Raw genomic sequence first — 288358 nt, 5'->3', positions numbered from 1 at the left:
AAGCCTACAGAACTCCAACTGGAGTGGACCAGAAAAAAAATTCTTCCAGACACATAATAGTCAAAACACCAAGTGTTCAAAACAAAGAAAGAATACTAAAAGCAATAAGGGAATACGGTAATGTAACATATAAAGGCAAACCAATTAGAATCACACCCAACTTCTCAACAGAGACTATGAAAGCTAAAAGATCCTGGACAGACATCATGCACACCCTAAGAGAACACACATGTCAGCTCAAGCTGATATACACAGCAAAACTCTCAATCACCATAGATGGAGAGACCAAGATATTTCAAGACAAAACTAAATTTACACAATATCTGACCACAAACCCAGCACTACAATGAAATATATAGGTGGAAAACCCAATACAAGGAGGGAAACTACATCCTAGTAAAAACAAGAAATTAAATAAGCAAGAAAACCAAAAGAAAAAAGACACACAGACACAATTCTAACTCTAAAAGCAAAAAAAAGGAGGAAACAGTAACCACTACTCCTTAATATCTGTTAACATAAATGGACTCAATTCCCCAATAAAAAGACATAGGCTATCAGACTGGATACATAAACAGAATCCAGTATTTTGCTGCATACAGGAAACTCATCTCAGAGACAAAGACAGACACTATCTCAGAGTAAAAGAATGGGGAAAAAAGAACCTTCCAAGCACACGGCCCCAAGAAACAAGCTGGAGTAGCCATTCTAATATCAAATAAAGTAGATTTTCAACCAAAAGCTATCAAAAAATTAAGAAAGGACACTTTTTACTCATTACAGAAAAAATTTATCAGGAGGAACACTCAATCCTTAACATATATGCTCCAAATACAAGAGCACCCATATGCATTAAAGAAACCCTACTAATGCTCATAAAATACATTGAACCACACACAATAATAGTGGGAGAACTCAACACCCCACTCTCAACAATGGACAGATCATGGAAGCAGAAACTGAACAAGGATGCAGTGGAACTAGCAAAGGTTATGAACCAATTGGAATTAATAGATATCTACAGAATATTTCATCCTAAAAAAAAATACAAATTCTTCTCAGCACCTCACGGCACCTTCTCCAAAACTGACCATATAATCGGTCACAAAACAAGCCTCAATAGATGCAAGAAGATTGAAACTTTCCCATGCATCACATGCATCCTTTCAAATCACCAAGGACTAAGGCTGGTCTTTAATAACAAGAAAAACAATGAAAAGCACATATACACATGGAAACTAAACAATGCTCTATTAAATGGCAGCATTGTCAAAGAAGAAACAAAGAAGGAAATTAAGAATTTTCTAAATTTAATGAAAATGAAAACACAATATACACAAACCTACAGGATACAATGAAAGCAGTACTAAGAGTAAAACTCATAGCTCTGAGTGCTTCCAAAAAGAAACTTGGGAGAGCATACAATAGCAACTTGACAGCACAGTTGAAAGCTATAGAACAAAAGAAAGTAACTACACCCAAAAGGAGTAGATGGCAAGAAATAAGCAAACTCAGAGCAAAAATTAACCAAATAGAAAAAAAAAAAGAACCATTCAAAGAATCAACAAAACCGAGAGTTGGTTCTTTGAGAAAATTAACAAGATTAACCCTTAGCCAGACTAATTAGACGGCAAAGAGAGAGTATCCAAATTAACAAAATCAGAAAGGAAAGTGGAGACATAACAACTGAAACAGGAAATTCAAGAAATCATCAGATCCTACTACAAAAGCATATACTCAACAAAGCTGGAAAATCTGGAGGAAATGGATGAATTCCTAGACAGATACTAAAGTTAAGCCAGGATCAGGTAAACCATATAAATAATCGAATAACACCTAAAGAAATAGAAGCAGACATCAAAAGCCTCCCAACCAAAAAAAGCCCAGGTCCAGATGGGTTCAGTGCAGAATTCTATTGGATATTTATTTGCGACCTAATACAAATACTCTCCAAACTATTCCACAAAATAGAATCAGATGGAACATTACCCAATTCATTTTTCGAGGCCACATTAACCCTCATTCCTAAACCAGTCAAAGGCCCTACAAGAAATGAGAACTTCAGACCAATCTCACTTATGAACATTGATGCAAAAATACTCAACAAAATCCTTGCAAAATGAATTCAAGAACACAGCAAAATGATCATTGACCATGATCAAGTAGGCTTCATCCCTGGCATGAAGGGATGGTTTATTATACAGAAATCTATCAACGAAATCCACAATATAAAAAAACTCAAAGAAAAAAAACCACATGGTCACCTCACTAGATGCTGAGAAAGTCTTTCACAAAATTCAACACCCTTTCATGTTAAAAGTCTTGGAAAGAACAGGAATCCAAGGCCCATACCTAAACATTGTAAGAGCAATATACAGCAAACCAATAGCCAACATCAAACTTAATGGTGGGAAACTTGAAGCAATCCCAATAAAATCAGGGAGTAGACAAGGCTGCTCTCCCCCTACCTATTCAACATAGTACTGGAAGTCCTGACCAGAGCAATTAAATAGCAAAAAGTGATAAAAGGGATACAAATTGAAAAAGAAGAAGTAAAAACATCACTGTTTGCAGATGACATGATAGTGTACTTAAGTGACCCCAAAAATTCCACCAAAGAACTCCAACAGCTTATAAACACGTCCAGCAAAGTGTCTAGATATAAAATTTACTCAAACAAATCAGTAGCGTTCTTCTACTCAAAGGACAAACATGTGGAGAAAAAAATTATGGAAAAGATACCCTTCACTATAGTCACAAACAATATGAAATACCTTGTTGTGACTCTAACTAAGCAAGTGAAGGACCTGTATGACAAAAATTCAAATCTCTAAAGAAGAAAATCGAGGAAGATCTCATAAAGTGGAAAGATCTCCCATGCTCATAGATTGGAAGGATCAACATTGTAAAAATGGCGATCTTACCAAAAGCAATCTACAGATTCAACGCAATCCCTTCAAAATACCAACACAATTCTTCATTGAGTTGGAAAGAGCAATGTGCAATTTCAACTGGAATAACAAAAGACCTAGAATAGCGAAATCCATCCTCAACAACAAGAAAATATCTGCGGCAATCACTATTCCTGACCTCAAGCTATATTACAAGGCAATTGTGCTAAAAAGTATATGGTACTGGTACAGAGATAGGCATGTGGAATAGAATAGAAGATCCAGAAATGAACCCTCACACATATGGTCATTTGATTTTTGACAAAGAAGCTATAAATATTCAATGGAAATGTACAGCCTTTGCAACAAATGGTGTTGGTCCAACTGGCACTCAGCATGCAGAAGAATGAAAATAGACCTTTTCTTATCTCCTTTTACAAGTCTCAAGTGAAAGTAGATCAAAGATATCCACATTAAACCAGGTACACTGAAACTATTAAATGAGAATATAGAGAAAACCGTAGAACTCATAGGCACAGGAGAAAATTTCCTGAACAGAACACCAATAGCTCATGCTCTAAGGTCAAATATTGACAAATGGGACTTAATGAGATTGCAAAGTTTCTGTAAGGCTAAGGACACTGTCAAGAAAACAAAAGGGCAGCCAACAGATTGGACAAAGATCTTTACCAACCCCACATCTGATAGAGGGCTAATATCCAAGGTATACAAATAACTCAGGAAGTTAGACACCAGAGAATCAAACAATCCTATTAAAAAATGGGGTACAGAGTTAAATAAAAAGTTCTCAATTGAGAAATATCGAATGGCAGAGAAGAATCTAAGGAAGTTCTAGACATCCTTAGTCATCAGGAAAATACAAATTTCTGGTTCCTCAGAAAATTGCACATAGTCCTACCTGTTGACCCAGTTATTCAACTTCTGGGCTTATACCCCAGAGATGCTCCAACATACGATAAGGACACATGTGCCACAATGTTTATAGCATCCCTATTTATAATATCCAGAACCTGGAAAGAACCCAGATCTCCTTCAGTAGATGAATGGATACAAAAATTGTGGTATATTTACACAATGGAGTACCACTCAGCTATCAGAAACAATGAATTTATGAAGTTCCTAAGAAAAAGGATGCATCTAGAGACTATCATCATGAGTGAGGTAACTCAATGACAAAAGAACAGACATAATATGCAGTCACTGATAATTGTATACTAACCCCAGAAAGCTCTGAACACTCCAGAAACAACTCACAGGCTATATGAAGCTCAAGAAAAACAAAGGCCAAAAAAAAAATGAAAGCTGCAGTCCTTCTTAGGAAAAACAAATAAATGTATAGCACCCTCTCAGAGTCTAGTACACCTGGACCTTAAATCATTAATAATGCAAGAGCTAAGATCATAGACTTGTGACAATTTTTGGTATTCACAGATCATTATGCTTAATCTATACTCAACAAGAAATCTGCTTCCATCTTACATTCTGTCCTACATGTACTTCATGCTTTTGGTAACAAGTGAGATTTCAGTGCATGCTATCAAACCTCTAAAAGAATTAAGTACTGACAAAAATATTCATATAATGTTATGTCAAAATGCCTTTAAAGATCTGTTTCTGTATCCCTCTTTTTTTAAAAAAATAAAGTGGTAAGAAAAAAAATCAAACACCTAAGGAGCTGAAAAAGTTTGCAACCTCATGGGAAGAACAACATTATCAACCAACCAAAGCCTCCAAAACTCCCATGGACTAAAACACCAGCATTTGTGCACACATTGAGAGACCTGTTGATCCAGTTTCATATGTAGCTGAAGATACCAGTGTCTGGCATCAATGTGAGAAGAGGCTTTTGCCCAGGGAGGGCACCTTTCCCAGTATAGGGGAATGCCTAGGCAATGAGGTTGACAGGGTGATTAGGAGGGAGTGCACCTTTGTGAAGGCAAATGGAGCTGGATGGGAGATGGGAGTAGACAGGGGGGGAGGGGTAACTTCTCAGATGTAAATAGAGTGTCTAATAAAAAAAAAGAAATTGGTACATTTCCGAAAGGGAGTACTACTCAACTACTAATAATGAGTTCATGAAACTTTTAGGCAAATGGGTAGATCTAGAAAGTATTATCCTGAGTGAGGTAACCCAATCACAAAAATATACCCATGGTATGAACTCACTGCTAAGTAGATATTACTTCAAAAGCTCAGATTACTCAAAATACAATTAACAGACCTCATGAGGCTCAAGAAGGATGACCTAAGTGTGGATGCTTCAGTCCTTCTTAGAAGGTGGAACAAAAATATTCTCAGGAGGCAAAGAGTGAAGCAGAAGCTGAAGGAAAGGTCATCCAGAGACTGCCCCACCTGGAGATCCAGCCCATGTCCAGCAACCAAACCCAAATAGTATTGCTGATGCCCAGAAGTGCATGCTCACAGGAACCTGATATAGCTGTCTCCTAAGAGGCTTTGCCAGAACATACCAAATACAGAGTTGGATAGAAACAGCCAACCATTGAACTGAGAACAGGGTCCTTAATGGAGGAGTTAGAGGAAGAATTGAAGGAGTTGAAGGGGTTTGCAACCCCATAAGAACAACAATACCAACCAACCAGAGCTCCCAGGAATTAAACCACTATCCAAAGAGTGCACATGAACAGACCCATGTTTCCAGCTGCATATGTAGCAGAGGATGGGTTTTATTCGGTATCAATGAGGGGAGAAGCCCTTGTGCCTGCCAAGGCTTGATGTTGCAGTGTAGGGGAATGTCAGGGTGGAAAAACAGGAGGAAGTGTGTGAGTGTGGGAACATCCTCGTAGAAGCAGGGAGAGGGGAGATTGGATAGGGTGGTTGTGATGGAGAAATCTGGAAATGGGATAACATTTGAAATGTAAAAAATTAAGATATCCAATTTAAAAAGGAAATGCTAGAACCACAACTTCACTCTGAAATAAAAAATAATGAGCAGGAAGTACATATTAGGAAGCATAAAATTCACTGCTAAGGATATCTATTCAAATTCAAAATGTTCTAACATGGTGAACATGGTCTGTAAACGGTTCATAGATTTACTGTGGATGAAAATAATAAGTACATTAATATGTTTGGAGATTTCCAATAATGGATTAAGGTAAAAAATAGATCTAAACATATATTGTCTATGAGAAACAATTTAAATATGAAGAAATAGATAAAATAAAGAGATACACAGAGATTGAGAGAGTGATCATTCAGTAGAAGACAGAAACTGCTGTCTATATTTCATGCAACCATGGCTTTAGATTAAGGGAAATCATCAAGGATAAATAAGGATATAGCATAATGACAAGTGATCAGTTCTCTGATCCTTTAGGGTTATTTTGTAAACACCTTCTGATAGAGTTCCAAAATACATGAAACACACATTGGCAAAATAACAATAAAAAATAAGCACATACAGATTCTACTAGGAGACATCAGCATGCTTTTTAAGATAGACAGAGCAAGCAGAAAATAAGGTCATACCTGAACTCGCTATACCACCAACCACGTCATCACAATTGATCCCTATATCTAAGAATAGCAGCATACATGAACATATTCATCATGAGCTCACATGGAGCACTGCATAAGAGAGAACACATTTATAATACATAACTACAAAATTCTAGTTGAAACTCAACCAATGTATTTGATCATATTCATCCGTCAGTACCTCTTTCCAATTCATCGTGGTGCCACTACCCACATCTCTCATGACATCATTGCTTCCTGTTTTGTTATTAATAACTGCTTGAGTTCAGTGAGTGCTTCATATGTGCATGGGTATAGGGACAGCTGCTGGCAGCTGGGCAACCTACCAGCAGCCACATTATCCAAAAGAGAGCAATTCTCTCTCCCTCAACAGCCATCAACTGTCAACCGTTCCACCAATAAGAGCAGGGCTTTGAGCACCCCTGTCCCATCCAGGACAGAAATTTTAGCTGTCTTGATGTTGCACAGGTAGGTACAACTGCTGAGAGTTGTTGTGCCCTTGTGCAGTAGCCATGTTATATCCAGAGGCCAGCTTTTCACAACTCTCCTTATTTCCCAGTTCTTACATTCTTTCCTCCCATTTTTCTAAGATACTCCTTGAGTCCTGAATCACGAAAGGTTTATATAGATGACTGACCCCCTGGGAGTTCATTCTCAGCTGTCTGTACATGGCACTGTATCCCTTGGAAGCTGCTGATTTAAAAAGAAGTATCTCTGACCAAATTTGAGAGCTATACAATTTGATGGGTATACAGGCCTAAGGGTTTAAAAAGCAGTTTGATTCCGTGAGCATTGAATAACAACCATAGTTTCTCAGAGCCTGTGATCTGCCTAATCAGGAGCTTCCAGCAAAGTCTCAGGTGCCAAGCAGAAAATTGATCCTATGGGCCTGGTCTCATATTCAGTCACAAAGCAGTCATTTATACCCCCATACCATCATTCCACTTTTGAATATAATTCAACCAGTTGTTTAATGAAGTCACAAAGGTCAAGAATAGAGAAAATAATATAAGAAAATAATTAAATTGAAGATTTAATATTTTTTCAATTTCAAAAGCAATTACAGCCAGCCATGATGCCCTTTAATTACAGCACTTGGGTAGCAGAGGCAAGTGGATTTCCATGAGTCAAAGGCTAACCAGAGGTACTTAGTAAGATCTCAAAATCGTGATCATAATTCTACAATAATCAGGACTGTGTGGTAATAGCATAAGAACAACTATATAGATATCTGATTAAGAAGTAGAAACTACTTTAAAACTCTCACATTTTGACCAGTTAATTTTCACTTGCGACTAGGAAAACAATCCAAGGAAGAAATTTCTTTCTGTCAACAAATGGCACTGAGACAACTGAATATCCACACGCAACAACTTGAGGTTAGATTCTTCATGCCATACGTTAAAAAGAATATAGCTTTGAGTGTGAGAGCTAAAACTATAGCACTTGTACAGGAAGTGTTAGAAGACCTTACAGACCTTCAGCTAGATACTTCATCTTTGTATCTGTCACTAAAATGCATAATATATTTTAAAATGACTGATTAGATTCCTTCCAAGTTATTTTCTGAGACTTAGGTGTTGGGACCATAGCTACATTGGTAAAGTGCTTACCCTGCAAGTGCAAGGAACTAGTGAAATTCTCAAAACCCATGCAAACACTGTCAGGTGTAGGCTATATAGTTGTCCCAGTGCTGGAGAGACAGAGGCATACAGGTGCCTATTCTAACCATACTTTATGGATTCCAGGCTAATGAGAAATGCTGCATAAAAAATAAGTTGGCAGCATCTTAAGAATAATATTCAAAATTGTCCTTTTGCCTCTACATGCATGCTTATTCTCTCACACACACATACATAAGCACACTTGTAATTTTAATTTTTTCAAAGCCTACTTTTAATGATGGTCCTTAAATGCTTTAACCTTTCTTATAGCCCACCACCCACCAGACATAGTGAAAAAGAGGCTATAGGGGAAGTGTGTCGCATCCAACTCGACCGGCAAGGAAGACAGGACACTCCGGATTCTTCTCAACAGCCTTTATTCAGGAACACCTTGATGCTGAGTACGGGAACGTGGAGCGCTGAGCACTCTATTTATCTCCCTCTAAGGGGGAAGGATGATTTGTCCCTCAGGGATTGGCAGAGCGGGGATCACCAAATTAGCATAGCGCCGCCTAATGCCAAGATCAGTATTGCACACGCGTAGTACATTTGTTTACCACAGTGCAAGCCGGATGTCAGTGCCATCTTAGCGGGCATGGTTGGGGGACCGCTCTCTACATCTCCCTCTTTTTTAATATTTTAAAATTAGCTGGTCTAGCTCTGGGAGCGGGGTGCAGCATATCATGGTTTCTGTCTTAGGTCATTTCACTAGTTCCTGGTCTTACCCATCATAGGGATACCCTATCGCCACCGGGTCCCGTGTCTTAGGTTGATCCAGGTCTGTGAAAAGTTGCCCATCTCTGAATACACATGACTCATGCCCCCTATGCATTCCCATGTTGATCTAGGGTGAACTCTCTATTCTTTTAGAGAGGTCAACCATACACTGGGGGAGTCACCATTCTCAAAAACGGCCATGGCTTGGTATACTACGACTTTGTGCCTTCGTTGCTCTTGTTTTAATTTGCAAAGAAACCAAAGACACTCTACACATCCCAGGAGGACAATCATCCCCAAACTGGCCATTCCCGCCCACTCCTTCAGATGATTCATGGTGGCAACAATCTAAGATTACAGTCTAGTAGCCAATCGCTAGAGCAATGGGGAGCCTACTTAGGCTGGTGGGGTACCGACTCCTCAAGCGTACTTTTAGCAGGCCATCATCCACTCACCCAAGAAGCATTGACTTGGTACCTGGTATTAGTAGAAGGGACATCAAACCAAGCCTCAGATTGATTATATAAGGATATGCACTTACTACTATCACTAATATTCCTTACCCTATATAAAAATATAAGCTCCCTGCCAAACTAAAACTTCTATTTTCATTAATGCTAACAAGCTCTCTATCTAAAAACAAGAAAGACAAATCTAAACGCTTATTGGTACTAAAGAAATGGGGATACAATTTGCATCATGACGTATCAGCATGGATCTCGGGAATACCAACAGAATTCCCCATCAGGGCTCCGCTTGAGTCTGCAGTTGGCTCACGCTGAGCATCATCAGCCATAGTAGTATCTTTGGGTGAACTAGAAGGCACCTTGTGAGTCAGGCGTTCTGGTACCCAAATCGAATCCTCTTTATCCTGTGGGAAAACACAAACAGCTCCCCTAGATCTCGAAATTACCGGATCTGGGCCGCACCATTTATTTGTTATGATATATTTCCATTTAACATTTAAAGCTGTCACAGGTGTTGTGGCTGTATGTCGGTCCACAACTCTGTGTCCATGGGTGTCCAAAATTAAAAAATTTAAGGTAAAGAGGGCTATAGAGAGTTTGCTCTTTCGGTGCACAACTGTATGCAATTCCCTCCTTTTGTTTTTGTAAAAGCTCTTTTAAAGTACAATGTGCTCATTCTACTATCCCCTGTCCCTGGGGATTGTACGGCAAACCAGTGGCATGGTGTACTTGCATAGTTTGACAAAAGGTCTGAAATGATTTCGCCGTATAGGCAGGACCATTATCAGTTTTAAGGTGCTCGGGTTTACCCCAAGCTGCCCAGGCTTCTAAGCAATGAGTTATGACATTACGAGACTTTTCTCCTGTAGATAAAGTGGCATGTATTATACCAGAACAGGTGTCAACTGAAACATGAACATATTTAAGATTACCAAACTGAGGTATATGTGTCACATCCATTTGCCAGAGTTTTAACGGGAGCAGTCCGCAGGGATTAATTCCCACATGGGGCGGGTGAAAAAACTGGACACAGGGCAGCGCAATACCACTTCTCAGGCTACTGCTCTAGGAATTTTAAATTTAAGCTGAAGAGTATGAGCAGGTACATGAAACTGCCAATGATACTTTGTAGCAGAATCAACTGGGGTAGTACAGAAAATAAATTCCTTGCGAGTGCTGGCATCCACTATAGCATTATTTGTTGCCATAGGGCCAGGTAACATGGCATGAGCACGAATATGTTGAATGTAAAATTTATTTTTTCTATTCCATATTAACCTTTGTAGCTCTGAAAAAATATTACTCACAGTGCTAGACATCTTAATAGGGCCAGTAATTTCAAGGGAGCACACTGCATTGACTACATAAGCTGAGTCAGAAATTAAATTGAAGGATTCCTGAAAAATTTTGAAGACTTCTAACACAATTTTACATTCAGTAATTTGGGGAGTGCCAGGCACATATTGTATTAAAACAGGTTTTTGAGAATCAATCATGTAAGCGCCCACACCAGTCTTGGATCCATCAGTGTAGATATCTAAAGCCTCAGGTAGAGGCTCCAAGGCAGTGACTTTTGGAAAAACAACTGGATGTTCAGTAATAAACTGTAACAAAGGATGTTTTGGATAATGATTATCAAAATCTCCACAAAAACTGCAACGCAAAATGGCCCAGTCATCCAACAAGGCACATAATGTTTCTGTTTGGACTGCTGATACAGTATTATGATTTTATTGGGCACACATCCAAAATGTAATGTAGAGGACTTAATTCCAGCCATAGCTAGTTAGGCAATGGCTGAAGGATAGTATTAAAGTGTTTTACCAGGTGAAATATGAGGATGGATCCAAAGCCACGGTCCCTCTTGCCACAGTACACCAGTAGGTTGAAGAAGGGTCTTTAAAATGCACAACAGGAGCTCTACATCCGGTCTATACAGCTTAAGCATAGCCTTTTGTAATGCTGTCTCTACCTTAGTAATGGATAGACGGGCTGCTGCGGTTAGCTCCTGGAGGGAGGTAAGATTTGAATCTCCCTTTAAGACATCATACAATGGTTGCAGTTCTATATTAGGGATATGTAAATAGGGGCGAAGCCAATTTATGTCTCCCAATAGTTTTTGAAAATCATTTAAAGTTTTTAAATGATCTTTGCATATCTCGAGCTTTTGGGGTGTTATTTTACATGGGGTAATTTTTGCTCCTAAGTACTCTCCCACTTCCCCCAATTGAACCTTTTCAGGTGCTATATATAAATGAAAGGTTTTAAGCATCCCAATCATTTTAAAATAAGCAGTGTGGAGTAAACCTTTATCTTTGGCTGAGAGTAAAACATCATCCATGTAATGGACAATCCTTACCTTTGGAAATTGATCATGAACAGGTTGCAAAGCTTTTCCTACATATAACTGACACATGGTAGGACTATTGGCCATACCTTGGGGCAAAACTACCCATTGATACCATTCATCAGGTTCTTCATTATTTATACAGGGCACAGTGAACACAAAGCGTTCACTATCTTGTGTGGCCAGGTGGATAGAGAAAAAAAATCCTTAATATCAATGATGATAAGGGGCCATCCAGCCGGGATAGCGGACAGTAGAGGCAATCCTCTCTGTATGGGACCCACAAGTTGCTTCTGAGTATTTATGGCTCTAAGATCATGCAGCAGATGCCATTTTCCTGATTTTTTCTTAATGACAAAGATAGGTGTATTCCAGGGTGATCTAGATGGTATAATATGTCCCAACTCTAATTGTTCTGAGATTAATTCTTTTGCTGCTAAGTTTTTCAGAGGACAGTGGCCATTGAGGAACCCACACAGGCTCCTCTGTTTTCCACGTGATGGGTATACCTTCCTCAACGGCCTCTAGGAAAAACCCAATCCTTTTTTATCTTATTTTTGTATAGGTGAGATCAGGTTTATCCTACCTTGTAAATTTTTTTCTAAACCTTTGCCAGGCACATATCCCATATTGGTCATCATATCTGTGGCTTGTGGAGAGTAATCATTTGTCAGTCTCATATGTAAATCAGCTAGAACATCCCTGCCCCATAACATTACTGGAATATTAATAACGTAGGGGGTTAATTTTCCAGTCCTCCCTTCTGTGTCTTTCCATATTAATTCTTTCGTACTTATTAGGGGGGTATTTTCATACCCTAGCACTCGCAGCACTTGAGAAGAAGGCTGTGTGGGCCATCTTGGAGGCCAATCATGAGTGGAAATGATACTACGATCTGCTCCTGTGTCTAGCAAGCCAAGGAATGACCGACCCTCTACAGTCAGCATCAGCATAGGACGATCATTTAGTTCCAACGATATAAAAGCAACCCGGGATCCTGTGGACCCCAGGCCTCTGCTTCCTCTAATCTTATCTGTTGCTGGGAAGTGCCTGTGTAAACTGTGTAAAAGCAGCAGTTGTGCAATCCTGTCACCTGGGGAGATAGCAGTGATCCCTGGAGGGGAAGAGGCTAAAATCTGAACTGTACCTTCATAGTCGGGGTGGATCAACCCGGGTGTTACATGTAAGCCTTTAAGGGCAGAGGAGGAGTGACCCAATAATAATCCTACAGTATCTTTTGGAAGAGGTCCTTTAAAGTCTGTTTCTATGGGCTGAACTCCCATTTGGGGGGTTAATATGAATCTGGTGGTAGAGTGAAGGTCCAATCCTGCGGAGCCCTTAGTGGCTCTCCTTGGCCCTTCAGATGACGGAGGGATAGCCAGGACCCCTGTGCATTCTGTCCTAGTCCACTGTCCTGTATAGGCCCATATATTTGGGGGCCCTGGGGTCGTGGGCCCAGCTGCCCATTTTTTGGCCGTGCACTGCTGTATCCAGCTGTTAGAAGTTTACTATCTAGGTCTTTTAATGACCTACATTCATTTGCCCAGTGGTTCCCCTTTTTACACCGGGGGCATAGTCCTGGCTGCTTAGGCCCATCCTGGCTTATATTCTTTTTGGGGCACTGTTTTTGATAGTGCCCTTGCACACATCTGAAGAGGGAGTTTTTCTCAGCTCTACCACAGCGGCAGCTAAGCCAACATTAGACGAAGGTCCTCCTATTTCTCTGCATACTTTCATCCATACCTCAAGGCCTTTATGTTTATAAGGAGTTATAGCCGCTCTGCGTTCCTTAGTACATTGCTCGTAGACCAGCTGTTTAATAAGAGGCATAGCTGTATCAGGGTCTCCAAAAATTTTTGTGGCGGCCTCTACCATGTGGGCCACAAAGTCTGAGAATGGTTCCGTGGGTCCTTGTAGAACCTTAGTAAGGTTCCCGGAGACTTCTCCCCTATAAGGCAATGCTGTCCATGCTTTGGTGGCTATATCATTTATTTGAGCATAAACCTGTTCTGGATAGGCAGTCTGATCAAGGGCGAACATCCCCTGTCCTAAAAACATGTCAGCATCCCAATGTCTCTGGGGGTCTACCCCGGAGGCTAAATTAATAGCCGCTTGAGTGTTAGCATACTCAAAGAGGTAAGACTTCCAATCTAAGTATTTTCCTGAAGTCAAACAAGCCCTTGCTAGGCCACCCCAGTCTGAAGGAGTGAGGCAATATCTGGCAATGGATTCTACCTGAGCCAGAACAAAAGCTGCATTAACCCCATAGGTTCTAACAGATTCTGCCAGTTGCTTTATGACCTTAAAATCAACTGGTTCATGATAACGTTGTCCATTGATGTCTAGAAAAACTGGGAAACTCAACCCCATCTCCTTCCAGATCTCTGGGCAGAAGGAAGCGCCCTTGGTAGGTTTAATTACATGTTGTGGATTAAATGGTGGCACTGTTGGTACAGTCGTCCTTTTATCTGGCTGTCTATGCTACCACGCTTCATTGGTACAAGGCCAATCTGAGTCGTATCTTTCTCACTCACATTGGGCTGCCTCCTCCTCAAGGTCAGCTTCATCCTCCCCACTAAGTTCAGAATCGCCAGACATCCCCAATGTCAAAGCTTTTAAATAAGGATATATCCTGCTGGTTTCTTGATCTTGACCCTTGTCTGTCTGTATTTCAGGGTTTTGTTCAGTTCCTTGGTCTGTAGCCCTTTTATATTTAGCCTCTTCTCTACTCTTTTTGTTACCCCTCTCCTTCTTCCCTCCTCTCGGAGTTCTTTCCTCCTCTGACATACTTTCTTGTTGCTCTACTTAGATTCTTTGCCCTGTTCTTACGGCTTCCTCACAGCACTTGTCCTCCAAACAAGCGTGGACCATCCTCCAAAGCGGCTTGGTTAATGGCTTGAGTTTCCCTTCCTGATATTCCCTATCTAGGTCCTTGCCTAGCTTCTCCCAGCAAATGCACTCGCACCCAGGGCAATGACAATTTAGCAAAAGGCAAATCCAAATAACAAGAACAAAAAGAAAGACAATTACCAATCCAACCCACAGTAAATCAAGTGGGCCAAACAGCATTACTAGAACTCCCGTCTTTAAACTTGGGGCCGAGGCTTTTCTAGTCTCTGCCTACCTCCAGAGAGCTTTATTGTCCCTTCCAAGGAACTTACCAACTTTGCCGTTCTGTAGCTGAAGAGTTCTGAATCCACGAGGGTTTCCTTGGGTCCCCGTACAGGCCACCAGTTGTTGCGGCAAGAAAGACACGACACTCCGGATTTTTCTCAACAGCCTTTATTCAGGAACACCTTGATGCTGAGGACGGGAACGCGGAGCGCTGAGCGCTCTATTTATCTTCCTCTAAGGGGGAAGGATGATTTGTCCCTCAGGGATTGGCAGAGCAGGGATCACCAAATTAGCATAGCACCGCCTAATGCCAAGAGCAGTATTGCACACGCTTAGTACATTTGTTTACCACAGTGCAAGCCGGATGTCGGTGCCATCTTAGCGGGCGCAGTTGGGGAACCGCTCCCTACAGAAGTGGACCTGTTTAGAAAGGTTCTTTGGAGCAACTCCCGAGTGTTGTCTAGAAATCAGCAGTTCAGTTCACAGGTTAGCAGAGGCAGTCTTATCCATTCACTAGCATTTCATGGGTACACCAGCAATCCAGTTTGGTAGAATCAGGACAGCAAACAGGAATCAGCATTGATGGCACTACCTAGCAGAGGCAGCCAGCAGCTCGAGTGAGCAGGAGGGGAGACAGCAGAAGTTCTGTGTCTCTCTCAGGAAAGCAAAGATCTATGAGGACTCAGAAGCATTAAACAGCTAGCTGTACTAGCAAGCCAACCTGCCTCCAGCACTCTGTGGAGTCCTATTTATACTCTCCAACCATCATGTGGCCTCTACATGCCTTGCCTCAGTATCTGTGAGTCTCAGCTGACATCACTGCCAATCAGCCTGAGTCCACAGAAGTGGCAAGAAACTGCAACACTCTACCAGAAGGTTTTTTTTTTTTTTTTTTTGGTGTGTTTCTGTCTATTAAGTCACAACAAATATAGCTCAACTATGAAATATAAGGTGGACCAATGCATTGTGTTGTTACCAAAGAATCCTTTATCACATGTCCTTTCACATGCTTGCTTTAGCAGAACATCCTCTCTCCTGTGTCTGCTTCAGCTAAACCTTCCTTTATGAGTCTGCCTTAACCTCTCACCTGTGTTTACTTCACATGTTTCTCCCAGAAAAACACCATCCAACCAACTTTCCAAATAACCCTTGTTTCCACTTCTCTCTCTCTCTCTCTCTCTCTCTCTCTCTCTCTCTCTCTCTCTCTCTCTCTCTCTCTCACACACACACACACACACACACACACACACATGCACACACAGTAAAACTGAGAACACAGACTAGGTATTATTTGTAAATGTGATAGAAATTTTGTATCCAAAATACAAGAAGGTCTTAAAACTCTGCAAAAGAAAAAGGAACCTGAGCAATGAGTTAAAATGATGAACTACTTCACTAAATAGAGCATGCAGATAACAAATGCCAATTTCCTTTGAGTCAGTGTACATCAAGAACATGACAATAATGAGAAAGCAGGATTCACTTCCTGAAGTAAGAGAGAGCAAACAGGAACTGAAGAGATAGCTCTGTGTTTAAGAGCACTGACTACTCTTCTAGGAGAACTGGGCATTTGATTGTAGATTGTCCTGAAGCTGTTAGTATTTTAATGTTAATTCCACTTCCCCAAGCAGGACTGCCTAGTCACATGACTCCAACTGAACCTTCCCATTTTAATTAGTAAAATAAAGGAAAGCAAGTGAGTGACTGGGTGGGATGAGGAAAGTAGAGAGGGCCGAGAGGTGGAAGGAGGTCAGAGGAGGTCAGATGACAGAGGGGGAAGATTGTGGTAACATGGAGCTTCCCAAGGACCAGCTAGACCCAGGTGGGATTTATTGGTGTTAAAAAACTATGAACATTAAGGATTTTACAGGTCTGATATCTCATATAGAAGGGCAGTTTGTATCTTCGTCTATTTGATGCAATCTTGTTGTGTAGAGGGTTTGTGGATTGAGAGTTGAATATATAAACCTGTATGAAAAGCTATCAGATTGTAGAGTTGTATTTTTGGAATTTGGGGTACAGAAACACCCTGGGACAGAGGCAGAGAACAGGAGGTAGTAAACCACTAAGGGAAGGGAGTTGCGTGGACAAGTTGGGCCGTGGTGGCAGCTCAGACCGGGCACCAGAGGTGCACACAACTCCGTATCAGGGTTGGGCCTGAGGAGTGAGACCTCAGGGCTGGTAAAGAGATAAACATTTATCATTTTTTAGTATTTACTGCAACATTTGATTTCAGTCCTGGGGGATTTAGTGCTCTCTTCTAGGCCCCATTGCATGGTACATGTGTGGTGCACAGAAATGCATGTAAGCAAAATATCCATACATAAAGCTTTTTTGTGGGTGGGGGGGGGCATTGCAACACAGGTAACTTCTCAAAGTCCTGTCAGAAGGAGAAACAACTTTACAATTGAGATTCATGATAAATCTCATATTCATGAAAGAAGGACTTTTCAAGAGTTAAGCTGTAATTGGTAACATAGGAGCTACTACAAGGGAGGCATTTACTATCTGTGGATCTTAATGACCTTTTCTTGTAAATTTTTTTGAGACAGGTTTCTCTGTGTAGATCAGGCTGGCCTTGAACTCACAGATATCTACCTGTTTCTGACTCCCAAGTGCTGGAATTAAGGGGCTAGAGCGATGGCTCAGAGTTTTAGAGCACTGTCTGCTCTTCCAGAGGTCATAAGTTCAATTACCAGTAACCACATGATGGCTCATAACCATATATAACAATATCTGGTGCCCTATTCTGACCTGTAGGCATACACCCAGTTAGAACACTGTATACATAATAAATAAATCTAAAAAGAGAGAGGGAGAAAAGAAAACCAAGTGCTGGAATTAAAGGCATGCACCACCACTGCCTGGCTGATTTTTAATATTTTAATTTTTGTTTTATGTATACAGGTGTTATACCTGCATGTATGTGTACCAGATGTGTGCATGGTACACATGGAAATAGAAAAGATTTTGGATCCCCTGGAATTGAAGTTACAGATAGTTTTGAGCCACTAAGTGCTCTCAAGAACGGAGCTTCTCTCAAGCCCCTAACCTGGTTTGGATAAAGTTATAAATGGATATTTGTCATGTCTTGTTTTTATAAGACTCTGAAATTAGTATTCCTTAATATTGTGGCCAATATGGTCCCTCATTGTGTACCAGGCAAATTCCTATCAACTCTCAGTGCTTACCATAATAGAAAAGCCCATGATGTCACAGAATTTTGTCTGGGACAGTTCCTTTTTTGAGCCAAAATAGAACCCAGAACTTCAACCCAATATACTCCAATTTTCACTCAGAGGAGTGTCAAGTGAGCATAGTCTAGCCTGGACACAGGTTCATCTTTCATTTTCTTGTTGCAAGGTGTCCTTGTTATGGTCTGATGTGGCCACGATTGAAGCAAATTTTCCCGAAGCAAACCCAAAATTGAAGTGGCCACAACCAATATAGTTATCTAAATTGCTGGAAGGGATTGCCCTCGGGTCATCTGTAGCTAGACCCAGATTTTCCCTAGGTGTCTGAACTGGATCATCGTTTTTTTTTTTTTTTTTTTTTTTTTTTTTTTTTTTTTTTTTTGGCAGTTGTGAGGTGCTTAAAGAAGTCAAAACTGTTAAGATGCCAGTTGAAACAATCACCTAAGACACAAGTGTTTGATTACTAATTTGTGCAGGCTCTGAGAAAATGTCTACACTGTAGATGTGCTTGCCACCATACTAATGGACATGTACTTCTAAAAGACTTGAAAACCCTGGACAAACAGTTTCAATTACAAGCTGGCCTCCATTTTGCCCTCAATCTGAGTTAGGCGCTCAATTCCACTCCCTTGAAGATGCCTGTAAGCCAGGGCATCAGAAAGAAAAAGTCAGATAGCTGGCTAATTGGATAGCCCACCTATCTATGGTGTCTGAGGGCTTTGGTCACTTAAAAGGAAAAGAAAATGGGTCTTGAGAGTGGCTTCACCAATCAGAGCACTTACTTCTATAGGTTGTGTGCAGCACCCATAGCAAATGGTTTTCAACCACCTGTAACTCCCATTCTAGGATGTCCAATGTCCTCTGGCCTTCACGAGATCCTGCACTTAGGTGGTACATACAGTCATGCAGGTACACATAAATAATAAATCAATCCTTTAAAGAGAGAAAAGAGAAAAAACACTAAGGGGTCCTGAAAACAAATACAAGCCTAAAAACAACATGCTTCTTCAATAAATTTTACCTAATAGTGCTTAACTTCTAGTCAAATACTCATGATAGTGGTTGGGTTCTTCATACTTCATAATAAACAAAAAAGAATATAAAATTTGGCATGGTGGAAAAAGTAGAAAGACATATGGAGATCAAATCCAGTTTGCTCGACTCCCAGTAAGACTCTAATATTGAGTTGAAACCAACTGCATACAGATGTGACAGTCAATGTCTGTAATTTCAAAACTTGGGTAGCCAAGACATGGAAACGACTTTAATGCCTGCCTGTGCTACATGATGAGTGTAAAGCCAGTCTTGAGCAATATAACCGCACACTGTAAAAAGGGGGGTGGAATCAAGAAATAAAGAATTGTTGAAACAGTTTAGACATTCAAAAATACAGAGAGTTAAGTGGATCATATCTTACTACAAATGTTCCTTCTCATTTTTAGGAATTTGTACTTGAACACAACAGAGTTGCATACCTACTAAATGGACTCAAAAAAGATATTAATAAAACTGTAGAAATATATAAGAAAATGTTGCTATTTTGTCCAAATACAAAGCACAGTTTGCTTAGTTGAGTTCATATTCAAATAACATGCAATTATAAATTATAATATATTTATTGCACTCAGTACATAAACTACTAGCAAAGAAAATCACAAAATATTAATCAACTAGGTGTACTATATGCAAGTCTTCTGTGTAATTGTAATGAATGAGACTGTGATTTTTTTTTTGTCTAGGATATTAAAGATTTCATAATGAAAGTTTTTGTGTACTTTCCAGTTTTCTTAAAATGAACAGAGGTACCTTAAATGTTTCATTTTCCATAAATGGAAGGAATAATTTACTTAAAACATGTGCCTGTAAAGTGATTATCAATAACATTTGGCCATAGAAAAGAGATTAAAATGTTGGCCTGCTATAAATTCAAACTTTTATCAAGATGGGAAAAAGAAAAACATTTAATTTGGAAATATACCGGGAATGAGACTAGACAAAATTCAAACAAAGATTTCTATGCTGTTTCTCCAAAAGAGTTTGATTTTGGAAGATATGATGAAACACCATGACCAAAGTTAACTTGGGCAGGAAAGGATTTATCCATCTTTCAGTTGTCCATCATTCATGGAAGCCAGGGAAGGGACTGAAGTAGAGACAAGAGAGGACTGCTCCTTGCTACCTTATTTCCCATTGCTTGCCCAACCTGCCTTGTATACAACAACTAAGTACCATCTGCCCAGCAGTGGACCACCCACAGTGGCCTGGGCCCTTATACATCAATCATCAATCAAGAAAATACTCCAAAATCTTGCCTAAAGGCCAGTCTTAAAGAGAGGCATTTTTTTCTGTTGATGTTCCTTCTTTCAGATGACCCTGGCTTGTGGCACGTTGTATTAAAAAACAAAAAACCAAAAACTAACCAAAAACTAACCAGCCAGCACAGACATTATGTGTAGGTTGTAAATAACTCTACAATTCAATTCAAGAAAGAAAAAAGAGAGAGCTGTATTTGAAAATAAAATAGCTTCAGAGCACTTGTAAGCACACACATACACACACACACCACATATCACACACACACACACTCACATATCACACACACACACACACACACTCACATACACACAGAGGGGGGGAGACGGAGACGGAGAGGGAGAGGGAGAGAGATAGATAGATAGATAGAGAGAGAGAGAGAGAGAGAGAGAGAGAGAGAGAGAGAGAGAGAGAGTTACCAGAAAAAGCATCGGAGTAAAACAGGACTCTCATTTCTTTACAGTAATCTCTCTAAATCTGTTTTTTGCTCTCCACAATTTCAGTTGCCTGTTGTCAACCATGGTCTAAACTTATTAAATAAAACATTCCAGAAATTAAGAATTCATGAATCAGAAATCACAAGCTGTTCTCCGTAGTAGATTAAATTCTTGTACCATCGCATATTGAGCCATCCGTTTGTCTGGTGATCCCAGCTATACACAGATTCACCCAGGAGTCAGTCAATATTTCGGCTTTCATATAAACTGCTGTAGTGCATGTGGGCAGATAACTTATTTTACTTAACAAGTGGTCCCAAGGCACAAGATTTGTAATTCTGAAAATTTGGATTTGGCAAATAAAATAAATTACACTGAGAAAAGACGATAGAAAGAAGATACTATATTTTACATAAACAATTTTTAAGTCAAAACTGTGGGAGTCAAACAGTGCTTTTTCTCTTTTAAAATTATCATATTCTATGTGCAAATACTCATTTATTAGCTTCTACTAGTTTGTAATCACTGTTAGTTTTGAGCATTGGTCAGCTGGTTGAAGAGTGGGGGAGAAAGACGCCCTGGAACAACGGCGGTTCCCACTGCTAAGGTGCCAGGTGATGCGGGGGGGGGGGGGACTGTTAGCGTGTGTCCCACAAGAGCATCAAAGTTCAAGATGGCTGCCCAGGAGTCGACTGCTTCTTATGAGACTGTTGAGGCGTTGGATGAGGTAAACTGCCCTACCCAAACTGAAGGGTTGACTAAGCCTCGAAATTTTAAATTAATATGTGAGGGATACTACTGGAGAATTTTAAGTAAAACAGTGTTTGTTGCAACGAAGAGACCCCTCCAGTTGTGAGGAAGTGAAAAGGTCATATTTGGGCCTAACTGTATCAACCTGGTAATCAGTCAGCGTAAAGATGTTACCATCTTAGCTCTAGACCTAAATACCAAAGAGATATAGTGTAATTTTGTGAATTCACCCTGATAGAACTTGTCACTAATTACTGAGCCTGGTTCTGTCTAATCTAGGTGTCATGGCAACCTTTTTGAAGGCAGAACACAATAGAGCTGTTGATAAGCATAGGGATGGGGTTCTCTGACTCATTTTAAATCAGAGACCTTTAACGGTGCCTTCATAATTCTAAGGGTAGGGGAAGTAGATGCCCTGGCGTGAATGGCATGTTACTCAAGCCCAGGGGCATTTGTAGAGGTCATCAGACTTGGCTTGCCGGACGAGTGTTTAACTTCTCTGATGTCTCTTTGTCGGTCCCTATGCCTATTGTATTCTGAAAAAGAAAATGGGAGTGAGCAGTCTGGGAAGCAAGGACAAGCCCAGTTTCCACCTTAGCTATTGGAGCCCCTCGGACCATGAGGACCGAGGGAACCAGCTGCTTTTGTAAGCTTGACCAAAGCCCTACGTGTGAAGAATAGTGGCTATTGGAGTGGTTTTCAACCTTCGAAATGCTGTGCCCTTTAATGCAGTTCCTCAGGTTGTGGTGACTCCCGACTATAACATTTCTACTTCTGTAAATAGCGTAAATATGTTTTTGTAAATATCAAATATGCAATTCCAGTGAATGGCTGGTTCGATCTGGAAGGAGTCACAACCCACAAATTGAAAACCTCTGGTCTATTGGCTAGGGTTGCCAGATTTGAAAAAGATTTCATTATTTCCAGTTAAATTTGAATGTCAACCTAAGCCGCAAATAATTTTGTAGTATTAATATGGCCTGTGTCAATGTGGTGATGCACATTTGTTGTTAATGTGATGTTCAAATGTAACCTGCTGTTGTGTTTGCCAGAACCTGTTCACCCAGAGACAGAGTGGAGGAAGGGCCTCTGAGGGAATTCCAGGAAACTCAGAGGACCAGTGGTCATTAAGGGAGAGTGAGGATGGTCGGAGCGGAGCTGGAGATACATGGTGCAAAGTCGCTGGGCATTGCTAGGGCGACTTCTCTGCACCTCTCCATCTCAGAGCCTGCTTAGGCCCAGGGTAGCCAAGCCCATCCAGGTGAGGACTGGCGGCTGAGAAGCTGCCCAGGCCGGGAGCCGCACCCTAGGACCGCCTTCCATCCCCCATAGGGGTGGAGCTTGGTGGAGGTGGAAACCGCCTGCAGCTTTATCTCTGTGGTTGAAAAGCCGCTAGAGAAAATGGAGCCGAGCAAGATGGCGCCTCTCAAGAACGCTCCGAGGGATGCCTTGGTAAGCGCAAGGGGAGCGGCGCCAGGCACACTCAGTGGCATCGGGACCTGTGGGACAGGCCAGACCGAGCGCCTGGCGGGGGAAGGGCAGAGGGGCTCACGCGCCATTTGCAGCCGGGCGACTTGTCTGGGAAAGGGCAATGGGGTTCCCCTGTCCCCGGGGTGCTGTCTGTGCTTCTGGGGAGAACCCCCAAAGAGCTGCTGCGGGGCTTTGTCTCGCTGGCTCGAGGCCGCCCCCACCCCCCAAGTCTGCAGCCTCCTCGCTTCAGGAGTCCTGACTGCGCCATGGGTTCTGATGCTAGCTTCCCTCACTGACAGATTCGAAAATGACAGCCAGCTGGACCCACCCCTACCTCTGCCGGGAAAGCCAGCAATGGCCATTCTTGTGCCTTTGCTCCCACCCTTGCTAAAAGTTTTTGGAAAGAGCATATGACTGGTTTTGTGTGATCACTGACAGACACGCACTGGGAGAGGCACAGGAGGAGCAGTTTGCTGCGTATAAAAATACGCCTTCGGTCCAGCCTTGGTTTCTTTCACTTAACACCGCACGTCTGGCTTTTTGTTTTTATTTGAATCCACAGGTGATGGCACAGATCCTGAAGGATATGGGAATCACAGAGTATGAGCCAAGGGTTATAAATCAAATGTTGGAATTTGCTTTCCGTAAGTTAAAAATAAGTAAATAAATAAATAAATAAATACACCCAAAACCTGATCTCGTGAATTAGAAAAGATTCTAATTCTGTGACACTTTAAAACAAAATCAGTTCTTACTAATCTAGAAATGAGTAAAGCACTGACCAGGAGCACAAGTTAAGGGACAGCATTATTTAGATATGGCTGTCCATTTTAACAAAGTATGCAAATAAGACAATTAGTTCTTAAAACCAAAATTTATAAACGTTCCAGAAACTAGTGAAACCTTTTAAAACAAGGAGCCATAAATAGTAGCCTTTAGGTTAGTCTTGGCGATGCACACTGTAATCCAGCCCTTAAGGGGAGGTAGGGGATCAGGAGTTCCACGTGTCTCTTGGCTGTATAGGGAGGCCCGTATGGGCTAGTTATGATCCTGCCTTGAAATGTCTTCATTCGTTTAAAAAATATTTTGCTCTTAAAGGATATGTGACTACAATTCTGGACGATGCAAAAATTTATTCAAGTCATGCTAAGAAACCTACTGTTGATGCAGATGACGTGAGACTGGCCATCCAGTGCCGGGCTGACCAGTCTTTTACCTCTCCTCCCCCGAGAGATGTGAGCAAACATTTATCTGCTGTTATTCTTACTTATACTTTAAAAATTATTTTTCTAATGAGAATTTTTCTCTTTTAGTTTTTACTAGATATTGCAAGGCAGAAAAATCAAACCCCTCTGCCACTGATTAAGCCATATGCAGGACCTAGACTGCCACCAGATAGATACTGCTTAACAGCTCCGAACTATAGGCTGAAGTCCTTAATTAAAAAGGTAAGATTTTCTGAACAGGTGTAGTAGCTCGTGCCTGCAATTCCAGCAGTAGGGATTCTGAGGCAGAAGGATTAGGAGTTCAAGGCTATCTTAGGCTACATGAACTGCTTATGTCAAAAGGAAGGGGCAGAGGAGTTTCAGTTAGTTTATGGGTTTTTTCCATTAGGTTATTTATACTCTTTACATCCAAGTCCCCCTCCTCCCAGCCGCCTCCCCCCAACACACACAGCTCCTACTTCCCTCATCCCTCCTCCCCTTCTCCTCAGAGAAAGGGGAGGAGCCCCTGGGTACCAACCCACCCTGGTACATCAAGTCACTGCAGGACTAGGCACATCCTCTCCCACTGAGGCCAGACAAGGCAGCCCAGTTAGGGGAACAGGATCCACGGGCAGGCAACAGATTCAGGGACAGCTCCTACTCCAGTTGTTGGGGAACTCCCATGAAGACCACACTGCACATCTGCTACACGTGCAGGGAGCCTAGGGACAGCCCAGGCTAGTACTTTGGTTGGTGGTTCAGTCTCTGGGAGCCTCCATGGGTCCAGGTTAGTTGCTCTGTCGGTCTTATGGCGTCCCTATTCCCTTTGGATCTTTCAAGCTTATGGGTTTTTTGTTTTGTTTTGTTTTGTTTGTTTTGTTTTGTTTTGTTTTTAAGAGTAGTTCCCTTTTTTTCCTTTTTTACTGGAATTTTTTGTGTTTACATTTCAGATGTCATCCCTTTCCCACAATTCCACCCCCCTCCCCGTCCCATTGCCTCCATGAAGGTGCTCCCTCTCCCAACCACTCTCTCCTACCTCAGCACCTTGGTATTCCCCTACACTGGGAAAAAAAATGAGCCTTCACTGGACCAAAGGCCTCTTCTCCCATTGATGTTATAAAATGCTGTCTTCTGGTGGCTCTTTTCTTGAGCCAACTGGAGAATGTACCAAGTACCTATGGAATCTAGTATTAAAGTAGCAACACCATGGAATATAAATGGATATTTGTTCCATTTAGTTTGTTTCTATGCACCATTTATAAAATCCTGTCACTTTCATCCTCCTCATTGTGGATGTTGTTTGTGATTCCTGCAAAATCCTTCAACCTCTACACCTTCAGAAAAGTGAACACAGAAGTGAGGCCACCTCCTGCAAGCCATGGCTTGTTCTGTGTGTGAGTCTGAGTCAGAGCTCTACTGTACAGTTTTCAGCATGTGGACACTCAGGCAGTCCTACCTTTATCTTGGGGAAAAAGTTGTATTTGAAATTGGTTCTTTACATGAGAAGAGATAGCTTGTTGTGGAAATCAACATGGATAAGCTTAGCATCTTGGTTGTTTACAGTCAGCATCATGTTTAGTCAAGATACAACTCAAGGAGAACATTTCTGTCTGGTACTGGCTCTTCTACTGGGCAGATGGTAGTTATTTTATGAGTAATTTCTAGGAACCCTTCCCTCCTAGGATCCATTCTACCTGCCTCAGTCGTGTGTGTGTGTGTGTGTGTGTGTGTGTGTGTGTGTGTGTGTGTCTGTGTGTCTTCATAGCACTTCATAGAAACTCTAAAAATGAATAAGATTTGAAGGGTTTAATGTATAATAAATGGGAAACTGTGGCATTTTTATATAAAAATTTGGAAAATAATAGCACTATATGGTTACTTTACATCACCACAAAGTCTTTAATAAGGAAAAAAAAAACTTTCTGTCTGAAACGTTAATTAAACCCTTAAAAGAAACCTTACTTTCAGTTATAGATATATAATGTATGTGAATATATGTGTTTCACATATATATGAATATAAAAGACATATATATACCTTTTTTTTTAAACTTTTTTTTTAAAAAGGACACATATACAGATTTTTAAAGGAATTTTGGCCTAACATTATATGAATATTTTTGTCAGTTCTTAATTCTTTTAGAGGTTTGATAGCATACATTGAAATCCCACTAGCTACCATAAGCATAAAGTACATGTAGGACAGAACGTAACATAGAAACAGATTTCTTGTTTAGTATAGATTAAGCATAATAATCTGTGAATACCAAACATTGCCACAAGGTTATATTCTTAACTCTTGGGTTATTAATTATTTAAGGTCCATGTGTACCACACTCTGAGAGGGTGCTATACACTTATTGTTTTTTCTAAGAAGGACTGAGGCTTTCACTTTTTGGCCTTTTTTTTTTGTTGTTGTTTTTGTTTTGTTGTTGTTCTTCTTTGAGCTTCATGTGGCCTGTGAGTTGTTTCTAGAGTATTCAGAGCTTTCTGGGGTTAGTATCCAATTATCAGTGACTGCATATTATGTCTGTTCTTTTGTGACTGGGTTACCTCACTCAGAATGATATTCTCTAGATGCACCAATTTTCTTAAGAATTTCGTTAAGTCGTTGTTTCTGATAGCTGAGTAGTACTCCATTGTGTAAATGTACCACAATTTTTGTATCCATTCATCTACTGAAGGACATCTGGGTTCTTTCCAGCTTCTGGCTTTTATAAATAGGGCTTCTATGAACACTGTGGTGTATGTGCCCTTATTGTATGTTGGAGCATCTCTGGGGTATATGCCCAGAAGTGGAATAACTGGATCTTCAGGTAGGACTATGTCCAATTTTCTGAGGAACCCCCAGACTGATTTCCAGAGTGGTTGTACCAGCTTACAACCCCACCAACAGTGGAGGAGTGTTCCTCTTTGTCCGAATCCTCGCCAGCATCAAGCTTATGTTTTTAAAGGATCAAAGTAATAGGTAAACTTATAGAAAGACAAATTCCTGTAGGTGGCACAGTAAAGGTTAAAATAATTCTTGAAATTTTTTCAGACAGAGCTAGAAGGAATTTTATTATTTCATCTAACTCAGTGGGAATTTTTCTTATCGTACAACTGAGCCTGAGTTCATGGAGTCAGGGACAAAACTAGGACTGATTTCCTGATTTGGTAGCTCACTTTCCACTTTGCCATAGATTTTTGTGTGTAACATCCAATAATGAAGTGAAGATATGCTATTAGTAACTAGATTTTTTTTCAGACATATGACCTAAGATTCTCTGATCACTGAATAGAAAGCTCACCATATTAAGCCAACCTTGTTTTCTGAATTCTGCTAAATCAGTTTTAATTTAAGCAGGGTTAAGACGCTGACTAGTTAAAATCCAGTATTATAATACAAGTGAGGGTTTGTAAGACTCTACCTTAAATATACAGAATTAATAGGGTTGTGTGTATGGATGGATGGATGGATAGATGCAAACTCCAAATAATTGGTTTTAAAACAAGAGTTCAGTCCTCAGTAGTGTGACAAAAAGAAAATACGATAAATATTTTACATTGTATCATCCACTAATAATCCATATCAACATTTAGAATTTCACTCTCCATCAAGTTTAGGCATCAAAACTAACTTGTTTTTAAATCCCCTAGGGACCTAACCAAGGAAGACTAGTTCCTCGATTAAGTGTCGGTGCAGTCAGTAGCAGACCTACTACTCCTACTGTAGGTAAGTGAAGGGGAAAATGGCCTCTCTAAACAGTAAAAACAACCGCTCGGCATTTGCTTTTGAACCATAACCTCAGTCAAAATGGGAGTCATAAACTCCAATATGTTAGCACTGATAATTTTACTCATCCTCTGGTAAAAAAATATGAACATGTGCTTTAATCAGATTCAGTGAAAAAGAAAAGCACAAAGACTGACTTATCCCAAATAACATTAGCCCAACCCTTTTTCATATAAACTGTGATTCCAGAAACCTTTTACTCTTAGCCAGTTTCACCTTCTTTTTTTCTTACAACTTTATTTTAAAAAGAGAGATACATGTACAGATTTTTAAAGCATTTTGGCATAACACTATATGAATATATTTTTGTCAGTACTTAATTCTTTTAGAGGTTTGATAGCATGCATTGAAATCCCACTAGTTACCATAAGCATAAAGTACATGTAGAACAGAATGTAACATGGAAACAATCAGAGTTTTCTTGGTGTGTATAGATTGGTCTCCAAACACACCCATGCCAGCTACCTACTTATATAAGAATTTAAGCAAATGTATCAGTAAAGTACCTACAGGTTCAAAGAAGCTTGAAATGTAGAAAAAAGTTCAACATTCCTAAAAATATTCTTTAATACTTACCTTTTAGGATGCTGGAGAAATGACTCAGTGGTTAAGAGCACAGACTGCTCCTCCAGAGGTTGAGTTCAAATCTCAGCAACCACATGGTGGCTCACAACCATCTGTAATGAGATCAGATGCCCTCTTCTGGTGTGTCTGAATTATATATAATAAATAAATAAATAAATAAATAAATAAATAAATAAATAAATAAATGTAATGAGATCAGATGCCCTCTTCTGGTGTGTCTGAATTAAAATAAATAAATAAATAAATAAATAAATAAATAAATAAATAAATAAATAAATCTTTAAAAAAAATACTTACCTTTTAAGTACAGTACAAGGACCAGCATGGGTAACATAGAGAGACCCCATCTCAAAAACTAATATCATACTAATTATCCTATATTGTTCAGTGAGAGCCCTTGAAGGTATGTCCTGAAATCAGTTTGATAACTCTCAAACTGTGGATATTTCTGACATGTGATGTTCCAAGCCTCTGATATTTCTATGTCCAAGTTTTAGAATCAAACACATCTGCAAAGAGCCTTCAGTCTTTTAGTGAATGGTAACTGTTATTTATAATGTTTTCAAAAAATTAAGGAGCTGGGCAGTGGTAGTACTTGGAAGGCAGAGGTAGACAGGATCTCTATGAGTTCAAGGCTGGCCTGGTCTACAGAGCGAGTTCCAGAACAGCCAAAGCTACATACAGAGAAACCCTATCTCAAACCCCTATCCCCCAAATGAAAAAAAAAAAAAAAAAGCTTTCTGATTTTTTTCATGTTTTTCAGGAAAAAAAAAATCCTCTTCTTTTTTACTTGTATTAATGACTCTTACTGTCTCTGAGTCTTATAGGTCTCATTATACTTCTAGTACAAGACTAATGTTTTTTAAACTGCATCTTACTCTGTAACCCAGGTTAGCCTTAACCTTGCTATCCTTCAGCCTTCTGAGGATTCAGATTACACTTGAAGAATTCCCAGATAGCATTTGACCTTTAAGGTGTGAACAATCTCCATAGTCTCAGGATATAAATTTACATGCCAGCATTGTTAAACTGTTATCAGGTGTGTAGCTCCAATGATCTACGTATGACCTCCTGTGAACAGAAACTGGCATATAAAATCTGTGTAACTTTTCAGTTATATACTAGTTACCTGTACATTCATATTAAATTTTTGCTTTTTTTGGACGTTATCTATGTTGCCCAAGCTTATCTTAAATCTTAAACTACGGTGTTCCCCTGTCTCTGCCTTTAGACTACTAGCTTACACTAGACAGGTGTGGACTATTGCACTTAAAAACAACAGAGCATAGTGATCAGTTACACGTAATATGCAGGGAAGCCAATTTCAGTACTAGGTGCTTTTGTACATTACTAGCCATCTGTTAAATATTTAGAGTTTAGCCGCCTAAAATATGTCTTAACCCAAACTTACTTTTTTGGCATTTTTATTGAATAGTTTATGTATTTACATTTCAAATGCTATCCCCTTTCTTGGTTCTCCCCTCTCACACCCTCCCCTTCTATGAGGAGGCTCCCCCTCCCACCCATCCACTCCCAACTTACCACCCTGGCATTCCCCTACACTGGGCAAATAAGCCTTCATAGGACCAAGAGCCTCTCCTCCTATTGATGCCAGATAAGTCCATCCTCTGCTACATATGTGGCTAGAGCCATGGGTTCCCCCACAGGGTACTTTTTGGTTGGTAGTTTAGTCTCTGGGAGCTCAAAAGGAGGGGAGTCTGGTTGGTTGATAATGTTGTTCTTCCTATGGGGTTGCAAACCCTCTCAGCTCCTTCAGTCCTTTCCCTAACTCCTCCATTAAGGTCCCCATGCTCAGTCCAATGGTTGGCTGTGAGCATCTGCTTCTGTATTGCTCAGATTCTGGTAGAGCCTCTCAGGAGACATCCATTTCAGGCTCCTGACAGCAGCACTTGGTATAGGCAATAGTGTTTGGGCTTGGTGTCTACATATGGGTTGGATCCCTGGGTAGAAAGCAGTCTTTGCGTGGCCTTTCCTCTGCTCCACTCTTTGGTCCTACATTTCCTTTTGACAAAGAATTCTGGATTACTATTTTTGACATAGGTGGTAGCCCCATCCCTCAACTGGGCCATGCCTATTTCCTGGATATGATCTCTACAAGTTCTATCTCCCCTGTGTTGGGTATTACAGCTAATGTCTTCCCTGTTGGGTCCTAGGAACCTCTTGGGTCCCTGGTATCTGGGACTTTCCAGTGGCTACCACCAGTCCCCGTCCCCCCCTCGCCCCCGCTACACACCTCTTTTCAAATTCCTGACCCTCTGTACTTCTCCCCACATCTCCTGTATCTGAACCAGCCCCCCTTTCCCCTCTCCTCCTCTTTCTGATCCCTCTCTCCCTCTACTTCCCAAGATTATTCTCTTCTCCCTACTGACTAATACTATAGCATCCACACTTTGGTGTGGCCTTCTTTCTTCTTGGGTTTCATACGTTCTGTGAGTTGTATTATGGTTATTCTGAGATTTTTTTTTTTTTTTTTTTTTTTTGGCTAATATCCACTTATCAGTGACTGCATATTATGTCTGTTCTTTTGTGACTGGGTTACTTCACTCAGGATGATATTCTCTAGATGCATCCATTTGCCTAGGAATTTCATAAGGTCATTGTTTCTGATAGCTGAGTAGTACTCCACTGTGTAAATGTACCACAATTTTTGTATCCATTCATCTACTGAAGGACATCTGGGTTCTTTCCAGCTTCTGGCTATTATAAATAGAGCTGCTGTGAACATATTTTTTATTTTTTAGTTACTATTTTTAAGCACAGGAAACATATTTACACTAAGGAAAAGTGAGGAATCAAACTCCCCAGAATGAAGAGTTATAGGGAAGGAACACTCATGGTATAAATCTTAAAATACTCTACCTTCATTTCTGATGATACTTTCTCATCTCCCATCAGCCCTCTGTACTTTGAAGGTGTATTTCTATAAGCTATGGAACATGAATGTGTTCTAAGTCATCTAACTAGTGTAATCTGTTCATTTCAACTTTAGCATCCCAACAAGCAGTATCTGTTCCAAATAAGGTGGCAACTCCAGTGTCAGTGACAAGCCAAAGATTTGCCGTGCAGATTCCATCTTCTCAGTCCACACCTGCCAAACCAGGTAACATGATACAGAAGAGGGAATGGGATTCATCAGTAGTTCTCAATTATACAACAGTTCATACCACTGTAGGAAGATTTTTGTTTTAGTGTCACAACAAGAAGGTGACAGGTAAAGCTGCAAACCAGGGTTCTTCAAGCAGGGTCTGAACTATTTCAGGAGAAGGATAACATATTGAGGTGCTCATCAAATTTTAAAATACTATAAACTAAAGAAATTGGGGTTCACAGATCTAAGATGTCTTCAGGGGAAAGCACTTTGAGTAAAAACCCAAAAAACTGATAGTTTAGTCAGGCATGTGTATGATCCCAATGTAAATGTGAATGTCATTGTCATAGATGGAAGCTGTGATTGGAATAATGTAAATGACACAGCAGTTTACTAATGTATATGTTTAGACTGCACATCTTTTAAAACATATCTCCAAAAAAAAGAGACAACTTACATAAAAGTTGGGGCAACAACATGGCTCTTGGGTAAGGGCACTTGCCACCAAGCTTTATGGGTTCAATCCCCAGGACCCACATGTTATAAAGAGAACTGACTCCTGAAAGTTATCCTCTGATCTCCACGTGTTCCATGGTACATACACACCTGTGCTGTGCATGTGTGCACACACAAGTCAGTAAATACAATTGTCTTGGAAAATACCCTATAATAAAAGCATATCTCCTGGCCTTGCACATGAATCCAGTGTGCTGAATGCTAATTAAAAATTCAGGAAATAGGGGGCTGAAGAGATGGCTCAGAGGTTAAGAGCACTGACTGGTCTTCCAGAGGTCCTGAGTTCAATTCCCAGCAACCACATGGTGGCTCACAACCATCTGTAATGGGATCTGATGCCCTCTTCTGGTGTGTCTGAAGACAGCTACAGTGTACTCACATACATAATATAAATAAGTCTCTAAAAAAATTCAGGAAATTAAAAATAAAACAACAATGGGGGTGGGACTGGGGGAAGGGGATAACATCCAAAATGTAAATACAGAGAATATCCAATAAAACTTTTGTTAATTTTGCAATAGGTTTAGGGGATTTTAATATTTATTTATATATCCAAACATCCTTATGCCTGGTAAATATCACTATTGGCAATTTTAAGATAAAAATATTTAAAAATTGAATTTCACTGTTAGTAATTACCTATGTCTCTTCTATGATGTAGTTATGTGCTAAGCTATTGGAACTTATCTAAAATTACATTCTGCTTTGTTGTCTACTTTTGGATCATGGGTAACTCATATCTGGGGGTGGGGTGTCTCTTCTGTTTACAGCTCCTGCAACGACTGCAGTCTCAAATGTTCTGATTAATCCTTCAATGATTGGGCCAAAAAATATTCTCATTGCCACCAATATGGTTTCCTCACAGAACACAGCCACCGACTCAAACCCACTAAAGAGGAAGCATGATGACGACGATGACAATGACACTATGTAAGGAATAAGATCTATTCTGCATACATTAACATTTTCCTGTGTTTGGGCCCATACAGTGGACTCAACAGCCTAGATCTTAAGTTTTAACTTAGAAATGTAGTAATATTTTTCACATTAGTTACATCCAGTAGGTTTTGTTACAATGAATACAAATGTTTTCTCAGTAGGCTTCAGGTATACCAGTACTTGCTTCTAGACAGCTTCATTAATTTTACTCTCACCATGACAGCTCTATTTTTAGAAAGTTTCCAGCTACGCGTCACTGACAACAGCATTTGGATTTCAGTTCCTGGTCTCATTTACATAAAACAGGACTTTCTTTTGATAGTGAACTATTCACATTGTCACTTTTTTGACCAAATCTCTCAATTTAGGAAACGTTTTTTGAAACAGTGGATTTAGAAGTGTGCTAAATTCATTCTGAATTAATTTGGGTTTGCTCCTTTCTAATTCTCTATCTAGATCTCATTTGTTTTCTGTTCCCACCTCTCATCGCCTTAAGTCACTTGCCCTTGCACTTAAATTTAATAGACTATGACTGGACTTTGTAATATGCCCTAGACACCTGGCATTCTGCAGTTCCCTTGAACCCAAGTGTCTGCATTTGCTCTTCTTCACTCCGTAACAGAGCATTCGGGTCTCAGCCCTTGCCTTCCACAACTGTGAAGCCCTTCTCATCGACAGGCAATGAGATTGCATGTTACATTCAGTTACATTCAAAGTTGCTAGCTTTCATGTTTATAATTTAAGATATAACTTAAAACCTGCCTTGGTAACTTACACTGGACCCAGACAAAATCACTGAAGCTTTGTTGTTTTTCTTACCACCTGTGCTTTGGCGCTTTCGTCACTACTGCTTGAACCAGTCTGTTGGTTTCATTCAGATCATCTTTCTAGCTTGCTGCTGAGGGTGTCACACATGAGATAGGATCAAGCCTGAAGGTAGATTCTAATGATTCTCTTTTCCTATCAGGCCAACAGGGTAGAGGTTACTGTCATCTGACTTCAATTAGGTATGCCCTACAGAATTTCCCAACCATGTTTCTATACACCTTCTACATTTTTTACATACTTACAAGTTTTTATGCATACCTAAAAAAACCTAAGTTTTTATTCACTGGAAGCAAGAGCAAAGCTCTTTTCAGAGTATAAAAAGAACCATTTTGGTTTGGTTTAAGTTGCACATAGCTGTCACTGGAAAAACTTTCTGAACCCTTCATGAATTTATAGCCATGGATCATCAAAATTTACTAAGTATCAGCATAGGATGGTGTTTGACACGGGAAATAGATAACAAGAAGAAATATTTCATGCTAGTTTGAATTATCTAGGAAGGTTAGGAAAAGCTTATCTGATCAATATCACGAGAGAAATGTGCAGTATATAACACAATGTCAGGACTTGAATGTTCTCAGGGAGGCAGGATATCAGAAAGCCTAGGTTCTCGTATTAGTTTCATTTACCAACAATGTGACCTTACTTTTACCTCTGAGCCTTGTTCTTGCTAGTAATAGGAAAATAACATCTACCCTGCCTACCTCACAGAGATGTGAGGGTTTAGCTGGTGTGTGAACGTTTAAGATTGTAAAAGCTATATAATTATTAATGTATTTGTTCCAATGTTACTAATAAAAACTTAACTTTAATCAGTGATCTTTCATTTTTTGACTGAAGAGATTGAAAGAAAGTAAGGCAATAATCCAGATCTCCTGATGTTGATAGCATGTTTTTGTGGGGAATTAGCATTTCAGTCATGGTAAAGAAAATGATGAAAATCAAAGAATATGGCTTTAAATCTTACAAACTTAAGATACTCTAGTTGGAATTTGTACATGAATAGAGCTTTGTACTGAACTAAAACTAGTCTTAGGAAGGTTGTTTCTGGGGAGAAAATCCAGGAGACGGCTAAAATGCTACCTTACTACTCACTAGATACCCTTTCTAATTACATAAAAACCTGGGCTATGAAAAAAGTAGGAGACAATGAGCACTGGGGGTGGGGGGACCTGGCTGGACCAAGATCATGAGTTTGGGACTAGGACAAACAGTAACATTCTACACTCTACAGACACAGGCATGCCCCCCACCCCCATAGCCCAAATCTGAATTCCTTGTGTATGACAATAAAGTGGATATATTCAAGTTAGTTTTACTTAATACATGCCTATAACATGTAACATTAGTAATCCTATATTAAATCTGGAAGCACATGCTTATCAGCCTGGGCTACACAGTAACTCCAGAAAGAGTAAACAAAAATAGAGGGGAAAGTGAAATCAAGGGTTCCCAAGGGAAAAAACCCTGCAACACCTCTCCAATGTAGGGCAACCAAGAACTGAAACAAGTATCCCAACAAATTTCTAAACTTTAAAAGAAACTATCTGATGTGTTCACATATACTGTAATGTTCATACTCTTAGTGAGTGTTGGAATGAATCAGTAACATAAAAATCTGGGGAAATTATTTTTGATTTTGGACAGGTCTCACTTGGTAGCCTTGGTTAGTATCAAACTCACTGTGTTAGGATCAAAGTGTACCATGCCCAAAAGTTATAAAGAAAATTAAAATGAGAAAAATATAGCAGATTATACACATAAATGATACTTTGTAGCCAAGGATGAACTTCTCCTGGTGACATAAGCAAACACTAGGCCCAAACTCTTTATAATGTAAACTTTTGATTGAATTAGAACTATGGCAAAATACTGAGAATGAAGTGTATGTGGAACAGAGGCTGCTGATCTGTCTTCAGGATGTGAAACTGACACATTTGAAAACCACTGTACTTAGAACCATGAAGTAGGAATCAAGAGAAAAACAATGGTTCCATGAATGGGAGAAATAGGCTGGCCCTTAATTTGGTTTTGCTTATTTATAGACCTTGGCTTTTTAAAATTATGATATGCAACTATAAAATTTATCATAAACCAGGAGCAGGCAATTATCTAATTCCTCCCACCACCACCACAGGCCCTAATCCTTTTATTCACAATGTAGGTGGTCTTCTGTTATCACCCTTAACAAAGTATGACAGGAAAAACTTGAATTTCAGTGGACATCTTTATTGTTTAATAGATCAACTTCTCCAAACTCTAGCTGGAATTTCTATTTCCATACTGAGTCATGAACGGTGACAAGGCTTACCAGAGGCTACACAGAGAGCTGAGCTTTTACAGCTCACTTCCTTTCACAGGCAGAATCTAAACAGATGCCCTCTACAATGCACAATGGTTTTTAGTCACTAAGGAATTAAATGGGATCTTGAAGAACGTGGACAAATCCCAATGCAAAGACGAGCTGAGATGCTGTGCTGTTGTTTAAGGGTTCCTGGTGCTGCGTCTTGCACTAACACCAAATGGAGATGCAGAGAACACTAGGTTGGCTTAGGGGCTGTGCACAGGAACCAAAGGCAGGAAAATACTAAACATTGCTGAGAGCATCCACTCCAGGAAGGACTTTACCTGTTTTTGAGAAAGCACATACAGACACAGTATTACTCTAAGACTAAATAAGCTACGCTATATCTGCTAGCTCTTTATTAGGTTATAGGGCAGAAGTTAAAACGCTTCTGCATTCTGGGTCCCAGGTCAACTAAAATGTGCTCCTACCTACCCGCCCCCCACCAAGTGGAGGCAGGACTTTTTTCGTGCTACCTTGTTAATGTGAGTGCTAATGAAAGCACTGCCCAAAGCCAACGTTTTCTACTCTGCCCTACTTCTCAGAATGCAGTCCTCACCCTGCCTTCTAATAAGCCAACAGAGAATAACCTCACCTTCCAGGAGCTCTAGACTGGCACCGCCCCCAGTGCTCACATGGCTGACTTTATCCTCTGTATTCCATTTGGCACAGCAAGTGGCAGTGTCTCCACCACCTGTTGAATGAAGAACAGAGGAGAAAATGTTTTGGCACCAAAACAAATAGTGTGGCTAATGAAACCCCTCCCATCAAGAGGATCCCCTATGGATGACACCTCTATGAACCATCAGAACCAAGAGATCCAGAAAATGCCTTCCCCTGAACATAACCCTGCCACATGTTAGTGTGAATTTAGTACAGGACCCCTTACCTATGATAGTGATGCAACCCCTAGAAGTGGCTTTCACCACCTCATCCATGAGTGACTTGGTTCCCCTGGCAAAGGCTTCCCATTCAAACACCCCAACAGGACCATTCCAAACAATCTGCTTAGCTCGAGCCACAGCCTCAGCATATTTCTTGCTGCTCTCAGTACCACAGTCCAAGCCCTGGAGGGTAGAATAAGAATAGGATAACTGTGAGGAAAACTAGGAACAACTATCACCTCTACCAAGACTATAGTGTAAGGTCGACAACCAAGAGTTTCTACTAGGGCCAGGCAGTAAATAGTGATGCACACCCTTAATCCCAGCATTTGGGAGGCAGGGACACATCTCTGAGTTCAAGGCCAGACTGGTCTATAGAGTGAGTTCCAAGACAGCCAAGGCTACAGAGAAACCCTGCCTTCAAAAACAAAGTTCCTACTAGAATAAAAATGTACCCTTTAGCCTATATGTATATGGTTTTTGACAAAAACATTCAACTACGTGGAAGATCAAGTAAGGGAAAAACTTTATGTTGCTTAATTCTTTTTTAATTATATGTAATAAGTACACTGTAGCTGTCTTCAGACACACCAGAAGAGGGCATCAGATCCCATTACAGATGGTTGTGAGCCACCATGTGGTTGCTGGGATTTGAGCTCAGGACCTCTGGAAGACCAGTCAGTGCTCTTAACCACTGAGCCATCTCTCCAGCCCCTAATAAAGACATTCTTAATGGCACTATGACAGCCAAGATCCATCAGTTCTCAACCCAGAGATTCTGCCTATCAAAGAATATGTGCTAATGTCTGAGGACATCTTTGACTGTCATAACTCATCGTGTGCACAAGTGACACTATAGCTGATGGTACTTTACATGTCACAATGTAACAGCAGCCTTGCCACAGCTAGAATTCCTTGAGATTGCAGTAGACTGAGAAACACTGAACCCAGATCAGTTGGGTTCACCTTCCATGTATCAGGATCTCCAGGAAGCCATGTCCAAACTGTGTTGGATTCCCATGCCTATCACCTTTGAGACAAGATCATACTATGTACCTTTGACTGGCCTGAAATTTGCTATAGACCTGCTGTCCCTTGCCAAGTACAAGAATGGTAAAGGCCACCATGCCGTCTGTATGATTTATTTTTATTTTCATGCATGTGTGTATATGGTGTCCCACAGGCCACCAAGGGCATTGGATCTCCTGGAACTGAAGTTATAAGTAGCTGTGAGTCACCCAATATGGGTACTAGGAACCTAACTCTCCCCCTAACCGCTAAGCCATCTCTCCAAACCCCAGACCTCAAATTTGCCTTTTAAAAACAATTTCCCAAAATGATGCTTGAGGACCACACTTGAGAAACAATGTAACAGAAAAATGTCTTAACAAGAAAAATGATAGAAAACTAGCTATGAACATGAGATGACTTTATACAGTTATCAAACTAAAGGTACAGTGGAATACCAGTAATTACTAAGTAGAGGCAGGATATTAAGTTCAAGGTCCACCTAGGCTATACAAAAGATGAAGACCCCCATGAAGATGAATAGAGAAGGTATCTGGTACCAAATACCATTATATATACCTCTCATATACATATTTTTTTCATACATCCCTTACAATTTAACTCACTTTCACTACCTTTCTTGTTTTGTTTTTGAAACAGGGTTCCTATCTTATTTCCCTTGCTGTCCTGTAGACCAGGCTTGCCTCAAACTCAGAAATCCTCCTGCCTCTGCCTCCTGAGTGCTGTGATTAAGGCAAGTACCATCACTGCCCAGCCACTTTGATTATCTGAGGTTTAATTTTTTTCTCTTATTATTGTTATTGTGGAAGAATGGACATCATGTAGAAGTCAGAACAGTTTTTGGACATGTTTTCTCCTGCCAGTGCAGGTCCCAGATACAGCTCATTTCTATCAGGTTGGTGTAGCAAGCACTTTTACCCACTGACCTATCTCACCAACCTGACTGTAATGTTTGCTAACAATGGCTTGTAGCTATTAGCACTGTAATCCAGAACAGTTCAAATCATGAATGTACATAGTACTAAACATTCATAAACATAGTGCTAAACATTCATTGACAAAGAATCAAGTGGGTTTGCCCTCTTATTGATGAAAACAGCAACAATCTGCTAGCACTTTTACCCCATGGATTTGCCCTTGGGTACCCAACTGCATCATTTGTAATGCTTTTTGACAGTTCCCATGGAGACAATTATGTCTGTTGGAGGGGAGAGCTCAGTGATAGCTCACTTAACTTCCATGACGCACACAGATGGATCTCCAACGCCACAAAAAAATCTGTCAGATGAATGAATGATACCAAAAATTTCTGATCCCTTACATAAGGGAACAACCAGCTGACTCACCATCCAGCCAGCAGGTATACCAGAGGCGACAGTTGCTTGGCCAGTCTTGGCATTCTCATCAAATTTGTCAGCAGTGACAAAGTCAACAGGCAAGGTAATCTTCACACCATTTTTCTCAGCTTTGGACATGAGATCTTTGACAATCTTGGCTCCTTCTTCATCATACAGAGATGTGCCAATCTACACAAGAGAGCCAAGGAGATGAAGATCAGCCCCTATACTAAGAACACAACGGACTCATAAAACAGACAGGAGCATAACACACTATAATGCTGTGATTCTTAACACAGCTTAATGCTGGAAACTTTTAGAATTTTATTTGCTACTTCATAACTAATTCTGCTATTGTCATGAATAATATTGTAATAAAATGTAAATGTGCAGATTCTCTAATATGTATGTAACCCCTGTGAAAGGGTCAGGTATTTTTTAACCTACTCAGGAAGTTGAGAACTGTGGCTAGAAATGCAGGGACAAAAGCAACTTCAAACAGAAGGAAAATGTTCTGAGGATTCACATTAAGTTTACATAAACTGCTCAGTAGTGAACCATTTCACAGTCACTTGCCATCGGCTCCCTACCTCCATGTTGTTGAGCACCTTAAGGAAGGTAAAAGCCATTCCACCACCAATGATCATCTCATTGACTTTGTCCAGCATATTATTGATCAGCTGGATCTTGTCTGCAACTTTAGCTCTAGAAAAGAAAGCAAGAGTCAGTGTAAGCTCAAGTGACAAGTGAAGTGCTAGCACTCAAAGTAGGGAAAGCAACAAAAGCGCTGCCTAAATTCACCATGTTTCTCCAACCCTCTGTGCTTTGACCCATAAGAAAAGCAAAATTTCCCTATCTAAATAACCATGCTTCCATTCAAAATTCACAAGGCCCAGATTGCCAGATTGGTCGCTGAGGGTATGAATGAGGACAGTCTCCATAGACTCCTATTTGCATGCTTGGTCCCCAGCTGAACTGTCTGAAAATGAAAATGAGGTGTGGCCTTGCTGGGAGGAATGTCCCTGGGAGTGGGCTTTAAATCCTACAGTAGGCCCAGTGTGTCTCTCTGCCTACTGCCTATAGAACAGGGCTCACACTAGCCTTAGCTTTAATTGTTCAGAATCTTCCAACATATCCCCTGTGGTTAAAGGAAGACTGCTGTATTTCAGGCTTATTCAGAATCTTTAATACCACCAGCAGGGGGCATTCACTCCCACATTCCAGACCTTCATTCAGAACCAAACTAGATAGCTCAAATGGTAATGAAGAAGTCAAAGACCAGAGTCTGGTGCTTTTAACTTTTTTAAAGGTTTAGTGTTCCCAGAATTTTCCAAGACACAAAACTATACCCATCTGGTTTTCTCCGAGGACCCTGAAACAGAGCTCATGAAGTCTACAGAGCAACTATGTTATGTGAAACTGACAATTCTAGAGTCAGTTTTCATCAGGAAATGCTGAATGTACTTTAGTCATGGAGGGTGAGGGAAACAGTCCATTGAAGGATCTAATGAGAAAGAGGCTTCTGCCTAGCAGCTATGCCAAGTGAAATGCAGCTTTCTCATCCAAGTAATCCAAGTTCCTCTACCAGATAATCAGTCTCAAATCCCTGACTTTACCTCTATAAACAGTCCCTTTATTCAATTGTCCTCAGTTACCCAATGTTATAGCTACTATCAGACTAACGCTATTTAATGTATGATCCAAAAGTGTTCTTCATACCCTCCCAAGATAGCCAGGAAGGGTCGCTCTGGGCTCTCCAAAGCCTTGGCAAAGTAGTTCAGCTCCTTCTTCATCAAAAATCCACCAGCCTTCTGTGGCAGATTCACACCCACCATGGAGCTAGGGATAAACAGAAGAAAAATGTATTCAAAATCTAGTCAAATTGTACCATTTCTCTACCTAGAAGCCAGCTTCTTACCACTAAAATGCTTTCATTACTAAGATACTAAGAGACTTTGGTTTCATCCCTAAATTGCAATAAAGCCACTCACATCTTAGGTAACATTTCTGACTAATAGTTTACTGTCAAGACTAAAAAAGCAATGAAACAAGGTGGAGTTTAAGATAACCAGGTGAAGGGTTGGAAAGATGGCTCAGCAGTTTTAGGACCTGGATTCAGAATCCAATCCCCAAAATGCAGCTCAAAAACCCCTGTAACAAATGCCCTCTTCTGGCCTCTGAGGGCACTGCATGTACATGGTGCAGAGAAACATGCAGGAAAAACACAATAGTAAGAAAATAATGTCCAGTTAAGTTTTCAATAGGCCAAAGGTCAAATCACAATATACAATTAACATACATGTTCCAAAGGTAAGAAAATTTTATACAAGGCATCAAAAATTAGAGAAACCTATTCCTGAAGCTATTCAAGAAAAGTTTTATTTATCACAAGTTGTCTGTATTTCCAATTTGAATCAGGATATTTAAAGAGCAAGTAGAAATAGAAGTTAAAAATACTCCTGGATTTTATTGTCAAGTTAAGACAACCTAGACGGAAGTTGGACCCTCCTGCTCAAATTAGCCTGTGGACATATTTGAGGCATTGTTCTGATTGCTAATTGATATAGGAGGGCCCAGATCACAATGAATGGTACCATCCCTAGGCTGGTGGTCTTGGACTATAATATAAGAAAACTGGCTGGCACTGGTGGCATGGTAGTCTGCTTTTAATCCCAGCATTGAAGAGGCAGAGGCATGTAGATCTGAGTTCAAGGCCTGCCTGGTCCACATGGTTTGAGTTCCAAGGTAAATAGGGCCCCAACAAACGGAAAAAATAGCTAACATAAGTCACTGAATGCGCCAGTAAGCAAAGCTTGAATCTGTTCTTGGCTTCTTTCAAAGATGGATTGTGATCTTTCTTCCCATAAACTACTTTTGATTGAGTGTCTAAATCACAATAAATACAACAGAAGATGGTACTCTCTAAAAATAGCCCAGAATTTGAATGGCTCAGGTGCCCAAGATCATTGTCTCTGCCTAGTAGTGACAAGGTTCTTTTCGGTACCTGTGGGCTCGGTGTGCAGTCCCAAAAGCATCATTGACATAGACATCTCCTAGTTTGGACAGTGAGGCTCGGAAAGCATCAATTTTAGCTGGTTCAGCCTTAATCTGCAGAGAAAAGTTTAAAAAGGAAAATCCTATATAGAAAATGTTGATGGCTCAAAAAACTCCAAAAGCATTTCAGGCCACCAATAATCCTCTTGAACATCTTTAAGACCCTAAATTAGTAGAAGTTTTACAGCTAGCAACAGGGTCAGTCCTTTGGTTGTTTCTTATCACCTGAAAACTATACATGTGTATACATATGCACACAAACTAAATACAAAATAAAAATTTTAAAACAATCATGTTTGAGGGAAAATAAGAAATTGAAAGCTTTTCATAGAAAAGGTGCCATAGAAACAAACAATCAGGACAATTCTCATTTTTGACCTGCCAATGGATACAAGGAAGACAATATTAATTCTAGAAATAACAATGTAGACACATTGAATAATATTCAATTGAGGATGGACAGATGGCCCACTGTGGTTAAGAGGACTTGCTGCTCCTCCAGAGCTCCACAATGGAGCTCACAACTGCCTGTTTCTCCAGTGTCGATGAATTAAACACCCTCTTGTGGCCCTCCTTATTGCCTGTAGACATATACTCATACATACCATAAGAAAAAGAAAACACATTTAAATTGAACTGTTCATGTTTGTGTCCAGTTTGAACCTTCAGGCATCCTAAGCCATTAGACTCTGAGAAACAAATGACTCAACTAAGTCAGACACTAGTATAATCAGGTCATTAATTCCTGAATAAAACATTCTATATCAGCTTTCCAGTTGCTCCTGCCATTTCTAAGCACTAGAGGTTGAGTCTTAAGTTTCAGTTTAAAAGGGCACCAAATTTTAGGTCAGCATTTAACTAGCAGTACTGTAGGAAGCAAGCCAAAGCAGGGTAGGGCCAAGCTCAGGGCCAGAAAGCTAAGAAAAGAAACTGCTTGAACGTAAGCACAAGACTCCTTGATAAATGTCAGAGGTCAAAGGGGATCTGATGCCTCTCACATCACTGAAGACCAAAAGAAGAGAAAAATACTAGGAAGTGCTATTAGCACCCCTTCTAACCAAAGGGGAAATCCAATATTGTGCTCAAAAGGGGGTCTTAACAGTTTTGGTAGTTGAATTCTGCTGTCGTCTAGTAGCCACTCTAGTGAATTATCTACAACAACCTTTCTAGAATAATGGCAGGAAGTCTACAACATGTACCACGTGGATCCTTGTAGGAAAAGCTCGTGGATCTAATGGACTTCATAAACTAAAGCCCAGCAGTGACTTTAGCAAAATGACTGCCTTTCTAAAACCGAAGCCTTTTTCTTTAGCAAATGAAGATGACACCTGTACATACTATGTTAAAGCGACTCAAATAAAAACATATTTCATTTAAAAATGCCTTTAGCAGGTGTAGCACATGCCTCTAATCCCAGCACTGGGAAGGCAGAAATAACCAGTTCAAGGTCATCCCAGGCTACACTGAATTCAACACATGACCTACATGAGACCTTACCTCAAATCACATCTACCCAACTCAAAAAAGAAATGCCTTAAAGTAATCTCACTATTACCAACCATTACATTCACTCAATACTCATATTATCCAATAGAGTTCATGGTTTTTTTGTAAATGCGAACAGAGAGCTTCTGCACTGCTGGTCACATTCCATTCCTCGAGCAGATTATACAGTCTGTATACTCTGTGGTAGTTCAGAACACATCATGCTGTGCCCAGGGCACTGTCCACTTGCACTGAGCCACATCCACGGCCCCCATCATGCCTACATGCATATTACACTTCAATTTAAAGTTTGGGAAAATAGTCCCCTCTATTCTTTCATCATGGCCCCATGCAACTGAGGACCCGATATCAAAATCACAGGTCCTACCTTGTTCCCAGAAGCATCTTTTCCCTTCCCTTCTTCCTCCACATGAAAGCGGAGGTTCTCCAGGAGGATGACAGTCCCAGCAGCTGGATTGGCACAGGCATTCTCTACTTCTGGGCCCACACAATCCTTCAAGAACAGAACATCCCTGGGGGAGAGGGGAGCAAGAGATGAAGAGACTAGAGTTGCCTGAAAACTGAGAACCAGTGGCAGCCTACTGACTACCTCACCTCCCAGCTCGCCAGCACCACAGCCCTATACTCACTTGCCCAGCAGAGATTTGAGTTCTGCAGCAACTGGCTCTAAGGAGTACTTGTCAGGCATGGGAACACCATCAGGCCTACCCAGGTGACTCATAAGGACAACCGACTTGGCTCCATTGTCTAAGCAGAATTTGATGCTTGGAACAGCAGCCTTGATCCTATAAGCAAGAAAAGACAGAAGACAGAACAATGTTATTCCAAGGAATTAGTGGGAACTATTTTAACTCTACTTCATAAAGTAAAGCCCACCTTCTCCCAAGTATCCTAAAGTCTGACAGTTGCAGAATTCCGGTGGGTTCAGGAAAAGGCAAAAGTGATACAACCTGCTGCTTACAATAGTCTCATTATGGCTCTGTTCCTCATGCAGAAAATAACTTAGCAAGGAAGCTGCTGTGTAGAGCAGCACCCGCCTGGATTAGCTGACTTAGGAGCTGGGGGTACATCTCAGTTGGCAAAACACTTCCCTGGCATGCACAAAGCCGGGACCATCGGCAGCACCACAAACTACACATGGTGATGCACATCTGTGATCCCACACTTGGGAGGCTGAGGAAAGAGGCTCAGAAGTTTAAGACCATCCTCAGTAAGTAATAGCAAACTTGAGACTACCCTGGGATAGATGAGGCCATGCCTGTAAACAAATAACCTCAGCTTTTAAAGTGGCCCCTCAGTTCTCTGAGGACAGCTGTTCACTGTTTCTATTCTGTGTAAGCAAGGTAATGCGTAACACCCGCTCCCTAATCCTACACTGAGTACTTGCTAGGTAGAGGGTACCTTTTTGCCATGAACCACTTGGTACAGACCCAAAGGAAATGAAATTAACATACAAAAAGATGTATGTACTCTAAAGTTTATTATAGCATTGTTCACAATGGCTAAAGTGAAAGATTCCACCTCATAACTCACCAGCAGATAAATGGAGAAAACAATGAACCATTCAGTCACAAAAATCGATACACACACAAATCTTTTTTAAAAATTAATTTAAAATGAAGAGCTAGGCTGTGCAGAATATGCCTTTAACCCAACACTTGGAAGGCCTAAGCAAAAGAACCAAGCTCAAGCCCAGCATAAACTGAAACAATGTCTCAGAATAATGTTTTTTTTTTAAGATTTCTTTAAATATGTGAGTACACAGTAACTGTCTTCAGACACACCAGAAGAGGGCATCAGATCCCATTACAGATGGTTGTGAGCCACCATGCGGTTGCTGGGAATTGAACTCAGGACCTCTGGAAGAACAGTTAGTGCTCTTAACCACTGAGCCATCTCTCCAGGCCCCAGAATAGTGTTTTGAAATAAAGTCCTTCTTCTATAATTTTCTCAAAAGCAATACTATTAAGAATTCTGTTTCTGCAGGGGCACTGGACAGTACAGTGATTAAAAAGGCAGCTATTCTGGAGGACCGGTGAGCAGCTCCAGCAGCAGTGTCAGCTGGCTGATAGCTGCAGTAACTTCACCTCCAGTGTATCCAATGCCCTCTTCTGGCCTCCCCAGGCAACCACTCCCCCCACATGCAAATAAATCTTTACAAAGAAATTCTGCTTAAGCTAGTATAAATTAGAAGCAAAAGCAAAGCCAACTCCACCTACAAAAGAAACAAAACAAAAAACAAAAAAAAAAACACCCTTATCTGGACTATTTAGAACAAACCCTGGTAAAACTACATGTAACCTTAACAATTACTAATATTAACAGATCTCTTACATAGCTTGTTTCGTAAGAAAAGACAATTAGCATTTAACTTCAATATTCTTTTTTAAAAAGTAGTAACTCCAAATCCCTTATTAAAAAAAAAAAAACAAGGACCCTCAGGATATTTTTGCTGGTGATAGACGTTTTTTTCTGGAAGGGGGGGAATCTGGAACTTTCTGTCTAGTTCTCTTTTATTTCTCAAAAATTTCATACAATGTACATTGATAGTTCCTCACTTGCTCTGGTGCACTGAGACATGTTTTGTATAGCCTAACATGGCCTGAAGCTGGCTTTGTAACAACTGGGGCTATTTTCAACTTAAACTCATGGTCCTCCTAAATCCAGACTCCTAGGCACTAGGATTAGAGGGATGCACCAGGTCAATCTAGGTTTGGGGGTTGTTTATGGCTTTCTTGAGACAGGGTCTCTCTGTGAACCTGGCTATCCTAGAACTCTCTGTGCTAGCCAGGTTGTCTTCAGTCTGCCTGTCTCCCATGTGCTGGGACTAAAGGCATACCTCTACATCACCACACCCTGCTTAATCATTTGTTATACTATGTTTGTCATAAATTTAGAATATTAATTTCCACACTGACAAGCAAGGTTAGTAAATCCAAACCATGGCGCCAATTGTTGCCCTCCCAGTGAGAAAAGGGAATGTGTGCTCCTTATTCAACTCACACCTAAGGCGGGTTTAACAGGAATCTTACCGTTGGTTATTTGTGATCTGGTTGTTCTTCATAGGAACATTGAAGTCCACCCTAGAAAAGAAAAAGACTTCAATTTCATAGCCATGATCAAGTTTTTGGTCTCTTAAGTATTTTATTGTAGTTCAAATACAAATGTCACCTTTAAAAAGACGTTAGAAGATTGAATTAAAAGATAAGAGGGTTGGCAAGATGGTTCAGAGTACAGGTACTTGTTGCCAAGCCTGACAACCTGAGTTTTATCTCCAAGACCCATGCGTGGAAGAAAGCAAGTTATCATCTGAACTCCACAAGTGCCTGAGCCTAATTCTCTGTTTAGCATGATGGTATCTGTAGCAGTCTGGATGGACAATAAGTAATGAACCTTGATTCCCATTAGTTTGATACTGCTTCTGGCTACTTGTGAAAACATCCCCCAAAGAAAAGAAATCGGGGGAAAAAGCACACCAAGAGCATGTCCTTCTTTCTGGCGAATGCCTGACATTAATAAGAAAAACCTGGGCTCCAGTACCCAGTTTACACAATGCCCTTCAATATAAGATAACAGTGACTTTCAAAACACTGAGAGAAAGAGATGCGCCTCAGCCCACTAACAGGCAAGTGGGAGGCAAATGATCAAAATCCAAGCTAATAATGCACTGGAGCTGTCCCTTTTGACTTAACATATGGCTGCTCTTTATGTGGTGGTGATGCTGATTGAACCTGGGGACATGGGCATGACACCCCATCCCTGTTTTACTATTAGGAACCAATTCTGAATACTTTCCTACAGTGGCTTAATGTCTCAGTTGTCTGCCATGCTTTTCAGACACAGTCTGCTGTGTAGCTTGCTTTCATTCATCTCCTGAATGAATACTGAGATCCACCCCAAGACCATATTTAATTAATCTTTCTCAAATATGTGAAGTGATTATAGTATCTGGCTGATACCTATAAATGTTAAAAGGCTTGAAAGTGGCATATAGTATCACACATGTGTTTATTATTATATGTCATTGATTCCCCAAACTATAACTGCTATTTGAAAGAACTGTAGTAAAAGGCATTACTTTTAGTAGCACTCACTAAGAAACTGCAACGAGGGGTCAAGACTGCTACTGTCCTTGATTGTGAAACTCCATCTTTCCCTCTGCCTTTCTCACTAGTCTGCAGCAGTGACCACACACAAATCCTGGCTTCCTCTCTACCCTGAACACTGAGGAGTTTGAGGGACATACTTCTGGATTCAGATTTAAGAAAGCCTTTGAAATTAAAAGGCAGTATGCTTCTGATTTCAGGCACTTAAGGTATCCTCTTTAAATATCCTGAGCAGGCCCTTGCCAGCCTTAAAGTGCAGACCAAAGCAGATCAAATATCCTACTACCATGAGTTCCCCTCTTGCAGCCTCCCAGAAAAGCTAATGGGGAAAAAAAAGGGTTAACTGCACAGGGTGAGTAGCGCCACTTCCTGCACCCAGAACCTTACAGAAAGGAATGCCTTTGGGCTAAAATATCCAACCATCTGTGGCTTCTGTCCAAGCTGTGATGGCATCAGCTAACCTACCGATTAGTTCTCACTGGCCTCTTGATTACCTTTGACCTTCACTCTCTCCTAGACTTACAACTCGGCCTTTAGCTTCTCTTCTGAAGACTCCAAAGCAGTTACAGCATTACCCGCACACATGTCACTTGTGTGTGTGTGTGTGTGTGTGTGTATACACATACATACATATATGCTGAGCATATATACATCTATATACATATACACTGCGAAAAACTCAGTTTCTGTACAGTCTTTGCAATCTTCCACAACTTTCTAATTACTAGAAAATAAAACTTTTTCAAAGTGAAGTGGTGGTGTGATTACAACATACATCACACACCTTTAATCCCAGCACTCAAGAGGCAAGAGTTTGAGGCCAGCCTGGTCTTCATACAGACTGAGTTCCAGGATAGCCAGGGCTAGAGTGAACCCCTGCCTCAAAAAAAAAAAAAAAAAAAAAAAAAAAAAAAAAAAACTTTACAAAAAACATTAAATTACAATATCAAGTCTTTGTTGAAATCTCAGGATTCCAGGCCCCGTTCTACTGGGAACCTCAAGGGAACCAGGCCTGCCATTGCCTCGTGGTCTGATTGCTAAATTCCGCTAGTGTGGTGTCTGCTCTCCATTTTCTTCTCTTCCCACCAGGGCTACTGCTGTGCAAGTCCGAAAGTCAAGAGAAAATCAGTGAGGCTGGGGGAGGAAAGCACAGAAAGAGAAGTACTTTACCGGCAAAGGATGACTAGGAACCTAAGGGTGAGAAGGGAAATGACATGACAAGAACCAGCAGGAAACTCCTGTGGCCTTGTAAAATCAACTAGGGTGAGGCAGAACCTGTTGGGGTTTCTGGCTTATTTTCACGTTTCCCTAAAAGGAACCCGGGTGTGACTCAGTGGCAGAGTGCTCAACCACAACATGGCTAGTGTTTGAGTCCCCAAAACAAAAACTAATAAAAGTTACCAACAAATCAACTTCCCTTGCCAATTCAAAGCAAGGGACTAGTCAGAAGACAGAAGACAATGTCTTTCCACAGGACAGAGAGGAGGCAGTAAAACAGCCACCCCTCAGGAGGCCCCATTTCTGAAGCACTGCCAGCAAGCACCTACCACAAAAGGCACTGAAACAAAAAGGTATTGAGTTTAGCCAGGCATGGCTGCCTAGACTCCTCTGAGAAACAAGCCTACAAGGCAACTCCCTATTCAGGATGCATTCATCTGGAAACAAAGCAACTTCACCACTTGTTGGCCTAAATACCAACAAGTACAATGTATCCATATTACAGAAGGACTGCAAACTCCACAGATAAATATCTATCTCAACCTGTCCCTGGGCCATCATGTTCAAGTAGCTAAAGAGACCCAAGTCCTTGTCCTGGCTCTGCTACCAACTTGCTAGAGTTCAATAACCTTCAACATGTCCTTTTCCATCAGCAAAACTAAGCTAGCCAACCATTTCAAGGCTCAAGGTTAACCTGTGTTAAATGAAACCTGATTTGGGGCAAGAGAAAAACCGTTTCCTCCTGTCTCACCTCCAACCTGAGTTAACTTCCCTGTGGAAGACAGCATAAAGCCCGGAACTAATTACAGACCAGGACAATGTCCCACTGTCTTTTAACAGCTACATGCATCTGGAAAGGTCAGCCTCAAGTCGGTAGTAATATTAATAGTTTAAACGTTTAAGCTAGTTACAAGCCAACATCTACCTGTCTTGGTTTTCACAGGATCAATCTTTTATCCTTAGAACAGAATGAAAAGCTAGCTAGAACTTTATCTACAATTAGGGTAGCTGAGATTTCTACTCCATCCTGATTTCAAAGGCCTATCCCATTTGGGGTAACATTAAGTGTTTTACATGAACATAATACACTGGGTTGGTTCTGGATATCAGCACAGTAAGAGAAGGGCACCTACCAAGTAACATAGGCTATGATAAAATATGTGGCTGTACAATTCTCTCACTCTGGTGCAGAGGCAGACCCTCTGATCCCTTACACGATGTTAGTACCTAAAGGATGCCCTCACTTGAACTGGCCCAAAATGTCAAAGAAACCAGGATGCCATCGTTCAAGGACTGCCAATCAATCAACCGCTTCCAAAAAAGGTCAAGCAAGCAGAATAGTCAGTCACTGCGACTATCTACTGCCCTTAAAAATTACCATCCTTGGATCCTACAGTTACATGAACAGTCAGGCCTTCAGTTGTGTATCTACTCATCATCCTTCACTCCTGGCAAAAAAAAATACACATTATGAAAGAGAAATGCAGGAGACGCATAGTAATTCTGTCAGGTAAGGCAGAAGCCAACTTAGTCAGTGGCCAGGGATCCACATGCGCCGAGAAAGCGGGTGTCATATACGTGGGAGCCTTCCACTTCTGACATCCTGCTTCTCCAGCCACCTCTAAGGGTGAGGTTACAGGCCTCCAACTCCCAGCGGCCACACCCTGCATGTGTCACAATCCTGATGCAAACCTCTAGGCCAGGAGTCCAACGGGCAAGGTAGGGCAGCAGAGGCCCTGTTACATAAGCTGTACGGAGCTTCATCCAGTGGGCCTCACCCTCCCACCCACAATTCTTTGGGGAGAGGGCTCTCCACTCCAGAGCATTTTGAGCAACATCTTTTGGGAAAGAAACCATTTGTACCAGGACCAATGAAACATGGGCGGTTTCAAATTCGTCACGGATGGTCCAAGGATCTTGGGGGAAGGGAAATTAGCTAAATGACCTTTCAAGGTCCCTCAACTGGGGCCTAGAGATTTGCAGGATAAGCATTAGGTCCAATCTCTCACTACAAGAGATGAAACAGCACTTCAGAGAAAGGAAAGAGATTGAGTCTTGGGAATCTGAGCCCTTTCTCTGTGAGATCTACTCCCTAAAGGGCACTATTTTGGTCGCTTTTGATGCTAGGAGAAAAGCAATTAGGAAGCATCAAACTCGGACACAGTCTCTGTCCCAATGGAGTGGGGTAAATAGCCCTGACCTCCAAACCCAGGACCCCCGACACCCAACTGAAAAGTAAGCGCAACTTAGGGTGAATGGAAAAGCGTGCTTGCCAAGGCCAGAGAGACTGTGGCCCTGAGGGCCTGAGGGCAGCAGTACAGTACCTCATCACGACCCGCTTCCCCTTCACGTCCAGCTTGTCCAAAGTCAGCTTGTTAGAGAGCGACATTTTGGCAACAGAGAGAAGTCTAGACGGCCGGAGCTGAGGAAGAGGAGAACCGTGCAGCAGCCCTGCGCTTTTGAAGCGTGCAGATTGCCGGGCCGCGGGAGGACCTAAGAGCGCCCCGCCCCTGAGCCCGCCCACGGACCTGCCCCTTCCCAGCCTCTGCTCCCAGAAAGCGAAGCAGCAAAGCTGCTATTGGCCGCTGCCCCAAAGGCCTGCCCGATTCCATTGCTCAGCGGTGCTGTCCATCTGCACGAAACTGGTGGGACGTGCGACTTCCATTTGTCACGTCCTGCACGACGCGAGCTGCAGGGGAAACTTCCTGACTAGGGGAGGAGAAGAAGGTGGCGCGAAGGGGCCCATAAAGAACGGAGCGGGTTGGCGCCTACGGCGGATGTGGAATGTGTGCGAGGCCAGAGGCCACTTGTGCAGCGCCAAATGCCCGCTCGGCTGCTTAAAGCGCATGCTCCAGACTGCCTGGGGAAAAGCGCCGCCCCCACCCGGTGGAATTCCCAGGCGTCTTTTCTAGACCTTTGCAAATGTCCCCTTTTGGAATCCCCTGCTTTCTCAGCTCCCAAATAGAAGTCTACATAAGGCCTTACTTAGTAATCGAAACCTCTCAGAAGTGAAAAAAAGGACCTCGTCCTCCTCCCCCTTTTACAATAAAAAGTACGATATAATTGCTGTGGTTACATAATGAATACATACAGCACGTGCCATGTTAACTAACAATTAAAATTCCTAAGTACGTTCTGCTGTTAAAGATGAAGTAACTGATAGACAATTACTATCAAGTATCCTATCAAGATTGTAGAACTTCTAAGTGACCATTTCGGTCCTGTGCCACTGGGATTTAGACTGCATTGGGAGTGTAGCTCAGCGGTAAAGTGAATGCCAGAGGCTGTGGATCTAAACTCCAGCAGCACTGGTTAAAAAAGAAAGAAAGAGAGAGAGAGAGAGAGAGAGAGAGAGAGAGAGGGAGGGAGGGAGGGAGGGAGGGAGGGAGGGAGAAAGAACCTTTAAATCTCTACTGACACTAATTTGGGCTAAGGACGCTGCTCAGTGCTAAAGTGTTTCCCGACAATCTGATAGGATAACTACCCAGGAGATTGAAGAAGGGCACATGAAAAATGTGCCCTTCTTCATTCTCCTGTTTTTTTTTTCTTTCCACCTCTCTCACTAGCTGACACCCGGGAGTGACTGGCCAAACCACCTCAGGAAATGACTATATTCTGTGAAGTAACTCAGAAAGACAATTCTATGTGTATTCTATCATAAGCATATGCATGGAGAGGGTAGAGACGGGTCCACCAAAGGGAAAATAATTTTAAGAGAACAGAGGAAGGAAAACCAAGCTGGGTAACAGGCATGGAAGAGACAAAGCACTGCAGCCTACTGAGGAATGCTGAGAGCCCCCATGGTTATCCAATACCAGCAGTGCTCTCTGAAATCAAATACAAGTGACTTTACACAGACTGAGAAGGTTGTTCTTACATATTTAGCTACACACACACACACACACACACACACACACACACACACACACACCATTAATTTGAGAAAGGAGCTGCACCTTTATCTGCTAACCAATTCACTGACCCTGCACTTTGTCTTTCTGTTTGATCAACAAGCTAACTGCTTCACTCTGAATCCTGGTGAAATTCTTTTCCATGGTGGATGGCAAGGTCTCTGGGCACATGAGTAGCCACCCTACCCCTCAGGCTCTGAAGAACATTTCATAGGTCACAGTGCCAGCAATACTGAACCAAATGCCCTGATGCCAGTGACAAATCTATACACTAAATACTTTTCAATTTTTAGTTTATCCTTTCGTGTGATTTTTTTGCCTGCATGTGTGTCTGTGTTTAAGATAAAAATTCGTTGTTGCCAATCCTTTCCATCTTTCCTTCCTTTCAACCTTACTGGAAAAAAAAAATCCTGGAAGGTATTTCTAAACAAGTCTCTGGACTTCTTATCATTTAGAAGCTCTTTCACTCTGGCTGAGTTATCATTGTAATGAGTCAAACTGTCCTCCGATAGGGTAGAACTATAGTATTGGCCATCGAAGAGGAAACCATGCACACATGGACTTAACGATTCTTCCCAGTTACTGAGCACTTACTGTTTGCCAGGCACTGTTGAAGGCTGAACAACCGTGACTCACTACTCTGCATAAGAGCTTTATGAAGTAGGTAATCTATCTTAAGCACAAGAACACTAAAGATTATGGGGATTGGGAGCTTTTGTCACTACTGGCTTCAAATAACAGAGAGAAACAGACAGCCAACAAAGAGAAGAAGCCTGTGGCAACAGAAAAAAAAAAAGAAAAATAAAGAAATCTACAATTATATACATGAGGCAGGGTAAATTTGGACCAGATCCCGTGGGTGTTATAACAATGTTACAGGCACAGTTTTTCTCCTAACAGAATTGGAAAACCCGTTTATTACAGTCAGTTACCTCACCAGTATAGTCCCCACCTTCCTTGCTTACAGAAATCCGATTTAATAGAGCATTGGGTTAGTGACTAGCGCTCAGCAAAGATAGGCTTATCTCCTAGCACCAAGGGATAAATCACTGTTGACCTAAGCTGACTCTGGTCATCCCATCCCCCACATGCTCCTTTGTCACACCTTGGTCTGGAAATGTGCAGTAACCCAACTGGGGTCAAAGAGATAAAAAGGGAAATCTGCTGTTCTGGGAACAATGGAGAGCAGTAAGAAAAGCAAGCTCTGCACATATATTGACTTCTTTCTAAGTAACAGAATGATGGGAGGTAACTATGGAGATCTCTCCCTCCCTCCTTTTCTCCCTCCTGTTCCCTCTCCTTCCTCCCTCTCCCTTCTTCCTTCTCCCCCTTTCTTCCTCTTCCTCTCCTCTCTGATCCTTCCTTCTAGGGACAGCAGCTGCCATGCCTTGGGATCACTCAAAGAGTTTCATGGGGTGGCCCAGATAGTGAGGAATTCAGAGTACCTTTCAACTGCCAGCATAGAACTGAGTCTTGCTGCCTGCAGCTTTGTAAAGGAGGCAGCCATTCCAGTGGACTCTCCTGTCCCCCAAGCCAAGACTTCAGATGTCTGCAGCCAAGAACTGTATATAATTAAAATCGAAGGAGGCGCTTCCAACTACAACCAGTTCAGATATTGTCAAATCCGCGATTCACAGAAACTCTGAAATAATATTTATTGCTTGGAAGTACTAAACTTTGAGGTAATTTATTATTCAGCAATATACAATTAGTACATAGTGTCAGCAATGATTTTGATCTGTAGGAACACTGAGAATGGTGACCTTAAACTACAGGATAAGTGAGTCCTTGATGACATCAGCGGTTTACTGACTTAACTAATCCCAGCACGTTCAAACTCATGACCCTCCTGTGTTAACCTCTTGAGTGCTGGCATTACAGTATACCACCACATCTGACTATACATCCTTTTTTTTTTTTTTTTTAGATAGTCCCATGTCTGCTAATATTGGAGTAGATAGTTGAGACTGGTTCTCTCTCACTGGAAGATAATAGAAAAAGCTGGACTCTTTGGAGGGACAGGTGCTAGAAGTTATGCCAAGGATTGAACCCGGTGCCTCAAACAGTCCACAAAATCATCCCAGTTTGTTTTTGGGACAGGATCTTATTAAAGCTGTTCAAGCTGGACTTCAACTCACTCTGTAGCCCAAACCAGACTTAAACTGGTGATTCCATCTGCTCCATGGTCCCAAGAACTGAGACTGCAGGCCTGTGCCTTTAAGTCCAGTTTAGCCCAAGTTTTTAAAATGTTGTTTATTGTGCCAGGCACACACCTTTATGCCCAGCACTCAGGAAGAAGAGGCAGGTGGATCTCTGTGAGTTTCCAGGCTAGCCTGATCTACAGAGTGAGTTACAGGACAGCTATGGTTGTTAGAAAAGAGAAACTCTGTGTCAAACAAACAAAAATATAGTTTTAAATGTTGAAAAAACTACCCAAGGCAGTAAGTAAGCCAAGATTTAAGAAGCAAAGTAAATCCAGGGATAATATGATAGTTCTGCAAAAATAAATACATAAATAAATAAATAAATAAATAAATAAATAAATAAATAACCTGCCACTGAGTCTAATACCCTGAGTTTGAACTGAATTTGAACACTGGGATCCACGAGGTAAGAAAAAAAGTGAGTACACCAAGTTGTTCTCTGACCTCAAATGCAGGCTGTGGGACACATGTATAGACAGACACACACAAAAAATAAGTAAGTTTTTTTTTAAGAGGTATGTCTGTAGTTTGGATTATTTGTCTACAAGGGCACATGACAATCCCAGGAGAGGCAACAGAGACTAAAGATGAATTTAAGCTTCAGCTAGATGTCTAAAACATCACAGTCCACCAAAGAGTTTCCGTGGCTTGAATAAGAATGGGCCCGACAGGCTCATATATTTGAATGCTTAGTCACCAGGAAGTGGAATTCTTTGAAAGGACCCGCCCCATTCCCCTCTCTCCCTCTTTCTATGTACCTCGGTGTGTGTGTGTGTGTGTGTGTGTGTGTGTGTGTGTGTGTGTGTGTGTGTGATGCATGCAAACACTAGTCAGAGGAAACCTTTAAGAGTCAGTTCTCTCCTTCCACCTTGTAGATCCCAAGCCCTTGAGAGACTTTTCCCTAACCTGATTTAGCAGGACTCCCTAAAACTTGTTTCTTCAGTGACAATGATGGAAAACTAAAGTTGAGGCAAGTCAAATAGTAAACTAGGAGAACCCTGACTGATCTTTTGGTCGAAAGAGCTAATTTGAAATTGTAATGACCTGACAACTTGATTGAAGGTTAAATTCTATTCCAAGATGATGCTCAAATGGGTCATGGAAAGGGGTCTCAGTTCCTTACCAGCATGGTCCTTGCCATAACACCTAGTGAGTATCCCCATGGCATAAGAGTTGAATACTTCTCAAATGACTGATCTGAGTGGTAGAAGATGAAAGAAATTACAGTAGCTTTTATCACTCATTCTCAAGTGCCTTACGTACCGTCTCAATCAGAACCTGTCGCTGGGAATGAACCACATCCGATCCCCACTGAGGCAGAGGATTACTGAGATTCATTTTTTTTCCTTGTTTTCACTTGGGGTTTCACCTCTTGAAGGTAAAAATTAGAGATCCTCGAACATATTGAAAATGACCAGACTCATTTCCTAGTCCCCTTTTTGCCAAGAGCTGGGTCTGATGAAATCCTGCAGAAGAAATCCTGCAGGCACACATTTCTTGGTCCATAAAGAGACAAAAGTATAAGGAATATCAAAGACACCAAAATTAAGTCTCTATAACCATTGCCTACAGTTTTCTACTAATGTCTCATCTATGCTGCTATTTCTTGGAATTAATTGTAAAATGTCTACTTGGTAACAATTCTGAAAGTTTTATAAGTTCAAACTCCTATTTTCTCTGTAGTAAATTACCTTTAATGGTTTTGAACATCTAGGTTTAATATTCAATGACTACTATTAGATTAACTGATACTTAGCATCTACCTTCAATTTGAATATTCAGTGAATGCTACATTAAAATAGTTATATTGTTATAATTATTAGGAAATTATTATAAAAAAAATATGACCTGGGGTGCAACTGGGAAAATCGGAAATATAGGAAACCCAACAGGAAAAAAAATCACCTGGTTTTTAACATTGCAAGGACAGGAAAAAGATGGGAAAACTACATATTTAAATACATAAAAGACATTTCAAAGGAGTATGGTAGATGTTTCCTATTACTATCCTACTTCAAACAAGCTGACCAGAAACGTTTAGATCCACATACACATGTTTATGAAACACCCTAAAAGTTTTGAATATTGATTAGATATTTGATGGTCTTCAAATATTTTATTAATATTTTGGGGGCTGGAGAGATTGCTCAGTGGTTAAGAGCACTGGCTGCTCTTCCATAGGTCCTGAGTTCAATTCCCAGCAACCTCATGGTGGCTCACAACCATCTGTAATGGGATCTGATGCCCTCTTCTGGTGTGTCTGAAGACAGCAACAGTATACTCACATAACATAAAATAAATAAAATATTTTTAAATGTTTTGGATATGATGACTACATAATTATGTAATGGTTTAATATAATTCTTTTAGAATTATATATAGTGTGTTTTGACCACTCCTCCCAAACCCATCCCCACTTCTACACAATTTTGATCTTTTTTTTGGAAGGGTCAGTATCTTAGACATACACTGAAATAATTTTTGTTTTCTTTTGCTTGTGGTATTAGGATCAAGGCCAGAGCCTTTAACATGTCACACAAGTGTTGTACCACTAACCTACCTGTAGCCAGCCTCCCTCCTGCCTCATCCTCCTTAACACTGCCAAATCCATTTCACTAATGTTTTGTTTGTTGTTGCTAATTATTTCTTTTTTGAGATATACTCTACAGCCTAAGCTGCCTTTAAACTCATAGCAATGATCTTTCTTCAGCCTTCTAAGCCCTGAGATTACAGGTTTGAGCAACCACACTTAGCTATTATTGATATTTTGGTTTTTGAGATATGTCCTCCTGGGTAGCCTAGAATGCACTATGTAGAGCAAGCTGGCTTCTAACTCAGAGATTCACCTCCCTCGGTCTCCTGAGTGCTAGATTTAAAGATGTTCACTGTGTGCTCACTGCACTCTTAATAGAAAATACATTATGTTTGTGGCAGTATGACTAGTGATATTAATTTTGATCATTTGGTTACGGCAGTCCCTGAGACTATCATAATTTTTTTAGACAAAGTCCTGCTATATAACTCTGACTGGTCTACTACTTGCTATGTAAGGCTGCATGCTGGCCTCAAACATGCATCAATCTTCCTCAGATTCCCAAGTTATAGGAATACAGGTATATTTACCTTATTCTTTTTGCCTTACTGTAATCAGTAATCTGCAGAAAGATACAGTGAGTTTGTATAAATGCGCTGTCCCCTTTTCATCTCATTGTTCTGATTGCTGTAGCTGTTACATGAATCCCCCTTTTCTCTTTTTCTGTGTGTGTGTGTGTGTGTCTTCGTGTGTGTATGTGTTTTTAAACTGTCCACCAACTAAAAAAAATTAAGTAGGGAGAAACAGGCTTTGCAAGCAAGTATTTCATGACTCAAAACATGTCTGCCAATTGGATGCAACCCATGAGCCATGAGGCTGTAAACGTTGCTCTTTGTTATCCATATTAAATACAGTGTCTCAAAATAATCTGTGGTACTGAACATCAAGAGAGTGCTTACCTTTCCAGAAGAGGAGTGGGTATTAACTGACTAGTCATTTATGGGCTTCCTGGGTGCCAGGAATTTTGTATTATTCTGGTAGTCTACTGTAAACAGCGGTCTGGTTTGTCTAGGACCAAGGACTCTCCTAGGATACAATATTTTCAGGGCTGAATGAAGTTAGAACAATCTCTTTTTTCAGTGTTATATGTGTACATGCACTGGATTTATTAGGTTATTTTTAATTTTTTATTGGATATTTTCTTTAGTTACATTTCATATGTTATCCCAGTTTCACCTCTAGAATCCCCCTATCCCATCCCACCTCCCCCTGCCTCTATGAGAGTGTTCCCCCACCCACCCACTCCATCCCACCTCCCCACCCTGGCATTAGAACAATCTTACCATAATCACAACAGTCACCCTGACAGTTACATGTTCATACAGTGAAATTTCACTGAACTGTATATGTGTTATTTATACATCAGTGTCCTGAACTGGGCAGAAGAGGTCTGGTGTGCCACTGAGAGTAGGGAAACTTTATGAGTAGGCTCCAGCGGGAGATTTGCAGGTCATTGGAGGTACGCCCTTCAAGAAGATATGGTTCTCTATCTCTTTGTATTTTTCTGTTTGTCTTCTGGCCACTAGCCCAGTGCAACAAAGCCAGTGAAGTACAAATGGAAAGCTCTGGAGCCCCCTTTTTCTTTATGAGTCTATTTATCTCAGGCATTTGTTGTAGTGATGGGAATATATAACATGCAATACTAATTCAGCTGTTAAAAGACCCCAGACACTTAGTGTTTGGTGTGCTCTGTATTATAGACTCATCTGATTTTTAGTCACAGAGCTAGGAAAATAATTGTCAAATGTTTTCATTTACTAAGTAAAATGTCGATGCTACATGATGCTCAGAATAATTTTTTTGTTTGTTTGTTTGTTGTTGTTATTTTGTTTTGGAGTTTTTTGGGAGTTTTTGAGGGGTTTTTTGTTTTGTTTGTTTTGTTTTGTTTTCTAAGACAGGGTTTCTCTCTGTAACAGTCCTAGCTATGTCCTGGAACTCTGTATTCCAAGCTGGCCTCAAAGTCACAGAGATATGCCTACCTCTGCCTCCCAAGGTTAAAGGCATGAATCGCTACCACCTGCCCAATTCTAATTGTCAAGAACACTACGTGCTGATACCTCATAGTTCATTCTTTTTCCAGAAACTGTTCTCTGTTGTGACAAGCAGTACTTTGCCAGTGGTGTACCCTAACTCCCAGGAGCATCTACCTAACTACAGTTGTTTACTGGAGTCACAAAGGCCTAGCCTGTGTGCTTCACTTACAGGCCATTTCTAAACTCCCATAGGTCAGAAATCAGGCCCTCCACCAGCCTGCCCTCAGGGACTCAGCGCACCAGAGGGTACACCATCACAATCCACCAACCCGTTAAAAGGCCCCTACCATCCCAGATCACTCTCTTGTTCTTTCTCTCTGTCTAAAAGTCTCTTTGTCTGCCTGCCTGCCTTTCAGGCCCTCATTCCGACTCTTCCTTTCACTTCCCCTCCCTCAATAAATCTCTCTCCTGGGATCTGTAGGGTGGTGTGATCTTGCAGCACATCTTGGCCCCAACCCATAAAGGTACTTTTGCCAATAAATTCTAACACCACTAGTGGTTCCGAATTGTCGGTAGGACTGGCTGACACCCTCCACCCCGCCGAACTGTAACTTTTCATCCCTGTACTTATTTCTTTATTCCTTTACAGATTTCATTACTAGAAGAATCTCGCAGCACAGTCCGGCAGAGCTCGCTAGAGTTGAAGCCCAGCAGATTGGGTTCCGGGGTGGCCTTCCGCAGTGGTGGCTCCACCCACTCCCCGGCGTTTCCCCGCCCCCTTCTTGATCCTCTTGGCTGGCCATAGAGGTCTGCGGGGTCCGCCTCCTGCCTCTGCTCCCAGAGGACATGCAGAGGAGAGAATGAGCCAGAGGGACACGCTGGTACATCTGTTTGCCGGGGGATGTGGTGGTACAGTGGGAGCTATTCTGACATGTCCACTGGAAGTTGTCAAAACACGCTGCAGTCATCTTCTGTGACACCATATATTTCTGAAGTTCAGCTGAACGCCATGGCTGGAGCCAGCGTCAACTGAGTAGTGTCCCCTGGACCTCTTTACTGTCTAAAGGTTATCCTGGAAAAAGAGGGCCCTCTCTCATTGTTTAGAGGATTAGGCATCATTTTGGTGGGAGTGGCTCCCTCCAGAGGAATATATTTTGCTGCTTATTCAAACTGCAAGGAAAAGTTGATGGTGTTTTTGATCCTGATTCTATCCAAGTACACATGATTTCAGCTGCAATGGCAGGTTTTACTGCAATCGCTGCAACAAAACCCATTTGGCTTATAAAGACCCGGTTACAGCTTGATGCAAGGAATTGTGGGGAAAAGTGAATGGGTGCTTTTGAATGTCTTCATAAAGTATATCAGACAGACGGACTGAGAGGATTTTTATAGGGGCATGTCTGCCTCATATGCCGGCATATCAGAGACAGTTATCCATTTTGTTATTTATGAAAGTATAAAGCAAAAGCTACTGGAATGTAAGACGGTTTCGGTGATGGAGACGGAAGAGCAGTCTAACAGAAGCACCGGGTTTTGTGCCAATGATGCCACCCCCAAGACCTGTGCCACAACCATAGCGTACCCACATGAAGTGAGGACAAGACTACGGGAAGAAGGGACAAAATACAGATCTTTTTTTTCAGACACTGTCTTTGATTGTTCAAGAAGAAGGCTATCGGTCTCTTTACCGTGGCCTAACAACTCATCTGGTGAGACAGATTCCAAACACAGCCATTATGATGGCCACCTACGAACTGGTGGTCTACCTACTCAGTGGATAGGGCTGCCATGCCGCAGAGCAGGAAGACCAAAAGATGACAGTGGGCCACGGAATCCTGAAGTCAGCATGGTGGACAGAAGACGGTAGTTGGGAAACATGTAACTACTATGGCTGACCGGAAGTTTGGTTTTAGGAAGTAAGGTACCACAGCACATTAATCTTTCAGTGACGAAACCCTGGGCCACCTCTTAGAGAATGCTTTGAAAAGCATTCCTTTCTCAAAATTGCTACTGTTTTCTCTACTGTTGTTCACCAGCTCCAGTTTTGTTTTACTGGTTTATGACATTCAGAATATAGTGTTAATTCCATGAACATTTCGGTCATTTAAACAAAATCATTCCTACGTATTTACTGTACTGTAATTTTCCAAAGATGAGAGTGATAATTACAGTTGACTAACTTGACTTCTCCTGCTGTACTGTAAAATAACAAGTAGGTCCTCAATACCCCAGTTCCCCAGAAGGGTCTGCCTGTTACAGTGTCTTGCGTTATTTGACACCAGTAATCACTGTATTTTGACAACCAGTGAAATAGTATCTAAGTACTTCACATTTTATTTTTTTAAAACAAGGCTGATTATTATTATTATTATTATTATTATTATTATTATTATTATTATTATTATTTTGTATACAGTGTTCTGCCTGAATATATGCCTCTACAGAAGAGGGTGCCAAGATCTCATTGCAGATGGTTGTGAGCCACCATGTGGTTGCTGGGATTTGAACTCAGGACCTCTGGAAGAGCAGTCAGTGGCCTTAACCACTGAGCCATCTCTACAGCCCCCACATTTTCAACATTAAAATGTTTTGTTCCAGCTAAAAAATACTCATCATAATGTGGACTTTAACACGTCAAATGCACGTAGTTAATGGTTTGGGACTATAAAATAAGCTAGCAGGCACTTGCTCAGTGATGTACAGAGCATTCTCATACCTTCTCCAGTTATGTAATGCAGGAATGGATGCATTTTTGATTCAGAATTTGATTATCACAGTCTCATACCTACATATTATTTACCTTAAAAGTAGAAAACTAGCGACTTAAATTTTTCTGCTTACTTTCACATTAGGAGTTTTATCAAAAAAGAAAAAAATACATTTAAAAAAGAATTTTATCATTTGAATTATTTCACATCTATATAGGTTCTTCTTGACTGGTAGAGGCAATGTTAATTTTCAGTGTTGCCCTTTGTAGGCTCCTTGAAGTGATACTAATACTTAGGACAATATAAATATTACAGAAAGACACCCTCAGCCATCAGATACAGAGAACCTCAGTTGGCAGAGAGCCTGTAGATGAGTGGGCAAATGTTCTTCTGCCCTAGTTCCCTAAATGCTCTCTCACAGAGCTGGGCCAGTTTTAGTTCGTTGTGTTAACAAGATATAGTTTTTAAATTTTGCTATTGAGTCAGCTACACCTTTGAATACTTTAATATAATATATACGGCCATCATAAAGGTGTTTGTTGCAATTCTATAGATTTTCCTATGGATGCTGCTGTACTGGCATATAAAACTTCAACAATTAAACTCCACTGTGGTACTCATCAACATACCTTATCTTCACATTTTGTGCAATGGCTTTCTCTTCAGAATTACTTTGTGAATGCACTTTGTGGCCTTTTGAGGGGGTAAAAATTAGGATAGAATTCTTGTTAATTTCTTTAACATTGTTACGTATTAGGCAGATGCAGCATTCATACTATTTTTCTGGATTTTAGGTTTGTTTTGGAGATCTTCCAGTATTTTACGAGTGCCGTGTAATGCCACAATATCATGGAGCAGCCGCACGTCATTGAGAGCTTTCTCTGCTGTCACCAGTGAAGTTTAATTCCCTCTTAAATTTCTCACCTTGACTTCCTTGTAATCAGTAACTGGATGTTTTTGAGGTACTCAATTGGAATTAAAAATATTCCAATCTATTTGGAGAACAAAGGCAAGTATAGATTGTTACCTTTGGAATTATTGCAGCTTTGGCATCTGTTACATGGAACATACTAAAAGGAAATTCCTACCTGGGGGTATAACTTAAATCTGTAGAGAAGGTCTCGGGGTGTAGTGTTTGTCTCTTCAAGTGCCATTGATACTGCCTAATACAGCGCCATTTGCTCTGTGGAGATCTATAACACTTAGTGATGTTGAATGTAGGACATGTTTTCCTGTGTTACACAGATGTCAGGTGATGAAGAGAGACATGAGAACCAGCAGCCCAGGAACAGCTTATGCCATCATTGTAGCCAACATGATAAGTGTCCTTCAGGCATGAACATGTAGTCTGTTTCTTGCAAGTAAAACTTACATAACCTCTAGTGAATTGTATTCAGCTTTTAAAGTTAGCATGTGATCTGCCGGAAAGGGGGCTTTAGAGTCTTAAGTGTTTACTTGTAGAGCAACTGCTGGCAAGGAGCAATGTAGTCTGTTCTTGTTTTTCCCCTTAGCATTGTCTACCATAGTTTACTTTATGACAACGATAATCAAAAAGAAAGAAAGAAAATCATATACATGTTCTATATAGTTTGTCTATGAAGTATTTCTTTGAAGATTTTAATTGTAATGTTTAAAAAATGTGTATACTCAGTATTGGATGTTTTAAAAACTTGTTTTCAATCATATAATCTTTTTTAAAATGTGTTAAAGAGCTAGGGCAGACCTTGCTGTATACTTTTGTTGCAGTCTTCTCAGGACTGGAGCAATAGCTAATAGAAGCAACCCTCACAGCGGCAACTGCTGTGACTCAAATGCTTGACACTTGGATAATCCAGTTGGTGAATGCCAAGCTTTAGTGGGTACCATACAATGCTTTACATTTCCAGATAACAATCTACCTCTGAACCTCTATCCTTGGGTTGGGTTGGTTTGTTTTTTTCTTCAAATTTTGTTTGTTTTATTTTTGTTGTCCAAGATGACCTTGTCTCCTGATTTTCCTGCCTTTGCCTCCTTAGTTCTGGCATTAGAAGCCTGTCCCTCCACGTTCATGAACTCTGTTCCAGTTCTCAATGTACAACTGTTTATAACAAACCTAACTCATTAAAGGGCTCAAGCTAGTTGTAATTCAGATACCATGACAGAATTGTTAGGTCACACAGCCTGGCCCTTGGATGTCTGCTTTCATTAGCCTTGTTAGGATGAGCACACATGGGGTGTTCAGAAGAATAAATGTTCATTTACTAAAGTCTAAACAATTTTGGCGTTTAAAAATCACCGTGGTGGGGCTGGAGAGATGACTCAGTGGTTAAGAGCTCTTCCAGAGAAACTGAGTTCAATTCCCAGCAACCACATGGTGACTCACAGCCATCTATAATGAGGTCTGGTGCCCTCATCTGGTGTGTCTGAAGATAGCTACAGTGTACTCATATAAATAAAAATTAATTTTAAAAAGTCAGCATGAAATAATTATTTCAGTTTGAAGAACTTAAGTGGTAGAAATCAGTCTTCCCCCTTTCTCTGAGGATTTTCTTCATACTTCTCAGTTCACAGGCTCTTCTGTCCAAACTTCCAGTATAATAGGGACCCTCGAGGGGCTGATGCTCTCTGCTGTCCCCCTTTACTGTGACTTTCATCACTCCTAAGATCAATACGTCTGTAAATAGGACAGAATTTTGCCATATAAAATAAAAAGTGCTTTCTGCCCCCTAACATACCTTCTTTCCTATAACTTTGTTCCTCATTCATTTTACCTGGATTTTTATGCTGTCCATTTTAGAAACTAAAGGACTAGTTCTGATCAGTTATGCTAAACTTTTTGAATGTATCCCAGTGGAAGCAAATTAAATCGTACCAATCACTGATGAGTTTTGCCCGTCCATGTGAGTGTTCCTATTGCATTTTTGTACATGGCTGCAAATTATGTGCATTTATGTTTTGTTTATGTTAACTAGCTGACTTGTACTTGAATTAAAATTTAAAAATTAAAAAAGAAAAAAATCTCTTAACAATTTATTGGCATATAAATCTCAGCTATTCTTTCTAAAGAGCCCTAGGAAGAATTCTAAGATGACCCCTGTGATCTCTTCCTTCTACCATCCACATATTTGTCTAAATTTCACCCCTTAAATGTGAGATGAATCTATTGGTTTCTTGTACCCAACAGCATATATCAAAAGCGATGGAATAGCATTTCTGTGATTAGATTAACACAAAGCCCTAGGACTCCATCTTGTTAATATGCACTAGGGAACCTCCTTTGATGGCTCTGAAGTAAAGTACCATTTTGTGAAAGAGTCTCTGGAAAGGGCCACATAGCAAGGAAGAATGGGGAGACATTAGGATGTAAGATCACCCCCTGGTGACTAGTCAGTACAAAACTATGGACCTTAGTTCTTTAGTATCTCTGCCCTTCCTTATTTGAACCTCTGCCGAGACTACTCCCTAGATGATAACGAGAAGATACCCTTAGTGACACAAGGGCTGGTTATCTAGCCAAGATCTACCCCAGGCCTCCTGGCCTATAGAAAATGGAGATTGTAAATATGTATGACTTTGAGGACACAGAGCGGAGCCTGGCCCATCTGCCACCCGGAATGGCAGCTCGTAAAGGCTGAACAACTGTGACCTGGAACAGAACTTAGGAACTTCTGTTTCCACCCGGAGGCGACTTCAGGACACAGAGCGGAGCCTGGCCCATCTGCCACCCTGAACGGCGGCTCGTAGAGGCTGAGCAACTGGCGGGTGGGAGACCAGGGCTGCCAGGGAGCAGAGAGATCTCTGCAGATTGCACAAGGAAAGTGCACCCCCTGCCTTGCCCTGCCCCACCCTGTCTGATCCAGCAACCAGGAATAGAACTTTGGAACTTCTGTTCCCACCCGGCGACTCTGAGGCATAGAACAGGGCTAGACCCATCTGCCACCTGGACCAGCGGAGATCCAGGGACACAGACCAGATACAAGGAATAATAATAAAGTAGGAATTCCATTGCAATATCAAGAATTTAAAGCAGAAATACTAACATTACATATAATGTACATATAATGTACTGCTACATATAGTGAGATTACTTTTCAAGCTGGATTGAAAGCACACATTATATAAAGTTTAGCAACAAACAACTTCATGCCATGAAGTTTTTAATCTCCGTTTTTTTTTTTTTTTTTTTTTTTTTTTTTTTTTTTTTTTTTTTTTTCCCAGTAAGGTGAAAATCAACAGATCTGAGATTCTGATGATGATGTGTTTGATTTTCAAATTTTGTTTTACTACTCAACATTCAGTGAAAATTTTCTATAGGAATTGTCTTTTTAATTAGGTACATTGGTGTTGTATTCCATAAAAAGTACCTGCTCTAAGCCAGGAAATAAATTCAGATTGCCATGAATAACGTATTCCAGAATAGAAGTAGTTAGATGAACTCTTAAGGAACAAATGAAAGTAATAAATAAGTCTTTTTCAAGTACATTGGTCACTGCCAAAGGTTTCAAATGCTATTTGGTAGCTCTTTTTATTTTTTTTTTGAGATAAGGTCTCACTATGTAGACCATGCTGGCCCCAGTGGACTTAAATTGTTTTCCCTTCAGAAATTCTAAACTTTGGTGTCGGGATTTTTGGTTTGGGCTTTAGTTTGGGAGGGTTGGTTTTGGTTTCTGGGTTTTTTTGGTTTGGGTTTTGGTTTGCTGGGGTTAGGGAGGGAGGGCAGGGGTGGTGACTTTTGTTTTCAAAAATACTAAATTTTCTAAGTTTTATTTTTTCCAAACGTGTGCATACATATTCAAAGCAATGAAACTATTTCAAGCCATAAAGCCACAGGGGTGGAGCCCTTTTTACAAATTTTAATGTGTTTGTATGTAAATAGATGTTTGTATGAAATATTTTCATGGTAGAGTGAATATATTTAAATGAAGTTGAATTATTCCAGTGCTATTTGAACACATGACAAAAACTTTTGGTGAGAATTATCTGAGTCTATTGAGATATAATGCAGATCAATTTTTATTTTTAGAAATCAAAAGTCTACAAACAGCTCTGACTGGTGATCACCTCCTGGTGGGGTGGCGTCTGGTGTGAGGTAGGCTTCCCCAGTGCCTCAGCCGCTTTCTGGTGGTCAGTTCAGTGCTAAAGGAGATGTGTTTACCTTTTAGTGATTCCTGCAGGCCTCGAGGGGCCTGAGAGAGAATCGAGGCGTTAGAGACACCGGTGCAGTTATCCGGGCACAATTTCTTTGCAGGGTAGAAGAATTAGAAGCCAGACTTGGCCGAGTAAAACTCAGAATTGGGTTTCCTGGCTACCTTCACTCGCCACTCCTAACTGCCTAGTCACAATGTCAGGGAGGCTACCCTCAGTGGAGTTGGGGTCTGGACCCCGGGGTGGGACTTCACAGATTTACCAATGTTTTTTGCCTTCTGACCTCCCTCTCCCAGAGGGAGGAAGAGAGCAGCCGTTGGCAGGAGGACCATTCACAGCTCAGTCCTTATCCTGTCTTAGCTCTGGAAGACTATGCATCTAAGCACCCAACTTCAGCCAGAGAGGGAGACTTCCACAGATAAAGGAAACCTGTGATTCCTGTCTGTGACTTTACAGGAAGTTGTTAAATGTCATTTTCATATGAAGACCATTTGTGTACCTAAGACATACCTCCAACTCTTCCGACTCTTGAGTTACTGGAAAGAGAAACAAAACAAAACAAAAGCAAATTCTTTACAATGGTATTCCATTTGAGTGTGTTCCCAAGCCCACCTTTGGCCCTCGGTATAATTAATAATTTGACAAATGTCACTGTGCACACCAGCAATATGAACACTGAGCCAGTGCACCCTTGGTCACTATAGTTACCCTTGATGCTACAGGCACTACGTGTCATACCTGGTGGCTGTGTAAGAAAGAAGTTACATCCATGACTCTTAGCTCCTTTCTTCAAACGTTTTTTCCTCCTGGTTTTTCCATGTTCTCTTCCTATCCTAAAAAGCATGTTATTGGGTTGTAAGGTACGTTTATGAAGTGGAAGCCAGGGGTTATGCTTTCGGCTTTGATTGTAACCAAAAGTCAACCCATCACAGTTAAAAAAACAAAACATCTTTGGTCTTTTGTGGAATTTGAACTAAATCCATGAGCCTTATTCAATATATATAATTCTATGATTTTTTTTCAATTACAGGAAATCAATGGAAGATATTTACATGAGAAATGTTTGCCCTCACTGTGTTATGAATGAATTTTTTTTGTAATGTGTCTGGGCACATGTGTAAGAAAGTAGGAAAAATGTTTCTGAAACAAAACTTGACAAATATTTGTAGTGAAAACTAAACTTAAAGATGGGTATGATCGTGCTATAGAAACAATGAGAGCATTAAACAAATTATACAACCACCTACAAAAAATTAGAACCAGTAAGATCATACTATAAAACCACATTTTTAGAAAAATACTAATAATGTGGTATTGAAGACATTATCAAAAAAGTACTATATTTGTGCTGGATAGATTGCTTTGTGGTTAAGAGCATCGACTGCTTTTCCAGCAGGTCTGAGTTCAATTCCCAGCAACCACATGGTGGCTCACAACCATCTGTAATGGGATCTTATGCCCTCTTCTGGTGTGTCTGAGACAGATACATATAGTAATATGCATAAGATAAATAAATAAATCTTCAAAAAACAAAAAATTATTTTGTGTTATTTTTAATGTTCAGATAAGCAGTATAAATAAGGGATTCTTCTCATATTTGTTAATATATAATATTTATTGTTTATTTTTAGAGAGAACGTCTATCTTTGTTGGCTTTGCCATGTGGCTCAGACTGACCTCAAACTCCATCATTCTGAATTATTTTCTTTTGGAAGTTAGTTTTTAATAGCCTACCCATATAAAATCAATTTTTTTCAGCCAGCAGGTAAAAATTCTCTGACATAGGGAATTATTTCAGTGCCTCAACACTTTGAAGTCCTCTGTTTTGGTAACAAATCGCATGACATTAGTATCATGCCTGCATTTGTGGCTTTATCTCTATGCTCTGTCAGTGCCTGCAACCCTAGTCCCCTTTCTTAAGGAACCTGACTCAAAAGGGCCAATTCAGCCTTCTTTATCAGATTCAAGTGAGGTAGCAAGGGAAGGGATATAGAAAGTTCAGAGATATAAAAAGGCTCTGGCTTTTGTTCCCTGGGAGGCATCTTTTCACCAATTAATTTATTAACAAGCCCCAGGAGTTGTCCTGGAAATAGACTGTGTCTCCATGGACGTGTAAGCAATGGGAAAGGAAGCAACAGAAACTACATACACTCAGCAGCACAGACAGGAAGAGAACAAGAAAAACAAGTGACCAAGAACTCCAGTGAACAGGAAATAATACTAACCACATAAAAAGCTCACCTGGGGAAGGCAAGAAATCGAAGCCTACATAAACCTGGGATGCCTCATATCAGTTGCTGTCTTACCTAAGGTGTTTGTTAGATGTTTTTTAAAATATATGTGATGTGCTCTATCTGCATGTACACCTGTGTACCAGAAGAGGGCAGCAGACCCCATAATAGATGGTTGTGAGCCACCACGTGGTTGCTGGGAATTGAACTCGGGATTGCTGGAAGAGCAGCTGGTGCTCTTAACTGCTGAGCCATTGCCCCAGCCCCTAGCTAGTGTTTTATTACTATGAAAAGACTTCATGACCACAGCAACTCTTATAAAGAAAAATATTTTAATTGGTGCTTGCTTACAGTTCTGGAAGTTTAGTCCACCATCATAACAGCAGGAAGCATGGCAGCATGCAAGCAGACATGGAGCTGGAAAAGTAGCTGAGCGTTCTAGAATTCTATATCCAAATCTAAACACAGCAGAGGAGGGAGAGAGAGAGAGAGAGAGAGAGAGAGAGAGAGACAGAGACAGAGACAGAGACAGAGACAGAGACAGAGACAGAGAGACAGACAGAGACACAGAGAGAGACAGAGAGAGGGGTAGGGGCGAAAGAAGGGAATGAGAGACAGAGAAACAGAAAGAAAGAATGAAGGAGACAACCTGGCTTGAGCATCTGAAACCGCAAAGCCTACTTGCCCTCTGTGATACATTTCCTCCAACAAGGCCACACCTACTCCAACAAAATCACACCTTCTAATAAGGGTCTCTCTCTGTGAGCCAACGGGAGCCATTTTCATTCAAACCACCACAGTTGCCCACTGCAAATTCCTAAAGAGGGGGTTTTATGCAATTGTTTAGATTACAATGCCTCAGTCCATTATTGGTACCTATAGCACCAACATCATATCAGAGATCATCTTGTCTTCTTCACTAAGGTGTAGAACACTTAGCTTTGAGTCAGGCTGTAGCCATCCAACAAGGAACTATATTTGTTTACTTCTCTGGCAGTTTCAAGTGTGATGTGATCAAGTTCTAGAACTCCTGTGTGAGATTGTGCCACATTGTAACCCGGAAAATGAAACTCATGCTTTCTTCTGGCCTGTATTCTCTCCTGCTGGCTGAACGATGGCCAAAGCTACTGCAGCCATCTTGGACTCCTTAACCAGCCCCTAGCCCACTCACTCATACTGTCAACATGACAGAGATCTGCCACTTTTAAACTCCTTGTGTAAGATCTGAGTTTTTGTTGCAGTATATGTCTTATCCCTAATAAGACTGAACTAAAAGGATCCTACAGTAAATCTCCTTGAACTAACCTTGAAAAAGATACCACAAACGTCACACACACGCACAAGGGGTGATGGAAGGGAAAAGACTGGACCAGAAGATAGAACAATGGGCCATTAGTAGACTAATGGGGTAAAGATGAATTTCCTTTTTAAATCAGTGGTGCTGAGGATGGAACGCAGGGCCCCATACATTCTAGGCAAGTGTTAGAGCACTGAGCTAGACTTCTACCCTAGAAAAATAAAGTACATTATCTTCTTCACTCACAGCAGGGAAATTTCTAAATAGAGAAAGATTTAATGCTTTTACCTTTTAAGCCAGCAATTTTATTTCTATGAACTTATTATAAAACATATCTGCACTTTATATATTAAGGTATTACTGTTTTCTCTTTGTGTATTAAAAAAAAAATCAAGAAAAAAATCCCTGAGGATTGATCTCTTGCAACTTGTTAGGTTTTGCCAAATTGACACAAGCCAGGCTCATCTGGAGGAAAGGACCCATAACTGAGAAAATAATTCCACCAGTAGGCATTATTTTTGTGGCCTGTATGCAAGTTTGTGTGGCATTTTCTTGATTACCGATTGATGTGACCACTGTGGACAGTGACATTTCTAGGCAGGTGATCTTGGATTGGATAAGACATCAGGCTGAGTAAAGCCAAAAAAGCCAGTGAGCAGCGTTTCTCCACAGACTCCCACCATCCCGGGCCTTCCTCGCTGTCGTTTTGTGAACTGATACGTATCTTTTTTATCAGTGGAGAATATTCCATCCTCTGGATGTAGCACAGTTTATACACTAACCTATTGAAAGGCGTCATGCTGGCTTCCAAGTTTGAGCAACTTTGACTAAATCTTCAGTGAACATTTGTGTCCAGACGTTTGTCTGGCTGGTTTGGTTTTGAAACAGTCTCACTATGCAGCCCAGGTGGGCATGAATGCAAACTTTCCTGCCTCAGCCTCCCCAGCTGGGAAGAGCTGACATGAACCACCCATGGCACTGATGCTGTGAGCATAGTTTTTTAGAAGACTATTTCTTATTTATTCTTTAGTGATTTCATACATACATACATACAAAGTACCTTGATCATATCCATCCCCAGTATATAATATTTATGTAAATGACTTACTTTTTGTTTGAAACTTAAAAGAGTTTTTCTAAAATATATTTTAGGGCCAGTCAGATAGCTTAGGATGTAAAAGCACTTGCTACCAAGTCTGACAAACTGAGCTCAACCCCCAGGCTCCACTTTGTGGAAGGGGAAAGCCTACTTCTGAAATAGTTCTCTGGCCTACACACACACACACACACACACACACACACACAGAGAGAGAGAGAGAGAGAGAGAGAGAGAGAGAGAGAGAGAGAGAGAGCAAACAAACAAATAAAAAATAAGAAAATAAATATAATTTAAAATAAGTTAACTCTTCCTCAGGAGGCCTACACGCCGCTGCTTATTCGTCTCTAGTGAACCCTGAGAAGTTCCAGCACATCTTCGTGTACTCAACACCAACATCGATGAGCGGTGGAAAATAGCCTTCGCCATCACTGCCATTAAGGGTTGGGGCGGAGCTGTGCTCATGTGGTGCTGAGGAAAGCAGACTCTGACCTCACCGAGAGGGCTGGAGAACGCACGGAGGATGAGGTGGAGCGTGTGATCACCATCATGGAGAACCCACGACCGGACAAGATCCCAGACTGGTTCCTGAACAGACAGAAGGATGTGGAGGAGGGGAATACAGCCAGGTTCCGGCCAGCGGTCAGACAACAAGCTATGTGAGGACCTGGAGCGCCTGAAGAAAACTCGAGCTCATAGTGGGCTGCGCCATTTCTGGGGCCTTCGTGTCTGCAGTCAGCACACCAAGACCACCGGCCGCACGGGCCGTACTGTGGGTGTATCTCTGGGCCTTTGCTGTTAATAAATAGTTTATATACCTAAAATATAAATAAATAAATAAATAAATAAATAAATAAATAAATAAATAAATAAATAAAATAAGTTAAAACCTATTTTAGCGTTTTATTGATAAATGTTCTTTGACAGTTTCATACATCTACATAATGCAACCTAATTATCCTTTCCCTCCACTCCAATTTCTTTCTATCCCTATCAAGATTCACACACACCCTGTGGATTCCTTTTCCAGATTTATTACTTTCAGTTTGATTGTGTGGCCCCTTTCATTTAACTGTGTCCATCTTTGTGACCACCGGGGCCTAGTAGGGTCACAATAGAAGACAATGACTCCCCTTCTCCCAGATTCTATCAGTAAACATTTAAGCAGTGAGGAGTAAGGTTCCCTGAACCCTCCCCTTCCATCCCTGCCTGAATCAACATGGCCCGTTCTTTTGCTTTTGAATATTTTCCATAGTGAACTAATCATGGCTTCTATCACACATTCAAATGTCTTATAAGGAAATAAAGTAAAATGTGAAAACTAATCCCTAACACACTACTTAACCTTTTAAAAAATCATTAAAGTCACCAGGCCTAGTGTCCCACACCTTTATCTCAGCTTTCAGGAAGCAGACTCTGGTGGATCTCTGAGTTTGAGGTTACCCTGATCTATAGGCAGGGTTCCAGCACAGCCAGGTGAACACAGAGAAATTTTGTTTTGGAAAAAAAATTATAAGATGTTTAGCCCAGGCTGGCCTCAAATTTGTTATTTAAAGGAGAATGAACTTGCTCTTTTCACCTCTACTTTCTAATTACAGATGGAATTACAGGAACCACACTCATCTCTTTAGAGATTTTCTATTCTTCTTTTGGTGTGTGTGTGTGTGTGTGTGTGTGTGTTGCATGCATGTAAGCGTACAGGTGAATGCAGAGGCTGTAAAAAGAAGTTGAGTCTCTTTCTTCATTGCTGTCCGCCTTTTTGCCTTCTGATATCATCTCATTCAATGGGTAGTTCAACTGTTAGGCTCAGCTGGCAAGCTAGACGTGAGCTCTTGGAATACATGTATTTATGGCCCCCAGGGTTGTCATTATAGGCACATACATATGCTTGCTTTTCCCATGGCTACTGGGGTTTGAACTCAGGTTGTCAAGCTGACAGAGCAAGCACTCATACACACAGTCCCCCTCCTTAGGATCTCTCCAAAATCAGTTATTATCTTTGTATCTCTCTCTTTCTGTGTCTCTGTGTCTCTGTCTCTGTCTCTGTCTGTCTCTTTCTCTCAGACATTACATACATTGTTAGTGGAAAAACTGTAAAATATAGATATAAGAAGATTAAAGGATCCAGAGTTTCACCACTCAATAATTATTACTGTTAATATTCTGGAGTGTGCCTTCATAAAATTGCAAGTTCATGTCTAGACATATAAATGTACATATATGAACAGAGGAGTTCCCTTAATATGACTTTATAATTTGATCATTTTTCAACTTCACTGACACTTCTAAATATATACATTTATATTCTCATTGATGAGACTTATATAGCACCCTACTCTATGGACATATTATAAATTATTTTAGCCTTGAACTACTACTTAACATTATTATGGTCTCCAAGTTTTCATCATTACAAAAAAATACTTCAAGAAATAGCTTTAGGGCTGGAGAGGTGGCTCTGAAATTAAGAGAACTTGCTGCAATAAATGCTTTTAACTCTAGTGTCAAGAGTCCTAACGCCCTCTTCTGCCGTCCTTGGACACCAGTAGTGCACTCACATACCTATATTTACATCACGTACCTACATCACGTACATAGGAGCCCTCACTGTGCGGCTCCACTTCCTGCCCCCCATTGCCTGCTGGATTCCCTTTTGAAGTTGGTGGCACACACATCCCCTTTCCTTTTCTACCCTCAAATCCAAACATAAAACTCAGCACCCCTGTATGCCATCTACTCAGCACACACTCCCAAGCAGGTCAGTCCTATATATGAATTATTAATAAATTAAAGAGTAATAAAAATGGAGTGAACTAGGCTTGGGAGATAGCTCAGTGTGTAAACGCTTGTTCTTTTTTTATTAGATAGTTTATGTATTTACATTTCAAATGTTATACCCTTTCCCACTTCCCCCCTTTCTAATCTCCCCTTCCCCTGCTTCTATGAGGTTGCTCTCCCTTCCACCCACCACTCCCACCTCAACACCCTGGCATTCACCTACACCGGGGAAACGAGCCTTCACAGGGTCAAGAACCTCTTTTATCATTGATGCCAAATAAGGCCATCCTCTGCTACATATGCAGCTTGGAGCTATGCCCCACCCCCATGTGTACTCTTTGGTTGGTGTTTTAGTCCCTGGGAGTTCTGGGAGGTTTGGTTGGTTGATATGGTTGTTCTTCCTATGGGGTTGCAATTCCCTTCAGCTCCTTCAGTCCTTCCCCTAACTCCTCCATTGGGGTCCCCGTGTTCAGTCTGATGGTTAGCTGCAAGTATCCTCCTCTGTATCAGTATGGCTCTGGCAGAGCCTCTGAGGAGGCATCCATATCAGATTCCATTTGGCATCGGCAATAGTGCTTCGTTTTGGTGGCTGCATATGGGATGGATCCCCAGGTGAGGCAGCCTCTGAATGGCCTTTCCTTCAGTCTTTGCTCCACTTTTTGTCCCTGTATTTCCTCCCGTGAGTATTTTGTTCCCCTGTCCTTCATCAGAGGAATGGATACAGAAAGTGTGGTACATTTACACAATGGAGTACTACTCAGCTATTAGAAACAATGACTTTATGAATTTTTTTCCATTAATAAAACTTTTATTCCACTACCATGAGCTTTAATACATGTGTTCTTAACAATTATGCTTGGATTGTTCATAAGACATTAAAACTAAGCTAGCTGTCATCTGGAGTTATTCCCTGTTAACTATTTTTGTAGCACATGCATGTTAGTCAAGTATCAAAAGGAAAAAAAAGTCACAAAAGTAAAGTGAAAACAAAACAAAAAAAAAACTTTTAAAAAGTTAAATACATGGGATTTTGTTTCCCGCTGTACTCGATACACATGGAGCCGGGACACCAAGCAACTTGTTTCACTGCATCTTTACTTTTAACATTTGTTCTTAGAGTGCCTAAAACATTTAAATACGAATAAAATGTGTAGCAGAGATAATGAAAGCAAACAGCAGTAACTTCACAAATAATGGAATGTGAACCGTTTCTGCCCTTCTCAGAGTAAATTGGGTCACAACTTTGTCTAGAGACAACTTCTGGAGCTGTGGTCATGGGTGTGCACACAGACACACAATCCTAGCGTGCATCCGCAGGATGTTTGTGTCCAGCCTCACAAGTGCTCCAAGCCCTACAGTACCCACACAGACTGCACTCGGGACTGGAACCCATTATCCCGTTTATTCCCCGCCAGCACACGCCAATATGTAGGCAGTTCTCTTTGCTTAGACATGGAAGCAGTTATAACACTGGCCCTTCTGAAGCCACAATGTACCAAAAGTACTATGCTAAACATGTTTAATGAGTAACTCCCTAAAGTTAACTGGCTCTACTCTCCTAATGTTAAATCATAAAGCCACACGGGAAATATAGAAATTTAATAGAAGTAACGTAAACCTGTTATAAAATTGTAAACAAAAAACCTGTGGGACAGCATGGATGACAAATGGTCTAATGTGTAAATTTTAGAATGAGGCAGACAAAGGATGGAATGCAGGTTAATTTCCCCTCCTTCTCCTGCTTCTGCTTCGTCTCCTTGGGTATCCGATGTCCACAATGTCAAGTTGTCTCTCAGTAACTGCATTGTTAGCGTGCTGTCTTTGTACGACTCTTCACTTAATGTATCAAGTTCAGCAGAGGCTTCATCGAAAGCTGTTTTGGCAAGAGGGCAGGCTTTCTCTGGGGGAGTGCAGGATTTCGCAGTAGAACACAGAGAAGTTGAGGGCCAGACTCAGTCTGATGGGATGTGTCGGCTGCATCTCCTTTTTGCTGATTTCAAATGGTTCTTAGTACGCTTGCTGCGACTGGTCCACAATGGCTTTACTTGTCATCACCGGCAGCAACTTCAGCCAGGTAACGGTAGTAGTCACCCTTCATTTTCAAATAAAAGACTTTGCCTTCTGCTTGGGACACACTGGGGGTCAAGAACTTTTCCAAAAGACAGTACATCGTTGCAGATGTCCCTCAGCTCAGTCTTGATCTTCTCTCCATGTTCTCGAACCACCTGCTGCTTTTCCTCAGCACCTTCTGTCTTCTGCTCAATACTTGAGATAACCCTCCAAGATGACCTATGGGCTCTTACAACATCTTTATAAGCAACAGAGAGAAGGTTCCTCTGGCTCCCTGCTCAGTGACAGACTTCATGCGGGCTGCCTTGTCATCGTACCGCTCTGCCTGCTTAGCCAGCTAGGCCTTCTGCACCAGCTCATTTTTATCCATAACTGGATATTATGTGTCCAGAGTGGGTGGTGGCACACGGACCCAGCTCAGCAGTCTCTGAGCGGTGGCAGTGGCGGCAAGGTTGAGACTCTGTCCCTGATCTGGCTGCTCACAGGCTACCGACTTCATGGAATTCTTAGGCTAATGGATGAAACTAGAAAATATCACCTTGAGTGAGGTAATCCAGACACAAAAGAACACACATGCACTTACAGTTAAGGAGATACGAGCCCAAAAACTCAGATTACCCAAGAAACAATCCACAGACCATATGAAGCTCAAGAAGAAGGAAGACCAAAATGTGAACACTTGTTCTTCAAAGTCAAGTACCTGAGTTTAATCTCCAGCACCCACATAAAAACAGAATGTGGCAACCAGAACATATAATCTCAGCTTTGGGGATACAGAAACAGGATGATTCCTGGTACTTGCTAGCCAGCCAATCTAGCCAAAGCAGTGAGCTCCAAGGTCAATGAGAAGCCCTGTCTCAGAACATGAAGACAAGAGCTATCAAGGAAGACAACACGGGCCTATGGCTCATGCACACACTCAAACGTGCATGCGCATGGCACACACACACACACACACACACACACACACACACACACACACACACACACACACTTTGGGATTTCTGACCTCTAAGACTGAAGAATACATTGGGTTGCTTTAAGCCACAGCATTTGTAGGAATTCTTTGTAGTGGACACAATCAATTGATAGACACTGTGTTGTTACCTGCTTAATCTAATAACAGTGGAGTGCTTAGGCAGCTCATTAGGAAAGAACAATGGGGCCGGTTGGGCTGTTGACTGTTCTAGGCTGGGCCTGCTCCAACATTGGTTGGTTATTCCTCAGATGACCACCAGGTGGAGGTGTTGTACAGGAGATGGAGAGGAACTTTGTAGTTCACATTCTCCCTGAATTTTCTTTTGAGGCAAGATCTCCGGGTGTCCTAGGCTGCCCTCTAACTCGCTATGTAGCTGAGAATGGCCTTAAACTGCCGATTTTCTTGCCTCCATTTTCTAAGACCTAGGATTACAGGTGTGCATCACTCTATCCAGAGTCCTCTCCCCTGTTAAATAGCTTATTTTTATCCTTCGTACCCATAAATTCAGAATCTTCTTTTCCAAAGCAGCATGTTTGATCCCTGCACATCTTTAGGCTGTAGATTATTTAGATTCCAGAAATTAGATTGGGCATTTCTCTTTATCCCTCCATCTCTCCCCTCCTTATCTTTCCTCCTTTCTCCTTTTGTAACAGCATGTCAGGTATCCTCTGCTAGTCTAGAACTCATTGTGTAGCCAAGGCTGACCTTCAACTCCAAACCCATCTGGTTCCATCTTCTGAACGCTGAGATTATAGGCACCCAGTTTGTGATAGTGAGGTTTAAACCCAGGGTCCATCCCTGTTAAAACAGCAGTCTTCTATCCAAACTACAGTCCAAGTCCCTAAACTTGGCATTTTAAGGGCTGCAAAGGATTTTTGAAATGTAGCCAAAGCCAGGCTATGTTGCCTAGGCTGGCTGAGAGCTTAATCTTTCTGCCTTAAGCCTTTCAAGTATTTAGGACTGCAAGAACATACCACCATGCCCTGCTGAAGATATGTTAGTATTTACAAAGCTGTCAATGCTGGAAATTGCAAACTTTGATCTGGATCTGTTGGTACATGCTTGCAATCCCAGTTACTTAGGAGGCTTAGACTGGATGACTCCATTGAGTTCAAGGCCTGTCTGGGATGAAGGAGGGGTTCAAGGCAAGCATGAGGAATTTAGTGAAAACCTGTCTCAAAAAGAAAAGTCAAATGAGAGCTGTGGATATAACCCAGTGGTAGATTGTGGCTCTAGGGTTTATGTCCAGTATAGTAATAAATAAGTAATCAAATACTGTGGTCTTTGGAGAAAATACTCCAGGTTTGTATTTAGGAATGATCTAAGCAAATAACAAACTGGACTAATCTGGTAGCCACTGTATTTACAGTGGCATCTCTTTAATAAAGCCAACATCATATACACAAAGCTCCTTCCACACCAGCACTGTTGGGGAAAATATTAAAAATTGAAAACCTTTTATCCCACACTAGTGCCAGCTCCCGTGGGGCCACATGACACTGTGGGAATCTCTAACTTAGCGGCTCCATGCCTCTAAGAACTCAGTTCCCTCTACCATCCCTGCATGTTGTTTTCACTCACTTTCCTCCACCACTTGGTATAACATGACTCCATAAACATTAACTTATCAAACAGGTTTATATGTTAAATTCTCAATCCACAAACCCTCTACACAATAACCTTACAGCCAATGGACAAAGATATAAACTGTTCATCTATAGAGATAAATAGACCCATAGAAACCCTTAGAAATAATACTAACAACCTTATACATCTAGAGATGCACCAAGAGAAACATTCATGTCTGCTTCCATCCTGCTTCCTCTCCAATCTGCCCCTTTCTCCTTCTGTTCCTCCAGACTCTTTCCCCACTTACCTCTCCACTGTCCAATCATGTATCGCCTTGACATCAACCTACACAGCTCCTTCTGTCATGAAGAAGATGGTTTCTTAGCTAGTGTTTCTTGGTGAGGAATGCTGCTGATCCCTGCTACATATTATTTTAGTTAATCCTTACAATGCTTTGTAAGATTTCGTTTCATATGTTTCATTGTTTCAGTTTCATAGATGGGACACATGAAGTTTAGGGAAGTTTAACATTGGAGTTAGTTACTGAGAAGGAAATCCAAGCTCCATGTTCTGGTCATCTGCGTATTTATTTCTGTGCTAATGTAAGAAATTTGGCTCCTGTCCATCTCTCTTTTCTTTGATTTAGCACATAATATATCATTGACTTGATCCTTGAACCATGAATCACATGGAATTATAATTATCGCTTTATATGGACATGTTGTATTAATTGCTGCAATTGCCATCTTGATAATGTCCCTGGAAAGGGAAGCTTAAGGATCTATTTTAGCTCCCAGTTTGGGTAGAGTCCATTCTAGTGGAAAAGGCATGATGGCTAGAGTGCAAGGTTGTGCCAGCAGCCAGGGAGCAGAAGGAAATGAATGCTACTGATAAGCTCGCTTTCTCCTTTGTATGCAGCTTAGCTACCATCCCATTCCCACTATGATGGACCCTAACTACAAACACCCTTCCAGACATGCTCAGGAGTTTGTCTCCGAGGTGATTCTAAATCTGTTGACAGCCACTATTAGCCCTCAAATGTTATGGTTTTTTTCTTCTATTTAGATAACAAATTTAGTGAAAAAGAGGTTAGTGAACCTTGACGCCCACCCAGAACCTGGCGCTGTGTGTAAAGTTATTGCTTTTTACTACATACTTGTTAACATGTGTTTGGAGGATGTTCCCAAGTTAGACCTTAAGTTAATGAACCTTTCATTGCTATGGCAAACTCGCTGAGAAAACCCATCTTAAAGAAGAAAAGATTAACTTTGGCTCATCATTTCAGAGCTTTCCGTCCGTGGTTGCTTGATACCAGTGGCTTTGGGCCTGTGATAACACAGAATAGCCTGGTGGGGAGCACCATGGAGCAAAGGCTCATACCTCAGAGACAGGAGAAGGGATCTGGGTTGCAAATCTTAGGGCTTGCCCTCACTGAATTAACCTCCCACTGAGCCTACATCCTAAAGCTCCTAACACCACGCATAAGTGCCACAATCTGGCAAATAGGCCTTTATTTGGGAAGTTTGATTGGGTGCTCTTAAAATCCAAACCATACAGGTGCTTGTTCACATCAGTATACTTGATGATTTAATATGGAAAGAGCCCCTGGCAAACGTCATCTGGGATGTACTTACCGTGTCACTATATTTAATGATTTAATATAAAAAGAGCCCCTGGCCAAGTTCATCTGCGATCTTATTACCATTAGCCACCAGCAATAGTCTTAAAATGCACACTGAAGGTAAAGTACATACAAAAATCAGATGATTGCATTAAGTCATTATTGAGTCAATGTTTCCTGGTTTACAGACAGATTTGCGCAAAAGCCAGTGTCCAGACACATCCAGAAGCCTTATTGCATATTTCCTGAGCTAGCAGGCCATTTTTATTGAACTAATTGTAGAACACTCAAGTTAAATTGCTCAGTTTTATATAAATACATAGTGTACAGTTGGATATGTAGTTCAGTGGGTAGAATAAAGCCCCAGCTTTGATCTCTAGCACTGCAGTGTGATAGCATGTGATCCTCCCTGCCCCCTGGGATCATCAGCCAATACTGGTACATGAGGGCAAATGGAGCAGAGCCTATGGACAAGGGATTCTGAAGCAAACGTCATCTGGGATGTACTTACCGTGTCACTATATTTAATGATTTAATATAAAAAGAGCCCCTGGCCAAGTTCATCTGCGATCTTATTACCATTAGCCACCAGCAATAGTCTTAAAATGCACGCTGAAGGTAAATTACATACAAAAATCAGATGATTGCATTAAGTCATTATTGAGTCAATGTTTCTGGGCAATGGTACACTTAAACCTTAATTAGCAGTTTTCCCACAATAGTACATGTCTATCATTCCAGCACTGTTGAGCTGTAAGCTGGAGGATCAATAGTTCAAGTTTATCCTCAGCTATATAATAAATTCAAGGTCATCCTTGGATACATAAGCTCAAAGATACATATAGCCTATAGATCCTCTATTTTAGTACTTTGACAATGAGAATGAACATTATTTTAGGCGAATAATTGAATTTGGTCAAGGATAAAGAGCCCTTCTGGGATTTGATGAACCATTATGTATTTTCAAACACAAACATTTATCCTCATTAAATTCCATTTATAATATAGCTCTAATATATCTTTAATAATCATAATTTATTTCAATTTCACTGTTCCTATGCTATTCTTAGGTTTATAAATAGCAGTCTTTGAAAATAAAACAATATGTAGCCCTGAAAAATGCTTCAGTCCATAACAGGGCTTACTTCCAAGACTGACAATCTGTGTTTGATTCCTGGGACCCACATTGTAGGAGAAAGCCAGCTCCCAGAAGTACCGTTCTGACTCCCTCCCTCCCTCTCTCTCTCTCTCTCTCTCTCTCTCACTCACACACACATACACACACACACACACAGAGAGATTTATGTTAACAGATATTAAGGAATTGTGGCTGCTGTTTCCTGCCATTTTTGCTTTTAGAGGTAGAATTGTGACTGTGTGTCCTTCTTCTTTTGGTTTTCTTACTTAGGTATTTTCTTGTTTTTACTAGGATATAGTTTCCCTCCTTTTATTGGGTTTTCCACTTATAATTCGTGGTAGTGCTGGGTTTGTGGTGAGATACTGTATACATTTAGTTTTGTCCTGGAATATCTTGGTCTCTCCATCGATGGTGATTGAGAGTTTTGCTGTGTATAGCAGCTTGGGCTGACGCTTGTGTTCTCTTAGGGTCTGTATGATGTCCGTCCAGGATCTTCTAGCTTCCATGGTCTCTGTTGAAAAGTCGGATGTGATTCTGATTGGTCTGCCTTTATATGTTACATGACCTTTTTCCCCTTACTGCTTTTAGTATTCTTTCTTTGCTTTGGGCACTTGGTGTTTTGACTATTATGTGTCAGGAGGAATTTCTTTTCTGGTCCAACCTATTTGAAGTTCTGTAGGCTTCTTTTATACTCGTGGTCATCTCATTCTTGAGGATAGGGAAGTTTTCTTCTACAATTTTGTTGAAGATATTTACTGTGTCTCTTAGTTGATGTTCTTTGCCTTCTTCTATTCCGTTTGGTCTTCTCATTGTGTCCTGAATCTCCTGGATATTTTTGTTAGGAGCTTTTTGGCTTTTGCATCTTCTCTGACTGTTTGTCTATGTTTTCAATGTTGTCTTTGGCCCCCGAGATTCTCTCTTCCATCTCTTGTAGTCTGTTTGAAATGCTTGCATCTGTGACTCCTGATTTCTTTTTTAGGTTTTCTACCTCTAGGGTTATCTCTTTTAGTGTTTTCTTTATAGTTTCCACTTCCGTTTTAAATTCCTTCTTCCATTTCTTCATCTCGTTAGTTCTGTTTTCCTCTATTATTTGAGTTCTTTGAGTGTTTTTCTTGTTTCCTCTTTAAAAGCTTCTAATTCTTTATGCTTTTCCTCTTGTTCTTGTTTAAGGATCTCTATCATCATCTTGAGGTATGATTTTGGGTCTGAGTCTTCTTTTTCTGGAGCGTTTGGCATTCTGCTGTTTGCTGTGATGGGAGAGCTGGGTTCTGGTGTTGCCAGGTTGTCTTGGTTTCCTGGGGTATGTTCTTTCACTTTCCTCTTGCCATCTTGTTGTCTGTGATTATACGTGGTCTTGTTGTCAGTGATTGGTTCCCGTCTCTCCCGAGTACCTTGCCTGTGTCCCTGGATCTCTGCTGTTCCCGGTGGCTGATGGTCTGAGCATTTGGTCCACAAGCACGGGCCCTCTGGGTGGAAACTGAGTCAGTAAGGGAGAGTTCCTGCTCCCCTGAACCAATGGGGGGCGTGCTTTCTGTTCACTCAGCCCAAATCTCTCTGCTCCCCGGCTACGCTACTCGCAGCATAGTCTCACCAGGCCTGTGTCCCTGGATCTCCCGCTGTTCCCAGTGACAGATGGTCTGAGCGTTTGTTCAGCATGCATGGGCCCTCTGGTTGGAAACCGAGTCCCTACAGCAGAGTTCCTGCTCCCCTGAACCAATGAGGGGTGTGCTTTCCGCACTTGTCCCAGACCTCTCTACGCCCTGGCTACTCGCAGTGCAGTCTCACCAGGCCTGCATCCCCGGGTCTCCGCCTATTTTTATTTATAAGAGTACACTGCAGCTGTCTTCTGACACTAGAAGAGGGACTGAATTTCATTACATATAGTAGTGAGCCAACTTGTGGTTGCTGGGAATTGAACTCAGGACCTGTGGAAGAATAGTCAGTGCTCTTAACTACTGAGCCATCCCTCCAGCCCTCATATTTCTTTTTATTGATTAAGACTTGTTTATTTTTATTTTATATGTATGGGTTTTTGATGAATGTATGTCAATACCATGTGGATGCAGTGCCCTCAGAGGCCAGAAGAGGAGGCCAGAGTCCTTGAAACTGGAGTTATAGGTAGCTGTGAGCCACCATGTGACTTCTGGGAACCAAACCCCTGTCTTTTGAAGGAGGAGCCACCTGTCCAGCCCCTATTTCTTGCTTAATACTAACCACGGTCCACTCTCAGATTGCTTCAAAGGTGCAGGATCATTTTGTTGCAGCAAGTGTCCACCCCTTGACTGAAGTGATTCATAGACACCTGGGGCATATGCCCACTGGTTTTCTCTCAAGACTGATCTTGTGCAGGCAAAGCTGATATTCTTCTAGGTCATAGTAACAAGAAACACCACCTTCATGAACATATAACCAATGTTCTCACACAATGCCCCAAACCTTGGAAGTCCTTAAGCTTGGTTGGTGGCTTTGTGGTCTCTAATCTTGAAATTCTGACAAACCCTAAGCTCACTATGTATTCCAGTCTGGCCTCGAACTCATGGAGATGTGCCAGCCTCTGTTTCCAGAGTACTGAGATTAAAAGCATGTGCCACCATGCTCAGCAACATTTCCAGTTTACACAGGGTCCCTCAATCTCTCCAGCACAAGAACAAACATACCATTCAGTTTCCTAGAAAATGCCTATTTCAAATCAGTTCTTGTAGTTAACTATTTACCTTGTCTGTCAAGAAAGACTCGACCCCAATGCACCTAAGTGTACTTTCCTATTAGCTCTTAGCTATCAACAGCTTCCCAGCATTGGAACTCTCATGTTACATAGTTTCAAGGACTCGTAGGCCATTGACCAGACTGTTACCCAAAGATCTTAGTCTTTCTGACCTTGTGTGAGATAAGTTAGTTTCGGTAAGATAAATGTGTTATGTTACTTTTGTTAGATCTTAGTCTATGTTTTGTTTTCCTTGCTGTGAAAGAATCAGTAAGACTGAGAACAATCAATCGGTAAGAAGGAGAAGACAACAATGTTTTCCCAACCCAAAACAATCTGTTCTTATGCCTGCTGAGATTATTTGAATCCTTCTCTTCTGCCTGACATGCAGGGAGGGCAGAAAAGAATGCAACCCTGGGTTGGAGAGGGCAGTGGCCAGATCAACCAGACAGGTGAAGATTGCTCAAGACCAAGAGAGGAACACAGGCTTGCACGTCCCTTCCATTACTCAAGAGCTACTCCACCCCCAGAGAGATGACAAAAGATCAGGAAGGAATGGGTGTGGTCTGTTTCAGCAAAATTACAGTGCCCAGCATTGCCCAGAAGCTGCAGAATCTCAGGCTCCCAAGGTCCAGTTTGGACAATGGGTACATTATTGGTGATCAATATGGTTCAAAAATTGTCCCCAATTTTTTCTTTATGTATAAAAATAATAGAAACTAAGATGCATACAGTGGTGCATGCCTGAAATCCTATAAACTATGAGGCCACAATAAGATCTTGAGTTCTAAGCCAGTCTGAGCTACATAACAAGAACTCAGTTAAAAAAAAAAAAAAAGGTGAGAAGGACCACATTTTTTGAGTAAGTAGTAGAAAGGACTGGGGTTGATTATGATGCCATTTATGTTGTGGGTTGGCTAGGGCATATTGAAGTACATGCCTGTTATCCCAGTTGGAAAAAACTTGTCTTCTTCAAGTCTCTTCCTCAATAAGCTGCTCCTAGAATCTTGTAGATTAGGGGGGAATTGGAAGTAAGTCAACAACTTAGGAGAAAGCTTTTCTTGGGAAAACAGTCTGAAATAGACAGCACTGTCCCCTGTCAGTTGATCTGATTCATGTTCTTAAGGTGTCACCTACAACAGGAATTTGTAGCACTTTTGTACAAAATACCTGCCTCCAGTAAGACTTTCTCTAATGCCAGAGCCAAGCCCCCATTCAACTTTGAGAACATTCAGTTGAGAAGGTTCTGAAACTTCAAATCAGAACATCAGTCCAAAGTCATAGTACTGGTACTGGAAACAACATGAACTTGCCTTTTTACTGGAATCCATGCAAAGTTTCCAGTATAATTTCTGTTGGCATGAGACTCCATAAGTCAGTTTTTCCTTCAATTCAGAGTACAAGAGCTGGGAGAGCACTTGTATTAGATCTACCAGCTTTTGAAGTGGGCTTGATGGACTAGCAGAGCAGTGGGAGTTGCAGAAGACACCACTCAGCCTACTTGGGCAAAACAAACTTCACAGAAATGCCATTTCAATACCAAGGATTGCCACAAGGCTACATTCTTAGCTCTTGAATTATTAATGATTTAAGGTCTAGGTGTACCCCACTCTGAGAGGGTGCTATACACATAGTTTTTGTTCTAAGAAGAACTGAGAGAACTTTGACAATTTCCATGTTACATTTTGTTTTATATGTACTTTATGCTCATTGTAACTAGTAAGTTTTTAATTAATACTATCAAGCTTTTTTTAAAAAATCAAGTACTGACAAAAATATATTCATATAGTTTTATGCAAAAATGCTTTTAAAATCTGTACGTTTATCTCTGTTTTTTAAAATAAAGTTGAAAAAAATAAATGCCATTTCAAGACATTTTTTAAAAACTTTTTAATTTCATATATGTGAGTACACTACATTCTCATTGTCTTCAGACACAACAGAAGAGGGCATCAGATCCCATTACAGATGGTTGTGAGCCACCATGTGGTTGCTGGGACTTGAATTCAGGACCTCTGGAAGAGCAGTCAGTGCTCTTAACTGCTGAGCCATCTCTCAGTTCCTCAAGACATCTTAAGATAGGTTTAAAACCCAATGGCTATGTTCCTGGGGCAACAGTCTCAGACCAGGGTCGTTGAAGAGATAATTGCTTTTCCTTTTACTTTTTTGTTAATGTCATTTTTGTTGTTGTGTTGTCTTTGTTTTGTTGTTTCTGTTGTTATGTGACACTCTTCCTGGGGAGACATGAACAAATGTCTACTCACTCCAGATAGGGAACTGACAACAAACGAAAGTATGAATACCATCAAAGTCCAACTTGGTGAACCAATGAGTTTTATTGGGACTAGTTATAAGAACATGGGTGAGGAGTCACTTACAGGAGTAGAAACGATTCAAAGACAGCTGCATCACTGAAACCCACCCCAGCATGGGTAACAGCTCACAAAAGCTGGGAACCTGACACATACTACACAGGCTGCAGGCAGCTCAACAGGATGGAAAGTGTCCTTTCCTGGTGGCTCAGCTTGTCTGAACTTCTTCCATGCAGCTCTGATGGTCTGAGGATCTTCCAGGAACCAGGGCTGCTCTCTGCTTCTTCCAGGAAGAGCGAGGTTTGTCTGGGGGGTCTCAGCAGTCTTTACTGTTTAGATTCCTTGGGGAAGGAAAGGACTTAGTTCCTGGTCAGTTTCAGCGGTTTCGTGAAATTCTTTTGAGTTGTTTACCTCCTGTCTTAACAAGCTTCCCTGCAGGGTGGAATATTTCAGTCTCCCCTTAGAACATCCTGTTGTTCTCCCTCCCTGTAAACCTCTGTCTTAGGAAGTTTCCCTCCAAGATGGAAAGTTTTAATCTTGGGGCAGTTTGGGTACACAACAAATGCAGTCTCCCATGACAGCAACTGATGTGGAAAACAATGTGAGCAAAAATCCCAAACACATACGAAGACCTCCTGTTCCCCAGAGTTCAGGTGACCGGTGTTCCAAGTCCTCTCCTTAATAAAATAGGAATTCCTTCTGCATATCCAATCTCATACTAGCGGGGCCCTGCTCGTGAAGGTTTTCCGAATCGACTTGCACTATTCTGATGGACACTGTCCAAACAATCATGCTTGTCCCTGGAAAGAGAATTCATTTAGTCAAACAGCTTACGCTTATTTTTGGGCAACATTTATGCAGCTGGATTTGGGATTGTAAGATCCCAGTCACTCGACGACAATTAGATGTGCATTTTCTTTCTCCACGGTCTCATTGCCCAATGCATTTCTGATGCGAGCCCAGAAGAGTGGCTGTTGATGAGCACTGTCTGGCCAAGTGATAAATGTCTGTCTGTTTATGAGTTTCCTGAGTCGGTGGTAGCTGGACAGCTTATAGTTTGGGATCTCTTCAAGGAAGATCAAGATAATGACATCCTTATGCTCATAAAACATCTTCATGCTGGCCAGCTGGACTTCAAGCCGGCACCACTCACTGTGTAGGTAGTGGTTGCTGACTACACACAAGGTTTTCCTGCTTGTGTTAATAGCATTCTGAATGTTGTCAAAGATGTCAATGCCTGGTTCAAAGTCTCGTTGGTGAAGACAGAGTTTAAAGGTGGTTTGGCTGCCTTCTTCTAGGGCTGGAACAAGCTCTTTGTATACCCAGTCTTCATCTGTGGCCGAGAAAGAGACAAATGCATCATATAAGAACTTCTTCTCTGTTTTGTGCCATTTAGTGAGGTACCAGGCCCTACATAAGTACAAACCATACCACAGAGATGCAATCATCTTGGCACTGAACCAAGAGAAGACCATGGTGCTGAGGACCATACTGAAGGAACCTAAGAAGTAGACCTTTCCCAAGTCAAAATTACACATGGCATCATCAAAATCTATAAGTAAACTCTGACTGTCTGGCTGCTGACAGGGATAGCTCCTGAGAAAGGGGATGTGGACTTCCTCTGTGTTCATTGACCAGTTCTTGAACCACAAATTGTCACAAGTACACTGAAGTTTGTTCTCATAGACATCAAAGAATGTCAGTGATTTCAGATTCTCCAGATGACTTTGATTAATAACCTTCAAGTTGTTGAATCTTAAAGAAAAGACCTGGAGACTCTGTAAGCTGGAGAACATGCCAGGAACCAATGACTCTAAGTTGTTATTTTCAAGGCGGAGGATCTTTAGCCTTTTGAGATTTTGGAATAAGGAAGCATTTAAATAGAGACTTCGAGCTCCATCTTTTGTTCCTGAGATATCCAACTTTGTGAGATTAATCAGAGGGTCAAATTGGTGGTGGTCCAGGAATACAGAGGGGTTTTTTCCTAAGAGTAACTCCTGCAAACTACTCAACCCATGGAAAAAGTTGCTTGGAACAACCTGAATTCCATGTTTTTGTCCTTCTAGGTTGAGCTGTTTCAAAGACTTGAGCCCCATAAATGGAGGATACTGAAGTGTCCTAGTAGTTTCATATGTGATTTTATTAAAGCCAAGTTTCAAAACCAGAAGCTTTTCAAGGCCTGAGAAAAGGTGTTTATGAAAATATGACAAGCTATTGTACATCAGGTCAAGGCAACGTAGGTCAGTGAGACCAGAAAATGCATTCGGCTCCAAGATTTCCAGGCGATTGTGGGAGAGAATCAAAGCCTGGAGTTTTTTCAGAGGTCGGAAGGTTCCATGGTTGAGAGTTCGAATATTGTTATCTCCAAGATCTAACACCTCCAAGTTTGGAAACTGAGTAAAGGAATACCTGTCAATTGTTACAATCCAACACGCAGCTAAGTTGAGCTCCTTTAGTGAAAATAGCCCACTGAAGGCCAGATTATTGAGTTCTGTGATGGGGTTTCTCGAAAGAGAGAGGAACTCCAAGTGTTTCAAGGGGGAAAATGCAAAATCTGGAAAGCTTTTAAACTTGTTGTGGCTCAGATCTAGGATGGTCAAGTTCTGCAAGGAACCCCAAGTCCTGTTGCTGATGAGGGAGAGCTGGCACTTGTTCAGATTCAGTCTTTGGAGACTGGGTAGAGCACTGAACTCGCTATCATTGAGATGAACCAAGTCACTGTTCTGGCCCAGGTCGAGGAACAAGAGCCTGGTGCACTTTGCCAGAAGCTTAATGCCCTCTGCATTGGTGGCATTTTTCTGAAGAACTAGTGTCTCTAACAAGGGTAGGTTTCTGAGGAGGAGACAAACAGTTTTCATATTTATGTGTCCTTGTTTAAGCTCCCAGTTACTGAGGTCCATAACCCTTACATTCTGCAAGTGTTTGGCCAAAAGCATCTCCAGTTTTACCACTGTTCCACTCAGATTCAAGCTTTTAAGTAGGGGCAGAGTTTCCAGATGCACATTGTGAATGACTCCATGACCATTCCGGGAAGTATCTAGATTAGTTAAGTTAGGCAGTGACAAAGCAGAGAAGTTTAACTCTGTTAGTTTGTTACCCTGAAAACTCAGGTGGGTCAGAGAAACCAGTGACCTGGGGCTGTGGTCCAAGTACATGATGCTGTTGTTAGTAAGATCAAGGTGCTCCAGGCATGGAAGATGCTGGACTGCCTCAAGAATACCAGAAAAATTGCTAATGCTGTTTCGAGATAGGCTCAAATATTTCAATTTGACTAGAGGAGTAAAAGCATCTTTGTGAATAAGGGTGATCTGATTGTGGCTCAGGAGCAATGTCTCCAGGTTGGACAGGCCCTCAAAGGAGTTATTCACACTTTGAATCTTATTTTCCACTAAATTCAGCAGAGTCAAATTTTCAAGTCCCCTGAAGGCACCTTTCTCGATCTTCCAAATTAAGTTCCACTCTAATCTCAAGTCCACCAAAGCAGACAGATTAGTGAAGCTCCAGGGAGGAAGAACTTGAATGTGGTTGTTTGTAAGGTTGAGGTGAGTAGTATAACTAGGTATGTCACTAATGGCCTCTGTCAAGTTGGTGATCTTCTTCCGAATGCAGAACACATGGTGAATGTCAAATTCATACTGTGTGCACTTGTTGAACCCATATGTCTCTGCCAAAGACAGCAGAGAAACTCCTGCTAACATGAGCAGGGGCTGTAGAAAAGGCAAAAGGCTGCTCCCATTCATCTTGACTGCCTTAGGCATCCAGATTACAATCAGGAAAAAAATCCCTTCTCATATAGGATGCTCATGTTCAAAGGCATGGTCTTTACATATGGACTTTCTGCAAAAAAAAAGAAAAAGAAAAAGAAAAACAAAGGTTTTTAGTTGAAATTTCTCTTTCCTAATAAGTATTTTATAGCTGCTTCAAGGAAACAAAAACACCCAATCTCAATATCAACCTGGGGTTTTTTGGGGGGATTTTGTTTGTTTTGTCCCCACTTCCACCCTTCGCAGGGTTTCTCTGTGTAGCCCTGGCTGTCTTGGAACTCACTGTGTAGACCAGGCTGGCCTCAAACACACAGAGATCCATGTGCCTCCTGAGTGCTGGGATTAAAAGGCATGAGCCAGTATGCCCAGTCCAACACCTACTACCAAAACCCACTTCCAGAACATCCTCGGTGTTAACAAGGAAGGCTGCTGCTCTTTTTCTGCAACCAAAATTCTCAAAGGAGGCAACACTGTGTGCCATTTATTTTAGTATGACAATCAGGAAGTCCCCTTATCCTCCTCTTACATCTGTACAACAAAACGTGCCCCGGCCCATCCCATATGCAGCCACTAAACCCAGTCTCTATTGCTGATGGTAAGAAGTGCTTACTCGCAGGATCCTGATATGGATGCCTCCTCAGAGGCTCTGCCAGAGCCATACTGATACAGAGGAGGATGCTTGCAGCTAACCATCAGACTGAACACAGGGACCCCAATAAAGAAGCGAGAGAGAGGACTGAAGGAGTTGAAAGGGTTTGCAACCCCATGGGAAGAGCCACAATATCAATCAAACAACCCCCCCCCCCAGAGCTCCCAGGGACTAAATCACCAACCTATGAGCACACATGGAGAGACCCATGGCTCTAGTTGCATATATAGCAGAGGATAGCATTGTCCGGCATCAGCGGGAGGAAAGGCCTTTGGTGTAGTGAAAGCACGTTTCCTCAGGGTAATGGGATGCCAGGGTGCTGAGGTGGGAGTGGGTGGTTGGGAGAGGGAGCACCTTCATGGAAGCAAGGGGAGGTGGGATGGGAGTGGGGGAAAGGGGATAACATTTGAAACGTAAATACATAGAATATCCAATAAAATACAATTAAAAAAAACTTGCCCCCCCCATCTTGTGGGCTGGTACTTGAAACGCCATCATTGCAGATGCATTGAATGGGTTGGGGTAATGCAATGTCACCTGTGATACAAGTCACTGCTACTTCAATGTGAATGAGGCCAAGTGATCATTTCACCACAGTTTGCTTTTGATAGGGGGAAAGGTGACTCAGTAAACTCTGTCCTTGAGCTGAACTGGGGGAAGGGACATTGAGCAGTAGGAAGAGCAAACACCAAGGTAACTGATACAATCTGAGCAAGATGCCCTGACTAGTGAGATGCGGTACCGCAATATCTGAGTACCGGTATTTCAAAAATCTGCGTACATATTTGGACGCTTCTCTTCCAGTGACCTGCTTGTCCATCACCATTCTTCATTTTCTTTCTTTTCTTCTTTAGTCCTTTGTGAGTATTCTTTTTTTTTAAAGAGATTTATTTACTATTATATGTAAGCACACTGTCATTGTCTTCAGACACACCAGAAGAGGGCATCAGACCCCATTACAGATGGTTGTGAGCCACCATGTGGTTGCTGGGATTTGAACTTAGGACCTCTGGAAGTGCAGTCAGTGCTCTTAACCACTGAGCCATCTCTCTAGCCCATGAGTATTCTTATATATTCTTTATCCATTAATTCTTTGCCAATGGTTTAAATATACTCTGCAATCTATAATTTAGCATTGTTTATGACTCCTTTGTTGACAGAAAAAAAATGCTAATAACATGGGTGGAGGTTGGTTTAATTGTCAACCTAAAATAATATAGAATTGAATGAGACGAGTCTCAAGAAAGGATTGTCTAGATCAGATTAACCTGGGAAATATCTGTGGGGGACTGTCTTAATTACATTAATTGAGATGGGAAGACCTGAAAGTACATGGTACTGTTCCCTGGGGTTGGCACAGAATCCTATAAGCGTACAGAAAGCAAGCTGAGCAGTGAGCGTGCATTTGGTCTCTGCTCTTGACTTGGGTGTACTATGATCAGATGTTCCAGTTCCTGCGGCCCATATTTCCCTGCAATGATAGACTACATGTGAAAATAGGCTCTTTGATATGCTGTTTTGTGGCAGTCTCGGCAAACACCAAAACTGCCAGAGCAGCAAACCACATGAAGCAAGAAGAAAATCCGATTTACCATGACTTAGTTACTCGGTACTTGTTCAAACTTCCAGAGTCCAATACTGGGTAGTGTAGTTTATTTTAGGCATATTGAAGTACAGTACAACCTTGAAAACAAATGTTTCTTCATGATAATTAAGGGAATGTTGTTTGTACAACAAAGTCTAGGACATGTTTACATCAAAACACTTTACAAAGTGCATGTGACCTCTTCCACAAAAGTGGGTTCTGTGGACTCAGAAACAATCCTCAAAATATTAGTGTAGGGAAATGACAAAAACATGAAGGTCCGTGGGAGTGCAGAGTGGCCTGGCCCTGTGCAGATATCACAGGGGTCCCCAGGCTGCTGTAAAGTACAAGAGACATCTCCCACAAGGAAGGGTTTTATTGGCTGAGAAGCGGTGTTTAAGATAAAAGTCTAGGAGGAAGAGTCTGGGACAAAAACCATAAAAATCTGGGGGATTCAGATAGCACAGGTCACCAGGTTATCAGCTCCATCCAAACCCACCTTTCTGGGTTGAAAACAAGTAAACATATCCTTGCTGAGTAGACAGCCTTGTGTGTTTAACATTCCTTTCCTCTACCGCTTATCTGGGAGCAAAAGGACCTTGTGCCCTCTGCACTGTTTTCTGTGCTGTCTCCTGGAAGCAGCTGAATCTTGTTATTTGAGGACTGTCTGTTTCCTCTTATTTACTAGTTCCATACAACAAGAGGATGAGAATTTTCATTGATGTTGACTATAAACACAGCAAGCTTTCTGAATTCTCTCAGTTTTTAAAATGTGACTTGGTTTCATTAGAATTTTTAATTAGTTTTTTTTTTCTGTTTTTGTTGTTGTTGTTGTTTGGTTGTTTTGGCTTTTTCCTTTTTCCCTTCTGAGACAACGTCTCACTATATAGCCCTGGCTGTCCTAGAACTCACTATATTTACCAAGCTGGCCTCAAGCTGAAACTCAGAAACCTGCTTCTGCCTCCCAAGTGCTGGAATTAATGGTGTTCATCACTATACTGGTTTCATTTTTATCTATTAACAATTATGCCTTCAGCAAGGAACAGAAATTACACTTTACATCTTTAAGTTTTCTCATTTTCTATGCCTTTCTTTTATGGTGATTTCCTAAAAAAAAAAATGATTACAGCTTCTATCGTTTTATTATAGTACTGATAGAGCATGCCCCTTGTTAGTGAAGTGGCATCTATAATCTTCTTATTAATTTTAATTGCCACAGTGCTGGACAAATATCAAATCAGGAAATTAAAGGCACACACCACTATACCCAGTTTTTAAGAGATTTTTATCTTTTAAGGTAACAAGAATGGAACAGAACGAAGAGGAGAGATCTATCAAAGTAAATGCAAGAAATAGAGAAATGGAGATAGAGCCCAAGGCCCTGAGTTTGAGCCCCAAGACTCTCCCAAACCCAAACAATCCCAGCAGTTAGGAGCTGAAACACTGCCAGCGCTTGCCACCTGGGCAACTCAGGAAGAAAAAAAGAAAGAAGGAAAGAAGCAGGGAGGGCAAGATGGAGGAGAGGAGAGGGGAGGGGAGGGGAGGAGAGGGGAGAAGAGAGGAGAAGAGAGAGGGAGGGAGGAGGGGAGATCAGAGAAATGGAGAAGAGAGAGAAAGCAGTAAATCCATATTGCAAACACGTGGCTAGAGGAAATTGTGTGGAGCAAGATGGCACTGACAGATTAATGTACTCTTTGTTCTCAGAGATGACAGGGGACAGCGATATAAGCCCTCAAATCCACCAGTGTTTGATACAAGAGTTTTGGAAATAAAGGACACTAGCCATGAAACACAGAAACTGATCTGAGCATGTGAATATTTGTCCTGCCTTGTGAAGGACAGAGAGGAGAGCATCTACGAAGTTGTCTTGAGGCAGGGCTGGTAGAGGAGACAAGGAGCGGGCAAAAGAGCAAAAGCCACAGCGGGAAGCTGAGGCCTGACAGCAACACAAAGAGAATTCTTAAACCTGTGGCCCCGGCTCGGGCAGGGGAGATCCCCAAGCATTGCAGAGAAGCAGGGAACAAGCTAGGCTTCAAAGATGCCGCTCTTTCAGGTGGATTTAAAATTACATTTAATTCGTTGAGAGGGAGGGAGGGATGGAGGGAGTGCACACGTGTTTTGGGAGGGCAAGAGCAGCGCGCCGCACAGCTGGAATGTGGAAGTCAGGAGACAACGCGAGAGTTCCTTTCTCTCCTTCCACCATATCGGTCCAGGGATTAAACTCAGGTTGTCTTCAGGCTTAGCAGCAAGTACCTTTACTTGTTGGCCCCTAGCTGGATTTTACAGGCTTCCCTGTCATGACTGTGTGATACAGGGAAAGGACAGGGGAGAGAACCAACTCCTTCCAGTCGTGACATTAAAAACAAGGTAAGGATGCCTGGTATGGTCTTACGTCTGTGATTGTAACACTGGAGAGGCTGAGGCCAAACTGAACTACTACATAGGGAGACCCGTCTCAAGAAAGAGATCTGAGAAACAAACTTCAACTGGTTTATTGTTGTCCACCCTAGCTTAGAAATCCCCAAGCCTAGCACTTTACTTTCTGCTAGTACAACATGCTACACCGAGGACACACTGAGCCTGAGCAAAATAAACCAACAAAAAAGAAAAGAAAGAAAGAAAGAAAGAAAGAAAGAAAGAAAGAAAGAAAGAAAGAAAGAAAGAAAGAAAGAAAGAAAGAAAGAAAGAAAGAAAGAAAGAAAGAAAGAAAGAAAGAAAGAAAGAAAACGAAGGGGGGAAACGGGGTGAGTAGGATGTAGTGAGTCACACCTAGAATCCCAGCACTTGGGAGTTAGAGGTAGGACGACTAGGAGTTCAAAGCTAATCTCAGCCATATGATGAGTTTGAGGGCCTGTGATATGTGAGCCCCCCCCATTTCAAAAACTAACCAAGCAAAAGTTGTGCAGCAAGAGATAGCGGTACCCGTGTATCGTGCCAGCACTGAGGAGATGGCGGCAAGAAAACCATGAGGCTAAGGCCAGCGTGAGCTACACAGTGACACTGCCTTTAACGGAAATGGTTGCACACCTGGTGTGGTGCCACATACCTTTTTTTTTTTTTTTCAAGACAATCCATGACATTTTTACTGAGCCTTTTAGTTTATGAGGTAAAAGGAAAAGTAGCAGCTCTCTTGGATACTTTACATAGCTGTAGGAAAATATCTGAGAATTAAAGGGAGTTACAGGGGATTATGCTTCTCAAAAGTGGAATTCAAGTAAACAATCTATAACTCTTTAAGTTTTCCAGTTGACTCTTCCCTTACAATAGGTTTTTTTTTTTTTTTTTTTTTTTTTTTTTTTAATGTTTGCTGATGTCCGATCCCAGTAGTTTCAGTCAATATCTACTAATTCCACTTCAAAACTGGGCTTGGTGTTTGGTGGAATTTTTGCATCGGGCTGTCCTTTCTTTCCATAGGCCCATTCTGGTTCAGTCTCCAGTCGAGCCTTCTCTCCTTTACTCATAGTCAAGAGCGCTTCATCCCATCCTCTGATAACTTTGCCTACTCCAACCTTAAAACTTAAAGGCTTGGCATTTTTCTTCTTCTTTGAACTTGTTTGAATATTCGTATAAAAAAAAAAAAAAACGGTTCCATCTGGGAGTGTCCCTGTATACCAGCAGTGAACAACATCTCCCTTTTTTGGAAAGTTGGTTTTATCTCCCTTTTTTAGAACAGATTTTGTATATTTTGGTGGAGCCTCATCAAGAGTCTCTTCGGACTTGGATTCTCTGGATTTATCAACTTTGTGCTGCAAATTTTTAACCGGTTCAGATACTTTACTTACAGTTTCAGTATCCTTGAAACGCATACTTTCAAAAAGATGGTGATAGGCAGTAACCAAACGTTTTTTATGTTTCCAAGTAATTTATACTCTGCAAGAAACAAATCTGAACCATGATCCTGTAGAAACTTGATAATGTCTTTCTTGGGCAGTTTCTGGCTGCGTAGCTGCTCCACAGTCCATGCAGGCTGCAGAACATCCCCTGCCATCTTCCCCCGCTGCTGCTGCTGCACTGGTATATAACCTTTCTAAACATGGTGACACATACCTTTAATCCTGGCACTTGGGATGTGGAGGCTTGAATATCAGAAGCTCAATACCAGCCTCTATTACGTATTGACATCAAAGTCACCCTGAGCTACATAAGAACCCATCTCAAATACCCAAAACAATAGGGCCATGGAGATAGCTAAGTAAGTTAAGGATGCTTGCTGCCAAATCTGATGACCTGAGATCAATTCCTGAACCCATATGGTAGAAAGAGTGAACTAACTCCAGCAAGTTGTCCTCTGACCTACAAACATATGTCCTAATGCATGAACATGAGCTATATGCACACATAGACAATCAATCAATCAATGTAGTAAAGAAAAATGGTGGCTTAATCATTAATAACTGTTAACATAACTGTTAACTGTGTAAAAGCTTTCCATGAGCCTAGATCTACCCAGGTACTAGACAGCCCAAAGGCTGTCTCATATGTTAATGCTAATGAGAGTCTCCCATAGAAAAATGGAAGTGAATTGAGGCACCAGGGGCAGAAGAACAACAAGGGAAGTACCACTCTGTGTGGTGGAGGGGCTGGAGAGATCCTCTTTACATAGCTCTGGGGTGAGAGCCATCTCCAAGTTCCTAGGCTATTTTAGCAAAACCCAAGGGGTGGGGCTGGAAACCACTGTCTGGTTTACCAAGGAAGTTTTGCTCATATGGTGAGAGCTGAGGTTGGGCACAGACTGGGCGGTAGAGCTGAAGCTCACCAAGGCCAGGAAGATTTGACTTTCTTGGGTTGTACAACAGGCTGATCTAGAAAACAGCAGTCTCCTTTGTTCCGGTCACTTGGGACTTTTCAGAGTAGATGTGGCTTGTGACGCGGTGCCTTTCCCATGCTAGAAGCTGGCTGGGTCAGCTGCTTTTATGTGGGAAAGGAAAGAGTACAACACAGTTTAAGCAGAGCAGTCCATAGTCCACCCCTGCTCTTGACTTAGATAGGTGATCTTGGAAAGATGGATTGGGAAATTTCCACAAAGACATACCCAACATGGTTACCACAATTAGTTCTTTTCCTAACAGAGATGATGATTTTCAAATTCTGTGGTTTAACCTATCCTGGGATCAACCACATGCTGACCCTAACCCTAAGTATAAACACTAAGATTTACGTCTAATCTGGATTTAAAATTCAATTAGGATACAGGTCTGTAATCCTGGCAGTACTCAGGAGGCTGAGGCAGGAGCATTATAAGTCCAAAGACAGTCCTCAGAGTGAGCACACATTAAATAGGATAAATGTAAAAACTGGTAACTGCCAGTAAGTCCAGTGTCATTAGTACATCTCAGAGTCCTAAGACATGCTGAGGATAGTTGGAGAATATCTTAGCTGGATCTGATGGTACAGCCCTATCTATAATCACAACTACCCAGACACTGAGACAGAAGGACCACAGGCTTAAGGCCTGCTGCAGAGTAGGTTCGTGGCCAGACTAGGCAATTTTGTTAGAACAATCTTAAAAGCAAAGCCACAAACAAACAAAAACAGTAGAAGGCTTGCCTGAAATGGACAATCTCTGGTATGACATACACAAAGATGATGTTATAAACAAAAAGAAGAGGAAAGATGCCATAGGCAGGATGACTACCCACAATTTACCAACCAAACGGAGACACTGAGTATCAGAAGGGTATGGAAAATAACAGGAACTAACAAAGATGCAATTGGTTGCAACATCTTGGTCACTGAGTACATGAAAGATATCACAGTCTGCCATCTGTATTGTATTTATAGCTTATGAGTTATAAGGAACAACATAATTCTCAGTTGAAGAGAATAGAGCAAGGAGGGAACCAAGTACCAAGACAGTTGAGGTCTATAGTATGAGACCATAAAGCTGTTTGGGGCATTTGCATTCATCTGTTAGTTCATTCTGCACACACATTCTATAGCACCTAACTTACTTACTTACTCATCTAGGTGGTATGTAAAAAAAGTCCTTTTACTAGAGCACTAACTCCTAGCAAGAGTACCCGTGAGCAAACCCTGCTAACTAAGGTCGAAGTCTACCATGGCTGGAGAGCTCCTCTGAGCTTAGCACAAGATGGGGGCCTCCCTTTACCAGAAGGGCTTCTCATTGTCTGACTTTGTCTGGGGAGCTGGACCTCCCACACCCTCTATCTGGGTTAGGTCAAGTAGTCTTTGGTAAACCTAAATCTTCAACTTCCTCTTTTCCCAACCCTTCCAGTTTGTACCTAGAATTTGTGGAATGCCTCACCAGATAAATGAACTTTAAACTCTAGCCAATGGAAGCTTCACCCTAAGAAGAACCCCTTCCTGCTCTCCAAAGTTCATATATAGCCTTTTTCAACTCCGAATAAAGTGCATTAGTACAAGTCCACCCCGCCCCCCAAAAAAGAGGTATGTGCACAAGCTAAGATTGTCTCAGAGAGCTGTTTCACTGGAGATTGTTGGAGAAGGCCTTTGTCTAAAAGAGGTGTGATACTGAGATCAACAGAGAAGGCCCTCCTCCACACCCTCTCACACTCACTTCTTATGGGACTGGGATCCTGCAGCGCCCACCCATTCTGAACTCCACTTCATCCTTCAAGCCCAGTGTGCAGCAGTGTCTGGGCACCCTGAGTGGGGGAAGCAGAAACAAGGAATCATACCACAGGTATCTTGCAACGAAAAGGTTCTGGAAAGGAAGACATTTAGAGTGACTATTATATCCAAATTTATGCCAATAACAGTCATTCCATTTAATAATTTTCTCCCTTGGCTTTCAACATAGATTGACTTGTATGATAAGCTTCTCTTCACATACAGATAATATTTATTACTGTCCTGTACTGTGCACAAGTGTTTGTCATGCAAGTTCTCAATCGTTATCTGACCCTGTGATTTAAGTGTCACATCCTCATAGACAAAGAATCTGGCCATAACCTTGCCAGTATCACCCTGAATGCTGCAATTTGCCAGCCCTATTTCATGGTGATCATGTATGACTGGAAAGCAGCGATTAAAAAAATGCAGATATGAAGGGTGGAGAGATGGCTCAATGGTCAAGAGCACTGGCTGCTCTTGCAGATGGCCTGGCTTTGGTTCCCAGCATCCACATGGCAGCTCAAAATCATCTCACTTTAGTTCCAAGGAACCCAGTGCACTTTTTTGACCACCATAAGCATCAGACATGCAGGTGGTACCCAGAAGTTCATGTAGGCAAACGCTTCTACACATAAAATCAAACAAATCTTTTTAAAAAATAGTGCAGAAATTTTGAAAGAAATATGACAGGATTTGGTGGAGTATGCTAGCCAGGCATTAGTGAAATAGCAAAAGCAGAGGGCACAGCAGCCCATGTAAAACATCTAGGAATAAGTCAAACCCCACCTGGCACTGAACACTGCTAGGGATGGTGTCATTTTGTGACATATAAAACCGAAGCATGGGTATCCTACAATCCATCTGAAGACAAAGGCTGCAGTCCAGATTTGAAGTACCAGAGCCTGCCTAATGTTCTTGGCCTTGTTAAAAGAATACTTTCATGGTGTTTAGTACAAGGTAGGCTCTGTTCTGGATATTTGTGGCTATGAATTTGTTTTAGTACAGAATAGAGTTTATTCAGGTCATGAGAGGAGTTAAGAGGCTAATAGATGCAGAGGGAGGGGGAGGGAGGGAGGGAGGGAGGGAGAGAGCACATAAAGGGAGGCAATAGAAGCATTCTCTTAACTCCACAGAGAAAGGTTAGAATTATTATAAAAGTAGTAAGATATTTGTATTTTCAGAGTCATAGAAAGCTTTCACTGGAGACTCACAGAGCACATCACAGACAGTGGGGGTGGGGTGCATTCCTTCAAGGCATGTAACACTGTGAGTGTGAGTTGGAAGTTTGGAAAAGAGTCACGAAGCTCTGCTTAGCATTCCTCAAGACTCCTTATCACAGCTTTAGCTTTACATAGTCCCCTTAGCCCCTGCCCATTCCAGGAATGCTTTTGATGGATGCTGGAAAAATCAATGGGGTCATGGATCTACTCAGAAAAGAAGCTCAGGAATGTTCTCGAGGCATGATAACCCTTGTAAATGGAACACTAGCAGGTTTCTTTTGAATTCAGCCTATCTCTTGCCTGTTTCTGTGTGATGGCTGATGGGTTTGTGCAGTTTATATTAGATAAGCCTCAATGAAAGCCACAGGTCAAAGGCTGCTGTTCCTTGGTGGACGGAAGCTACCCTTCAGACCTAGTGTTAGGAAGGGTACAGTCTTGAGGGAAAACTGTATTTCCAAGCCTGTGGCCTGAGAGAGGGGTGTGTGTGTGTGTGTGTGTGTGTGTGTGTGTGTGTGTGTGTAAGAAAGAGAAAGAGACAGAGAAAAACTGAGACAGAGAGACAGAGAGAAACAGGCACAGAGAGACACTGTTGGAAATTTGTGATGTTGGAAGGTTTGTGCGCAGATTTTTGTCTGTGGTGAGTACAGGTCAGAGAGTGGTAAGGTAAATGCCCATGGGCGCCACTCCTCTTTCCTTTTGGTGCAGTGGCAAACGGGGCAGGCTGTGGAGATTGCTAGGAATCAAGACCAGACTTACATAGGTAGTGACAGATGTTGAGAATGTGGCCCCTGCCCCCAGAGGCATCAATGTCACCAGGAAACAGGATGAAAATGCAAATCTTGGGCCCTCTCCAGAAGGAGTGGCAGTAAAAGTCCAGGGGTGGGGCCCAACAACCGGTGGTGGTTTAGCAAACATCCCAAGTGAGCCAGAGTCAAACTAATATTTGAGAATCCCTTCCTCTGAGCTTGGTTTCAATCTTGTCTGCATGTATCAAGACATTTAACTTTGAATCCAGACCCTGCAGTGGGGATTCAGCTTGCCAGGTGGGATTGAGAACCGCAAATGTACTCTGTTCTTGAGGGCACATGTCCTGGTTTGCTTTCTACTGCAGTGACAAAACACCACGACCAAAAGCAACTTGGCGTGAAAATGGTTTATTTCAGTTTAGAGTTAACAACCCATCATGAAGGGAAGTCAGGGCAGGAACTCAAGGCAGGAACCTGGAGGCAGGGACTAAAGAGTAGAGGTCATGGTGAAACTCTGTTTCATGGCTTGTGCCTCATGGCTTGCTCAGTTTGCTGCTCCCTCCCTCCCTCCCTCCCTCCCTCCCTCCCTCTCTCCCACTCTTTCCCTTTGTTTTGTTTTGTTTTTCTTTTGTTTGAGGCAGAGTTTGTTTGTGTAGTCGTGGCTATTCTGGAACTAGCCTGTAGACCAGGCTAGGCAGGACCCCTTGCCCAGGGGTGGCAGCACTTACAGTGGTCAGGGCCCTCCCGCATCTATCATTAATCAAGAAAATTCCCTAGAGACTTGCAGGCAAATCTGGTGGAGGAGTTTTCTTAATTGAGCCCCCTCCCTTTCCCCCAAGTGACCAACACAGTAGTTTACTTGAGGCCATGCTGCTTTTTGTCATGGACTCTTTGTCCCTTAAGGATTATAGGTCGTTGTTTGAGGATTAGATGGTTTCCTAGCTCAGACCTGCCTCTGGGCTGGATCAAAGTCTATATAAGGTGACAACTGTGCTTAACAGAAAAGCTCAGGGGTGTCTGGATATCCTCTTTTTCTTCTCCCTTAAAGGTTAGAAACAGCAGTTGGCTAGATCAAATCCCATTACGTGTATATGTTATGGTTTAAGAAGTTTCTTCAGCTATAGAAAATACATGAATGTTGCTTGCAGGGAAAGAGAGATAACCAGAAATGATTATATTAAATGAATTAAGTCAGTTAGACTAAGAAAGAAAATGTCATACTTTTCCTCATTCATGAGCTCTAGATTTTATAGAGATACATAAAATTGTATATGTATCTAAATCATCAAAAGGGAAGTAAAACTGCCAGACTTGATGGCATGTGCTTGCAATCAGAGCACTTGGGAGGTGTGGGTGGACAAGAGGATCGAGTGTTTAAAGCAGCCTAGAAGAAGTGGGGTACCAATGGGAGAGGGGAGAAATAGAGGCTGGAAGGGATTGGGATAAATATGTTCAAAGTACTTTACTGCATGAAAATGTCCTTCTGAATGAAACCCAGTGCCATGTACAATGCATATATAACAGTAAAGGAAAGAAAATCATGAACCTGGCAAAGAAAATAATGAAGCAATTTGCCTTCCATCTTGGACAAAGATGTGGAAAAAGAGGCTCTGTAGAAACAGTGGCTGTTTGGTGGATGTAGTGCCACACGGCCTTAAATTTCAGTACTTGGGAGACAGAGGCAAGAGGATTTCTGTGAGTTCCAGGCCAACCTTGTCTACATAGTGAGTTCCAGGAATGCAAGGGTTATATAGAGAGATCCTGTCTCAAAATACAACAAAAATAGTCAGTGACTAGAGGACAGTAACTATAGCCCCCAAACCTTCTTATTGTAAACTAGGCATTGCTAATATGCCCTGGGTGGCCTGGAACTCACTATATCAATCTCACTTGGTCTCCTAGAGATCCACCTCCCTCTAATGCGGAGGATCTGAGATTAAATGTGCCACCATACCTACCTTGTATTCCCCACTCCCATTTCCCATTTTCAATTTGTGTGTGTGTGTGTGTGTGTGTGTGTGTGTTCATGTTCATGTGTGTGCGCCATGCATAAGTGTGCATAAGTGCATGGACATGTACATGCTACAGTGCATGCATGAAAGTCAGAATATACCTTGCCTCAAATTTCAAGGCTGGGATTTCAGGGATATACCACTGTAACCACCTGGAAGTTGCTTGGCAGTGCTATTCCCTGACCATCAGTATGAGGATGGAGGAGCTTCCGCTTTCACAAGAAGTGACCCAGAGTCTATGCCCGGTGGAACTTGTTGTCTAGGGAGAAAAGCCTCATAATTGCTTAGAGCTCCACAGCTTACAGTCCTACCACATCATTCTCCACCAGGATTTTATAGAAAAAGGAAACCCGTAGACATAGCATTGGCAGTCAGCTAGTAAGTGTTCTGCACAAGATTGCCCTTCAAATTCAGGCCTCCTGAACTCAATCCTGAACTCTTACCACTTCAGCAGAGCTGGTGAGAACATAGATACACATACGTGTGCTCTCCAAAGGCCACTTCTGCCTGAAATTCTGCCCCATTCACATAACTGCTTGGGCCAGACACCTCTGAAGTATAGTAAAGCCCTACCAACCAGCACTAGGAAAACAGTGGCTGGAGCTCAGTTGGCAAGAGTGCTTGTTTGTCTAGCATGTGTGAAATCCTGGGTTCCATTCTCAGAACCAAATGAACCAGGCTCGTTGGCTCACACTTTTATTACCAGAACCTGGGAGTTAGAGGTGGGAACATCAGAAGTCAAATGTCACCCTGAACTACACATTGAGTTTCAGTACAGTGTGGCATTCTATGGGAGGGTGGGTAAGTTGGGGAAGAGGGGAAGAGAGGAGAAGAGAAGAGAAGAGAAGAGAAGAGAAGAGAAGAGAAGAGAGAAACACAGAGACACATAGAGAGAATAAATCTGTAACCCTAGCACTCTGGAAGCTAAGGCAGGAAACAAATTCTTGACCAATCTGGCCCATACCTCTAATCTCAGCACTTTAAGGCACTAAAGGAAGAAGCAGGTGCATTTCAGGGAATTTGAGGCTGGCCTGGTCTACATAGTCACTTATACACTTTATAGTGAGACTCTATCTTTAACAAATGAGCAATAATAACCAAAAAAGGCAAAGAAGTATATTTTAAAGCACAATAGTTCAAAGTGATCTTCAAAATCTAGCTAGCTTGAGGTCCACCTGGACTACATAAAACCCTGTCTAAATAACAGCAACAAAAACAACAAATTTAAAAAGTGTAAGCACCAGGGAACAGGGACTTTGCAGTAATAAGAAAATAAATGTCACTTCCCTTCAGTGCAATACTGTCTATGGTAGGAGTCATAAAGTGAGTTACATTGAATTAAAAAAACATCTTGAGCAAACGTGGTGATGTTTGCTTGTAATCCCAGTACACTTAAAGCCGAAGATCAGTGAGTGATTCCAGATCATCCTTGGCTTTATAGAGAGCTGCAGGCAAGCTTGGGTTATATGAGACCTGTCTCAAACAAAAATTGGACATATTTCCATTGTTTGCTGTATACTGCTGAAATGCAATTGAGTCAAGAAAACTCAACTTACCTCTCAGAAGCTTCTGCACATGGCGCAGCTGTTCATCTTCGCTAAACAATGACATTCTGTTTTAGGACTCTTAAAAACCCCGTGATGGTTGTTCTAAACTCTTAGGACATGAGACATTTCCTTCCTCTTCCAGCCTTCTCTTTTTTCCCCCAGGCGTGGTTAAGGAGGAGGGCAAGGGAGTGTACATCAGATGTACCAAAATCTTATGTGATGTGTATTGCAAAAGCAGTCTTGAAGGGAGAGTTCACCTTCTGCCCACCATACATTCCCCCAAGTTTCTTGCTATGTGGGCTCATTTGGGGATGCTCAGCCAGATCACATCTTGGTATTGTGAACCATCCTGCCCTGTACTTGGACCCATACCTCAAGGTCCCAGTTGTGGTTAAACCTTGGTATCAGGATGCCAGCTCTGCTACCTGACCCTTTACTTTTCATCCACCACACATTTTGTTGCCTAATTAATGAGATTCCTCGGATTATTCTATATTTACTTCATTTGGGAGAACACAGTTTATTTGTCTGAAGTGGTGGCCAAAAGAAGCCTATGAGACTGTTTTAATTTGCTCTCTGTTGCTGTGATAAAACACTCACCAGAAGGGACTAGGGGTCAGGCATGAGGCAGGAATATTCATCTTACAGGTTACAGTCAAGTCCCACCAAGGCAAGAAACTCAAAAGGAACCTGAAAGCAGGACCTAAAGCAGAGACTGTGAAGGAACACTGTTTGCAGGGCTGTTCAGCCAACTTTCTTATATAGCCAAAACCCACTTGTCCAGATATGCCACCACCCACAGTGGGCTTCAACAATTAGAAATCAAGAAACTGTGCCATAGTTATGACAATCTAATGGGAATAAACATCTCAATTGGGATTCCCTTTTCCTATGCATTTCTGGGCTTGTGTCAGGTTGACAAAGACCAAATATTCAAGTCACCACTCTATCAGGATCCGATTTGAGAGAGGAAGAATCAGTCTTATCTGTGGTTGAGCTCCCTGATAGGTTTTCTAATTCCTAGTGGTCAACCCTAAGTACATTTACAAACAAGCAACACTAAGTAGACTTAAGTAGATGTTATACGTGAGGTGGTTTGAATAAAAATGCCCCCTCAAAGGCTCATATATTTGAAAGCTTGGTCACAAGGGAGTGGCACTACTTGAGGATTAGGTTTGGCCTTGATGGGAGAAGTGTGTCAATGGAGGTGGGCTTTGAAGTTTCAGAAGTTCAATCCAGGCCCAGTGTGTCTCTCTCCCTGCAGATCCACACACAGAACTCCCAGCTCCTTCTCCTGAGTCATGTTTCCTGGCATGCTGAAACTCTAAGCCCATCCCAATAAAATGTTTTCCTTTATAAGAGTTGCTGTGGTTGTGGTGTTTCTTCATAGCAATAGAATATTGATTAGGATAATATGTATATGTTTAAAAAAATAGTCATGCATTTGAGACTTGTCATGGTAACATTTTCAGCACTTGAGAGATACAGAACTGGAGGACTGAAACTTGAAGGTCTTCCTTGGTTACATAAACAGTTTGAGAACAACCTATGCTAGAAGGTTGGTGAAATGGCTCAGCAGGTAAAGTCACTTGCTTCTTCAATTCCTGGTGAAAGGATAAAACTGACTCCTGCAAGGTCCCCCATATCACACTCAAATAAATAAATTTAAAAAAAACTATTGACTTTAAAATATTCTGCCCTTCTGTCACATTATATCTGCCTTTGAACTTCCAACTTGCTATTCCTACTGGTCTATTAAGATCCAATCAATCTAGCATCATTGTTGTCCATCTGCATGCATAATCCAAGATGTAATGTGTACATAAGTGTGCTGTGGTGATTTGAATGAGAATAGCCTCACATAGGTTCATGTGTTTGAATCCATAGTCCTCAGTTAGTGGAACTGTTTGGGAAGGATTTGAAGGTGTGGTCTTGTTGGATGAGGTGTGTCATTGGGGGTAGTCTTTGAGGTTCCAAAAGACTGGAGCCGTTTCCAGTGTTTCAGTCTCTATCTCATGGCAATGTCCCAGGATATGAGCTCCCAACTACTAACTTTGCACCATTCATTTCTGCCGTGTGCCATGCTCCCTACCATGATAGACATGTACTCACTCTCTGAAACAGTAAGCTACAATAACCCTTTCTTCTATAAATTGCCTTAGTCATGAAGGCTTATCACAGTAATAAAAAAGTAACTAAGACATCTATATACTCTCAGCTCAACAGCCAGTGAATGTCATCTTTTAACAACAGACAGAGTGCTGGCTCTATATGGATGCTCTAGAGGGACAAAATAGAGCATTAGATTCTCTGGAGCTGGAGTTACAAGGAATTCTAAGTGATCTGACCTTGGTCCTGGGAACTGAAATTTTTATTCAGTTCAAAAACAAGAACAGAAAGTGTTTTTAACCACTAAACCATCTCTTTAGCACCTCTTGTATTATTTTTACTGAGACCTACAGCATTTAATTGATGTTGTTCACACGGGCATTGTTAAGGGGTTATCTACTTGAACAAGGGCAACTTAGAAGTACCTACACCACTGAGGGATATGACTCCCTCCCCGAACCAACTATTAATTGCCTATAACTCTTCAAGGACAAGTGGGCCCTTATGAGCCATAGCATTGTTTTAATTTGTATTTTTGATTACTGATTGTGCTAGTTTTGCTTTCTGTTGCAGTAATAAACATCACAACTAAAAGCAAGTTGGGAAGGAAAGGGTTTAATTAATTCTATAAATCCAGATCACAACACACACACACACACACACACTTAAAAATAATAATAGAGCTGGGTGTGGTGGTATATACCTTTAATACCAGTATTTGAGTGGCAGAGGAAGGTAGATTTCTGATTTTGAGACCAGCCTGACTCACAGAGTTACTTCCAGGATAATCCTTAATATAAGGAGCATGTTTTGAATAATTACTATGAGAAAAATAATTTTCCCATTTATAGGAAAGTGTCTTATTATCAAAATGAAACCAAAAGGGGAACCTGGATTCAGGACTGTGATGCCTACAGATTATTAAAGGTTTACAAATATTGCTTGAATGGTTCTCTCTACTTTTCTCTTTATTTTGTATTGTATTTGGGACAGAGTCTTACAAGGTATCCAGGCTGGCCTCAAATCCATAATGTCTCTGCCTCACTTAGTCTCCCAGGTGTTGGGACTACATGTATGAGTTACCATGCCTAACTTCTACTTAAAATGGAAAACTGGATTGTAGAGGAAAAATATGGAAATTATTGTTGGGCTATTCATTTTTTCAGTCTCCTCCTTTTTTGGGTATTTTATTCACTTACATTTTAAATGTTATCCCCTTTCCCAGTTTCTCCTCTGGAATGCCCCTATCCTATCCCACCTTTCTCTGCCTTTATGACGGTGCTTCTCCACCCACCCACTTTCCTGCCCTGGCATTCCCCTACACTGGGGCATTAAGCCTTCACAGGGCCAAGGGCCTCTCTTCCCACTGATGCCAGACAGGGCCAAACCCTGCTACATATGCAGCTGGAACCATGAGTCCTTCCATGTGTACTCTTTGGTTGGTGATTTAGTCCCTGGGAGTTTTGGGGGTCTGGTTGGCTAATACTATTTTTATCATGGGGTTGAAAACCCCTTCAGATCCTTCAGTCTTTTTTGTAACTCCTCCACTGGGAACCCGTTCTCAGTCCAATGGTTGATTGAGAGCATCCACCTCTGTGTTTGTCAGGCTCTGACAGAGCCTCTCAGGAGAAAGCTATATGAGGCCCCTGTCGGCATGAACTTCTTGGCAGCCACAATTTGTTGGGCTGAGTGACTGTATATGGGATGGATCCCAAGGTGTGGCTGTCTCTGGATGACCTTTCTTTCAGTCTCTGCTCCACACTTTGTTTTTGTATTTCCTCCTGTGAGTATGTTGTTCCTTCTTCTAAGGAGGACTGAAGCATCCACTCTTTAGTGTTCCATCTTTTTGAGCTTCATGTGGTTTGTGAATTGTTTCTTGGGTATTCTGAGATTTGGAGCTAGTTATCCCCTTATCAGTAAGGGTATACCATGTGTGTTCTTTTGTGACTGTGTTACCTCACTCAGGATGATATTTTCTAGTTTCATCCATTTGCCTAAGAGTTTCATGAAGTCATTGTTTTTAGTAGCTGAGTAGTACTCCATTGTGTAAATGTACCATAATTTCTGTATCCATTCCTCTGTTGAAGGACATCTGGGTTCTTTCCAGCTTCTGGATATTATAAATAAGGCTGCTATGAATATAGTGGAGCACGTGTCCTTTCTATATGTTGGAGCATCTTTTGGGTGGGTATATGCCCACGAGTGGTTTTATGTAGAGGTCTTTGATCCACTTGGGCTTGAGCTTTGGACAAGGTAATAAGAATGGATCAATTTGCATTCTTCTACATGCCAACTGCCAGTTAAACCAGCACCATTTGTTGAAAATGTTTTTTTAACTACCGGATGGTTTTAGCTCCTTTGTCAAAGATCAAGTGACCATAGGTGTGTGGGTTCATTTTTAGTCTTCAATTTTACTCCAGTGATCTAACTGCCTATCTATGTACCAATACCATACAGTTTTTTTTTTTTAAAAAATTATGATTGCTCTGTAATACAGCTTTAAGTTAGTGATCATGATTTCCCCAGATGTTCTTTTATTGTTGAGAATAGGTTTTGCTATCCTGTGGTTTGTTTTTTGTTTTTCGGTTTGTTTTTGTTGTTGTTGTTGTTGTTGTTGTTGTTCCAAATGATTTTGCAAATTGCTCTCTCCAACTCTATGATGAATTGAGTTGAAATTCTGATGATGATTGCATTGAATCTTTAGATTGCTTTTTGCAAGATGGCCATTTTTACTATATTAACCCTGCCAATCCATGAGCATGGGAAATCTTTACATCTTCTGAGATCTTCTTTGAATTTTTTCTTCAGAGACTTGAAGCTCTTGTTATATAGATCTTTCATTTGCTTGCTTAGAGTCACAGCGAGGTATTTTATATTATTTGTGACTTTTGTGAAGGCTGTCTCCCACTATTAATACGTGTGGTGTAATGTATGCTTTGAGCTTTAGTAAAGTTTCTTTTATTAACGTGGGTGTCCTTGCAATTGGAGCATAGATGTTCTGGATTGAGAGTTCATCTTGATAGGTTTTTCCTTTGATGAATATGAAGTGTCCTTTCTTATCCTTTTTGACAACTTTTGGTTGAAAATCTATTTTATTCAATATTAGAATGGCTACACCAGCTTGGTTTTTGGAACCATTTACTTGGAAAGTTTTTTTCCCAGCCTTTTACTTTGAGATAGTGTCTGTCTTAGTCACTAAGGTGTATTTCCTGTATGCAGCAAAATGTTGTGTCCACTGTACATATCCAGTCTATTAGTCTATGTCTTTTAATTGGAGAATTGAGTCCATTAATGTTAAGAGATATTATGGAAAAGTGATTGTTGCTTCCTATCGTTTTTGTTATTAGAGGTGGAATTATGTTTTTGTGGCTAACTTTTTTTGGGTTTGTTAAAAGGTTACTTTCTTGGTTTTCCTAGAGTGTAGTTTCCCTCCTTGCATTGGAGTTCTTCTATTATCCTTTATAGGATTGTGGAAAGATAAAGTGTAAATTTGCTTTTGCCATGGAATACGGGCTATTATGTTATTTTCAATGATTTACAGAGAATGTCAAGGATTTTAACCACTCTGACACGGCTATTAGACACAGGGGTTTTAACTAATCCATGATTAAAATTCAGGCTGTTCAGTTTTATACATTTTTCTATACAAATAATACAAAGTATTCTGGGTTTCCTTTCAGTTTCCCTCACTCAAAAAAGACATATAGCAAAATGTCCAGAACTAAGATCAAGCTTCATGTGGAGAATCTAAACAAAGGCATTCATTCCTCTTTTAACCATGTGGTCCTTGGTTATAATACTTGGCTAGATTGAAATGGTGGCTCATTTGGCTCTCTGAGTCCACCAAGAAACATTTCACTGCTTTAAAAAGTAGGAGTTGTTTGTTTGTTTGTTTTTTAATGAAATATCTGAAAACACAGTAACAACCATATCATGTTTTATGTATTTCAAATAATATTAATAAAGATTTCCTTTTATTTTACATACCAGTGTAAAAGGTTTGACGAGAAAAATTAAACATGAAAGTGCATTTGAAGTTAAGGGCTGCATTCCACATTCTTGCTCTTGTGAAGACCTGACCTGACACAAAACAGTACTTTAATGTGCTGGCACACACACACACACACACACACACACACACACACACACACACACACCTTAAGTAACTTCATTTTTCTGACTAATTATTTGAAAATCATAAATAAGCATGTAGTGATTATGGAATGAAAGCAATGTCAAATGTTATTTTCATTTGTTTGGTGGGAAAGTTGAGACCCCTCAGCATTCAATTTATCTATTTGGTTAAAGAAATGACTAAATAACTAACACCTGTGCATTCGGGAAGAAGGACATTGAAAGGAGAAAATGTGCTGTTTCCATTTCTCCGTGTGTGTGTGTGTGTGTGTGTGTGTGTGTGTGTGTGTGTGTGTGTGTGTTTCTCTATGTATAAAGAAATAAAATGTCAATTACTAGTAAGTAGGACTACTGTTTCCAAACTTACAAAGGGAAAAAAATCATTTAGAAACCTAATTAATGTTCAAAAGGTAAAGAGCTACTGGGTAAAGCTAAAAGTGATCAAATGAAAAGAAACTCCATATAGGTAAAAATAAGAAAGGAAGATATTGTGATTTTCATTATAAGAGTAATCAGCAAGCACAGAAACCTTTCAGTTCATACCATCTAAAGGCACATAAAATTAAATTCAAAGATTCTAACTGGTCCTTTCCAAAAGACAGGAAGTATAAAGTGTTTACTGGTGGACTTTCTATGCAGTTTAAGATACTGCACTCAGCCAACATCTCCCACAGTTAATCCCAAGTATTTTTACTCTAACCCATAAATGGTATAAATATGATGGGATGCAGCAATGAACCTCAAACATAATACTGTACAGAGCCACATACAACTCCATGCTGTGTTGACTTCTCTCAATCTGATAACCTGACCTATCCTCTCTATCCCACTAAAACTGGAAAAATACACCAAAAGTTTCTACAAATTTCTCTATCCTACTAAAACTGGAAAAATTATACAAATTCTCTGACTGCTATGAGCCTTCAAGGTTAATTAGAATGCTACATTTCAAGTAATTTTTTCTGCAGGCTCAAGAAAATATTTAAAATTCTATGACAGTTCTCACTTTTACAATGTGTACTGACAGACAATACAGAGATTAGCATGCTCCTGCACAAGGATGACACAAAAATTCAATACACTTACATATTTTTTAATTCAATGAATGAAAGGCAAATAGAAATTAAAAACAGACACAGTGAACTGCTTGAAGAAAAAGAGAAAAGGGGGGGAAATGGGACTAGTATAGATCAACACTATCAAATGTAAACCACCACGTGCACCACAGGCCACACTAAAGTTGAGTCAGAGCTTTGCAATTTTGGATTTCCATTAAAATAAAAACACAACAAACTGATTGTTATGTTTTGGGTCAATAGGTGAATGCTACAGCCAGCTTTTGTTATAGAAACTTCATTTTTTTTGTAGTGGGCATAAGTAACTGCAGAGCTCATAATGGTCATAATAATGAAAAACATGACCATTGAGTCCCCGGCCTATGTGGGACATGTAACATTACCCACTTCAAGGATCAAAGAACCTTGTGGAACAGTGGGGGGAATAATGTAAGAAGGGTTGAATGTGCCAGGTATGCTGGAAATCCACAGGAATTAGCCTCTGTCTTCCAAAGGTAGTAGACCATAAATATTGGCTAAATGCTTTTACAAAAGTATGTTTGTACTCAAGAGATTATTTCCGAAGTATAGTGGGAAGCCTGCTCATAGGAACCAACTGAAGAATACTTAGCAAGTTTAGTTGATCAGAAAAGCAACATTAACAACACTTCCCTCAAAATTGAATCACACTGGGATTACTGGACTTAGCGTGGCAAGCGTGCAGCAGTTTTAAGGGCCTCTTTCTTGGTTTTCTGCGATGGGGGAGGGTGACCAGGATGGCTTAGAACTAACTCTCTGCTGTTTTACTAATACTGAAGAGTGAACTCAGGTTTTTTATGCATATGCATGTTAGATAAACCTTCTACCACTGAGCTACATATACATACATACACACATACATACATGCATCCTTCCAGCAAGATATATCCCCAGTGAGGACCACACTTTTAGTAATTTATTTTGTTTTTAATTTCCATATATCTTTGGAAAAGATTTATTTATTTTATTTATATGAGTACATTGTAGCTGTCTTCAGACATGCCAGAAGAGGGCATCAGACCCCATTCCAGATGGTTGTGAACCACCATGTGGGTGCTGGGAATTGAACTCGGGACCTCTTCAAGAACAGTCAGTGCTCTTAACCACTGAGCCATCTCTCCAGCCCTTCATATACATTTAACTTGCATGTTGCATATACACGCATTTGTGCAGGCGTGCCAGAAGAGGATGTTTGTGGCCCTGCTCTATCACTGTCATCTTCTCTCTTGAGAGAATCTCTCCAGCAATCCTCCTGTCTTTGCCTTCCCTTCCCCCTAGCACTAGGATTACAGACATGCCTGGCCACACCAGCTTTGTTTGCAGATGCTGAGAATTTGAACTCAGGTTCTCATGAGTATGCAGCAGGCACTCTAACCCACTGTGCTGTTCACTCAGATGCAGGACCCACAGTTCAAAATTAACTTTACCAAAGTTAATTTTACAGAAAGTCGAGATGTGAAAGGGATATGTTGGTATACCACATGAAGAGGAATGGCTCGGGCTAACAGTGCCTGGTATACTTTTAAGAGATCTGTGAGGTGAGGCAGGCGCTAAAGAGAGTTTCAAATGGGTTGCTATGTGAGAGAACTTAGTCTCTGCTCAGAGGTTAGACTACTTAACCGGGTCAGAGATATAGGAAAGAGGTGGGGGAAGATGAAAGGAGTTTTAATCTTATCTTTGGCTAGGACAGCCATTGGAACAAAAGCAAGCTCCACTAGTATTTTCCATTACTGCAACCTTGTGAGCAAAAATGTCCATCAAATCATGCGTCAGGAGCCCAGAAGACTTTAGGTCTCTGCCTTTTCTCTAGTACATGTCAGTCATTCGTGTGTGTGTGTGTGTGTGTGTGAAAAAGAAAAATTATACACACACCCACACATATATTTTTTATTTATATATTTCTTCTCTCATACAGTACATCCCAACCACAGTTTTCCCTTCTTCCACTCCCCCAGCCCCTCTCCCATTCCCTCTCCCTCGGATCCACTCCTCCTACACTTCCCTTCAGAAAAGAGCAGGCCTCCCAGGGATACGAACCAAAACCAGCATAACAAACGCAATAAGACTAGGCCTATACCCTTATATCAAGGCTGGACGAGGCAACGCAGTAACGGTCCATAAAGCAGGCAAGAGTCAGCCAGTGTTCCCACTGTGGGGAGCCCTACAAGCACACCAAGCTAACAATTGTAATATATGTGCAGAGGGCCTTGGTCACATCTATGCAGGCTCCCTGGTTGTTGGTTCTGTCTCTGTAAGTCCCCATGTGCCCAGGTTAGTTAATTTTGTAGGTTTCTTTATGGTCCATGGATCCCTATGGCTCCTACAATTTTCCTCCCCTTTTTCCATGGGGTTCCCCGAGCTCTGCCTAATGCGTGGCTGTGGGTTTCTGCATCTGCTCCCATCAGCTAGCTGCCAGAGGAAAGCTCTCTGACGGCAATCCCCACTACATATTTTATTATTCTGCTGTGTCAACCGAATAAGATGAGCGGAGAGTTCCTCATTTGCACAGTTCACTTCCCAGTCCCCTAGCTATTCTCAAGGTTAGAGGTCCATATCTAATGGTGAGAAGCTGACCCCAGTGGGCAGGCACACAGGTCTTAAGGCTGGCTGACAGAAGGGAGCTTCTCAAGGTCACTTTCCCACAGCCCCTGTAGTAATGAAAGGCTGGTGACCATGAAGCAACACTGAGGGAGGGAAACGCACTGAAGGGCAGCTGCTGCATTGTATAGTGGAGATGACAGCTCTAAGCCTCTAGCTGGAGCAAACATGACTTTCTTCCCACGGGGCATCTGACGGGAAGTTCTCTGACTCATGTTGCACTCATCTCAAGCACGTACTCCTGCATGTTCCCAAAGCCACAGAGAAACAGTATTGATTCAGAATCTGCACCTATACCTGCTTGCTGGCTGAATCATTTCATTTGTTTCTTTTGGGAGATTTTTTTTGGCTTGTACCTAAAGGCATAGTTCCTTTAAAAAGTATCTTGTGTGTGTGTGTGTGTGTGTGTGTGTGTGTGTGTGTGTAGAGTTGCTTTTTTTTATGGTGTTGGGGATCAAATTCTATGCCCTGTCATGTTAAGTGTGTGCTCTACCTTAGCATCTCTCCCCACCCATGTTACTTTTCTAATGCAAAGTCTGCAGCTAACCCAACCAGTGCCTTTCAGAGAGGGTGAAGATCTATAGGTGGGAACAGTATCTAGAGAGAAAATTTCACTATTCCAGTTGCTCAGCAACAGGGGAAAACCACTTCTGTTGGGCTTTGACTGTGTGCAAAAGAAAAATCTGAAAAGGCACCTACCACACCGTTACCATAAGTTGTCTCTAAGTGCAGAATTATTGGAGATTTCATTTAGGAAAAAAAAAAAAAAAGCAACCAAAAGCAGTACTTATTTAAATGCCATATTGAGATATGAAAATCTTCCAATGGGAGCATTTCTCTCTTCCATTTTGCCTCTCTCGAGATTGACTTTCTTTCTTGCACAGATTCCTGAGTACCCCAGCTGCTCTGAGGCCAGCCAGGGTGCTGTGAGTGGCTGAGGGGGAAGAGAAGGTGGTGCCTTCACAGACTTCACTTACATCTGGTTTGGCTTTAACACCCGCTGTTAGAGTGGCTCTAGTGGTGGCTAATGAACTGTGGACCCAGGTGCCACATCAAGGTGAGCCAGGGTCCAGCAAAAATGTGTGCAACCCACCTTCGTGCTCCAGGCAAGTCACTGGCTTTCCCGGAATAAATAGATAAATCACTGTGGAGATGTTGCTTCACTTCTGCTTTTCAAAGCTCTTGCAAAATGAGTTATGTGGCTAATACTGACATACAAAGGAACACAGCTCCATGAACTGCTTATCAAAAATGGTGCAGCAAAAAGTCACCACAATTACAAACTGAGAAACCTGGTTTCCTTTAGCTATAAAGAGCCCAGTGAACTCTGTTAACTAAAATAGGAGGGTCTCAAAGTTTAGGTGATCCTCACAACAAAAATGAAGGATTAGGGATGTATCTCTGTGACAGGATGCTTTCCTAGAATTCTCAAGGCCCCAGATTCCATCTGCAGCACCACAAAGAAAAAAAATCAAGGTATGTGAAGTGATTCGTGTCCATTTAAGTTGGCATTTTAAAAACATATTTTTAAATGTGTGTGGGTGTTTTGTCTGCATGATGTCTGTAGACCATGCAAACACCTGGTCTTTTGAAAGAGTAGCAGGTATTATTAATTGCTGAGTAAACTCCCCAGCCCCACCCCAAATGTATTTTTGGAATACCCACTGTTATGGTTTGAATGAGAAATGTCCCCCATAGGCTCATATACTGATTTGTATTTTATATGTCTCATAATCAGAATTTTGTACATCCAGTTACTTATTTGATATCTCCTCTGGAACTCCTTTGGATATATCACAATCACAGCCAAGACTAAACATGTTACCTTTCTCTTCTTTCCCCAAATTCAAACCATTCCACCTGCAGTCTTCCCCATTCTAGTAAATGATAGTCCCGGCCTTGTTTGTTGAGACAATGTCTCACTAAATTACTCAGACTGGCTTTGAACTTCCCAGGACAAGCAACTACTTCTACCTCAACTTCTAGAGTAACTAAGTCTGCAGGCATGCCCCACCACACCCAATTTTTCTTTTGGAGACAGGGTCTCTCTATGTAACCCTGGCTATCTTAGAATTCACTATGAAGACCAAGCTGACCTTGAACTCACAAAGATCACCCTGCCTCTGCCTCCTGAGTGCTGGATTTAAAGGCATGTGCCACCATGCCTGGCCACAGCCTTCTTAATACACACACACACCTACACACAAGAAAACAAAACCTAGAGCTGTCCTTGATTCTTCTCTCTTACTTTATAATGAAATCAGGGGCCAGGAACCTCCTCTCTTACTTCCATCCTGGTTTGAGCCAAGTCCACTGCCACTCTCCATTATTATTGCTGTGGCTCTTCAATAGGGCTGACAGATAAAGTAACAAAGTAACAAGGCATCCAGTTCTATTTGAATTTCTGATAAAAAGCAAACATCTTTTAAAATATGTATCCTATAAAGTATCATGCTCCTCTACTGGTCCTCTCTTTTGTATCTTCATGGCAAACCCTCCTGACTGCAAGGGTTTTCCCTGATGCTAGATTTTCAGGTCTGTCTCCAAAAACCTTAAATAGCAACTCCTTTCCAGTATTCCCTGTGTCCCCTGCTTTGTGCATTTTTCCATTGGTGGTTGTTATAGTTTGGCTCTAAAATGTTCTCCAAGGCAGGGCGCATCTTGCCTAAGCACTATCCGGCTGAAAAAAGAGCAGCTGGGGGCTTATAAAGACCACTGTAATAACCAGAACTACCAGTAATTTTTACAGCTCTTCCCTGAGATAATCAAGCAATCAGAATGCCCTGCTGTCAGAGGGAACTCTTCATTCCTGCCTCAGCCTCCAAGACTCCAGCTTTCAGATTCAGACAAGAATTCTGAAGCAGGCTCCAGGTTCCAGGCTCCAGATGTGGCCACCTGCCACTTCAGAGATCAGCTGCTACAGAAGTCTGCCAGGGCTGCAGACTTGCTCTGCAAAAGGTAGCTCTTGATTGACATCCAAGTGTCTTCCAGGGGTCTGAGGTGCAACATTCTTCTGATCTATAACAGCTCTAGGCCACCATCCTGTGTTACTAAGTTCAAACTTGCTTCATTTAAACCCCACGTGACAGTGTTGTTTTACCCATTTAATAATGATAATCCAAAAATTGAGAGTAAAGTAGCTCCCATTTATTCTGTATATCCATCCACTCTACCCTTGGACGCAGGTGGAAAAGTGTGTTAGACATAAAAGATGGTTTCCATTGACCAAAGGGGTCTATCTATCTCTATCTGTCTCCTCCCCACTCCATAACATAAGTAGATCCTCTCAAATTTTATAACACTGACAGAAAATGAATGCAAATTATTATCACCTACCATGCTATTTTGTTTATCTTGTGTCATACCACAACAGAATCAAAGATCCTTGGGGCAATGTTTTGGTTTTTGTATTGAATGTTTTAGGCTCTATGTATCACCAACATTTAGAATAGCACCTCACTTATGATGACATTCAATATTCATTGAAAGAATGAAAAAAGAAAGAACCTTCATTTTAACAGAAATATCTGGGCATATTTTAATGTAAATTCTACCCAGAGTTTATAGGAAAGAGGGGGAAGGCAGATAGCTACTACTGAAGGTGCGTCCTTGAAAGTTTTATGGGTATTTCCAACATATCCCAAGGCACAGTGAAAGTCATTGTAAGGTTCTAACTGCTTTTTTTTGTTGGCACTTTCTTTGGAGAAAGGAAGATATTCTTAAGGATCTTAGGGTGGGCTCTGATTCTTCCTCAAGTACTAGGCAGTGGTTGGCCTTCTTCCTTCTTTCCTTCATCCCTTTATTTTCTCTGTGTGACAGTGATGTGGCTCCCAGCAAAATTTGCACTCAAGACTGCCCTTGAACTCCTGGTTCCCTGTTCCAACCTCCTGAGTGCCAGGATTACACTGGATGCTAAAGTGGGTTTACATAAATCATCTAGGACTATATCAACACTCGGGTTCTTATGTAGTCAGTTTAGGGTGGGGTTTGGGAACTTGAAATTCTCACAAACTCCCAGGGGATGCTAACACTGGTAAGTCGGTCCACCCTGGGAGTAGCAAGAATTAAAAAAATTAATTTAATTAATTATTTGTGTGTGTGTGTGTGTGTGTGTGTTTGCATATATACCACAGCACTCACATGGAGGTTAGGGAACAAAATAGTGGAGTCAGTTCTCTCCTTCTCCCTGTATGTGGGGTTCTAAGGCCCAAGACACAGGTCATGAGGATTATGTGGCATGTGCCAGTAAGCTATCTGACAGACCTAGGAGCAGGAGCCAAAATGTGGCCCATTGGTGTTAGATCACACATCCCAGCTGCCTTTACTTCTCCCTGTAGTCAAGCCATGTAAATCTCTCCAGAGAGTTGACAATCAGGTGTTCTGTGACCCCTAAAATCTCAGAATTTCAGAGTTGAGTTTTCTCAGTTACAGGACAAGGCCTGGCCAGCCATCCCTATTGCTCAGACCCAAAACAGCCTTGGGGTGTAGTTAGACTTTCTCATTGACCCCTGAACTTTTAGCTTGAAGCCAAGGTCATGCAGCATGGAACTGAACTGACTCCCACTCTGAAATTTTCTAAGAGTAAGAAATTCTCCCTTTGGAGCACTCTCATAGAAGCAGGGTAAGGTGGGAGGAGATGGGGGTTTGCAGAGGGGAAACCAGGAAAGGGGATAACATTTGAAATGTAAATAAATAAAATACATAATAAAAAAAAGAAACTCCCCCTTTGCTTTTTGGAATCAGAAGTGCTTTCTCTCTTCAAGAACCCATCCCACTGCCCATGGTAATGATTTTATAACTCTTCTAACATTCTGGGAACTGAAGGGTCAATCCCCTTCCCTTTGGGATGCCATCATGGCTACTTGTGGCAGGGGTGCTCTCTTTAAGAAGGTATTATTTCTATGAACCCGTAGTCTCTTTCTGTAATCATAGTGGTTCAACTTATCAAGGAACAAATGCATCTTTTTTAAACAGAAGCAGTTAGTTTTTATTAAGACTAGTTGAGGGAAACTCTTGCCCGAGAGTTTTATGTTAAATATACAAATGTACGCCGCTACAGTTCAATGAGGCCGTGTTATTTTTTAGTGGAACTGGCACATATATGAAGAGCAAAAGTTATGTAGCAAAAGGGAAGGCTAACACTGTTCAATTTAAGCACCCAAAAGGGTATGGCTGCTCTTGGCAAGGAGACTGGTATTTTGGTGCTCCTTAAATCACTCATAGGAAAGTTTCTTAAAAGAAAGAGAAAAGCTCTCTGTGACGTATATAATTAACTAATAGCTCTATACCAAAAAGGACCTACACGCCCAAGTGGTATGGCCAGTTTCTCTCTCCTTATGCCTTAGGCCAAGGAAGTAGCAACAGAAACCACTGTGCTTTTGCAGTACCCTCCCAGTGACTCTCTTTGAGAAGTCCACACCCACACTCAAGGGTGTGTCTCACTTCAGGAGGGCCTCTTTCTTGTAACTCTCAATGCTTAAAATCTATTTTAAATTATCTTCAATAAACCCTGCCACAAAAAAAAGGACTATCACCTCCATTCTTGGTAAGTCTCACAATTCCACAAGGTAGTCAGTATTATTCTCACTCTGAGGATATTTGCACTTGAGGAAACTTTCAGGCCAAGTCAAGAACTTGACTATGGATTCCATGATAGGCCCTCAAGATATCCCAATTCCCAAGAAGCTTTGGTGCAAAAGGGATTGTGTAGCCATGATTAAGTTGAAGATCTGGACCTGAGGAAATCACCATGGATGGTGTTAATAGACCCAACATAGTCTGGGAAGTCACTGTAAGAGGGGTGATGGCATTAGAGGTAATCATATAAAGTTCAACATTGAAACTACAAATAGAGCTATGCCATGAAGTAGCCACGGGCCAAGGAGTGCAGGCAGCTCTCGGTAGCCTCAAACCCTCAGGGCACTGGCGTGCCTCTGAAGGAAGCACAACTTTAGTAACACTAATTTTAGCCCTGCTATCCTTTTTGAACTCCAGATCTCCTGAAATGTAATGTAACAAGTTCCCATTCAAGACAAGATCTGACACTGTAGCCCAAGCTTTCCTTGAACTCAGTATGGATCTCCAGCTACTCAAACAGTCCTCTGCCTCCCAAGTGTTCCAATAACCCGTGTGAGCTACCGCACCCAGCTAGATCACTGGACATATTGGGCCCCAAATGATCTCTCCATATGTGGCCTGTTATTTCAGTTGTTATAGTCATTTGGATGATAGAGACTATTTTCCAAATAAATTGCGAATACCTTTGGCAAGCTCTAAAAGGCATTGTTGCTTTAAAATAGATTGAGTTAACCTCAGCTTTTCTGTTAAACTTCGTGATTGTATGTGGCAATTGGGAGTTTTGATTGGGTAAGGACAGCACTTTAGTTTGTAGATCAGCCTTGGATATCTGAGGGACACAGAGGGTGCTGAAAATTAAAACTGACACCACTTGAGGATAATAGGTACAGAATGCCAAAGGCTGCTCAGTCAATTTCAAACTTTTCCATTGGCTTGAGACTACTGCTTGAGACTACAACCTTGCCAAGAGCTTTCCCTTTCAGGCAGGTATGGTGGCACATGCCTTAAACCCAGTAGAGGTAGGTGGATCTCTGTGAGTTCAAGGGCAACCATGGTCTGTATGTCCAGGACAGCTGAGGTAACAAAACAGAGAGTGCTGCCTCAAAAAGGGGGTGAAGGGACTTTCCTTCTGTGAATCCCTTCCAATCCATGATCCATGTCCACACACTGAAAGATAAATCCACACAGCAAGGCTGGCAAGTCTTACTCAAAGCAGAGACAACTCTGTATCTACCCTCACTGCAAGGATCTCTGACGTCTTAAGCTAGCATTCCCAGGACAAAGGCTTTAGTGAGTATGAAAGGTTTGAAACCTCATCGGCTGCACTGCTGCTCACTGCACAGCCTATGAAGATGCAGAAAGGGATGAGAAACGGGAGCACAGTCCTGAGACACCCATCCTGCTGCCTAGCTTTCATTTTCTGACTCAAGTATCCCATACATTTGGTGTGGAAGGCAGAAATTATCTCTCACAATTGAGGGTTTTCAAAACCCTTTTAAATTTAAGGGTGTGCTGGCTGTATGAACACATGTTGGGTAGGGTTGACCACTATCTTCCTCCAAGCATGGCAGCTGGGACTACTCAAAAGAGCCCCCACGATCTGGCTAGTCATTCCTAGAAGGAATGAGGAGTGTTCTCAGATCCTCACACTAGATCCCATCCATTGGCTCCCGCACCTGCCTCCCAGCTGTACAGGTTTCTGGCCAGCTGCACATGGTGTCAGGAGGTGACAAGACAGCTGTGGTGTGAGGCTTTCAGTAGTTAAGCTGCTTGGGGGTCACTTATGCTCCCCCAATAAATTCACTGGCTCAGCCAGCTGGCCTTGGGTGGACTCACTCCTTTTGTTTGTTGTTAGTGTTCTATCTGCAGTGAGAAGCCATTTATTCACATTTCCCCAGGAAAAGTTCCGGCAGTAAATGGGATCTTCACAGCACCTAGGGCTCCCCAAAATCAAGCAAAGCTCATATAGGGTAGATATTGTATCAAGAATTTATTAGACACTACAAAGGAGAAGAGGCCATGCACATTCTTTTGTCTCTTGTTCTAAGTGACAGAACCAGGGCAGTGGGATCTGAAAGACAACAGCCTTTTGTCCCCTACCTGAATGTATGCTGCTGCCTCTGGTCCTAGTACAGCATGGATTTACAGCTCAAAGAACAGCCAAACAACCCCAAATAACAAAACGAGGGTAATGAGAAACTGCTGGTAGAGGGGGCTGGATGACATAACACAGCAACACTTGACAACAGTTTTTTAAACAACACTATAATTATAAAGTTGAAGGCACATCTTCGGCAGAAATATCAATTACATGCACACAAGGGGGGAAAAAACCTAAACTACAGAAACAAAATATTGCACAAAGTTGCCCGCTCCTGTTTTGGATTCTAACCAAAGTTTTACAATACATTTCTTTAAAAACACAAAACTGAGACACCTGGTTCTGGCTACAAAATTTAATTATTATCAACATCATTAAAGAAGCTAATGTGATTAAGAAATAAGAATATATAATGTGTTTTATCTAGCTACTCATATACTAAAGGACTTAAGAAAGCTAGTGTAAAGAAAGTTAGTGTAAAAGTTGGTAAAGATTTTGCATGAATCTGTATGTTTATATTTGATAAAGAAATAGGTTTTTAATAGAGCAAAAAAATAACTCAAATGAGTGATTATCAGGAATGTCTAAAGAAGGAGGAGAAGGAGGAAGGGAGAGAAGAGGAGGAGGAGGAGAAGAAGGAGGAGAAGAAGAAACTTTAACCAGATGCCTCATACAAAGAAAATAACAAAGTAGAGTAAAATAAATATTATGAAAAGTAATTTTAAAACAAAAAAATCTACACATAATGGAAAATTCTTCTACTGTATCTTTTTGATTTTAAGCTGTGTACAGAAAAGATATGCACACTCACATTTTGGGAAACATCCTATCTATAGTGCTATTTCAATCATTCTCTATATCTATCTGAATAAAGAAATTTTTTTAAAAAATTAAAGCACAATATAAAATTATTTGTTCATAAGGCATCAAATTTAACTTCTTAAAATATTGATACTAAAGTAGGAAACGCAACATTTCTACTTTACACTTAACAACTATACTTTTAAAACTACAAGAGTAAATATTCTAGTTATGTTTTAATCTTTAAGTTCAAAAGGCATCTTTGGATATTTAAGTTATAAGGTGGCCCCTAGCTGAATCTGAATTAGCACTGGACAACTAAGTGTCCACGGTGCCTCCTGACAGGGACAGTGGTTGTTGAGTGACTACAGAACAGTGGCAAAGAAAGTATAAAGAACATCAAAACAGATGTGTGCTCGTTCTCCCTCTCTTTCTCTGTCTCTCTGTGTATGTACATATACAGACACACACATGCACTTACAAATCCTGTTCTGAGCAGTGGCTCATTAATTAAAACTAGTGGCCACCTGAAAGCAATGTGCTTGATCCCCTCTCTAAATGATCCTCCTCTATCTGCTCTCAAACAGGTTCTTTTCTGGTAGTGAAACCTGAAATGCTATTCTCACTGTCCTGTAACATGCTGTGGATGCTAGAGGAAGACTCAACAACACATACATAACAGAAAGAAACTGGCTGAGGACTGGGGGACTTGTATTCTCAATTTACATCCAGTATAAGAAAAAAACTATTATACACCTCCAATTTAGCACTTTCTTCTAAAAGTCAACGAGTTATATTATGATGATATGCTAGAATTAAGAAACAAATATTCAAACTCAAACTCTTAAGTCAGCATAGGTATTGGTTTAAAATATAGTTTAAGCATATAAACTTATTCATACTTCATTAAAACAGGTCTGCCTTTCTAGATTAATAGCACCTTCATCAAAAGTTTCACTTCTCTAAGATAGCTAAGATAGAAGTTAGGCCTTTCCCAAATCTGGAAAGACAGCATTGAAGAATGTAAACGTTTTTGGGTGCTGGGTGTGAAGAAATAAGAGAAAAGGGGGCAGAGTAGACAAAAGCCATTCTTCATTTCACTTTATACTCCAGTAATACAAAAAATGATTTTTATATTCAATATTGGCTTGAAAAGGAGAAATAACATTTTCAGAGCACAAACTATATGTTAGGGATTGTGCTAGTAGCTTAAAATATGGCAGGAAAAGATTAGGAGTTTATAAGCACAAATGTTTTCAATGAAAAAACAACATATGTAACTACAAAACATCATAAACCAGGAATATTCTGATTTCTCTATTACAGTTTGGTATGTATTTTGATAAAAGCAGCTCTGTGTGGTAAGAATATTTTTGATTCATTTTGATAAGTTATCTAAAACATAAGAGGTAACTAAAAGTTTATTAAAATTACAATATATCAGCCAAGTGATTATATTTCAAAAGATAAATCTAATGAGTCCAAGTACTTTTAGATGGCCCATATATATTAATATATTAGTGTTACTCTTTGAAGAATTTTTCAGCGAAAGAGGTTCAAATATTAAGTTTCTAAACTGGGACTGATGGTCTGACTCCATCCACTTTGAACAAAGCTGAACTCGGTGGAAGAAGACTGGAGAAACAAAAGGCTACAGAACTCACAATATGATTAGAAAAGTAAGATTTCAGAAGAGCTGTCAGTTAGGAAAATGTTTTAAGACAGGGTCTTAGTGTATATAGTCAAGGCTGGCTTTGAACTTGTGAGCTTCCTGCCTCAATCCAATTGGTTGTTGTCAGTTATTTTTAATCAAGGAAAAACCACCTAAACTTGGCTCACTTGAAAGAAGGTGACAAAAGCCATCCTATAGGTTATTAGGAACTAAAGAACAATGACACAGAATAATGAGGTGGAAGCAAGCCTATAATAAATAAGGCACATCTATTTTGAGACAGTTGCAATTGTTTTCCTTCTAAACTAGGTGCTAAGTACAGTGCTTTGAAAGCCATTGCTCCCCGGTAGGGCAAGGATACAGGCTCAAGAATACCCTTGAGGTCATGCTCTCAAATCTTCACATTTTTCATCGTCCTGTCTTTGGGCACTTTTTTTGGTCAAATAAAAATGATCTGCCATATTAGTAACAAGATAGCAACTTGTAACTATAGAGCTTGTTCTAAGCTCTCTGCTCTACCCTCTGTATCCCTAATAAAACAAAAACTGCTGGGAATTTGTTTTAGATAATGCCAGGTTCAGAGCTCCTGCCCTGAGAAAGGTATTTTCACCATTAACAAATACAACTCAGATAGAATCCTGCACATAAGAGCATGAGATTGACATAAGATCCTTCTATATCAGCGTAAGTGCTATGTCAGTGCACATGAACTTCAACTAGCAGCATTCCCCGACGCCTTTTACAGTGTGGTGTCATCATCTTCCCGGAAGTCTCCCACCAGAAGTGAGTGCTTGTCAGGTTCACTAGTAACAACGCTGTTCAGGGAGCGCTTGTCAGACAACAGTGAATTTATGGAGGCTCTGCTGTAATTGACAATCCGGTCCAGTAAACCTAGTTTTGGAGAATTTCTGGAGGTATCATCTATGCCAACATGAACGCTGATTTCCGAAGGACTCCTCTGTCCTGGATGGCTCCGGGGACGCAACTCATAATTGTCATATGTTGGTTTCCTGTAACTGGATATAAATTTAGAACAACCAAATGTTAGCTAGATGCTTGTTGTGTAATACAAACAAAAGGAGATTTACCCAGTATGAGATGTGCAGAACTGGCTACTGCTAGGAATGTTGCTTAGAACAAACTTCATGCCGTCACACGATCCAAAGTCCCGATTCTCAAAGCTAGTATGACACTGAACTCTACTTTGAGTTTATGTCTGCAATGCATACACTACATAAAAAATAGCAACTACTTAGCCTTTTCTTTTTGTTTTGACACAGTATCTTTACTATGTAGCTTAGGCTAGACTTTCAGATTCTCTCACCCCTTCCTGAGTTGCGAGTATGTGCCACCACACACAGATTGCTAGTATTTATCAGTTACTACCTAATCATGTTTTCTTTCTCTTTCTTTTTTAACATTTAATTTCATTTTAAATTTATTTATGTGTTTACAACCCAAATGCTGCCTCTTTTCGTTCCCCCTCCCTGGGTTCCTCCCCACATCCCGCTCCCTAGTTGTGTGGACGTCTGGGAAGACCCAGTGGATAAAGTGCTTGCTATACAAGACTGAGAACCTGAGCACCCACACAGAACCTGAGCGTGATGCCTGACACCTGTGATCCTGGCACTCGGGAGGTGAGTCAGGAGTCTGGAGGCACACTGCCTGTTTAACTGAACTGGTGAATCCCAGATTCAGTCAGAGTCTCTGACTCAAAATAAAATGGAAAGAAAAATAGAAGACACTTGGTGTTGACCTCTGACCTCTATGTTCATGTGTATACAAGAGCACACCAGACACATGTACACAATTACTTGGCATACGCCAACAACACAAGATTGCTGTTAGACAGTAGCAACAGTCATACTCACAGCTTGAGGAAAAGGGACGAAAGTACTACAGAGACAGAAGAAGCGGCCATTGCTGCGGATCCCATCCAGGGTTGCAAAACCAAACCAATGGGCAGAAAAACTCCTGCAAACAAGTGTGGATTAGAGTAGACAGTACTAAATAAATTGTCAACACACTTCTAACACATGCACAATTTATTTTGTCATGTCTTCAGCGTTTTATCCTCTTGTTTGCGGAGCTGTGTGTTGCTGTCAAGTTTTCCTTAGTAGTGTGCTGCCGTAAATATTCCTGTGCCTATTTCCTGCGTTCTCGTTTAAGACTTTCCATAGGATGCATGCCAGAGGGAAAGACTGCCGTGTGTAGCTGTAGACAGTGTTCTTCACTTCTCTAGTGGACCAGGATTCCAGGGCGCTGGCTAGCTCGCTGGTCTACCTTCAGCCTCCCAGCCTTTCGTAGGTGTAGGCGCAGCCACATTGCACTGGGAAGACCATGTTCTACCAAATCACACGCTTGCTTCCTTCCTTTTTTTCTGCTGGCTTCCTTCCTTTTCTTTCCTTCCTTTTTTTTAAGGCAGGGTGTCACTATGGAACCCTATCTGGATTCAAACTCACGGAGATTAAATTAGGCACGCAGCATCAAACTTGGGCCAACTGTTTAAAGTTAGAATTTAAATCTGTCTCTGTGTGTATGTACCCATTTGCCAATCTCAGTTTTTGGATGCAATACCATGCTATGTGGCCCTGACATCTGGAACATGCTATAACCAGGCTAGCCTTTAACTTGCAGCTACCCTCCTGTCTTTCTTTGCATTCCAAATGCTGGAATTAGAGATGTGAGCCACCATGGTCAAACGCACTGGTTTTAATAGACATTTTAATAATTGCTCTTATGTGAATATAAAATATACATTTGAATGTTTAATCTTATGAACATACCTGGATTTTTTTTATTTTTCTTAGAGTAAACACCATAGTTGGTTTTTAAACAGTCTTTTGCTGCATGATTAGTCTGACTAGACATTGCTTTGTTGTCCTTTATGTGCTCGTGGGCCAAACAGCTATGCGGCTAGTTTACATTTCAAGCCAGAGAAAAGGAGAACGTGACAACTACTTCTCATCTGTCTCCTCTCCTTCACTGGTTCTCAGAGAATGTTCTCTCTTGTCATTATTAAATAGGAAAGGCACGAGTCTGTTAGTGTTTATTGTTCCTGTTCCTACAGTCTTTCTGTCACGTGACCTCTCAGTGTAAGGAACACCTGCTCACTACCTCAGAACCTTACTCGAAAAGCAGGAAATCTAGAACCACGTGACGAGAACAAACTGATGTAAAGTCAAGATAACCAGAAGGAAATTTAAAATGCTAACAGTGGTTTTATTTAAGTAGCAAAATTACGTGTAAATTGTTTTATGCAGTACAAATAAGTGGATTAGTAAAATAAATTATATAAATATTATTTTTAAAAATTATTTATTTTTAATTTTAATTATGTATGTGTGTTAGCACAGATTTTTCTGTACCATTTACTTAGGTGTGAAAGTTTTCAAATTATAACACTAGAGGAAATTTTTTTAAGTATCAAGATGTTTATACATTTTTAGGCTATAATAAGCTTTGCTGAACATTACTGCTTTTAATAGTGCCACTCACCACACTAGCAGGGTATATGGAAAAACTAAAGTCAGAGTGAAAAATAGTGAGTCTATTCTTCCAATGTCATAGGTGTCTAATGCCTTTAGCCACCAGAATAAAAACTGTTACCACTCGCATACCAGCAGCGATGGGAATTCCAATCAGATTATAAATTAGAGCAAAGACAAAATTGATTCGAATCCTCTTGACTGTTTTCCTTGACAAGTCAATACTTGCCACAACATCCAGAAGGTCATTCTGAGAAGAGAGATCAGTGATATTAGTGACATTCCAATGCATTAGGACCGTCTCTACATGTCACTGTAGAGCAGGATTATGATGCTGTGGGATACACTGGGAATTAAGCACAAATTCCAGATACTGCCAAGCCTTAAGTCAAGTTTGGAAGACATGTTTTTAGAAATTTTTTGAGGGTTCTGAAAATATTTTCATGGTCGTGTGCTAGTATAATGAGTAAATATTTAAATAATGACCGCGAATACTGTTGCAAATAATTATATTATTCTTAAATCTTATTTTTTACGTTAGAAGCTTGTGGTTCCCATTTGTCTTGCTGGCCTGAGAAAGTCAGTGTGTAAGTAGTAACACTATCCATCTGTCTCCTCCAATCTCTGTGTCCTCATAGCTAGGAACACGGGACTAGGCAGGATCACTACACGGTATGTTTACAGTACTAGCACTAACCATGTCCGGCAATCTGTCCCGCCTCACACCTCAAACCACAGGACCTGCTCTTAGTTAACTCACTGCACCACTGGAGCTCCAGGACTTACCCTTATCAAAACCACATCAGCTGCTTCAATGGCTACATCTGTGCCTGTGCCGATGGCAATTCCAACGTTTGCCATTGCCAGGGCTGGAGAGTCATTGATTCCATCTCCTACCATTGCTACACGTTTTCCCTCCTCTTGAAGCTGCTTCACCTTAGCAACTTTGTGGGAAGGTAGGACTTCAGCAAACACCTTAGTGATGCCAACCTATGTGAAGAATAGCAACTCAGTTCACTTCAGGAAGTAATATTAAGCACTGCCAGTAAATAATGTTCAGCTGAGAATAATGAGCCATCATTTGTAGCCTGCGAATTATTTGCATTTTAAAAAACTAGAAATAATCCAGTGATAATGGAAAGAAATAAGCATTCTTCTTTTTATTTTTAAATTTTATTTATTTTTCTTCTATATGCATTGGAGTTTTGCCTAAATGTATATCTGTGAGGGTGTAGGAACCCTGGAATTGAAATCACAGAGGGCAGTAAGCTGCCAGGTAGGTGCTGGGATTTGAACCCAGGTCCTCTTGAACCCAGGTTTATCTCTTCAGCCCTGACATTCTTCTTCTTTTTAAAAAGACTTATTCATTTTTATCTTTTATTTTGCCTGTGTGTGTGTGCTAACATGTGCCCGGTGCTCACAGAGGCCAGAAGTAGGTATTGGATGCCCTATAACTTTAATTAAAGATGGTTGTGAGCTACTCTGTGTGTGTTGGGAACCAAACTTGGGTCCTCTGCAAGAGTAGCTAGTTCTCTTAAGGGCAGCCTCATCTCTCCAGCCAGTGATCAGTCTTCTGCACTGCTTCTATGTACAGAATGACACTGTCTTTAGGCAGTCAGCATTTGTCAAAGTGCGCACAGCATCTGCTTTGGGGAAAATTAACTTTTTAACTATATTCTAGACAGACTCTTTTGTGTCCAACTATATCAGGGACATTTTTATTGCCTACTTTTAAAAATGAAAAATTCAAAACTACCTAAATGTCCACCACTAGGGGAATGGTAACATAAATCATCATCCATCTACAGCACAGAATTCCATGCAGCAGTCTAGAAGGAATGAAATAATTTTATATGCCAAGGTCTGGAGAATACTGCTTTTACACACACACACACACACACACACACACACACACACACACACATCTTAGTAAATAAACTGTAAAATGATCCAATCAGCACTAAAATAGTAGAACTCCATACTTGAATGCAGATATATACAAAAAAGCAAGGCAGGAGAAATTGACAGAAAATGTTGAAAATGTTACAAATTCTTTACAACCTTTATATTCTTACATAAGAATGGGCTCATACAGTCCTTCTGTACTTTATTAGAAAGGGGCCATCAAATGGCTTAGTGGGTAAGGATATTTACCATCAAGACTGATGACCCGAGTTCAGTCCCTAGAATCCACACAGTAGAGAACCCAACTCCCACAAGTTTGCTCTCTGATCTACACACACTGTGTGTCACATGCATGTACACACATGCACCCTACATACATACCTATTAGGAGAAAAGGCATTCTAAGTTGTTTTTAATTGAAAAAATGGTGGAAGTTAAACAAATGTAGGCTTAAGAAAAAATGTATGTCAAAGAAAAGAGTCTCACTAGTGGCATCCAAAATGGATCAAAGAGGAACCTGTATGCAGTGGGTGTGTTTACAGCTTGGCAGCCCTGCTGAAAACTATGTGCATCATTTCAAAGGAAGTAGTGTGCAGCAATGTCACTCAAACATCCTGCAAACTAAGTAAATACCTTTCATTACATCAGTAACATACAAGGTCCTCCCCCACCCCATCATGCTGATTGTTTTGAAGTACGGATATCTACTTGATAATAATGAAAACAGTAAGTAATGTGACATTCTTAGCACTTAAATGGAAGAAAAAAAAACTATATATTTAGAATCATATGTTAGCACATGTTCCTATCCCAATAACTAAGTAAACCAGTGAGTTACCTGAGAAGCAATTGACCGAGCTGTTTTACTGTTGTCTCCAGTCATCAGAACTACTTCTAAGCCCATAGATTTTAGAATATGGACGGCCAGCTCCGCCTCAGGTTTCACAGTATCAGCAATAGCGATCAAGCCACACAGCTCGTCTAATACAGGGATGAAGGGAAAACAGTTGGAATATGGTGAATGAAGAATACCACAATAAATAATACAATCAAATTTCAGAAAGAAATGAACTCTGCTAAATTGCTGAAATCTGGTTTACTTCAAACATCCTGATCTCATACAAACTTTACATCACATGTTCTGTGATAAGCTTTCATATTTGGTTGTGGAAAATTCATAAAGGAGGTATATTTAATGAAGGTAGTAGTAAGAAAATAAAAAGATGTCATTGAACGCTAAAAACCACCCACTCTTAGGTATTAAACACATTTTTAGCTAATTTAAAAGCAAACGGCATGAAAAACCAGGAGGTAAATGTGACAAAACTGATATTTTGTATTGGGGGAAAACTGCATGAGGACTCAAATTCAAAGTCTGAAAACTTACTACTGCACAGTGGGGTCAAGACAAGAGGAGCACTGGGGCTTGTTTGCTGTCAGTCTAGTTCAGGTTCACTGAGAGACCCCGCCTTAAGGGAATACCATAGCAAGTAACAAGGCAAGGCATCCACTGTTCTCTGGTTAGTGTGTGTGTGTGTGTGTGTGTGTGTGTGTGTGTGTGTGCGCGCGCGCTACAATGGAATGTTATTCTCTGCTTTTTCTTGTACCTAAAATTAAGTCACTGCCTTCATACTTAGCAAGGATTACAAATGTTGAGTAAATAATCCCAGAACTGGATATGTACTCTATTGATTAGGAAGCATGTAAAACTTTGATGTATACTTACTGCACTATTACGGTGAAATATCGAGAATACTTTAGGGCCAGCAGGGATGGATCAGTGAGTTGAGGTACTTGCCTTACAACCTGAGTTTGATCTTCAAGATCTATATGCTGAAAGGATTCTCACAAATTGTCCTTTGATCTCCCTGTGCTCTGATATATACAGGCAGACAGATACATACATACACACAATATACATAGCGAAGTACAAGTAAAAAGAGAATAAATTTCTAACAACATGGGAATGGTTATACCTCATGAAGATTAAAATAATATTCTAGAATTATAGGATGTAGCCTTATTTGTAAAGTGCATGCCCAAAATATATACCATCCTATGTTTTGTCTCTAGAACTGCAGAAATAATACAATTATATAAAAACTATAAAAATATTTTATCAAGTAAAATAAACCACAATACAATAGTAAGTGTATAGGAAACCTTGGTTGTTTTTGGGTGTGGAGCTACAGTTTGAACTCAGGACCTTGCTTTTCCTTTTTTTCTCCCTTGGGATACATGAGACTTCATCTTTAAAAATAAGAGACTGGGGAGAAGATTCAGAGGTAAAATGCTTGTCACAAAAACACGAGACCAGAGTTTGGATCTGTAGAACCCAGGTAAAAAGCTGGTAAGTTTGGCTAGCTGTCTGTAATGTCAGAGGCAGGGATAAGGATTGGCTGGAACAAACAGGCTGGCTTGACTATGGGAAACAGAATCCAAATTCAGCAAAATACCTTACCTTAATACACAAGACTGGGCACCATCAAGGAAGATATCCAACATCCGGTCTACACATTCATGCACCTGTACCCACACACATGTTAACACACCCAAGCATATACATGCACACCACATATACACAAATGCAAGAAAGTAAAAATAGCAGTATTATAAATATATAAAAGATATATATATATGCATATATATATATATATATATGCATATATATATATCTACAAACCAGCAACAGAATACATGAAATGAAAGCATGTGCTATATTAGAATGGTGAGATTATTAATGCTATTTTACTGTTATTATTTAACTGCTGCCATCTAATCTTGTTTAAATCCATGATTAACTTTCAGGCAAGGGAAGAAAAGAACAAAGATGAAGAAAAGAGCAAGAGAACGTATGGTCTCAGCATGTAGCTTTGGCTGTCCTGAAACTTGCTATGTAGACCAGGCTAACCTTAAATTAACAGAATTCTGCCTAACTCTGCTTCCTAAGTGCTAAGAATAGAAGACGTGTGTCACCATGTCTGGCTGCAAGGTACATTTTTAAAGCTTTTCCCCCCTTTTATGGTGCTGGAAATTAAACTAAGGGTTCAACCTGAGGTTGTTTTGCCTTTTTTCCAATTTAGTATTTTGTTTTTGTTTTGACCTTTTTAGACAGGGTCTTATGTAGCAGAGGTTAGCTTTGAACTCACTATAAAGCCTAGCCTTCAACTACTGGTACTCCTGCTTTCACCTCCTAAATGCTACGATTATAGGCATGTACCACTGTGCCTGGCTGATTTGGCTTTTGAGATAGAATCTTTGTTTGTAGTCCTTAAAGTCACGATCTGCGTATCTCAGGTTCCCATGTTCATGTGCCACAACAGCTAATAAGAAAACCCTTAATTAGCAACAATCAGAGTTTGTACTACTTTAACTTAGAGTTCAAGCCTCTTTGAAATAAACCTCATAGTTGAAGTCTCATAGACACATAAAACAATGGCTGAGATCACAGTTGTGTCAGTGCATTTCAGAGAAACGTTACCATCGATTGTCACCAACACAGCAGTCCGACCTCTTCTTTCATGTTCAATCATAGACTCATCCACATCATTACTTATGACAAGGCCATTTCTAATCATCCATTCCCGGTTACCAATGAGGACTTTGTACTGCTGAGTATTAACAGCATCTAGAAGTACAGAATTAACATTCGGTAAGCTTATTTAATCTTTAAATCCATCTCATGAGGCAAGTTCTTCTTGCCTAACTTTGCAGTCACAGTGCATTTTTTGGTAAAAATGTAACCTATAACAGTGATTTTCAAGTTTTCCAGGAATACATTCTGCTCTTCCATACCTCTGTGCCCATGTTGCTATGGACACTCAAATGTCCTTAACCTGTCTCTCCAAATAGCAAATTCCATCCCACTGTTGACATGCCAGTTCAAAGGTCGGGGATATAGCTCAGTGGCATGAGTGAGGCTCTGGGTCCAATCTCCAGCAAGACCCGGGTTGGGAGAGGGGTAAGACTGTATTAACTCTGAGATTCCCTTCTTACTAAAGTTTTCTCTTTGAACCCCCCCCCCCATCAAGGTTCAAATACTTATTGTGAATCGGTAGCTGAAAGTCTGTAGCTACATGAAATATGCAACTGTGTTGATGTCTCAATTTTAAACTTGTAACCACTAATTTTTGTTTGTTTGGCTGATTTTGGTTTTTCAAGACAGGGTTTTTCTATGTACCCTTGTATGTCCTAGAAATCACTCTGTAGACCAAGCTGGCCTCAAACTGAGAGCTCCAACTGTCTCTGCCTCCCAAGTGCTGGGATTAAAGGTGTGTGCCACACTAATTTTAAATGAGCTCTTATATCTGTTGGACAAATGCTTGACTGCATGTCTCTAGTCCACTCCATTTCTTCGGGATGACTATTTGGAATCTCCTTTCCTTTTAAATCTCTAACTCCTCCCCTCACCCTGTCCTCACCCAAGATATAACTGCTCTTGTTATCATAAGAGAATTTGTTATGGCTAAATTGCCCCAGCTCCTGTGCCTCCTAAGGGCACACAACTTGTTTTCCCTGTTATAAACAGAGCCTGAGCCTGCTGAAGACCTGCATGACAGCTTCCCCTCCTTTGCAGGTGCAGAAGAACCCTCTGTTGAGCTCGCTGTTCTAGCTGTCACACCTCTGCTTCTGTGCATAGCAGAACTGCTCAAAAAGCAGTTCCCCTACTAGTTGTTTCTAATTCACCTCTTCCTGTTCGCTTTTGAACCTATTCTAGTAAAGCTTTGTCTCTACTATTATAATGAACTACTCCCATGATGCTCCAGTGATCTTTATTTTAGTAAATCTAGCGATGTTTGACAGTTGTTCTAGCAATGATAAAATGCTCTATACCTGTTCTGTTTAATTCTATAGCCACTAGCCAACACATGTGGCTACTGAGGGCCAATATGATTAAAAAGCTTCATTTTACATGAAACTAAATTTCGTTAACTCAAAAATTAAACAACCACATGTAAGTTGTAATTATTGTATTTGATACCACAGATCTACAAAGCAAATGACTCCTGACTCTTTATTTCATCATCATCATTATTATTACTGTTTTTTACAGTGCAGTCATTATCCCCCTCCCAATCTGCCCTCTGAATGGTCCTTATTGCATTCCTCCTCCCAACTCTGTACTTCTAAATCAATCTCTTTCCTGAATCTTCAGGCCCCTGTAGACAGCTGCCTACCTAATAATTCCATTTTATGATATCTCTACTTAGATAGCTAACGGGCATCCAAATGTAACTTCTATAAAACTAGGCTCCTGATTCTGTCCCCAATATTGCTCTTCTTGTCTTCCTTATCCTGTTTAGTGGGTTTAATGGTAACTCAATCCATCTAAATGGTAGGCCACTAAGTTTGGCATGGCTTTGAGTCTTCAGTTTTAATTTTTAAAAATTGGTTCTTATGTGTATAGGTATTTTGCCTGCATGTATGTCTGTGCACCATGTCAAACAGTACCCATGGGAGGTCAGAAGAGAACATTGGATCCCCATGGAACTGGAGTTAACAGCCAGTTGTTGAGCTGCCATGTGAGTGTGTGGAATTGAAATGTCTCCTCTGGAAGAGCAGCCAATGTTCTTAATTGGTGAGCCCCTTGACTCTTATTTAACTCATATTCTATTGGTAATTAAAATCTTTCAGCTTGCTCGTCAAGATACACCTGGAATCTGATCACCTCGTACAAACTGTACTGTTATCACTAGTCTGACCCATTGTTATGCCTTGCCTGCGTTATGGCAACAGCCCACTAACAGCCTCTTTCTTTGGACCCAGCTTTCAACTTCTCCCTCAGTGGTGCTGGAGATCAAATCCAGGGCCTCACACATGCTAAGCAGAGAAGAGGATTAGAGAGGTGTACCACTGAGTTACACCTTTGCCCTCACTGATGATCCTTTATAGTGCTGCTAACAGTCCACAACACACAACAGATGATGATCCTGTTAAGTGATTTTTTTTTCTGTATGTCAGTTACTTAATAGACCAGCACCTTACTCAACCCACAGCACAGAAGCTTCTTGAAGAAGATGGAAATTAACTTAGAGATCCACAACTGGACACTTGAGGATCTATGCATAAGGGACGGCAGAAATATTTGAGTCAGAGGTGATGGATGGCTCCAAGGAAAGAGTGCCTTCTAGACAAAACAGGACCACTGCACACATGAACGCAGACTGTGGCAGCATGCACAAAACCTACACACGTTCAAGCTAGATGGGGTCCTACCCTTAACCAAGAAGCTACCTGCAATTGATAGTCATTGTCAAAGGAAAAAAATCAGTTTTTTCCAATAGACTGCCATCAGGTATATCCAGCACACTCTAGGGTAGGCCCTGTCTAACATAAAATAACTCACTGGTATTTTTGTGGACATTTGTTTCAGTTTTCTTGTTTAGGCATTTTTGGTCTTCTTGGTCTTTTGCTTGTTTGCTATTTCTTTGTGGGATTTTTCATGGTTTTTGGTTTTGGTTTTTGAAAGAGAGAAAGAACATAATGTTGAGCGGGTATGGAGGTGGGGGGGGCCAATAAACAATTGCATGTCAAAAGAGTCGATATAATAATTACTAATTATGTGGGTGATCTGTAACTTTCAGCACATTCCTTCAAAAGAAGGTTAAGTCAAAAACTGTAAGTAAACCACTAAAATAAAGTCATAGGTCAAAAGGTAGTATGATCAGATTTGTGTCATAGCAAAATCTCTTGAGCACAAATGGGTAGGGAGATTCTAGAACACTTAGGTAAGTAGATCGTGTTGGGAATCAGATGATACACGACATGACACCCAAGAGATATATATCTACCAGAGATACAAAATTTGGAGTGGTAATGAAAACCTGTGGGTGATGACATAAGTGGTGGCTATGAATGACACTGTATGGAGGACAGAATGCAAAATGAGAAAAGGGCCAAGGAACAAGTAAAACATTGAGAATATCTAATACTTGAGAATGTATTAGAATACAGAAATACAGAATCGAAGAATTAGAAGGAATGTGCAAAGCAGAGAGAAAAGAACCCAGATAGGTGAGGCAGGCAATGAATACATGCAAAAGATAAGTGACTTTTAGGAGGAATATACAGCCAATATCCTCAACTGCCTTGTGAGGTCATACAGAGTGCAGAGTGGAGAAAAAGCACTGGATGGGGTTTGAGGAGTGTGATGAACTGATGCATGCCTCTGAATGAAGGAAGTGAACCTAACAAGTCTAGACTACTTTCCTCAAGTCTCATGGAAACACAGTGATTTCAGATGGAAGAAGTATCAGCATATTTTAGAAACAGTGCTACAGAAAGACGCAAGGCCATAACACAAAGGAAAGCCCTTGAAGAATTCAGAGGGTAAGATCTAGAGAAGAGATGAAGGTACTTGGTTAGCAAAATGAGGAATATCTCCTCATCTGGGAAAACACACACACACACACACACACACACACACACACACACACTGTCTAAGAACTCTAAGTTTCTGTGAGAGAAATAAAGTAATTTGCAGAAGGGAGAAATAAGAGGATCATAGAATCTTGTGAAATATGTATGATTTCAAGTAGCTATGAGAAGAAATAAGAGAAAAAATCATAAAGCATCAGCTCAGACTTCTCTTCACTGGTACATAGTAGTTGCAGTAAGCAGTTAGCAAATGTTTCTTAGCACCAGAAAGTCTGTGGTAAAATGGATTGGATGGAATATAATCACATTGTCCATTTTTATTTCTGACACAACAGCTGGAGGTTTTATACAATTAGCCATCTGAAACCCAGGAGAGCTAAAACAATCTTAAAAAATAAAAGAACTGCTAAAGGAACCAACATCCCTGTTTCTAGTTATACTACAGAGCTATAGTAATAAAAACTACATGGTACTAGTACAAAAACAAACATGTTGATTAATGAAATCTAGTGAATCCAGACAAATCGACACACCTATGGATACCTAATGTTTTTTTTTTTATAAACAAGTCAGAAAAACACAATGAAAAATAGAATCTTCAACAAATGGTGCTGGACAAACTGGATATCTATATGTAGAAGAATGTAAATAGATCCATGTTTATCACCTTGCACAAAACTCAAGTCCAAGTTGACCAAATACTTCAATGTAAAACCAGACAGAATAAATGTAATAGAACAGAAAGTGGGGAACAGTCTTGAATGCATTGTTTTGGGAGATAACTTCCTGAATAGAACACTAAATGGGACCTCATGAAACTGAAAAGCTTCTATAAGGCAAAGGACATCGTCAATAGGACAAAATGGCAGCCTACAGAATTAGAAAAGATCTTCACAAAACCTATATCCAACAGAGGACTAATATCCAAAATATATAAAGAACTCAAGAAACTAAACACCAACAAACCAAATAACCCAATTAAGAAATGGGGTACAGGGATTAAACAGAGGATTCTCAAATGGCCAAAAAACACTTTAAGAAATGTTCAATGTCCTTAGTCATCTGGGAAATGCAAATCACAATGCCTTTGATACTCTACCTTACACTGATCAGAATGGCTAAGATCAAAAACTCAAGTGACAACACATGCTGGATATGGAGAAAGGAGAACATTCCTCCACTGCTGGTGGGAGTGCAAACTCGTATAACTAACTACTTTGGTAATCAATCAGGTGGTTTCTCAGAAAATTGCAAACAGTTCTACCCGAAGATCCAGCTATACCACTTCTGGACATATACCCAAAAGATGATCCATTATACCACAAAGACACTTGCTCCACTATGTTCACAGCAGCCGTATTAGTAATAGCCAAAAACTGAAAACAACCAAAATGTCGCTCATCTGAAGAATGGATAAAGAAAATGTGGTACATTTACACAATGGAGTACTACTCGGCTATTAAAAACTAGGATATGATGAGATTTACAGGCAAATGGATGGAACTAGAAAATATCCTGAGGCAACCAAGACACAGAAAGTCATGCATGGTATGTGTTCATTTATAGGTGTGTATTATTTGTTAAATGATAATTAACCTACAATCCACAAACACAGAAAGGTTAGAGAGGAGACATCGAAGGTGAATGCACAGATCTCCCTGGGAAGGGGAAACAGAATGGATTTTGTGGGTAGACTGGAGGTAGGGATGGGAGTGGGAGGGATCAGGTGGTCGTGGGAGATGGGATGGAACTGAGGAGCAGTTGGGGGCAATGTGGAAACCTAGTGCAGTGGAAACGTCCTGGAATCTATGAGGGTGATCCTAGTGAGGACTCCTAAGCAATGGGGAATACAAAATCTGAACTGGCCATCTCCCGTAGCCAGGCAAGGCTTCCAGTGGTGGAACTGAGTTATATTTGGTTAAGTTGTTGACCAAAGGAGTCCTGTGGAAATCTCCAAACAACCCAGCATAATACTAGGATAGAGGTTTGCTCTCTGCAAACTGACACAGGGCCCCACTGCCAAGGACTAGATCTGCACAGCTCATTGAACATGTAAACATCAAGCTGGTGCCTGCATGGAACCTTCACTCTCGTGTTCTAGTCCCTTTGGTATGCAAAGGTACCCTACAGGCTAATCAAATTAAAACGTTGACACAAACCCAGCCACAGACCTTTTGATCTACATTCTGTCCTGCCTCTATAATATGGTAGTGCGAGGGTGGGAGTAGCCAACTAATGTCTGATTTAGCTTGGGGCCCATGCTATGAGACAGCGTCCATTTCTGACAGTGGTTGAATGGTCAGGATCGAGCGACTGGATAGCCCAGGAACATAGGGAAGAACCAAATATGCCTGGTCTATAAATTAATTATTCTTAATGATTTCTGCTATACTCATAGATTGGTGCCTTGTCCAGTTACTATCAAAGAGGCTTCCTCTGGCAGCTGATGGTAGTGGATACAGAGACCCACAGCCAGACATTCACTATGCAGAAAGTCTAAACTGGAGGTCTCCACTGGGTTCCCCCCCCCTCTGAATCTGAGGAATCCCAAAGAAGAGGGGGTGGAAATATTGTAGGACTCAGAGGGGGATGGAAGACACCAGATCATGGCCCACTGAATCAACTAAGCAGGGTGGCTGGGAGCATCGGATGGAGGAGAACTGTGGTTGGGATGCACTATAAGAGAGAAGAATATATTTTCAATTTTTAAAAAGAAAATAACAAGGGGGGATGAAAGCTAAAACAATGAGCATCTACAAACTATACAAAGAAATCAACTTACTTGAGAGATGAGCATCAATAATCATAGAAGATGAAGTTGATGACTGTCCATTAATTGCATCAATTTGAACCAGGGATGCATTTTTAATGTTATTTTCTTCTATCTTCAAGTTACTTTTATGTAGCAAACCTTCAATATTGGTGACTTTACAGCTAATACCACAGCCTGGTACAACCTGGAAATCTGTGCATGTACCCAAGGTTTCAGTGTCCAGCTCCTAACAAACAGAAACACAACACACTACATAAACAAACAAACAAGCAAATGGTGTGGTATTTTTAATTAGGAAAACAGTGTTACTAAGAATGTGAGAAGAGAGTTACTCACAATTTTGGGTGTAGGTACAAAAACATAAAAACCATTTGTATGGATGCTAATAATAGTCATGAAAAACGAATTGGTAAGCATCCTTTGATCTAACAATTGCACTGATAGATGTTTAATATAAAGACAGACTTGGAGAAACGGACAAGAACGCTCAGTGTGCACTGAAAACAAAACACTACTCACAGAACCCAATACAAAACAATGGGGTAGACTTGGATTTCCTGATAGGGAAAACTCATCTAACAAAATAAAAAGCAACGTCATTGTATGATTTTCTATGTAAATTTTCAAATGATAAATGCGGGTGGCATGACAGCATACACCTGGAAATTCCAAAAGTGGAAATCTGCACAGGTATCGTTAAGTTCAGGGTTTACCTGGCTATAAAGCAAGTTCCCGACCAGCCCCAGCTATGTCATGAGACTTTGTCTCAAAAGCAACAAAAACGTATCATAAGCTAGGTGCAATGACACATGCCTATAGGACCAGCCATGTGGAAACTGAGGCAGAAACAGCACTTAGCCCAGGAGTTTACCACCAACCTGGACAATATAGGAAAATCTTTGCTCTTAAAAGAAAGAAATCCTGCAAAAGAGGTGGCTCAGTAGTGAAGAGCACACCTGACTTCATCAGAGGATTAGAATTTGGGTCCCAACACCCACATTAGGAAGCTCAGAAATGTAACTTCATCTTCAAAGTATCCAACACCCACTTCGGGTATGCATACATACACAGAGAAAAAACACATTAATAACTAAACTAAATATTTACATAAATAAATAACATTATCATACATTTATGAACATACCAGAAATTGTTTATTAAACTTAATTTTTTTAAATCAATAAAGGCGTCCCAAACTTTGGGCAAGAACTCACTTTTAAAAATTAATTGGAGATTCCCAGATGGTAAACACATACTGTCCCTTTAAGATTAGGAGGCTGGAAGAATGGCTTTTTAGCTGAGAGCTTAAGCCGCAGATACCAATTATTAAATGTTGGACAGAGGAACCATGTTGGAGGGAAGGAGTGAGGGATCCATTTTTATTACCTACATTATGCCATCAATAAACATATTACTTCTATTTTATTGTTTTATGTCAAACAGGGGTTACTGTGTGATAAGATCAGAATTAACTTCTTTTTTATGCTTACAGTTGTCTATATGAACAAAACAGTACATAGTAATTTTGAGACAAGGTCTTATACAGTCTAGGCTGGGGTCAAGTTCACTATGTAATGAAGATAACCATAATTTTTTTTTTTTTTTGAGACAGGGATTCTCTGTGTAGACATGGCTGGCCTTGAACTTCGAGATCTGCCTGCCTCTGCTTCCTGAATGCTGGGATTAAGCATGCTCACTTTACTGGTGCAAGGGATCAAAAACCTGGGCCTCAAGCATCTAGGCAAGCATATTCCCAGCCCCAACCCATTCAATTAAATAAGAAAACACAATCCTCTTTAGCCTCATACTAATTAAATACATAAAATATAGTCAAAGGCCAGCCCAGATTAGGTCTATATCATTCCTACATGAGATGATAACATAAATATGAAAGATAAAATTGTACCTGCTTGCAATATTTGGTTACAGCTGCTCCTAAAGGATGTTCGCTGTTACTCTCTGCAGTTCCCACAATGGCCAGGATCTTATTGCGTGATATCTTGTGACTTTCCACTAGAACCTTTACTTGATTCACTACTGGGGTTCCATGGGTAATGGTTCCAGTTTTATCAAACACCACTACCTTTACCTGAAGAAAAGTATAAAACATAATGTACCCGTGTAACATCATCTTCCCAGAAATAAGAAACAGATTTATTTTTTAACAGACTAATACTTCATTTCTTAATAAACTGGCCTTTGACTTCACAACTGATATCTCTGGATGAACAAAAAGTGTATTAAGAAATACTCTTACAGCAACTAATTTCTCTACCCCACAGTTAAGTTTTAATCCTGTTAAATGTCTGTAAATTTGTGTTAAACAACTAGAGCTGTTAGTTATGGGTTGGCTCCTAATAGGTAATTAAGAGATGTCACTGGCATCTCTAGGGGAAACACAAAGGTTTTCAATACTACTGAATTATTATAGATCTATTGGAGAGACCTGGGTGGCGAGCAGATGACTGTAAGAGAAAACGTAAATGTTAGGTTAAAGGGAATATAAACTTTGTTGCTTAACTTTGCTAGGTATTGGTGAAGAACTTGGGCTGGAAGAGGAAGATCAGAGGAGCAGTTCGGAAAAGTCAGCACACATAGGAGAAGGGAAGAATCTGTAGTTAGAGACCATGTTCATCTCACTATAAACTCAGAATGAGAACCTTGGAGACTGAACAGCCCAGTGAACTGATATAAAAAAGGATAGGAATAATGCTTAAAGCATCATCTGGATGAGAGACAACTGTTGTAATGGGTATCATGGAAACAAGAGAGGAAAACAGAACAAAAAACTACAGATTAGATAACAGCATTGGATCAATATTAATTTCTTGATTTTGATAAATGTACTGTGGTCGCATAAGGGAGTGCCCCTGGTCTTAGGGTAGGTGCTCAACAGCTGCAGAAAAGGAATGCTTCTTTAGGTTTGAAATTATACCAATTTTTCCTATAAAAACTAGTACCCCTGGGACCAAGGCTCAGTGCTTAAAAGTGCTTGTGTTTTTGCAGAGGACCCCAGTTCAGTTCCTAGCACCAATATTGGGCAGGTGACAACAACCTGTAACTCTAGCTCAGGGAATCTGACATATCCTCTGGACTCCACAGGAGCCCATACATACATGAATTTACATATGAAGGTGCATATACATGAATAAAAATAAAATTAGCCTTTAAAATTTTCCTTAGGCTTGGAGAGATGCTCAGCAGTTAAGAACACTGACTGCTCTTCCAGAGGACCCAGGTTTGGTTCCCAATACCCTGTGGCAGCTTACAACCATTGATTACTCCAGTCTCAGGGGGACTCAACACTATCTTCTGGCCTCTGTACCCATGTGGTACATGGACATACATGCAGTCAATGCACACATACATGTTTAAAATAGCCTGTGTATATTTGCCAGCTATTCAAGGTTCTAGATTTGTTCTAAGCCATGTACTATGTATCCTCTGTGTATCTGCATATATTTTATAGCCTCATAATGAGATTGGAGTAGTGGGAACATGGTTTCAACTGAAGCAGCCTTAGCTGAGGCTGAAGTCACGGCTGCCAACTGCCAGCTGGTGGCAGTAAAGGCAGTGCCACTGCAGGGGCAGCTCCTATGATGTAGAGTTAGATGCAAACATGTCAGAAGCATGTTTTGACATGCTTTTGCCCGGCAAATTTTCCCAGGCAAGTGCTGGAGATGAGTGTGACTGGAGACAGATTTGACCTACAGTGCCTCTCCATTCAGGGACTACTCTGAGGGAATGGCTGAGGGAGTATCATTAGAGCCCTTAAGTAACCAAGGCAAATCTGATAAAGGACCAACATCACAGCTTTCCTACTTCAACCCTCAGTGTAGTTCCAGAAGAGGCTCAGCCAGGAACCACAGGCAAAAAACTGTGAACCGCATTCCTCAATAGGGTGTGAATGCATATTCGATAGTGCAATTTTTAGTTGTGAGGCCTCTTACCTTATGAGCCATCTCCAGTGGCTCCCCACCTTTGATAAGTATGCCATTCTGAGCACCTACTCCTGTGCCCACCATCACAGCAGTTGGAGTGGCTAGTCCCAATGAACAGGGACATGCGATACACAAAACTGTGATAGAGGCTTGGAAAGCAAAGCGTATTATGGTTTCTGTTCGGGAGATGCTTCTATTGTAGCCCTTTAGAAGAAAGACATGCACTCTGGTTATTCATTTACAGTTAGTTACTCAAAACAAAAGAAACACTGTTCGATCCTGTTTAAATAAAACCCGTGTCAAAGTCACATACGCTACCTGGGTACTTACATATACTTTAGTTACTAACAATAAACAGATTTTCACTTTATAAACATGAAAAATTGGGGGCAGAATTGGTTATTAAGTCGTATTTATGATTTTAGAGTTACTAATTATGAAGAAAAATAAAGAACACAGAACTTCATAATTTCTCCAAATCTAGAACTATTAGCAACTTTCAAGAATAACATGAGATATAATTCTCAATAAGTCTGGTCTTGAATAAATTCTGACTTTCTGATACTGAGACCATAGACTGGATGTCCATACAAAATTTTAAAGACAATAACTTAAATATTCACTTTAGAGAACAAAGATCAGAGCCAGCAAGATGGCTCAGCAGATAAAAGTGCTTGCTGGGCAACCTCATGACCTCGGTCCAATTCCATGAAATTGCAGAGGAAACAAAACGAACTCTTGGAAGTTGTCCTCTGTCCTCTACATATGTACAACGGCACATGTGTTCCAGCATTCACAAACATCACACACACACACACACACACACACACACACACACACACACCACAGTAAGTGAAATAAAGATTAAAAAAGTTAAAAGAGGCTGATGAGACTGCTCAGTGATTAGGAACACTTACAGAAGACTCAAGCTGAGTCCTCAGAATCCACATCTGGCAACTCACACCTACCTCTACACCTTCAAGGAATCTGATGAACTCTTCCAGTATATACATGGATAACTGCACTCACGTGCATATTTCCACACACAGATACATACACTTGTTCATAATTAAAGATAAGTCTTTAAAATGTTTTAAAAGTTAAAGTTAGAAGGGAATTTCATAAATATCTAGGCACAGACTTTTACACAGGTCATGTAGGAATGATTTCACATATGTTGTGTGAATTTAATTCTTTTAACTTCAGCATTATTATCCCTATGTCTCCCCTTACAAAAAGAGAAGCTGAGTTAAAGCTGAAGCAAGGGATCACTAGATCTACAGCTGCTAAAATAAAGTTCAACCCCTTTGTGACTTTTGACCAAATCAAGAACGGCAAATGGTATTTCAATGCACCTTCCCACGCTTGGAGAAAGATCATTTTTCCCTTCTTTCCAAAGAGCTGAGAAAGAAGTGTAGTATTCTGACTATGCCCACTGTTAAGAATGATAAAGTTTGTGCTCTGAGGACACCTCAGAGCCCAGCAGATTGGCGAAGTGGTCCAGCTGTACAGAAAGAAATGTCATCTACACTGAATGAATGCAGCGAGAGAATGCTAATGGCACAACTGTCCATCTATGTGGGCATCCACCTCAGCAAACTGGTTATTGCCACAGTAGAGCTAGACAGAGACTACAAAACACATCCTGGAAAGGAAAGCCAACTCTCAATAAGTATGAAGGGAAAAAAAGGAAGAAACAATTGAGAAATTACAGGAGTAGAGGAATCTCATGTACACTTTTATTAAGACTGTTTAAGTCAAATAAAAAGTGAGGGACTTGCAGATCTACTTTAGTATTTACAGAGCCATACTTAGAAAGCATCAGACCTCAGTAAGCAGGCACTAACACTATAGCTTTATAAACTAACTATAAGGTATTCTTGGAGGCTGAAGAGATGGCTATTCTTCCCAAGGCCCCAGCACCCACATGCTGAAGCAAATTCCCAACACACACACACACACACACACACACACACACACACACACGATGGCTCCCAGCCATCTGCAACTATAGTTGCAGGGAATCTAATACCCTCTTCTGGACGCCACAGGGGACTAGTCACACAAACTGTGTATAGACATAGATAAAATAATAAATAAACAAAGAGATTGTTAATTGATTAAGATGTATTCTTTAATACATTCTCTTAGCCAGGCATGATGATCCAGACCTCTAATCCTAACACTTGAGAGGTGGAAGCAGGAGAACCAGGAGTTTAAGGTTATCCCTGGCAACACATGAAGTTCAAGGCCACAAGACTCTGTCCTATACACACAAATGTATGTTATCTTATTCAGCCTTCACAACAAGCCATACAAAATGAGCATTATTAAAATTGCCTACGAGCCAGGCACACTAGCCCACACCCTTTCAGTTCCAGCACTCAGGATACAGAAACAAGCAGAAATTCAAAGCTACACTGGTCTACATGCAGAAATCTAGGCTAGTCGAGGGCTATGGTGAGAGTCTCTCTCAAAAAAAAAAAAAAAAAAAGTCCTCAAAAAGTTTAAGTTGTATACGATTCTAACAATCATGCTGAAATACTATTCTGTCCTATCTCAACCGTACACTAATGCTGCAATAGCACCTGCCATTAGCAACCCACTAGCTTTCTCCTGGTTATTGAACAGCTACTAAAATATTGCAGCACTTGTATAGAACCCCTGTTTTTATTAAACTGTGTTTCCAAAATGTAGAAGTGTGACGATGACAGTTTAGATATGACAGAAAGATGCTGTCGATGCATCTTCTTAGTGAAAAGAATGAAATTGTATGCTAAGCTTACTAAGATCTATACATTTTCTATTCCTACAAATGTAAAGGATGAAGCAAAAAGTTGTGCTGGTTTTGCTGTTATACCTCAAAACTGCACAGGACATAAGCACAGTGCCTGACAGTGCTTAGTAAAGACAGCAAAGGCAGCCAATTAGTGTACAAGTGTCTGTATCAGGGCCAGAGATGGCAAATACAATGTTAGGTGCTGTAGTGGTTTGAACAGGTATAGTCCCCACAGACTCATGTGTCTGAATGCCTGGCCCACAGAGGTGGCACTATTAGGAGGCATGGCCTTATTGGAGGGAGTGTCACTGTGGAGATGGACTTTGGGGTCTTATGTATATGCTCAAGGTATGCCCAATGTGGAGGACAGTCCCTTTCTGCTGTCTGTGGATCAGGATGTAGAACTCTCAGCTCCTCTAGCACCATATCTGCCTACATGCTGCCACGCTTCCTGCCATGATAATAATGGACTAAACTTCTGAAGTGTAAGCCAGCCCCAATTAAATGTTTTCCTTTATGAGAGTTGCCATGGTCACAGTGTCTCTACACAGCAACCATAACTAAGACAGGTGCTATCTGTGGTTTCTGATATGCATTGGAACTCTGAAAATACATTCCCAAAGCAGGATGTAGGTACTATTATACTTGGAATTTCTTTTTACTTTTGTCCTTTTCCCCTTTCTCTTCATTTCTTTTTCTTTCTTCCCTTCTTCCCTCCCTCTTTCTTTTTGATACTGGGGATGAACTCAGGGATAACAAGTGCTGGGCAGCATTCTACCACTAAGCTACACTTTTAACCATTACTGTTCATTTCCAAAGTTTGTTTATTTTAGACAAGGTTTCACTGATCATCCCTGGCTGGCCTGGTACTCAGAGAGGTTGACCCCCAAACTCAGAGATCTGCTTGACTTTGCCTCCTGAGTGCTAGCGTTAAAGTTGTGAATCATTGCATCTGGCTCACAATCATTTACAAACGCGGGCATTCTCAGAAGCCAGAGGCACCAAATCCAGCTGTAGCTGGAATTACAGATGGGTGCTGCGAATGTAACTCAGGCCTTCTCCAAAAGTAGTGTGTACTGTCAACTACTGAGCTATTTCTCCATCTCCTTAATGACCTCTATACAAGTTTCACAAAGTGTTTTGCACACAGTCAAAAGTTATTACAAGTCACTTACGGGAAAGTAGGTTTCCACAATTTCAAAATTCTGGAATCCAATTATAATCCACACCAAGAGGGTAACAATGGAAACCAAGACGATAAAAGGAACAAAGTAGCCACTGAGTTTGTCTGCAAACTGCTGGATAGGAGCCTAGAATTTAGAAGAAGAATGTGATGATGATGGTGAGTGTCTTTAAGTCTTATCTGTTATACTGGACACAGATGTATCTGGTAGCACAGACAGAAATACCTTAAATTACACAAATGCAACTAGAGTTAATCAAAGGGAAACACACAAGATCTGCACTAGAAGGGTTTAATAAGAACACTTTCTGCTTGTCTTAGGGGACTAGGTTACCTTTGATGTTTGCGCCTCCTCTACAAGTTTGACGATTTGGGAAAGGGTTGTATCTGCTCCCACATGTGTTGCTCGGATGAGGAGAGACCCATTCTGGTTAATGGAACCTGCAATCACCGTGCTGCCAGGTTTCTTAGCCACAGGCATTGCCTCCCCTGAAGAAAGAGAGAACAAGAAGACATTTGTTCATTCACTGTCAACAAATACCTAGAAAGGACATTCTTCCTAAACTAGGATCTGGACTCTTGCAAAGATAAAGTTGCCCACCCTTTTTTCATTCTCACCCAGAAAACACAGGGCTATACAGCCTGGAAGAGCTTCCCAAGTTGAGGAAACTGCAGGCAGTCTCTAAAGAACTCATATTCTTTGTTCAGGACTTAGACATTTATTGGTTCTCCTTTATAGTGTCTGCTTTTCATTATCACCGTTGATTCATTTTCCTTTCATGTCATGATCCTCTGACAGAACATACCTGTGATGAGGGACTCATCTACCATAGAATGCCCTTCAATGACACGGCCATCCACTGGAAATTTGCCGCCTGGAACGACCTTAATGATATCTCCACGCTGTACAAGTTCCACATCCACTTGTTCCTCACTGCACATGAGTTAACACAGAAAATACCATGGCATCTGCTTCTTATTTTACCCTTCACACACACAAAATCTGGAGACCATGTCAAGCTATGACTCCATAATTACCAACAGAACCTGGCTCCAACATCTACACTAGCAACAATTACATTAGTTTTTCACACTGGTGGTAATGAACAAAGTCTTGACCCAAAGCAAGTACTTTAAATATTTATTCAATAATCACTAAATGAGTTAAAGCTTAAAAAAACAGTACCACAGTCAGGCATGATAACATACACTCGTAATCCCAATACTTGGAAAGTGGAGGCAGGAGGGTTAAAAGTTCAAGGTCAGCCTGTATTACATGAGACCCTAACTAGCTATATATGTCAGGTATCTTATATATATACCAAAACAAGACCTTATGTCAAAAGATGGGTAAGGTGAGAGGTTGGCCCAGGTTATTCTTAAATCCATGACCTCCCTGCTTCAGCTTCCAAAGTGTTAGAATTACAGGCAATGTACCACCATACATGACTTGAATATGTCCTTTGGGGGAGGGGGCTGGTCTCAAGACAGGGTTTCTCTGTATAACCTTAACTGTCCTAGAACTCTCTATATAGACCAGATTGGCCTAGACTCACAAGAGATCTGCCTGCCTCTGTCTCCCATGTGCTAGGATTAAAGGTGTATGCCACCACCATCCAGCTAAATACATTCTTCTATAAAGAAATACTTAGAAATTGTACCACAAAAAGCTATATGCCTGGGATTTACTTCCTACTGCAACAACAGAAAGAAAGATGGAAGAGACAGATGAAGCAAAGCATCATAGAATGGAGATAATTGTTAAATCTGAGCCAGATCATGTGGCAATATGACATTCCTTACTTCTGCAGGCATCTCAAAATGTCCATAAAAGAGAACCAGTAAGATGGCTCAGCACATAAGAGCGCTTGCTGCCAAACTTAACAACCTGAGTGCTATCAGTAGGGCCCACATGGTAGAAGGAGAAAACTCCCACAGGCTGTCCTCTGACCTCCACACATGTGCCATAACAGATGAGTACCATAATAAAAATGAATGTAATAGAATGTTTAAAACAAGTTACAAAAAAAATGAAGATGAATACCTCAAGAGGAGATTTTCAGAGTTAAGAGTTACAATAGTTGCTTCTGTTGCTTGTAATGAAATTAGCTTTGCAAGAGCCTCAGAGGTTTTGCCCTATAAATTAAAACACAATAAGGATGCTGAAGAAAGAAAGTGTTTAAACCTAAAGATATAATGTTTTAACATTGCTCAAACATCAGCTTAAGAAAAACATTTCATCAGAAAAATTTACATTGGAATATTAGTAATATAATTTTAAACACATTTTAATAGTGCTAGGTATAATTTATAAATAAATACAAATTAATAGAAAATATTAGGAATCAATATATATATGAACAATATATATATGAATCAATATATATATATGAATATATAAGTATATTATTCAAGAGAGATTATAAATACTCTATGTATAGGTAGTTTTTCCACACTACTAATAGAAGAAACTCAAACTAGAATCCCCATGTAATTCTAGTTAACATCTGCCAACTTAGCAAGGATTTAGAAAAGATGCAATAGTACGGATGTTATAAAATCAGCTGTGCTGACAGACCCTAACTGGCAGAATTTCCCACCATGAGAAGATTATGCCCTTAGAGACAACAATCATAAATCATATCCTTTCTATTACTCCTAAGGTACTCAGCTCAGAGGGAATGAATGTTAAGACATGATTATGTTCAGTGTAGTATTATCTAAAACAAAATATTAGAAAAAAAACAATCAAGAAGAAAGTTAGAATGGTTTAGTAAACAAGAACACACTGACTTGACAGAAACTAGCAAGTGATTGTCTAGACTGTAGTTGGGAAGAAACTGTACAATGCTTAAGGTACTAAGATGCATATAGATTATGCTTTATAAAGTTACATGGAACAGGATTAGAAACGGACCTTCATCACAGCATGGAAATACGAATGAACCTTGACATCACTGTTTTAAGCCACATGGCGAAATCAATTTTCAAATAACAATATATGACTAATAAGCACTTCTCAAATGGTTCTCACAAAGTACCATGGGTGTACTCTAACTCTGGCAGTAATATAGACTTGGTAAGTTTACTGAAGATACAGCTAAAGCTAAAATGGTTAGATACATAAATCAATGCATAATTCTAATGAGTGGTCCAGAGAATAGTAAGGACTTTGACTATCTTAGCAAACTTCACCCTTTTTTACTTTACCTTAGCTATATGTTCCAGCCATCGGCCTAGTGCAATAAACACAAACAGCATAGGAGGTGTATCAAAAAAGGTGATAGGGTTCACTTTGGCTCTCTCATACATCGCAACCAGAAGAATAACCAGAGAGTAGGCAAACGCGATGGTGGTTGCCAACACAATCAGCACATCCATATTTGCTGTCTTGTGCTTCAGTGCTTTATAAGCCTGAATGTAGAAGTACCAGCCTCCACAAAACTGTAACAGAAGAGTGAATAGCACTGAATTTTCCTAAACCTGAAGTTCATATGTATACCCAAGTAAACGTAGCATAACATATTGATGTTCACTTCCTTTGCCTTTTAACTCGTTCATAAACACTGTTATAGAGCCTCATATGTAAGCCCAGGTTGGTATTGAACTTGACAAGATCTTAGGATTACAGGCATGCACTCTACCTGGCTGTAAGGGGGAGATTTTGAGCAGGAACAAGTTTGCATTTTAGCAGAGGTATATACAGAAGGGTTTCAGGTTGCTATGCAAGATACCAACTTGATTCAGCGGATACTTCATACCATTAAAACGTCAGATAACTGTTGCAAGTTTTCTTTTTGGTTTTTGAGATAGGGGTTCTCTGTGTAGCACTGAAACTCTCTCTATAGACAAGGCTGGACTCCAGCTCATAGAGATCCGTTTTTCTTTTTGATTCTAGCTTAATCAAGTAAACTAGGAAGATAATTTAGACATTTTGTAAACTTTTTTAAAATATATAAGACTTAGTACTTTTCCAAAAGTCAATCATAAGCCAGGGGTTCTTGTGGGAAATAGAGAAGGAAGGCTTCTATTCCATTAGTATGATTGGGATTGAATAATTGTCACTAATGCTTCCTTTTGCTTTGCTTGGGTTTCGGTGGTGCAGGGAAAGAACCTAGGGCTCTTGGTATACTAGACAAGTAATCTACCACTGAATTACACCCTCAGCCCTCACTTTTAAACCTTTAGTAAAGACCAAATAATATACTTGATAATGTCACTTGCCTGTACAGGTAGACATAATAAAAGAGACAACAAATTCATAATGGACAGTCCTGGCAGGAGCTGACGCTCCAGAAACATAGAAGAATGCATGTTGATCATTTCTTCATTACTCATGTTCTGATTATGGTGAAGAGTTGCAAGTTGGTGGTCCATAACCATCATATAGATCATCAGTCCCATTACGGGGATACAGAAAAACAGGCTCACGAGGAAAGACCCTCTCCATCTTAAATGGAAAATATTTTTAAAAGAAAGAAAACACATTTTTAGTTAGTGGGTAACATAAAAGTTAAATATTCTATGTACTAGAGAGAAACCATCTCACTCAGTGTAAGAAGATATCATGGGACCGGAGCAATGGCTCTGCAGTTATGAGCTCCTACTGTTGTTTCAGAGGACCCAAGTTTAGTTCCCAGCACCCACATCGCTCACAAACACGCATAACTCCAGTACCAGCAGATCCAACGCCCTCTTCTGACCTCCATAGTCTTCTTCATGCATGTGACATAAACTCGCATATACATACACACAATTGAAAAATAAAAGTAAATCTTAAAAAAAAAACGCTATAGTAAAAATCAACATGCTGACAGGATGTTAAATTTCTAAAAGGAGTTGAATTTTTTTTTTTATTAACAACCCCCAAGTACTTACTGTTTTATTTCTCGTTTATGATCTAAGTGGTTGGCTGATCGATCTTTCTTGACCAAAGAAGCTTCGAAACCTAAGCTCTAAGGAAATTCATGAGAAAAATGTCATTTCACTCAAAGCAGAGATATTCTAAGCCATGCTGCTATTACTCAGAACAACTCAGTTCAATTCCTGAGTAAGCGTCATTCTGGGGAATGGAAACATGAAGCTGTCCAGAGCTTTCTGCCCTTGACTAATTTGGTTTCTAACTTTGCAAAGAAATTAATAGCACATTGATTTTAGCTACTGTCTACTTTGCTGCTCTTGAACTCTCATTTGAACTCAAGTGCAATAGCCATTTTCAGTGACATTATATTAAATACACTGTCCAAGGTCTTGCCTACACACCCTTCACTTTTGTTCCACCATTAAAGGAACATGAGCAAAAGTCCTTTCCCCACTACAGCAAAGTATAAAATGAAGTAAGATGCCCATGGGCACAGAGAGTTCTATAAATGAAAACACCATATTTTCAGCTGCTAGGAAAACAGATGCCTAGCTGTTAGCAGTGTGATGCCAGAGGGTGGTTGACTGGAAAGGTAAGACAGAAAAGCAAAGTCAAGACTTACTCCAATGGTATGGATAATATCTCTGGGACCAATAATTTCTGGATCATATTTAATATGTGCTTTGTTAGTTGCCAAGGCCACTGAGCAGTAGAAGATCCCTTTACGTTTTGTGAGAGTTGACTCAATTTTATGGACACAGGAAGCACAGGTCATTCCTCTCACCTGTTAAAAACAAAGCTTTTGTTACTAAAAATATCCCTTTTCTTCTACGAAAATTTAGTACTACTAAATAAAAGGACTACTATAACAAAGGATTGTCTTACAAGGTTTTATCTGTGCAGTGAGAATACTTTTGATAGGATTAGAATTCTGATCTTATGAGGGAGTGCCACCTGGAATGGAGCTGGGGATTCTCAAGATAATGAAAAAGATCTAGAACTGGTTCTGAAGATAACTGGACTAAACCAAGCACAGACTAACAGCCACGGTGTAGCATTTTTTCAATGAGTGTATTATGAAGTGTATGAGTTATATCTTATCTTGGTAATATTTAACAAAGAAAAAAGAACTATTTTTTGTTGTGTACATGTATGGTGTATATGTATATGTATTCATGTACGGGGGATTTGTATGTGTGTGCATCCATATGCATGTATGCGCAGGGACAAGAGGCTGAAATTTGATATCTTCCTTAATTGCTCTATTATTTCCTGAGATTACTGAGGCAGCATCTCTAGCTAAAAACAAAACTCATTTTTTTCTGGCTTCCAAGGGCACCCAATACATGTGGCATATATTCAAGCATGTGTTTGTGTGTGTGTGTGTGTGTGTGTGTGTGTGTGTGCTTTCGAGAGTTAACTGTTAAGCCATCTATCTGTACAGTCCATTAAAATATTTGAAGTAAACAGAGGGATGTCTCAGGAGTTAAAGAGTACTTGCTGTTCTTACAGGGGACCAAGTGTATGGACTCACAACTGCCTGTAAGTCCAGCTCCAAGAAACCTGACATCCTCTTCACCCACATGTGTATAAATACAAACATTTTAAGCAAGTAAATACCTCGCAAATTCCTCCATTAAAAAAAAAAAAACTTTTTTAAAAATCTGTCTTACTCAATTTGTTTTTCCAGGAAGCATTTATTGAAAACCAAGTAGGAGGAGTCTTGATAGCAGCCAGCTGTGTGGCGTTACTACCCATTGCGCTCCCTTCTTTTCCTTCGCATTGTATGAATGAACCATGGAGCAAACCAACTGTGTGGCCACTGCCTATCACAGAACAAAGAATCCATTTAGAGCCTGGACTCTAGAGTACTTATCATTTCTCCTGTGATAATTCTTGGAAATATCCCATGCAACAAGAATGTCTGCCCTGACTGTAGGTCAATGAGAGCGAAACCCTTCTTCCTGGAAAACATTTCTTGGAGAGCAGCAGTGTCATTATTTCAGGAAGTAGACACAAGCTCTCATTCCCAAGCAAAAAGCTACCTCCAATTAATAACCATTCACAAGGGAAAAATTAGTTTCTGTAAGAGTCTTGCTGAATATAAACACCCTTAAGCATGGGCCCAATGCCTAGCCGTAGATGTCCAACACAAAACTAACTCAAAAGTAGGTTTGGACACTGGTTGTCTCATATCACTTTGTTTGGACATTTTTTTAACCTTACTGTTTTTTTCCAGTACATTAGGGTTTCTGATTTTGTGGGTCTGTGTGTATGTGTCTCTCCCCCGACCCCGTGTGTGTGTGTGTGTTTGTGTGTGTGTGTCCGTCTGTCTGTCTGTGCATGTGTATGCCTTTCTTATGCTCTTAGTTTCTTTTTTCTTACTTGTTCATTTTGTTTTACCCTTCTTTGTCTATCTTTTCTATTTGCCTGTCTGTTTTCTTCAGAGAGAAGGGAGTTGGAAGTATGGGAGAAGATGATGAAGGGAAACCATAATCAGAATATATTGTATGAAAATGACTATTTTCAACAAAAAGTAAATACACTTTTTATTTCTAATTCATTAGTTCTTTGAGAATTTATACAAGGTATTTGAACATATTAACCTCTCCCACAGCTCTTCTTACATCCCCTTCCTTTACCCAACTTTTTGTGTTCTCTTGGTCTTTTTTTAACCCATCAGGTTCAATTTCTTTTCTTTGCATGAGAGTTACTTCGGTACACAGTTGTTTTATCTTTGTCTTTTATTCCCCTCCCTTCCTTTTCCTTAAGAAAGTGTTTTACTATGTAGTTCATGCTGGCCTCAAACTCCCAGGAATCCTGCTGTCTCTGCCTCCTAAATGCTGGGATTATGAGCATGAACAACCATACCCCACTCTTCTTAGTACATTTATTTACATGTGGTGTTCTTTCCCGAGTCAGTCTCTACTTCACCCTGTGAGTCACAAATGTCTATCATCAAACTTATCAGCAAGCACCTTTACTGGCTGAGCCAGCTTGCTTTTTAGTCTTACATTCTATGCTTGAAGAGTACCATTAAGTCATAGCCTTCAATCTTCCAGTTTCCTTCATATGCTGAATTTTCCAAGTTTTCTGTGAAAGCCTCCCCAAGTTTCTATTGGAAATTTACTAAACATACAAAAGTTCCTACTTACAACAAGTTCCAAAATGCCATTGCCTTCCCCAGCATTTTCCATCACCATAGCTCCAAAGCCAAGCTCTCGAATAAATTCTGCTATCACTCGTGGTTGGATAACAGCTGGGTTGTATCTTACTTCCGCCTTGCCAGCCATTAGGGCTACAAGTACAGAATATATTCCTGGGAACATCGATAAGAAAAACAAGGCAGGTAATAGTTTTTTTTAACGAATAATGCTAAAACTACTTTTCATAGTTTTCATTTCATTGCAAAAGAAAGGATGAAAGGATTTGCCAAAACTTACTACTCGATGTTTTATACAAGTCTTAAACCCAAACAACTTAAAAACTGTTTTAAATGGTGACCTTAGTTCTTTAAAATTATTATAAAAAATTTTATACATGTACATGGAAAATCGGATGTACCATCACTAAGCTTAAAGAATTATTATCAACTCAGCTGTTTATGTTCAAGGCCAGAGCTCACTAAGCAGCCCTAACTGGCCTGGAAACTGCTAAGTACATGAGGCTGCCCTTGGAGGAGAACTCACAGGACTCTGCGGGCCTCTGTGTTCCGGGTGCTAGGATTGAAGATATACACCATTATACTTGGCTCATCTTTTAAATTTTGTTAGAGACAGAAACTTGCTGTCACTCAGGCTAACAAAGAACTCCTAGATACGAGCTGCCTTCCTGCCCTCCAAATGGCCATAGCAAATGGGTCCTATTTCTCTAAATTCTTACTGATTCCACACCCTGCCCTCTACCCATAAGATGCTGAAGCAAACTCCAAGCATCTTATCACTTTGTGTTAAAATCTTTAAATGTGCATCTCCAAAAGATAGACTTTATACAATCAAACTCAATATCATAAAACATTTGCTTAGTAGTATGAGTGATGTCCAATTACACACCACATAAGCATCATTTTCACATCTAAAACTATTTTCTTAAACCTACTAGTTTACACAAGTTTCTGTCTAAATTAGGATCCAAATAAGATCTATGTATTGCAATAAGACAAATTTTTATATCGAAGAAAGAAAGCACTTTTAGAAACTAATCAAACTTGTGCTGGGATCTAGCTCAGTTGGAAGACTGCTTGTCTAGAACACAAGACCCTGACTTTCATCCCCAGCATCCCATAGGGCACAGTGGTACATGCCTGTGATCCTTGAAGGTAGGAGGATCAGGAGTTCACAACTATCTCTGGCTACATAAAGAGTTTGAGGCCAGCCTGATCTACATGAGATCCTGTCTGGAAAAACAAACAAACAAACAAACAAACAAACAGCTAATTGCCTTCCTAAGAAAAAGAAATCTATACACTTGGGAAGTCACTGTAATTAGAGTCAAGAATATAAGAATATATCAATATACACACGACATAGTATTGTCAAATGACAGCCAGTTAAAAATTCTCAAGTTTTACAATCTCATACTAATGTCAAAAGGTACAACAGAACTTCTTTATAAAGCAAATGAGTTCACCTCTAAACAAAATGTTGTTTCAGATGCAAACTTTTGTTAAAAATTTCTACTTCTCTAGGCCAGCTAACTATAGCTATGACAGCCAGGAAGATAATTACCATCACACAGTAAAAGTGTCTCTTTCTAGGAATCTATGGTACTTGGAAGATACCTAAGAAATTAGGACCAAGAATTCATAGATCTAAGTCTAGCTTGTTGGTTGGTGGTTCAGTCCCTCAGATATGGGGGTCAGGGGGAGGGTGTTCTCACTCTCTCAGAGAAGGGGAAGGGGAGTAACTGTGGAGTGGAATCAGGAGGGGAGCAGGGATAGGAATGTAAAATGAATAAATAAATTAATTAGTGGGAAAAAGAAAAAAAATCCATCCATCGGTCAACTCTGAAGTCTGATCAGTTCAGAGAGAGCGTCAGTATGAAGAGATGTGAAGGACCAGGTGTGGGGTACACCTTTAGTTCCAGCATGCGGGAGAATTTTGTGAGCTCAACAAGAGTCTGGGCTCCAGATCGAGTTCCAGAGAGAGAGAGACAGACAGAGAGAATATGAATATAGATGATGTAGAATAAATCTCTGTGCTTCTGTGGAATATCCTTAGTAGACTGGCAAAAAAAAAAAAAAAACAAAATATAACATTCAAATTCCAAAATGCATTCATTTTAATTTTAACAAATCCTCTCACATAGCAGGAGCTCTTTTCCATCTCAAGGGAGATAGTGGGAATTACACATAAACTTCTCACAGGCCAGGCATGGTACACACTGCCAATTAGGTATGCTGTGCCAAAGCTCCACTCTTAGAAGCTTTGGGCTCTTTAAGCAATGCAACATAGACTTAGTGAGGAAAGCGCATTACTGCTTACTTACATGAGCTAAGGCCGACAGTGTTAAGTGAGAGGTGGTAAGGAGGACAGTGGGGAATTAAGAGAGGATTAACAAACAACAAAATGGGGGTTAGGAATGTCACTTACTATCCAGACAGTTGTTTAGCTTTCACAAGGTCCTGAGAAAACAGTTATAACTGGCATCAATAGTTTGGGGTAATATAGAAATTTCCTTTTCACGAGACAAACAGGAACTGTGCAAGTTTTCTCTGAGCTCATTTGCTTAGCAACATTCATTTATTCTCTCCCTCCCTTCTTCCCGTTTCTTTTTTAAGACAGGATCTCAGCATGTAGCCCCGGCTTTACAGAGCAGGCTGTCCTCAAATTCACAGAGATCTGTCTGCCTCTGCCTCTCTTTTACTTTTTAGTGAACCAAGCAAAGCCTTGACTGTATATCCAGTCCAGTAGGGGCTGAAACAAACAATGCATAAATAACTGAATGCAGATACCACAATAAACCAATGTTCATAAAAAATAAACTTCTGGCCTTACTATAAAAGATGGTATACTAATTATACTTTATTTCCTCAACTGTCAGGATATGCTTGCCACATTAATCCTTGCTTCCTTATTCAGCCCTTGTGAGGGACATCTATCAAGACATCTAGGGCACACTAAGTACTAAACCTAAGACTTTGGTCTCATTAAACATAACCATATATTTATATGGTTAACTAAGCTACTATGCTATATTGATATATCTATAAACTGTGTATAAATTTATAAACTAAAACACCCGAGCAACTACAGACAACTGTGGTGCTGATTTTCAAAGGTATTGTAATCTGAGATTAAAATTCACAATACTTGGCAACATATCTTACAAGAAAAGGTCAGAGGTCAGATTGTTAGAGGTGACAGTATATACAAATATGGTCTGGCCCTGGTGTTTAATCCAAATAAGACAAAACCTAATTTATTCATTATCACTTTTAAAAACAGCTTTAAAACAAAATGTAGTTTCTCAAAGTCTATTATAGTCATGGTTACAATAGTAATGCTATGTATTTCCTTCTGCTATAAAGTTTTCAGTCAATTTCACTGACACTAAATGATCATAAAAGAAATAACACTAATAAAAACTTGCAGAAATTCAGGCTAGGGGTGTACTGAGCATCAAGGGTGACCCTTAGGAAATCTTGGGAAGAGTGCTAAGCATGACCACAAAACACAGATGGGAAAGAATCTGGAGATTAGACATAAAGACAACAACACTAAGAGTGTCTTACCTTCTTCTCGCCTTAAATTCCGTTCAATGTTTGCTACACACGAAGCACAAGTCATTCCTGAGACCTGGATGTAGCACTTGTTCTGAACTTGTGCCATCACGTTTTCTGGCTCATTAGTTGAGGGCAAAAGAGGTGTTTCCAGTGAGGGCTGAGCTATCACTACCAGTGGCTCTTTCATGTCTGCTGGAAAGATAAAGGGTCATTTCATTTATTCTCCAGCTACCATCTTGTCATATGTCACAGTCCACACACCTCCAGGCCTACCAACCCATTTCGTGAAAATCAGCAAAGACCAAGAAGCCCTCAACAAATACATTGCTATTACCTATTTCCAACACTGACTTTGAATTTCTTTACTGTCCACCTCAGAAGGTCCCAAGAAAATCTGACCCAAGTGACCCATAAATAAAAAAAATAGTTATGTTTGATTCTTCTAGACATTATCTCTAAACCCAACCCCAATAGAGACTAACTGGTTACTAGACAGTTCTGGTGCTTGTATTTAACTAGCATATCATGCTGACAATTTCACCCTGGCATCAAAGGAATCCCCCTTTATCTATGGGAGATACTTTTCAGTGGGTACACAAAAATATCAATAGCACTGTCACCCTATGTGTAAATGTATACATATATGTATGTATATATGTTTGTGTGTGATACAGTTTAATTTACCAATGAGGCATAATAAGCATTCAACAACTGATAATAAAATAGAATAATTATAACACCACACTATTAACCGTTGAGCCATCTCTCCAGCTTTCTCACATAGCTTTTTGTACAATGTATGTACAAAATATACAATCACATACATTGTATAAAACCATAACTACCATGTTGGTCTGCCTCTGAGTCTGGTTTTTGTTGGTGTTGCTGTTTGTTTTTTTTTTAATTTCTCTGTGTAATTGTGGCTGTCCTGGAATTTGCTTTGTAGAACAGGCTGGCCTCAAACTCAGAGATCTGCCTGTCTCTTTCTCATGAGTGTGGATGCACCATGATGCCCAGCTGTGCCTTTAAACTTTTAGGCTCCTTGGGCATTGTTTACACTCACATGACTACTGCCATAGGGCTCATAAGAAGTGGAATTTCAGCCAGGTATGGGAGTGAATGCCCTTAATCTCAGCATTGGGGTAGAAACAGGTGCCATCTCTGTGAGTCCAAGGACAGTCTGGTCAATATAGTGAGATTCACATCAGCAAGGGCTACATGGTAAAACTCTTTCACAAAAAAAGGTGACACCTCAGTGACTGAATCATTTCTTGTTTCTAAAAGCCAAATGAAGAAACAAAATAGGAATAAAAAATATTAAAGAAATCAAAGAAAAGGTGATGATTACCTGGCAAGGCAGCATCAAATCCCATGTCTTCAATTGCTTCTCGCAAGGTTTCTGGAGAGGTTAGTAGAGGATCATATTCAACAGTCCCTGTGCTATTTGCGAGGGAAACGTGGATGGATTTTACACCTGTCTTTTTTGATATTACACCCTCTATAGACTGCACACAAGAATTGCAAGTCATGCCATTAATGTTTATCACAACTTCTTGGGTCAGAGGCTGGCTGACTATGTTCAAAGGCATCTTTTGAAGAGACGAGCTGGAGGGAGAGCTGGAGGTACATTCAACTTCACTTGCAATGCTAACTCTGTATTGCCCCGGTGAAACCGCCTCGATTGCTTTTCTCAGCATTTCTGGAGTGACTAAGCTTGCGTTGTACTTTACAATGGCTGACCTATTCTCTAAAGAAACTACTATACTGCTTACATACTGGAGTGTAGATAAAGCACTTTCAATATTTGACACACATGATTTGCAGTGCATGCCCTCTATGATAAATGTGGTTGTTGAATCACTGGGATAGGAGGGGCTCTTTGGCTGAGATCCTTCTGAAGATTTCACTGGTGTGTTCTTTAGGCGCTCAACATCAATGGCTCCCAATTTGAGGTACTTTGGCTGTTTTTTTATGAAGGCTGGGAAACCCGCAGCTTCAATCTGCTTCTTTATTTCCTCTGCTGTGATTAGATGAGGCTGATAAACAATAGTAGCTTCTTGGTTGTCTAGGGACACTAGTTAATAAAGAGAAACATAAATAAGCTAGTTATTCCTGGTCCACTTCAGAGTCAATCGTTCTTTCTCTCTCACTCTTCTCAATACTTTCCCTTAAATACTCTTATGCTTTTTAGAAAATGGGATTGACATATTTTGGAAACAAGCAAACAACATGACCACAGCTCCTATGGTCTTTATGTTTCTGCATCACGCCAGTACAAATAAATTAGAGGTAAAAAATACCCAGGGCAGGCTGTTCAGGAAACCTGAACTCCACAAATCACAACTACAGTGCCTTTCCTGGTAAACTAAAGTTCAACTCTCATAACCTTTCATTATAATCATTAACTTCACTGACATTAAACCTGGGAATATGCTACACCTCTAGCTTTAATAAAGCAGGAAGCAATTCTAGGCCCTAGGCCCATGGATTTGAAACTCATGATTGGGAAGAAAGCAAAATGTTTAAAGATCAAAACAAAGAACAGCTTTACAAAACGAGCAAAAACAATAAACAGATAGACAGGTAGATAAATGCACCCGATAAATTACCTTTAATGCGCTGTACACCTTGTAGCTTTCCAACTTTTCCTTCAATGGTGCTAGTGCATGAATGGCAGGTCATCCCTTCCACTTTCATCTTCAGCATGACTTCCCCTGCCTGAGGCGTGCTGTGCTCTTCACAAGTTCCTGACTTTTTCTCCTGAGTTCCCATGTCTAAGCTAAGGTCTGGGACCAGCTCCACGATCTGACTGGCGCTCACCACAGATGGGATTATGGTGACTACTGCACTTCTTTGCTGTGGGGAAATCTTAACGCCAGTCACACCCTTGGTCTTGAGCAATGTGCTTTGGATATGGTCCCATGGCAGAGCCAGTGGAGCAGTGACAGTCAGAAACACGGTATTGGTTAAGACAGGGAGAGGGTTAGCATTGTGGAGAAGAGCATCAAAGCCCATGTCATCGATGGCTTCTTGGAGGGTCTTTGGAGTCTGAACTTTAGGGTCATAAATAATGGTTGCACTTTTTTCTTCAAGTGAAACCTTTGGGGAAGAAATTTCAGAAGTTAGTTTAACTCAGCTGTATGACACAGGAATTAAGACAATCAATCATCAAGAACCACACTCTCCTGAGCCATTCCACGTTCCAATGCCTAGCTCCAGACACTTAGTTCACATACCAGCCTTTCCTGTTAAGTGTAGCTCTCACTTCTCAGCAAAGAGGTTTCTTTTCTGCAGCAGATGAAGGCTATTCATAAAATCCTATACAACTGCTCAAAATGAGAACCATGAGGTCCACAACTGGTACATCTACAACACGAAGCCTACACCTAAAACTCAGGGAATATTGCATAAGAGTGGGTTAAATCTTTAGAGCCAAAGGACCATCATCCATGAAACCACTACAATATGATTGTCTAAACAAGACCTGTGCAATGACAATATTAATTAACATACTAGTGTGGATAGAAAAAAAATCTCAGAGTTCTACCCCCAGATGCAGAGATACATCCAGCTACTTGCTGCAGAGAGATGGAGGATCAGTCTTCTCTAGGGATGGTGATCATCCCAAAACATATGAACAACAGTAAATGGACTAAGAAGTGTGTGTGTGTGTGTGTGTGTGTGTGTGTGTGTGTGTGTGTGTGTTTCTAATGCTAAGGTGCTGTTCCCCAAGTTGGTTCTTGATCTATCAGTAAAGAAGCCATGGGCCAATTGCTGGGCTGAAGAAATAGGTGGGATTTCTGGGTATGTAAAGGTAAGCAAGACAGGCACAAGGGAGGGAGAGAGAGGGAGAGGGACAGGGGAGAACACGCACCATGCTTCTTAGAGAGAAAAGGTGCCCAGCCATGTGAGATCTTGGATGCAGTAGCCACAGGCTGCTCCTACAAGGAGGTGGTTAGGGGTGTTGAGCAGGGGCTAGATATAACCAAGCAACTAAAGTTGAGGGCAGGTGGAAAGTTGTGGAGCTAAGAGTATTGATAAAGGCACGCTTCTCCAGGATATAAGTAGTGCCCAGCAACTGTGCCAAAAAGGCAAGTTGAAATTGAACAACTGTGTGTGTCTGTGGTTTTTATCCAATATATCTGAGTGGGAGCTGGAAGCCGGGTCCATGCCTGGAGCTTAGGCAAGGTAACTAAAACTACATGTAACATGTATATGTGCGAGAACTTGTAGCAATAATAAAGAAGAAAGCATGAATTTAGGGGAAGTTTAGGGAGACACGGGAAGAATTGGTGAGGGGAGAGAAAGAGATAAAAATGAGTTAAATTCTACATTCATATACAAAATATCAACAAAATAAATTTTAAAAATAAAGTGAATTTTAAGAAGAGAATATCAATGAACATTCAAGAATAAAATAAATAACAGCACTAGAAACTAGTTAGTGGTTTGTCTGTGAAATTTTCACCTTTCCTCTCTCATTGGAAAGACACACAAAATGTCTTGTCTTCCTAAAAGAGCAATGTGTGAGCTCCATGTGGTACCAGTCAGTCTTGTGAAGTATGTGTACTAACATGTGCACACTAGAATTTCATAAGAGAAAATAGACTATATTTTCTTATATCTTGTCATAAATTATATGTGTCACATTATACCTATTTAAAAGGTTATAGAGGTAATGAGACTACTATAGAAAATGAAAGGTAGGGTTGGAGAAATGATTCAGTACTTAAGAGCATCTGCAGTACAATCATGAGGACCAGAGTTCATATCCCAGCACCTACATAACAATCCAGGCATCTTGCATATATCTGTTACTTTAGTTCAGAGTGGAACAGAGACAAGAGGATTATTGGGGCTTGCTGGGTTCCATTGCTGAGAAAAATCTAAGAAAAAAAATCCCTCAAAAGTGAAAGGGAGAAGGTGAGAGATGAGGATACAAGGTAATATGAAATCTATTTTTTAAAAATGTTAATTAAAGGATGAAAGTATAGCTCAGTGGTAGAGCAGATGATTTGCAAACACAAGACCCTGGATGTAATGCCCTAGATATACTTCCCAGCACCAACCCAAAAACACTGGGGTAGGGGAAGGACATGCATGCCCTATTATCTTCTAGGGTCTTTATAAATAGGAAAAAGCTCTTTGTAGCATAAATGAGTTATAAAATAAATGTAAGCAAGGAACAGCTAATATTTACCAAGCATACGTGCTAGGAAATGGGATTCTTAGGGCCCAATCTGAACATGACACACTCACATGGATCAACACTGGGACAGAGAATATAGAGAATGTGGTTAACCATTAATCCCTGAGACTACAGCTCAAAAAAGGCTCCTTAGAGGAAATAATACATACTAAAAAACAAATGGATTCATGACATGAGGAAACTACAGACAGATGGAAGAACAAACGTAGAAAAGTATGATAGCCTGGGGATGAAAGAATTGTTCTGTTATGAGGTCTTAAGTCAATAATAGTTTGTACTTCACCTTGGTCATAATAGAGTGCCATGGAAAAGTTACACAAGGGAAGGCATGATATCTGTATTTTGGATAAGAATCATTGCAGAAGCAGGATAGCAGATGATGAGGTGGCTGGAGAAATACCAACTAGGATACTATTCTAATTGCAACAACAGCATAATACAACCTCTGAATTAAGACATGGGCATGAGGAAAGGGGGAAAAGTGGCAGCTCTAAGACATGCTTAGCAGATACAGAATCAGATAAATGGTAAGGACACTGAGTAGGATGATTTTTAGTTCTCTAGTTTGAGCCAGTGGTGTTAAATGGTATGAGAGGGGAGGGAAACAAAAAGTACTTAGAAGATTAGAAGAGAAAGAAAAGATAAACGATTAATTCAGTGCTAGAAATGTTCATTTTGAGATAGCAGCAGAATAATGTGCCACCGACAGTTAAAATATAGGTGCCATTATTACTCCCAATACAAAGCTTTGTTTCATACAACACAAAATGCAAGAAACTAAAGTAATTTAGAGTAGAAAAATCTTTTAAATCCTCTGTGATTAATCTACTGTTAAATATTCTGTTTAATTTTTTTCTTTAGATTTTAAAAATGTGTTTGGGTGTTTTAGCTGCATGTATATCTGTGCAAAATGCATATGCAGTATCAAAAGAAACCAGAAAAGCTCGGGCCACAGTCACACCCTACCTATAAATTGTGCCATTTAATAATATGGACTTTTTTAGTATATAATAATTAGGATTTTCCTTTAATTGTTTTTTTTATTTTTCCATTAATATCAGAGTTCTATGCTTGATAGTCATTTTTATTTTTGTGAATGTTATTGTCACTGAATAGTATAGGTTCCCGTCTTGGTGAGTACAAAAGCTAAAACAAGAATGGACAAAACATAAAGGCATGGAGAAAGAATTACTACTTAAGCAGTGAATGTGATTGTGGCATTATTTCCAAAGCATTGCTTGCCTGTTACCAAGGAAGCTTGGGGCTATTTTTTTTTAACTTAGGAAGCTTAAATATTTTTATACAGAGGCTAGCCCATTGTTGAGCATGCTCATTTAAGCAGAATATTCATTACTGTGTTCAGTTTAAGGCCATAATTTAAGAAGGAAAGATAATAGACAAACATTGTGTCATACTTAGTCTAAGATAGTGGAACACATGTTCAAAAGGTTAGGACAAGGAATGCCTCTGGGCATGTTCAGTTTATATCATCAGGTTTTAGCTGCAAAGAAGATAACTGAATGTTCCTGCCCTACGTACGGGCTCTCAGAAATGGATGTGAAGATTCATTAAACGCCAGCAGCAGCAGCAGTAAGCAGCACAGTGTGACCATTCCTGAAACCTCCCTGTATTTACTGCCTAACCCCAGGGGACCATAGGCCCCAACAACCAGTGACCTACCTAGTCTACTTCTCCTATAGCTAGGCTGTCTAAAGTACCTTAACGTCTTTTCTTTGCAACACTTGAGATTACCGGAGGTCCTTTCACAGGCTAAGAAAATATACTATGCTACACATGCGTTTGTTTCCTTAATCAGAATGTTCTGGGCCTCAGATGAGTGAGACTAAAAGAGATCTATTCATTAACATGAGGAACTGCATTGATAGTGGCTACCATTCATTATATTGTATCTTTTGTAAAGCTCTATGTCTATAAACTATCATATGAGAAAATATTTGTTTTAATTTTTGTATTATTTCATTTTATATACATGGGTGCTTTGCCTACATGTAGCTCTGTGCCTTTAGAGGGCATTGGATTCCCTGGAACTGGAGTTACAAATAAGGTTTTGAACTGCCATGTGAGTAATGGGGATTGAACCAGGGTCCTCTGTAAGAGTAGCAAATACTCTTACTGAACCATCTCTCCAGCCCCACCAAGCTTTGTGTGTGTGTGTGTGTGTGTGTGTGTGTGTGTGTGTGTGTGTGTGTGTGTGTATTTTGTCTACATGTATATCTGTGCACCATGTACATGTGTAGTTCCCATGGAGACAAGAAGATGATGATGGAAAAGGAGTTACAGAGAGTTGTTAGCTGCAATATGGTGCTTGGAACTGATTCTTGGTTCCCTAAAAGAGGAGTCATTGCTCTTAGTCATCTTTCTAGATTCTGTATGTTATCTTTTGGTCTAGGCTGCACTATAATTTTCACTATAGCCCAGGCTGACCTTGAACTCACAATCTTCCTACCTTATCCCCCTGAATACAGGAATAAATGGAGTGAATCACCATGCATAGCTTTTATTTCTCTGCTTTTTCATGAAAAATGTTATATGATATAATCTAAAAACCAATATAAATTATTTTCCCATTTCTGTTTTGGATCATTTACGCTAGTGTTCTTTTCTAAAACTAAAAACAAACAAACAAAATAACTAGTCAATTAGAGTTATCTGAGCCCTAGGAACTTCTGTGCCATGATCACATTCCAATTTTTTTGGTTTTATTTTGTTTTTTTTTGTGACAGGGTTTCTCTGTGTAGCCCTGGCTGTCTTGGAGCTCACTCTGTAGACCAGGCTGACATTTAACTTGAAGATCTGCCCGCCTCTGCCTCCTGACTGCTGGGATTAAAGGTGTGCACCACCATTGCCCAGCCATATTTCAAATGTTTATCAAATGCATTATCAGTTAAGAAACCTAAAGAAATAAAAAAATTAATTTCATTAAAATATGCAAAGGGGGCTAGAGAGATGGCATAGTTAAGGGCACTATCTGCTCTCCCACAATATGTGGAATGATGCCCAGAACCTACATGATGGCTGACAACTACCTGTAACTGCTGTTCTAGGGCATTCCTGAGCTCGAGGAAACCCTATCTCAAACAATAATAATAAATGAAAAGGAATATTTCCCAGTGTTATTCATACTGTAGACAAGAAGATACAACCTTATTTAGTTACTTCTATTTCTGTGTTTTGAAGCTTGACAGGCAAGCTTAGCACAGATTACTTTTGGGGTGTTGGTGGTATTAGCACTCAACTGACAATAAAGAGACTGTAGAAACCTCATGTTTCAAAGGAAGCAAAATTTCCTTTGGAGAAAAAGGTCACACAATAGGCCAGAATCATCACAGGACAGTTCTTAGGGCCAAAACCTTGGGTAATAAGTTGGCATTTATTTACCTAGTGAATATTTACTGAGTTACCATTATGTGCCTGGCATTTTGCTGGCTGCTAGAGACACAATGGTGAGCAGGCAAGGCTGTGGACTGGAAATGGCTGGTAGCAGTGCCATTCTATGCCTGAGCAGCTCTCCTTTCATACATTCCTCTCACCCCTAAATAACCTGCTCCAACTCCCCACACTGTACCAAAGTTACTACAGAATTTTTCATTAGGAAACAATGCTGGGATTTGCAATCCCATAAGAACAATACCAACCAACCAGATCTCCCAGGGACTAAACCACTATCCAAAGAGTAGAAATGGATGGATCCATGGCTCCAGCTGCATGTGTAGCAGAGGATGGCCTTGTTGGGCATCAATGGGAGGAGAAGCCCTTGGTCCTGCCAATGCTTGATGCCCCAGTGTGAGGGAATGTCAGGGTGGGGAGGCAGGAGGGGATGAACACTGTCATAAAAGCAGGGGGAGGGGTTGGGGAAATAGGGTAAAGAGGGGAATCCAGGAAAGGGGATAACATTCAAAATGTAAATGAAACATATCCAATAAAAAGGAAACAATGCTGTTGTTTTTATTTTCAGAGAAACTATTTTCCATTGAGTCAAGTCCCTTTGAATGTAATCAGAACAGCCTACAGATTATGAGCACAGGAAGCACTAGAGACTGAGTATAAACTGGTTAGAAGGCAGTAATGGGAGAGAACAAAGGAAAGCAAACTAATGGAACTCTGTGATCTTAGCAACAACAGGTGCAGTGGCACCCACCTGCAGACAGAAGGGGCACAGCTCCAAGGTCATCCTTTACTACGTGTCGAGTTTAAGGCTACCCCCAACACCAATACCACCATGTAAAGAGGGGGTGATTGTCCATATAATTTATATTAGTACTTACAACTTTTTTTCACAAAGTAAGCTATTTGTAAATTGAATAATTTGTCAAATCCCATTCTAATAGATTTCAATTGCTTCATAAATATACAACAAATGCATAAATATTCATGTAAAAATCCAAGTGCAGCAGTAAAAAAAGAAATATACCATTTCTCTACTGCTAGGCTTTTATCTTGGAATTGACCTTTTTTGATCTTTTGCACAAAGTTCAGAAACTAAACTTCTTTGAATAAATGACAATGTCTTTGTGGATTATAATTACTCATTAATATTTATTTTTGAAGATTTATTTGTTTTTGTTTATGTGCCTGTTGGTCTGGCATTATATGTATGTGCTCCATATATATGACTGATGTCCAGAGAGTCCAGAAGAAGGCATCAAATTTTTTGAACCTGTAGTTACAGATGGTTGTGAGCTGTCATATGGGTGCTAGGAAATGAACTCTGATCCGCTACAAGAACTCTAATATTTATAATAATCAGAATGTTGTTTCATTCTAATATACATAGTGTTGGTAAGAGGTCATCAGTTTGAAAAACAATTAGTGCACGTGCTCCCTTTTAACAAAAACTTTAAGTAATCCTAAGATGAACAAGGGATGTGTTTATTGAACCACAGGACTTTAGTAACTGCTAGCACTTGCAGATCCTTTTCTGGCATGTGCATCATGTGTAATGCATATGTATTTATGTGTTCCCAGTTGTGAGAGCACACATTTGCAGGTACATTTCCTCATGTGTGGGTGGCAGCTGCTGCCACTGCCGTCCTCCATCCCTCGCCACTTCACCTTACACCCACCTGGCATTTACATGCTGCAAGGAATCCAAACTCTGGTGCTCTGGCTCTCCTGCTTGTGCAGCAAACACTTTATGCACTGAGTCGTCTCCCCCGCTCCCCAGGAGATCACTGTTAAGGGCTACTCTATATAAGGAGAGTAGACTACACTTAAATGAGTAAAGGGGGATCATACTCTGAAAGTTAGCATTCTAAGTTCCAGGTTAATAAGGCATTAACCTTTGCAGCCATTCAATTCTCGTATCTAACAAAATTGGATTTTACATTCCCACTTCAAAAAAGCCAAACAATCACAGAGAAAAATCTTCACATTATCTGCCCATGTTATGTTTCCTTTGAACAGACCGCTGGGGTAATTTAATTAAACTTCAGGTTAATCCCTTTAAAGTCTACTGTGATAGCTCTAGCAGGACAAATCAGAATATTAAACTCAATGACAATACAATTTCAGACAAAATTCCCAAAATGAATTTAAACATTAAAGCTAAAAAGGCAAATAATGACATTCCATTTATTTACGAATTCGAGACTTCCTGGCTCTCTACTCTCTTTGAAAAGCTTCAATGTCTTCTACTGCTGTCTGATTCAGTAAAGTAGCCTCACTCGTTCCAACATCACAACTTGGTCACCTCATTCCAAACACTAGCAAGGGCTCCTTGACTTGATCCGAAATTTGTTCTCCCAAATGTTTTTAAAATTGGCTTCACAGAAGCTGAGGACATAGGCCAGCGCTAGAGGGTCTGTCTGGGCTGTGGAAGGCCCTGCATCACTTACACAGAAAAAGACCCTGATGACAGAGGAAGAAGCATATCCACTCTCAGAGCCTCTGACACAAACAATTGAAGGCACCTTCTCTAAGGGAAAAAAACCATAATACTACAAATAAACGACAAGTTATAAACTTCTTTTAAATATTTTTACTACATGTGTGAGCAAGACGAGAGAGAGGGAGAGAGAGAGAGAGAGAGAGAGAGAGAGAGAGAGAGAGAGAGAGAGAGAGAGAACACAAATTATAAACTTTCCAAAGATAGTCAGGTACAGTGGTAGATATCTTTAATCCTAGCACTAGAAAGAAAGAAGCGGGTGGATCTCTAAGGCTTGGACTATACTGAGTCCAATATATGAACTATATTGTACTAGACTATATTGAGTTCCAGAGCATTCAAGCTACATAGTAAAAGTCTGTCAAACACACAAAAAAGATGTCACAAGCTTCCATAAAACTAACATTTTAATTAATGATATCTGAAGCACCTCTATAACTAAGTTTCTTTACCTATACTTTCAACTATACAGTTATCTGGTGCTGGTGATTTTATAAATTCATTCTCTGTATAGAAAAACAATTCGAGGGGCTGGAGAGATGGCTCAGTGTTTAAGAGCACTGACTGTTCTTCCAGGGGTCCTGAGTTCAAATCACAGAAACCACATGTGGCTCACAATCATCTACGATGGGATCCTGATGCCCTCTTCCGGTGTGTCTGAAGACAGTGGCAGTGTATTTACATACGTAAATAAATAAATATTTAAAAAGAAAAAGAATTCCATTTTTTTCTTGCAGACTGAATAGTAGTTTCCTCTGTCCTACAATACTGGTGATAGAAAACTGTATCTATCCCTAAGCACCACTAGTCCTAAGATATTTGTTCAGTCATTGTTTGAAAAGTCCTTTCCAGCATTACAATTAAACGTTCATTTTTTATAGTTAGAGGATATTCCTGACTTTCTTTCATACATAAGCTATAATATTTCAGAGCATGTCATAATTCCTTGTGCAGTGACTATTATCTTATACACCCTCTGAGGTAATGTTATTCTTTTACATTTTCATATAAATATTTATATACAATTATATACGTTGACATAAAATTATAGTTTTATATCAGGTCTGACATCTATGTGCTAAGATCCTGGGGGTGGCAGCATAATAGATGGGGAGCCATTCCTATACCATAATTCTTAATAAGACTTCACTAAAGAGGGGGTAGGAGAGATGGCTCAGTGGTTAAGAGCACTGACTACTCTTCCAGAGGTCCTGAGTTCAATTCCCAGCAACCACATGGTGGCTCACAACCATCTGTAATGGAATCTGATGCCCTCTTCTGGTGTGTCTGAAGACAGCTTAATGTACTCACATACATAAAATAATATTTTTTTAAAAAAAGACTTCACTAAAGAGATCCTAGTAAAAACCAACCACCCAAAGCCAAATAGCCTAGTAACCTTAAACTAAGCATATCTCCAACCTGACCACCCCACCCTTAGATCGTTCAAATGCTCATATATACTTCAAGCATTCAACACAAAAGGAACCTCTGTTAAGAGGGAGAAGTGAGGTGGAAAGGACAGTAGTCTATTAAAAAACTTAAAAATTGCTTTTGCAAACTGTACAAAACATGACTGTGGGCATAGCAGAATGTATTTACAATCCCTGCCCTTAGAAGACAGAGGCAAGCTCAAACCCTGCCTTGGCTACACAAAGAGAATCTATATCACGTCTTAGCCGTTTGGCTAAGTTCCAACATAAAAACAAAGTCAGGCAGAGTGAATCAAGCATACAGAAGGTCACAAGTTCAGAGGCAACTTGGGTTATAGTGAGGCCCAGTCTCAAAGCAAAAAAAAAAAAAAAAAAACCAACCACACACATATTCATATGAGCACATCTGACTCTTTCCAGAGTCTTAGAGGGAAGTTAATGCAGACAGAAGCTCTGAAACTAAAGTTTCATTAACTTCACAATAAATCTCTAAGACTAAAGGCTTAATAGTAAAATATTTTCAAAGGAAAGGAAACAAAGGTCACAATGTATCCTATTTCATAAAAGCTTTTGACAGAGCCAGAGGAAAGGTAAAGCTGGAAAAGGCTGATGTATTTTTTTCAAGGTTCAGCAATCAAATTACAAATGTACCCTGGAAAGTGCAGCCTTCAGTATCTGTCACCAAGATTCATATAAATCACTGCTGGTTACCCAAGTGCTTTCATATTACAGCCCCATTCTTCTGCCTTTACTGTTTAATCAAAATGCACTTGCATTTGTCTGACATTAAACAGACCTTATTAGGAGTGAAAATAGAGGTTTTACATCTGAGTGGGAGCACAGGCAGCCTGCTTTGAGAAATAGCAATGTGCTTGAAAATATGAAATAGACTCTCTAGCTGAGAACGGAGAGCTCTCTACACAGGACCCAACTTTCCATCTCCAGCACCACAGAGGGCTGCCTAACATGGTGGCCTATAGTCTTAGTACTTCAAGAGGAAGAGAAGAAGATCAAGAATTCAATGACATCCTCAAAGACTGAGTTTGAGACTGGTATACTTGAGACTCTGCCTGAAGAAACAAGTAGAGGGGACTGAAGAACTAGGTTGAGAGCACTGGCTGTTCTTTCAGAGGACCCAGATTCACTGCCCAGGATCACATTGGGTAGCTCATAACTGCATGTAATTCCAGTTCTAGCCTATTCAACATCCTCTTTCAGTCTCTTCCAGTACATGCTCACATACAGAGCACATTTATACACTCAAGCACACAGATATAAACGAAATAAATGCATGAATATTTTGTTAAGTTGAATCTAGACCTATAGTTATGGATAGATCTTTTAACAAAAACAAATACTCATTAGAGTTCATTAGACTTGGGTTAAAGGTTCTGGAAAAATATCTAAGTTGTCAGTAGACACCAAGTAACTGACTTGAAGAAAACTTAGGTGAGCTAGTATCTGTACTTAAATGGCTTTGCTGCAATTGCAAATACAACTGTAAATATGGCTTCCATTCTGGCTTCCTGGACCAAAGCTACCTTAACTCAAGTGGAGTTAAAACTATTCATTTATAAATAAACCAACTTATTGAAATGAACTCATTTTAAAGCTTTAAGCCTGAAGGATGCAGTCCTTCCTTGCTGACAATCCAAGAAGCATTCACCTAATTTGATAAAGTTATAATTCATAAGTACCATGTAAATATTTTTACAAATTTGGCTATTTGGGGAGAGGGGTGTATTTAGGAAGCCTGTAGCATAGGAAATAAATGAGATAATTACCCCTTACTTCTCAGAGTTTCCAACCTGACTCTCTTGCCAAAGAACATTAAAGCCAGCCATACTAATCCTTACTGGGTTGTTGGTAAGGAATAAAGGAATCAGGCCAAGGTAGAAAATGAATAACCTTAAAAATATTATATCTGAAGTAAGTGAAGATGGCAAGTCCATGCCTAGGCGTCCACACAGATGCCTCGGGGAAGAAAACCTCAGGCAACACAAAACTCAAGACAGGAGTGAAGCTGAAGCATAGCTGTGTGCTTAGCCCGGCAGGACAGTGCTTCCTTCTAGGCTAATACTAAACTGAACCCGGTGTGTTCCATCTGCTCTAACCAAGAATAGGAAAGAGATGGAGAAAAGTACCTACAGATTCCTATTTGGAAAAGGGCAGCCAAATGCACATAAACATTCTCACATGACTCTTGAGTTAAAGAAATTCAAACAGAATCATGATGTACCACTTAGTCAATGTTTTGTGATCAAAACAAAGTGAACAAATCAGTCTGTTCAAGATGCTGAGAAGAACCACGAACAGGGATATTACATAGACAATACAGTATAAATCCTGTATTTCTCTGAGAAACCAAAGCCATCTGACATCCCTGGTGACGAAGTAGTTAAAGATTAGATAAACAGAGACCAGGTAACTATATAATCTAGGGATACACAAAACTTCTAAATCCAATGTGATAGAAATATGCTAATAAAGAGATATGGTGAATCCTCCATTTTAAATTATGTGCTAAATTGGGTATATTTGGACAAAATTGCTAAATTGGACAAAGTTCTCTCTAAAATATTAACATCTGGAAGCTTACACCGTGATACTAACGCTTTGGGGGAGGGTGAGGCAAGAGGACTGTCACAAGTGTGAGGCCAGCTTCTGCTACACACTGTGGCCACAGAGTGAGACCCTCATTTCAAAAGCATCTTAGTAAGTCTAAGTATGCAATGTTTGCATGTGGATCTCCACTGCTCACAGAAAAAGCATTCTGGGATTGAAACAAGCTGATCAAATTCCGAAGTGACGAATCCAAGAAGCTGAGGTGGGAGTGGGTCGTTGGGAGTGGGAGCATCTTCATGGAAGCAAGGGGAGGGGGCATGAGGAAGGAGAGAAAGGGGATAACATTTGAAATATAAATACATAAGTATTCAATAAAAATGATTTAAAAATAAAACAAACTGAACGGGAAAGAAATTCCAAAGTGATATTTACTTTCTAACAGCATTATAATAAGCACTGAATAAAAGCAAGACTACAGAAAACCTCCAAAAACTACAACTACCATCACTATAAGGTCATTTGTTAAATGGTGAAAACAAATATTAAGACACACATTGTACAAATGAGAACAAAGTCCAGCAAGAACACTACATACTGAAATTAACTCAGTAAGCTCCAGCAGTAAAAATGTGTAGCTTAATATTTAAGAAAATGGTTCTGTATATTATTGTTATTATATTAGAAATCTTCAAACAAATTATTTTTGAGCCAGAGTCTAGCTATGTGGTCCAGTTTGAACTGGAATTTGCTATGAAGGCCAGTCAACCTCATCCTAAAATTTGTCCTGCTTCCTCCCAAGCATGTCCAGGGATCTTCAACACTCTGACAAAAAAGGAGCTCTTTGTTCATTCCCTTGACCTCTATGGATAAGCTGTGGGACAGGGAGAAAGGGTGTGTGGGAAACCGGTGAAATGAAATAAAGTAATCTCAGTGCTGAGACTCTCAAAGGCTACAAGAGACAGGGGTAAGGGTCCAAACTACAGGAACAACTGAACCATCTCCACAGCTCCCTTGGTTTAGAGCCTTACCCCTATCAAACTCGGATCAGTGATCCTAGTGATGAAGAGAAATCTCTGGGGATTCTAGCTAGCTCCCAAAGATCTCTGGGGTGTGCTAGCTACCAAATGTAGCCAACTGGTAAGCTTCAGGATACTAAAAGACCCTACCTAAAAATCAAGTTGGAGAGCATTCAGGAAGACAATGGCATGGAGACATACAGCTTCCATGAGTACAGAGACATATACATTCATATATCATACATACATAAATATGTGCATTTAGTTTTTTTTAAAAAAATAAGCTTGAAACCAGACATTGTGGCACACAACTCTAACACCAGCATTTGGGAAAGAGAGGCAGGAAAATCAGTGCAAATTCCAGGCCAGCCTAGGCTACAGAGACCCTGTTTCTGAATACCAAAAGCTGGTATGGGATGGCTCAGTGGTTAAGAAAACTGACTGCTATTGCAGAGGATACTAGTTCAATTCCCAGCACCCATATGGCAGCTTACATCCCTCTGTAACTCCAGTCCAAGAGAATCTATCTGGTGCCCTTTTCTGGCCTGAAAGGCACCACTTGCATATGGTACACACATATACATATTAAGACAAAACATACACAAAAATAATAAAATAAACGATGTAATTAAAAAACAAACAAAAGGTATAGAAATGGCCATCAGCATAGAGATGTACTAGTAATTGTAATGCACTAGCAAGGGATCTCTGCCTTACTATATACTATAGGAAGGAAGGCTTAGATCAACTCTGCAGCAGGAGCACGTCTTATCAAATTCAACTAGATAATATCACCTAAACGAACAGCAAGGACTTGCCTAGATGTGGGGGTCTCTTGCATTAATCTCTCTACTTCTGTGTATCTGAAACACTTCATTAAGTAAGTATCCTTAGCCAGGCAAGATGACTTATGTTTGTAATCCTAGTACTTGGAAGACTGGAAGTGGGAAGATTGGGAGTTAAAGGATAGTCTTGGCTAAGTATCAGATTCAGGGTCAGCCTGAGCTACATAGACCATGTTTCAAACAAACAAACAAAACAATAAAAAAATGCTCTTAAGAAAACTTCAAGCAACTGGCAGGCACGGTGAACCCCATCTATACTCTTTGCACTTGGGAGGCTGAGACAGATAAATCACAAATTTGAGACTAGCTTAAGTTATGAGTCCATGACAAGCCTGGCTACACAAATAGATCTTGTCCTGCTACCCACTGTGTGTGTGTGTGTGTGTGTGTGTGTGTGTGTGTGTGTACAGTCAGCCACAGGTGACCCCTATAGTGCTGGGAAAGCTTTGTAACAGCCTGAGCTTCAGCAGACATACAGACCATGCCTATAATGCCAGAATTTCTGAAAACTGAGAAAAGACGATGTATAGTTTATGGTATAACTAGACCACAGACTGCCAGGCCAACCTAGCACAATTTTGTTTCAAAACCCCCAAAATAAATAAAAGTAAACTGCCAATCGGCTGGGCATATAGCTTAGTCATAGAGCTCTTGCCTAACGTGTGCAAGGCCCTAAGTTCAAAATGCAATACTGCCTCCCAAAAGGCAAATAACCTAAACATTAATAGCAAGTACAGCACACTGAGAAAGCTGCTGATGCTCAAAGAATGTTAAATAATAACAACGATGTATAATGTTCTATATATTCCATATCACCTGTAATCACAAAATGCCCACTATGCTAAAAGAAAGATAAACTCCTAGCTCATTCTCTGAAACTATATATTTTCATCTAGCATGAGTTAAAAGTAAATCTGGTCATGATCTATATACCTAGAATTCTACCACTTAAGGGATTGAGGCAGGAGGATCCTGAACTCCAGGCTATTTTGGGTTACACAAAAAGACCCTTTTCAATCAAAAGTTAGAAATTAGGAGTAACAAAAAGAATACATATTTTACCACAGTGGAGACCATATTTAACAGTGTTCTTTTTCTTTGCTTTTTTGGGGGGTGAGGAGTGGGGAGAGAGACTTAAACTAATCATGCTATCCAGGCTGGTCTTTAGACTCCTAGACTCCTGCCTCAACAATGTCTGACTTTCCTTCTTTAAAACAAAATTAACTGGATTAGTATTAATAATAATTATTAAATATAATAATAAATAATTATTATTTGAATAGATTATTTAGTATTGGAGTTAGCAGTGTCATATGTCAAAAGACTTTTTGTCAAATGTGCTGGTGTGATTGCTTCAATTTCAATATTAGAAGTTATTCTTTTCTTTTCTTAAAAGATTAACTTATTTATTTTATGTATGTGAGTACACTGTAGCTGTCTCCAGACACATCAGAAGAGGGCATCAGATCCCATTACAGATGGTTGTGAGCCACCATGTGGTTGCTGGGATTTGAACTCAGTACCTCTGGATTCAGTGTTCTTAACCACTGAGCCATCTCTCCAGCCCTCGAAGGTATTCTTAACAGAATTCTTGTTGATGGCATCTTACTATTTACGAAGAGTAACTTACTTTAATGTGATGTACACCATTCACTTTCCCAATCTGCTGCTCAATGGTCCGGACACAGGAAATGCATGTCATTCCCTCAACAGTGATAGTAACTGAATTTGCATCCATACGTGACTCCATTTTGATATCTTTACATTCCTGTTAGAGATAATAAAATCATTAATTTAACCATGGGATAATCTTTACTCACCATTTCCCCTAAGCCACCAATTGAAAATGTGCTAATAATAAAATATGTATTTGTCTATACTTGTTGAGGAGAAAGTTTTAAGCAACCTTTGATGAAGTAAAGAAAAGTAGATTCTATGGTCAAGCTAATCAAAAACATGCAACACTCCAAATAATAAATTTAACTTGCCTTGGGACCAACAAGATAGCTCAGCAGGTAAGGAATGTTGCGCCAACCCTGGTGATCTGAGTTCAAGACCCCAGAAACAACTACCTATAATAGTTTTCTGACATCCACACATAGGCTCATGTATGCACTCACACATAATAAATTAGCATAATATAAGAAACTTGCCCTTATAAACTATTTTCCAGATTATGAAACATATTATCGCAGGTAATATTCAAACAGTCCTACATGATTTCCACTGTCTGTCCACCTCAAACTGACCTCTCTGGCCCTCAGCCATTCACCACACATGACTGTGTGCCTGTCATGCTGCCTACCTTTGCTTTTAGCTATTTTCTTGGTTTGGAATGACTCAGAAATCTGCTTAGCTGATTTTCTGATCCCTTTAAAGGGTTGCAGCAGTAGAAAGGGTGAGGACCACTGCTATAGTACATTCACAACCCATTCAGACTCTCCTCCCTTCGAGAAACAGACTTTGACTCCCTCCACCATAAGTGTGTCTTAGACTTTGTGATGCTTCTAATGAATAGATTATGATGGACGTGACAAATATAATTTCCAAGACTGGCTCACAAAAGGCATTGTGGATTACGGGTGTGGTGGTGGTGCATCCTGTAATCTCAGGACTTGGAGGGCCATGCCAAGAGGATATCAAGAGCAGCCTGATCTGCATAAAGAATTCAAGGCCAGGCATTGGAGAGATAGCTATTCAGTTGGGAACACTGGCTATTCTTCCCGAGAGCCTGAATTTCATTCCCAGCATCCACAACCATCAGGAATTCAAGTTTCATGGAATCCAGCACCCACTTCTGCCCTTCTTGAGCACCAGGCACACATGGTACACAGACATACAAGCAGACAAAACACCCATCCACATAAAATATTTTAAAAAATAGTTCAAGACCAGTTCAACTTATATAGTAACAATTAGAGTCAAATAAATAAGAGGGGAGAGGAATGTGTGTTTGCTTATGTATACACATATGCACGTACACAAGAGAGGTCAGAGGACAACTTGTGGGAATTAATTCTGTCTTTTCACCATGTGGGTTCAAAGGAATTAATTAAACTCAGGACATAAGGCCTGGTGTCAAGCCCCTTAATGTGGCCATCTTGCTGACCCCATGTATTCATTCTGAAGCTGGAATATAATTCAAATGCTAAGAAATTCAAGTCATTCAAGTGTTTCAGTTCACTGGCTTTGATACACTGAAAAGATACACAACTATAACGATCTCACGGTTGCAGAACATTTTCATTCCCCTTGGAAAAGAAGCCCCAAGGCTAGCAAGATGGCTGAGCAAGCACAAGTTCCTACCACCAAGCCTGACAACCTGAATTCAACCCCTGAGACTCACACACTAGAAAGAGGAAATCAACTTCTCCATGGTGATCTCTGACCTTCACTCACAAGTTCACACGCGCACACACACACACACACACACACACACACACACACACACACATGCAAGATAATAAAAATGAACAAAATTCCTGCTTACTAGCAGTTTCTCCCACTCTCATGTCCTCAGTCCCTAGAAAAATATTGATATACTCTCTGTCTCTACGAAGAGACAAATAGATTCCCTCAATATGTGGGTTTTATGTCTAGATTCTTGTAGTTAGCTTATTTTCAAAGTATGTCAACAAGTTGCATATACTGACATTTCATTCTTTAATGCTCTCGATGACATCCACGGACACATAAAAGCTTTAAATTTTATGACATCTAATTTATCAATTTTTTGCTAATTGTTTATTTGTGCTGGGGATCAAATCCAGAGTTGCACATGCTAAACTCTACCACTGATCACCCCCTCATACCCTAAGTTACTTTCTTATACATGAAGACATGCAATTCTCTTAGAACCAGTTTTAAGCTCTGAGACATAGTGAACATATATCTCATGTGTTTAACGTGTAAAATTCACAGCTAATTTTAGAACAGTGTTATCACTTCATACTGAAACCCTATCCCCTTACTACCTACCGCCCTCTAACTCCTGAGGTCAACACTGTTAGTGCTAGGCAACCACAGTCTATTTTCTGTGTATACTCTTTGTTATTTCACATTATTACAAGCATGCAATATGTGACTGTTATCTTTCATTTTGCTTGTTTTCAACTTTAATCCATGTTGTAACACATAACACACCATTGCTTTTATAGTTAAATAAATAGCCTCCATTTTGATTATCCATTTGTTAGCTGATGGACATTTGAGTCATTTCTATTTTTGGTTCTTATAAATACTGAAGTTATAAATGTTGGTATAAATTTTGAAGAGTGGGCTTGCTGTGTTAAAAAACTCTGATTGATTGTCTGAGGAACTGCCAGGGCATATTCCAAAGCAGCTGTGCTGCGATAAATTCTTACCAACTGGACATGAGGATGCCAGTTTCTTTACCTCCTCAGAGACCCTTGCTGCTGACTGCTTCTTATGGTATATGTGTAGAGTGGGGTTAGTTTTATGTTTCAATACAAGGTCTTTTCCTCCCTCTCTGAATGGCTTTGAACGTGAAATCTTACAAATTAATCATCCTAAAGCTGAAATTACCCTGGCTGGGACTTTTTCCCTAGCTGTTCTAATAAGTACAAAGATAGCTCATGGTGGTTTCGATCCAGACTTCCTAATTACTAGTAATGTTGAGCATCTTTTCATGGGTTTAAACCATGAGCCCAATCAAACCTTCAAGTTACTTCTTGTTGGGTATTTTGTCACAGAAAGTAAGTAAGACAGGCCCTTTAAATGTGTGGGATTTACATATTTTGCAGATCAGAAGAGAATGTCTGAATATAAATGAAAATTACTTTAATGAGGCTGGATTAAATTACATGTCAATTTAATTACATCTCAATTAAGGTATGACAAATAAACTATGAATACATATATTTTTCTTTTGCTTTGTTTTTCAAAACTTTATTTCAATTGGACCTTACACACAAAACTCCAAAGGATTCCATCTCCCTCTTACTGCTAATACATATATATGGACAAATATGCAAATATAATTAATTTTGTGATACACGTTACATCTATCTTTAAAATTTTCAATGTCTTTATAAAATCAGGACTATGAAAAAAAAAATCAGGACTATGTATTGTAACCTGGTACTGCATTTAGTAAAATGGCTCAGGAAACAGCATATAAGTAGTTTCATATGTTATGAAAAATGTAGGCTTTGGAAAAATCACAATATCAAAGAGACAGCCTTGGCATGCAGCTATTAATAATGCTTGACTCTGAGACAAAAGCATTCAACAACACCGAGGAAATAATGTCTACTTATTAAAAGAGCTTAGTCATTCCCTAAATACAGACAGCAATGGCATTTCTACAAGAAGAGCAGCAGCATGACTAGACCATCATCTCTGACACAAAACCCAACACGTACACTGCCCAAAACCACTTCTTAAAGCTCACAGAGGCACAACCATTAGTTTTAAATTTCTGTGACATAAGGCCTCATGATTTGGAGAAGATTTCTGGATTCTTAATACATTTTCATACAGTAAAATTTCAATTCTCTTTTGGATACAGTTACATCCAGATAAATTTTTAAAACCCTTATGACAATCAAGGAAATATAAACTAACATGTATAATTGAGTATCATTTGTCAGGCAAAATTTACAGTCTGACCATACAAGATACTGATAGAGACTAATGCTACTGTTCTTCTTCATAAATTACAATTACAGACATTCTGTGGCAATATCTGGTAGAGTTAAGAATATGAATATAACATAATCCAACCTCTTCCATTCCTCTGAGATTACATGAGGGACAGCCTGACAGATGTGCTTAAAAGCATGAATGAGGTGGCGCACACCTGTAATCTCAGCACTTGGGATACAGAGAGGGGGGGGGGAGAACTGCCTAGTCCACACAGTGAGTTTCACGACAATTAGAACTATTTAGTGAGACCCTGTCAGAGAGAATAAAAAGGTGGTGGAGTATGAGAATGAAAATGAATATGTCTCACTGAAACAGTCTTCCTAATCACTGACATTCTAGAGATAACCTAAATGTGGGTGTCCATTCATGGGTAAATAAAACATAGGTTTGTTATAATGTCACATGGAAGCATGACACAGCAGTTTAAAGTGAGTGAAGTAGGACAGTGATCCGCAGTGGAAGTGGCACACAGAAGTGAGAGAGAGGATTACTGGCCTCTCAGTGAATATAAGCCAGGGGACACCACCAAGCAACCTGTGATGAAGAAGGAATCCCTTCATACAAACGTATCTGGCCCCAAATATCAACAGCACAGAGGCTGAAAAACTCTGAACTAGAGCCAGAGCAACAAGATAAAGCCCAGAATGCCCAGAATTGGGGGTGAAAAATCTTAGAAGGAATAAAAATTAAAAACATAAAACAACATTTTCTATTGTGTTCCTATGCATGCATGTCATAAACAGACACAGAGGTTGGAAAGGGCAAAAGAATATGACTGTAAGAAAGCAAAAGGGGCAATTCAACTATGTAGGTGCTCAAGTTTTTAGGTTAGACAGTGAACACATAACCATGTTAAAGGCTCTCCTCTTCCTACAGGCCTCTCATTGTAATTGGTTCTTCTTTTTCAGTCAACTTCTTGCTACGTATACCATACTAGCCTGGAATTCACTATGTAGCACAGGCTGGCCTCAAACTCACAGAAATATCCTCATTTTTGAGCTTCCCAAGTGCTGGAATACAGGAATGGAATACTCCCAACTAGGTTTTATTTTCCCCTTGAGACAGGATCTTATTTATCCCAGGCTGGCCTCAAACTTCACAGGTGGACAGTCTCCACAGTACTAGGTTATAAGCATGCGATAGCATCCCTGATTCCTTACTATATAGTTTTTCTTGAGACAAAGTCTTATTATTTAGCCTATGCTGGCCTCAAGATCATGATCCTCCTGCCTCAGATTATCAATACAATGATTTTTAAGATGAGGTCTCACAATGTAGTCCTGGTTGCCTGGAACTCAGAGTTCACCCTGCTTCTGCCTCACAAGTGCTGGGATTAGAGGTGTGCGCCACTATGTCTGGCCCTATAATAACTTTTACAGGCAAATAAAGGACCATTTTAAAAGAAAACAGTGAAGACATAGGGAATATATAGAGATTAAAAGTTAGCAACACTAAAATAATTTAGTAAGATTAACAATAAACTCAAACATAGACAGTCCAAGCCACCCATTTCTATAACATCAGAGCTGTATAAACAACAAACACCTCTTCCATGACAGAGAGAGCTACACAAAGAAACCCTGTCTCAAAAAAAAAAAAAAAAAAACATAATGTCTTTTTAGTTAAACAAATGAATAGTTTCCAGCTATTCAAACAACACTGAACTAGTTGCCTCCAGCATAGATGTACAATATTTTCAAATCAATTTAAATTCTCCTATCCATTTGCTTTCATTGAAACATAAACAGAAAAAGTACCACCCTGTTATTATATACCACACATCCCTTTCTTTTAAATTCTGTAAGATTTCGACATGAAAATAAAACCTACTCCTTAATCTGCTTTCAAAACACTGAGTGCTAACTTTCTCTCATCAGACAACTGTTATTACAGGAGGACTAGGATTCCAGATGAAACAGGTGACATTTGTAGAAGGTTTGTTTTAAAACATAATTGTTCTTCTCGTGGCTATTCCTACAAAATTAAGAGTCAGTACTAAAAGCAATATTAGTAAAGTCAAAACAGCACAGAACATTCAAGTTAAGAAAAAGTCATTTGCTTCACTAGTCCTTTTTATGACTCTTTCACTTGCCATGGCATCTTTACAAAGTCAAATGTGAGTAATATGGGTACCTCAGATTCCTACATGCCTGCATCAATGAAAAACTCAACATACATTACTCAACAATCCTGCTACATAATAATCAGGACGGTAAACTCATTTAAAATAAAGGACCTAAGACTCAGATGCCGCCACACTCACACAGCCAAGTCAGGAAGGGTTCCAGGGCTAATCATAGCATCAAAATGATTGACTTAATAGGGCAATGTTTGCAAAAGCCATAAAACAAAACCAAAGATGAAGCACTGTGGAAGAATAATAAAAAAATATATTAGTGCCCTGGAAAGAAAACAGATGGAGACAGGTTCCCAAGAAACTGATAAATATTCCTCAGGGCTCTCTGAACCCTTTTCCCACAAGCTAAACACCTACTGCCATGCCAGTAAGACTAGAGGAAGAGTGCATGTTTCCACGGAGTGTCAGACTAGTTTTGCTTTACACAGGGCAGCTATCATGACCTCAAGAAAGCAGGAGCAAATCAAATTGACTTATTTGACATCATGAAATAATCAACCCTTTTCCAATCCTGTTATGACTTAAAAACAGACTTGGTCCAGCTGTCTTAGAATCTAAGAAGGTTGGTGGTTGGAATGCACTCTCCTATCAGAATAATGACCTGATTCAAGATTGCTATATACAACTTGTAGGCAATTCAAGGACTTCCTGTAATAATATTTTTGTCACTGTTTTTCAGTTCTGAGGACCTTACCATTAATCAACACAGCTAGTGCCCAACACATGATTCTTCATGAGGGAATACCTACTTTAAAATCCCAAATCATACATGCAACATTAAATATCTATGAAAACAAACACTGCCAAAATTTAACTATTCATATAAAGTTGAAAAAAACTATGTTTCATATTTGTTGGTTGGGAAGAAGTAAAGTATAAAACATAATGAAACTAAGTGTGTTTGATGCACACCTTTAATCCCAGCACTTGGGAGGCAGGTGCAGATGGATCTTTGTGAGTTCAAGGCCAGCCTAGTCTATACAGAGAATTTCAAGACAAGTTAGGACTACACAATGAGCCTGTCTCAAAAACAAAACAAAAATGACAAAGTTTGCTGAGGTCTGAAATAACAACTATGACAAGATACTTTAAGTATGCCATTAATTTAATAAAAAATAGCACTACATCGATAATGATAGTAATTGTTTTACCAAACACAAAAATCTATTAAACTTTTTTTGATCCTATGACTCAGAGATGACTGCAGATGTTGATGGAAAGACTGTAAGGGCCAGAGGAACAGGAACTTGGCTGTGAAATGGTGTCTCCTAGAAACATCAGAAAAGCTATACCCATGAAATCCCACCAATGTGGATGCCTAAACATGAGCTGAATGGAGATGGTACCAATAGATATGCCAAAATGGACAGGGCAAAGGCCTGTATTCTACAACTGAGCAACATCCCCATCCTTAATAGTGATAATCATTTAAAAGTCTTGGGCTGAAGAGATGATTCAATAGTTAAGAGCACTGGCAGTTCTTCCTAAGGAACTGGGTTCAATTCCCAGAATCTGCATGGCAGCTTACAACCATCTGTAACTCCAATTCTAGAGGATCTGATGCTATTTTCTGGCATTCACATATATATAGTGCCATTCACACACATATATATATATATATATGGTGCCATATTCATAGGAAGGCAAGCACAGTGATGTTCACTTGTAATCCCATTACTGAGGACAGAGAAATTTCTGATGCTCACTGGCCAAACTGCTTAGCCTCATCATCAAGGCCCAAGCCCCACTGAGTCCCTGACTCAAACAACAAGGTGGAAAGAGCCTAAGAAACAGCGACCAAAGTTACAGTCTAACCTCTATATCTCACACATGACAGGGGCACAAATGAACATTCAAATATGTGTATGCTTTTAATGCCAGCACTCAGAGGCACAGCCAGGAAGATCTCTGATTTTGAGGCCAGGCTGAGTGAATTCCAGGACAGCCAAGGCTACATAGAGAAACCCTATCTCAAAAATTCCCCCAAAAAACAAAGAACAAAAAGAAAATTAAGCACAACAGGCCAATGTGCTCACTAAAGATGTACACAGGGGAAGTAACTATGTGAAAAGATGCTCTTCCCAGCATTCTCAAGGTTGAGGTGAGAGGATCCTGAGCCCGAGGGCAACTCTTTCTCCATAACCAGACCCTGTCTCCAAAAGGGGGCTTCCTTAATTTACAGACAACAAAGAGGGTCAGTACAAGGGCTGAAATCTTGGTTTTCCTAGTATATGGACGGAAAACTGAAGAGAATGATGCAAATGTCTAAGAGATGTGCCTCTGAAACTCACTTAAACACACGAAAAAATTTCAACAATTCCATACAATGCTCATGGTGCATGTGTGAGTGTGTGTGGGTGTGGTGTGTATGTGCATGCATGTGTGTGTCTTAATTTTGAAGACAAAATAAGATCTTTCACTAAACCTGAAGACCACTGTCTTGAGTAGACTAGTTAGCCAGCAAGTTTCCAGGATCGTTTGGTCTCTGCATCCCAGAACTGAGGTTCCAGGTACATGCCACCACACCTGGCACTTATGTGGGTTCTTGAGATCGAAATTCAGATCTTCATGCTTCACTGAACCGTGGCTCCAGCCCCCACAACTGCATAAAAACATTCTGAACAGGAAAACTGAACATCAAGAGTCAGAATGAAGAAAAAATTCTAGAAAACATGAAATCTAATGAATGAGAAACCAATCTAATTATGTACAGTCCTCATATGAAAGCTAGTGGAAGGAGCTATCACGCTATTTTGGAGATAATGATAGGTTTGCATGCTCTGTTTAACCAAAAGAAAAAAAAGTTTTGATCAGTCAGGCCTTAAAAAGAGGATAATAGGCCAGGCTGAAGATATTGAGAAGTCTGAAGAACTCAGCAACCGGCTTGCCACACTTTTTAACAGCCAAGATGGAATCTGAAATTCAAAAAGGAATAAGAGGAGGAGGAGAAAGAAGGAACCAGAATGGGGAATTGAAGCAAAGAGAAGAAAAACCAAAAAAGCTACATGGGACATTACATGGCCTTGGAGAGCTCGTGAGTTCTGCAGACTGGTGTGCTTTAATTTACCAAAAAAGATTTTTCTACTAAACTCACAGCATAAAATCAATTTTGCTCTTCATCTGTTTGGTGTACCTACCACAGTCTTTGAGGGCTTTCTTGTCTGCTCTTGGCATAACTGCATTTTTCTAGAATAGTGGGGTAGGATATATGAATGTTAGAGAGACAAATAGGTGTTGTGCTTGTGTGGGTGTATACATGTGTGCACATGAGTGGAGAACAAAGGTTGACATCGGGTATCTTTCTCAATCTCTTTGCACGTTTTTATTTTCGATACAGGGTTTCTCAAGGGTCAAGACACTCAATGATTCAGCTAGTTAGGCTATCTGGACAATGAGTTCCCCGGACATGCCCATTTCTCCCCCATATCACTGAGATTACAAACACATGCTGCCTGGCCTTTGTATGTACAGAAAGCACTCCACCTAGCCATGCAATGGCAGCGCATGACTTTAGTTTCAGTACTGGGGAGGCAGAGGCAGGCAGATCTCTGAATGTCAAGGGCAGTCTGGTCTGCAGAATGGGTTCCAGAAAAGCCAGGGCTACACAGAGAGAACCTATTTTTAAAAACAAAGTAACAAACCAGAAAGCACTCCCATCAAATGAGCTATCTCCTCAGCCCATGAGGCTGTGATTTTAACACAGGCTTTTGTGGGCTAGGGATGTGGCTCATTTAGCAGAGAGGGCACAAAGTACTGAGTTATATTCCTAGAACTGCACAAACCAACTGGGCATGGCCCTTAACTCCAGAACAAGGGAAGTGGAGGCAGGAGGATCAGAAGCCCAAGGTCATCCTCAAGTTCATAGTGAGTCTGAGACCAGCCGGGATAATATGACCTGCCTTTAAGGAGAAAGAGATAATGCTAACTTTTGTTCATACTGATTTTAATCATAAATACAAAATTCCCAATTATTCCTGCAACGGCAGTGGGGTGGGACTTCATTATGCTCTGGGTTCATTGGGTTCTCAAGCAAGGCAAGCTGACCATCATTTATGTTGATTCTATAAGCAATCTAATCACCTACTAAGAAATTCCTTTTCTGGCTAAGTGAGTCAGCCTTACTTTATGTTGCTGCAAACAAGAACCAAGCCTAATAATACTGTGCAGTAAACAGCAGGTGGCCATTAAAACCAAGGATATAGATCTCTACTTTCATGCAGAGAAAATATTCAGAACACTTTAAGTGAAAAAAAAAAGTAACATTCACTCTTTTGTAAGTTCTCTTAAACACCCTCCAGCAATTTAGTGATCTCGCTTCTAACAGTGAATGTTGAGGTTCCCACAGAGGCTACTTGAATTCACACTCCACATTCCGCCAGAACGGTCAGCACACTCACAGAGCTGGGCCTGACCTTCAAGCTCTTTGTGCCTGCTGACCTTCTCACGATTGTGGGATAAAATGAAATACTATGTAAGCTAACAAAATAAGAACATAAGAGAGATTTGTTCCCCATATGAGAACAAACGTGAATACTTTAGAATCCATTAGTAAAGGCAAGCAGTAACGTTACTGCTTAAATAGCTATATAAGATCAACTTTACAATCTGGAAGAATTCTGACATCTTAAATTTGCTTTCTTTTAGTACAGCGATTCTTAGTCTGTGGGGTGTGTCCTCTTTGACAAACCTCTATCTCTAAAAATATTTAAATTATGATTCGTAACAGTAGCAGAATTAGTTATGAAGTAGCAATGAAAATAATTTTATGACTGGGGTCCCCACAACATCAGAAAGTGTATTAAGGGGTCACAGCGTTAGGAAGGTTGAAAACCACTGGTTTAATATAACCAAATGAGAAAGTAGCAAACAGGAATGAAACGTCAGTATTGTTTATGACAAAGAAAATGACACATGCTGGGGAGGACACACAGTGGTCAAGAACACTGGCTACTCTTCCAAAGAACCTATGTCAGTCCCGGCACACAAGGAGGCTCCCAAACTTCTATAACTCCAGTCCTAGGAAATCCAATACCCTCTTCTGGCTCGTCAGGGCACACCAGGCACACACATGGAGCACAGACATACATGTAGGCAAAACAAATCAAACAAAATAAATAACAAAAGATAATAAAAACAACTAAAAAATTAAAAGACAACTGAAGATTTTTAATGGATCCAAACACAAAGAAAAGGTGTTGGCTCTGCATATAAATACTATTAAATAAATGAATGTATGTTTTAGGGTTTGTTTGTTTTTTTTTTTTTAATAAGCTTTGCCAGGCATTTTGACATATGCCTGTAATGCCTGAATTTGCAAAGTGAAGGCAGAAGGATCAAGAATCCAAGGTCAACCTCAAGTCAGTATAGTATGTTCTAAGCCAGCCTATGCTTTAATATATTTCAAAAAAATCTTGGGCTGGAGAGATGGCTCAGCAGTTAAGAACATTTACTACTGCTCATGCAGAGGAGCCTGGTTCAGTTTCCAGCACCTACATGTTTGCTCAAAACCATCTGTTAACTCTAGTTCCAGGGAAGCTGATGCTCTCTTCTCTTCTCTGAGGGCTCCTGCATATGTGCCCCCTACACATACACACACGCACACGTGCACACATACAGCTCCACTATGTACATACACCACATTCTCCATTTATCTAAGAAAGCCAGTAAAATGAGATTAAGGTGTGACCTTATTTATTGTGTTTTACCCTCTTTGGGTTATTGCTCATTTCCTAAACCTGGCTGACGAGCCTTCCTGTTGAGTCTATAAGCAGTCTAATAGCCTACCAATAAATTCCCTTTGGATTCAGTGAGTCAATCCACTTATGTCCCTTCTACCTTTAAACTACTGTGAATAATGCTATGATGAATAGCTGTATCTAAATATCTGTTCAAATCTCAGTTTCTAATTTGTTTGGTGTGTGCCCAGAATGAGAACTGGTGATTCATGTGGTAACTGTGTTTAGTTGTTAAGGATTCCCCTAAACTATTTCCACCATGACTGGGCATACTACACTTTACTAAAATGCACTAAGGTCTTGGCTTCCCCACATCCTCATCCGAGGGTTTATCTATACTGGTTGTCAAGTAATATGCTTTGGTTTTACATCTCAGAAATTTCAAAGAAAAATGAACAATCAAAACTAAAATATGGTAGACATGGTAGTATATTCAGGGATACGAAGAAACCCTGCATTTAGAAAAAAGAACTAAAATATGAATAAAACAAAGAGGTATACATTTGATTAACAGTCATTTCCTTTGTTATATAATATAAATATAATTTCATTTATTCAATGATGTTCAAAGTTGTTCAAATTTTCAACTTCCAGTCAAAAGACACAGGCCAGTAAACTGGTTAAAAACATAGGCAAAATATGCATTTCCTCTAACAAGTATCTCACTGGCAAAGAGTGAAAAGACTAAAAACGTTACTCCAAGCAAACAGACCTCAAACAGCTACACTAAATCTAACAAAGCAGACCTCAAACCAAAATTAGTAAGAAGAAATAAGTTAAATTTAAAAGGTCACATCCTGAGGTAAACAATCTACCAAGAGGAGGTAGCAATTCTAAATATATACAAATCAAATAAGGGCACAGCCAATTTAATAAAAACAAATACTACTGGACAGAAAGGCACTGCGACACAGTAAAACTGTGTGACTTCAATGCCCCCCTTTCACCGGTAGACAGGCAATACAGACAAAATACAAACATCCAAAACAAATTACTCTGTAGATCCACTTGTCCTAAAATATGGTTTTACAGAATTTATTCCGATGGCTACAGAATATAGTCTTCCCAGCAGCCCATGGAACATTCTTTAAAATAAAAACATATTTTAGGACATAAAGCAAGTCTCAACAAATACAAAAAAAGTGAGGTTGGCAGGACACACCCTCCACACCACACCCCGCACACACACTTCCTCCCTCCCTCTTCCCCTTCCTCCTGCTCCCTACCCATGAGCATGCTAACTTCTGCTATTGCCACAGTTTCTGGGCCAGACATATCTCCAGAGTCCTCTAGATGCTTTGGTTAGGTCAAGGTTGTGACAGATTCACTATGCCATATATTTGATGCTGTCCATCCCATGCTATAACCATCAACTGACAGATCTTATCCATTTTTCTCTCTGTGGACTTGGGATCTAGGCACTATCCCTCCAACAACTCCCCAGACATGTGGACTAAACTACAGCCCACATCCCCAGAGGACAGAATCATAAGAAACCTTTTATACTTCTACCAGGACAAGTAATGTAAGGCTAGGTATCCCCACAAAAATAGACTATCTTCAAGCTGATACATCCACTGGCATTTATGGTGGCTGTGCCAGTGTTAGAATACAGAACAGAATCCATATTACAAGAACGTGAAAAGGTCTAGAAACACCATGGATCTCTTCAAAGAGTAGTTGCACAGGAGTATCCTAATGTAGCCATCGTTGACCACCCCAAACTAGAAAACCTTTGATTCTTTAGACTCACTTATTTCAGTGATTCCAAGTGAAATGAGCTAAAGTATAACTACATTGTGATACTTGGTCTTGATTAGCAACTTGTTAGGACTCACAATCATTATGGAATCCCACCTCTAGATATATCTGAGACTATTTCCAGGAATGTTGAAGAGGAAGGCCCACTCTAGATTTAAGTGGCACCATTTCATAGGCTGTTTCAGAATGAATAAAAAGGGGAAAGGAAGCTAAGCACCAGCAATGTCTCCTCTGATTCCTGACTATGCCTTATGCTGGGATGCTCTGTACCTCAAACTGTGAATCAAAACAAAAATGTCTGTCCTTATGTTGTTTTGTCAAGTATTTTGTCATAGCAATGATCATTATAAACTCCAAGACAACAATATTTTCCAAATTTCTAAAGTGAAAATTGTAGTAAAAATTTTGGTTTCTTTAACACCAAATTATGTTATGTGAGTATGTTTTGTTTAAATCCCAGCTGTGAGAGAAGAGGCTGCTTCACAGCAGGTGATTATGATTTGTCTCATGCACTAGCAGGGGCACTTGATGTGACAGGTCAGGTTGGTACCCACAAAAAGAAGGTGTGAGGGTAGGACAGAAAGGAGAGGGACCTATGATCAAGATATAAAATGAATAAATAAAAAATTTAAATTTTTAAAAAGAGGATATGGTATGACAGGATAAAAGGTAATTATTGAATCTACTAGTCTCTAATAGTTTATACTGGTATGGATAGTTATATATTGATAGAAATACAAGGTCAATCTTTACCAACACCACATCAGATAGAGGCCTAATATCCAAGGTGTAAAAGGAACTCCAAAAGCTAGACACCAGAGAATCAAATAACCCTATTAAAAAATGGGGTACAGAGCTAAACAACTCATTTTCAGTTGAGGAACACCGAATGGCCGAGAAACATCTGAGGAAGTGCTCGACATCCTTAGCCATCAGGGAAATGCAAATCAAAACAACCCTAAGATTCCACCTCACACCAGTCAGATTGGCCAAGATCCAAAACTCAGATGACAGCAGATGCTGGCAAGGCTGCGGAGAAAGAGGAACACTTCTCCACTGTTGGTGGGGTTGCAAGCTAATATAACCACTCTGGAAATCTGTCTGGCGATACCTCAGAAAATTGGATATAGTACTACCTGAAGACCCAGCTATTCCACTTCTGGGCATATACCCCAGAGACACTTTAATACACAACAAAGATATATGCACCACAATGTTCATAGCGGCTCTATTTATAATAGCCAGAAGCTGGAAGGAACCCAGATGTCCTTCAGAAGACGAATGGATACAAAAATTGTGTACACAATGGAATACTACTCAGCCACCAGAAACAATGACTTAACCAAATTCTTAAGAAAATGGCTGCATCTAGAGAAGATCATCCTGAGTGAGATAACCCAGTCACAAAAGAACAGACATAATATGCAGTCACTGATAGTGGGATGCTAACCCCAGAGGCTTGCACTCCCCCAGAAACAACTCACAGACTGTATGAAGTCCAAGAAATAAAGAAAACAAAAAATATACATATATTCACAAAACAAGAAGACTTTGACTATTTCCATGTTGCGTTTTGTTTTGCATGTACTATACGCTTATTGCAACCAGTAGGTTTTCAATGCATACTGTCAAGCCCTTGAAAAAAATCAAGTACTGACTAAAAAACATATTCACATGGTTTTATGTAAAATTTATTTTAATGTCTGAAAAAACAGTACTGACAAAAATGTATAATTTTAAGCAAAAAATGTTTAAAATCTTTACATTTATCTTTGTTTTGCAAAATAAAGTCGTTTAAAAAAAGTGAAAAAAAAAAGAAATACAAGGTCATTTTGTTCAACTCTTAATGTATTGTACACATGTAACTCATTTAAAAATGTAAAGTTCTACTTATGAAAGCTATTGTTGCTATTTGGAATAATTAGAAATGCAAGTTAGTAATTAGTCAACTATAAATAATCTTACTTGTTGGCTTATTAGGTACTAGTTTAGTTAATTATAGAAATAAGGGGTTTCTTTTTTGTCTCTACGTTTTCAAAGTTCAGCAGATAATAGCTAGAAACAAGCAATGTTTGCTATTCAAATATACTATAAATAGATCTACAGAATGTGGCATTTAAGATGTTCTAATAATTAAGGTGGGGCTACAATTGGGGTGTAAAGTAAATAAATTAATGAATGAAAAGAACAATAAAAGGCTTTTCTGATAGAGACATCTGCCATTGGAAACACCCCCAATCTACTTCAGACATCTTGGGCACCAAAGGACCTCCACATGGAGTTTGCTTCATTTGTGACCAAGATAGCCACTGGGCAAAAAACTGCCCTCAGCTCAAATGCTGACTGCAGGCTGTCCAAACTGTGGGCAAGCAGGACACTAGAAATTCAACTGCTCAACTTCAACTAGGTAGGCCAGTTCTTCAAAATTCTTGCTTCACAGATAAGTCTGGCAGATGTTCTAAACCTACTATTAGACAAAGAATTATTAAGGACCTCTGAAAGAGGGAAAATAAGCTTTTCCAAGAGATAAGCTCACTAACATTAACCAATACAAAGTGGCCAGGGATGAAACACACAGACAACAAAAATGGACTCAGCAGGCTGTATGTATATATTTATGCATAGTTATACATATATATATGTAATAATAATAATAACCAATGAAAAAGAGACTCAATTTAGAAATGAGGGGTGAGACTTGAAAGGTTGAAAATGATATAATTATATTTGAATTTTAAATGTATAAAAATAAAAGTTATAATTTTTTAAAAGAATGTGATTAACTGAGTTGCATAATGTCTATATATTTAGCTATAACACATACAGACATAAAGAATGAACTTAAGAGATTAGACCTACAGATCACAGATCTTGATAATAAATGTATATAACTCCACTTTACCACTTATTATGATGAAAATTTTTGTATGCAAACTTTTCATTTGGAATGTGAATAGTCTCTGACTCTGTACAATTGTATCATACATGTGATTTATTTTAAATTACACATTTTTATTGACAGTAAAAACTCAAGAATTACATCTATATCTGTCTTTTCTGCCTCCAATGCCACCATGATACCTGTGATGATTTGAAAGAGATGGCCTGGTAGGCTTAGTCATCTGGGAGTGGAACTGCTTGGGAAGGATTAGGTGGTGTGGCTTTGTTGGAGGAGGTGTTACAGAAAGTGGGCTTTAAGTTTTAAAAAGTCCATACCAGTCTTTCACTCTCTTCCCACTGCATGAAGGTCAGGATACAAGACACGCAGGTACTTCTCCAGCACCTACCTGCCTACCACCACAATATCTGCCATGATGATAATGAATTGACCTGCTGAAACTGTAAGCAATCCCCCAATAAAATACTTTCCCTTACAAGTTGTTTTGGGTGATGATGTCTTGTCACAGCAATAGAACAGTAATTAAGTGCCTATGAAAAAGCTTTTAGAATAAAGGGACCAACATTAGAAGTGAATTTCACTCTTGACTAGACCCACCCATAAAAATTAAATCATGTATTATAAATTTTAAACACTTCCTCCAAGAGAGAATCAGTGAATGGAAGAGCTGGGAAGCAGGATGGAGTGATTTTAATTACCCAAAGGAATATGGGCAAAGTCACTCTAATATCTTAAATGCCTTTTTCCATGGAAATATTTTACCAAAAACTGTTTTTAAAACAATTTATTCATTTTTATTGTATATGTGTAAATGTTTATCTGCTTGCATCACCTGTATGCCTGTAGCCTGTGATGATCAGAAGAGGTGGGTCAGAAGAAGATCCCCCGGAACTGGAGTTAGTGATAGTTGTGATCCACCATGTGGGTACTTGGAACAAAATCTAGGTCTTCTGCAAGAGCAGCAAGTGATCTTAACTGATGAGCAAGTTCTCAAGGCTCTCAAAAACATACAAAGGACTATAAGCTATGTGAATGGTTATAAGTAGTGGCTAATGACAAAAAGTACAAATTATGTTACTTCCCAATTAAAGGACTGAAAAATAAAGCTTAAAATTAATTTATCTGGAACACTTTGTTTGAATTCATAAATAAAGTTTAAGAATAAAAAATAAAAAATATGAAGCTCATTAGTTGAAATTCTGTAAGAAATCTAATCTACAACCTCAGAAATATAGGATTTTAAAATAAGTTTTCTTTAATATTTCATTGCATGGGGGGGGGGCACACTCACATGTATCCTATGCCATGTGTGTGATAGTCAGAGGACAGCTTATAGGAATCTTTTCTCTCCTTCTATCATATGGGTCCCAAGGATCACACTCAGGTCAACAGGATAGGTGGCCCCTTTACCTATTAACCCATTTCATTGGTCTCATGACATAGGTATTCAATAAATGCAACAGGTAAATCTCTTATCTGAAGACAATGTTACACTGAGACCACAGAATAAAAAGAACTTGGTCACCTTTTGACATTTCCAGTGGTGACAGCATATACTAAGAAATATCAACTCCTTATTTCTCTGTTGACCTACTGAGGTAATTTGGCAAATTACCTTTCTGCTACCACTTAGCTCTATAATTCTGGGCAATTAGATATGTTGGCCTACAGGGACTCTGACCTACAAACATAGCATAAAGAGCTGTCATACCAGATGGACATTAAACACTAAGCAACTAAATACATTATCTAAAATATAGGTTAAGAAAAATTTAAGAAGTCAAAAATAATTAGCCTACATTAGCCTACTATAAGGAATGGCATAAATGGAGAGTTGGCTCAGCAGTTAAGAGCACTGTCTGCTACTGAAAAGATCCAGGTTCAACTTCCAGCAACTACATGGTGTCTTGCAACCATTTGTAACTCTAGTTCCAGGGGAATCCAAAACCTTTCTGGCGTCATCTTTGAGAGCAGCAGACATGCACATAGTGTACATACATATAAAATAATAAATCTACAAGATATTCTCTTACTCACATGCACGCCCACTCACAGACATATACATATATAAATAGACCTTTTAAACCGAACGAGAGGGCTGATAATGTGTCAAAAAGGAATTGTATTGGTGCTGCTGGTACTAAAATAATGAGCAGAATGGGACTCGATAATCTTTACATGTTTAACATTTTTGGAGGCAGGGTCTCAGGTAGCCCAGGCAAAGTACAAACCACTCATTTGAGGGTTTTCTGAACTTCCTTTCTCTACTTTCAAATGTGCTGGGATTACAAAGTCCTTCACCATCTCCAGTTTCTGCGCTGCCAGAGGGTCAACCCTGGGTCTGGTACATCCTAGGTAAGCACACTGCCAACTGACCTATACCCTGACTCCTGTGTAAGGTGTTCAACATTAAATTTCTAACAGAAGAACCAAAGATAATGGGAAATATACAGTGTATTCTTTTTAACTCAATTCAACATCAACAAATTCCAATAAATCTGTCATGGGCAAAAGAACTAGTAACATCCTGCTGTTTTTGGTGACTAAGGTCTTGGGTTTGTTTTAACATGCTTAAAGATAATCAAAGCAACTTTCTGCCCATTCTTTCCAGACAGAAGACCCTGAACCTTACAAATTTATGACATTGTTACACTGTTTCCAGAGGAAGATATTCTGTTAGCATAATATTCTTACCTAATAAACAAACATGGTTGTAGACACGCATCAAAAGGTATTTTATATTTAACCTTAACATGTGATGTCATTCAAGAGAACTTCAATACAAGAAAAAAAAGTGGAAAAAATCAATTGCTAAAGTGTATTTTAAAGATATAAATGAATTTTTAAATCCTCTTATCTTTTATTTACTTATTTTGTGTGTATATGGATAAATGTGAGCAAAATGCCATGACATGGGTGTGGAGGTCAGTTCTGGAACTCCAACTCTGACACCTCACCAGGCTTGGTAATGAGTGCTTTTACCTAACAGGGCAAACAAAAGTGGGGCTAGAGATGGCACTCAGTAGAGGGGAGGGAGGCCTCAGGTTTCACCTCCAGTGCCACAAAAACAAAGCAACTTTTATCTCAAGAAATAAGAACCTACCATTTTATAAAACTGTTGTATGAAGGCTGGAAACATAGCTCAAAGTTAAAGTACTTCGTGCCTAGCATGCATGTGGCCCTGGGTTCAGTCCCCAGTGACAGAAAGTATTATTGCATGGTAGTCTATTGTGTGAACGTCATATTTCGTTTCAACAATTCTTTTTCAATTACCATTTAAGGCTGTTTTCAGTTCATTCCTCCTCCAAACATTGTTTTGATGAACATCCTTGTATATAATCTTTATTTTAGACAAAATTCCTGGAAGTAGAAGTGATAAATCACAGAGTATATACACTAAAACTTTGATAAACAGTGCCCTACTGACCTTAGCAAAAGTATACCAATTTATATTCCCACTAACAGCTCATAAAAATGGTTAGAGCCAGATGTGGTGCATGCCTGGAATCTGAGCACTTGAGAAGTTAAGGCTAGAGGATTAGTACAAATCCAAGGCCTGGCCGAGTTACATCCTGTCTCAAAAACAAGTCTTTGGAATTCAGGCCAAGTGATGCATGCCTGAGACCCCAGCCCTGAGAGAACAAGGCCTCAAAAGATCGTGCCTCAAAAAAGTGATTTTTTTTTGGAGACAATGCTTTGCTGTATAAACCATGCTGGCATTAGACACAAAGAGATTCGCCTCCTTCTGCTTCCCCAGTAGCAGGTCTAATAGTGTGTGTGCCACAATGCCCAGCCCTGATTAGTACTTCTTAAAGCTTCTGTTACTACTACCAACCCATCCTCCAGAAAGAGGCATCCTGCCTGCTAGCAATTTAGCATAGTAGCTATTTTCTCACAGTAAGATTGACAGGTTCTTTGTTTGGTTGTTTGGTTGTTTTTGCTTTCCAGGACTAAGGATCATACCCAGGGCCTATCATGGAAAAGGCACTATATATTTTTTAATTTAATTAATTTTAAATTTTGTTAATCTGTTCTATGAAAAATCTTCATCTACTGATCTTTACCTCTGGTAACTTGAGACTTTCTAACATTTGAATTTCTGCCCATAAGTTGCCTATTTATTACCATTATTCCCTTTTTGTTGTTATTTTGGAACTTGCAATATGACCAAGTAGCCATGGAGTTCAGAGATCTCACTTGCTTTGACTCTGAATGCTCTGGTTAAAGGTGTGTGCCACCATGTGCCACCATGTCTGCCCTCCACCATACACTTTTATCATAGTTTTAAATTAGCATACAAAGCAGTGAATGGGCTTCATTCTGAAATTTTCATACACACTTTATTGTTGTTGCTGTCCCTCTCTTGTGCCCCTCCCCCATCTCCCTGCTCTCAGTTCCACTGCCAGGACTGTCCTCTCCACTTTCATGTCAAATGTATACTGTTATCTCCTTCTTCAAGACCTTTTTCCTTTGTTAGGGTCCTTTTCTATTTCCATGATCCGTGCTCACATATACTCTATGTATATCACACACATAAATATTTAAAGCTAGAGACTGTATGAGCGAATATGTAGTGTCTGTCTTTCTGAATCTAGGTTACCTCACTGAATAATATAATTTCCTAATCCATCTACAGATTTGCTACAGATTTCATGATTTCATTTTTTCCCTAACTGAATAGACTTCTATTGTGTGTATGTACCATATACATCTGCTGATGGACATCTAGGCTGACTCCAATATCTAACTATCTCAAAAACTAAAGTACAACTACCACATAACCCAGTTACACCACTCTTGGGCAAATATCCAAACAACTCTAAATCTCCCACAGAGATTGCTCATCCTCATTTACTGATTACCCATGCACTGTTCTTGTGTTTACCTGCTATAGACATGAAAAATACCTTTGTCATTCTTATTGTTGACATGTTGAAACAGTGTCTTGTTTATCTTTTTATCTCTTTCTGGATTCCTTTCACTTTTGCAGCTTTTAACTTGCATCATGACTCCGGCATTCTGTCTGGAAGGCTTTCCCTACCCCAAGTCTACACTAACATGTGCTGATTCTTTTTCCTGGTACCGTTTGTACTTCACATAGCAATACTAAACTAACCTAGAATTGGTTTTAGTTAAGTTCCTAACATAGGAAACTCTCCCATCTCACATTATGAATTGCTTGTCCCAAAGCCATTTGTTAAGGAAGCTAGTTGTTTCTCCGTGTCTGAAATGTTTTCACTATTGTATATGTTAAAATCTTATTTATAGTGATGTCTTCTTTGCTGTACCTTTGCATCTGGACGGATTGCTCAGTGGTTAGAAGCACATATTGGCCTTCCAGTGGACCAGGGTTTTATTCCCAGCATCCACATCAGATGGCTCTCAACAGCCTTTAACTCTAGTTCCAAAGAATCAGATCCAAAAGAAATTAGGGACAAATGACTATCTGTGGTACTTATTAGTAAACAAGCTGGCCTCTGGGCTCTCTTAGCATCCCACAGAACTGTTACCAAGTCCCTGCTGACCTCCTACATCTTCTCACCCCCACCTACTCTAAACTCCTCCGGCTCCTGGGCTTCCAGTGTCCTAGTTTCTCATTCCTATGAAACCCTGCCATCTTGGCCATGTGCTCTCTTCATGCTCTCTTTTGTTTTCCTCTCTTCTCTTCCTCTCTCACTCTCCTCCCACCTCTCTCCTCTCATAGCTAAGACAAGTCTGCTGACCATGATCAGTTTACTACTTTCTCTCCTTGCTCTGGACCCTTCTAGTGGCCTCTGGCTATACCCTCATATCTACAACAAATACCTTCCATTCAACCATAACTTAGAGGGGTCATACCCTCACATCACACACAGAGCATCTAACATCTCTGGACTCCATGGACAGCCACACTCATGGGGCACACAGACACATACACAGAATTTAAAATAAATCTTTTTTTTTTAAAGAGACATAGGTACCTTGCTCAGCTTTAATCAGAGAAGCTTCCTCCAGCAGCAGATGAGAACACAGAAACCAAGAGCCTCTTTTATGCAGAGGGAGAGACCTTTTAACACTCAGCCCTAAATGGAATGTATCCATTAAATCCCTCCCCTTAGGATTCAGAGAATCCCACAGAAAAAGGGCAGAAGGAATGTAAAAGCCAGATGGGATGGAGGAAACCAAGGCCTCTAAATCAACTTGATCAAAGCTCTTAGGAACTCACAGAGCCTGAGGCAGCATGCACAGGGTCAGCATCAGGTCCTCAGTGTGTATTACAGCTTCCTGTTCAGTATTTTCATGGTATTCCGGAGTGTGGGAATGAGCGGGTCTTGGATTCCTGTGTCTTCTCTTGGGCTCTTTTCCTTCTGTTTGTTTATCTTGTTCAACTCTGATGTGATAGTATTTATCTTATATTTTACTTGTTATATTTTATCATTATCCCTTGGAAGCCAGTTTGTGTTCTAATGAGAGACAGAAAGGGAGTGTATGAAGATGGGAAGGGAGGGGGGAGAATTAGGAAGAGGAGAGGAAACCATAATCAGGCTATATAATGTGAGAAATAAATCTATTTTCAATAAAAGGGAAAAAAGAAAAAAATACTAGAAGTTAATGAGACTCCTAAACAACAACAAAGGCATGATGTGGGAAAGGGAGTAGAAGGTGGGTTGTGGTAGCTTATACTGGGCAAAGTAAGCAGAATGCACTTTCAGAAGTTACTCAAATTTATGTTATTATTATACTCATGTTCTGTACATGGTATGAAACTTCAAGTTAATAGCAAAAGAAAGGCAAGAAAAGCATTTGCCTTACTTCCTAGCTGCCTGGATTGTAAGATAAATGATTTTCTCCGAGGGACCAAGTAGGTCTTACACTCACAGAACTGAGCATTAACTGATGCAAAGTCTACTCTGCGCAAAGCATGAGCATGGTAAGTTTATCTGATACAACCAGCAACATCCAGTGAAGTAAAAAGTCTATATTACGTACCATAAACGCTTGTTATTTTTAGCTAACTAAGACATTTCTATGACTTTCCACATAGGGACGGTAAATAACATCTTATTTACTTTCTTTTTCCTGGTTTTGTTGTTGTTGTTTCCAAGACAGGCTTTCTCTATGTCTGCCTGTCCTGGAACTTCTGTAGACCAGGCTGGCCTTGAACTCACAAAGATCACCTGCCTCTGCCTCCCAAGTGCTAGTCATCATTGCCTGGCTCTTAATACTTTCTTTACCTGAACTGTCCTTCATATCATATTGATAGTATAATAAAGACAACCTTAAAGTCTTCCTATGAGAACTAGCAAACCAAAGCAAGTACCAACACCAACCACAGAACCACTATTTAGTGTGAGTTGACAAGAGAAAAAAAGGGATGGAAGCCTGGGAAGGGGCTAGGGAAGAGACAGTGGGAGGAGAGAACCGCCAAAAGTCTCGTGTTAATCCTTTACTTTATATCCAGTACTTCCTGTACCCTGAAAGCCTGGGCCTGGTGTTTTCCTTCTTAGTTTTGCTTTTCTGGAACTGACATATAAATGGAATTTTGCATTATGTGGCCTTTTGAAGCTGGCTTCTTTCATTCAGCAAACTGCAGCTTTAGAGATTCAGTGGCATAATTGTATGAATCAACAGGCAGTTCCTCTTTTATCAAAGACAGCATACCATGGCATGGAGTACACCACTCTGCTTCTGTGGGTCACAGGCTGAAAGAAGTGGCTTGTTTCCAATTTGGATGACTACTGCTAAACAACATTTGTTATTTAAACAAGGGCTGTTTTATTGTTAGGATTCCAAAGCAGAAGATCAAGACCATGGATAAAGTCTGTTTTACTGGGCGCTGCAGCCTTAGCACCCAAGTATAGCTTTTTTGTGTGAACATGAACCTTGGCAGATAGCTAGAAGGAGGCCTGTGAGTCATATGATAAATACAGGTAATTACATAAGAAATTGCAGCTAGGTGTTCTCTTCAGTGGAAGTATTGCTTTCGCTCTCCCACTCACAAGCAATAAATGTTCTAGCTGCTCTGCATAGCTTCCAGTTTTGTTTTACATTTTTACACACTCTAATAATGTAATTTGTGTTTTCTAAAATAACTTTATTTCTAGGGCATTCTTAAGGTCCTAACAAAATTGACCAGAAAATACAAAAATGTCCCATATGCCTCCTGCCATATGTATAATCTCTCCTGTTATCAACAGCCATTATAGTATTTTAGCAATTTAAGATATATATGTGTGTGTGTGTGTGTGTGTGTGTGACATATGCACATATACATGTACACACACACACATATACATACACACACACACACACACACACACACACACACACACACACATATATTTGAGACAGGGCTTCTCTGTGTAGCCCTTGCTATCCTGGAACTTACTCTGTATACCGGGCTAGCCTTGAACCCAGATATCTGCCTGCCTCTGCCTCTTGAGATTAAAGACATGCACCAGCAAGCCCAGTTAGATTCTTTATATATTCTAAGTGGAAGATCTACAGCCTTTGCCACTTTATTATTCAGTTATTTTCTCAGTGTTAAAATGTTGAGGATTTCAAAAGTTTATTCTGTATATGAGTCTTTGCCAAAATGTATTTTGCAAATGTTTTCTCTTAGTCTGGGTATGACTGAATAACAGTTATGTAAGAAGACATAAAGTTAATTGTTTTTTATTTCTAACTCTGCCGTGGAGTCTTTTCCAATTTTCACATATAAATATACTCCATGGTGAAAGGATGAAATCTACTCTGAAGCTTCACAGCTTCCACTGCAAATGGCTACTCTAACTATATTAGTTGACTGGATTGTATAGTTTTGGGGGTCAGTTTAATTTTGGCCTGTAATGTTTTATATTTGCAGCAGTTGTTATGATGAAGTTTTTAAAAATTATGAACTGGAAATAAGTGGGAAATCAGTTTAAGAAAAATAAATAAATAACAATTTCAAATGGTCAAGGACAACTAGTTCGCCAAACAAACATGAAGGACTTCACAGTTCTAGAGTTTTTTTTTTTTTTAATTTTTGTTTTGTATATTTGGCCTGCATGTATGTCTGTGCATGACAGGACGAGGGTGGGTCCCTAGAATTAGAGTTACAGATAGTTATAAGCCACCATGTGTGTATAGGGAATTAACCTGGGTTCTTTGGAAATTGTTCTTAACCAATTTTCATCTCTCTAGGCCCCCTTTAGGGCTTTTAATTAGGAAGTTTTAAGTGATTTCTTATCACAAACAAGCAGAGGCACTAATACTGCCATCTCAAATGTACTGAATTGCTAAGAGCAACATACATTTCTGAAATATCTCAAACGCATACTTGCTAAGCAGAAATAAAGACAAATATGCCTCTAGAGAGATGTTTTCTTCAGTTGTGATGACATTAGTTATAATTGCATGATCCTATAAACAACCCCTCACTTCCTATAAGTAAACGCTAATGAAATTCACTGGGTCACTTAAAAACATATGAGAATAGAGAGGGGACTAATTAGGAAGGGAAGGAATCTGCAACAGTTCAAGGGGACACGAGAGAATGATGAGGGGAGGAATCTGATCAAATACATTATAATGCAGATTATTATGACAAATACATTATTATGACAGTGTGAAGCTGTCCTAATGAAACCCTCAGGTATAGTAAATGTGTGCTAATAAGCATAAAGACAAAAAAACAATGTACAGAACATGTATACAATGGGAGATGAAGCTTTATTTTAAAAAGAAAAGTGCTTGCCATTTTCCATGTCCTTCAGGAGGTAGGAGGATTTGCCAAATGAAATAAGCTAAACACAGACAAGAAAAATATCCCATAATCTCCCTTATATGCAGAATCAACAAAATCAAATGTAGAGAGATGGATAGTCAGGGAGATGGGAGGAGGAAGTCAGAAGATGTACACTAACCAAGATATAGGAAAGGCATAGTATGAACAAGTCTAGAACTACTGGACAAGAGAACTCTAGTAACACATCTGCCTTGAATGTGCATTTGTTTCACTATGGTAACCTTTAAGCAATTTACATGTGTATTTCATGTAAAGCCTATTGTGGGGGGGCAGGCAGGCAGGCAGGCAGACAGACAGACAAGAGAGAGAGAGAAAATTCAATGCCAGGCATGATAGTGTACTCCTTTAATCCCAGCACTCAGCAGGCAGAGGAAAGAGAATGTGTTCAAGGTCAGCCAGGTATAGAAAGCACGTTAAAGGACCAGAGAAACTGTTGGAGATAGCAGAATAAAACAAACTGTCACTAGCAATAACACTTACTATTTAGGGTATTTCTAGTCTACATTCAGGGTGGGAGAGCCCAGCTTATGCATGGTTCTCCACCTCTAACACTGGAGAAAAGTGTAAATTCATCACAATTCACAGGAAGAATGTTCTGTCCAGAATCTGCTCCTGAGTTCTCTCGTTTGATAATTTGTTTGTAAAAGACAGACCTGACCTAAAAGAATGCTATTTCCCCCATTTGGATCAGCTGTTTTCACAAAGTCAATTCCAGCTTTTTCTTAGCTTGCTTTTTTTGTTGTGCAGGCCATCAGACCCAGAGTCCCCCAGCCCAGCCCTAGGATGGACATTTTGAATTCTAAAACCCTGTGGGGGAATAAAGTGACAACTCTTCTTTAAATTTTGGTCTAGTATGGTTTAGTAAATATTTGAAGAGCAGGGTGGTGGTGGCATACACTTTTAATGCCAGCACTTGGGAGGCACAGGCAGGAGGCCAGCCTGGTCTACAAGTGAGTTCCAGGATAGCTAAGGCTACATAGTGAGACTCTGTCTCAAAAACAAAAACAACAAAAAAAGGAAGTATTTTTCATTTTGATTTTTTTTTTTTTGAGATAGGGTCACACATTCTGCAGCCAAGATTGGACTAGAACTCACAGTCCTCCCACCCCAGCCTCCAAAGTGCTGGGAATATAAATATGTCCTGCAAAGCCTAGATTGAAATAAATGTGTATGTGACTCCAGTTGCACGGGATAGACACCAATGCACAGAAAAGAAAATGAGTAAATCACTTCTGTAAAAAGTAAGTAGTGTGAGTATAAATAAAAGAAATTCAATTTGGACACAGAAATGTCTCCAAATGTGTCCAAATGACACAGAGAAAGATAAACTGATCAAAACTGACAATGTGTAAGTACAGTAGTTGCCGCTCCACACCCAAAGGTCTCATTCCGAAATCCCCAGTGGATATCTGAAGCCAAACCCTAAGTGCTTTTTCCCATATAGACACAAATTTAATTCATGACCTTCCCAGCTATTTATTATGCACTGTATAATGATGGCATATGAAATATAATAGGAAAAGAAACCGGAGTTTTGGGTTTGTCTTTGCAGTTTCACAGACAAAATAAAACAATGCAACTTTTAATTTTTAAAAAGCATTTATAAAAATTGTACTTATTTATTTTTTATAAGAAAAACTATGTCAGGTCACCTAGAGCTGGAGTTACACGTGATTTTGAGTACTCATGCAGGCACTGGGAATCAAACTCAGGTCCTCTGGAGGAGCAGGGAGTGCTCTTACCACAGAACCATCTTCCGCAGCCTCTCACTGCAGATCTTCACAAGCTCAAGATGGCCAGTAGTTTCCTCCCCCCTCCCCCTTCCCCCCCTCAGGCAAGCTGAGTTTTCACCTGTCCTCTTAAAGGAAGCACTTCCAGCTTCTCGCAGCACAAATACATTTGCTTCTCTTAAACTTTGGATCCATTCTTATCTAAACTAAGCATTTCTTGACGACTCCAGGGTAGAGCACTTTCTGCAAAAGTCTGAAAACCAGAGTTCAATCCGCCAGCCCACAAAGAAAGACTGTAAAGAGTCAAATACTAAATGCAATCTCAAAAGATTGAAAATTCAAACAGCGGTTACAAAGGTACATTTCACACACAAATAAACGTAATAAAAAATTCGCAGGACAGTTGGTGATCTATGTTTTTAATCACAGGCTGAGGCAGGTGGATCTCTGTGAATCTGAGGCCAACCTGGTCTACAGAGTGAGTCCCAGGACAGCCAGGGCTACACTGAGAAACCCTATCTAGAAAAACAAAAAAGCAACAAAAGGAATCCAACTGTGGTTCCGCTATACTCATAGCCTTGTCCAGTGGTCATCAGAGAGGCTTCCTCCAGCAGCTGATGGGAGCAGTAGGCAGAGCCAGGACAACCCTACAGAAGAGGGAATGGAGGATCGTAGGAGAATAGGGAGCAAGGACACAGGAGAACATGGCCCACAGAATGAACTATGTAAGGCTCATCAGGGCTCACAGTGACAGAACAGTGACAACCAGGGAGCCTCCATGGGTCTGCCCCAGATCCTCTGCATATACATTCTGGTTGTACAGCTTTGTGTTCTTGTGCGACTCCTAACAGTGGGAGTGAAGGCTGTCCCTGACTCTTCTGCCTGTCTGGGGGACCCTTTCCTCCTAATAGGTTGTCTTGTCCAGACTTAATATGAGGGATGTGCCTAGTCTTACTGCATCTTTTGCTGTACAGTTATCACTGAGCCTGCTCTTTTCTGAAGGGAAGTGGAGGAAGATCTGGGAATCTGGGGGAGAGGGGAGAAGGGAGGCCAACTGGGAGGAAGGGAGAGAAGGAAACTGCAGAAAGATGCATAAAAATTTACAAACTGCAACTTTGTGAAACGATAGGGATGGCATTATCAACTTTAACTCACAGATGAGGAAACAAAGTCTGAAAATCCAGCTAATTTTCTCAAGGTTGATGTGTTAGCAGAACTAAAAGAAAAGCTCCAGACTCGGCTGGAAGTCAGTACACCTCCCACTACTACAACATAACCAAGGTGAATATCAGCGCGTCTTTGTGCCACACATTATGATCTACCTACAGAGTGTTGGACATACAATTATTGTACTTAGCATTTATAACCTTCATGCTAGACAGAGCAGATACTGTCATTTTTACTAGCAAGTATAGACTAAATAGAGCAAGAAAATTGACATAACTTCTTGAAATTCTCACACAAACACCTAAGGTTTATCTGTTGAGTCAAAAAGGAACCTTAAGATGGGAAAGGAAAAGATTCAAATGGTGAGCTTGGCAGGACTCCTACTTCCTGCCTGTACACAGTAGGTAAACTGCCTGAAGAAAGGAGATGGCTTGGGCAGCTTTCGTGCCCACCATTGCATAATCCCATGTCCCGGGGGGGTTTATGTGGCACAACAGTGCAAAAGTAGGGCGTCTCCAACCTGCAGATCAGGATCTACTGGCACATCTAGAAACCTCAACTCTTGGCTGCACCAAGCTGGTTCCGAACGTGTCTTCTCTCTGATGTATCCCCTTCCTGTCAGTGAGAGAGAATAGTACAGCAAGCTGCTCCCTCTCTGTGGTTACCAGCAGGGCCTGTGCTCATCACAGGATGCCAAAATTCAAAGCTAGGTTAGGCTAGCAAGATGGCTAAGTTAAGGCGCTTGCTACCAAGCCTCACGGTTTGAATTTGGTCCCAGGGTCCCATATGGTAGAGAAAGAGAACTAATTCTTCTAACTTGTTCTCTGACCTCCACACATATGACATAGCACACATACATGTACACACACAAATGAATATTTACAAAATTTTACAGAAGCTGAGTATTTCTCCCTGGTAACCCCACTTCAAGAGTTCTTTTTCATGCTTTCTTAATAAACCTATGTTGCTCAGCTTTTGAAAATTGTAAGTGAAGAAGCTCCTCATATTAAATGTGATTAACAATTATGATCTCAGGAGGCTGAGACCAGGATTGTTGTGAGTTCCAGGCTAGTCTGATCTACATAGTGAGTGTTAATGAGACCATAAATCAAAAACAAAAACAGGCCCAAAGCTACTTTTCCCATGTATTGCTGCTCAGTTGTTTATAAAGCCAGTACTTAGGAGGCAGATTTATGAAAATTACCAAAAGTTCAAGACCAGGTTGGACTAGAGAGCCAGTCAGCTACATAGGGAGATCTGTCTCAAAACATAAAATCAAAGAAATAAAATGCTAAACAACGATAGAGATGATCATAACAGAACACTGGACTGACAAAGGTGATCTTATATGATCATTTCTACCTGCTTGCTGGGTGTGGGGGACTAAAACGTGCCAGGACAGTAGTTTCAGACCTTTCTAGAATATGACAGCACATCAAACACAAAGGTAAAAAGTGGAAAAATGAGTCGGATACTCCAGAGGCAGGCGGATCTCTGAGTTTGAGGCAATCCTAGTCTACAGAGTGAGTTTCAGAACAGCCAGGACTATACACAAAGAAAGCCTGACTCCACAAAACAAAAAAAGGTGAGAAAATGCAGGTCATGACAGGCATTCACGAGGCAACAGGAAAACAAACATAGGTTACAAACAGTTCTTGCTCCATAAACCTCTATCCAAATTGTGTTTAGGAGCAACAGAAAACCAAGACACAACTGGTCTGGCCAGTTGCTTCAATTATGAAAAATAATCTAAAATTGACCACATGTTTCAGATGCAGAACATAATCTGCATTTCCAGAGCTGTGGGTGTACCTCAGCAGCAGACAACTGGTCTAGGTCTCATAAGTGCCTGGGCCCCATCCTCAGAGTCAAAAATTTACAAGATAAAACAACTACCAGCAGGTCTCAAATGGATGGAGTCAAGTAGCTATAGTTGTTCTCTTCATATTTGGGAAGGAGAATCACAATCAGAAACAAAAGCTACGACTGGGTGCAGCCTTCCTCTCCCCTCCCTCCCTCCCTCCCTCCCTCCCTCCCTCTCTCTCTCTCCCTCTCTCTCTCTCTCTCTCCCTCCCTCGCCCCCCTCTCTCTCTCTCCCTCGCCCCCTATCTCTCTCTCTCTCTCTCTCTCCCTCCCTCCCTCCCTCCCTCCCTCTCTCTCTCTCTCTCTCTCTCTCTCTCTCTCTCTCTCTCTCTCTCTCTCTCTCTCACACACACACACACACACACACATACACACACACACACACATACACACACACACACCTCTCCCTACCTCTGTAATCCTAGTACTTGGGAGGCTGAGGCTAGAGTAGAGCCAACTTTAAGGACAGATTGGGCTGCAAGTAAAATATGAAGTCACCCTAAGCTATACAAGGAGTTTGAGTCAGCCGTAGCTACAGAAAGAGATCTTCTCTCAGAAAGAAAAAAGAAAACTAAGGCTAGGGCTGGTAGTGGTGTGTGTCGGTAGAGCCCTTGCCTAGCCTCTGTGAAGCCCTAGATCCAATCTCTAGCCGTGAATAAGACAGATATGGTAATACACAGTTATCCTGCATTCAAGTGACGGAAGCAGGAGGATTGGTAGGTCACTAATCATCTTCAGCTACATAGCTAATTTGAAAACAGCAAGAATTTATGAGAACCTGTCTCCAAAAAAGGAGGGGAATGGGAAAAGACAGTCAAATATACTGTTTTGCCTTAAAGACACTTGGCAGCCAATAATGGTCACAACAGTCTAGCCTTTTCTCTTTCCTCACCTAATTTCCTTCTGTTTATCCTTATCTGTAAGACTTCCCACTGGCACTCTGTGTACATATTGATTAGCCTGTCTAAGGCCACTTGGTTCTAGGGTTAATGACACCAGTCACTTGACACAAGTATCTATGAAGTTGCATCCTTGAGAAAACTTACAAAAATTTCAACACTTGGAAAACAAATCAGAGATAAGACCAAACCAAAGCAGTAGGACTCCAAAGATCATACTCCTCACGTTCTCTAAAACACTGAAACCTACAGACTTCAACAATCACCAAAGCCTTAACCTTCAATGATTTTTATTGACATAAAATCCCTACTACATCCTGGCAAGTCCTTCACTGAAAGCCACAAATTTTTGATCTCATCCTTTTCTGTCCCTTCATCTAGAATACTCTTTCTCATATGTAAATCATATCACTGACTATAAAGTCCAGATAGGTAGAATTGTGTTTATTGGTATACATCCTAGCATACTCTAGTGAGCAGGACAGTTACTTGGTAAATCACTGTTGAGTAAGTAAAGGAACCGAAGTCCCACTCCACTATGAACAGCCATGTCAAACACTTCTACTCCTTTTTTTTTTTTGTAATTTCAGATACCTCAGAAACACTATCACCTCCTAATACATAATTTCTCTGCACTTAACGTCTTTCCATCTTTCCCTGGCTATGTTCCACTGGAGCCAGACACCTTGTAAATCTTTGCTTATCGTACAGGATAGAAGTAAACCTGGAGACACAGGAAGCACACCATAAACATTTCCTATAATACCGACATACTACACGAGAATCCCACCCACACCCAACTTTGTGAGAATAGTTAATTTTGCCCTCTAGGTTAGAGATGTCCAGGCTTCTTCTCTTGCTGATATTTTTCTATTTCAAAACTCACTAAGCAGAACTGCGATGCAGCATTTAACAATTAGGGAAATCATCTGGAAAATCTGGAAGCCCCAGAGTTTGTGGCTTGCTGATTACACAAGCACATTGTTACAGGTTTTCTTCGTAGAGAAGCAGAATGACTAAATCATGATTTCATCTGCTAGTTAGCATGAGTTCCAAGATGTACTGTTCATAGTAGGTATACTGTTGGTGCCTCTCAATCTGTTTTCCTTTTTCTGTGCTACTATGTAGAACCCATATTGTTTGTGGGTATTGATTAAAATAAAGCTCCTATAACTAAGAAGTTTGGTACCAGCCTAGGTAACACAGCAAAACTACTGTCTCAAAATAATAATGACAACAAAATCATAGCCCCTTTATGTAAGAGCATGGCTTTGAAGCCAATATTGTGTGCTTTAAACCCCAGTTTACCCACCTGCTATGTCTGGGAATAAGATCTGCCTCTGTGACACATTATCTAGTCTTGGGTTGGGAATTTCGTCCAGGGGTACAGGGCTTGTCTGGCATGTACAAAGCTCAAGCTTCATCCTCAGAACCTAAAAAAATAAAATTTACCCCTACCAAAGTACAAACAACAGACAGAATATGAGATTTATTTTTCAAGCCAAACTGTTCTGTTCACTATCACTGACATGCACAAAGTACTGCATGTGCATGGAAGTACATGCCTTGGAGCCAGGCACTGCGGAGGGTAAGGTATGCCAAGTTCAAAGCTGATCTGACCTGTACACTAAGACTCGGTCTCAAAAACTAAACAAGACTCTCCATCCTATGACTTAGCACATGTTCAAAAGTTAAGAAATGATTAAGTGTGGGTTATATTTTTAATAATCACTGTGAATAAATTCTTCCACAATTCTAATCATACTTTTGCACTAAAGGTCAAACTACACAATAGAGAAAATAAATCTCCTACTGGCAATCGTCCCTGAGTGCATTTACGGATTTACAACTAAATTGAAAGCTATGTCTGAGAATAAAGGCAGCACAAAAGCTGGAGGATGCCACTGGATTCAAGGCCATCCTGAGCACACAGTGAGTTCTAAGCTACCATAGACTATAAAGAGAAACTCATTACCAAAAAAAGCAAAAGGAAAAAATATCTGAAGAATCCATGGTTTTCATGACCCAAATTAATAGACCCACCTAGAAATATATGTCCTCTAGATGAACAATATTTGAAGATATATAATTAATACATTAAAATGTATTTATACTTGTGATTAAAAGCAACTATCAAGATGTTGTGGCTATAAACTGGAACTAAAACTTAACAGGAGAATTAATAGTGAAATAAGAAGCTAGTAGTCACAGTGCATGCCTGTAACCCCAGGTTTGAACTCGAGGTCACCCTTGGCTACATACCAAGCTCAAAGCCAGCCTAGACTACACAGAATCAGTCTCAAAAGAAACAAAATTCAGGTACAGTAACTCACACCTGCAGTCTCAACATCCGGGAGCTGAAGCAGGCTACATAGTAAGTTCCAGGCAACCTAGGCCTGAAGTAAAACAAAACAAAGGAAAACAAAACAAAACAGGAAGCTACAGAAATAGCTTCATAACTTAAAAACTCAGACTGCTCTTCCAGAGGGCCAGATCTCAGTTCCCAGCAACCAAATCCAGAGGCTTATAAACCATCCATAAATCCAGCTCCAGGGGATCCATGCCTTCTTCTGATCTCTTCACATACACAGAGAGACATATACATATAAATAAAAATAAAATATTTTAAAAGAGCTGTTTAAAGACATAGATTAGCAGTTACAAGCACTTGTAACTCTTCCAGAAAACCAAAATTTGGTTCCCAATATCCACATCAGGGGGTTCACAAGTCTCTGTAACTCCAGCTCCAAGAAATCCAAGGCCCTCTGGACTTCATAATTATTCAAACACACATGGCACACATATGTGCACACACTTAAATAAATAAAAATTAAATAATCAAAAATGAAATATCAGAAAACATTTCTGATTAATGAACTATATTCAAATGATACTAATATTACTATTTTAGTCATATTTATTAATAACTATACCCTAAACTTGATATTTGCTTATTAGCATGCTAACAACAATATAGAATACTAACTTATTATTGATAAAGAATTCTACTAGAGATGGGGTTCAGAGGAATTTGTCTAGCATAAAATAGGTTATATATTTAGCATCACAAAAAAAAACAAAAAGGAGAAACAATCAACATTATCATCATCTTTAGAGCAAATGATTTTATCAACAGAAAAATCAGACATGCTAGGCACAGTAGTGGTGTTCCATACCCACAATTCCAGCAACCGGAGGGCAAGTGCAGGAGAATCTCAAGTCTGAGGTCAGCCAGTGTTACACAGTGAGTTACAGGACCATCCGGGCCAGTTAGGGAGATCCTGTCTCAAAGCAAATGTCAGATACCTTCCTTTATTCCACCACAAAGAAGATCACACACACACTTGGAACTCTAACAACTGAGCTCTTTGTAACTCTTGGTTAACTGTAGGGTCAACTCCTCCATGTGCCAAGGATTGAAAGCAGGGGAACTCACATGGTAAACACATGCTCTACAACTGAGCTAGATCCAAACCCCTTAGGAGCCACTTTTAAGAAACAGTATCACACTGGTGACTACAAATTTCTCCTACAGAGTTTTGAGAATTCTCTTATAGAGGCCTCTCAACTTTTCAGTTCTTTTTCTTTGTTCTGATCTTTTCTGGAGGCTTTTCAGGTCGTAACTAAAGCACTTTCAATTCTTCATTCTCCTGAGTGGCATGTAGCACAGAACAGATGAAACCCCAAGACAGAAGAATGAAGCTGGGCACGGCGGCCCTGATCTTTAATCTTAGTACTTGGGAAGGTAACGCAATAGGATTACAAATTCAAAGCCAGCCAGGGCTATGTAGTGACTTTCAGGCCAGATGCAGTTGCATAGCAAGATTGTCTCAAAAGCAAAACAACAACAACAACAAACCAGCAAGGCTGGGGATCTAGCTCAGCAGCAGAGCTTTCTTCTAGGATGTGCAATTCCCAACACTATGTACATATACACAAACATAAAATTTTGATTCTTTAAAAAAAAAAAAAGAGGAGAGAGAGTATGGCTGGATAGCTCAGTGGAGATGCACTTGCCTACCTGAACCCGAAGACTTGATTCAATACTCACCACGAAAAAAATGAGACAGTCTCAGTCTCTCTCCCTCTCCCCGCCCCTCTCTCTCACTCACACACACACACAGAGGGGGGAGAGGGAGAGAGAGAGAACAGAAACTAGTTTCTTCCTAATGCTAAGAGGCATACAGAGCTCTACAAACTGTCCATCAGGAGTGAAAAGGGAAGTGATTCAATTTTTTTTCCTTTTCTGTCTGCTTTAGTTATGACACCAGTTGCTCACACAGGAACAGCAGCAATCACAGCAGCGTACAGCAAACACACATTTTTTTTAAATGAACAAAATCACCAAGTGTAAATAGTCAGGCTAAAACAGAATTCCTGCCATGTAAAATACTTCATTTAAATTCACTTTTGATTATATACTGGAAAAATCCACTTCTACACAAGTGACATAAAAATTAGTAATTTTTTTTCAAATCCTCTAAACATATCTGTGCAATTACAAACAAGCAGACAACATATAATGATGCCCACCTAATTAGTCCAAGATTGGGATATTTTATCCTCATTTCTATCAGGAAAAGAAGTATTTGTGAAAAATCAGTGTGATCACTCACATATTTGAACTCACAAAGTGAGGAAATCAATTTGCTGACAACACAGGACAAACGACATAAAAGAAGGAGCACAGCATCCATTCTGTAATAACAAACATTCTAAATAAACATTGCTTCTTTTCTTGCCATATTCCCTCAATAAATTAAGTTGGCAAGTTTTCTGTTTTGTGTTTTTGCTTCTTGATCTCGCTATGTAGCCCATGCTGGCCTCAAACTCTTAACGTTCCTGGATTAGTCTCTCAAGTGTTGCTAATTAAGTATATACCACCACAACCAGAAATGCGTTGTATCACATTAAGTCAACCTACAGACTGAAAGCAAGAAGTCTAAGAATCACAGTTGTCAGAATTCGAGTTTGAACTGAAACTCTCGTGATGATTTACCAGCTATCCGCCTCATCCTTATGTTGACTGAGTCCTAGGAAATATCTCTATTTAATATCAAAACACTGACATCTATTATCCCATCACTTGGAAGGTAGAAACAAGAGAAACAGGGGTCCAAGGACAGCTTGGACTACATAAAACACTATCTAAAAAAGAACAAAAACATAATATGCTTGCAAGATGACCCTGACACCAATGTCCTCTGACATCCACATAAGAGCTGATGTATACAGACACCTACATAATACATACACATGAACGGAAATGAATAAAACTGTAATAAAAGAACACTTTTCTGACAGGATGTTAATTTAAGCAATTCTAGTACTCTGGGAGTTACAATCGAAGATCACTGTCAAATTCAAAGCTAGCCTGATCTAGGTAACAGGACCCAGAGCAGCAAGGGTTACACACAGAAATCCTATCTCAACAAGACAAAGGGGGGCGCTGGAGAGACTGTACTGCCTGAGCTAAGTTCAGTTCCAAGCAGCCATTGCAGAGAAATTCACAACCTCTGGTAACCCCAGCATCTGGTAGATCTAGAGCATCAAAAATCTTCTAGTTTTAAAGGACACACACAAAGGCAAAGGCAGCCTGGTCTCCACATAGTGATTTCCAGGACAGCCAAGGCCATGTAGTGAGAGACCCTGTCTCACAAAAAAAAAAAAAAAAAAAAATTAAGACAACAAAAATACTTGAAAAACTTGGACTGTCCCTTTAACAAAGATGAATAATGGGGATTTTAAAAGAAAACTCTAAAATATTACTTTCATATATACCAAGAACTGTATCAGCTCAAATATTTCTGACAATTTACTTCCCTAATTGATAAATGAATATATTTCCATTTTCTGTAATGTGAAAATTTGCAATTGACATTTTGACAAGCAAATTAGAAGGTAGTATACAGATAAAAATCAGTTCTTTCTTGTTTTTGTTATTCTGTTTTGGTTTTTAGAGACAGGGTTTCTCTGTGTATTCCCAGCTATCTTGGAACTCATTTTGCAGACCATGTCGGCCTGGATCTCATGGAGATCCACCTGCCCCTGCCTCCTGAGTGCTGGGAAGCATGTGCCTTCACCCCGATACCTTTTTTTTTTTTCCCAAAGAAAGCAGCCTTCTGCATTAAGAAACAAAATGTTAACCTATCCTTCAGAAGAAAACTGCTTAACCTGGTTAGGGGCCACAAATCAAGACCTAAGACTAGCTAGAAGAGTTTCTATTACGTTCCCAGGACAAGAGAAATGCAAGGGTTCCTTGAGGGGAAACTGGAACAACTTTTGGTTTAAAAACTGTTATTCATTGCCAACTTCTTTTTTTTTTTTTTTTTTTTTGGTTTTTTGAGACAAGGTTTCTCTGTGTAACCCTGGCTGTGCTGGAACTCACTCTGTAGACCAGGCTGGCCTCGAACTCAAGAGGTCTGCCAGCCTCTGCTTCCCTACTGCCTGGATCAAAGGTACACACCACCACACCCAGTTGCCAATTTTTTAAAATTAAGACACAATCCTCAATCAGAATTAAAAACTGAGGCTCAACAATGAAATGCAACAAGGGGAAGGCAAGACATGTTCCCACACACGAATGATGTCTACTTACTTTAGTGTCTTTTAAATTGTGGGTTATATTATCACCAAACCTCACTCATTAACTGTGTTTATCATTGCCATTTTTGCTACAGGTAGACTTTTGGTGGGTTAACACTTAATTCTATATAACTATCCTTCATGACTTCTTTATGTTTTAATTTGTTTTCAAGGAGCCAGCAATAGAACCCAGGGCCTCGCCCATTGAAAGGCAACACTCTTACCACCAAATGACCTCCCCCGCAGACTTTATTCTTTTTTCATCTCTTGAAATCTTGAAAGCCGTGGTTGTTAGAAACAGAGACGTGTATGTACAGTGTGATCTTTCCAGTATTTCTGTGCCTGGACTAGTTCTCCAACCCTCCACAGAGCTAAGTCCTGTTCTCTTTTCCAGACCCAGTGCTTCTTTCCAGACACCTTTAGAACACTTCCTGGTCAGAATATATGTTACTGGGATTTTAAGTGACTGTGTGTGTGACTGTGTGTTCCTTTCCTACTTTGTTTCAGGACACCCAAGGAAAACAACAAAACTTCCATTATCATAGATACAAGAAAGTCTGAAAATAAAAAACAAACTAAAATCTCTGTTCAAATAATCTTTTCTTAAGAAGGAGAGTAGAAACAATCTCAGTTGTTTATTCGATTAGTGAGGTCGCTAGAACCCAGTCTTCATGACCAAATTCGATTCAGTTGGTTGCAAACTCTTTTAAGTCCAGGAACCGTCTTAATTTGACATCACCCTATCTTTCACACTCCAATATCACACGTAATTCAATGTTCTGCACGCACTGCCTCAATACAAAGCCATATTACAAAATAATGAGGCTATAATTTAAACAAAGTTCAGATCCTAGAAAAATATTGGCTTGTAAAAAGCTTGAGTACCGTCCGTGTTTAAAATAACCTCAGCACCTACAACAAAAAGAGTCAAAAGTAAGATACAATCCAGCATGTGGGAGGCACTGAATTCAATCCCCAGCACTGAAAAAGAGGGAGGAAGAGAGAAAGGGACAGAGGAAGAGCCTCAGAAAAGCGGCGCAGGGTAGGACAGGGATGGCTGTAACTTTACTGGAAATGAAGCACAAAGAACAAAAAGGGGTGCCGAGTCTCCGTTTAGTTTATGCTCCCAGATCGTGACAAGAAGCCAAATACTCGTTTTAGAAAAATATTTAGTCAGTGATGGTGATCTTCGGAACCTTATTTTCTAAAGTAGAAAGAGATGTCATTAAGCGAAAATCCCAGCCCACAAGAAGTCCAGTGCGCGGTTCAGACCTTCTCGAGTCCACGATTAGCACAGGCCACAGATGATCAAGATACTCTCTCCAGGAGAGTACAAAAAAGTGACACAGATCAGGACCCAGACTCCTTTCTCTGCCTTGGTTGGGAGGGTAAAGCCTAAGTGTGGTTAAATATGTGAGTTGTGAAGGAGTTTGGAGACAGCTTAAAGTGGTGACCTTTTCACCATCCTAGACCGGACAGATCAACTGACAAAAGAGCCCATGGTGAAGTGAAGTCGCCGATGGGAAGTCGCTGTGGGACTCACCTGGGTTTCCAGGGCTGGGGTTCGAGCTCTGGAGCTCCGCAGGGCGGCAGCGATCGACCAGCAAGCAGCCTCCGCGCTCGCTCGCGCTCACAGAAGAGTCTAGGCGCTGGCGGAGGCAGCTCCTCCCTCGGCCGCTTTCCCAGCCCCAGCCTCCCCAGCCCACAGCGTTCGCCCCGCCCTCCTCCGAGGCCCCCACTTCCGGATGATGCCAGGGCCCGGAAGCTGGGCCGACTAGGGAAATGGTCCACGTCACGTGAAAGGGAGCACGCGCCCGGAGCTCCGTGCGCCCCCTGGTGCATGCATGCGTCCTCGGCCAAGATGGGTTAGGCCCTTGCTTTCTCCTAGGCTCCCAACCCCAGTACCTAAGGCAAACAACAAAAAAGGGGGAAAGTAATTGAATAGTACTCGAAACTGTCCTTGACAGCATAAAATATCATAGACCCGGCAAACCGTGTTTACTTACTAAACTAACTCCAGACGGGAAAAATCAAAACCAGGAACTTCCCCTCATCCCTCTGATGAAAAATGACATCGTGGTTTGACGGGGTGGCTTGTGGCAGTAAACCCAGCACTTGAATGGGAGAGGCAAGAAGATGGCAAATTGAAACCAGCCTAGGCTACAGAGTGAGTTCCTAGCCATACTGGAGTACAGAGTAAGAGCATGTCTCAAAGAAAAAAATTTTTCTCCAGGCTGAAGTGATAGCTCAATATTTAAAAGCATTAATGACTTCCAGAGAACACAAGGCAGCTCACAATAGCTGTTACTTTAACTGCGGGGAATCAATGCCCTCTTCTGGCCTTCTAGGGAACTACTCGTGGTTCTCAGATGTACGTGCAAGCAAAACATCCATATTAAAAAAATAAATCTACCCAAATGATAGATGATAGACTGCTACTGTAAACTGTGCTCTGACCCCACATAAATAAATGATGTGGTACACACACACACGATCTTCTCAAATAAAACATAACATCATTCAACAGGGTTAGCAATTCCTTGAGTTTAATCCCCTTCAGGAAAATGTTTACCACCAGATCTGTCCTCTGGTCTTTATGCCTGGGCTGTAGTACATACATCACACCCACAAATAAATACATATAAATATAAATTTTAAATTTTAAAAAATGGGTTGAAGTGATGGCTCAATGGTTAAGAGCACATGCTGTTCTTGTAGAGGACCAACGTTCAGTTCCCAGTATCCACAATGTGATACTTTTGCTACTTTGCAGGCTCTTCTTTTTCCCATCCTTTATCATCCTCCTAGCCCTTCCCCACCTCCGTTTTACCACCTATCACTAGATAGGAGTGAAAGGATAGAGGGGAAAGAAATAGAAATCCCTGAAACCAATTTTTTTTTTTTTTTTTAGCACAACTACTAGCAAAACCAAACCAAACCTCCTGAAAGACCACCAATCACAAACCAATCTATGGGGCACTAGCATTTATATACTCAGAATTCCAAATGTCACACAATCGCAGAAACTATCCGCAGCTAGCAAAACCATGCCTCTGCTAAAGCACCAGGCAATTTATACACAGCTGCTGTGTATATTTCAAAGCAGCACTATATCCCACTAAGACACATCCCTATATTTGTGTTTATTTTAAAAAAAATCCAGAATTCTAGCTACAATAATGGGTAGTTCACAACCACTTGTAATGCCAGGTCCTCCTGTAAGAGAGGACCCAACACCCTCTTCTGAACTGAGGCCACTTACACCCACATGTACACATACTCACACATGTACACATAATTTTAAAATTAAATTTTAGATTTATTGTGGGTGAAGGGAGTAAGGACCTGGTAGAGGAATAAAGGCAGAAAAAGGGGAGCCGAGAAAGACACAAAGAACCAGCTTGGAACACGTGGGAGCAGAGATAGTTGTAATATCCATTTTTAAAAAGAAAATAAGGCAACTTTTACGTGGGATCCCAAATATCAACAAACTGAGTTATAGGTGCAAAATGATTGGTGTTGAACTAAAAGAATATCACTATACACGTACTCTGTACCTTTGGCCACTTGGGACACATTTTCTCTCAGTACAATTGTCATGGAACTAAAAGATAAAATCACCACTCAAATGAGAGGAATCAGGAAATGAGCTTTAGAGAATCAGAATAGCAAGGCAGCTATACCTTTAGTTCATCTAGACACTGGTTTATCTGTCGTCACTCACAGGCTCAGTAAAATGTCACCTTTGCCTGCATCCTTTTCACTCCCTGAATACTTAAGCATATTAACATTCTTTTCCTGTTTACTGGAAAAGTCATTATAAGACATATCTTTAGAAAGTTTTAAGGTTTGCTGGGAGTTCAGCAAATACTAAGCACCTCCAAATTGCTTCTATATGGGGTCAATATATCCTTTGGGGGGAATCAATATATCCTTAATAAAGTCAGCAGGTAAGAACATCTGGGCCTGAGAAAGGCTGTTTGGTTAAGAGTACTTCCCAGAACGACTGACAACTGCCTATAACTCCAGGTCTATGGAAATAGAAAATACATAATTCCATTTCAGAGTAAGGTTAAAAACAGGACTTATGGCATCCATAATCTAACAGTATTTCATAATCCCTCAAAGAATCTTAAAGAATTGCTAATGCTACTAAGTTTTCAGCCTAGAATTATATAATAAACTCAATTAGTGACCTCCCAACTCCAGGTATTTATAAAATCCAAAGTAATATGTTATAACTGTTTTAACTAAAGGGTAGAATCTGCCTGTGTAAAGCAAGAAAGCAATAAGGTTCGAATATTGTGGGGACAAAACTCAACTGCTGCTTCATTTCTGCTAGTGGTTATGGTAGTGTTAAAATCATCCATCAAAGCCAGGCTTGGTAGCACATGCCCTTAGTCCCAGCACTCAGGAAGCAGAGGTAGATCTCTGAGCTTAAGGCTAGTCTGGCCTACTACAGATGGAGTTCCAGGACAGCCATGCTAAAGAAACCTTGTTTATAGATAGATTAGATTAGATTAGATAGATAGATAGATAGATAGATAGATAGATAGATAGATAGATAGATAGATAGATAAGGTAGGTAGGTAGGTAGGTAGGTAGACAGATAGGCAGGCAAGCTGGGGACCTTGTTTCTAAATAAATAAATAAATAGGCAAGCTGGGGACCTTGTTTCTAAATAAATAAATAGACAAGCTGGGGTTGGGTCAGTAGGTAGGGCATTTGCTGCCAGGGCCTACATGGTAAAGAACCTATTACTGCAAGTTGTCTTCAGCAAACTGTTCACATGAAGTAAATGTAAAACACAACACAAAGCTGACAGCTATCACTTACCTGACAGAAAAGAACAAATCAGAGAAAGGGGAAAGAGACCATGATGGGGAGACTGGGAGTGATTAGGATGTAATTAATGGAAAACAAGAAAAAAATCATAGTGTACATTACCTCAGATGAGTGCTAGTTCTGAGCACAAAAGGTGTACAATCTAAAATGTTAAGTTTATTTAATCAATATTTCAGATTAATCTATATTTTAATGGCTTAGTACTAGTTTGAACATTTCTACAGATCTCATAATATTGTTCCAAGTTTATTTTTTGAGACCAACTATGTAAGGCTTGACTATCCTGGATCACTACAGTGATCCTCCCTGCCTCAGAACTGGGATTGACAGAATATGCTACTGCATCCAGTTTAAATCTTATCAAATAGAATTAACATAGTTATAAATCTTGAAAACTATTTCTAGTAAACAAAATGTAAATTCCTTTCAGATAGATTTAGAGATTGCTAAAAGCAACAGAAATTCCATTTTCTGCTTATTAGAACATCGTAAATGTAAAACATAGACTATAGCCCTAACCCAAAGTAATAGAACCTATGATACAATTAACATTTTGTTTGGTTTACATCTTACACTGGAAGCTTAGTGCCACATACTTAACTCAAGATAATCCCCAAACCTAAATGTCATATAATATTGCTATAATTACAAAAAACCAACAGGAGAGGTCAATGAGTATCAAAAGTTTATCACTTTAATTTTTACATCAATAGTTAAGTAACTCAGAAGCATATGACAGATCCTAAGGATTAAGGATCATGCTGCAAATCTACCACCTAATCAAGATGACTATGCCACACAGGGTAAGGAGGTAGTCTTTAGCAAACCTAGCTCATACAGAATCATCATTCCCTTTGGTTTGGGGACAGTCTAGTCTCTAAGCAGAAAGGGGTTAATGACAATTCCAATAGAACCATGAGGTAGAGAGCACTAAGCATAATCTATATGGCCAAACTCTTGACCAAGTGCTCTTCTAAAACAACTCTGTGGGTTTTTTATTCACTAGCTGGAATTTCAGCTTACTCTAAAGGTGCCTTCTTGATCATAGATTTCCTTCATACCACTTCATAGGAGAAAAAAGCCATTTTAAGAGACAATACAGCTTAAATAAATGAGAAGTTATCAAGCTTGGTTTCATTTACAAAGGAAGAAAACAAAACCTAGACTGAAGGTTTCAAAGGTACTTTATTTTTTTCAATCTGTCATATTTAATGAGTACATGATTCTTTGACTTGGCATTCACTTATGAGTTGGTTTTGAAACAATTCCTTGATTATTGTACCAGCTGGCATGACTACTGATCTCTCCATTCCTTTGGGGTGACTCTGCCAACAGGGGACAGGTTCCATTCTATTCCAATTTGTGTGGCTGTCTGCAAGAATTAAAAGGCTGTCAGTTATACATATTTAAACCATAGTTCATTCTCAACTTAGAAACTATGTCTTCAAAATTACAAAAAAAAATTCTGCTCCTTAGTTTAACAATAAACAGCAAGTCACCAGGGATAGTGCTTTACATAGCAGTCAAACAAATTGCTGTCTGTTCTAAGTTTAAGGAAATGTTCTAAATCTGTACTGCCCAATATAGGAGTCACTGGCCACTTCTGGCTGTTAAGTGTTGGAATGTCTGGTGGTGATGGCACACACATTTAATCCTAACATTCAGGAGGCAGAGGCAGGCAATTCTCTGAGTTAGAGGTCACCCTGACCTACAGTATGAGTTCCAGGACAGCACAGACTACACAGAGAAAGTCTGTCTCCAACTTCCCCTAACCCAAAAAAGTACATGGAATATGGCTAGAAGACTGAGGAAATTAATTTTGAAATTGTTTTTAAATAAAATCTATTTTACATTTTTTTCTCTTCCTCTGAAATATTGCCTCTGTCAAGCAAAACCCGAATTAATTTATTTTAGTATCTGACGTGAAGGGAGAGGCACAGATTATTAAAGGTGCATGAATATGCTTAGATACAGAAGATCCTGGGTTCAATCCTCAGCACTAAAATTTATAGTATATTTAATTTCAGGCAAGAATTGAATTGTCCCTTTTGCTTTATTGAGACAGGTTTGGTTACATGTGACCTTAGATTTGTTATGTAGCTATGACATCCCTGAACTCTTGATCTTCCTGTATCTCTACTGTTGGGATTACAGGTGTGTGCTACCTCACATAGAAATCTGTACTCCTTACCCAGAAATATATTTGTTAAAATTTCAAAATTACCACTTTTAACCAGAAAATAATTTAAAAGAGGTTGTAAAGAAACAGATATAGAACCCTAAAATATGGCAAACAAGGTATAGCTATCAAAAAATTACATTTGGGTTTTGGGGTTTTGAGACAAAAAATCTGCTCTGTAGCCTAGCAGACCTCAGCTTGCTATAGTTCTAGCTGATCTTCTTATTCTCTCAGTCTGCCTCAGCCTCCCAAGTGCTGGCATTGCAGGTGTGTATCTCCAACCACACTGGCTTGTGCCTCAGCTGTGATTACAAAATTTTAGAAGGAAATCCTGTAAATGAAGTATATCTAGGAAAATATAAAAATCCAGAAATTATACGACAAAAAAACCTGACCAGCATATCTATAGATGTTTTAATAATAAAGATACCATGGCAATGTTGTTGCTGTTGCTGTGAATTGTTGAACCCAGGACCCTGTCAATTTTAATCATGTACTTTATAACCTATGACAGCAATCTTCTACTAGTTTATGTCATATGCAAATATGATGGGTCAGAATCTCTCTACTGCAATGAACTGATGTAGAAATTACTCTGACTGTTTTAGAGGTAAGCTCTCACTATGGACATTATATAGCCCAGGCTAACCTCACACTTGCAGACATATACCACCATGTATGAAACCCTGAATCCAATCCCTATCACTGCAAAGGAAACAACTAATAGTACTTACATATGTCCATGTAGAAATGCAGAAGATGGCTCCACCTGCTAATATAGCATTTCCATATTTGTCATGGAAACTAGGTGCCCTCTTCTGATGGTTCTGCCTTGCCACCACTTGCTGAATGCTTCGAACTTAGAAAAGAACACAGAAGTATATGAATTAGTTATCAAAATAAAAACACAACTGCCAACCAGGAAATCAAAGGTAATGTACTCTACAGACTACTATAATTCAACTAATTGTTAACCACAAGAACAAGTGGTCGGGTAGTAGAGGTGCAGGCCTTTAGTCTAAGCACTTGATAGGCAGAGGCAGGTGGATTTCTGAGTTGAAGATCAGCCTGGTTACAAGCCAATTCTAAGACAGACAGGGCTACACACAGAAACCCGGTCTCTAAAAAACCAAACCAGAAAAAAAAAAAAAACGTGGGGGTCGGGAGAGACCACGGACAGACAGACTGACAAATAAATAAGCAACTTCTCAAATGCTCTGAAAATAAGACAAACTGCCAGGCTCACACTCAAAAGCTCAGCACTTGGGAAACTGAGATAGGAGAATTGCCACGCACAAGTGCAAGACCAAATTGAGCTATACAGTGAATTCTAGACTAGCCTGAGATAAAGTGAAAGACTCTATCTCAGGGCTAGAGAGATGGCTCAGAGGTCAAGAGCACCGACTGCTCTTCCATAGGACCTGAGTTCAATTCCCAGCAACCACATGGTGGCTCACAACCATCTATAATGGGGTCTGATGCCCTCTTCTGGTGTGTCTGAAGACAGCTATAGTGTACTCATATACATAAAATCTTTAAAAATAAAAGACTCTATCTCAAATGAAAAAATATGAGGACTAGAGAGATGGCTTAGGGGTTAAGAGCACTGACTGCTTTTTCAGAGGTCCTGAGTTTAATTCTCAGCAACCACATGGTGGCTCACAAGCATCTGTAATGGGATCTGATGCACTCTTACGGTGTGTGTTTGAAGACAACTACAGTGTACTCATATACATAAAATATGATAAAGTGACATAGACAGAAACGTGATTTAAAAATGGAATAAAATGTTGACACATAATGGTGAAAATTCTTCACACAATTCTCATTTTTTCTGGATTCCTGAAAAATTTCACAACAAAAATAAAAATCAAATGCTTATCACCTTAAAATTATGACCCCAATCTATGGTAAGCAGTATTTTAAAATAACTGGCAATGAATAAGTTTTTTGATTATACAATAAAATGTAAGCAGTCAAGCATATTTGTAATCTAAGCAATTGGAAGGCAGAAGCAGAAGGATCAAGAGTCAGCCTGGGGTGCATGAGACCCTGCCTCAAAAAAATAAGAGTAGAAAAAATGTATAAGATAGAGATTTTATCATCAGGTAATTTCTGGCCTAGAAGTATTACACATGAAGACAGGAATCACTGTCATACAAGTAGAACTAACTGAGCATTTAAGCAAGTAGGATTTGTTCATACAGATGTAGAAAATGGAGTTAAAACTGACATAGATGAATCTACTGTACCAGAAAGCCAATCAAGACAGGATGAAGAACAAGTATACAGGCAGTTTAGTGAGGAATAAAACTAGAAAGAAGTAATACCAAGAAAAGCTATTACTTTTTCACTTTAGATCTAGACATCACTTCCTTATTGTTTCAAAGGGCTTTAAAGGTGCTTACAGATACTGAGAAAAAAGCAATGTTGAATTAAGGTGCGGCGGTTTACACCTGTACACTCTATACTTGGGAGGCTAAGATCAAAAAACTATACTCAATTTTGATGCCAGGCTGGGCTTCAGAGTAAGACCATTTCAAAAATAAAAACAAAATAAAATGTTGTTCACTCACTAATACTTAAAAATATAATAGTTTGAGACTGGGAAGAGCCTGGGTTCAGTGGCAGAGTTTTGGGTTCAAATTTAAACTCTCCAAAACAAAAACAATGGTCTCTATGTGGTAAAATTCTAATAATTATTTCACCATTATATCAGCTCTTTAGCTGCCTTACTTACCCTTTCATTTTCACCTTTAACCAGCCACACCCAGGGAAACATAGCTCGACTGGTATAGTGCTTGCCTAACATTACCTAGACTTAACACTGCAGAAACAAACACAATTAGGTCTATAAAGGTGATACGTACTTGTAATCCCAGCATTTGGGAAACGGAGGCAAAGGATCAGGAGTTGAAGACATCCTTGGCTACAAATTAAATTGGAAGGCCAACCTAGTGTACCTGAGACCCTCCCTCAGAAGACAGCCACATACAGAATAAGCAAATTCATAAACATTCCATAATGTATTCTGCTACAGAACACTTAAAAAGTTACTGTGGGTATTCCACACTGAGGAATAGAAACACAACAAAATAAACTTTTAAAAAATAACCTTTTGCCTAGTCTCCAGAGCAAGTTCCAGGACAGCCAGGCTACACAAAAAAAAAAAAAAAAAAAAAAAAAAAAAAAAAAAAAAACTGCCTCAAAAAACAAGAGCTAGAGATGGTTAAGAGCACTGACTGCACTTCCAGAGGTCGTGAGTTCAATTTCCAGCAACTACATGGTGGCTCGCAACCATCTGTAATGGGATCTGATGTCCTCTTCTGGTGTGTCTGAGTGTACTCATACATAAAATAAATAAATCTTCTATTTAAAAAAAAAGCAAAAAAACGGTTTCCTACAGTATTTTTAAAGTCCGTAAATCATTTAAATGTCAAAGAAATTGAGATTAACAACAAATGTTGTGGGGCTGGAGAGATGGCTCAGCGGTTAAGAGCACTGACTGCTCTTCCAGAGGTCCTGAGTTCAATTCCCAGCAACCACATGGTGGCTCACAACCATCTATAATGGGATCTGATGTCCTCTTCAGTTGTGTCTGAAGACAGCTACAGTGTACTCACTTAAATAAATCTTTAAAAAAAACTTCTTGTTTCAACACTCTGATTTACCAAATGAATTTCCTTAAGTCTCTCCTCTGTAACAAAAACAGAACAAAAAATTTAGTGACCAGAGATTGGTTAATGATCTTATGAAATCAGCATTATTTACTAACCTGTTTTACAAAAACAAGCTGAATATTTTGTCCAAGTGAAAGAATAAACACAGCTTGTGGCACCAATTGGGCTCCTATTTTTTTTCAATTATTCCTAAAGTACTTCAGTTCTTGGAGCACAATATGTGATACTCCTAACATATTTTTAAAATAAAAATAAGTCCATGGCTAGAGAAGCAAGCTAAAGGTATTTGTATATAAGGTCACCTTTATTCACATTACGGAAGGTCACCTTCACAGAAAAGCAATTACGAAAATGAATTTTTTTCTTTCCAGTCTAGTGTATTCTCCATATATAATGCTAGTCTCAAATTTCTACGTATTTATCTAACTTTTAAGCAGGAAAAAAATGACCGTGATTGTTTTCATGATAGTTATTATTCCGTTAATAATCTACAGATGACTTCTTCAAAGCTGCCAGGTTTAGGGTTTTCCCCTTGCTATGAATCCAGGTGAGACAGATTTAGTTACCTACCACCGCTACCACCACAGGAGATCAATTCTATGTGTAAACACTCCCAAAGCTAAAATTTAGAACACCGCTAAATGAGCAAGGTATCCGCCAAAGCGTTCTTCCTGGAAATCATGGGTCTCTGAAGAATGAAAATCCACAACTAGGCTAGGAGCACAAGGCCATGGCTATCTTCCCAGTCACTGGAGACCACTCAGAGAACCGTGCACCTAGAATTAAAACTGCAAGATTTGGGGCAGAGGAAGAGGGCACGAGAGCACGAGGACAGGTTCCCGGGTGTTGTAAAGGGCTCGCCCACATTATCTGCTCACCTTGGAGACGGCTTAGTGCGTTTTTGGCCAAGGGCAACATCGCGGAGACGAAGATGGAACTGCGGTGACTACAGCTGCTGCCTTGGTGCAAATTCACCCCAGGTACCCTTGCAAGGAGTCCTGAAAAACAAAATGGCTTTCAGCGGTGAGTCCTAATGAGATTTCGCGAGATATCGCGAGATTTGGGAATTGACCTATAAGAATTGACCTACTTCCTGGGAGGAAAATAGAGGCCTTTGGGAAATGTAGTTTAAACCTTCATGGCTGGCTACCACAGAATAGTGTTTTCTAAACAGGGAGATAACTCTTTGGAAGGTACAAAGGAGAGCCGAGACACTGACCTTACTTACATAAGGCATCAGCTTCAAGATGGTGCTAAAACTCCAGAGGTTTGGATCTAGCGTCTTGTTTCCAATTACAGTCCCTTCAAATTTTTCATTTTCTGTCTCCTATAACCTATATCAATTGGTTTAACTTTTCGTCTTTTTTTGTAATTTTTTTAGTGGGGGGAGTTTAGATATGGTCTCTCAATTTAGTCTTGGATGTCCAGGAACTCTCTTTGTCGACCAAGCTGGCTTTGAACTCCCAGAGATATTCCTGCCTTTACCTCCCAAATGCTGGGAGATTAATTGGGGTTTTTGTTGTTGTTGTTGTTGTTTTGTCTTTGTTTTTTGTTTTCTAGGGACTCCATTCAGTTTATGTACAACTGGCAAGAATATTATATACAAATGCATCTTCTTAAGAAACTGTGAAAAAACCAAAACAAAAAAAAAAAAAAAAGAAAGAAACTGTAAGACAGGTTTCCCAATGTAACCTAGACTGACTAGAACTCTATGTAACCCAGACTGGCCTGGAATTTACAATTACTTTGCCTTAGCTTCTGTAATGTCATGATTAGAGAAATGATGTACAAATCAAACTCTGCTTCTTAGAGCACCCTATCAGAAGGTATAGGGCCTTAGCATGTCCCACTCAGTAATAGTATGAACTTAATCAAAGCACTGAATACCAGATTTCTACACTTAAAAGGCACTGCTTTCCCTTTGTAGTTAAAAAAAGTATCCCGTGGGAAAAGGAAGGATGTGTGGAAAAAAAAGTAACTCGTGAACAATGCATTATGACTCTCCTGTTCTGCGTCAAACTATGTTTTGTATCCATTGGTGATTCTGTACTGTACTGTGTCTACATGACCACTCTAGTTCATATGCCTAAAGCAACCTCAATGAGCATAAGTCAAAGATACTCAAACAACCATGCTTATTTGGTATGCTAGTCTGTTTACTTTTGTGTTTGTTTCTTGGAGACAAGATTTCATTCTGTAGTCTAGGCTGGCTTGGAATTTACTATGTAACCAAGCCTGGCCTGGGTCTTATAGTAAGCTACCAGCTTCCATTTCCCAAGTGTTGGGATTATAGGTATGAGCTGCCATACCTCTAATTTAACTATTTTAATTTTTTTCTTTTTAAATTTTGAGATAAGCTCACACCAATTTGCCCATATTGGCTGTTAACTTACTCTAAAGTACAGACAGGAGTTGAATTTGCAATCCTCCTGCATTAGCATCCCAAGAATCAGGATTTAAACTGACCTATGAGGCCCAGCTTAATTTTTTCATATCCTATATTCACATATTCACATGCATTTTTCCCTCTTCTTTCAAAGAGAGACTCACCATGTAACCTAAGTGGGCCTCAAAGTTGTGATTTTCCCGATTTAGGCTGCCAGATTCTGGGATTACAGGCATATTCCACCACGTGTGGCTATTGCACACACTTTCTCTCTCTCAGTCTCTCTCTCCCTCTGTGTGTGTGTGTGAGTGTGTGTGTGTGTGTGTGTGTCTGTCTCTCTGTCTGTCTCTCTCTTCTGGTCTTGTTGCAGTAAATATTAAAGTAGAAATCTCCCTTGAAAAAAATCAAGTACTGACTAAAAAACATATTCACATGGTTTTATGTAAAATTTATTTTAATGTCTGAAAAAACAGTACTGACAAAAATGTATAATTTTAAGCAAAAAATGTTTAAAATCTTTACATTTATCTTTGTTTTGCAAAATAAAGTCGTTTAATAAAAAAAAGTAGAAATCTGGTTTATCTCTCTATTGGCCCCCCACGGTCTCACTCCAAGGGCACTGCTTAAAATGGAGCCTCGCGAAAGGACTCTGTCACTTGTCCCATGAGTTACACACTCCACGAGTCTATTGGATGAAATCTTATTGTTTAGAGGGTTTGTGGATTGAGAATTGAATATATAGACCTGTATGAAAAGCTATTGGGCCTTAGATTCATGTTTGTGTTGGGCGATGGGGTAAAGAAATATGCCGGGGCAGAAGCACCAGGGCAGGCAGAGTGTAACTCGTGTAGCAAGTGATGGAGTCCGTCCGTGTGGCTCCATTTTAATCAGTGCCCTAGGAGTGAGACCTTGTGGGGCTGATAAAGAGATAAGCCAGATTTCTATTTTAATATTTACTGCAACATGGTCTCTTCTGTCTTTTTGTTTTGTTTGAGACAAGGTCCCTTGTAGCTCAGGGAGGAACTCCCTATGTAGGTAGCATAGACTGGTATTAAATCCTGACATCCTCCTGCTTCTGTCTCTTGACTACTGGAATTACAGTCATGCACCGCCACCCTCATCTCAATTTATATCTCTTTATGTTGAGACCACTTACTTTTTTCTTTTTAAGATTTATTTATTTATTATTTATACTGCATTCTGCCTGCATGTATGCCTGAAGGCCAGAAGAGGGCATCAGATCACATACAGTTGTGATCCACTATGTAATTGCCAGAAATTGAACTCAGGACCTCTGGAAGAGCAGCCAATACTCTTCACCTCTGAGCCATCTCTCCAGCCCCCTTTTAAAGCAGTTTCTTTCGTTTCCAACACCCATCTCCTTAACTTTTCTAATAGTGAAATTATAATTCTGTAGGATTTTAGCTTTCCAGCAGGACCTAAAAAAGCAATCACATAATATGTACCATACATCCAAAAGAAATGCACCTTGGGCTTTGGTAAAATGCTTGCCCAGCTTGGGTGGGATCCTTTACTCATTGATCTGCACTGCAAAATAAATAAGCCCAGTTTATAGTGTGTGTGTATACACTGAGGAAATATTAAGGATTTAACCCATGTATTTACAAATGACAGTTAAATGGTTACTGTTACCATCTTGAAACATCATGACCAAAGCAACTTGATGAGGAGTTCCAGTCTGGGAACAGTACTTGAGTCATTTTCAAGAATAGTAAGCACGTGAAAAAAAGAATGTGTATGTGTGTGTTTGTGTGGTGTTGACTGCATGTATGTGCACTGGGTGTGTGCCTGGTCTCTGTGAAGGTCAGACGAGGGCATCAGATGATTCTTTGGAACTAGATTATTACCCATTATGCGGGTGCTGGGAGAGTCGTTTCCAAAAGTAGTTAAATGTTGTCAACCGTTGAGAAATTTCTCCAGCCCCTCTTCAAGAATATTACACTAAAGAAGTAGATTTAAAAAAAAAAAAACACTTTTGATGTAAGATGTTTGAATGTTTTGGGGGCGTTTTCAGCATTGTGTTTAGGACTGAGGAATTCGTTTTGCTAACCAGAGGGTATAATAAGCTTCTGCTGAAGACCACGTGTAAGAGCCCAGACTACACTGTAACTCTGAAGGTTCCTTGAATTCCTGAACTAATCGTCCTGCCTCCACTTCCACCTCCCAAATGCTGATTTTCGTTGTGAGAACTCACGAAACAATCTTACATTGATCAGGTGGCCTGGGATCCTGACAATGGAGTCAAAGATGACCTTGAACAATTGGCGCTCTTGCTTTCACATTCCAAATGAGTGGATTAGACTTGTGTTACTTAGGCCGGCTCCACGTTCAAACAATTCTAAAGGAATGCTTTCTGGAGGATGATTCCGTTTTTAAATGTACATGCCATTTTGTGCCTCAAACAAAAAATTACCAAGCAACATTTTGGACCTGCGCATGTGTACTGAAACTTCTCTGGGCGCGTTATCGTTCCACGCACGCAAGGGGCGGTGCAGCCTTTTCAGCGGACCAATAAAAAACCTCCAGATTATCCTTTTCTTATTGGCTCCCGGGAACCAATCGGAAAAGAACTGTTTTTTTAAAGCGGGCGTCTGCTGCGCGTGACGTAATGTGAGGGGTCGCGCGGCAGGGCTGAGCCGAGCCAATGGGGAGCCGCAAGGGCTCGGTTCGCCCGTTCTCACGCCCCACCCTCGGACCTTGCTGGCTGGAAGAAAGTTTCGCCCGGCTGCCGAGAGAGAGAGGAGTGAACATGGCCTCGCCGAGGTGTCTCTGGTGTGTGTGCGCGTCCGCAGCGGTCGCACTGCTGCTCATTTCCAAGGTTCCTTCGGCCTCTGCCCAAAGAAAGAAGGAGGTGAGGCGGCGCCTGCCAGCGGCAGGGACTTTTTCAACTTGGGGCTAGAGAGGGTCCGATCCGCGCGCCCCTTCCCAGGGATCTGTGCTGGGCGTGACTTGGATTCCGCGGTTGGGAGGAAGTTGGCTTCACAAAAGCGGGAGCTGCAACTTCTTGTATTCTAGGGTTTCGAATCCAAACGCAGGCTGGAGTAGGTGACCAGCTGGCTTCCAGCAGCCGGAGAATGTGCAGCTACAAGTTGTGACACTCCTGGAGCTTGGACCGCTTAGGGTGTTGGTCTGAGGAGCTCGTTTTGCTACCTGGGGGTATAATAATGCAAGCTTCTGTCGACCATGTGTAGCTCCCTCGGACGTGCGTAATGGCTATCATGTTAGCCCAGGAATGGGAAAATTATGAGTGAGATGATGCCAGTTTCATGCCCGTTGTTCAAGCGTCCAGAATATGTAAAGCGTGCTCACCTACATTCTGTGTTTGACGAACACGAATCACTAATGAGCAAACTAAGACACCCTCCCCCACCTCCCATTTGTGGAATAGACAGACAGTCTTTGAGGTGTAGAAAGCACAGTATTTGTATTCATTTCTGTTTATTTTTCGTACCGTTTTGTTTGAAGCATTTCCCCCCCTATAGCCCATTCTGGCCTCAACCTCATGACAATCCATTGCCTTCCAAGAGCTGAGGTTACAGGTGTCAGGTGTGAGCTGGGATAACCAGCTTTTTTTTTTTAAAGCTTGATGTTTAGGAGTCCGAAAAGATGGATCTTAGCACCGTGTTTTTGAACATTTGAATGTGACTTAGAACCATATACTCATAGAGCTTTAAAAAACTAGTAATAATTATTTATGCCCTCTAATTTTATAAGGAAGAGCAGCCCTAGGTTTACACAGTTAACTACTGTATTTAAAGTAGAAATCCATTCATTCTAATGCTATTTCCTGTGCATTCTGAACTTCCTTTTATACACAAAACCTATGAGTATATTTTTGAAATACCAGTTAAACATTGCAGCCATTGAGTTAATAAATAAACTAATTTCTGTACATATCTGAGTATTTGAATTATTTCATAAGATTAAAAACTAAGCTGTGCCTGGTATGGTGGACATGCCTGTATTCAAAACACAGTAGTGAAAGAGGTTCAGGAATTCAAGGTCATCCTTGGCTACTAAGTGAGTTGGAGACTAGCCTGGGCTATTTGAAAACAACATTGAGAAAATAGCAAACAAAAGCATTCAATTAGGGAAGTTGGCAAAGAAGAAAATAAAAATATACAATTATCAAAGATATAATCTAGTGAGCAGCCTTTTTGCTGGGCCAAAAATTTAACATAGCTTTTCTATGTTTTTGAGTGTTTGCTGCATGCATGTGTCCTCACTGCCTTCATGGAGGCCCAAAGAGGGCGTAGAGTCCCTAGAACTGTAGTTGAGGACAGTTGTGACCTGCCATGTGGGAACTAGGAATCAGTCCTGGATGCTGTGCAAAAATGGTAAGCTGACATATGTATACATTGTCCTTACTAGCTGTTGGCAGGTCTAAGACACTGACATTCAGAAATCATGGTTTGATGGAGCTACTACTGGTGTGGTTGAACACAGATCCTTAAAAATAGCTCAGGGCTCACAGGTCAGAAGGTATAGGGCCTTCTTGGGGGAAGGAGGGGCTGTCAAGACATGTATTCTTGGGTTGTTCAGCTTTACCACAGAGTAATTCTGGACAATTCCAATTAATAGCACAGATTGATTGCTGAATTTCTTAATAGCAGATTAGTTAAATACACAAGGCTTGTTCTGTCCACTTTTATTCTGTTGTGGTATTGGACTAGGTCTTTAAGTTCAGACACCCCATTACAGTGTCTTTCATATGAATCCTTTGGGAGATATGCGGCCTTTGTTTGATTCCCAGTTTGCAGTACAAATTATCTGATGTATCATTTATTTGCTATCAAGTAAGCTGTGTCTCTAGGCATTTTGTAATGTTGGTAAGGGAAATGCTTTCAGATTTTGCCCTATATATTCATACTGTCTGAATGTCCACAGTAATGACTTACTTCTTTTACTTGAGACACTTTTTTTTTTTGGTGGCTATTTCAGGCTGGCCTTAAACTCCTTTGGGGTGACAGAATCACAGGACAAAGTTTTGCTTGCCTTGAGTTTTAGGTCCTCCTGCCACAGACTCTCCAGTACTAGAATGACAGGTGTCTGTTTGCTATTATTCCAGGACACTCAGTTGTTCTTAACTGGCAAAACCATCTTATGTGTTATTTTTATTTGTGTGTGCATGCATGCATATGCCATTTATGTGTAGGTGCTTGTGGAGCTGAAATTACAGGCTATTATAAGCTGACTGGTAGTAACTGAAGGATGCTCTGGAAGATCTGAGCTATCTCTCTGGTCTCTTGAATTTTGTTTGTTTGTATGGAGAGGGTAATCAAGTGCCACTGCATATGTGAGGAAGCCTAAAGATAAATTGCTAGCATAGGTTCCCTCCTCCCACATGGGACCCAGGGTTTAAACTCAGGCCATGGGCTTGGTGATCAGCACTTTTACCAATGAGCCATGTCACTGGCTCCACTTAATCTTTTAAATAAAAGGTGGGGGTTCTTTGTTGTTGCTTCCTTCGAGACTGGGAGTTCCTGAAACTAGGCTAGGCCAGCCTCAGAATCTTTGAGGAGGAGCCGAGGATGACCTTGAACTCCTGATCATCATGCTTTCATCTTAAATGCTGAATTACAGTTGTGTACTCCCAAGCCAAACACAAAAGAAAAGGGATTTTAAACTAGAATTTCTACCAGTGGAATTATGTTCATAAAGTTTCTATTGAGCTGAAACCAGAAATCCCTTTTAGAAAACAGATTTCTTTGGGGGGTAGGGGTGAGGAACTCAAGCATCTGTTCATTCGGAGTATCTGGGCTCATCCACATGACAGTTCCTAGCCATCAATAACTCTGGATCCACAGGACGTAATACCCTCCTGATTTTGGAGGTAACTAGGTGTGTGCATGGGCACATGCATACATATAGACAAAACACATAAAATAAAACTTTTTTAAAAAGAAAAATGCTTACTTTGTAAAAGAAGCAACACCAAATTGTATATTTTAAAATGATTAGTGTAGATTTTTGTGTTATATAAATTTTACCTCAGTAAACTTTTTTTTTTGAGACAGAGTTTCTCTGTAGCCCTGGCTTTTGACCTACTTTGTAGAATATACAAAGGGCTTCTCTGGCCTTTATATTCTGCTTCAACCATACTTGTATCAGCTCAAGCTTTTTTTTTTTTTTTTTTTTTAAAGATTCATTATATATATATTTTTTTCAGACACACCACAAGAGGGCATCAGATCTCATTACAGATGGTTGTGAGCCACCATGTGGTTGCTGGGAATTGAACTCAGGACCTCTGGAAGAACAGTCAATGCTCTTAACCACTGAGACATCTCACCAGCGCCCCCCCCCCCCACCATTCCCCAAGGCTTTTTAAAGTTTGTATTTTTAAATTTATCAGTTTGGGAGGCTGAAGAGATATCTCAGTGATGTATACTTCTGCAGAGAAACCAAGTTTAATTCCTGGCATCCATGTCAGACAGCCACCTGTAACTCCTGCTACAGGGAATCTTGCTCCTCTGACCTCTGTGAGCACCTGATGCACACACCTAACTCACATGCACATAGAAATACATACACACCACTAAAAGGAAATACTTATTTTATGCACAAGTATATTTCGCCCGCACATATGCATGTGTGACATGTGCATGCACTGCCCACAGAGGCTGAAAGAGGGCATTTGATATTCTGAACCTAGAGTTAGACAGTTGTGAGCTAGCACATAGATGCTGGAAAATGAACCCGTGTCTCCACAATAACACCAAGTGCTCTTAACCAAGCACTACCAACTGAGCTACATATTTAGCCATGTCCTTGTCTTAAAATTATTTTTAGTTTATTTATGTATGTGAATCTGTGTGAGGAATTGTACATGTGTGTAGGGTTGACTGCAGATGCCATAAGATGGGGTTCAATTCCTTTAAAGCTGGAGTTATGTGGGCTGTCTGACTTGGGTGCTAGGCTCTGAACTCCAGTCTTATGCCTTCTTTCTGTTTCAGGTATACTGAGTTATCATTCTTTCCTGAACTTTCTTCTATACTTTACAAATGTCTCCACTTTGCTGGAGGAACTTTTCCCTCTTCCCTACCATCATGCCCCTATTTATCTGAGGGTCTCTGCTCCTTTTTCTGTGTTGATTTTAGAGTCTCAAATGTACGCTGATTTCAACTCACTTTATAGCCAACATTGTTGGGATTACAAATGTGTACCAATGTTCCTGGTATTTTCAACTCTTTAAATCTTGAACATTTCTCTGATCCCTGTTGTAATGAATTTAGCTCATGATACTGGCATGTTTTACATAATCAGCCCTTTTCATTAAACTGTGAACATCTTGAATTCAGAAACTTAATTTTTCTTTCAATAACTATCAGTAAGTCCAAGATTGGTGGTCCATTCTTGTAATTCCATTGTTTGAGTGACTGAGCCAGGAACATACTCTGAATTTCTAGTCAGCAGACCACACCCAATTTATGCATTGCTTCATCATGCATGCTAGGCAAACATTTTACCAACTGATAATTTTTATTTTATTTATGTGTGTGTCTATGTGAGAGTATATATACATATATGTTGCTCTCTGCAGATACCAAGAGAGAGGAGTCAAGAGAGATCCCTTGGAGCTGGAGTTACGGACATTGGTTGGCTATACTTCTGTCTTAGGGCTTCTATTGCTGTGAAGGGACACCATGACCATGGCAACTTGTATAAAGGAAAACATTTAATTGGGGCTGGCTTACAGTTTCAGAGGTTTAATCCATTATCAGTGTGATGGGAAGGCTGGTGGCATGAAGGTGAGAGTGCTACATCTCAGTCTGCAGGCTTCTGAAGGAGACTGTGTGCCAAAATGGTCAGAGCTTGATCATAGGAGACCTGGAAGCCTGCTCCCAAAGTAACCTGCTTTCTCCAGCAGGGCCACACCTACCCCAACAAGGCCAGACCTCCTAGTAGTGCCACGCGCTAATGGCCAAGCATAAATCACTAGTCTGTGGGCCCATTCCTAGTCAAACCACCACATCCCACTCCCTGGCCCTCATATGCTTTAGCCATATCATAATGCAGAAATGCATTTAGTCCAACTTCAAAAGTCCCCATAGTCTATGACAGTCTTGTACTTGTTTAAAAGTTCAAAGTCTCTTCTGAGATTCATGTAATCCCCCGTAAAATTAATATAAAAAAAACAGATCACATATTCTAATATACAATGGCATAGGATGTATGATTGAGCAGCAAGTGCTCTTACTGGTGAGACATCTCTCTAGCAGGTCGGAAAGTAGGTGTGTGTGGGGGGGGGACTTGAAATTCTCACAAACTCCCAGGGGATGCTAACACTGGTAAGTCTGGGTCCACCCTGGGAGTAGCAAGAATTAAAAAAAATAATTTAATTAATTATTTGTGTGTGTGTGTGTGTGTGTGTGTGTGTGTGTGTGTGTGTGTGAGCTATATATTCCCAATGTCTTAGTCAGGGTTACTATTGCTGTGTTAAAACATCATGATCCTAGCAACTTGGGGAGAGTCAATGATTCATTAGCTTACACTTCCACATCACAGTCCATCCACAGAAGACAGGACAGAAACTCAAACAGGGCAGGAACCTTGAGGCAGGAGCTGATGGAGAGGACATGGAGGAGTGCTGCTAAGTGGCTTTCTCCCTATTTGCAGCCTGCTTTTTTTTCTTTTTATTGGGTATTTTATTTACTTACATTTCAAATGTTATCGTCTTTCCCTGTTTCCCCTCTGGTATCTCCCTATTACATCTCCCCTACCCCTGCCTCTGTGAGATTGTTCCCCCACCCAACCCCCAACATTGCCCTACACTGGCTTATTGAGCCTTCACAGGGCCAAGGGCCTCTCCTCTCACTGATGCCTGATAAAGGCCATCCTCCGCTGCATATGTTTGCTAGAACCATGTGTATTCTTTGGTAAGTGGTTTAGTCTCTGGGAGCTCTGAGGAGTTTGGTTGATTGATACTGTTGTTCTTCCTGTGGGGTTGCAAACCCCTTGAGCTCCTTCAGTCCTTTTTCTAACTCCTCCATTGAGGACCCCATTCCCAGTCCAGTGGTTGGTTGAGAGCATCCAACTCTTATTTCTCAGGTTCTGGCAGAGCCTCTCAAGGACAGCTATATTAGGGACCTGTTAGCAAGCACTTCTTGGCATCTGTATTGTTACCTGGGTATGGCGAAGGTATATAAGATGGATCCCCACAGTCTCCTATGGTGCTGCCTTCAATCTCTGCTCCATTTTGTCTCTATTTCCTCCTGTGGATATTTTTGTTCCCCATTTTGAGAAGGGCTGAAACATCCTCTCTTTGGTCTTCTAACTTCTTGAGCTTCATGTGGTCTGTGGATTGTATCTTGGGTAATCCAAGCTTTTGGGCTAATAACCACTTTATCAGTGAGTGCATACCATGTGTGTTCTTGTGCGTTTGGGTTCCTCACTCAGAATGCTATTTTCTAGTTCCATCCATTTGCCTAAGAATTTAATGAACTCATTGTTTTTAATAACTGAGTAGTACTACATTGTGTAAATGTACCACATTTTCTATATCCATTCCTCTGTTGAAGGACATCCGGGTTCTTTCCAGCTGCTATGAACATGGAGGATCATGTGTCTCTGTTATATATATATATATATATATATATATATATATATATATATATATATATATATATATATATATATATATATATATTGGAACATCTTTTGGATATATGTCCAGGAGTGGTATAGCTGGGTCCTCAGGTAGTAGTACTATGTCCAGTTTTCTGAGGAACCACCAGACAGATTTCCTGAGTGTTTGTATCAGTTTACAACCCCACCAACAGTGGAGAAGTGTTCCTCTTTCTCCACGTCCTTGCCAGCTTCTGCTGTCACCTAAGGTTTTGATATTAGCCATTCTGATTGGTGTGAAGTGGAATCTCAGGGTCTTTTTGATTTGCATTTCCCTGGTGACTAAGGACTTTTAACATTTCTTTAGGTGCTTCTCAGCCATTCAGTACTTCTCAGTTGAAAATTCTTTGCTTAGCTCTGTATCCCATTTAATAGGGTTATTTGATTCTCTGGAGTCTAACATCTTGAGTTCTAATATATTGGATATTAACCCTCTATTGGATGTAGGATTAGTAAAAATTAGTAAAAATCTTTTCCCAATCTTCTGGTTGCCATTTTATCCTATTGACAATGTCCTTTGCCTCTGTTGTTACAATTTCATGAGGTCCCATTTGTTGATTCTTGATCTTAGAGCATAAGCCATTAGTGTTCTGTTTGGGAAAATTTCCCCTGTGCCTATGTGTTTGAGGCTCTTCGCCACTTTCTCTTCTATTAGTTTCAGTGTATTGGGTTTTATGTTGGAGGTGCTTGCTCCATTTGGACTTGAGCTTTGTACAAGGTGATAAGAATGGATAGGTTTGCATTCTTCTACATGCTGACTGCCAGTTGGACCAGTACCATTTGTTGAAAATGCTGTCTTTTTTCCCCCATTGGATGGTTTTCCCTCCTTTGGCAAAGATCAAGTGACCATAGGTGTGAGAGTTCCTTTCTGGGTCTTCAATTCTATTCCATTGATCTACCTGCCTGTCTCTGTACCAATACCATACAGTTTTTATCACAATTGCTCTATAATACAGCTTGAGGTCAGGGATGTTGATTTCCCCTATAAGTTCCTTTATTGTTGAGAATAGTTTTTTGCTCTCCTGGTTTTTTTGTTATTCCAAATGAACCTGAAAAATGCTCTTTCCAACTCTATAAAGAATTGAGTTGGAATTATAATATTATTTCTGCCAGTCCATGAGCATGGGAGATCTTTTTATCTTCTGAGATCTTTAGTTTCTTTCTTCAGAGACTTGAAGTTTTTGTCATACAGATCTTTAACTTGCTTGGTTAGAGTCACACCAAGATATATTATATTCTTTGTGACTATTGTGAAGGATGTCGATATCCTAATTTCTTTCTCAGCCTGTTTATCTTTTGAGTAGAGGAAGGCTACTGATTTGTTAAAGTAAATTTTATATCCAGCCACTTTGCTGTTTATCAGCTTTAAGAGTTCTCTGATAGAATTTTTGGCATCACTTAAGTATACTATCATATCATCTGCAAATAGTGATATTTTGACTTCTTCCTTTCTAATTTGTATTCCTTTGACCTCTTTTTTTTTTTTTTTTTGTTTTTTGTTTTTTTTTTTTTGTTTGTTTTATTGCTCTGGCTAGGACTTTGAGTACTATATTGAATAGGTAGGGAAAGAGTGGGCAGCCTTGTCTAGTCCCTGATTTGGTTGTCTAGTGGGATTGCACCAAGTTTTTCTCCATTTAGTTTGATGTTGCCTACCTATTTCCTGTATATTGCTTTTACTACGTTTAGGGATGGGCCTTGAATTTCTGATCTTTCCAAGACTTTTAACATGAAGGGGTGTTGGGGTGTTGAATTTTGTCAAATGGTTTCTCAGCATATAATGAGATGATCATGTGGTTTTTTTTTCCTTTGAGTTTGTTTATATAGTGGACTACATTGATGGATTTCCATATATTGAACCATCCCTACATCCCTGAGATGAATCCAACTTGATTATGACGGATGATTGTTTTGTTGTGTTCTTGGATTCATTTTGCTAGAATTTTATTGAGTATTTTTGTATCAGTGTTCATAAGGGAGATTGATTTGATGTTCTCTTTCTTTGTTGGGTCTTTGTGTGGTTTAGGCATAAGTGTACTTGTGGCTTCATAGAACCAATTGCGTAGTGTTCCTTCTGTTTCTATTTTGTGAAATAGTTTGAAGAGTATTGGTACTAGGTTTTCTGTGAAGGTCTGATAGAATTCTCCACTAAGCCCATCTGATCCTGGGCTTTTTTTAGTTGGGAGACTTTTGATGACTGCTTCTATTTCTTTAGGAGTTATGAGACTGTTTAGATGGTTTATCGGATCCTGATTTAACTTTGGTAACTGGTATCTGTCTAGAAAATTGTCCATTTCATCCACATTTTTCCAGTTTTGTTGAGTACAGGTTTTTTTTTTTTAAAGATTTGTTTAATGTATATAAATATGCTGTCGCTGTCTTCAGAGCCACCAGAAGAGGGCGCCAAGACCCCATTACATATAGTTGTGAGCCACCATGTGGTTGCTGAGAATTGAACTCAGGACCTCTCTCCAGCTCCCAGTATAGGTTTTTGTAGTAGGATCTGATGATTTTTTTTTTAATTTCCTCTGTTTCTGTTGTTATGTCTCCCTTTTCATGTCTGATTTTGTTAATTTAGATACTCTCTGTGTCCTCTGTTTAGTCTGGCTAGGGGTTTATCTATCTTGTTGATTTTTTTTTTTTTTCAAAGAACCAGCTCCTGGTTTTGTTGATTCTTTGTATAGTTTCTTTTTGTTTCTGCTTGGTTGATTTCAGCCATAAATTTGATTATTTCCTGTCTTCTATTCCTCTTGGATGAATTTGATTCTTTTTGTTCTAGAGCTTTCAGGTATGCTATCAAGCTGCTAGTATATACTCTCTGTGGTTTCTTTTTGGAGGCACTCAGAGCTATGAGTTTCCCTCTTAGCACTGCTTTTATTGTGTCCCATAAGTTTTGGTATGTTGTATCCTCATTTGCATTACATTCTAAAAAGTCTTTAATTTCCTTATTTCTTCCTTGACCAAGTTATCATTGAGTATAACATTGTTCAGTTTCTGTGTGTATGTGGGCTTTCTGTTGTTTTTGTTGTTATTGAAGACCAGCCTTATTCCATGGTGTTCTGATAGAATGCATGGGAATATTTCAATCTTCTATCTGCTGGGGCCTGTTTTGTTACTGATTATATGCTCAATTTTGGAGAAGATCCCATGAGGTTGCTGAGAAGATATACTCTTTTGTTTTAGGATGAAATGTCCTATAAATGTCTGCTTAATTCATTTGGTTCATAACTTCTGTTTCATGGTGTTTCTGCTTCCATGATTGATGAGAGTGGGGTGCTGAAGTCTCCCACTATTATTGTGTGTGGTGCAGTATATGCTTTGAGCTTTAATGGTTTCTTTTATGAATGTGGGTGTTCTTACACTTGGACCATAGATGTTCAGAATTGAGAATTCATCTTGGTAGATTTTTTTTCTCGTTTGATGAGTATGAAGTATCCTTCCTTACCTTTTTTTTATAACTTTTGGTTGAAAGGCAATTTTATTCGATATTAGAATTGCAGTCTGCTTTCTTATAGAGCCAGGATCACCAGCCCAGGGATGATACCATCTACAATGTGCTGGTCCCTCCCCCATCAATCACTAATGAAGAAGATGCCCTATAGGCTGCATGCGCCCCAATGTTATAGATGTATTTTCACAAGCAAGGCTCCCTGCTTTCTGAACACTCTACCCTGTGGTACATTGACATAAAACTAACCAGCATACCCACTATAAAACAATTTTTGGAGTGAGCTGCTACCCCAGATTGAGCTCAAGGCCTCAAGTTTAGTGGGTAAACACTGCCACTACTCTGCATCTACCTTGCAGTCACCACCATCCCCAAGAAGGTTTCTCTGTGTAGCTATGGGTGGCCTTGTACTCTGTAAACCACGTTGGCTTCAAACTAAACAATCCACCTACCTCTGCCTCTGGTGTGCTGCAATTACAGGTGTGTACCACCGCTGCCAGGCCAGTGGACAATGTTTTAAATGAAGGGCTAAAAATAAAGATTGGTGGTCAAGTGTTTGTTTAGCGTACTCAAGGCCTTGAGTTCAATCTTTAGTACAGACTAAAATAGTTGGTTTTTCTTTCATTATGTTGCTCTTTTACTATTTTTTTTTGTTTTTATGCTTTCTTTTTTGTTTTTGTAACCTAGGTTAGTCTTAAACTTGCTGCAGTGTAAACTTGCTACATTGTTGAGGATGACTTTGAGGTTCTGAGTCTCCTAATTCCACCTCTTAAGTGCTGTGGATTCTTTTGTTCTGAAACAGGGTCTCATGGAACTAAGGTGACCTGGAACTCAATAAGTAGAAGATGGCTCTGAACTCCTGGTTCTCTTCCTTCCATCATTTTTAATTTTGTTTTGTTCATGTCCTAAAATTTGTGGTTCTCCTGCTTCAGCCTCCCGAGTGTTGAGGTTATAAAAGTATGCCACCATACTTGGTAAAATTATTTTTATTTAATGTTAATATTCATGGGTATCTTAGGGTTTCTAGTGCTGAGAAGAGACACTGTGACCACAGTAACACAAAAGAAAACATTTATTTGGGGCTTGCTTACAGTTTCAGAGAATGAGGTCATTTTCATCATGGCTGAAAACAATACAGGGAGCAAGCAAACATTCTGCTCCAGCAGGGTCATGCTTCTAAATAGTGCCACTTCCTATGAACCAAGCATTCACACATATGAGTCAATGGGGACTGTACCTGTCTATTCAAACAACCACATTAAGTGTTTTGTCTGCATGTTTGTCTGTACACTACATGCTTGCCTGGTGCCCAAGGAGGCCAGAAATCAGACATTAGATACTCTGGAACTGGAGTTGTAGCTGCTTGTTAACTATCATGTGGGTGCTAGGAAACCAACCTGGGTCCTCTACAAGAGCACTAGGTGTTCTTAGTAACCAGTCAGCATCTAAAATTGTGTTTCTTGACCTCTTTCTGGGAATCCTAATCCTCTGCCCTGCTAGTTTTACTTTAACTTGGCACTAGCTAGAATCATCTGAGAGGACAGAATCTCAATTGAGAAAATATCTCCATAAGGTTGGGCTGTAAGCAGACAAGCCTCTAAGGACATTTCCTTTTTCTTTTCTTTTATACCCTCCATACACACAAGGTTTCTCTGTTTAGTTCTAGCTGTCCTGGCCCCACCTGAATGGTGGGATTAAAGGCTACAACTACCAGCCTATCTATCTTTCCTTTCTCTTCCTTTTCAGTCCCCTCCTCATTCTCCGTATCCCTTTCCCTCTGTCTTTCTTATATTTTCAAACACAGTGTCTGGCCCAGAACTCACAGAGATCTGCCTGCCTCTGCCTCCTGAGTGCTGGAATCAAAGTGTGTGCCACCACGCCTAATGGTAGGGCATTCTCAATTACTAATTGGTGTTGAAGGGCCCAGTCTATTGCAAGCTGTGCTGGTGGTTCTGTGTTCTATAAGAAAGCAAGCTGAGCAACCCATGGGAAGCAAGCCAGTAAGCAGCACCCCTCCATGGCTTCTGCATTGGTTCCTACCACAGGTTTCTGCCCTGTTTAAGTTCCTGTGCTGTGTTTGTTCCTTTGGTGACAAACAATAACATGGAAGAGAAATACCCCACCCCCCCCCACACACACTCACAGTTGCTTTTGGCCTTGATATTTTTTGTGATTTCTTTTTATTCAGAAAGAATTGCCTAGATCTTTAATAAGACAGTATCAGTGGAAAAACTTTCAGATTCTGTAATATAGTTTTGAAACATGACATGGGAATGTCACAGATGTTAAGTTGGAGAGACAGTTCAGCAGTTAAGAGTACATACTGCTCTTGCAGGAAACCTGAGTTCAGTTCCCAGCACCCATATGGTATCTCACAACCATCTGTAACTTCTGCTTCAGGAGACCTGACAGCATCTTCTGACTTCCTTGGGCACCAGACACATGTGTTGTGCACATACACACAGGCAGACAATACGCATAAACTAAAATAAACTTGAATAATAATTTTAAAAGAACTATCACAGGACTGGAGAGGTGGCTCAGTGGTTAAGAACACTGACTGCTCTTCCAGAAGTCCTGAGTTCAATTCCCAGCAACCATATGGTGGCTCACAACCATCTGTAATGGGATCTGATGCTCTCTTCTGGTATGTCTGAAGACGGCTACAGTGTACGTATATACATAAAATAAATCTTTTAAAAAAGAAATATCACAGATGCAAACTCCTGTAGTTCTGTAGATGGCATTTATTACAGAAACATAACAATAACAAAACAGCTACAAAAGATTGAGACAATTCTAGCGCCCCCGCCCCCAAAAAGAGAAAATCAAAGAAAGAAACGAATGGATTTTAGCTCTGTTTACAAAGTAGGTAAACCAAAAATGGAGCAGATGGCAAAAGGATTGAAAATGTTCTTTTTTTCTGCCCAGTCTGTCTCTTTCAGTAATTGTCTGTCAATTATGTTTCCAGATCTGTTGAGTTTCAGTTTTAATTGAAGGACAAATTTGTAAATGTATTGCTGAAGAGCAGTTAGATGAGTAGGGAAGCTAAAAATAAGATTTTTTTTTTAAATGAGTAATCCCTGGTGTACTAGAACAGAGACACAATCCAAGTTTTGAAGAAATTCAGACTGGTGATGATTCTGAAATTTAAAATAACTTAAATGACAGAATTTGTTTTAATTCTAACCACTAATAGATTTCTGTATTTCTTTTTCTGATGAGGGATATGTAGTGACAGAATTCCTGTCGGTTAAGATTTAAGCTTCTTCTCTAGAACTAGTAGAGATAAATATGCCTGGGTGTGGTGATACATACTGGTTACAACAGGAGAGTCAGAGGCAGTAGGATATCTAAGCTTAAGGCTAGCTTGGGCTGCATGGTAAAGCTTCAAGTTAGTCAGGGCTAGATAATGGGAAGGAGAAAGCCAGCTTCCTGGGAGTGCAGATTGGTAATTCCAACACTTGGGATTCCAAGGCAAGAGGATCATGAGGTTGAAGCATGACTTGGCTACATAAGTCGAAGGCCAGATTGAGCTACAGAGGGGAAGTCAATCTCAATACACAAGGAAGAAAGTAGAACCAAACCTTTCAATTTAAACTCAACAAAAGAGAAATTGTATGTGCTTTTATAGATACGTTCCTTTTGTCCCACTATCCAGCCTAATTACTCTGCAGCTCAGGTTGCCCATATACTTGTAGGGATCCTGTGCTTCTACTGAGTGATGAAATTACAGGTGTAAGCAGTGATGCCTCGCTTCCTTTTCTTTTAAGAGGATTTTTCCTTGTAGTCTTGCCTGGCCTTGAACTACCACTCTTCGTGTCTCAGCCTTCCACATGCTATTACAGGTGTGTGCCCTCTCACACAACCTTAATTTTTTCTTTATAAAAGCTAATAAAAAGTCACAGCTTTGTCTGCATGTATATACATCAGAAGAGGGCACAAAGTACTCAAATTAGACACATAAATAAACCTTTTAAAGTATCCGTTCACATAAGAATAGAAAAGAAGACAAATGTGTGAAAGAAGTGTCTAAGAATTATTAAGATGTGCTGCTAGGCACGAGTTGAATCCCAGAACTCAGGAGGCAGCGGCAGGAGAATCTCCTGAATTTGAGGCCCACCTGGTCTATAGTATGAGTTTTAGGACAGCCAAGGCTACACAGAGAAAACCTGTCTTGAAAAAAAAAAAGTGTGGGACTAGAGAGTTGGCTTACTGGTTAAGAGCACTTGTTCCTACAAAGGACCCAAGTTGGGTTCCTAGCACCTACGTGATAGGTCATAACTTCCTTTAACTCCAGTTCTAGGGAATTTGATGCCTTCTTCTGACCTCTGAGTAGCAGGCACACACATATATGCATGTAGACAAAACATTCATATACATAAAATTTAAAACATCTCAAAAAAGTTAAAAATAATTATTATGGTATTATATTTCTGGGTTGGAGAGATGGCATAGTGGTTGATTTAGAGTGTCTCCTGCTATTTTCAGAGAGACACTATTCCTGCTATTTGGTTCCCAGAATCCACATCAGGCTGCTCATAACTGCCTGTGACTTCAGTTCCAGAGATCCCATATCCTGTTATGGACTCTGGACACCTGCACTGATGTATGTAAGCACCATACATACGTGCACATAATTAAAAATGAAATTTTTTAACTCTTTCTTAAAAGAATGAGGGGTTTTCTTAATGCTATTTCACTTACCTACAGTAACACATCTTTCAAGCTTCCTGAGAAGATAAAGGTGTGCTTTCCTATAAAGGGTTGTATTTTCCCTGTTTGAGTACTTGTTTATTTAATTTTATTTGTTACACATGGGAATTTATATAACACATTATCCCTACTCATAAGAATTAGACCTAGACCTCCCTGCGCATAGTGTAGCAGATGTACAGCTTGGTCTTCACGTGGGCCCTAAACAAGCAGAGAGGGGTCTATCCCAAAACCTGCATGTGGGATGTGTTCTAGCTGGGTTACCTTGTCTGGCCTCAGTGGGAGAGGAAGCGCTTAGTCTCACAGAGACCTGAACTGCCATGGTGGGGTATACCCAGAGGGCTCCCACCTGCTTAGGAAAAGGGGGATGACAGAAGGATTGTGGGAAGGAGTGACCAGGGGAAAGGATAATAAGCGAGATGTAAAGTGAATAAGTAAAAAATAAATAATTTTTACAAAGACTTTCATGGTAAAAAAAATTAGAATTAGGATATAGGGTTTGTTGTTTTGTTTGTTGTTGTTGTTTTATTGAGTGAAACATGGATACCACCATGAAATCCCAGCACTTTGGAGATGGAGGTAGAAGGACCATATTCAAGCCAGCCTCAGCAATATAGTTAGTCCTGGCCACACTGGAATACATGAGATCCTATTCCAGCAAACAAGAACTAAACTGAGAATGTAGATTTGTAATTCTACATAATTTGTAATTCTATATAATTTGTAATATATAATTCTAAAAATATATATAATTTTTTGGCTGTCCTGGAACTTGCCCTGTAAACCAGGCTGGCCTTGAACTCACTCATAGAGATTTACCTGCCTGTGCCTCAAAAGTGCTGGGAATAAAGGCATGAGCCACCACCATCCAACTCTTGGTATTTTTAAGATAGTCTCTCTAACCTTGAATTCATTTCTCTTCCTTCTGTACTACCACTCTCCCCTTATATCTTATAAAATAGTGAATTTTAAGAATTGTGTTTTAAAAGAATTTTCAGGGATAATTTTTTTACCTGTATTTGAGACAGGCCCTAGCCATCTTTGACTCACTTTGAAGATGAGGCTGGCCTCAAGTCTGCCTGCCTCTGCCTCCAGTGGGATAAAAGGTATGTGCTACTACATAAAGCTTTAAAGGATAATTGTTAGAATAATTTTATTAAAACCTTTGAAGAAACCTTAAGTGAGTTGTGATGACTTATACTTGTAATCCTAGGACCCTAGTACACAGGTGGGTGAGGCAGGAAGATTGTGAGTTTCTGGCCAGTCTGAGCAGCATAGAAAGTGTTTTTTAATATTTATTTTATTGATTTTATGTGAGTGCTCTTATCTGTGTGTATACCTGCATGCCACAATAGGACATCTGATCCCATTACAGATGGCTGTAAGCCACCATGTAGTGCTGGAAACTGAACTCAGGACCTCTGGAAGAACATCCAGTGCTTTTAACCTCTGAGCCATTTTTCCAGCATGATAAGATATCACCTTAAAAGAAAAAAGTAGAACTGGAGAAATATCTCAGTGGTGAAAAGGTCCTGAGTTCAATTCCCAGCAACCACATGGTGGCTCACAACCATCTGTAATGGGATCTGATGCCCTCTTCTGGTGTGTCTGAAGACAGATGCATTGTACTTAGATATAATAAATAAATCTTAGTTCGTGTGTGTGTGTGTGTGTGTGTGTGTGTGTGTTTCTTTGTCTGCCTGAGTTAATGCACATCATATGTGTGCAGACATGTGAGATGCCCCAAAAGGCTAGAGGACATTGGATCCCTTGGAACTGAAGTCACAGGAAGTTGTGAGCCACCACTCCAGCCCCTGAGATATGTATAATCTGTGTGCCTCTGCTTGATGGACTTGGTCTGAGAAATAGCTTTGCTAATGTAACTTTTAAACATGTATTTATTTATTTCATGTGTAAAGTATGCATGTACTACATGGGTGAAGCTCAGAGGACAAGTTGAAATTAGTTCTCACCTTCTACCATTGATTCCTAGGATCAAATTTGTTGGGGTCCAAGAGTCACCCCACAGATCAGACAAACATTGTCAGTCAGACAGGGATGGTTTATTGAACACACAACCTAAAACTGATCAATCAGGGGCTGTACCTCAGAATTCTGAGCTGAGGCTACAACCCCAGACATTTCTCAGGGCCAACTTTAAAAAAGAAAAAAAAAAAAAAAACACTATGAGCTCATGTGCAGGTGGAGGAAGTGCTGCTTAGTGGTTGGCTCCGACTCAGGCCATTTGACTAGCTCGATGAGCCGTTCTAACTGACCTTTATTCTGACTGGTCCTAAGTGGAGCTTACTGTTGTCAAATTTCTTTTAAAAAAAAGATTTATTTATTTATTATATACAAGTACACTGTAGCTGTCTTCAGACACACCAGAAGAAGGCATCAGATCCCATTACAGACGGTTGTGAGCCACCATGTGGTTGCTGGTAATTAAACTCGGGACCTCTGGAAGAGCAGTCAGTGCTCTTAACCACTGAGCCATCTCTCCAGCCCATGTTGTTGAATTTCTTAAAATTAACAAACCACAGAACATACAGGATATGTGGTCAGCATGACCCTGCTCTGAGTGAAGTCATTTCTCTGTGTCAGTGACTGGCAGACATATAACAGCAACAATATGAAATAGCTGTTGGTCATGGAACAAAATAGCTACGGCTATGCTGGGGTTTAGACCTGAATAAAACTCAGGTTGTCATTTGTAACTTACATTTTGGTTTTGTTGTTGCTGCTGCTGCTGAGCGGCCCTCTCCACTCAAAACACTTTTTGAAACAAGGTATCTCACTGTGTAAGTTGCTTTAGGACTCTTTATGTAGACTAGGCTGGCCTCAAACTCAGAGATCCACCTACCTCTGCTCCCAGGTGCTAAGAATAAAGGCATGTACTATGAGGCCCGGCCATTTTTGTTGTTTTAGATACTGTTTTGGGAGGAATCCTAGACTGGCCTCAAACTTATAAACTTGCTTCTACTTCCTAAGTGTTGGGATAGTAGGCATATGCCTCTATACCTCTTTGTGTTTTTGTTCTTGATATTTGGAATTGGGGTCTTACTGTGCTGCCCAAGCTGGTGTTGGGCTGTTGGGCTCAGGAGATCCTCTTATGCTAACTTCTTGGGTAACTGCAATTATAAACAAGACCTTAAATGACAAGTTGAAGATATTCACAAAATTCCCATTTTGTCTTTTGTAGATGGTGTTATCCGAGAAGGTTAGTCAGCTGATGGAATGGACCAATAAAAGGCCTGTAATAAGAATGAATGGAGACAAGTTCCGTCGCCTTGTTAAAGCTCCACCAAGAAATTACTCTGTTATCGTCATGTTTACAGCTCTCCAACTTCATAGACAGTGTGTCGTTTGCAAGTATGATCTTTCATTTCTAGTTTGAAATGAACTAACCTAAATAGTTCTTCACTCTCTTTCTATTTCAGGAGAACCAAACTTGTGTGGTGGGTTAATAGTAAAGTATATACCTTACGGGGGGGGGGGGGTATATTAACAAACAATACTACTGTGTTATAATCATTCTTGATTATGCATATTGGTAGAGGAGAATGTATAAAACATTGTAAATATGCATTATTTCAAAATCAACCACTATTTGAATTGGTAACCAATTTATATAACAATATACTAGTTAGTTGCATTGACATTTCTTTATTACTTCATCTATGTACAAGCACACATGAGTGGGCTCGTGTATACTGTTGTGCACATATGCAGGTCAGAGAACAACCTTCAGAAGTCATTTCTGTCCTCCCACCATAGACTCCAGGGATAGAATACAGGTCAGTAATCTTGCACAGCAAGTACTTTCAACCACTGAGCCTCTCCCAGCCCAGTTTCATGAGGACTTTCAGGCTGGAGATGTAGCTCAGGAATATCAGGATAGAGCAATAGAAAAACTTTTGGGTTTTTCTCAAATCTCCAGTACTCCAAAGAAAGGGTTTATTTTTTTTTAAGATTTATTTATTTATTTTATGTATGTGAGTACACTGTAGCTGTCTTCAGACGAATCGGGTCTCATTCCAGATGATTGTGAGCCACCATGTGGTTGCTGGGAATTGAATTCGGGACCTCTGGAAGAGCTGTTAGTGCTCTTAACCACTGAGCCATCTCTCCAGCCCAAGAAAGGGTTTATAAATATTTTCAATTTCATACTTTTTTCCTTTGGGGATTTTTCTTTTATATTTTTGAAGAAGGGTTAAAGTTTGTTTTGTGTTTGTGTGCATGTATGTGCACTGGAGTATATATAGATAGAGGTCATAGGAGAGGCAGCTGTAGAAATTGGTTGTCCCCTTCCACCATATGGGTCCCAGGGATTGGACTCAGATCATAAGGCTTAGTGACAAAATTTTTTACCCCTTGAGCCAACTCAGCAGCTCTTGAAAAGGGATTTTTGTACTGTTTCTGGATGTCCTGGAAGTTGGTATGTAGGCCATGCTATCATCAAACTCACAGAGATCCACCTGCCTCTGCTTCCCAAGTGATAGGGTTAAAACGATGTGCCACCATCCTCAACTTTCATTGTTTAAAGATTTGTTCATTATGTGTATCTGTGTAGTATGTGCACATGAATGCAGGTTCCCTCAGAGGCCAGAGACATGTGATGCCCCTGGAGCTGGAGTTATAAGTGGTTGAGAGCTACCTGATGAGAGTGCTGGGAAGCAAGCTTAGGTGCTCTGCAAGGGCAGTACATTCTCCTAACTCCCGAGTCATCTTTCCAGCTCCTCAGTTTCCATCTTAATTATGTATATGTGGAGAGAAGAGGGAACTTAAATCATGTAAGAATTCCTTTTAAGGCCGGTGAGTTGGCTCAGAGGAGTAGGCATGTGGATATAGGTGCCCACAGAGGCCAGACGCATCCATTAAAAGTGATTGTGAGCTGTCTGATGGAAGTGCTTACGACCAAACTCGGATCTTCTGCCAGAGCAGTATATGCTCTTAAGAGCTGAGTCATCGATCTAGCCCTTTACTTGTAATTTTTTAAATTTGCATATGTATCAGTGTTTTGCCTGTGTGTATATCTATGTACCACTTGAATGAAGGGCCCACAGAGGCCAGAAGAAGGTATCAGGTCTCCTAGAACTGGAGTTACAGGCAGTTGTGAACATCCATGTTGAATGCTAGGAATTGAACTCTAGACCAGCAAACAATACTCTTAACGCTGAGCACCTCTCCATTGTCAACCTTTATGAAATATTTTAAACCAACTCATTACTTAGAAAAGAACTAAGAGGTATAAATGGAACTGAAATAGGAGAGAAGACATTTCCATAGTGGATCCTTCTAACTATGTGTGTCCAAGTAGCTAACAAATATTGCTGAAAAGTGTGCCACTGGACTACACAGACTAGTTGGCTCAGTCTCCATGCCACCATGGTGTCACAGCACAACCACACCCTTCCCCTCTAAATAGCCTTTCATCAGCACTATAGTACAAAATGCCATGTCTGAATATTTATGCTGTAAATTTGTTCATTGTGGTCCTATAATTGATGGTATATCACTTGATTTTACATGCTCAAAAATAGTTTTTTGAATTGAAGAATGGAATACTGGACAAAATTATAAAATATGGATAGAGACTAGATTAGTGAATGTCAAGTAGAAATATGCTCTAGGATGCCGGGCAGTGGTGCTGCCTGCCTTGAATTTTGACACTCAGGAGGCAGAAGCAGACAGATCTCTGAGTTCGAGGCCAGCCTGGTCTACAGAGTGAGTTTCAGGACAGCCAGGGCCACACAGAGAAACAATGTCTTGAAAAAAACAAACAATTACAGAAAAATAGGCTAGAGATTTCTTTCACTAAAATTTGCTGTTTCTTAATTAGGTTTTGTTTTACTGCTGATAAGCTGGGTTGGTTTTTAAAATTGTGTCATATGTTCCCCACACACCAATCTGATTGAATTCAGGCAAGCCGATGAAGAATTTCAGATTCTGGCAAATTCTTGGCGATACTCCAGTGCATTTACCAACAGGATATTTTTTGCCATGGTGGATTTTGATGAAGGTTCTGATGTATTTCAAATGGTAAGATGTTTGGTTTCTTCTTTTATGTAAGAATAAAGTACGGATAAACCAAAATATGTTTTTAGTAATCCAAAGAATTTAACTAGAAGAACCAGAGAAATGGCTACTTGGTTAAGAGCTCTTGTTCGTCTTGTAGACTACTCAGGTTTGGTTCCCAGCACCTACATGATGACTCAAAATCATCCATAACTCCAGTTCCAAGGGATCTGATAACTTTTTCTAGCCTCTGTGGGCATGAGGCATGCATGTAGTACGAATGCATGCATGCAGACAACTAAACTAATCATGCACATAAAATAAGTTTAAGGGACTCTCCAGTCTGGGTTCAGTCAGAGAAGATGAACTTAACCCTCAAGAGACTGAAGACGCCAGGGAATTTAGAGGTCTAGCCAGGTATGTGGGGTGGGACATCCTGTGGAGACAGCAGTGTCAGATAAGAGGTATGGGATAAGAAACAGTAGGAGGGTGGACCAGGAAGGGAATAAAATCTTGAGTGTAAAAATAAAAGGAAAGGGAAAAAAATGAAGTAAAATAGGAATTTGTTAATGTAAGAGCTAAGGTAGTGAACTAAAAGCAAAATATGACTAATCAAAAACAGTAATAACCCAGGCGAGCCACTAGAGTACAGAAATTGGGCAGTAAGTAAGGTCCACACAGTTTAAGTTTGTTGCTGTATGACAGTCTGTGTAGCATAGACTGGATACAAGCTTCCAGTCCTTCCTCCATCTCCCAAGTATTGATTACAGGTGTTCATTGCCCTACCTAACAACTTACACATATATACTTACATACATACACAATACATACATACATACTCATACACATTCTTGTGAGTGCGTGTGTGTGTGTGTGTGTGTGTGTGTGCGTGTGCGTGTGCGTGTGTGTGAAGAGGAGGAATTTGTTTAGTGTAGGAGAATAAGTGATCAGTGACACCCTTTACATGGTAGTTTAAGCAGAAGAAGTGGAGCAGGGCGAAGAAGTATATATAGTTAAACAGCCAAGTTATCTGTCTAATCATTGTCTCAGTTCTGGTTCATCAAGATGGCCAATCCAAAGTCAACATAGCTTTATGTGATTGATCTAGTTCCCCGAGATTATCTCTGCTCCAAAATGTAGCCTTATCTTTGGTGTAATTATCTTATTTGGGGGAGAGAGTGTTGTTATCTTTCAGGGTATCCCACTTATTCTTATTCCAAATATATAAAGAACAAGACAGGCACAGTAACTTGTGCAATTCCCAGCATTTGGGAGGTGGCTGCACTGGAACTCACTATGTAGACTGGGATGACTTCCAACTCACAAAAATCTGCCTGCCTCTGCTTGCCTATTGCTGGGATTAAAGGTGTGTGACCCCCAAGCCTATTTTTTGTTTGTTTCAATACAGGGTCTTTCTAAGCTGTCTAAGCTTGTGTGAACTCAGTGTATTGCTCAAACACTCCTTTAGCCTGGACTCTTCCCATGTTAGTATTATGAGCTTGTTATAGCTATGTAAGATAATTTTAGATGTCATGAATGCATACTTATTTTTTATAGAATATATAAACAACCTAAAATAACTGGTATGGGAGTTATTATTACAGTCACAGGTATCTGTGTTAGAAAACATGCTTCATAACTCTCCTTCAAATTATTTCAGCTGTATAATTTTTTAAAGATTTATTAATTTTATAGACACGAGATGAGTATACTGTTGCTGTCCTCAGACACACCAGAAGAGGGCATCAGATCCCATTACAGATGGTTGTGCGGCACCATGTGGTTGCTGGGATTTGAACTCAGGACTTCTGGAAGAGCAGTCAGTGCTCTTGACCACTGAGCCATCTCTCCAGCCCACATGTCTGTGAAAAGCCTAAATTTCTATCAGACAAGGTGATGCATGCTTTTAATCCTAGCACTCAGGAAACAGGCACGAGAGTATTACTGCAAGTTCAAGTCTAGCCTGAATAGCTCAGCAAAAGCCTGTCTCAAAAAAGGTCTAAATTTAAAAAAAAATTTTTTTTGCCATTAAGATTATTTTCTTGCAGACTCTGTACCATGCTGGGCAAGCAGTACAGAATGAAAGTGGGGTCGAGTTGCAAACTAATACAACCACTCTGGAAATCTGTCTGGCAATACCTTAGAAAATTGGATATAGTACTACCTGAAGACCCAGCTATTCCACTTCTGGGCATATACCCCAGAGACACTTTAGTACACAACAAAGATATATGCACCACAATGTTCATAGCGGCTCTATTTATAATAGCCAGAAGCTGGAAGGAACCCAGATGTCTTTCAGAAGATGAATGGATACAAAAATTGTGGTACATTTACACAATGGAATACTACTCGGCCACCAGAAACAATGACTTAACCAAATTCTTAAGAAAATGGCTGCATCTAGAGAAGATCATCCTGAGTGAGATAACCCAGTCACAAAAGAACAGACATAATATGCAGTCACTGATAGTGGGATGCTAACCCCAGAGGCTTGCACTCCCCCAGAAACAACTCACAGACTGTATGAAGTCCAAGAAATAAAGAAAACAAAACAAAAAAATATTTACAAAACAAGAAAACTTTAACTATTTCCATGTTACATTTTGTTTTACATGTACTTTAGCTCATTGTAACTATTAAGTTTTCAAGGCATACAATCAAACCTTGAAAAAAATCAAGTACTGACTAAAAAATATGTTCATATAGTTTTATATAAAAATTATGTTAAAATCTGAAAAAAGTACTGACAAAAAATGTATAATTTTAAGCAAAAAATGTTTAAAATCTGTACATTTATCTTTGTTTTGTAAAATAAAGTTGTTTAAAAAAAATAAATAAATGGGAGTGTTTCCATTAAAAAAAAGAAGAAGAAAAGCAAAGACCAATATAAATAAATAAATAAATAAATAAATAAATAAATAAATAAATAAATAAATAAAACGAAAAACCATTATGCTTAATCTTTACACACCAAGAAAACTTTGACTACTTCCAGGTTACATCCTGTTTTACATGTACTTTATGCTCATTGTAACTAGTAAGATCCTAATACATACTGTCAAACTTTTAAAAAAAACAAGTACTGACAAAAATATATTCACATACTTTTATGCAAAAATGCTTAAAATCTGTACATTTATTTTTGTTTTTTAAAATAAAGTTGTTCGATTTAAAAAAAAAAGAAAGTGGGGTTGATAGAATAGAGGAGGATGTGAGTCATCAGGGAGTTTCTAGAAATGAGGGCAGTGAGGAGGGAGTGCCTTCAGAGTTTCTAGGACATTCCGAGTACATGCTCCGGGTTGTCACTGGTGTTTGCTTGTGTAGAGCAGCTTGGCCTTAGAATGATTCTGAATCAGATGAGATTGGGAACAGAGTCTCCAGAGCTTGCAGATCTCAAATCAGGTGTGGCTGTATGAGCAAGTGAATATGCAGATAGAGGGTTGGATTATCGGCTTTGATGAGTACATGAACCTCCTATTAGATGATGCAGAAGAGACTCATTCTAAAACAAAGAAAACAACTGGGTCGGATATGCTAAAAGATCATGCCAAAGTGTTTCCAACTAGCAATGGTCAAGCATGGGAGAAGCTGAGAAGGCAGTTCAGTGTTTTTAAAGATGTCTTCTGCTGGGAGCTACATTTGTGCATCTTGTTTTTGTAGTACATTTTCATTAGGTGACAATAAATTCTGTGAGATTGTTTTTGTTATAAAAAGATTATTTTCTTGGTAACTTATGTTTCCATGAACTACTCTTTATTCAGCTAAACATGAATTCAGCTCCGACTTTCATCAACTTTCCTCCAAAAGGAAAACCCAAAAGAGCTGATACATATGAGCTGCAGGTGCGAGGGTTTTCAGCTGAACAGATTGCCCGGTGGATCGCAGACAGAACTGATGTCAACGTAAGTTTCCCTACTTTATAGAAAGTGATTTTTTCCATTGTCTTTGAATCTTACCTGAGGATCATAGCTGGTCTTGTCTTCGTGTCACTGAGATGGAATGATTTGGCAGTTCTTAAATGTTATTTCTAGGATACAGTTTGGATTGTTGAATTGAAGTAAAATAGAAGAAAGGTATTTTTCCCTGAAATTACATTTGCCTGCTTTCATTTCACTATTGTTAGTTACAAAATAAGTACATTTTATTCTTTAACATGTTTTTCAATCTTCTTTCCATTAGATTAGAGTAATTAGACCTCCAAATTATGCTGGTCCCCTAATGTTGGGATTGCTTCTGGCTGTTATTGGTGGACTTGTGTATCTGCGAAGAAGTAATATGGAATTTCTCTTTAATAAAACTGGATGGGCTTTTGCAGCTTTGGTAAGTAAATTGAATAAGAAAAATTGATGGAAAAAGAACCATATATTCTGTTTTTTTTCTTTTCTTTCTTTTTTTATTTTTATTTATTTACTTTCCTTTGGTTTTTCTGAGACAGGGATTCTTTGTGTAGCCTCAGCTGTCCTGAAACTCACTCTGTAGACCAGGCTAACTTTTGAACTCATAGAGATCCACCTGCTTCTGCCTTCTGAGTGCTGGGATTAAAGGTGGGTACCACTACCACCTGGATCTCTCTTTTTTTTTCATTTTACTTATTTTTTGTTGAATTTTATTTATTTTACATCTCAATGGCAGTTTCTCCCTCCTCCTTTCTTCCTAGTCCCTCCCACCCACTTCTCTGCCCCACTCCCACATCCGTTCCTCTTCCCTTTCTTTTCTTTCAGAAAAAGGCTGTCTTTATTGACTATCAGGGAGCCGTGACATACCAAGTTGCAGTAAGACTGGGCACCTGCTCCTCTGTTAAGGCTAAACAAGACAAGTCAGTAGAAGGGAAGAGTTCCCAAAGCAGACATCAGAATCAGAGACGGCCAGTGTTAGGAGTCCCACAAGAAGACCAAGCTAGATCAGGCCCATGCACACTTCCTGTCTGTTGGTTCAGTCTCTGTGAGCCCCACTAGCCCAAGTTTAGTGGATTCTGTGGGTTTTCTTATGTCCTTAGCCTCTCTGGCTCCTACAATCCCCGCCCCCTTACAGGATTCCCCAAGCTCTGCCTAATATTTGGCGGTGGGTCTCTGCATCTGTTTCCATCAGCTGCTGGATGAAGCCTCTCTGATGATGGTCTAGATACCAATTTATGGGTGTAACAGAACATCATTCATTGACTTTTTTTTCCATTCATGTTTGGTTCTATCCTAGGCCTTTGAACTATCCAGCATCTGGGCTCTGACCCTCTGGGCAATATCAGGGGTGGGTTCCTTCTCATTGCATGTGTCTTAAGCTGGACCAGTCATTGGTTGGCCACTTCTACAATTTTTATATCCCCTTCACTTCAGTGCATCTTGTATGCAGGGAAAATTGTATGTAGGGTAAAAGTTTATGGCTGATTTGGTGTCCCAGCACTTCTGGAGGTCTTGACTGGTTAAGGAGATGGCCAGTTCATACTCAGTATCCCTCCTTGCTAGGAGTCTTAGCTAGGAGCACTCTCAGTGAGTCCTGGGAGTTTTCATTACCTTTGGTTTCTAGTTTGACCCACAGATGCCCTCCTCCTTGCAGCTGTCTCTCCCAGTACTCTCTTTCCTCATACAGCCCACGTCTGATCCCTCCTCTTCCCATCCCCACTCCACCCCTACCCAAGTTCTTCTACCCATCCAACCATAATGTATACTCTGTTTCCCCTTCTCAGTGAGATTCATACATGGATTCTCCCCTGAGTCCTACCTGTTACTTAGCTTCTCTGGGTCTGTCCTCCAATTATAAGTAAGTACATACCATGTGTGTCTTTCTGAGTCAGGTTACCTCACTCAGGATGATCATTTCAAGTTCCGTCCATTTGCCTGCAGATTTCATGATGTCATTGTTTCTAACAGCTGAGTAGTAATCAATTGTGTAAAAGTACCACATTTGTTTATCCATTCTTCAGTTGAGGAACATCTAAGTTGTTTCCAGTTCTGACTATTAGGAATAAAGCTACTCAGAATATAGTAGAACAAGTGTCCATGTGGTATGGTGGAGAATCTTTTGGGTATATGCCCAGGAAGTATAGCTGGGTCTTGAGATAGATTGAGTCCCATCTTTCTAAGGAACCACCATATTGATTTCCAAAGTGGTTATAGACAATTGCACTCCCTCCAACAATGGAGGAGTGTTCCCTGTGCTCCTCATCCTTGCCAGCATGAGTTTTGTCACTTTTGTCTTTGATCTTAGCTATTCTGAGGGGTGTAAGATATAATCTCAGGATTGTTTTGATTTGCATTTCCCTGAGATACTCTTATTTTTTTCTCTCCCCTTTCTCTCTTTCATTCTTTCTTTCTATGTGTGTAGGCCACAAGTTGACATTGGGTATCATCCTCTCTGAACCAGGCTAATCAATTTGGATAGACTGCTGCACAGTGATGCCCAGAGAGCCTCCTGTCTCTGCTGCCTTACTTCTGAGACTATAAGCACATACTACTACACTCTACCTGAAAAGTAGCTTAGCTTTTTTTGCTGTGTGTTTGTGTGTTTCTGTGTGTGTGTGTGTGTGTGTGTGTGTGTGTGTGTGTGTGTGTGTGTGTGTGTGTGTGTGTGTTTGTGTGTGTGTGTATGTATGTGTATGAAAGAGAAAGTACATGCATACAACTGCATATGCATAGACCACAGGAGACTGTTTAGAGTCATTCTTGATTGCTCTCCATCTTTTTTTCCCCAGAGACATGGTTTCTCTATGCAAAAGCCCTGGCTATCCTGGAGCTCATTTTGTAGACAAAGCTGGCAGAGATCCAACTATCTCTGCCTCCCCAAGTGTTAGGAATAAATGCATGAGCCATCACACCAACTCCATCTTATTTTTTAGGCAATCTCAAATCAACTGTCCAGTGAGCTTTTGAGATCTGTCTGTCTCTGTTTTTCAACACAGCATTATAAGGATATATAACCATGACAGGCTTTTAACAAGGGTACTGGGTATTTAGACTCAGGTCCTCTAATTTTACAGCAAGTACTCTTTCTTACTCACTGAGCCATCTATTTAGCTCCATTTTTTCAGAGAATGTGCATGCTGGTGCTTATTTGTGTGTGCGTTTGCATGAACGCCAGAAAGTGAACCTCTCCTGTTGTTGCTCAGGATCTGTTCACCTTGTTTTTGTTTTTGCATTTCAGAAGGTGTGTCACTGATTTGAGTTAGGTTGGCTGGAGACCGGAGGAGGATCCCTTAGAGTTATAAGCATTTGTGAACTGCTTGATAGGAGTGCTGGGAATCCAATTTGGGTCCTTTATAAGAGAAGCAAATGCTCGTAACTGCTGTGCCTTCTCTCCAGCCACGTGCACTCAGCTATTTTATATGGATTCTGGGAATTGAACTTACGTCATTGCCTCTGTTGCTTTTCTATTGCTGTGATAAAACGCTCTGACCAAGGCAACTTTATAAAAGAAAACATTTAATTTGGTTTAGCTTCAGAGGGTGAGAGCTGAAGGAACAGCTGCGAGCTCACGAGCTCACATCTCAGTCCACAGTCAGGAGGCAAGAAGTTCACTTGGGATGGCATAAATCTTTTGAAACCTCATCATGGCAGGAAGCATGGCAGTGTGTAAGCAGGCATGGTGCTGAGGAGCAGAGAGTTACACGTCTTGATCCAAAGTTATCAGGGAGAGAGCCAGTGGCCCTGGTTTGGGCTTCTGAAATCCCAAAGCTCACCCACCCTCAGTGATACAAGATGTCACTTCCTCCAACAAGGCCACGCTTCCTGATTCTTTCAAATAGTGCTACTCCCTGTGAGCTTAAAGGGGGGTGCATTTTCTTTAAAACCACCACATTCCTATCTCTGACCCCCTAAAATTTTGTAGCCCTATCTTGCAAAATGCAACTTGTACAAATTCAAAAGTCCCTATATTTAGTTATCACATTCTGTCATATGAATCTTGGATATTTCAATGACATTGTGAGGGTTTGTGACAAGTACCATTATATGTCATCTTTCTCTGTATTTTGTTTATTTTATTTTCTGTCTTGAAATGGGTTTATCTCCTTCATATTATTAGCATTTCTAAAGCTTCAAGCAACTGATTCTGTTTAGAGAGGTTTTTAACATTTTAGTTTTAGTTATATATGTTGGGGGTTATGTGTGTAAGTTCAGGTATATGTATAGGCAGTACACAGGCATTTGATTCCCTATAAGCTGGAGTTATAGGCAGTTAGGAGCCACCCATTTTGGGTTCTGGGACTCAAACTCAGAACCCCTGGAAGAGTACCATATATTATTAACAACTGAGCCATCACTCAAGCCCAGTTTACAGTTTTTTTTTGAAAATATTTTTCAGATATATTTATAGTACTCAACTTTGAAACTATTCTGTTTAATTATAGTTTAAAATTCCATTAGAAATAATGTTGAATTGTGATCCTTGTGGTAAAATATAAATTTTAATAAAGAAATAATTTATTTTTAAAATGTCATATGTTTTTATTGAGTGGCTAAGTGTTTTCATGCACCTACTAACCTAATTAGTATGACCCAGCTAAACCATGAGTGTCCCGTTACTTTTGTTTTCTAGTGTTTTGTACTTGCTATGACATCTGGCCAAATGTGGAACCATATAAGAGGACCACCATATGCTCATAAGAATCCCCATACAGGGCACGTGGTAAGGAAAATTTGAATTTCTTTGCATTGGATACTAAAGTTTATGTAATGATGATTACCGTGTGAGGCCAGTGCTGGCATATACAACAACTAGATACAGTTTTTAATATTTATTTATTTGGGGCTGGAGAGATGGCTCAGGAGTTAAGAGCACTGACTGCTCTTCCAAAGGTCCTGAGTTCAATTCCCAGCAACCACATGGTGGCTCACAACCATCTGTAATGAGATCTATTGCCCTCTTGGTTGTCTGAAGACAGCTACAGTGTACTCACATACATGAAATAAATAAATTAAAAACTATGTATTACATGTAAGTGTACTCTTATACATGAAATAAATAAATTTTTAAAAAGATTTATCTATTTATTATATGTAAGTACACTGTAGCTGTCCTCAGACACACCAGAAGAGGACATCAGATCTCATTACAAATGGTTATGAGCCACCATGTGGCTGCTGGGAATTGAACTTAGGAGCTCTGGAAAAGCAGTCAGTGCTCTTAACCTCTGAGTGATCTCTCCACCCCAAGATGCAGTTTTAACTCTTTAATCTTTGTTAATGAGCTTCAATTACAATTGGAGCATACATTGCTCCAAGAAGAACATTCTTTACTCCATTTATTGAGTTCTTTTGACTAGGATGACTAAGAAAGTCTCAAACTAAGTAAAAGAATTAGTCAAATATTTGGTTATCTGTTGTTTCTAGCCACTGTGCAAGGTACTATTCAGATATGGTGATTGATTGGGAAAATGTGGTTCCTATGTCATGTCTGCATTGTTTTACCTTATAGTTTTATATACTTAAATGTTGTTTTTCTCATACATTTTTGTGAAATATACAGTACATATATAAAGAACGAACAATACAGAGATAGCTTTTAATAGCCTTACAAAGTATGCTACATGCCTACATACAGAAAGTGAATTGATAATTTTCTGAAGTGTAGCATATCGTATTTTAGGCTTACAACACTACAATTCAGTATATAATGTAAAGAGTCCATTTTGTCTCCTTCCAGAATTACATCCACGGAAGCAGCCAGGCCCAGTTTGTAGCTGAAACCCACATTGTTCTTCTCTTCAGTATCCTTTCACAATAAGCCTTTATTGCTGCATTTTAATTTGCCCATCATTTTCTTACAGTCTTGTGTTAATTACAGCATTTGGTTGGAGCTGCTGTACTGATGCAGGGATACTGTCCTTTGGAAATTCTGTTGACTATGTCTTCCTCAAACCTTAACTCTGACAAAGCCAGGTTGATGAGCTAGATCACTGATATATGACGTCTACACATAAGAGGAAGCATGGCATGTCTTTTTAATAAGGTTAAAATAAAACAGAGGCTTTAGAAGAAAGGTAAGGTTTAGGTGGTATTTAAAATGAAACATTAGGCCTGGTCTGTAGAGTTCCAGGACAGCCAAGGATATACAGAGAAACCCTGTCTCAAAAATAAATATTAGGGGAGAGAAAGAAGAAAACGGGGGGGGGGAGGTTAATAGGCTAAAAGAGAAGCTGGGGCTGAGTATCTCAGTAGTATAGCACTGACCTAGCATGCACAAGACCCCAAGGTAGATTCCTGCCACTCTTCAGAGAAAACCTAGATATAGATATAAATTGCTTCAGGAAGAAAAAGAAAAAATGCTGGAAAAGGAACTTGGCTGAGGAGAAAAAGAAATCAGCAGTGATCTGGAGAATACTTGGATGCCACTCACCTTGACAACTTGAGTTGGATCTCCAGGACCAACAAGTAGAAGGAAAGAACGAATTCCTGCAACTTGTCTTCTGACCTTTACACAGCTATAACACAAGTACAGGTGTACCTGTGTTACACAATACACTAATTAAGATAAATTAATTAAAAGTTAATTAATCAATTAAAAACATGGGACATGGGCAGTCATTCTTAATAAGCTATTGAATAGAGAATACAAGATTATAATGAAGAGTTGAATATAGTCATCTGAACACTTATTTCTCTCGTACCACTTCATTATACCCACAGGAAGTAGCTTACAGTGTGTATCATGTACATAATTATCTCGGGAATGTTTGATCATTACTAGTGTTCACAGAGTACAGGTGATAGTCTCTTTTCTGCTCGAGTATACTTTTTTCTTTAAACACTGATGCTGCTTATTATTCAACCATGTGATGTGCTTCTTTGCTATAGTATTTCCATTTTGATTTATGTAGCTGCTGTTATCAAAATGAATAAGGATAAGGTTATTCCACATGGGGATTTTCCCTTTTCATTAGAAAAGTTGGATAGCTTCATTAGACAAAGTTGGATAGCTGAGTAATAATTTCTGCTTGAAAGTTTAACTGTTGAATATCTGAAATTATTTTCCATACAAAAAGGAGTTGTTATTGTCTTAAATGATACATATTACAAGTATGTCCTTTTCAGGGGTGTTGGTGATGACTAATAACTATTTTTTAATGATTGTGAAGTTAGAAAATTGTTGTGTTCAAGATGTGATATCCAAAGGCTCATTTTATATATCAGTGGGATTTCTTAGAAGTATGTTTTACTTTAAAAACTGAAGTATTTTCAACCCTAATTCTTTAGGGGGCATCAATATTGGGGTTTGGTTTTGGTTTGTTTCTTTGAGACAGTCTTAAACTATGTAGCACTGAGTGGCCTGTGCTATATAAACCAGTCTGGTTTTCAGCTCACAGAGATCTGCCTGCCTCTGCCTCCCAAGTGCTGGGATTAAAGATATGTACTACCATACCAGATACATGGGGCCAGTTTTTCTTTTAAGACAAGATCTTATGTACCCCAGGCTACTAAGCCTGGCTCAACCTTAAATATTTACAGTTAATAATATCAGAAACATGAGAATATTTGGGTCACTACTTGAAGTTTATAAATTCATCTTAATTTTCTTCATGAGAAACTGGGAATAGGGAAATGCTATTTCTTTTGTGACTACATGAATTTCTCCTTAAACAGTTTTTCTAAGATGGTGGGGTTACCTTAGGTATGGTGCTTTTATGTGAAGCTGCTACCTCTGACATGGATATTGGGAAGCGCAGAAGTAAGTCACATGCCACAATGTTTCAGTTCTGCCTTAAAACAAACAAACAAAAGAATCTTAATTAATCTCTTTCATTATAGAAAATACGAAAAAGAAACTGTGAAACTTCTAGGAAGAATTTTTTATGTTATTCCACCAAGAACAGCTAATAATTTTAATATAATCTATTTCTTTCCACTTTTTGTTTGGTTGATTTTCTTTGGTTTTGAGATAAGCTCTGCTGTGTGGCCAAGCTGACCTGGAACTTTCAAGCCTTACTCACCACCTCTTTCCACTCACAAGAACATCTTGGTTTTTTGAGACAGGATCTGTATAGCCTAGATCAGCTTCAAACTGGCTATGTACCTGAGACTGACCTTGAATTTATGGTCCTTCTGTCTCTACTTTCCAAGTGCTAGGATTACAAATAGCACCATTGTGTATGGTTGTGTGCTTTGCTGGGGACTGAATCCAAGGATTGGTGCGTGGTAAATAAGAATTTCACCCACTGAGTCACTTCTCCAGCACCATCTGTAAAAACATTTTAAAAACTGTATGTGTGAGAACCAGACTGATGGCACTAGCCCATAATTTTGTACATTCAGGAGGGTGAGGTAGGAGGATCACAAGTTCAAGGCCTAATTGGTCTATAAAATGAGATGGAAGCCAGCCAGACTACAACTTAGTTAAGACCCTGTGTCAAAATAAAAAAGGAAAAAGAGGACTGTACATATAACTGTGTGGTAGAGTACTTGCCTACCATGCTCTAGAATCTAGATTTAATCACCAGTATCCCAGAAGGAAACAAAAATACTGTGAGCAGGCATGGGAACATAGTTTTATTGTAGATTGCTTGTCTTAAGTGGGCACACACCAACAGTATGTTGGGGGGATGGAGGGAGGGAGTATTTAAAGTGAATACTCACTTTAACTCTAAACATGGGGATACATAGGGGGTGATACCACACACCTTTAATCCCAGCACTAGGGAGGCAGATGAAGGTGGATTTCTGTGATTTTGAGGCCAGCCTGCTCTACAGAGTAAAGTTCCAGGTCAGCCAGGGCTACACAGGGAAACCTTGTTTCAAAAAAAAAAAAAAAAAAAAAAACAACAACAACAACAACAAAAGTGTTTGAGAGACAGAAGTAATATTGATGCAAGTTTGTGTGTGGAACTTGTTGTGAATTCAAGCTATCCCGTTTCAAAGGCATACAATCCAGGTATTTTATTTACAAACTGTAAGCCTAGGTTAGGTAGGTTTGGAGCTATTCGAACTTACACCCCAGCCATACATCTCTTGTTACTTGCTGTTTCTCTTAGACATGTGTCCTTGCAAACTCTAGCCAGGTAACCTCATCTACCTCTATATACTGCCCAGTCACAGGTTTTAGCCTTTTCTTGACTAACTTAGGGAACAGAGTTACATAGCATCACTTGGTGTATGTGAGGGTCTCTTTAGGGGCAACCAGATCTTGGGGGCCAATATTTACCATTTAAATACATAGCAGCATCAGACCAACCCCCTATATTTGAGCCAGACTGGTAAACATGCAAATTCTAGGTAAAACAAGGCTATAAGAGACCCTACCTTGGGGCTAGAGAGATGGCTCAGCAGTTAAGAGTACTGACTGCTCTTCCAGAGGTTCTGAGTTCAAATCTCAGCAACCACGTGGTGGCTCACAACCATCTGTAATGGGATCCAATGCCCTCTTCTTTTGTTTGTTTGTTTCAAAAATATGCCTACAATATAACTTGTTAGCACAATTTCTGGGATTTTGTTAAAATGTTAAGTTTTTTATACCTAATATTTTCTGTAAAGAGATGAATATATTGGATTTCTGATTTGACAGATAATTTTTGCCAAGCATAGATGATACACATCTATAATCCAAACACTGAGGAGGCAAGGTCACCTCAGAGTGGAGGGATCATTCACTGCTACATAGTGAGACCCTGTCACCAAAAAAGAATAAAAACAAACCTTTCATTATAAGAATATATCTAGGACTAGAGATATGGCTCAGAAGTTAAAAGCACTGACCTGCTCTTCCAGAGGTTCTGAGTTCAATTCCCAACAACCACATGGTGGCTCACAACCATCTGTAATGAGATCTGATGTCCTCTTCTGGTGTGTCTGAAGACAGCTACAGTGTACTTGTATATAATAAATTTTCAAGAAAAGATTTATTAATAAAAAAGAATATATCTGTTAACTCTTTAATATATATATAACACATTTTATTGTTTTTATTTTCTAGATTTATTTTTAAAAGTATCTTTATTTTTATGTGTGCATGTTGGGGTGTGTGTGTGTGTGTGTGTGTGTGTGTGTGTGTGTTTGTATGTATGTATGTATGTATTATGTGTCTTAGGGTTTTATTGCTGTGAAGAGACATCATAACCAAGGCAAGTCTTATAAAAGAAAAACATTTACTTGGGGCTGCAATAGTTTCATAGATTCAGTCTGTTATCCTCATAGCAGAAAGCAGAACAGCATACAGACAGTGAGTTCTACATCTTGATCCATAGGCAACAGAAGGGGACTGATTCTGCAGACAGCTAAGAGGAAGCTCTGGTTCCACACTGGATGGAGCGTGAGCATTGAAAGATCTCAAAGCCCATACCCACAGTGACACACCTCACACCTCCTAATAGTACCAGTCCCCATGGGCCAAGCATTCACACATGAGTCTGTGGGGAACAAACCTTTTCAAACTACCACCACAGTATGTATGTATGTATTACGTACATACATGCATATGTATGTGAATGCCAAAACTTGCATGCTGAGGTCAGAGGATAATTTGTAGGAGTCCCTTCTCCTACTATGTGGGTCCTGGGGAATCAAACTCAGTCAAGCTCGGCAGCAAGCGCTTTTTCTCACTGGCCCAATCGTGATTTGTTTGGATTGCCCATTTCTGTGTTCCTCATTGGGAAAATGTCATCTAAATACAATCTGGTATGGATTTAAGTGGTAAAACACTATAGCAGAATATATTGAAATTATAATTTCATTTAGTTCTTGGATTCCTTTTTTTTTAAATAGTCCTACTACATAGCCCTGGCTGGCTTGGAATTAGCTATGTAGAGAGAGCATGCTTGAGTCTGAATTCACCATGTAGCTCAGGGTGTACTCTTAACTACTGAGTACTGAATTACATGTACTCCACCACAGTTGGCTGTTTTTCATTGAGACTTATTTTTACAATGCTTAATTATATGTGTGTCTGTCTGTCTGGTTATGGGTATGTGCATGTGAGTATAGGTGGGTGGGTACCCTTGGAGACCAGAGGTGAGATCCCTCCCGAAATTCAAGTTACAGGTACTTGTCAGCTTCCTGATAAGGGTGCTTGCAAATGAACTTGTGTTCTCTACAAGAGCAGGTCCATACTTGGAACTGCTGAGCCATCTCTCCAGCTCCATACTTGGTTTTTTTTTTTTTTTTTTTTTTGTCTTCTAGAGGTGGTCTCATGTAGGCCAAGCTGATCTTACTCTTAGTACTTAGTCTAGGCTGGTCTTGAATGTTTGATATTTCTACCTCTTCTTCCCTAGTGCTGGGATCACAGATAGGAGACTTTTTTTTTTAACATTAAATCATTGAAGGCTGTGATGCTTCTATTTTTTTTTTATCTTACAAGATAGGGCCTTGCTACATAATCCTGGTTAGCCTGGGACTTATTTTGTAGACTGGCCTTATATTTGCTTTAATCCTGTGCCCTCTGCTTCATGAACTGTGGGATTATAGGTATAATGTTATATATTTAAACAAATGTATTGCTTTATACAATTGAATCGCATGAGTATATACATAAGTTGACTATTGCATTGTAGTGAAGTAAGCTTACGAGCAATGCAAAAGTGAAGATGAAGGTTGGAGAGATGGCTCAGTGGTTAAGAGCACTGGCTTTCTTCCTGAGATCCTGAGTTCAATTCCCAGCAACCACAGAGTGGCTCACAACTGTCTGTAATAGGATACAGTCCCCTCTTCTGGTGTGTCTGAATCAATGTATCCACATACACAAAATAAATAAATCTTTTTTTAAGTGAAGATGAGAGCTGGGCAGTAATGACACACGCCTCCAGCACTCTAGGAGGCAGAGGCAAGCCTATCTCTGAGAGTTTGAAGCCAGTCTGGTCTACATAGTGAGTTTCAGGACAGCCAGAACTACACAGAGAAAGCCTCTCTTAGGGTGGGAGAGATGAGGTAGGAGTGATTCTGTGATGTGTCTTACTCCCAGGCCACCATTCTTTCTCCTAACCTTTGTTTTCAGATTAAAATGATAAACCCCTCCCCCCAAATGGGTTTGAATCTGTTGGAAAGATGGTTCTTAGCACACTTTCCTCTTTGGAAGAGTAAAGCCTACACTGTGTAGGTGGTTTGTCAGGGGCCACGTGATGACTCTACTTTCTTTGTTCCTTGCAGTGATGTGTATTGCTGGAATTGGACTTGTTGTGTTATTCTTCAGTTGGATGCTCTCTATCTTTCGATCAAAATACCATGGCTATCCATACAGGTATATTCTTATTTTACCTATACTTAAAATGATTAGAGTTAGTATTGCTTACCTTTTAATGCCTTCATTTTGAAAAGTCTCCTGGTTTCCACTTGTTTTCCTGTTTCATTTTGGTTTTGCAACAGGATCTCATCTACCCCAAGCTAGCCTTGAACTCCTGGTCCTCCTGCCTCTATGACCTAAGTTCTGGGCTTATAGGCATACACTATCGTACTGTGTTATGGAGGTCATTGTACTTGAGTGTACATTTTATGTGTTGCTGTTTTTGAGATAGGGTCTCACTGGCTTAGAACTAATTATGTAGCTCAGATTTTCCTTGAACTTGGCAGTAGTACTTCTGCTTCCCAAATTCTGGAACCAAGGGCATATACCTCTCCTGCCTGGTTTATGTGGTCTCTCTCCCTCTCCCCCTCTCCTATGAGATAGGGTCTCACTGTATAGATGAGGCTAAATTCCACAGAGATCTGCCTGCCTTGGCCTCCCAGTGCTGGGATTAATTGTGTGCACCACCACAACTATCTTGTAATTTCTTTTATGGAATTTCAAGGACTTTTGTTGAAGGGGGTTGTTTGGTTTGTTTTGGTTTTCAAGACAGTGTTTCTCTGTGTAGGCCTGGCTGTCTGGAACTTGCTTTGTAGACCAGGCTGGCCTTGAGTCTCAGAGATCTCCCTGCCTCTGCTGGTGTAAAAGGATTGCTCCACACCACTACCTGGCTATTGTTTCTGGTTTTCTTTTTTTTAATAATCTTTGGTTTTTTAATTCATGTGTGAGAGAGAATATACATACCGCATGTATGCAGAGGCCAGAATAGGTATCATTTCCCCTGGAGCTGGAAATAGTTTGATATAAGCTGCTAGCAACCATGTGGTTGCTAGAAACCAATCTCAGGTCCTCTAGAAGAGCATCTCTCCAGCTCCTTGGGCTTTTGCTCGGTTTCTATTTTGTTTTGTGTATGCTTGTGTGCTGGAGTTACAAGTGCTTCCCAACACCATGTCATGTCAAGGTGGCTCACACCGTCTGTGTAACTCAAAGGCTAATGTTGCTGGCCTCTGAGGGAACCTGCACTCAGGTGCATGTGCGCACATAGAGACATAGACACATAATTAAGATTAATAAAAAAACAAAAGGAAACAGCCAGATAGTTTCAAATATTCATAAAGTACATAGATATCCCAGTGGCTAGTAGAGGAAATTGTTGTTGTAGGTTTTTAGTTTTGCTGTTACAGGCAAGTGAAATGGTTGGCTTGGCCGGCCTGTGTTGGTTTTTGAGTATTAGTTAATATTTTTGTTTCTTGTAGACTTATTTTCATATGTATGAGTGTTTTACCTGCACATTATGTTATGTATGTATGTGTACCACATATATACCTGGTACCCACAAAGGTCAGAAGAAGGGTTTTGAAGCCTCTGGAACTGGAGTTACCAATGGTTGTGAGCCGCCATGTGGGTGCTGGGAATTGAACCTGAGACTTCTATGAGATCTGTATATGCTGTTAACTACTGAGCTTCTATCTATTACTCCAGCTTCTGTCATTTCTGTTTTAATACATGGCATCATATGGTGTTGCAGACCTATAATCCCAGCACTCATGGCTACATAATGAATTTGAGCTGGCTTCAAACTCATTATATGTTTAAGCTCATTATATGAGACACTGCCTCAAAAGAGAAGATTACTGGGTCTTCCCCTGTTTCTCACTTTTTGTTTGTGATGCTCAGGTCATGGTACATATTAAAGTCAACATACTATGTATTTATAAAATGTCAAATTTACCTGGGCGTGGTGGCATATTCCTTTACTTCAAGCACTTAGGAGGCAGAGACAGGCAGATCTCTGACTTTGAGGTCAGCCTGGTTTACAAAGCAAGTCCAGGATGTCCAGGGCTGTTATACAAAGAAATCCTGTCCTAAAAAACAACCAAAAAAAAAAAAAAAAGACTGAAGCTTTTCTATTTTTCTTTCTTTTCACACATGTTCCCAGTCAGCCTCTTTCTCTCCCCTGCCTTTCTCTGCCTCTACCTCTTTTCAGGGTTCCTGCTCCCCCTCCACGATAAACCAACTTTTATACTAAAAAAGTATAAAACTTTGTTTTCTTTCAGAGACTAACATATTGATATATGTTTTGTTTCAGCTTTCTGATGAGTTAAAGAGGATTCACAGAAACATTGACACTGGTAATGGAACCTGAAAAATAAAAACTATTTGGTTTTTGAAAAATGCAACCTACATATTTTATATTACCTCTTTTTGTCAAGTGATCTAAATAGTTAATCATTTAACCAAAGATGTGTAGTGCCTTAACAAGAAGTTGTGAGATCATGAAGTATTTGGAATTGTGTTCCTGTTAACCTCCCCTTCCCAGTGAACTTATGAGACATTTGGTTTTGTAGAATTAAGTACTTTGTAAAAATTTAAAACTACTACTTCATTTTACTTAGCACAAAACTCAAAAGTACTTTAGTTAACTTTCGGTCATCTGATTTTATCTTACCTAAGGTTGGGGGTGGAAAGGCTCTGAGCAGGAATTGCCACTTCTGCCTATTGCAAACAACTGCATCTGGAAGCCGTCATTACTTTTTCTTCATTGAGCAGATGCATGTGCTTTACAGTCCTTTCCTCTTGGGCCAAGGTATCATATGCACCGTGTGATCTGAAAATGGACCATGTAGCCTTTGGAAAGATATGTGTCTTCCTCTGTCTTTCTGACTGATATCTGCTGCATATGCCTCCTTTCACACATTAAGTACCTCTAACTAAAGACTGTGCGTGGAAAGATCTTTGATTCATTCTGTTTCTAGTTTTATTTAAAGTGGCCCTTCTCTAATAATAGTTTGTTGCTAAAACTCAGTATAACTTATAAGTGGTCTCAAGTGTTGTGTAAGTTACACAGTGTCATTGATCTCACTTGTACCTGACAGAAAAATAAGCTGAGTTGTGTTCATGGAGAGGACTCTCACAGACTTAGGAAACAAAAGCATGAAATATTGACTTGTTGCCTAGGTACAGAAATGAAAGGGTTTGCCAGTCTGTGGTAGACAAAGGCTGAGCTCTGAGTTTCTGGTCAGCCTGGGCTACATGATGAGATACCGTCTCCAGGAGAAAAAAGGGGAAGAAAGGAAGAAAAATTCTGTATTTTCAAGCTGAGACTGTGGCTCAGAGATAGAGTGCTCGTCTACCACAAATCACATCCCAATGCCTTAGGGGAAAAAAGAAGGATTTCTTGAAACCTGGTCTGTGTATTGTTTTTCCTTTTGGTAAGGACTGTTCCTTGAAATCTGCTCTTTTGTTTTTTAAAACACATGTTCTGTAAAACATGGGCTATTTTTTAAATAAGTGTTTTTTGAAACCTCTCTTTTTGAGACAGCGCTAGCTGGTCTTACCTCCATCATGGAGACCTGCCCCACTCTAGCTCACATTGATCCTCGTGTCTCAGCTTCTCACGTGCTGGGATTGCAGGCAGTGCCACCATTGACTGTAATCTGCTTTTTATTTACCCATAAATTAGAGATAGAAAGAATGGTGGCAGGTACCTGCCTCTGCTCTTACCTACCCTGCCGCCTGAAGCAGAATCCACGAAGTCCAAGAATTTGAGACAGAGAGCCTGACATCATATTAACACCTTGTCTCAAAAATACTTCAGAAAATAAAACTATAAAGTAATTTTGTTTGAATTTCATCTTTTTTTTCCTGATAGTGAGAATAACCATATATGCTAACCAGTCTCCCATGAGGAATATTTAAATAACGGTTATGATATGGCTGACTCTGGCTTTCACCATAGTTATACAGAGTAATCAGAAATGCCACTGTTAAGAAAGTATAGGGTTGAATGGAGCTCAGTGGTAGAGCACTTGGGTATTATAGAGCACTTACATGGCTGTGGGTTCAATCCTAGACCTAGGACTCTCACAAAAAAAACTAGGAATGTGGCTGAAAAGTATAAAGACATATTATAAATATTACGTTTAAAATACAGAGATAAATACGTTGTTGAATTGATACAGTGCTTGCCTAACTGACAGGAAACCATGGGTTTGATCCACAACATCACATAACCCCCAGTGCACTCAGGAGATAGACAGGAAGATTAAGAAGTCCAACCTCATCCTTGAGTATATAGTGAGTTTAAAGCCAAACTAAGCTACATTGTCTATCCCAATGACAAAAAGAAAAAACAAGAAAAGATACTGTGACTGTTCCCTGCTTTGATCATGCCTTCCCATGTCTTATATAGAGAGGTTTATGGAAAGAGATGGACATAATTGGCACAGGAAAAGAATGTTTGGGTGGTTTGTTATTATTGCTATAAATTTGGTGACTAGGATACAGTTGATTGTTCCTTGTAAACTGAGTGATTCTTAATTCCTTATGTGCTATTCTTGTACTTGTCTCTGCCAAATGAATATATGCTGTGATTCTTAGGAAACTAGTGTGAAGACTTGTAAAATGGAGCTGGGCAGTACTCCTACTGTGTAACCTCTAGCTGCTGTTGTCTCCCGTGGTCAGTGTTTTGTGTGTTTTCTCTTTGTTTAAGAGCAACATTCTTCAGTACGGAGAAAGGCATGCTCTGGCTAAAATCTGCAAAGAGCAGATTTTCTCATTTAAAATAGTGTTACTTTTGTGGAAATTTTAAATTTAGCTTTTATCTGAAGTGCCTTAAGTAGATTCTTAATTTACTTTTCTAGTACTGGTTTAAATATAATTCATTATGTATTTTAAATACACTATTCAAAATGATACATTATTATAGCAAAGATAACAAATGTCAGGCTTACTGCTTCCTGTCAATAAACTTCTGCAATCCAAATTACATGGTTTTTATTCTCTATTGTCATTGCTTTTCAGTTACTATTGTAAAATACTCTGAGTCAAGCAACTTAAGAGTGACACGGTCCATTTTGGCTCAAAGATGGAAAAGAATATATCTAGAGAAGACATGGCAGCTGAGCAGGAATCCCTCAGGCAGTCAGGAAGCAGAAGGAGAGCAAGATCACTCTAGCAAGACTCTCTGTGAACGGTTCCACAACCTACCAAACACTACCACTAGCTAAGACATGAGCCTATGAGGGTGTTTTTCATCCAAACCTTTCTACAGAGGGGTCAATATGAAATATCAAAGAGGAATTCTTATGTTAGAATGTTCTCTCTTAAATGTTTAATTAAATTTGCCTAATTTTTGTACTGTCCTGCAACACTGCATTTCCTAGAACAGTTCTGTCCATCACCTCTAGATTAAGATAAACTCTTCTGATGGGTGTGGCGGCATATACCCTTAATCCCAGCATTGGGAAGTAGAGGCAGGCAGATGTCTATGAGTTGGAGGCCACCCTGCTCTACAGTAGTATTTCCAGTCCGACCAGGGTTATCATGAGACCTGCTCTCTCTAAATAATAAACAGGTTATTATTTGGTGACCCCTTTGGAAATCTAATGATCTTTTCACTTAGCTAATGCTAAGACCATCAGAAAATACAGATATTTGCATTATGACTCACAGTGGTACCAAAATTACAGTTATAAAGTAGCAATGAACATAATTTTATGGTTGGAGGAGGGTCACTACAACATGAGGAAGTGTATTAAAGGGTTGCAGCCTTAAGAAGATTGAGCACCACTGGATTAGAACCATTGGAGCATAGTGGGTTTCTTGGTTGGCTATAATAGTAATCTCTAAATGTTGAGCTAAATCACTTGAAATACAGGGACACCGGGCATGGTGGTGCATGCCTTTATCCCTGTATTCTGGGAGACAGCCAGGCAGATGTCTGAGTTTGAAGCCAGCCCGGTCTAGAAAGTGAGTTCCAATACAGCCAGGACACTGAGAAACCCTGTCGCAAGCAAACAAAAAGCCCTAAAGCCTGAATTATATTTATTTTAAATTTAGACACATGTATCTTTAATAGTTTACATAGTAGAACAGCAGGAAAGAACTCTGAAGGAACTTTGTGGAAGATCACCTTCAGGTGCATAGTAAATTGGAAGGCACTCAGATTACAGAAGAGCTTGCCTCAAAAAGAAATCATTAAAATGCTTTTTAGAAAGGCTGTGCTTGGAACTTCTATATCTACTATTAGGTCTTATGACATGGCCCCTACCTGTTCTGAGCAAGGGTGGGATCACCATTGACAGAGTATCCTGATAGTATTGAAAACCAAAGCCAAAAAGACATTAGATGTGCTTAAATTAGTACCTTCACCTGCAATGCTGAAGAAAACCTGTCCTAGAAAAATGAAGCAATTTACTGAAGGTTATTCCAAGGAAATGCTTACAGGTTTTCCACTTTGCTGAAAATACCCTATAGATTATATTTTACTTGCAGATGCAAATTGCTCTCTGGAGACCATAGTCCACCTTGATTGCTTCCTGACATCCAGATTTCTGGAGAAGTCCTAATGAAAAAGGCATTTCCCAGGAGAGCTGATCGTGCAGGTGCCCTAAGGAGGGAGTTTTGATTGACAGTCTTTAGTCTGAACATAGAATGTGAGATAAGTCTTTCACCAGTGCTAACTAGAGAAGCTACTGGGGGCTCGAGAGATGGCTCAGCGGTTAAGAACACTGACTGCTCTTCCAGAGGCCCCGAGTTCAAATCCCAGCAACTACATGGTAGCTCACAACCATCTATAATGAGATCTGATGCCCTCTTCTGGTGTGTCTGAGGACAGCTACAGTGTACTTATATATAATAAATAAATACATCTTTAAAAAAGAGAGAGAAGCTTCTGAACTTTGGGCAGAGGTGTCCCTTAAACTTTGTGTTCTCTTTTTCCCTTATGAAATTAAAAAAAAAAAAAAAAACTTCCAATGCTTATCGCCAACTGAAATAGAATACCATTCAAAACAACAAAACCAAGCCTAGTGATAACATGTCTTTAGTTCCAGTGGTCGGGAGGCCAGGGATCTTGTGTTTATGTAACCCTTGTTTCCACTGTTGCAGGCCAGCCAGTGCTACATAGTGAGACCCTGTCTCAGAAACACAAATTACCCAGAAATTTTACACATTTGTAATCCCAGCACTTGGAACTTCCTCACCTTGGAGAATCAAGAGTGCAAGGCCAGCCTGAGCTACATAGCACATTCTAACCTGATCTGGGCTGTGGATGGGGACCCCTATGTCAACGAACAAGCCTGTAATGAAATGCTATCTCATACCTACTGTAGTAGCTACTATCAGAAAAACAGTAAACTAGTAAGGGTATGAAGAAATTGAACCTTTACAACTGGTAGGGATATAAAATTATGTGACTTGGGAAATTCTTGACTGGAAAACACTGTCAACACTCATCAGAAACGTATTTGGGGGGGCTGGAGAGATGGCTCTAACTTCAAGAGCACTTGTTATTGCAGAGTACCCAAGTTCACTTCCCAGCACTCAGCCTACTTTCAGGGGATCCAGTGACTTCTGACCTTGAAAGGCACCAGATACATACGTGGTACACATATTCATACATGCAGGCAAAATATTCATGCACATAAGATTTAAAACTTAACATTAGGCAGACATAATAGTATATACCTGTAATAACAGCAGTTGAAAGGTTGAGGATCCTTTCTCAAAAAAACAAAACAGCCAATAATCCTAGCAATCCAGAGGCAGATGCAGGAGGATCTGAAGTCGAAGGCTACAATCAGCTGTATAGCAAGTTATAGGCAAGCTGGGAATACAGGAGGTCCTGTCTCAAAAAAAAAAAAAAAAAAAAAAGTCAGGTGGGATGGTGCACATGTATACTTCTACTAGTTAGGGCTTATCACCCAAAGAAGCTGGATTTCAAGGTCAACCTTCAGTATATAGTGCACATAGCCTGGACAACATTAGACACAAGTATAAAGACAATCCAAGTTTTAATATACAATTACCATATAATCTAGGAGTTTATAGGTCTATCCCCAAAAAATAGTAGAAATGGGGTTTTGAGCAGTTGTACCCCAATGTTTGCACAACTTTATTCATAATAGCTGAAAGGCAGAAAGCATGCTTGATTTCTACCGAAAAGGAATGGCAAAACACAGTGTTATGCAAGCATAAAAGCAAGAACATCCCAAGGTGGTTGTAGTGGCTAGTGCCAACTACTCACAATGCTGAGGCAGAAGGAGTACTTGAGCCTAAGAGTTTGAAAGCAGCCTGATGAAATATAAGATTACATCTCTAAGCAAGGGGCAGAGGGGAGAGATTGCAATATTTTGCAATGTGACTGAGCCTTAGGATATGATACTAAATGAAATAATCCAGCCACAAAAAAGACAAACCCTGATCACACATACACAAGGTGTGTACAATACTGGAGTTTGCAGCGACAGAAAACAAATGAGATGAGAAGCTGGAGTGAGTTGCTGGGGTTGTTGAATGGTGTGCAGTTTCAATTCTAAAAGGCAGAAGGAATTCTGGCCCCAAGCTTTAGTTCACAGAGCACTTGCCTAACATACATGAGGCCCAATGCTTATCACCACAAAGTTGCAGGGGATACAGTTCAGGAGAACTTTTGTCTAGATTCAATCACACACAGTCCCAGCACTCAAGACTTAAGGGCAAGAGAAACAGGAGTTCAGGGCCATTACTAGCTATGTAATAAGTTAGGACAACCTGAGGTACATCAAGACCCTGATTCAAAAAGCAAAAGCAAGACGGACATGGTGGTGCATGTACCAGCGCTTGGGAGGCAGAGGAGATCTTTATTTTGGGACCAGTCTGGTACAGAGAGTAAATTCCAAGATGTAGTGTGATTGTGTCTCAAAAAAAATATGGGGGGCTGGAGAGATGGCTCAGCGATTAAGAGTGCTGGCTGCTCTTCCGGAGGACCTGAGTTCAATCCTCAGCAACCACATGGTGGCTCACAACCATCTATAATGGGATCTGATGCCCTCTAATGATGTGCCTGAAGACAGCTACAGTGTACTTATATATAATAAATAAATTTTTTAAAATATGAACGAACAGTTGTCTTCTGGAAATTGATGGCAAAGGGTGGCTTAGCAGAGGTGAACTACACAAGCTGGGCACGGTGGCTGACATCTGTAGTTCCAGCCCTCTGGGCACAGAGGCAGGAGGACCACAAGTTCATGGACTGCCTAGGCAATATATCTTGATCTTGGGGGAGAGGGATACATATTTTAGCTGTGAGGAGGTCAAGCAGATTGCCACGGAGGGCGTTAAGTCATATTGACATCCTCACCCCCCACGTTACCTTTAAGCTTCTAACACAATGGTTTGCGCGCACACACACACACACACACACACACTGGTTAAAGCTATGCATGTGTTACAAGCTTGTAACTTCATCAGTCAGGAGGCATAGACATGATGATTACCACAAATTCAAGGCCAGCTTAGGTTTCACAGTGAGAAGACCCTGTCTCAAAACAAAACAACAACCAAAAGGCTAAGAGGCTAGAAAGATGGCTTCGCAGTTAAGAGCACTTGTTGCACTTGACCTGGGTTCAGCTTGTAGTGTTCACAGAGCAGCTCGCAAGCATCTGGAACAGCAATCCCAGAGGACCCAGTGTTCTCTTCTGGCCGCTGAGAGCTCCAAGCATGGCAGCAATGCCCACACATACATGCTGGCAGAATGCCCATATGCTTATCATAAAAATAAGATTTTTAAAAGTCTTTTGAAATAATTTTTAGTTATGATGATGGAGTGGGTATGTCCATGTGGGTGTAGGTCTCTCCAGAGCCCCTCTGTGTTCCATCTCAGAACTGGAGTTATAAATGCTTGTGAGTCAGCTGACATGGGTGCTGAAAAATGAACTTACGTCCTCTAGAAGAGTAGCATGGTATGTTATCGTAACTGCTGGGCCATGTCTACAGCCCCTGAAATTAGGTCAATAGAATAAGCATAGTTTAATCAAAACAAAACCAGAAAAATCACAATGGTAGGAATTCTGGAGTTTTGGTTTTCGTTTTCTGTTTCTTGGATTTTTTTTGTTTTGTTTTGTTTTGTTTTTTTCTGTAGCTCATCTGGCCTTGAATTCTCAACTCTCTTGCCTCAACCTGCCTCGTATACACATGATGGAATTACAAGCATGTACACCAGACCCCATTTATTTAGTGCTGTAGATTGAACCCAGGGTCTCATGCATTCTAGACAAGTAATGGACTGTGTGAATTAAATCCCTACCCCCTGAAACATTAAACTGGGCTTTTTATTTTTAAGTTTGTTTTGTCTTTCTCTTTCTCTCTTTCTCTTTCTTTCTTCCTTTGAAATGAGGCCTCATGCAGACTTCAATGGCCTCAAACCCAGCATGTTAATAGGGCTAAGTTTCAAAAACATTGTTTTTCATGTGAGCATATTTTAGAAATATGATGACAGCAGATGCTGGTGAGGATTCGGAGAAAGGAACACTATTTCATTGTTGGTGGGATTGCAAGCTGGCATGACCACTCTGAAAATCAGTCTGGAGGTTCCTCAGAAAATTGGACATATTACTACCTGAGAAACCAGCTACACCACTCCTGGGCATAACCCAAAAGATGCTCCAACATATAACAAGGATACATACTTCACTGTGCTTATAGCAGCTTTATTTATAATAGCCAGAAGCTGGAAAGAACCCAGATGTCCTTCAACATAGGAATGGATACAGAAAATGTGCTACATTTACACAATGGAGTACCACTCAGCTATTAGAAACAATGACTTTATGAACTACTTTGGCAAATGGATGGAACTAGAAAATATCATCCTGAATGAGGTAACCCAATCACAAAAGAACACACATGGTATGCAGTCACTGATAAGTAGATACTATCTCAAAAGCTCAGATTACCCGAGATACAATTCACAGACACACATGGTATGTACTCACTTATCAGTGGACATTAGCCATAAAATACAGGTACCATGTTACACTCCACAGACCTGAAGAAACTAAACAAGAAGGAAGACACAAGCAAGGATGCTTGAATCTCACTTAGAAGTGGAAATATAGAAGAAGCAGATGGAGGAAGGGAATGGGAGGACAGAGGGAATGGGGAGGGGAATACTGGCTTCAGGATCAGGTGTGGGGAAGGAGGGGTGAGATGGGTAGATGGCCATGAGAATGAATGGAAATGTGCTGTTGGTGGGGGTGAGGAGGGGGGGCATCTCCAGGATGTCTCCGGGATGAGACAGAGACCTGGCATAAGGGAGGGGCCCAAGAATCAATGGGGGTGGCCTTAGCTGTGACTCACTTCACTGGGATTATGGAACCTCCTGTGGCAGGCAGGAGCCCCAGTGGAGTGATAGATATACCAATCTACCCACAAAACTTTCGATCCAAAATGTATCCTGTTTACAAGAAATACAAGCACAGGGCATAGACCAGAGACTGAGGGAATTGAAATCTATTCCATGGGAAATCACATATCCCTAACACTATTAATGATAGTCTGTTATGCTTGCAGACAGGAGCATATTTTTCTCTGAGAGGCTCCACCCAGCAGCTGACTCAGATGGATGCAGACACCCACAGCCAAACAGTGGATGGAGCCTGGGACTCTTAATGGAAGAATAGAAGGAAGGATTGCAGGTCCCAAAGGGGAGAGCAACTCCATAGGAAGACAAACAGTCAACTAACCTGGACCCTTAGGGTTCTAATAGTCTGAACCCCCAACCAAAGAACACATGAGGGCTGGACCTATGCTTTCTTATACATATGTAGCATATGTGCACCGTGGCCTTCATGTGGGTCCTGAACAACTGGAACATCCCAAAAGATGTCTGTACAAGAAATATGTTCTAATGTCTGGGCTGCCTTGTCTGGCCTCTGTGGGAGGAGAAGCACCTATCTTCACAGAGACTTGAAGTGCCTGGGTGGGAGTGATACCCAGGTGCTTCCATTAGCTCAGAAGAGAAAGGAAGGGAGGATGAAGAAAAGATTGTGGGATGGAGGGCAGGAGAGGACAGTGAATGGGATGTAAAGGGAATAAGTAAAAAAAGTAACAATTAAGCAAGGGGAGGTGGAAGGGAATAACATTTGAAACATAAATACATAAAATATCCAATAAAAATTTAGAAATAACAACAACAACAACAAAAGACTACAGCCAACTGGATCACCTTTAACCCCAGCATTTGGGAGGCAGAGGAAAGAGGATCTCTGTGAGTTTGAGGCCAGCACAGTCTAGCTTCAGGATAGCCAGTGCTACATAGTGAGATCCTGTCTCAGATAACCACAACAATAAAAGAATTACCCACAGTTAATCCAAAGACAATCTGCCAAAAGTTTCACATAAGCAATTCTATTATTAAAATTAGAAAACTAAAGACAAAGAATGACTCATGGTACAGATGTCAAGAGATGGTCTTCAGGCTCTTTTGGGGTGACAATTTAAGGACGTTCAGTTAAAAGTTAAATCATCTGTAGAATGAGTGATTAGAATATTCCAATAAAAATAAATAAATAAATAAAGACTGTTCCAATAAATGTTTTGTTATAATGACTTACACCTGGGGGAAAGGACTTACAGAAATGAGTTTCAATTGGTTCCACCCACTATCCAGCTTCAGAAAGAATTCATTTTGTCTGAACCTACTAGCTTCTTCACGGCACATGAGTTAATGTAAAAATTGTTATTGCATCTGCTTCTTATGCTAATCTCTACATACAAGATTTGAAGATTATGTCAAGTTTATGGCTCCGCAATTACTACCAACAGAACCTGGGTCCCGCATTTATTTTAGCAACAACTATATTAGTTTTGCTCACTGGTGATGAACAAAGGCTTGGCCTAAAGCAAGCACTCTAAATATTTATATAATAATCCCTGAATAAGTAAAAGCTTAAAAAGTAGTGCCACAGTCAGGCATAATAGCATACACCAGTAATCCCAACACTTGGGAAGTGGTGGCAGGAGGATTATAAATTGAAATTACCCTGGGCTAAACAGTGAGTTCCTAGTCAGCCTGTGTTACATGAGAACCTCAGTAGCTATATTGATATCCGACAATATGTGGCTCATAAGTTAAGAGCAATTGCTGCTTTTCTAGAGGACCATAATTCAATTGCCTGCACCCAGGGGATCCAATGCCCTCTCTGTCCTCTGAGGGCATCAGGCATGAATGGATATGGTGCACAGACATCCAGGCAAAACATCCATACACATTTTTAAAAAGTCACGGAGCGAGCTTAGGACAAATGCCACTGCTGCAGGAAGCACGGGGGGACAAAGGCAAACCAGATGGCAGAAAGCAGTCTTTCAGATGAAGGCCTGCAGATTCTGTGGCAGCTGCTAAAAATGCCAGGAATACAGAAAAACTCACAGACCAGGTGATGCAGAACCCACAAGTGCTGGCAGCTTTGCAGGAACGTCTTGACAACGTCTCTCCTTCTAGTTACATAGAAACTTTACCCAAAGCTTTCAAAAGTAGAAATGGATGCTCTGAAGCAACTCCAGGTGAGGTGTGTGCACATAGAAGCTAAGTTCTATGAGGAAGTTCATGACCTGGAGAGAAAGTATGTGGCCTTGTACCTGCCTCTATTTGACAAGAAAAGAGAATTCATTGCTGGTGACATGATGCAGAGTCAGCGTGGCCCAGTGAGAATGAGGAGGTTGACAAGTTGGCTGGAGATGTGAAGAATAAAGTAGTCATAGCTGAGAAAGAAGCAGCGACAGTGGAAGAACTGAACCCCAAAGACATCCCTGAGTTCTGGTTCACCATCTTCAGAAGTGTGAACATGCTTAGCGAGCTGGTGCAGTAATGTGATGAACTGATCTTGAAACACCTGCAGGATATCAAAGAGAATTTCGGACCCTGGACAGCCTGTGTCTTTTGTGCTGGAGTTTCACTTTGAACCCAGCAACTATTTCACCAATCCTGTCCTGACGAAAACATACAAGATGAAATCAGAGCCAGACAAGGCCGACCCGTTTTCTTTCGAAGGTGCTGAAATTGTAGGCTGTGGTGGGTGCACACAACAGACTGAATAAAGGAAAAAAATGTCACCGTCAAAATAATCAAGAAAAAGCAGAAACACAAGGGCCGGGGCACCGTACGGAGCATCACCAAGCAAGTTCCCAATGAACCCTTCTTCAACTTCTTCAGCCCCCTGAAAGCCTCTAGAGATGGAGAATCTCCGGATGAAGATTCCGAGTTAAGACTTTGAAATTGGGCACTTTTTCTGTGAGCACATTGTGCCATGGACTGTCTCCTCTACTTCACGATGATGACAATTTTGAAAAAGGCAGGGTGGGTGCAGAGGAGGAATTGGAAGGTGATGAGGAGAGAGAAGACGAGGATGATGCTGATGTTAACCCCAAGAAAGAACCCAGCCAGCCAGCGGAGTGCAAGCAGCAGTGAGAAGCAGTGACCCTGTAGGGCTGCCTCCTGGACAGCGGTGAGGACCACAGGCTGCAGGCAGGGGCCTCAGTCCCTGTCAAAGCAGAATTTTGTTGACAGTGCTGTAATATCTAACCATTTCCAAGTCCATGATTCCTCTCCCCCTTCCCTTCTTACTTTGGTCAACTTGTACAGTGGAGACTGCTGCAGTTCAGAACAGGAGATTTAGTTGAAGATCACTTGGGGCGGGCCGAGGTTGTGCCTGGGATTGACAGAGCCTGGTGATTGTGTGCACTCGGCCCTCCTCTACTGGAAAGGCCCCATGATTTCCAGCCGCCGAGCGGTGTGGGAAGCTACACCAGCTGCTGTGCCCTAGTCCTCTCCCAAGCACTGTAGAGGAAGCTGTGCTCACCTTAGAGCATTTTTCCCCTGGGTTTTGGTTTAAGGGGTGAGTGGGTTGTGGCACACACCTGAGGCCAGAGCTGCCGGGTTCACCCTCAGCTTATTCCCTTGTGCTTGAGGGGCTTTGAATGTCATTGTCCTCCTTCCACTTATGAGACCACTGGTGATTGGGGGATGTGACACCTAGTGGAGTGAGGCCCAAAAGGAAGCCCTGCTGCTTCCTGCCACCAGCTGCTCCGTGCCATGCAGACCCACGTGTTGTTATTGCCCCTGGAAGTAGGCAGGCTGTAACCAGGGGGGCAGAGGTCCTTCTTCACTAGGGATCTCTGGTCTGTAGAGCACAGATTCGGCTTGTACTATGCACACCAGGACCACACTTGGGTTTGGTGACCAGTTAGTGGCTGATGTGTGTATGGGGGGACTGGGGGGGTCCGAGTGTGTGGCTGTGTCTCTGGTAGCCAGGACAGCCATGTCCACAGTGACCAGTCAGGTAGAGCGTGCTCAGCCTTACCCAATAACATTTGTAGCTGAATACGGTGTTTTCAACTTATACAGAATAGTTAGAATATTCTATTAAAGTTGTGAAACACAAAGTGAGGGGGGAAAGTCACTGAGCAGAACCAATAACCGACATGAACAAGAACAACAAAAACATTGGGGAGTGAAGACAATCTCAAAATATCCACATTATAGTTGAGAGCGGCACTGAGCAATAGAGTGCTTGCCTAACATATGACGAGACTCTGCCTTTAATCCCCAGCACAAGAAAAAAATACAAATACAAGTATTTTAGACTAAAATAACCACATAAAGATGTTAACATTATCCACCTCTCTCTCTCTCTCTCTCTCTCTCTCTCTCTCTCTCTCTCTCTCTCTCTCTCTCTCTCTCTCTCTCTCTCCTCCCTCCCTCCCTCCCTCCCTCCCTCCATGCTGTCCTAGATTTTGCTCTGTAGACCAGGCTGACCTGGAACTCAGGGGTCTATGAGTCTCTCTGCCTTACAAGTGCTCAGATTAAAGAATCACTGCCCAGCAAACTATCTAGTTTTCAAAAATTGATCATGGCTCCATGATAAAGAACAGGTATTGCTCTTGCAGAGGACCCAAAATAAGTTTCCAACACTCACATTGGCAACTCACAATTGCCTATGACTGCCCCTCTAAGGGATCTTTCACCTTCTTCTGGCCTCCACAGGTTGTGTGTGAATGTACACAAACACAGATACAATCCTACAGAAAATTGAAAATGAATCTTTTGGCCTGGAGAGATGGCTCAGTGGTTAAGAGCACTGACTGTTCTTCCAGAGGTCCTAAGTTTAAATCCCAGAAAACACATGGTGGCTCACAACCATCTGTAATGGGGTCTGATGCCTTCTTCTGGTGTGTCTGAAGAGAGTGATAATAATATACATAACATAAATAAATAAATCTTTAAAAAATAAATCTTTTAATTTTATTTTTTCTTTATTTTTATGTGCATTGACCGTTTTACCTGCATATCTGTCTGTCCGTCTGTCTGTGTAATTATGCAAGATCCTCTGGAACTGGAGTTATAGACAGTTGTGAGCTGCCATGTGGTTGCTCAGAATCAAACCTTGGTCCTTTGGAAGAGCAGACAGTGCTCTTTTTTATTTTATAAAATATTATTATAGCTCACAAAATTGGTTACATAATAATATATGATGAATACACATTTTTTTTTTCTTTCACTTTTTTTTCTAACAAGGACTAAGGCTTCCACATTTTGGCCTTCCTTCTTTTTGATCTTCATATGGTCAGAGAGTTGTTTCTTGGGAATTCAGAGCTTTCTAGGGCTAGTATCCAATTATCAGTGACTGCACATCATATTTGTTCTTTTGTGACTGGATTACCTCACTCAAGATGATATTCACTAGCTCCAGCCATTTGCCTAGGAATTTTGTAAAGTCATTGTTTCTATTAGCTGAGTAGTACTCCATTGTGTAAATGTACCACAATTTCTGTATCCATTCATCTGCTGAAGGACATCTGGGTTCTTTCCAGCTTCGGGCGATTATAATAAATAAGACTGCTATGAACATGGTGGAGCATATGTCCTTATTATATGTTGGAGCATCTTTGGCGTATATGCTCAGAAGAGGAAAATCTGGGTCTTCAGGTAGTACTATGTTCAATTTTCTGAGGAACCTCCAGACTGATTTCCAGAGTAGTTGTACCAGCTTACAACCCCACCAACAGTGGAGGAATGTTCCTCTTCCTCTGCATCCTCGCCAGCATCTGCTGTCATCTGAGTTTTTGATCGTAGCCATTCTGACTGGTGTGAGGTGGAATCTCAGGGTTGTTTTGATTTGCATTTCCCTGATGACTAAGGATGTTGAGCATTTCTGTAGGTGCCTCTTGGCCATTCGGTATTCCTCAGTTAAAAATTCTTTGTTTAACTCTGTACCCCATTTTTTAATAGGATTGATTGATTGTCTGTAGTCTAACTTTTTGAGTTCTTTGTATATATTGGATATTAGAACTCTATCAGATGTGGGATTGTTAAAGATCTTTTTCCAGTCTGTTGGCTGCCATTTAGCTTCTTGACAGTATCCTTAGCCTTACAGAAACTTTG

General features: G+C 40.2%; 6 protein-coding genes and 5 pseudogenes across 11 annotated transcripts; 5 read left to right on the top strand and 6 right to left on the bottom strand.

Moving 5' to 3' along the window:
• Positions 1–22772: 22772 nt before the first annotated feature.
• On the top strand, positions 22773–34617 carry TAF9B (TATA-box binding protein associated factor 9b). Its single transcript, XM_080909755.1, has 7 exons — positions 22773–22865; positions 23446–23527; positions 23982–24118; positions 24197–24331; positions 27727–27802; positions 31458–31568; positions 32843–34617. The coding sequence occupies exons 1-7, from the start codon at positions 22815–22817 to the stop codon at positions 33004–33006; spliced, it is 756 nt and encodes a 251-aa protein (XP_080765881.1). The 5' UTR covers positions 22773–22814; the 3' UTR covers positions 33007–34617.
• A 1430-nt stretch (positions 34618–36047) lies between these two features.
• PGK1 (phosphoglycerate kinase 1) lies at positions 36048–51794 on the bottom strand. Its single transcript, XM_080910975.1, has 11 exons — positions 51642–51794; positions 47026–47076; positions 44623–44778; positions 44361–44505; positions 42438–42541; positions 41153–41272; positions 40024–40138; positions 39443–39622; positions 37073–37250; positions 36779–36877; positions 36048–36467 (listed from the first exon to the last, which is right to left on the bottom strand). Exons 1-11 carry the CDS (start codon positions 51704–51706, stop codon positions 36427–36429), a joined length of 1254 nt encoding a protein of 417 aa, XP_080767101.1. The 5' UTR covers positions 51707–51794; the 3' UTR covers positions 36048–36426.
• A 9064-nt stretch (positions 51795–60858) lies between these two features.
• Positions 60859–61779, top strand: LOC308415910 (solute carrier family 25 member 36-like; annotated as a pseudogene). Its single transcript has one exon. The product of its transcript is annotated as a solute carrier family 25 member 36-like (transcript).
• A 9696-nt stretch (positions 61780–71475) lies between these two features.
• On the top strand, positions 71476–73256 carry LOC308414951 (small ribosomal subunit protein uS13-like; annotated as a pseudogene). Its single transcript has 2 exons — positions 71476–71536; positions 72773–73256. The product of its transcript is annotated as a small ribosomal subunit protein uS13-like (transcript).
• Positions 73257–76830: 3574 nt separating this feature from the next.
• On the bottom strand, positions 76831–77726 carry LOC308414950 (14-3-3 protein zeta/delta-like; annotated as a pseudogene). Its single transcript has one exon. The product of its transcript is annotated as a 14-3-3 protein zeta/delta-like (transcript).
• A 10786-nt stretch (positions 77727–88512) lies between these two features.
• LOC308414949 (toll-like receptor 13) lies at positions 88513–92864 on the bottom strand (the record flags this gene model as incomplete). Its single annotated transcript, XM_080910107.1, has 2 exons — positions 88513–91409; positions 92765–92864. The coding sequence occupies 2 exons, from the start codon at positions 92862–92864 to the stop codon at positions 88513–88515; spliced, it is 2997 nt and encodes a 998-aa protein (XP_080766233.1).
• A 4088-nt stretch (positions 92865–96952) lies between these two features.
• LOC308416061 (peptidyl-prolyl cis-trans isomerase FKBP3-like) lies at positions 96953–97611 on the bottom strand (annotated as a pseudogene). The gene has a single exon. The product of its transcript is annotated as a peptidyl-prolyl cis-trans isomerase FKBP3-like (transcript).
• A 25684-nt stretch (positions 97612–123295) lies between these two features.
• Positions 123296–219647, bottom strand: ATP7A (ATPase copper transporting alpha). Its single transcript, XM_080911043.1, has 23 exons — positions 219588–219647; positions 179463–179600; positions 163469–163958; positions 162208–162933; positions 160869–161051; positions 157291–157454; positions 154758–154919; positions 154153–154229; positions 153499–153724; positions 152485–152718; positions 151319–151410; positions 150081–150208; positions 149609–149763; positions 149267–149401; positions 145322–145516; positions 143278–143460; positions 141381–141597; positions 134703–134849; positions 132060–132202; positions 130103–130306; positions 129449–129566; positions 127700–127802; positions 123296–126844 (listed from the first exon to the last, which is right to left on the bottom strand). The coding sequence occupies exons 2-23, from the start codon at positions 179580–179582 to the stop codon at positions 126568–126570; spliced, it is 4479 nt and encodes a 1492-aa protein (XP_080767169.1). The 5' UTR covers positions 179583–179600; positions 219588–219647; the 3' UTR covers positions 123296–126567.
• Positions 219648–224055: 4408 nt separating this feature from the next.
• On the bottom strand, positions 224056–229775 carry COX7B (cytochrome c oxidase subunit 7B). The gene is made up of 3 exons (XM_080909556.1): positions 229627–229775; positions 225803–225927; positions 224056–224261 (listed from the first exon to the last, which is right to left on the bottom strand). The coding sequence occupies exons 1-3, from the start codon at positions 229664–229666 to the stop codon at positions 224184–224186; spliced, it is 243 nt and encodes an 80-aa protein (XP_080765682.1). The 5' UTR covers positions 229667–229775; the 3' UTR covers positions 224056–224183.
• A 4076-nt stretch (positions 229776–233851) lies between these two features.
• On the top strand, positions 233852–275913 carry MAGT1 (magnesium transporter 1). Its single transcript, XM_080910612.1, has 10 exons — positions 233852–234006; positions 252146–252315; positions 254868–254985; positions 258726–258866; positions 259144–259284; positions 263491–263580; positions 264598–264661; positions 266545–266619; positions 271023–271113; positions 273245–275913. The coding sequence occupies exons 1-10, from the start codon at positions 233905–233907 to the stop codon at positions 273258–273260; spliced, it is 1008 nt and encodes a 335-aa protein (XP_080766738.1). The 5' UTR covers positions 233852–233904; the 3' UTR covers positions 273261–275913.
• Positions 275914–284265: 8352 nt separating this feature from the next.
• LOC308414325 (nucleosome assembly protein 1-like 4) lies at positions 284266–285385 on the top strand (annotated as a pseudogene). The gene has a single exon. The product of its transcript is annotated as a nucleosome assembly protein 1-like 4 (transcript).
• Positions 285386–288358: the final 2973 nt, after the last annotated feature.

The sequence above is a fragment of the Micromys minutus genome (genome assembly GCF_963924665.1).
Source record: "Micromys minutus genome assembly, chromosome: X".
In the NCBI taxonomy this organism is placed as follows: domain Eukaryota; kingdom Metazoa; phylum Chordata; class Mammalia; order Rodentia; family Muridae; genus Micromys; species Micromys minutus.
The sequence above is the reverse complement of the archived record's forward strand: the minus strand, read 5'-3'. Positions and strand labels throughout refer to the sequence as shown.

What these genes read in the sequence shown, in the direction of transcription:
- TAF9B (XM_080909755.1), top strand. Translation starts at nt 22,815, where the DNA reads ATGGAGCCGAGCAAGATGGCGCCTCTCAAGAACGCTCCGAGGGATGCC. An exon ending in CCTCTCCTCCCCCGAGAGAT is followed by an intron (nt 24,119 to 24,196) that starts GTGAGCAAACAT and finishes TTTCTCTTTTAG; the next exon opens with TTTTTACTAGATATTGCAAG. An exon ending in GTCCACACCTGCCAAACCAG is followed by an intron (nt 31,569 to 32,842) that starts GTAACATGATAC and finishes TTCTGTTTACAG; the next exon opens with CTCCTGCAACGACTGCAGTC.
- PGK1 (XM_080910975.1), bottom strand. Translation starts at nt 51,706, where the DNA reads ATGTCGCTCTCTAACAAGCTGACTTTGGACAAGCTGGACGTGAAGGGG. An exon ending in CAGATCACAAATAACCAACG is followed by an intron (nt 44,779 to 47,025) that starts GTAAGATTCCTG and finishes TCTTGCTTATAG; the next exon opens with GATCAAGGCTGCTGTTCCAA. An exon ending in ACTGCACACCGAGCCCACAG is followed by an intron (nt 41,273 to 42,437) that starts GTACCGAAAAGA and finishes GTTTATCCCTAG; the next exon opens with CTCCATGGTGGGTGTGAATC.
- ATP7A (XM_080911043.1), bottom strand. Translation starts at nt 179,582, where the DNA reads ATGGAGTCACGTATGGATGCAAATTCAGTTACTATCACTGTTGAGGGA. An exon ending in ATATTATCCATACCATTGGA is followed by an intron (nt 154,230 to 154,757) that starts GTAAGTCTTGAC and finishes GAATTTCCTTAG; the next exon opens with AGCTTAGGTTTCGAAGCTTC. An exon ending in TGGAATTCCCATCGCTGCTG is followed by an intron (nt 127,803 to 129,448) that starts GTATGCGAGTGG and finishes ACTTGTTTGCAG; the next exon opens with GAGTTTTTCTGCCCATTGGT.
- COX7B (XM_080909556.1), bottom strand. Translation starts at nt 229,666, where the DNA reads ATGTTGCCCTTGGCCAAAAACGCACTAAGCCGTCTCCAAG. An exon ending in CGCACTAAGCCGTCTCCAAG is followed by an intron (nt 225,928 to 229,626) that starts GTGAGCAGATAA and finishes TTCTTTTCTAAG; the next exon opens with TTCGAAGCATTCAGCAAGTG. An exon ending in GCATTTCTACATGGACATAT is followed by an intron (nt 224,262 to 225,802) that starts GTAAGTACTATT and finishes TAATTCTTGCAG; the next exon opens with ACAGCCACACAAATTGGAAT.
- MAGT1 (XM_080910612.1), top strand. Translation starts at nt 233,905, where the DNA reads ATGGCCTCGCCGAGGTGTCTCTGGTGTGTGTGCGCGTCCGCAGCGGTC. An exon ending in CTGCCCAAAGAAAGAAGGAG is followed by an intron (nt 234,007 to 252,145) that starts GTGAGGCGGCGC and finishes TGTCTTTTGTAG; the next exon opens with ATGGTGTTATCCGAGAAGGT. An exon ending in ATCCCCATACAGGGCACGTG is followed by an intron (nt 263,581 to 264,597) that starts GTAAGGAAAATT and finishes GTCTCCTTCCAG; the next exon opens with AATTACATCCACGGAAGCAG.